The following is a 237,160-nucleotide window of genomic DNA, read 5'->3' as shown; positions in this document are numbered from 1 at the left end:
TAAAAATTACATGAATGTAGCTTTTCACAACTATATTTACACATTTATAATCTCTATAACCATAAATATAATGTCGATCTGGAAAACCATATATTTAGCATATATACGTATACGAGGCCTTGTGACCTCCAGGAAGGATAGGCTAGGGTGTAGGTGATGATGCAGTTATGGAGTTGACGAGTTAATAGGGCAAAAGTTTATACAATTTCCTATATTATGTACTTCTGATTAAGAGGACAAAAGAAGTGGATATATCTCAATAGCAGAATGAAAGCAGAGAGTAGATGCAGTCCACTGAACTGAATATGCAATGGTATTTGTTGGTAGAACGTGTGTGTGTGTGTGTGTGTGTGTGTGTGTGTGTGTGTGTGTGTGTGTGTGTGTGTGCTTGTTTTTTTGTGAAATATCAGGACACAAATGTGTATAATGACATGGCTATGACAGCTATTACAACGAGAGGGTTAAACATGAGGACATTACCCATGTCCCCACTTTTCAAAAGGCTTATAAATCATACAGGGTGAGTTTTTTTGAGAAAGTAAAAATGTGTGTGTGTGTGTGTGTGTGTGTGTGTGTGTGTGTGTGTGTGTGTGTGTGTGTGTGTGTGTGTGTGTGTGTGTGTGTGTGTGTGTGTGTGTGTGTGTGTGTGTGTGTGTGTGTTCAGAGAAGGGGTCGGTGAGAGTGAATTCTAAACTGTCAGTGAATGTTGTATGATCATAATAATACCAACCTTGTCACAAACATTCTAACATACGCATCTGACATATGCAAACTATTTAGCACTTGCACATTTAGCAATCATGAACACAAAAACATACTATCACTATCTACTAATACAGGACATTCACGCATTTATACAAGATATTCATGAAGCTTGAAGCGGTCAAACAACAGACACAAACACATATTTTTCTCAATATCAGTTAAAACTGCTATTCAGTCAGTGCTAATGATGCTTTTATTTTCTTACCGACAACAATGCCGTAGGAGAAGATGAGGAAAGAGACGCTCGGAGCAAAAGCGCTCAGCATCAGACCGCCGGCCACCATCACACCACTGAAGACAGTAACTGGCCGTGCACCAAAATTATCCACACAGGCACTGCACACCGGGCCTACAAAGAGACACAGGAACAGCATCTTAGTGTATGCAAACAGAAACAGAAGAAAAACAATGCACATCACAAAATGTACAATTCACCAAACAATGAAAAGTTAGGCTGCTGTACTGACTGTCTTTGCCTTCCACATAGACTTGTACAACTTTATTTTTTGTTAATTATTTTCATTCAAATGTTTATTTGATTATGAATTATTGTACCATTGTATGTAGTTTATTTACCTTGCAGTTATTTTAATTGTGGCATATAAGACACAGATAGGCAACACCAACAACACCAATAAACTGAAAAATGATTGGTACCATGTTATAAGTACAGCCCTTCAGTCCTATTAATGTGTAAAGGGGGCCCTCATTCCAACTCCGTCTTAACAAATACTAAAATAGACTGTCAAAACTTCAGAGGTGAAGAGAACATGTTTGTCTTTCTATCTATGATTAGAAACAAATTACTCAATACTGAGTTGTTCCTAATATGGCTAAAATGTCTGGAATCTAAAGAGCATCTAGTGAGACCAGTGTGTGTGTGTGTGTGTGTGTGTGTGTGTGTGTGTGTGTGTGTGTGTGTGTGTTTGTGCCATCCAGACTAAATAATTTCCCCTCCTTTATTTTGATGGTTCATTAAGTTCTGTACCGTCTGGTATGGGATACTTTATATCCTCTAACATCGCTGCCAAATGCCCTCAAACACACTTACGATTACTCAACACCAACCAATAGAATGTTGGCCTACATCTACACTCGTATTTCAGACAAACTAGAGCTCTACATAGCACTGACCAGCATTATCAGAATGAATGGACAACTCAAAGCTGAATCAGAAGCAACACATAATAAACAATGAATCTATAAAATAGCAAGTAGAACCAGTGGAGAGGTCAAATATCTTTTCAAAGCTCTTTTTCCAGTCTATGCCTAATCAGGAATTATTCAGAGCATGCTTGACATCTTCTAGATGGTACTGATGTGATGTGTCTGTTTCACAGGTCAGAAACAACTCTCCTCTACTGAATCTGAATGACCAGGGCACACAAACACATTCTAATGCTCACACACACACATCCATGTCCCTGCCAGGCCTGTCCAGTCATAACTTTCCTTGTCATGACGATAGACCACACAGCTATGTCTGTAAACAAAACCTGACACCTCCAAAACCCAAACACGCACAGATACATTTACACGCTCATTCTGCCTGTGTGAACTTTTACTGTAGCTCATGAAAGTTGAAAGAGGACTGTCATTCTTATCTTTAGAAAACAATGTCCTTAGCATTCCCATTAATCTCAATAATCGCAAGCTCTTCACTAATGTTTAAAGAAATATATATGTTGCTTGCAAAACAAAGGGGGGAAATCATTTGATAACCACATTATGGCATCTAGCACCAGGGGCTAACTTGCATGATAACCAGCCAAACCGAGACTCCTCGACCCTGTTTCTATCTTTCAGCCCTCTTTCTCTCATAAAGTTTAGAAAAGTGTTCTTCTGGAATTACTGTCAATTTGACCCCTGCCCCGCAGACAGTAATTACCAGCTAATATAAACAACATGCACTGTAAACAAGTAGATAATTACTCTATCTGTCAGCTTGTCTTTTCATGGAAAAGGACATGAGAGCACTGAGTCAGCAGCAAACTATGCGAATAAAGAGCAGGGTTGTATGTTTAAATGTGTGTGTGTGTGTGTGTGTGTGTGTGTGTGTGTGTGTGTGTGTGTGTGTGTGTGTGTGTGTGTGTGTGTGTGTGTGTGTGTGTGTGTGTGTGTGTGTGTGTGTGTGTGTGTGTGTGTGTGTGATTTATATGTCTGATTATAGAAAGAAACAGGTTTGATAGGTAAAAAAGCTGATGACAAAATGAAAGAGCTGTTTAATTTATCTCATGAATTTGCTTAGTTTTTGTCGTCTTGTTTTCCATAAAAAATGGGTAACGAACATTAAAACAAGATGTTTTATCTTGTTTAAAGCATAAAATGAACCAATTTTGAAATAAAAAAACAAGGTAAGAAAAAATAAAAGTAAAATGCAAAAATTCGGGAACCAAATTTTCAGCAAGTGTGTAATATGCATTACATACAGCAAAGGGACTATTACTGTTTGCACTTCTGTTTTTCTGCTTTTTCTATTCGCTTCAACTCATTCTGGTTTCAGTGTTTTATGGGGACACTGTGTTTTCTTTATAGTATAAAAATCATGTCAATGTGTGTATAGTATACTGTACCCATCACATAAAACTGTCTGCATTTTTACATTTTCAAAAAACTTAATTTCATATAGCTTATAAGACCAAAAAAGTGTCCCCAAAAGGTAAAAAATTACTGGTATTACTATCCTTGTGGGGACATTTGGTTCCCATAACATAGGGAATACCAGGTTCACACATACACACACACACACACAAGAGAGAGAAATGATCAGTACTCACTGGTGATGAGTGCCACACCAGACACCATGGATCCGACCCAAGCCGTCATGCCTTTTCCTTCCTGGAAGGCACTGAGCCACTCGGGGAACAACACCCCAACGGACTGGGGGGATCCTGATGACAGAAACTGGGCCATGAAGGAGGCCAACACAATAATCCATCCCCATCCACCATCTAAAGCACCTTCGCCCTTTACAGCAACCATTCTCAGCACTGATCTTACACTGACTTCAGTTGACACAAGGGCCTGCAGAAAGAAACGATGAAACATATAACATGGTCTGGCATGAAACTCTAGATGGCACAGGCTGACAGGTCCTTAACTCAGTTTGGTAGCAATCACATCGTTATCCACACAGTGCAGTTCATTGGTTGCTGTTGCATCAACATTCAAATACTGGTAGTGTTTGCTGTTAGCAGGCAGCAGAACAGCGAGTTAACGCTCCTTTACTCCATATTGCATGGTTTACTATTAATTCCTAAATGAGCAGTCATAAGAGTGTAAATTAAATGTGTCATGTCTTGTGAAGTGATTTACAAAGCATAAGGTGCAGTTGTGTTTATGCAGCAGCAAGCAGTCTATTGTATTTAATTGCTGTGAGGATACGCCATCTATGCTATGGATATGAGAAAAGGTTAAAGTGAAATAAGCCTTCACACTTTCTACAGGGTTACCTTGTTTAGCTGTAAAACTCCTATGACGCATCTTTTATTTCCAAAGGCAGTGTTTTCATAGTTATGCTTAATGTGTGCGTTCTTTCTTTATCACCTCAATAGATTTTCACTTATCAATAATTGTAGAATACGAGTCTAAAGGCACACTGGGGTAAAGGTGCCTTTGATTTTATTTTTCGCCTAAACTACTAGATGGCACAAAAACTTGTTTCCAAAACATCTGCTTTTCAAGATGGACATGAAAAAATTGATTCTGTGCCAATGTGATCTAATATTTGATGTGTTTTTCTAAAAAATGTTGTAGATTTAAGTAGCAAATGTGTGTCGCTTAAATTATTGAATATATTTTGAGACAACGTCTTATCAGTTAATTCCTTATTTTGTTCAAGGTAATTAAAATAACAGAATATGAAATTTGGGGTAAAAGTAAAAAGTGCAAAGGCACAATAATAAACATGATAATAAATAGCTGAATGACTTGTCCACTTGTTGACATGACATGGTTAGATTCAGATGGTAATTAAAATATATTAGGTTGGGTTTCCACCTAATGGGAAAATAATGGGTGACAGCAGTGTGACATGCTAATTCATGCAAAACTAATCTAAATATCATTCTTGCAGGACTGCTAGGCCTATATGTCATTATATATAATTTACAATACTCTCTAATACTCAAAAATCTTGATTAAACTGCAAAAAGCTAAAATGTGATTAAAATGTTAGCCTACTTCACCTACAAAGTTCACAATTTTCAAATAGGCTAAATCTTCAACCCAAATCATGATAGTTCGCGTGCATGCTATTTGTCAACTCAAACAAAATGAAATAAAATGTAAAAGCTGTGACACTTACGCCAGGTGGATGTTGTTTTCGCTTGCAGAGAGCGGTGTGCTGAACCGCTCGTGCCTGGTAGACCAGGCCAGTCTCACGTGCACTGCTGAATACCTTCTCGAGATCAGCAACGCGCGCTGCCTAGTTTTAAACTCTTCTGGACATAGACCACACCTCGAAGGTGGAGAGACCACTAACCGGACTGCCTTCTTATCGCACGGTGTTCTTTTTATTAGCCCACTGCATAGAGGACATCCCGCAGTCGCGAAGAGAACTGGTGCCATTTGGAGCGCGCGGACGCTTTCTCTCTCCAGCGCGCGCAGAACTTTGCAACGGAAGCGCGCTGAAGTAGCCTATCTAATTTTCTTAATATGCGCCATTCAATCCCGTGGAAAAAAGAACCGGTTTGAAGCTGTTTTCACCGGTCAGACGTGTGAAATCAACTGGATCAACTGTGTGATCAAGTGGAAAGAAGAGTGATTGAGTCCTTCTCTTGCTTTCTATAAGTATTTTAGGAAAACATACTGACGCTTTAAAATGCTGGTATTATTAGGCTTAATATTATAATAACAATCTATATGATAATTATTATTATTATTGTCATTATTATGTAGTCTAAATTTATATTTTATCATTCAAAATAAAATAAAAAAATATAATTAATCACATAACTTTATTAATATAGCATCAATATTATAAACTACATTTCCTATGCTGAAAGTGAAACATCAGCTATTTAATTCATGAAATATACAAATTCTGCGTGTAATATATCACAATTTCAATTTTATTTTATTTACTTTTTTTTTACTTTACAATATTCTTTTTTAAATTGATGTCAAGATTATGTGTAATAAACGAATTAAAGTTTTTTGTTTTTGTTCTTAGGTTATGCATCTCTGAAGTAATGTGCAAATTTTGAACACAAATCCCAATACCTTCACCTGCTTGTGTGAACTTGTTTTCAATGGAAACTATGAGTTTAGCATCACAAAAGGCTTCAACCACTATCTTGAATAATTCACCTATCCGGAGGCTGTACATATGGTAGCTACACTGAAATATCTGTTTGATGTTAGAGCTGAAGTTATTGGACATGTTACTGGACATGAAGTTATATTATAGGACATGTTTAGACTGGGCCCCAGAGCAAACATCATAGGACTAGACTTCTGTTATAGACTAAACTTCTTCCCACCCTTCTATGTCTCTCTCCTCTCTGTCTGGGTGGTCGGCTGAACTTTTGTGCTGGGTGAGTGCGTGAGGGTCAGACGGCTTGGGCTTTAAGCCCACCGAGATCCTGTTCCTGCCCCATACTTGTACTCGTTCCCACACACACATAAAACGAGAAGAACAGTCTTCCCCCACCCTGACTCTGTAATCCCCTCTGACATGAAAAGAGAGGAAACAAAAAAAAAAAAAGAGAGAACAGAACAGTTAATTGCATTTGCCTCATATCACCTTTTTGGACAACATCTCTTATGCAGCATGACTGCAGCCCGCAGAGCTCTGGGAAGCCAATGGGATACTTCTGGAAGGAACATATGCTTGGCTCTAGATTACATTTGGAGTAAAAAGTATACTTAATAAAAAAAAAACACAGCACTTGACAGAGCAAGTTCATCTATTCTACAACACACCTAAGTCTTTATTACTATTTGCACAAGAATTATGCACAAGTACGCACATTAAACAATTTACTATTTTATGTTTTAATGTACTTTAATGTACCTGCCGTTACTAACAGTTCTAAAAACACTTGGCAATCTCTCAAAACTTCACAAGTACCACTTGAGATGCTTTTACAACAATCTTGAAGTAGTTCCCATGCATGCTGGGCACTTGATTGTTTTTCCTGCACTCTCTGGCCCATTTGCTCTTTTTAATGCAAATTCTTTTGTAATTTTTACAAAAGCTGCATTTATATTTGTCAACAAAACTACAAGTCTTTAGGATCATAAGAAATGTTAAACATTTGAGTGTGTCCAAACTGTTGACTGATGTGCAGAAGGGTCAGAGCAGACTGAATTGTAAAAAAATCTTTTGGTTTAAATTAGTTTGGTTTGATTTGCTGTAATTTTAAGTAACCGTGAATGCCATTCTTATAAAGAGATTTTTGAACCATTTCTGAGGAGGTTTAATGAGAGCAGTCCATCAAATCTGTGCTGCGGAATATGAGGAAATCTGGGAAACAAAAGCTGGGAGTGCATGATCTCCGTGTTTACTATGAGCCTTCGCTTCCTCTTTCAGGAGTGCTGACTCAGATGTTTTTTTAACTTGACTTGCATGGCAAACCTCGAGTGACCCTACACTCCCTTCCCTTTCCCCTTGTCCTCTGTTATTGACTTGCTTACACATATAGCATCTCCTGATGTTTATAGTCTTGCTTTGCCATTCCATATTCCTTTTGGACAATGTCTCTTCTCATGCAGCGTGACTGCAGCCCGCAGAGCTTTGGGAAGCCAGTGGGATACTTCTGGAAGAAACAAATGCCTGGCTCTAGATTACATCAGGATTAAAAAGTATACTTAATAAGAAAAGCAAGTTCGTCAGTGAACTTGCAACTTCTGTGATATCCCAACATTCCCCTTCTTCCTTTGTTATTGACTTGCTTGCTTACACACGTGTATCTCCTGATGTTTACAGTCTTGCTTTGCCATTCCATTCATACACCTCAACAGGTCAACAGCAAATCAAGCCAACTGATTATGGTTATGGTAGAGCTGTCTTAATTTACATCTTCTTGCAAACATCTCTTAACTTGCATCATTAATGCATACAGAGCATTATATTAGTGTAACTAAATGAATACGTCAAATACCTTTTTTCTGTCTTATACCCCAAAGATCCAGAATGCTAAAGTACTGAATGACATCAAATCAGAAATTTTACTCTTGCCTTCATCTTTCTTGTCATATTGAACATCTTTCAACATTATCTTTAAAGGGATAGTTCATTCAAAAATGAAAATGTGATGTTTATCTGCTTACCCCCAGGGCATCCAAGATGTAGGTGTGTTTGTTTCTTCAGTAGAACACAAATGAAGATTTTTAACTCCTACAGCTACATCTTGGATGCCCTGGGGGTAAGCAGATAAACATCAAATTTTCATTTTTGGGTGAACTATCCCTTTAATATTATTAAAGTTTCATTTAAAGTGGTGGTTCCGGGGTTTTTTGCTTGGTTGTTTTTATGGGGCACAGTATAACATGTCTTAATACTTCTTTTTTTAGTATGCTCATTTGTCTCCTGCTTCAATAAAAAGCCCATCCCTCCGAAACGCAATGGTAGATTGGTTAGATGGCCAAATGTAGTTTCATGTATTTTTATCTGCTTAAGTACCAAGTACAGGTTGTCTGGAAATGCCACGCCCCTTACCATTACGGGCAGAAGTCACATCTGTGGTGACTAGCAAGGGTTTATGAGGTCACCAACCCGGGAAGAAGCTCGTTGTAGTCCAAACCGGCCGTTTCTGTAGGCAATAAACTGCCATAACTTTAAAAGACAATATCTCTGTTTGCATTGAACTTTCAGTGCTGTAACTTTGCAGATACTGTTTATGCTCAAGGAGCAACAATACACACTAACTAAAGTTTAAAAAAGTGAAATAGCATGCAACCACCCCTTTAAGGCTGCAGTCTGTAAGTTCCCTATATCGAGGGAACTCAACACTGCGTCGTCGAGTGACGACACTCTGGGAACGCCCCCAGCGTGACGGCTCTGAAGTATGAATGAAATCAGCCACCAATCCGATTGGTGCAACGTCGTGACGTAACCGGCGACGGCGTACACGGAAGCTATAAGAAGGCGCCACCCCAAACAACAGACAGTCTTTGCTCTTCAGCGAGGCGCTCTGTGTGAATATTGTTTGTCTATTTACTGTTGTCTGTCTGAATATCAGTCCCTTTTTCGAATAAGCATGGCAAGCGAGCAATTTAGAAGGTGTGTTCATCCGTGCCCGCGCTTTATCACGGGCTCGGACACACACCAGCTGTGTGTGCAGTGTCTCGGAGCGCAGCACGCTCAGGCGGCGCTTGAGGGTGCCGCCTGCAGCGAGTGTGAGAGGCTGCCGCTCCGGGTGCTGCGCTCACGGCTGGCCGTCTTCACCGAAGGCGGTCAGGCTCGCGAGCCCCGTGGGTCTGGTCCCGCGTCTGTTGAGGCAGCGCGGCGGCGTAGATCCTGGGGCTCACAACTGGATCTCGCGACGGGAGGCGGGCATGCTGAGGCATCTTCCCAATCCTCGTCCGATGATTCAGACGCTCTTCCGCCTCGTGAGGAAGCCCGCGCTGCGGCTTCTTCCCACGAGGTTGATAACCCAGTGCTGATGCTGTCTGATTCCGAGGGATCAGATCAGTTCAGCCTGGAGGCGGGCGGAGTGCAGGTGAATTCACCTCTTCACTCTCCCGCTCAAGAAGAGCTGGTGGACGTGCTGACACGTGCTGTGGCCAAACTCAGTATCGACTGGCCACAGGAAGAGGTGGAAGTCCAGCCTGTGAGCAGGTTGGATGGACGCTTCTTCAAAAAGCGTGCTCAGCCGCCACGCAGGGGCTTGCCGTTTTTCCCAGATTTGCATAACGAGTTGTGCAAATCATGGGGAAAACCATACTCGTCGCGCCTATCGACACCCCCAGTTCTCGACTTCGGGTGTGTCGTGGGCGCGGCTGAGGCTGGTTATGGGACGCTGCCTCGCGTCGAGGAGGCGTTAGCGAGCTATCTGTCTCCCGAGGCAGCAGCGTCCCTGAAAGCCCCTGTCCTGCCCACCAAGCCATGCAGGGACACGTCGTCCCTGGTGGGCAGGGCATATCGAGCGGCCGGTAGAGCTGGTAGTTGCCTGCACACCATGGCGGTACTGCAGGCATACCAAGCTGAGCTCCTCAAAGAGCTAGATGAGGGAGAGGGTCCGTCTCCGGACGATATTACAGAGCTGCGGAAAGCTACCGACTTGTCTCTCCGCGTCACCAAAGAGACGGCCCGTGCTATCGGCCGCTCTATGGCTGGCATGGTGTGCGTGGAGAGGCACCTGTGGTTAAACCTGTCGGGGATGAAGGAGAAGGAGAAATCCTTCCTTCTGGATTCCCCGATAGCTCCTGTGGGTCTCTTCGGCGACGCAGTCAATAGCGTTGTCGAGAGATTCCAGGAGGTGAGGAAACAGTCAGCGGCTTTCCGGCAGTATCTCCCTCGCCGCCAGGGGCCTCCTGTAGCCAGCAGGGAGGTCTCTGGTGGCCAGTCCCGGCCCTCCACCAGCGCCCACAGACGTTCTCGCCAGAAGTCTTCTAAGCCGAAGGGCGACTTGAGGGAAGTCCTTCAGGCGAAGAAGGCTTCTGGCAAGCGGTCCTAGCTGCGGCAGGATCGCTCAGAGCTGGCCCTCCCGGGGGCGGACGACCGAGGTCGTTCCGAGCCCGCAGCTCTGGGGAAATCGATGTTGTGTTCCCGCCGTTAACAACGCTTCGGGCCTCATCGGTTTCCCGCGTACGTGCGCCGTCCCAGCCGCCTCGAAATCGACCTGCGGCGGGGCAGCGAATGTGTGCGCACACCGAAAATCCTCCCCGACTAAGCTCTGCCGGGTGGCCGCTTCAGGGGGTCGGGCAGGGGGTTCGGTGGGTACCAGAGACCAGCCTCGAGAGGCTGGTTCCCCTAGTAGAATATATCGGCGCATGGATGTGCCTCCCGAATATTTCTGCTTGGGTCCTGAGTACAGTGGGAAGGGGGTACAGATTGCAGTTCAGAGTTCCACCACCGAAGTTCAGCGGGGTGGTCTGGACTGTGGTCCCCCCGGCCCAGAGGCAGGTTATGGAACAAGAAGTGCAGTCTCTGCTGGTCAAGGGGGCGATAGAGAAAATCCCTCCGCCAGACAGGGAGTCGGGCTTTTACAGCCGTTATTTCATTGTTCCCAAAAAGGGTGGAGGCTTACGTCCAATATTAGATCTGAGGTACTTGAATCGGTCTCTGAGGAGATTCAGGTTCAAGATGCTCACAATTCAAATGATCGTGAATCTGATCCAGTTCGAGGACTGGTTCGTCACGATAGATCTAAAGGACGCATATTTTCATGTCTCCATCCTTCCTGCCCACAGGAAGTTCCTGAGGTTCGCTTTCGGGGGCGAAGCGTACCAATATCGGGTGCTTCCTTTCGGTCTAGCTCTTTCCCCTCGCACCTTCACGAAGTGCATGGATGCAGCTCTGGCCCCTATGAGGCTGCAGGGCATCCGTGTGCTGAATTACATCGACGACTGGCTCATTATGGCAAAGTCGCGCGAGATGGCGATTCGGCATCGAGATGTCGTTTTAGCCCATCTCAGGTGCTTGGGGCTGAGACTGAACACGGCCAAGAGCGTGTTGATACCCGCCCAGAGGACCACGTTCCTCGGGGTGGTATGGGACTCAACCTCGATGCGGGCGAGCATGTCTCCCGCACGGGTGGGTTCTATACTGGCGGAGGTCTCAGGGGTGAAGCTAGGCCACAGCCGCACTGTGAAGCAGTTTCAGAGACTGCTGGGACTCATGGCAGCAGCATCCAACGTAATTCCGTTGGGTCTGCTATACATGAGGCCCCTCCAGTGGTGGCTAGGAACCAAGGGGTTTTCCTCGAGGGGAAAACCTTTCCGTATGATCAGGGTAACGCGCAGATGCCTTCGTTCCCTCGTTATATGGAAGGATCCGAGGTTCCTGTCCCAAGGGCCTGTGTTAGGAGCGTTATGTTGCAGGAAGATCCTTTCAACAGACGCCTCCCTCACGGGCTGGGGCGCGGTCATGGAAGGCCGGTTCATAAGGGGTTCATGGGGACCCCAACATTCCTCCTGGCACATAAATTGCTTGGAAATGTTGGCGGTTTACAAAGCTTTGAGGAGCTTTCTCCCAGACCTTCACGGCCACCATGTCCTGATACGATCCGACAATACGTCGGTGGTATCGTATCTCAATCACCAGGGGGGTCTGAGGTCACGCCCACTATGCAGGTTGGCGCTTCAGATCCTCCTGTGGTCCCAGGGGAAACTGTCGTCTCTCAGAGCGATGTATGTCCCAGGGGACCAGAACCAGGGAGCAGATGTCCTGTCGAGGCAGGGGCTGAGGCCCGGGGAGTGGCGGCTCCACCCAGAGGTGGTGGAGGCCATGTGCAAGAGGTTCGGCCCAGTGGAAGTGGATCTGTTTGCTTCCGTAGAAACGACCCACTGCCCACTGTGGTTCAGCCTCAGGCCTCCGGCCCCGTTGGGGCTGGATGCCATGACACAGACGTGGCCGAGGCAGCGTCTGTACGCATTTCCCCCGATCGTTCTGCTCCCGGGAGTTCTAGAGCGAGTCCGCCGGGAGGGCGTCAGCCTCCTATTAGTGGCACCCCGGTGGCCGTCCCGAGCTTGGTTCTCCGACATTGTGGCACTTCTAGACGGAACCCCGTGGCAGGTCCCTCTGAGGAGGGACTTGCTGTCTCAGGCAGGGGGTGTGATTTTCCACCCCAGGCCAGAGTTGTGGAACCTCTGGGTCTGGCCTCTGAGGGGGCACAGTACCTAGAGGAGGGTCTGCCACAAGAGGTCGTTGAGACCATTCTCAGCTCTAGGGCTCCCTCTACGAGGAAACTGTATAGCCTAAAGTGGAATGTCTTCACTAGCTGGTGTAGAGAAAGGGGGGTGGACCCAGTTGACTGCGCAGTCACTTCAGTACTGGAGTTCCTCCAAGACCGTTTCTCCGCTGGTTTGACCCCATCCACTCTGAAGGTGTATGTGGCAGCCATAGGGGCTTTCCACTCGCCTTTGGAAGGGGGCCCTTTGGGTAGACACCACTTGGTTGTGCGTTTTCTCCGTGGGGCTAGGAGATTGAGGCCTGCGGCTCATCCCAGAGTCCCGGCTTGGGACCTGGCAGTGGTTCTGGAAGGGTTGGCTGAGGCCCCCTTCGAACCGTTGGAGTCGGCTGAGGCGAGAAATCTGACCCTGAAGGTAGCATTTCTCCTCGCCATCACTTCTCTGAGGAGAGTGGGGGACCTCCAGGCATTGGCGGTCACGCCTACTTGCTTGGAGTTTGCCCCGGGCGGGGTGAAAGCTATCTTGCATCCCAGACCGGGTTACGTGCCCAAGGTCCCATCTTCAGGGATGGGGTCAGTATTTCTTCAGGCTTTTCATCCTCCGCCTCACGCGACGGCAGAGGAAGCTAGGCTGCACCTGCTCTGCCCGGTTAGGGCATTGAGGATCTATCTAGACAGGTCGGCTCAATGGAGGAAATCGGACCAGCTTCTGGTGTGCTTTGGCCCCCCTAAGAAAGGGTTGCCTGCGGCGAGACAGACTATTAGTAACTGGATCGTGCAGGCGATAGCCACGGCTTATCGGGTGCGCAATATGCCTTCACCCATGGCCGTGAGGGCTCACTCTACGAGGGGCTTGGCCTCCTCGGTGGCCCTCCTTTCGGGAGCCTCACTTATTGAGATATGTGAGGCGGCGGGTTGGGCTAATCCACACACCTTTATAAGATTTTATAAGCTGGACCTCCCGGCTACGCCGGGTGCTAGAGTGCTTGCGTCCTGAGTGTGCCTGGGCTCCAGCTTCACACCAGGATGGGCGTGTCTCGGTGTGGCATAGTGGGTATTGACGTTCCCAGAGTGTCGTCACTCGACGACGCAGTGTTGAGTTCCCTCGATATAGGGAACGTCTTGGGTTACTATTGTAACCCTTGTTCCCTGAGAGGGAACGAGACACTGCGTCTCGTCGCCACACCTACACGTAGAGCGCTCGCTTCATCGCAAAGGCTGTCTGTTGTTTGGGGCGGCGCCTTCTTATAGCTTCCGTGTACGCCGTCGCCGGTTACGTCACGACGTTGCACCAATCGGATTGGTGGCTGATTTCATTCATACTTCAGAGCCGTCACGCTGGGGGCGTTCCCAGAGTGTCGTCACTCGACGACGCAGTGTCTCGTTCCCTCTCAGGGAACAAGGGTTACAATAGTAACCCGAGACGTTTGCCTCTTTGTCGCCATCTCTGTTTGAAACCAGCAATTATTTGTGTAATTATTTTCTTTATGGGTTGTGCATTGTCAGCACTGATGAATCTAATGTTTTGAGCAGTATGCATGACTACTTCGGAATCACAGTTTCTACGTGTTGGACGCATTACCAAAATAAGAATTTCCCCTGCAAAATATCATCTGAACAAGTAATTAACATATCTGCCATTTTTGTTCTGACCAACTGAGGAAAAAAAGGCATTGCAATAAATCACGCTTTCAATAGTAATTAAATCTAACGAACACTTAGCCCACATTACATCAAACTGTGCAAACTATTATTATTGTCTTTGTTCTTAAATTGTAAATGTTAACATCAGCATTGCGTGACTACGTGTATCTAGTGTGTAACAGTTACCTGTAGATTTCAAATAATGTTCTATTCTTTATCTCTTGACTACAGGTGACTCTAGTCGTCTCTGATGATTGTCATTTGGACCTTTCTGGATTACAATCTGCCATCAAACTAATTACTCCAGCTGCGGTGAGAAAAGGCTATAAATGATCCACCACCTGCAGCATCCTCACATGCTATACTAGTTGCCGGAGATGTGATGTAATGACAATAAATTTATTGAATTATATAATTTTATAAATTATAAAAAATTATTTTATTAAAATATATTATTATTATTAATTATATTTTAATTGTATTCTAATTATTATGGACCTTTGACATTTTCTCCATGATTGCTAGCAGAATTATTATCATTATAATGATTTTATCTGTAATATGTTATCATACAATTAAGTCATAATTTCTGTTTTAAATTTGTACAAGCACCCCTGGTTGTTCCCTGCCTGTTGTTAATACAGGCACATGGGTATATCTATGTTAGTTCTTTCAGAACCACAAACAGTGAACTTCATGACTGCATGACAGTAAACTATTCCTCGAATCCGAGGGAACTTGAGGGTCAGTTACACCCCTCTGACCACCCTAGCCTGACAAAACCGGTCTAAACCAGGTGAGAGTGGCTTGGCAGAGAGAAAGCAGCACAGGGCAGCTTATGCTGAAATACTTCTGGAGGGATTACCACACAGCTACAGAGCTGTGTGTGTGTGTGTGTGTGTTGGTAACAGTGCTTTGTAAGACATAAGAGAAGTTGTTTGGTAATTAGACTGGAAAACTATGCTGGTGCAGGTGTGCATTATTACCTGACACCTAAAGAGGGCAGATGTTATGATGGATGCAAAATTTCCGTCTATTTGTACATGTCAACTGAAGGTTCACACACCTACCCACAGATAGCTCACATAGACATGAGCATGAATGCGTTCTATGATGGGTAGTGAGACATCTTGGTAATGATGAAGCCAAAATGGAAAAGTAACATCCAAAGAAATAGTTCAGGAAGCACATATGGCACTATTTGAAAGCTTAGACATTCAAATTTCTACAGAACTCCACGGATTCAATACCTTCTAGGTCTTTAATATCAGCTTGTATCATCCATCCCTGCGTTTCACATCCGGTTTTATACTTGGACCAAGATAGTGTTTCAACGCAGTATCAAAACAATTTGGTACCAATACAAAAATGAAGAAATGTTCTTTCAAATGAAGCAGTGACATGTATTAATATGATTGTGAACTGTATATGCCCTATAACTTTACTGAATAGACAAATGTCTTGCATGTTGGTGGTATTATACTCTTGGCCAACACAATTTGGTTAGGACTAAATGTTTGTCTTCATTACAACTATATTTAAGTGTCAGTTTCTTATGTTCATGGTTTGAGGGTGAGGCATGTCTCTTAAAAAATAAATAAATAAATAAATACATTCACATTTATTTTAATACTAACTACGCAGTATGATTCGAATATTTGCTTTTTGCAAATAAGGTGTTCTCTATTATATATAACCTGTTAACTAACTACGAAACATAGTAGAACAATTAATGAACCAGGCACTTTATTGATTTAAAACAATTCATTTTTAAACTTTTTGGACTCAAAAAGCTGTAAAAACAGCAAAAAATTTGACGCATCAAATCATGATTTCAGAAGCTTCCCCCAGGACCTGACTGTAAAAATAAAGGAAACAACCTTCAGAATTACAATATCCTTAAAGATTCATAAACCCAATTACATTTCAGGTGTTAAAAACAAACAAACAAACAAAAAACAACACATACAAGATTTTTTTTTTTTTGTACAAGCATTTAATCATGTTGAGTTAATTGTTCAACAGTACCTTATTATGTTGCATCAACATGTCGGTTTCATATTTAGGTGTTATATGACACTGGCATTAAGCAAAATTCTCCATCTGAATAAGCATTCAGGGCACTCACTTTACAGTGAGGGCTCCGAGAGAGGTCGAGCTGCTGATCAGAAACCAGTATTGACTTTGTTTTCGTAGTGGGTCATGTTTGGATTCTAGCAGGGAGAGACTGGTCCCCGACCAGCAGTCGTGGGAAACCTCTATGGCTGTGCAGAAACACACAAACACCCGCACACACAACACTATATTCCCACTATAATACACACGCAGAGAGGCAACAAGTGCTGATTCAGTACATTTCAGTCTGTCTTCTTTACCATCTACATGCTGCCAACGAGAGCCATACACACATTGTTTTACAAACAAAAACAGCCTAAAACGAACAAACAGACAATAAAACAAAAGAAAAAGAAACATTATACTGCCACCCCCATGGCAAATGTGCTGGGATTCAGTTCTTTTTCAACCTTTGTGATGCGTCATATGAAAGGAAGGATTTATCCAATCAAGCTTTCGTTGTTTATTAAATGTAAAATTTTGATCATAACAGTCAATCTGTTAAAACAATTAAGATTAAATGGGGGCAGGGGAAAGACTTTCTACAAACAAAATGCAGAAATGCACAGCTGACAATCCTCTCGAACAATCTTCTAAACCTTTCCCAAACGTTTCCTGAGCCAGCTTGATCACTTTACACCAAACAAAAAAAGAATAACAAAAATTTAACGGCATGGGGCTGGTTATGGATCTGTCAGTCGGCCAAGCATCTACACATTCGCCCTTTTCACATTCCCAGTCCTTTCGTTCCCCAGTTCAACTGTCCTCTAATTCCATATCCGTTCCAAAACCTTTCCAACCTTTACCCAGTGGAGGATCACCGAGTTGTTGTCATTATAGCAGTAGTGTAGCCTAGCTTGGAGCAGCCTAGCTTAAGGTAGCGCACGGTGCATGCATTAAGGCTGAGAGGGGGGATTCTGTGATGTCACAGAGTGGGAGGAGCCGGATTGAACCATCGGCTGTGCAGGTGGAGGGGGAGGAGGAGGGTGCTGTGCTCCAGAGTGCGTGTTCGGGGAGGGAGGCGGCGTCGGACGCTTGAACTTATCTGGGCTGGTGCTTCTCCTTGGGGATGGCCTCTGTATGTGGGGAGGAAATAAAAGACAAGCTCATAATGAGATATGCACTACTGCTCAAAAGTTCAGAGTCATTCATGTAATTTTTTTTAAATTAACACTTTTATTCAGCAAGACATTATGTTGAAAATGTTCTATTTCAAATGAATACTGTCCTTTGAGCATTTTATTCATAAAAAATGTATTCCACAAAAAGATTTTTTTCCCAACTGACATTTGTCTAATGTTCAAAGCGTTTCTAAGGATGCTGATTTTTAGAAGGCAGCCGTCTGATCCCGAGATGGCAAATAGGATGGAACATGCTTTATGTAACAAAAGCAACACAATATTAGTTGATTTTTCATAGGCTAATTGTACCAATTATAGTTGTGTCCGACATCGTTTTACCATTCTGATAAAACCACTTTGTGTGGACCCTGTATAAAAGCTGAATTAAAGCAATATTTCCACCTTTTCCAGTACTTTAGAGATGTTTACCTCAATAACTGTAAAGAAACAGAAGTCATTAATAGATAATGGCAGACAGCAACCAAGGCAGCTCGGCTATCATGTCAAAACACTTCTGAGATGTTTGTATACTGTAATATTTACCACTGAATAGTAGGCTACTAGCAACTTAAATTCATAAAAACAACCTTTTTATTATAAATTAAATATATATCAAAAGTTTTTCCACAAATTTGGTGTTGTGTATGTATGTGTATGTTTTCTGGTAATCAAATGAAGACATAAAATGTTAATTTAATTAAACAACATTTTTTGTCAAACAAAGTGCTGCACAACTGAGCTTTATACTGATCAATTAAAAAAATGGAAGAAAAACAATTAAATTAAGTTCTGATAATGTATTATTATTACATTAGTGACAGTATTATTAATACAGATAAGTAAATATATTACTGTTGTACAGTAGAATTTAGATGTCACGTTAAACCAAGCTTTTATTTTGACGGGTTGCCGTTTCAGTTTCTGTGCGTTTATGATATCAGTAGTTTTTCTCAAATAAAACAGTAAAATGCTCATGAAGTGACTCTCAGAGCAGCTCTGGAGATGAAGTTCATATGCATTCATGTCCTCGTGTGTGATGTGTTGCGTCCGAAAGCTGGACATACAATGTGTGATTTCTATGCGATTTCAGCAAGGTTATATACTCATCAAATGCATCAGCTATCAATATCAAGAGGATTTAGAATTTATGTATAAAATATATTATTATTAGGCTATTATTACTATAGAGTAGCCTAGCTAGGCCTACTTTTATTATTAAATTGATATAAGGCTACATTAATTTGATATTAGGCTACATTAATCGACACACTGCATAATAAAATAATAGATAGATTACTCCTCACTATTTAAAAACATTTAGCCCAATTAAACAAGGAATTATAGGTCTATAATTAAATGACTATCAGTCTGTAATGTCAGAACACTGTAATAATGTATGTCTAACATGAAATGGGCCTACTTCGCTTCTATTCTTTTTTTCTCAATATGGACCAAAAGAGAAATATTAATAAAATAAATGAAGACAGTTAAAGGCTACGTTATCAGCATGCTAAAGAAGAAATATCTCTCGTTGTCTCTGAGAATATGCGCCGAAAGCTTGTCAGATTTTACTTTGAATTTCTGTAGTGAATAATTGACTGGGTTTGAGACTGCGTTTGCACATTGCGTGATATCCACTGACTCGCGTTCATGAAAAAGAAGAAGAAAAAAAGGGCAACATGACATTTTGTCAAGATGGACAACAGTTCCCACTTCCCGTCATAATAACATTAAGTAGGCTAAATATTAATCAATATTTAATAAAAGTAAATAAATAAACAAATAAAGTGTGAAAGTAAAACAAGTAGCCCTAAATGAATGATAAACTAGCTAAATGAATAAAAGGCACTGCTGGATATGCTATACACAGCGGTTTAGAATACTAATTACCCATTTTACAACACAAACTGGAGGGTGAGTTTAGTTAATTTCTGCTATTTGATAGCTGCCTACATAACTTAAAGATCTCCCTCTTTTCGTTTTCTTCCTTGCTGCTTTTAAAAATGAAATGGTTACACTTCTGCTTTCCTGCAGACGCAGTGAGGGAAAATAGGGCAATCAGTTTGTGGCTTTGCTTCAGCTGATAACCTCACGAGGGGCGACCAGAATTTCTGACACGCCAGAAATTCATCCAACCATCCGATTGCCGATCGGGAGAGGTTTGTCGCCTCTCGTTTCCCCCTGTACACTGCAGGAACACAGAGTATGCCCAGCTTAAGACGCATTTTATTTGTAATTGTTTTATGTACTTTGTGGTGTTTGTTTTCTTTTGTTTCTCTCCTTGTCTACTACTGTCACCATGCTCCTGCAGGTGACTGGGATCACCTGTTGCTGATTTGCTGCCCATTAACCTAAACTCAACTGATTGGCTGCAGCCGGAAAAAGTCAGCATATAAAACTAGCACTATCTCACAGCAAGGAAAGAGAGAGTTGCAAGATGCTAACTTGCCACATGGACTTCTTTTACCTTGCTCCAGATAGCTTCATCCTGTTGTGTTGTTAAAACCTGCTAACAAATGGTGCACTTGTAAATGTAGTTTGCTTAGACTTTTAAGATTTTCTTCGAAGGAAACCTGTAGGTTGGTGGGTGCCATTTTTGTTTGACTTTGCTTTTCTCCTGGTTATGTGCAATCAGGGAGAAAGGGACGTTTATTTATTATTTATTTCATATCTAGGTAAGTTATAGTTAAAACTGAGTTAGAAACCTTTTTGTTTTGTTTTGTTGGCCTTTGCCCCCTCCTGAAGATTATGTTTCTGTTTATCTTTTTCTTTTGATTCAGTAAATACTTTTCTTAAGCTCATTGGTTTTGGATGCATGTTACTGGGGCTGGAGACAACAACTTCCTGTGCTCTCTCTCTACTAAACTTTGTTACTGCTATGCCTATAGCCCTAGACTAAAAGAAGGCTAGCACATAACAGATGGCAGAGATGGAAACACGTGACCTTCAGGCGCTATTCAGTGTGTGTGTGTGTGTGTGTGTTAAATTAAATCGAGCATCTGCACCATTCATTCACACAGAAACGCACAGGACATGCAGGATCAGTATTTAAATAGTCTTTTAGCGGTTTAATATTCACAGTAACTTGTCTATAACACTAGATGTGTTCTCAGGTACCAAAATTTGACACAGACCGATTTAATGTAAATTGGTACTCTGTAGTACTGATGTAATTTGGTCGGTGCCCTTAAGAGTTCGGTATGGAAATAATATTTCACAACATCAGTGTTTATACTGTATGATTAAAGGGGGAGATGAAATGCTGTTTCATGCATACTGAGCTTTTTATACTGTTAAAGACTTGGATTCCCATCCTAAACATAGACAAAGTTTCAAAAACTAATGTTGAGAGTTTGATGGAGTATTTCTGTGTCAAAAATACTCCTTCCAGTTTCTCACAAGTTTCGGAGAGTTTTTTTCAAGTATGGGTCCGCTTGACGTCGACAGAGCGGAAGGTCCTTGTATGGGCCATACGGGCTCTTCTCCCGGAAGGGTGCGCACGCGTGACCAGAGCGAAAGAGCAAATACATGCCCATAAACGCTGCTCTCAGGTGCAGATCCACTCGTCCTAGCAACACTTCTGTCGCGCCCAGGGCTTGACATTAACACCCGCCAAATGTGGGTAGATTTCAGCTGTGACGGGTACGGCAGCCACTCCCACTAGACACTTTGGCGGGCTGAATATAACTTACAGCTAAATGAAATGCCAAGACCATCGTATCACAAAATTGGCTACAATTCCACTACAATTCTTTATACTTAGTGATGGCGAGATAGGCGGAATCGCGCTGAATGACACACAACAAAAGCGCTCTCTCGCATGCGCGCTCTCTCTCTCGTGCACACTCTGTTGCACGCGTGATCAGTTCTCCTTGCTCCTGAATAGTCAAATACACACGCACACTGATGTCAAAATGTCCATCGCATGAACACAGTCGGTTATGGCTTAAGTGTACGTAAACAGGTGGGTAATAACTATGTGTCACAAATATTACATCCATAATAATAATAATAATAATATATTTATTTTGTATAGCGCCTTTAAAAGCAGGTTAAAAAATACCCTAATACCCTAAGCAAATTACAAAAACAATAGTAAATACAAAATAAAATAAAAATTAATATATATATATATATATATATATATATATATATATATATATATATATATATATATATATATATATATATATATATAGCCTAACTAAAATAACTCATAGCCTATCATATTACATTTTTCATATTTATTATTATATTGCCCACCCCTTGCCCACCTGCACATCCCAGCTGATATACAATGTAGTCTTGATTTTGGGGGGTCACTCTGTATTTGAAAGTTTGAAAGGGTTTTAAACTTTCTAAATCAAGTAAAATGACTCAAAATCAAGTAATTTACGCATTCCAAAGTCAACTTTAAACATATACAATGTAATTTCCAAACAGCTAAATTGTGGCCGGTGAAAATGCTGAGTGGCTAGTAACTTTGGAAAACCACTAGCCACAGTGGCTGGTGAGCAAAAAAAGTTAATGCGATGTATGGTGTGTGTTTAAATACATTTGTTTAGCTGACTAATATGTCAGTTTGTTTATTGTAAAACCACCCAAACATAAACCTTGGCTAGGGGACGTTCTCACAAAGCGTGCTTCTTCATTCAAATGCGCTAACGTTACTCCATTGTTTTTTTATACACTATCTGACGTGCAAAATTGTTTTGCTTGCTACTGCTAAGGTTTAGTCACATACAATAGTCCATAAACCAAATCATGTCATCATATACCACGAGTAAAGAAACGCAAATGTTGACAAGCCACTAAATACAGTACATAACATTACCACAGAGACGGACGTCCTGCTGCTGCTGTTTTTCCTGTTCAATTTTTTTTTTATCCTCCGGATCTGATTCTGGATCATATATGTATTAGTTGAATCTGATTGATAGTCATGGTTTATTAGAGTAACGTTTTCTTCTCTACGCATCACGATGTCACAGCTTTCAGAAGCTCTCGTGCAGTAGCTCCGCACTCGTGATTCTTTAGCTCTGCCCACACGATACGCCTCCAGCCACTCGTTTTTTTCCAAAAAGACTCGGTACAGCCTATCTTTTTTTTTATAAATACAATAAAACTAAAGACTTTTCGGAGTCACACTATTCAGCTGGATTCACACTCTTCAGCTAGACTTTTCTGAAGGATGCATTACTACTCTATAGGTACTAAAGACTGACGTGAGATTGACTGAAACTGAGTGTTTCACCCCCCCTTTAAATAAATACAGCCTTGGTAAAATACTTCTTTCAAACACTTATCACAAACTTTTGAATGGAAGTGCAACTCATAACCTTTTCAAATGTTTTTGTTAAAACCAACGCTAAAACTCTTACAGATAAAATGCGCACTGCATCATCACCCCTAGTTTATTTGTCCCACAAGTGTTTACATGGGAAAACAGAGTGTGAAAGTGTAAATGTGACCCCTTTGAGTGCGTTGGAACGGTCCGGCTCTGCTGTCACTCTTGGTTTATCAAAACAAGCAGACTTTTTCATGGCACCGCGGGACATGAAAGTGAGCCAAGCGCTCTTCGCTAAAACAAACAGATCACTGTTGCTATAGCCAACAGCTCCCCAACAGGAAAACATAATCCACAATGTTCAAATGAGTATTGGGAAAACAAAAAAGAAGCAAAAATAATGAGCAAAGAATTAGCAACTAATCCAAACATTTCACTGAATATTATTCTTCGAAAGAGGTGTAGTAAGAAGGCCAAATTCTTTATTACCTAACCAAATCAGTTCAGCTGCCTTACCATGCAATATCAGTTTAAAAGTACATGGAATAGTGGTCAAGAGACCAGATTTACTGAAAGATTGCCAATACTACTGTGCCGCAACAACAAAAAACACACACACAAAAGCATATCTTGTTTTCCATAGCATTTCCTTTTTGAGGATTCAAGCATTCACATCTCAAAACTTGCACTAAAACAATCGATGACTTTTTGTTTTTGTTGTCTTGATAACCTACGTCAGAAGTTTACCTTGAATATTTAAATTGCTTACAAACTTGTCTTGTTAAAAGGACAAGCACTTGGATAAAGCAAAATTCTTTTTAAATACAAGTTCTTGCTTCTTTTTGTTGATGTTTTTGGTTATTTAGACCATTATGCTTAAATATTGCAATGAGCCATCCCATTAGGGGATGGTGAGGTTATATAATGTGCTTACCTAGTCAGTCACTTCATCAAAAGAATTTGCTGGTACACAGAGGGGTCATATTTGTGCAACAGACATAAACATGAAGCTGGACTAACTGCTGCTGCAACAAGGCTAATCTTACATTGGCTTCCACTCAACTGGACAATATCCAGAGTGTTGCGGAATAACAGAAGTTGAAATTGAGACAGTTAAAATGGTTACTTCACTGCTGTACATTTATAGCTAACTTATTTATCTGCTAGCTAACATTAACATGATAACATGATAAGTGACACATTAAATTTATGTTGCACCTGCCGTTTATCTCAAATGGAACCAAACTGCTAGGCAATATACACACTTCCATTCAAAAATATGGTCAGCTACATTTTTTTAATAAATTAATTAATAATGATTTGGCATTGACATCAAATTAATCAAAAGTGACAGTTAAAACATTTATTAAAAAAATGTAAAAAAAATAAAAATAATAAAATAATAATTTCAAAAGAAAATCTTTTGAATTTTCTACTCATCTAATCAACACTAAAAAAAATCAGTTCCCACAAATATATTAAGCAGCACAACTGTTTTCAACATAAATAATAATGATAAATGCAGGAAGCAGCCCTTTCATTCGTAAATCAAAGCTGAATAGTGTGAACTCAATTGCTCTGCTGCCATGAATGACAGAAAGCTTGATAAAGAATGTCTAGGTCTCGTCTAAACTGGCATAAACCTGGTCCTGACACACAAATAGAACACATCCGTTAAGTAATTTTTAAACCACTTTGTTTGTGTGAGGAATAAAGGTCTGTTTTACACTAGATAGTCAATCTTTAATCTCACCAAAACCAGTGGCAAGATTAAAGAAAAAAACTTTCATCAGCATACCTTTTTTTTAATCTTCCATGGGTAAAGTGAAATAAAATTGTGAAATATCTGACTGAACAGGTGTGTGCAACATTAAAAAACAAACTAAATTGTTTAAAAAAGTTTTAAAGTAAAAGCTGCAGTAGGTAACTTTTGTATTTTTACATATTTGTTAAACCTGTCATTATGTCCTGATAGTAGAATATGAGACAGATAATCTGTGGGGGAAAAAAAAAGAAGAAAAAAGCAGAAGAAAAAAAAAAGAAAAAAAAAGAAAAGAAAAAAAATCAAGCTCCTCCCAGTGGTCCTATTGCCATTTGCAGAAATACACAGCTCCCGGTAAGAAACAACCAATCAGAGCCAGAAGGAGTGTCTTAGCAGTGTCAATCATGCTCATGCGCTGATCACACCCCTCTCTCATTCACAGCTCATGTACAGGCGTTCAAATTCAAGATTACCGGTGTGGCGCAGCTTTGCTTATGGCGAACAAATAATCCAAACTGCCACGAGTGGCACCTGCTCAAAAAATCAAGATGGGTAAACGGAAAAAGACAGATGACGATGATAAAAAAGACAAAAAGAAAGAATTCGATAGAGCCCGAAATAAAACGAGGGTAAATATCGGAGTGCCTTTTCCGAGGTGGAGGGAGCTAACGTTACATGTCCTGAAAGGATTAAAAACTAGGGGTGTGCGATATTCTATCTGTAATTAATATTCGAAAGCTAAAAATACTATTCAAATTTTTTGCGTTATTTCGCTGGCTGTAAATGCAGTGGATCTATGGAAAATCCCTCTAAATTCAGCAGTTTGATGCAAACCGAACTGCTGAAATCACGTGACATTGGCGACCCGAATCATTGATCGATTCACTGATTCAATAACCGTTTGATTCTTTTTGGAGGCCCAAGGAGGAGAAGACAATGCTGAATAAAATCATAGTTTTTGATATTTTTGGACCAAAATGTATTTTTGATGCTTAAAGAGACTCTAATCAACCAACTGATGTCACATATGGACTACTTTGATGATGTTTTTATTAGCTTTCTGGACATGGACAGTAAAGTGGGCATTGACTGCATATGCTCTGGGACTAAAATATCTTAAACTGTGTTCCGATGAGGAACGGCGGTCTTACGGGTGTGGAACGACATTAGGGTGAGTCATTAATGACATCAATTTCATTTTTGGGTGAAGTAACCCTTTAACACCATTATCATTTTCTCCGCAACGTCTTTCAGTGGCACGTTTTCTCACCTGATAATAATATCATCATCCAATAATATTATCATTTCTCTCAACATGAAAATGAGAAACCATACAAACGCGACAACCATATACCGACTTGTGGGTTCCGTCGCGTCGCTTCACTCGCATTGCAAGCAGCAGAAGTTGAAGATTTCTAAACTTTTCAAGCAGCAGCGCAGACGTCATCCAATCAGATCGCTGTATGCAAATATTGTAGAGTAGACGCTAGCCAATTGCGTTTCAAACAGTGAACCATCAAGACGCAGCTCCCGGACCAGTGTGCAGGACCCTTAAGTCAATGTTTTCTAAAAACTCCCTACTGCAGTTTTAAAAATGTAGTCCATCATCACTAGTGACACTGTAACTATCTGTATGTACAAAATATTGTGCATGTTTTTGTTCAGCGAGTTATCTAATCAGGGTTTCTCTATTATAATATAATTTAATATATCTGTTACATAATACAAGTGACATGATTGATAAGATGACAAGGTTTTGGGTGGTGTACTAGATTCTCTATTAAAGGGACTCCCCGCTATCTCTCAATCTAACAGGTCAGAATACACTGCAAAGGACACAGCAAGGGAGGAGATGCGAGAGAAAAAGAGAATGCCGCGTTTGAGCTTTATCGTATTTAGATGGTTGAGGATTCCCGGAACTTGTCTAGATCAACTTAAACATACAAAGGGGAGGAGGAAGAGCATTCTGAGGTTAACTGTTACTAGGTGATTCACAGATGAGTCATCCAATGTCCATTTAGCAATCCAGCTGAATAGTGTTACGATGGATATAAACTGAAAACAGTTCATCCATGATACACAATGCTTCCTGAATGTAAACTTCTTGCTGTCCGTCGACATGAGCTTGTGCAAAGAGTGAGTGTGTTTAGATATATATAGAGATGCTTGACATTTGCATATACTGTGTACGCACCTGTACAGCGTGTGAGGGTCCTGGGTGGATGTGTAGCCCGGGAGACGTGTAGTGGGGGAGTGGTGCTCGGCTTAGTGTGGCTGGAGGAGTGAAACCAACCGTGTGACTAGCGTATGACAAACCTGGAATGAAAAGACAATCTGTGTATCAGTTTTAGAAGGTTTTTTTATATATTTTTTGTTGTTGTTGTTGTCATATCTATGTAATGTGCCAATACATCCAAAAACAAAAACAATGAAACCTGGCCCACTGACAGTGTGCAGAACAAATATAAATAGCTCAGAAGATCACTCCTCTGGGATCATGGGAAAATGTATAAATAACTGGACTCCTTTTTCAAAGGAACCTAATGAAAGAAGACTATAAACCAGTTTTTCTTAGAAATAAAATATAAAAACTGGCTTTCATGCCACCAGATGTGCACTGTTATACTTTTCATCATGCATGTATAAATTCTATGAGGTCATTGAATGCACTAAAGCAATAAACACAGTGAACTGTTCCCTAAATTATGACTTTTTCCTTATTTAAACATTCCTTATTGAGAGTAATGTTTGGTCATTTGAACTACCCACGCTTTTAAATTGCATAATTTAAAATACTTGTTTATGGGTATTTTTTTTAATTAAACATTATGGACCCACTTTATTTTAGGTAGCCTTAACTACTATGTACTAACATTTAAATTAATTATTTGATACAATGCACTTATGTACTTACATTAAAAAAATTACCTGCATGTAAGTAATTTCTGTAGTAGTTACATTTATAATTACACTGTTGACCCATCCCTTACACCAAATCCTGCCCTTAAACTTACCCATCCCACCACACCTGTGCCTAACTCTACCCTTATCCCACCTCAATATCATGCAAAAGTGTTTTTCAATACAATATGAACACAATAAGTACATTGTACTTATTTTTGATGGAAGTATATAGTAGTTAAAAGTAGGGATGTCAACGATTAATCGATGATCGATTAATTGTCGATAAGACATTTGATCGATAAGACTTATCGATCATCGATTAAGCAGGGTCATGCGCGTGCGTGAGGAAACGGGAGGAAAAATGATGCGAGCGTGCCCGAGTTCTATTTGGGACCATTTTACAGCTGGAGTTACACCATCATGACTGCAAGCTTGCATGTGCATTCGCAGCCTTTTGTTTTGTGCAAATGTAAGTTGTAATATTGTGTTTATTTTGTGCAGGCCTATCTTTAGCTGATTTATCTCATAAGGATGCATTTGGTTAATAATTAGCGTTAGAGGCGAGCGGTAGTAAAAGCGTGGCGGTGATCAGCTTTAGCTCCAACAGCACTAATAATGACTATGATTGGGACTGTCATATTACACAACATTAATGAGAACACTATTGTAATAAAACATTGTGATTGTTAATTATTTGGGTTTATTTGCCGTGTGTTTCATTGCGTTGATCCAGGAAGAGCGCGTGCACAACATGAGTCACGCATTCTGACTCGCGCATGTAACTTAGTTCAAGATCACTTATGCATTCGCATCAGATTGTGCTGAAGTAATTTGTAATATTACATTTATTTTGTGACGTTATATATGTGATCAATCATATAGGATGCGTTTCTTTCAGCGAAATAAAACGCACTAACAAATGGCTTCAGTCAGTAATGGCTACCAGTTTTCATTCAGTTTAGCACATACAGAGCAATGCATAATAACGATGATTGGGACAGTCATATTATAAAACATAAATGAGAACACTGTTTTAATAAATGGTTGTAAAGTCATCGGGTTTAGGTGCCGTGTTCAGAGCGTTGTTCCTAGAGCGCGTGAACACCACGCGTCTCCCATTCTGAATATGAATATCAGCAACTCAATTCAAGTTCACTTGTCCATTCGCATCATTTTGTGAAGATATATAATTTGTAATATGTTGTTAACTTTATATAAATCTGATTAATCTCATATAGGAAGCTTTTTGTTGAGTTAAATAACGTGCTAGCAAAGTTTCAGTGTAACTTACCAGTGATTCAGCGCATCGGCTTCAGCTCGCGCTGTTCAAACAGCAACACACGACTAATAATAACTATTGAGACTGTCACATTACATAACATTAATGAAAACAATATTTTAATAAATCGTTTTGAATTAACTGGTTTTAGGTGACGTTTCAGCACGTTGCTCTTGCAAGTGCGTCCACACATTCTGAATAACAGATCTGAGGCGGCGTTCGTGTTGTATTACAGGTTATATTTGGTTATTAAATAAGTAATTTAATTAAATTATAAATAACATCGACTAATTTTACAATCCCATAGCCCTTTGTTTAGATAAAAAAAAATCCTTCTCATTCATTTGGTGAAGAACATGGCGTTTTGAGCAGTATTGCACAAAGGCCTACTGTCATGCTGTCGGCTATAAGCCACTGCTGTAGACGCATATTTCAGTATTATGGTTAACGATGAATCGATTAATTGATCGTTAATTTAAACGACGATCGATCATGGGAATTTGTGAAAATTGACATCCCTAGTTAAAAGGTTAGTTCACCCAAAAATGAAAATTACCTAATTAATTACTCGCCTTCATGTCGTTGGACACCCGTAAGACCTCCGTTCATCTTCGGAACACAAAAGATATTTTAGTTGAAAGCTGATGGCTGAGAAAGGCTTCAGATAGGCCTTCTTTGACATTCTGTACATTTTTTACTCACTTTTTTTTTACTCGTTACAAAGTCCATCTCACTGCAGTGGCTGTACAGTTATGTTATTAAGCGACGAGAATAGTTTTTGTGCGCAAAGAAAAAAAATCGAAACTACTTTATCCACCAAGTTATCGTCTTCCGCGTATGCCTCGGACGTGAACTCATGAAACACCACGACCCATGTGAGAGAATATGACAGTCTGCCGTTCAGACACGTGACCCAGAAGCGAGGAAGTTTATTTACAAGCAGATGAAGGGAAGATGCGCAATATCTAAGCTGTTGAATTCTACACTGATCGTGCTTTAGTTCTTGGCTTAGTGGTCAAAATGGGGCGGCTAAAGTGTGCATTTCCTGGATGCCCGAAATGTGAGAATCAACCAAGTAAACGTAAAAGTGCTTTATCAAATCCGCGAAATGAAAGGCTCAAATTTCACTATTTCCCATGGAATGATACTGAACGCATGAAGCTATGGCTGCTGGCTGTCCATCGGGATGTTGATTTACCGCTTCGATACATCAAGCAGTTGAAATCGTGCGGTGCACATTTTTCACCAGACGGTTAAATGTGGTCACCGTTGAAGACATCTGAAATCAACAGCTGTGCCCAGCCTGTTTTTACAAAACAAAGAGGTATGAGTGGAATCGTAATGGGGAGATCGTTAAGGGATAAAGCAACGATACAGCAATGTAGTATATGATTTCATTTTTTTAAATGTTATAATGCTTTGGATGAATATGTAAAGTACATTATTTACTATATTACTGAGTTACTACATAAACATTAGACTATGAATGATTCATCACAGCCCAGTCAGGTCCATTACTCTCTGTTTTACACTAACGTTAGCATGTGGCTGCGTTTGTGTTGCAGCCGCTTCCATCTCTTCTAGTTCATTATCTGTATACTCCGGTTCGAATAAGTACGGATGAACAAAAAATGCAAATCCTCCTCTTTGTAGAAATCATCTGACATATTTACGAATTATGTAAAGCACGATCAGTGTAGAATTCGCATCTTCCCTTCATCTGCTTGTAAACAAACATCCTCGCTTCTGGGTCACGTGTCCGAACGGTGGACTGCGTCATATTCTCGCGCATGCGTCGTGGTGCTTCATGAGTTCACGTCCGAGGCATATGTGGAAGACAATAACTTGGTGGATAAAGTAGTTATTTCAAATTTTTTTTGTGCACAAAAACTAATTCTCATCGCTTAGTAACATAACTGTACAGCAACTGCAGTGAGATGGACTTTGTAACGACGTTTTTAGTGCCTCTATGGGTCAAGTGAGTATAAAATGTACTGAATGTCAATGAAAGCCTATCTAAAGCCTTTCTCAGCCATCAGCTTTCAACTAAATATCTTCTATTGTGTTCCGAAGATGAACGGTCTTACGGGTGTCCAACAACATGAGGGTGAGTAATTAATGAGATAATTTTAATTTTTGGGTGAACTAACCCTTTAAGACCACCCAATTTAAAGTGGGACCAAGATTATTTTAGTTTATTATCTAGTTTATCTATTTCGTGTTTATCCATACCTGCAAAAAAATGTAAAGCAAATGTACAACCCATACACAACTACTATCTGTCTGAAAGAATCTTGTTTGAAACCCTCAAAGGTCATTCATATGTTTGATCTCAGAATGGGAATGAAAAGCAAGTCTGTGGCCTATCATACCTTCTCATCACAATACAGTACAACCTGTATAATAATTAACACTCCATACAATCATGTTTGTCTAATCAATTATCATCTTATAAACTGACCCAAAGGCTGTGCTGAAAACTGTGGGTGTTAAAATGTGGATCAAAGACAAAGCACATACAATCTGTAAATCATAAACACGTGTGTTCAAAAGTCAAACTTTTTTTATGCTTGCCAAAGCTGTATTTATTTTATCAGAAATAACAAGTAAATAATAAGTAAAAACACAAATTTTGTGACATATTACAATTTAAAATAACCATGTTCTATTATTGTACTTTCTTTACAGACAATTTGATTAATTGAATACTTACTAGTCCTTGCTGATAAAAGTATTAATTCCTTTCAAAAAGAATCTTACTGACATCAAACTTGTCAACAGTACCGTAATCTATCATTATATTTTGCTATATTGCTATAAAAGTGATACATGTACAAAGCTAACTTTGTGCACACATACCAGGAGAGATAGGGCGGCTGGAGGAGGGAGAAGGAGTGTAGGGGATTGGGCTGGACACCGTACGAGCTCTCAGTCCCTGAGCAGACATCTCATTAAAATATCTAGAGTGAGAGAGAGAATTCAATATAACCAAGTTACAATATCCAGGGTTTAATAAAAATAGCCAAAAGCATCATAAGCATAAGTAGAACATAGAACCATTGCCACCAATGGCCTCTACGATCAACTTTGCCCACAATGCTTTCGGGAAACGTAGCCCAGCTCATTTCTTCGTTAAGAACGTCATGTCCGGTGACCGTCAAAAAACGTTTTTGTGTATGCGTTTAATGCACCTCTCGTCATCCATCTCAAGGCTGCTCTCGCTCTCTGATAGTTGTCTACACAGCGCCTCTCTTCTCTCCATTTCTCTCTGGAGTTTCCTCTGAAGACGGATGTTCTCTTCCCTCATCTGCCTTTCCTCCTCAATGTACTGAGCCCGCTTTTCTGTGTCTGGAGGGAGCGAGGATAGAAAACAAACAAATGTTACAAAGATATACAAACTGTAATAAAAAGAAGATTAAGAAGATGCTCCTTGAATCATTTTCAAAATGCATGATAACATGATCATAATTTAAAACTTTCAAATACTAAGACAAATAATTATTCAATTAAAGTGTTTCTCTTTTTACCAAATATAATATCAGAGTATTATTCACAGTACAGCTGATATTATAATTTAAAAAAAAATGCACTAACATTTACACTGTTTGAAGACCAATATAATAAATTAAAATAAGGTTATTAACTTTAAATATTTAGAATAGTTAAAACGCACACACAGTCCTTTGACAGTATAAATACATTGATCTTTTATTTGCTAAGTTTTAAAAGCTTTTTATATCTACCTTACTGCTGACTCAATGCTCTGCTGTGTTAATACCTGCTTAAAGCTTTAATGTGTGTAATGGCATGATCTAAAAGTAAGCAATGGTTGTGTTACAATGCAGATGTCTCCCTCTAGTGGCAATAACACAGTTCTCAAGTTAAGAATAAAACAACGGAGTAACTCACAGTACTGTGCCATAAACTATGGCTGCATCCCAATACACATACATGTATTACAAAAGTAAAACCATGTCATTCACTGGTCAGTATACCAGAGTACACCACAACATAAAATTGCACCAACCCACAAAGTTCACTATCATACTGTTAGTATTTGCATTAGTTTATATTTACATGCAAACATTAGCTAAAAAATCTAGTAGCAATACATTATTTCTTACATTTATATCCAAAAACCCACTGGAAATAGTATACCAGCAGGCTATCTTCTGGTGTATACCCAGATGGTATACCATTTTCCAATGTACTATAAATTGGAACAAACTTCTAAAAATTCTAACGTGGAATTCTATTTAATATCAATACCATGAGCTAATGTATCCAAATTTGCAGTGCAATTTGTTTGCCTCTGACTGAGTATGATGGCAGAAATAGCGAGTTGTGCAAACAGTGCATTTGTGTTGGGTGATGTCTCCCAAATTGGTATTAGACGATGTCTACAGTGAAACATTGCAATGGACGATGACATCTGGGGTTGCGTTGCATTTGAGCGTTAAGCTCTGTTAATGTTGTATGGTTCTGGAGAAATAAAGAACAATCATGGAGCTGAAAGATATCTAATTGGATTTAGATAAAACTGCTAGAGGATACAGCGCTGAAATATCATTACCACAAATGATCCTAAGTGTTTGTGGAGTGATCTGCATCACTGTTTTGATGCTCACTTGAACTAGAAACAGGAAAACGGTGAAAACGGATGGAAACATGCCAGGGTCCAGATGCGGATCATGGCCAGCCATTTGAATATCATTGGTTTAGTTGGTGTAAAACATCTTGTAGCCTTTAATTTTGCACACTAAAATCTTTAGTATTTATTGAACTGTTTTAAATGTAATTTGCATTTCGGGAACAACAAAATCTGTCAGTCCTCGTCTATCGACCCAACCCTATAGAGTGCATGTGTGCGTAATGAAACAAGGACTCACGCTGTAGTTCTGTAGTGCGGAGGCTGCGCTTCAGCCTTTCCACTTCACTCTTCAGGAAGCGGATGTGCCGCATCATGTTCTCAGGAGAGTCGATCTCCATGGAAACTTCGCGTGGAGAGGGCGGGGCTGACACTGGCTGGTCAAGCTTCTCCTGCAGAATCCTGCCAATCAGAATTTAGAGGTAAAATTGTGAGATCAAGTGTACTTAGACTAGGGCTGCACGACTAATCTCAACATCAGTTTTCTACAGTAGCCCTAAACGGACAAACTGCTCTACAGAGCACTAGCTACTCTCTGCACTCTCAGACCAAAAGACCGTCTAGAGTTTGCCACTTCAGCTTCTCTATGTGCTTCGAAAGAGAGGGGTGAGTGGTGGGGCGGTTGCAATTCACAACCTTATCACTAGATGCCATGAAAATTTACATACTGCACTTTTTTTTTTTTTACCGATTTGGTTTAGGGAGATTGTGAAATTGCTAAGGCTGCAAATGTTTTTTTTTTTTATGTGCTGCTTGTCAGTGAAGCACGGCTCTGTGATCAGTAGTAAATGCTGCTCCAACTGAGAGCACTGTGAGTTTCCAAGTTGCTTGTAACATGCATTTAAACCTCTTGTCCATCAAAACACAACAACATGGTGGTTGAGGAGAGACCCCTGACATGAGTGTGAAGCGCTTTGGGTGTACAGTAGTACATTTGAAAGCGCTATATAAATGCCTCATTCATTCATTCAACATGTTTTTACTCTAAACTCACTTCATAACATTAGTTGTGTTTGAAAACATCCTTCTTTGAGATCATGTGGCTTCTTACACAGAATAAGGAACAATGTATTTCATAGTAATTGTGGGCGGCAGTGGCTCTGTGTTTCATGTAGCCTGTCTACAAACCGAAAGGTTGGTGGGTGGTTCGATCCCCGGTTCCACCTGACCAAGTGTCGAAGTGTCCATGAGCAAGACACCTAAACCCAGCTGCTCCCGACGAGCTGGATGGCGCCTTACATGGCTGACATCGCCGTCGGTGTATGAATGGATGAATGTGAGGCAAAAATGTAAAGCGCTTTGGATGGCCATAGGGTCTGTTAAAAGCGCTATATAAATGCAGTCCATTTAGTATTCTACACAGTTATAAAGGCGATGTCAATCAGAATTAAAGTATAAATATACAGATCCATGATTCACTGACAAGCTGTGCATAAAATCAAAAAATTGCAGCATTTGCCAAAATCACATGCGGTTTAATCATACAGCATGTAAAAAGCTGTAAAAAGGTATTTTAAAAAAAAGGACCACATTACAAGGGACATTACCTTTTCTCTGCCTCAAGTTTGTCCATGCGCTTCCAAAGCCGGTTGACCAGAGCCTCCTGCTCCTGTTCCAGAGTGTTTTCCAGATCAATCTTCTCACGCCGGAGCTGCACACATTACATGGAATTAATACAACAATATGGCATTTTAACAAGACAATGCACAATGCATACATGTCTTAAATAAAAATGTCCACAATAATAATCATGGGACTTTCTGAAAGTACAAATTATTTTTCTGTTCCTTAATAACCTAATCCAAGAAGATTGCTGAATGTATGTTCCAGAGCCAGACACTGGCAGATGCCCAAGCTAACAAAAACAAGGTTATTGGAAGAACCTGTTCTGTTTTGAAAGCGTAACAGGTTTAGACCAATTGGTCTCAACCCATGTCTGTGCAATAGATCGTGGCCAATCAAGAAAGAGGCAATATTTTTCTGCAGCAGGCTGTTTGAAGAAGGTACCTGCTCCAGAGTGAGCTGTTTGGAGATGGTGTCATTCTCCAGTTTTTTGATCTTCTTCATCAGTTTATTGACCTGGAACTCCTGCTCCTGCTCCAAATGCTGCTCCAATTCAGCCTTTTCATGCTGAAGCTGAAAAAACAAAAGAGTGCATAACAGAATAAAAGTACAAATGAGGCAACAGTCCTGAATCTAAACCATAATATTGAGCATTTAAAATATAAATGAAATGCTTCAGTGTACGATCGCATAAAACTTGTTGCAGCAATACCGGCAAACATTGCATGAATTTTTCTGAGATCAGAACACACAAAAATCTGTAGACAGAGCTCCTTCTCTCTGTTTTGTCTATGACGAGTCACAGGTACTTTGCAGAGGTGGACACTCGACCAGTATAAAATAGTCTGAATATACATATACACATATTATAGGTGTACCATAGTAAATCAGGATAAGACAAAAACACGGTTTTCAAAATGGATTCATGATGTACTGGCTCATTATATACGTTTTGTTAATTTCTTCAATATAAAGTTGCAGACTACAGCTTTACCATCAAATGAATACACAAATAAATCCATAAGACCATCAAATAAATAAACAATATATAAAAACAAATAAATAAAAGAAAGATATACCAGCAAACTAAAACAATACAATATTGACAATTAGGTTTTACCTGAATCAGGTTACTATTTTTCCCTCCTACCTCAATCATCATCTTATTATGAGAAATAAACATGAGTTTGTCCACGTTTTTAGATTTCGTATTTCTAGGTCAACGTTAATGACGGAGAGCTGCCATGTAAAGTGGCTTATGTTAGGTTACTACTTATGTTTAAAATCATGTTTAAACATCACCTTTTTGTGGTCAACCTCGCTAAAGTTAATTTTCTCTTTTTTTTTGCCTAACATACTACCGAATAAAATGACTGATTAGAATTTAGTCGACTAGGCTTCTTCTTGACGACTAACATTTAGTTGATTATTAGATACCATTTTAACCAGAAGAAATTGCAACAATGTTCCAAATTCAATATGCCATAGAAAAAGAAATGTTTGCAAGCCATTACAAAACCAAACACAAACAATGAGCATAAGATATACTGACTACACAGCAATAGACTGATTCTAATAACTGGTCCAAAACTCTTCCATATCCATACTGGGCCATCCTTTCATTGTTGAGCCATGTCTGCATAAAAGTTGCACATAATTAATTGCTGTTGCTTTGAACTCATGAAAAAGAAAAAGGTTTATTTAGTTTCTACAAAAATATATGCAGCACAACTGTTTCCAACACTGATACAAAATGTTTCTTAAACACCAAATCATTATTATAATAATCCTGGAGGATCATGTAACACTAAAGATTAAGATCAAAATCTTCCAAAAAAGAAAAAGAAAAATCACATATTTCACAACTTTAGTGTTTTCTGTTGTTGCAACTTAAATATTAATGAGTCACGCAAACTGTACGCACACTAGCTCCACAATCTCTCATTACTCCTCCACACAATACAGAACACCTACTAAACACACGCAGCATAAACAATGTCATCTGGTCTCAGCTAAGAAGAGCCAGATTCAGTCTGACTAATGGCCACATCACCATAATCTCTCACACGATTTTAACAGCTATTGTTATTTGCTTATGTTCAGCGGCAACTGAAATTATTTGCTGACCAGTAACTTTGCAATAGGTGTCTAGTTATAACACACTGTATCTCAATGTGAAAGTTACCTTAAGGGATGATTCTAAGGGCAAGCGATCACATTTCCCACCCCTGACCTCAAACACCACTGAGGGGCTCTTTCCTTCTCGAGTTTCTTACCTGCATGAGCTTCCTGGACAAGTCATTAGTGAGGAACTCCTCTTCTTTCTCATAGTTGACAGCGAGTGTCTCTTTCTCCTTCTGAAGAGCCTGAATCTTCTTAAATAAAGTGTTGGAGATAAACTCCTCCTCTTGTTCTGCTCGTGCTTGCTGCAGAACAAAAGCACGCACACATTTGAAAAAGGCAATTATTCCTAAAGGCAATTATTGACATTTTATTTCCATATATTTCTGTAATCAAGTAGTTCATATCTGATCTTGAAACAAGATTTCAAAACTATGATTTATCATATTTTAAAACAAAATAATGACTGTAAAGGAGACACTCAGACCTAATTATTATCGACACTGAGGCATTTAATGCTCATTCTGCACAATAAATCCAGCAGAACCCAACGTCACAGATTGCCGTAAATGCAAACACACTGGATATAAGTGTCAGTGTTTCTCTAGTGACACTTGAGTTTTGGCTCATTATCTAAAATGCAGATGGTCTGATTCACATACAGGATGTTGACGCATTAGAGCCAAATATTCAGAGTGCCAACTTCCCACCCTGACACAGGCCTCAAATATAAAGTGCCAATAAAGTGACAAACTTATTCGCGTGACACAAAGTATCAGACGTGCAAAAACACGTTCTCCATTAGAAGCATGATAATGATGATAAAGCATGTGGCAAATCAGTGAACGCCTTATGTGGTCAGTAAGTTATACACACACCTCAGAGGACTACTAAACGTTAAGACGAAAAACATATTAAGACAGATACATTGTAGGTTACAGTCCATATTGAAATATAAACTAGTTTTAAAAAAGCTGGCCTGTGATATACATTTCCATTGAACCTATAACGTTCCATCAGGCTTTTGTTGGCTGTTTTCAGTTAGCTCGATGGCTAGCATGTTAAACGACAGTAAACGTTTCTTTTAGCCCACAAACAAGTTAACTTTGCACCCCAATATGGTGTATAATGTGCCTCGGACGTCTTGGCTTGCCGTGATGGTGTTGTCAGGTGTGCCGCGGAGATTACAACGATAAAACAGGGGCTGACTCACGATGGTGACGCTAGCCTTGCGCAGGTCGCGGTTCTCCTCCTGCAGCGCTTTGCACTTCAGCTTGAACGTCTCGAGCTCGATCTTCAGCACTTTGTTCTCCTGCTGCAGCGACGCGAGTCGATTTGTCAGCTCCTCCAGTCGGGACTGCGAGATCACGACGCCCTGGGCTTTGGTGGCGGTGTTCATTGTGGTCGTAGTGGTGTTGGAGGCGGCCGCCGAGGTGCAGGAGGAATGCGGGGTGGCGGAGCTGCTGCTGCTGCCCGCGCCGTCCGTGTCGCTCTCGCTCGCACTGTCCGCCATGGTGTCGCGCACTCTTTTACCTAGTGCTCGCGACGGCTTTCAAATGGATAGGAAGTATATTTCAGGGGCTAGGGAGAAAGAGGGATGGAGCAAGTGTAGCTACTTGACTGGAGAGGGAACGGTCCAAGAAATGACTGGGCGTGCTGAAAGTGCAGGCCAATGGAGAGGGTGGCGCCGTCATGTGGTGGAGAGGACATAGTGTGTTTTTTTAATCCATTCTGCAAAAGGATTAGTTGAAATTCTATGGCCAAATTGTTTAGCGGCCCCCTTTTTTTTAGGTTGAATTGTTACGTCTAAACCTTCTCAGGTACACTTTAGAATAATTGTTATTACAACTTTAACTACATTACTTAACATGAACTAATAACGAATTGCACTTATAAAGCATTTACTCTGTTAATGTTAATTTCAACATTTACTAATGCATTATTAAAACTTGTTAACAAGTTAATGCACTGTGAACTAACATGAACAAACAATGAGCAGCTTTATTTTTATTTACTAACGTTTACAAAGATTAACAAGTAAAGTAACAAATGCACTGCTCATGGTTAGTTCATGTTAATTAATACATTAACTAATGTTAACTAATCAACATTATTCTAAAGTGTTTTTGTTATGACTAAACATGCCCCCTTCTTTTTTTTAAATATGCATGTGCACACTATCCTTAGAATGAGATTTTAATCATCTTCTTAATAATGAAAACATATTTCTCATTCACATATTTCTCATTGTTTTCCTCCATTTTTTAACTGATGGGCATGACTGTTTTTTAAAATGCATAAATCACACCACAATAACTATGATACATTTTAAGAACATCCGTAATTACATCTTCTTAAAGGAGTCGTTCACTTTGCAATGAAAATTACCCCATGATTTACAAGCCTCACCCTCACCCTCATCCTAGGTGGCTTCACATGGCTCCAGTGGGTTAATAAAGGCCTTCTGAAGCAAATCGATGGGCATTTGTAAGAAACCTATCCATATTTAAAACTTTATGAAGTAAAATATCTAGCTTGTGCCAGACCGACTTCTGCTTTTAACTTACGCAGAAAGAGTAATGCTTCTTCCAGTTCAAAATGCTTATGTTCGGCATCGCGCCAGTTACGCTTTTTTCATAAGTTAAATACGGAAGGCAGTCTGGCACAAGCTAGATATTTTACTTTATAAAGTTTTAAAAATCTTTTTTTTTTTAATTACAAAACTCGATCCATTCCCTTCAGAAGGCCTTTATTAAAGGTGCCCTAGAATGAAAAATTGAATTAACCTTGCCATAGTGAAGAGTTCAGTACATGGACATCACATACTGTGAGTCTCAAACACCATTGCCTCCTATTTCTAATGTAAATATCGTAAATCAAAAACTCAACAGAAAGAAAAGTGCTTCTCAACATAAACCCACCCATGACGTAAGCGTTGGGGATCATTTATATGCACGTCCCCAACATTTGCATCTGTCCAAACAAGCCGAATCTACTGATGGTAAACAAGACACTGGAAGATAGCAAAAACGGCTCTCATGACACATGGTTGAGGTTTATTATAATCGGATACTACAAAAAATCGTTCGTTTGTTCGGCCCATTTCGAGCAAGCTTTAGGCTACTCAGCGTCTTAAACTGAAGAAAGGGGCAAATATTCCTGCAAGCAGTAAGTAATTTAGGCCTATCCACTTATTGAGCTGTTTAAACAATTTCTGATTAAATTGAAAGTTTCTTAGCGAGACCCCATTAGATGAAGCAAGATGCTAAAGTTAGTACAGTAACAATAGGATAACGTTACTCCAAGTACCATAAAAAACTAAATAGTTTGTCTAATGACAAAGGTTAATATTATTTTGTGTTACAAAATACAACCGTAGATACTTTGCTTACAGATCGTTCATGCGATCCTTCTAGTAAACGTCACCTTTTCCACCAAATAAGTTAAAACGATACTCAATGGAGATTGATAAAATGCAGCTTACTTGTTTATTGGTGTTTTCAGATCACCCGTGCGCGAGAGAGAGCTTGCGTGCATATGGTTGCCAGATTGGACATGTTTAGGTAAAACACTGGATGTTCTTTTCACAGAAAAGCTCTGTTTGGGGGATTTAATTACTGATATCTGGCAACCACACGAACGCGAACTCTTTCTCGTGCGCGGATGTTCTGAAAACACCAATAAACAAGTAAGCTGTATTTGATCAATCTCCATTTGAGATGTTTTGCTTAAAGTGTCATTTAGCCGGTCTGTTTTGTGTCAGGATGGTCAGGACTCACAAGCCGCTTTACTGAACTGCTGTGAGCTGCTGAAATAAGCCAATCAGAGCAGAGCTCAAAATTAATATTCATGACCCTTCCAAATAAGGCAAAAACAGAGCATTACATCCTGGGGACAATTTATAGGGTTGTAAATGGACCTGTAAAAACTGTATCTGGACAATTTCTGCCCTTAAATAAGCCACATACCCTCTATGTAGATATCAGAGAACAATTTAACATATTGTTTCAAATCATTCTAGGGCACCTTTAACCCCCAGAGCCGTGTGGAGTATGTTTATTATGGATGGAGGGATTTTTCTGGAAGCGTCAGGATATTTATTAATAACTCGATTGTATTCATCAGAAAGAAGAAAGTCATACACCTAGGATGGGTAAATCACGGGGTAATTTTCCTTTTAAAGTAATCTAAATTTAAATCTCCTTTAAATTATTAACAGACTTAACATGTGTGTGATTTGCATGTTCAGTTACAGTAGCTAAATTTTTACATAGCACTTTTTTATGATGCAAGCACATAATCTTATGAAGGTTTTTGTTTTATATTGTTTTATACAGCCCGTATCTGTATTTATTGTTAATTTGTGGTTTTAAGTTCAATGTATGGTATAAAGTTCAGGTAAAAATCAGTTATACAGTAGCCCAGAAAAAATATGCTGCCACTTTAAAATAAATGGCATTGCTATATATAGCAAAATATTTAACCGAACAATGTTTATGTATATAGAAGCACATTTGTAAAGCAAAACATTTCACAGAAATTAGATTAACCTTTAAAAAAATAACACAATATTTGGACACTTTCTGGTTGTCAAGTCCAGTTAGCGGGTTTATACCTGTAAATTTTGTTTTCAAATGCAATATGTGAAATTCATACATTATAAACTGTTCAAATACAGAGCGATAGTTTGTTCTGCACTGTGGCGGCTGGTAACGCTTTGGACCACTACCACACAGGAGAGAAAAGACAAACCTGCAAACTTGTTTGACTTTAACATAACATGAGTCTTCAATAAACTCAATGTACAGGGTCACCCTCAGGGATGTAATATATACTGTACATAGTATTTCTATAGAGTAGAAAGGTGAGACCATTACCAATTGTTGTAATGTGTTATTAGACAGGGGCCAAAACATGTATAAAGTTGATTTTGTGACAGACAAAATGTTAGTTGATACATCGTGATTGTTTTGCTCAGCAAGCTTGTTTTCATGGTTTTGATTTCAGTGATGATATAATGGAGCAATGTTTAAAGAGAAGTTAGCATCTGGCACAACAAGAGAAATGCAAAAGCTAGTTTCACAAGTGATAAAGCACATCATTCTAGAAAGAAAACCTTTAGTTAGCCCACAAAGAAGAAAACTCAATCATCAGGGGATTTACTCACTATCAAAACTATATAAAATATAAAAATCCAGCTATGAATGGAGTTACAGTCAAACCAAAAAAACATTCAGACATCAGATATAATTTCTATTATTGGGTGCAGGACACTAGTTAATTTATGTAAGCAGAGACATATTATACCAAAATATTCTTCCTCCAGTGGACTACCAGTAAAATGTATAAAAATTTGGGACTAAAATTATTCCGACACTTTGACCTGACCATGTTTTGCTTAAGTGTTTTCTCTTACATTGCTAATGCAACCTTTTTTACACCACAGACTGAACAAAATTAGGCATTGTTTGGTAATTGGTTGACCTAAATTGGTATAATCAAATTGTGTCCTTAAATGTAATCCATTACATATCTTACCAAAGTTATCTGACATTATCAAGATTAATTTGAGTTCTTTTCATATATTGTTTTACCATTTTCGAAACTATGGCGAATAAACTGCGATATAATAAGAAAATGTTGAAGGTGACTGAATACATTTTGGTTTGACAGTATATTTAGAGATCTTTATTTACATAAAGTCAATATTCAAATATGAGAATAAATAATCATAATGTCATGACTATATTACACTTAATACATTCAACTATGATGGGACGCACAAAATACATATATTGAAAAATATTTTCAAATACCAGTGAATAAAAAAAAAAGTAGTAGGTTTGCAAAATCAATGCGTTTATTTTTAAATCTGATTTTTGTAAGACATTTGAAACATTATGGTGGCATCGTAGCTGCTAGTTTCTAAAAGAGAAGACCTCCAATAACCAAAGTGCTATTATAGTTACATTTAAATGGCTTCATTGTAAGAATTGTACATCAAAAATGTTGCTCAGGTGAAAACATATTATATTAAACAAAATCAACCACTGGACCATGCCAGGCCCCTCCCACAGTTTGATTGACATGTAACAGGGAAGCAGAACCACACCCTATCATGACCTAGTTTCCATATAAAGTCTTTCAGATCTCATTGCCATAGCAAAGTTCAGCACACTAAAGGAAATTTCACACCATACACACCACAAGCTAAAAAGACTTGAGCTCTATTGGAGAAAAACAAAACAAACAAAAAAGTAATATCTAAAGAAAAAATCTATATTATTAAAACCGATGCAGAACACTGCAACACATTGACTCGTTGGTCTAAAATATATCACACGATTTCAAAATTGGAAAAGATTTCTTGTAATACTTGAAATTATAATGACCATCAGTGTGTGTCATTTGTAATACAGAAGCTATTAAATCTACAAGTAATAAAGGTCTAAAGATTTTCCATACGAGTAAGGGTGACTTAGATGAAAATATGAAATATTCACCTAACCTGAAAAGAATTGCCAAAATGTTAATTTAAAACCTCAGCAATCAAAAAGAAAAGAATGAAGACATTCCTATAATGCTAACAAACAGCCTTAAGACAAAGAGAGACCTCTACATTGTACAGCCAATACACATGATACAGTGATAGTTGAACAGAAATGCTGATAACTAGCATATACATTCTGAACACCCTTTACTTACTTCCAGCGCTCAGACTAATATCAGCAGATGCTCTCTTCCGTACAAAAGATAACAGACACTACACTGAACTCCTAAGGAAGCAATCTGGTTAGAGCTTTTCACACTTAATCGCTTCTACACGATGGACACTTGTAGGGTGACATTTTGGAATATAAAAGTTGAGACATGTTAGAGTCGTATGTGTACACAAGAAAAAGTCTTTCCTTATTTGTCTTTTTAAATACAGTGTTTTGCAAACTTAGAAAAAAGGTTCTTAAAATAAGGTGAACTGCATGCATCAAAATATTAGTCCTCTGTATGACTTCTTCACAGAATTCGATAAATTCCCATTTTGGGAATAGTTGAAATTCGCAGAGGATTTTAAGGAAATGTCCCCTGAAAACCGAACCAACTTTTCTCATATACAAACGTACCTGCTATAATAATTAATTATACAAGAGCATGTGAAGTTTCACTGTCTTTAAAATGTCGAAAGCACTTGTAAAGTGTATGTTTGCGGTGCTCTCGCCAAAAACTAACTACTAAATTTTATTTAATTTTTTTTTACATAATGTGATTTATGTACAGAAAATTCAACCACATAATTCATTTTTTTTTTATAAATGAAAAAAAAAAATTAAAACACGGGGATCCTCCTCCTGACGTCATGGGTCCACGGTAACTTGTAAGGCGAATGTAAGGTGTGGTTCGACAGCATCTATTGTTTTTTTCCCCCTAAAACACGAAAAAGAGCTTTTGTGCCATCTTTGGTCACAGGGAAATTTGTGAGTATACGGCTTGGAGGTATTTTGAATATACCCCTTTGCTTATGCATCTGATATTCATGGCACACAAAACAGTTTCTGATTTCCTGATGGTCCAGGTCAGCGCAGGTATTAACCATCAAGAAAAATGAAGTGTAATCTCGTAGGTCCCCCAGAAACAGGAAGTAGAATTATACAGGACCCAACACTGAGAGGAAGTAGAATTCGCCGGGACCCATCTCAGGAAGTAGAATTCATCAAGACCCCCTTGGAACAGGAAGTGTGTCAGCAGTGTGATGCATGCTCATGCGCAAGCGAAATAGGTCAAAGTTCTGTCTCTTTGCAGACCATGCGTTTCAGAGTGGAAGCCGCAGATGGGTTATTTCAGGCCGAATGTCTCTTTTCATCTTTTGTGGCCCCGTCGCTCAGGAAACAGACCATACCTGTAAACCTTGAGACACAAAACAGACTATTAAATAAATAAAGTAATTATCTAAAAATTGGTCTAAATGGTATAGTTATGAGAAGAATTATTTAAAATTCAAAAGGTTCCGTAAGATTTTTTAAACGTTTTTGAAAAAAAGTCTCTTATGCTTCAAGTCAGTTAAAACAGTAATATTGTGAAACTTTTTTCTATTTGAATATATTTTAAAATGTAATTTATTCCCATGACACAAAGCTGAATTTTCAACAGCCATTTACAAATCCATCTTTAATAATAAAAAAAAAAACTTATGACCTGACCCTAAACCTTTGAACAGTACCACCATTTTCTACTTTTGAAATCCAAAAAAGAATGTAATACAGCTTTATCACAACATCAGGTTAACTAATTAATTACTGTATTTGCATAATCCCGAAGACAAGTTGTGAAGAGGTAAATAAACTCCCAACTATTAGACAACAAATAATGGTTACAAAAGTAAAAAACAAAACAAACAAAATGCATACTAGCTGGTGTGTTAGGGCCCATAGCTGAAAAATGCTTAGGGCCCCCACATCACTAAGTCTGCCCCTGAGTAGTACATGAGGCAGAGAGAATAATTAATAATATGAATATTAAACAGTTTTTTTTTGAAGTGCTGTACCTGCCTACAGTCTTGAAGCCACATCTATGAATGATGTTTTCTCTCTGAACGCTTTTCTTCCTTCTTCCTCACCTTGGAAACGTCTCCCTGTTTACAAATAAAGAAAGAGAACAATCTATTATCAAAGAGGAGGACAATTTCTTCTACAAATCTTTAAGAAATAAATAATAGTTCGGAATCAATTTCATCACCCTGAAAATAGCCAGACATCATCCTTACATAACAGTTTATTGGTAACAATTGACAGGAAGTTAATATTAAACAGATCAGTTCAGTTCAGTTCATGTTATTTGTTCCTGTAGAAAATGCATAGTGTGTAGAGCTGGAAGGAAGGAAAAAAAGGTTAAAAGGGAAGGAAAAGAAAGACAAGTTCAAGGTTAGAAGAGAGACAGCTGAAGAAACATTCATACAGAAACTTTCTGTCTTAAGTTAAAATCTGACAAGTTAATTTTGGATTTTCCATCAATTCGTATTATAGAAGCAAATCTTAACTTGATTAAGGATTCTTATCATATCTTACAAAATCTCAGTTAGAAAACCTTATACCACTCCATCCAGTTTAGTAATCAACTTTCAAGTTTGTTGCCAAGCAACCAACAAGCAGTTTCTGTGAAGTAAACGCAAGAGATAAAAAAATGGAGAAACAAAATAAGTGTTCTTTTAATAAAGTGCTGCAGAACGAGAAGTTTGAAAAACTAGACAAGTTGATAAGCTTGGTAGAAAAGGTAAAGCCTATCACTATATTTCATGGGAATCTATAATTATTATTATGTTTTGTCATCAAAGTGCAGCAAATCGTATCTTCAAAAAGTCTTTTCACCATCAAACATTGCTGTTCTTCCTCTTGTATCATTAATAAATGTGACTCCATTCTCAGATAAGGCTATTGTTATGTGATTTTTTAAGGTTGGCTTTCAGGACACCACTGTGGTTGTCCTAAAGTTAGGACAGTGTTTAGGATTTTTTTGTCAAGTTAGGATGCTTCTGTAATACTTTCTTTCTGTAATATGCACCCAGTTTTTGTATGAACAAAAACGAGGTCTTCCTCAATAAACCTCAATAAACCAAACACAAATTGAGAGCAAATACTTTTGGTTAAGCCTGGTCTCCAGTCTGTGTGGATGTAAATATATAGTATATATAAGATTTCTGGTATCCAAAACTGTCTAAGCCAGTATCACACCAAAAACCTTGTGTGCATCATTGTTTTATTATTACAGCACATATACAACCATTCAAAATGTTATGGTCAATAAGTTCAAATAAAATACATTTTAATATTTCTATCCAGCAAGGATGCATTAAATTGATCAAAAGTGAGATTTAAGAAATTTATAATTTTACAAAAAATGTAATTTGAAATAAATGCTGTTTTGAACTTACTATTCGTCAAAGTATCCTAAAAATGATTCCAGAGTAGAGTTTTCTTTCCTCTGCTAATGAATTTCCCATTTAATTAAATAGGGCATGTGGAAAATGAAAGTACATCCTCTTTGAATTTTTGGTTTTACATCTGTTTTTTTAAGCAGATCTTTCTTAATGTACTGCACGATAATTTCAATTGGGTTGAGGTCTGGACCAGTGCAACACATTGATTCTTTTCTTTTTCAGTCATTTTGGTGTAGATTTGCTGGTGTTCTTGGGATCATTGTCCTTTTGCATGGCCCAATTTGTCCAAGCTTTAGCTGTTGGATAGATGGCCTCACATTTGACTCAACTTAGGCATACAGAGCAGTTCATGTTTGTTTAAATGACTGCAAGGTGCCCAGGTCCTTAGGCTGCAAAAAAGCCCAAATCATCATCCCTCCACAACCGTGCTTGACGTTTTGAGGTGTTCTCTAAACGTGGGCCAAACATCTCAAATTTGGTCTCCTCTGTCCAAAGGACATTGTCCCTAGTGGTTTGTTCAGATGCAACTCTAAGCTGTGGTGCTGTGTTTTTTTTAGAGAGAAGAGGCTTCCTCCTGACAACCCTTCCAAACATGCCATACTTGTTTAGTCTTTTTCTACATGTACTGTCATGAAATGTAGCATTTAACATGTTAACCGAGGCCTGTAGAATCTGAGAAGTAGCTGTTGTTTTTTTTGTGTGCAGTTTTTTGGAGCACTGCACAGTCTGACCTTGGGATGAATTTGCTGTGATGTCCACTCCTGGGAAGATTGGCAACTGTCTTGGATTTTTTCCAATTGTGATTAATCTTCCTCAATGTACAATGATATACTTTAAAACTGTTTGGAAATGGCCTTATAACCATTTCCCAGATTGATGGCAGCAACAATTGCTTCTCTAAGATCTTTGTTGATGTCTTTCCTTCTTGGCATTGTGTTGACACCTAGCCTGCCACACGAGTCCTGAAAACTGAAGCCGATCTGTCTCAATCGCCCCCAGGTGGCTGGCTGCAGTATAGGTCATAAAGCCCACCATCTTCACGTATTATAATGGGACATAGGTAGGGCTGGGACAACGCATCGACGTCATCGATGACGTCGACGCAAAAAATACATTGACGCAAAATATGCGCGTCGATTCGTCTGACTCAAAATAAAGATGGCGGCGCCGGAGAGTAGTAGCAACCATAGGTATACATAATAAAGTATATTATGTAATTAAGTATATTGTTTATTATGTATATCTATGGTAGCAACACGAGTGGCTCCTCAGACTTTCAGAAGTGCAAGGCTTGCGGGTTGGCCACAGTCTATGGGGTTGGCGCACGGTGCGCACGGAGCATCACAGGCATGCGCGCACGCGTTTTGTTGTCACGGCTACATAAACAAATTTCTGCACACAGGAAGACAGATGTTTTGGTAATATTTTATGTATTTTAATCACAAAAACAAACGTTTGCATCAAGTGAAAGCATCGGACACATTGGCTACGTTACCTACATAATAAGCTGTTTTAAATTTAAAATGTTCAATGTCTAATCGCGCTGATGTGACCGAGGGTATCCATCCTCTAAGTGAGCAGTTTCATCCCAGGACTATTCCGGTTTTAAACGGCGCCCATAATGCACTCTACATGTAACTTTTTTCACTGTCATGCCACGGATGCGCGTGACGTTTCTGTTGCGGGTCAGCCACGGGGCTGCGTGGCGTTTTCTCTGCCTTTGCACACTAGAAGCGTGTCTGACGCGGCGCTGCTGCTGCTATTGATGCGGAGGGAAGCCCTATTCCTAATGTTAAACATAAATAGCCTTCTGATACAGCAAAGAAAACGTCGGGAATAGCCACATATCTATGGTATTGACGGCAAAATAGGCTACAGAATATTTCATTCTGTATTGACAGTTGCAATATTTCAACATCGATAATTGACGTTTTTTATTATTACAATTAGGCCTATATCTGTATTTATGTAAACCTACAGACTTTCAAACATGAAAATGTAATTTAATAATATGTATTCGTGTCAAAATGATATATAAACATCTTTTCCTATTCTATTTTGCCTGGAGACGCTCCCAACACACGTGAAAAATAGGCGCTCTTCTATTTCTAGCATGCACGCGTTTTCCGCGCGACACAGTCAGTGTGCAAACTCCAACCTGTTAACATGTGAGCCGAAACAAAAACGGACACGCCAACGCAGCCGAGACGCTCACGCTTGCAGTGTGTCCCTGGATTTGATTAACCAACTTGTTGATATTTAATCGATGGGCATAGCCTGTAGGCTGAGTTGCATACATAGAAAAATCGTATAATATGTTTCTTTGTTGTAGGTTAATACTTATTTATTTGTGTGTGTGTGTGTGTGTGTGTGTGTGTGTGTGTGTGTGTGTGTGTGTGTGTGTGTGTGTGTGTGTGTGTGTGTGTGTAGCCTACTTTATGTTTTCAAGGTTTTATTGAATGCTTTGCTCTTGTATAGTCTTACTTTGGAATTTTAAGAGCAATAAACATATATTGCAATGTTAAGGAATTCGTTTTTTCATTCAGATAATTAAATCAACATGTATAAATTGCTATTAGGCAATTAATGGGGAGATAATCGGTAATCGAATCAAATCGTAACCGAATCGGACAGGAAAAATTAATCGTTAGATTAATCGATGCATCGAAAAAATAATCGCTAGATTAATCGTTTAAAAAATAATCGTTTATCCCAGCCCTAGACATAGGCAAACTAAACAATCAAATTACACTTCAAATAAAAGTTTTCCAAAGTTGGCTTCTGTCATTTTAGGCTGTTTTTATCACGTTGATTATAGTTCAAGTGTTCTTTCTTTAAATAAGTTTGGTTTTAGTTAGTTATTTTATGCTATAAAACCGGGGGTGTGACGTTATGATTGACAGCTTCTCTGAGAGATGTAGTCCCTGAGGCACTAACTGACATTTTTCAGGAACTTTGGGAGGAGATTGGAGCTTTAACTTTAATCTCTACATTTCCATAACTGTTTATTTCACAAAATGTTGTTGATTAGTCGAGAGTGTGGCCAGAACCTTTGTGCTCATTACTGTGCAGACTCGAGACCCAAGATGTCAGTGCCAGATTTGGACACTGGCGGCTTCAGTTGCATCAACAGAAGAAAGTGAAGGCGTGTCGTCCATCTTTTTTTTTTTTTTACAGTCTATGGTTGACACAACACCTGAATGCTCCAGACCAGCAAACTTGCCAAAAACTTGCTTTCTGGTGATCAATTAATCAAAGGCATCTGACCGTTACTTTACCTTCTTAAAGGGTTACTTCAGCGATTAGCATATGGCTTTGTATCAGCAGAAACCCTGGAATATATTCAAATTATTGTGCTTTCCCCCCTCATATCTCCCTGAGACAAGAGATTTATGCATTTTATTTCTGGAAAAATTCCTCCTATGATGCAAATTGACGATTTTTGCATCATAGGAGGAATGTTTGCCCAAAGGCTAAAGACTACAGCCAGCAGAGGGAGCCATTACCGCATGTTTTGAATCCGCGCATGGGGGATGGGAGATTACACTCAGCTTGCAGGGAGAGCTCAGCTCAGCTACAGGCACTCATTTAAACGGAGCTATGGTGAGCAATGTAAGTGTTTTAACTTCTCAAATTAATTTCTATGAAAGTTAAGCTTGCAAAGGCATGAACTGAAACGCGCCAGACTGAACTCGCGTTGTGAAAGTATGCCGCGAGTGTAGTCGCGATTACCTCAGCTCTCATCACTCCTGCAGTTAGTGCTCAGTGCTGTCTGTGAGACTCGCGCGGTGACTCACTCATTATATTGAACAGGCACGTTCAGTTTTTAATTGTAGTGTCTTCTCTAACTCAGTCGCAGTAATCAAGTTGGTGGCGTTGGGAATGGCCTCACAGGGCAGCGATGCATTCTGGGAATTGTAGTCTTTCATCCCCATGGGACAAAAATACATTTTCTGCCTTTTCTCAGTCTAGAAGACACCAAATTCAAAAATAATTTCACATTTCTACTATATTAATGAGCCAGTTTAAATACAGATTCATCTTCCCAGCGCTGAAGTACCCCTTTAATTTAAGAAGCAGTAAGGATGCACTTAGTTTTTCACACATGGCTTTTCCAATTTGGCCTAGTTTCTGTTAAATAAATAATGACATGGTGTAATATGGTGTGCTGTTTTTGTCTAATTCTAACCTACAACCATATAATTCAGTGGGTGTACTTTTTTCACATGATTGTATCTTTTTTTATAAATAGACAGTAGTGTTAACCTGCATCAAAGATATGAATCACGATATTAGGTAGTGGACATTATCACTCTAGTGAGTGTTTTATTGGCAATTTAAACCAAAAAAGAGACTTTAAATGTATCAAAATATCAGTATGAAAGTATCCGGAAAGAAGAAATCTCCACACAGACTGTGCAAACCTCAGAATGTGCAGCAAGCTGGGTTTGGGTGTCAGGGACCAGGGGGGCATGGTTCTTCCCCAGGGTAGAAGGGTCTCCCTGTGACCCCATGCCACTCCCCAAGCCCTGGTTTTCAGGAGTGGGAGTGTCCACACGGCAAATCACCTTTCGAATGACCTGAAGATGGGTATTAAAGGTCAGAGGTCATCATGAATGCTTGCCATGGAAAAACAAAACAATGTGAGGAAAAATAGGTTAAGGTTATGAAGAAGTGAGCTGCAAGAAAAATGCATTATGTAAGTCTTTTATTGCTTAATCTTTGTCTCACTGCCTCTAAATCAGCTCTGTAGAGGTAAAGCTAAAAACTACAAGCAACCTAAGGGAGTAAAATATACCATTCAATTAGAAATGGATAAATTAGGAGAAAAAAGAAACATAAAATGGAACAATGGGATACTTTTCTGGTGATGATGTTTCCATCTTCATCAATAAATTGTTCCTCTGAAACTGACTCGCCAGGAATGTTCCGTGCCTCCTCTCCCTAAAGCAAGACAGTGCTTAATTCAATATGCAGACAAACATACCCAGGACACCTTCAAAAGCAGCACACCACACCTACAAGCATATTTTCACACAGCCAGAGCCACGTGAACCTGCAAGCAAAGCTGGAACTTTAAATATGAGCCAACACACCTTCATGCCCAACATCACCACCAAGATCACACAAAGCATTAACAGAAACACACTCTTCTATGTGCACATACACTGTATATCACACAAGCAAAAAGATGATGATAAAATGCAGAAAAAGATACCAAAAACCAAGCACCTGAAAGCACAAAGAAATAGCAAACAACACACAGCAAGAATCAAGTGATGTAAAAAAGCATGTGATCAAAGATCAGATCACACTGTGTTTCTAATTGGAAAGATCAGATTCACTCCACCAGCTACAACAAAATCAGACTCGGACCAAAATCGAATCTTAACCCAGCCATCCTGCGGTTTAGCAGGTGGATACCTTGAGAATGAGACGTCTACGAAACACTTTGGTGGTGATGGTACGCTCTTCATCCAGGCCAGTCTCTGATGATAAACGCTGCTAATGGATGCATATAAAATACATCTTAATTTATGTGTGTGATTTCCATTCTTTCATTTAATTACTGTAAATAGTTATCAGTGGAGTCTTTTTTCTGGAGCAAATACAGGATGTGAATGATTCTATTTACCATATACAGTAATTTTATCTCATTCCACTGTAAAAAAAAAGTTAAGTGAGTTAATTGATAAGAGTTATCACACAGCTAAGGCAAAGGTAGCAGAAGAGTCTTAAAGGACAACTCCGGTGAAAAATGAACCTAGGGATAATTAACACACTGGGATGCGTTTTCATGAAAATCGAATGTAAAGAGTTTTATCTCTAAAAACAGATTAGCTTATAACGTTTGGGGCACAGGGTAAGTGAAATTAAATCGATAGTTAATACCACTAGCAAGGTTCAAATAGCCTCACATTAACACAGTAGCATAATAAGGGTCTCTACATGCAAACCGAAAGATTGAGAACTTTGTAAGTGTACAAACTGTTTAATAAGAAGACACTTTATAAAGACAGTACATTACGTGTTTACGGACAGGTGCCATCTTGGAAAACAGTCTCGACGAGTCGAGCCACGAACGCTGTGCTAAGTTAGCTGGTCGATAGGAATTAAGTTTGTGAAATTTAATTACATGTACATTTTTATTTTTATTTATTTATTTTCTCTGTTGCGTTCAGTAGCACAGCATTCGTGGCTCAACTCGTCGAGACTGTTTTCCAAGCTCCTGTCTGTATACAGTATTGTTCAAAATAATAGCAGTACAATGTGACTAACCAGAATAATCAAGGTTTTTAGTATATTTTTTATTGCTACGTGGCAAACAAGTTACCAGTAGGTTCAGTAGATTGTCAGAAAACAAACAAGACCCAGCATTCATGATATGCACGCTCTTAAGGCTGTGCAATTGGGCAATTAGTTGAAAGGGGTGTGTTCAAAAAAATAGCAGTGTCTACCTTTGACTGTACAAACTCAAAACTATTTTGTACAAACATTTTTTTTCTGGGATTTAGCAATCCTGTGAATCACTAAACTAATATTTAGTTGTATGACCACAGTTTTTTAAAACTGCTTGACATCTGTGTGGCATGGAGTCAACCAACTTGTGGCACCTCTCAGCTGTTATTCCACTCCATGATTCTTTAACAACATTCCACAATTCATTCACATTTCTTGGTTTTGCTTCAGAAACAGCATTTTTGATATCACCCCACAAGTTCTCAATTGGATTAAGGTCTGGAGATTGGGCTGGCCACTCCATAACATTAATTTTGTTGGTTTGGAACCAAGACTTTGCCCGTTTACTAGTGTGTTTTGGGTCATTGTCTTGTTGAAACAACCGTTTCAAGGGCATGTCCTCTTCAGCATAGGGCAACATGACCTCTTCAAGTATTTTATGCAAACTGATCCATGATCCCTGGTATGCGATAAATAGGCCCAACACCATAGTAGGAGAAACATGACCATATCATGATGCTTGCACCTCCATGCTTCACTGTCTTCACTGTGTACTGTGGCTTGAATTCAGAGTTTGGGGGTCGTCTCACAAACTGCCTGTGGCCCTTGGACCCAAAAAGAACAATTTTACTCTCATCAGTCCACAAAATGTTCCTCCATTTCTCTTTAGGCCAGTTGATGTGTTCTTTGGCAAATTGTAACCTCTTCTGCACATGCTTTTTTTTTAACAGAGGGACTTTGCGGGGGATTCTTGAAAATAGATTAGCTTCACACAGACGTCTTCTAACTGTCACAGTACTTACAGGTAACTCCAGAATGTCTTTGATCATCCTGGAGGTGATCATTGGCTGATTCTGGTTATTCTTCTATCCATTTTGATGGTTGTCTTCTGTTTTCTTCCACGTCTCTCTGGTTTTGCTCTCCATTTTAAGGCATTGGAGATCATTTTAGCTGAACAGCCTATCATTTTTTGCACCTCTTTATAGGTTTTCCCCTCTCTAATCAACTTTTTAATCAAAGTACGCTGTTCTTCTGAACAATGTCTTGAACGACCCATTTTCCTCAGCTTTCAAATGCATGTTCAACAAGTGTTGGCTTCATCCTTAAATAGGGGCCACCTGATTCACACCTGTTTCTTCACAAAATTGATGACCTCAGTGATTGAATGCCACACTGCTATTTTTTTGAACACACCCCTTTCAACTAATTCAACTAATTGCCCAATTGCACAGCCTTAAGAGCGTGCATATCATGAATGCTGGGTCTCATTTGTTTTCTGAGAATCTACTGAACCTACTGGTAACTTGTTTGCCACGTAGCAATAAAAAAATATACGAAAAACCTTGATTATTCTGGTTAGTCACATTGTACTGCTATTATTTTGAACAATACTGTACGTGTAATGGACTATCTTTATAAAGTATCTTCTTATTAAACTGTTTGTACACTTACAAACATCTCCATCCTTTGCATGTAGGGACCCTCATTATGCTACCGTGTTAGTGTGAGGCTGTTTTGAGTCTTGTTAGTGGTATTAACTAGCGATTTAATTTCACTTACTTTGTGCCCCATAGACAAGCATTATAAATTTTTAGAGATAAAAGTCTTTACATTCGATTTTCATGAAAACGCATCCCACAGAACGATCTACTTGGTAACCATGTGTTAATTACCTCTAGGTTCATTTCTCACCAGAGTTGTCCTTTAATCTCTGGATTACCAGCATATAATAGCTGATTAGATAATGCTGCTGCAGCCAGTTTATCTCACCTGGACTTTGTGCTCAGCGACCAGAGCTCCTTCTTGCTTGCCTGCCCCTGTCTTAACACCACTGGCTGATTCCTGAGACACTGAGCTCCGGGCTATGGCGTTGGAGTGCTCACCATTTTGTCGAGGTTTTCCTGATTCACCTCTGGATGATGAGTCGCTGGAGTTCTCCTGACTGTAAGGGGATGGAAATGTAAACATTTTGCAATTTAGGAACAAATAACTTAAAAATGATACTAGGTAAGAATGAATTAAAACCAAAACCATGAATTTTGGAAACCTGTATAATATTGTACTTTTAATTTACATACAGTATCATTCAACAATTTGGGGTAGCTACATTTTTTATGTTTTATTTTTTGGGGGGAGGGGGGTTCTAAATTATTATTTTAATAATTAAAATAATAACTATTAACATTGCCAAATGTTTGTTGACAGCAGTGCATTTTAATAGGATTTTAATTTATAGGCATTTAGAGCTTTGTGAGGAAAAAGTATTTTGAAACATCAGTTCTAAAAAAAAATCCAAGTGAAATGCTTTTCAGCACTACACTTCTGTTTACATATTTAAAGGCTGCACATGTGGGTGATTTGTTAATGTAAAGACCTAAATCGTTTGTTTTGTTCCGAAACAGGAACATAATTTGTTACAATGTTATATTTTCTTCTTGGTTTGGTTTGCTTTCCCAAGGCAACATTTCAAAGTGTATTGAAATGTGTTTATGAAAGTCACATGTGAGTAAAACTGTCTTCCAATTGGTGAGAGTTTCCTCTGCATCATCCATCAAGATGTATTGACAAGTTAGCTTCGCAACTCTATTGATATTTAATCGGACCGAGCCCACCCTGTTTAAGTGATCTTGGAGCGATTGTTTTGGTGCGGATTTTTAGTACTTCAAACACACTCAAAAGATCCAAGTTTTAAAAGTGACCAGGTAGGTTTTGCTCTCGGGGTCCCCCTACAGTTGGGAAACAGTATTGTCCTCTACTACTGTCGTAAACTCTGTCATCCTACATCAGGGGATACCATGAACACTGCAGGAGGAGTTCACATGGAGGTGTTGTGCTTGCGTCGAGTGTGAAATATCTTCATCCCAGGTATAGTGACATATGTTTCAGCATGTCATATGAATATAATTTCATGGGTTTTATTTTTTTCAAATGCCAAATGATCACGATGCTCATGTTTACAAGACAGCATCATTATAGTAGCATAGTCTATTGGTTACCGTTTTATAGAATCTATATGATACTTCAATTCAATGTTTGAATGGTAGATAATAACCATACACCCACCACATGGTAGGTAATAACCATATAGTGATGTAAATAAGTATTTGAACACCCTGCTATTTTGGAAGTTTGCCACTTGGAAATCATGGAGGGATCTGAAATTGTCATTGTAGGTGCATGTCCTCTGTGAGAGACAAAATCCAGAAATCACAATGTACGATTTTAATCATCTCGGGGGGTTTTCATCACAACAAAGTCCTAATGGGTTGTTATCTTAGCTATCCAAATCCAGTGTTCTGTATTTTCCGTACGTGAGTATTTGTTGTAGCTGGCTATAAAAAAAAAAAAAAAAAAAAAAAAAAGTTGTGTACTCTGCTAATTAATTGAGATTTCTTACAGCTCTTACAGGTTGTTGGCTTTGTTTGTTTCGTTGCTTCTATTGCTCTACCCTTTTTTTGTAAGTCGCTTTGGATAAAAGCGTCTGCTAAATGATTAAATGTAAAAATGTAAATGTAAACAAGACCAGCTGATTCGTATGTTATTCGGTTCAGGAGCTTCCTTTTTTTACCATTAGGAAGAGAAAGACATTAATACCAATCGGCACGAGCGGCAATCAGGTCAGCGCGACTTAAGCCGGGTTCAGATGTCTGTGGAGATATTTTCGTGTCATCACCAATATTTTAATATTTTCTTCTTTGTTTTGTAGCTCAACATTGTGCCAATAATAACCATCTTAATTTAAAGTCATATTAGGCCTGCTGTGTGTCAATTTAAAACATGTTGTGGATGGTGGTGCGTCAGATTATGCAGTGTTTCCCAACTGGGGTGCGCAGGGTGCCGCGTAAAAGGTTTCAGCACGCACTTTGCCCCGCGGTTCATCTTACATCTAATGACGCATCTTTAATATAGGTTATAACTTGAAAATAATGCTTCATGTACGTTTCTGTCGATGGATACACATGCTGGCTCCTCAGTTATACACCACAACAACAGCGATAATAAAAGAAAAACGTGGGCAAACGGTCTCTCTTAGTAAACTTTGTTTAATGCATGTGAGTGCTGCCGTATCTTTGAATATAAATACGGGTGTAGAGCCAGAAGACGGGATTGAGAACTCGCGTGTGATCGTGATGGGAGAAGATTTGTCTGTGCTGTCATCCGAAAGCGCACACATGCACGTCTCAGCGCGCAACTACTGCACTTGAACAGACAAATTCACACAAGAAGTAGCCGATGTCAACATGTCCATCTTGATGAGTATCCAAGCAGACATAGTCTGAATATGCCTTAAGATACCCCTGGGTCTTAAAGGGGCAGTAGCCTTTACTGCTGTCTGTTTAATGTCAAAGAAGATAAGGAATCACTCACTGCTCTTGATTGAATAGCTTTTGTAAGTTTAATAAGGATTAATATTTAATTTAAACAGTGAAATTAGCAGGTATTTTTCATTTGATTACTTTATTCAATTTATTTACCTAAAAACTAATGTTAGACATAATAGATAATGTTATTATCTTTGCTCAATAGTAATTATTTGTGCTGCTGCTTGTATTCAAGTTATTTGTTCTTTTCTTTATTTTTATTTGATAGTAGTCCTTTTTTCCATGAACATAGCAAATACCGAACCATACAGAAACCGTGAACCTGAAACTGTGAACCTAAACCTAAAACCGAATCGTGAGCAATCTGTACCGTTACACCCCTAGTGTAATGTATGCGAGGGGGTGCCACAAAATTTAGAACATTTTCAAAGGGCGCCATGACTGAAAAAAGGTTGGGAAACACTGGATTAATGAATTAAGTTATCTAGGCTATTTGACATGGCAGCACTTAAACGCGAGCAGGAACAGAAAATAGATGATTGCTTAAACAGCTTTTCCGATATTAATCTCAGTGGAATCACCCCGAATAATGATATAACCTGGTTTATTGAAGAAAGTGCAGGTTTGGAACAACAGGAGGGTAAATAAATGATGACAGAATTTTCATTTTTGGGTAAACTATCCCTCTCTTTATTTTTACTCCAGTACTGTACTTAAAGGGGGGGTGAAACACTCAGTTTCAGTCAATCTCATGTCAATCTTGAGTACCTATAGAGTAGTATTGCATCCTTCATATCTCCGAAAAGTCTTTAGTTTTATTATATTTATAAAAGAAATATGGGCTGTACCGAGTCTTTCCGGAAAAAACCGAGCGCCTGGAGGCGTATCGTGTGGGCGGAGCTAAAGAATCACAAGCGCGCAAAGTGGTGACGTCCTCAAGCGTGGAGAAACCCATCTATCTCAGCTAATACAGATAATGATCCACAATCAAATCTGAGGCTGAAATAAACTGAACAGGAGAAACGGAAACATCAGGACGTCCGTCTCTGTGGTATGTAAGTTACTGTATTTAATGGCCTCTCCACATTTCTGTGTCTTTACTCGCAGTGTATGAGGACATGATTCGGTTTATGGACTATTTTATGCGACAAGACCTTAGAAGTAGCAAGCAGAACGGTTTTGCACGTCAGACTAGTGTAACGTTATACAGAACAACAATGGAGTAACCGTTAGCGCATTTGAATGACGAAGCACGCGATCGTATCGTTTACTGATGTTTACTCATGCGACGGTAGCCAATAGCAGAGACATTTGAAGTTGATTTACTCACCGGCATCTTCCAAAGCAGGACCGCTCTGTCAAAAACACACTTCTTTGGTATGATTTGGTGAAGTCCTGTGACAGCAGTGACAGTGGAAATCCACTTTGCGACGCGACTGAAGCGATGCCTTGAAGCTTCCCGTCATTTCTGCGTTCAAATCGGTTCAAATGCAGCGCTGCCTTCCCGGGGCGCGACATAAGTGTTCACGGAGGACTGGATCTGCACCTGAGAGACTGTTTACAGCGTGCATTTCCTCTCTCTCCCTCTAGTTACGCGCGCGCGCACCCTTCCGGGAGAAGAGCCCGTACAGCCCATACAAGGACCTTCCGCTCTATTTAACGTCAATTAGACCCATACTCGAAAAAAACTCGCCGAAACTCGTGAGAAACCGGAAGGAGTATTTTTAACACAGAAATACTCCATCAAACGTCCAACATTAGTTTTTGAAACTTTGTCTATGTTTAGGATGGGAATCCAAGTCTTTAAAGGTGTAAAAAGCTCAGTATGCATGAAACAGCATTTCACCCCCCCTTTAATGTAGCCCAGTAAAATAATTTAAGTTAGAGATTTTTTACTGAAATGTAATATATTGATTGTTTTATATATTAATGAATTTTTCCATGGATATTTAATTTTATTAATAAAGTTATACAAATAATTTCAATTCATTGACTTGGTAATTGTTGCTACAATCAAGCTCTTGTACTTCCTCAAATGTGCAGTTTTAAAAATAAGCTTGTGTTTACATTGGAATTTCTCAAAAACATGATTTTCTGAGCCTGAAATTCAGCAAATCTTTAACATAGCCATACTCAGTTAATATAAGAGATATCAAGGTTATATTTTAACAGAATGTTATTTACATTATGTAGGATAATTTTATGTAGAAAACAGTGAATCACAAAAAAATGACTTTAGGAGGGTTTTCACAGACAGGGTCACATATTGTCAATATTATAATATCAAGCTACCATTGATGATTCTGCAAATTTGAAAAATCAATTTGCATTATAGCTTGAGGCAGACAAATAAACTAATATCACAGGCATGTTAGGTATCCTAAAATATGATTTTGTACATCTTATGTATTTACTTGCCATGACTATAACATCTGGCAAACAAACGATAGTTGGGCTTGCACGTCCGAACTTAAGGAAGTGGTGGTGGAAGTGACGTATATTCCGTAAAGCAGTTGAATTTTGTAGTTCTTTTTGTTCTCGGGTTACTACCCGAAACCCGAAGTTTAAAAGTATGATTAAAAAGATACAGATCCCCGTCAGGCTATGGCAGACGTGTCATTCAACCTATTGTAAATCGATGTATCATCAACAAGATACCTTGAAAAGTTGAAAAGTTACCTGGTGCTGCTTTAATTCCTTTAAATGTAAGCATAATTGTAACTGTGTAAAGTGAAGTACCTGTTGTCCTGTCTGTCCATGTAGTCTGACCCATGACTCCACCCTGAAGTGGGCGGCTCCGCATTAACGTTCGATGTCTCAGTGAGCCAGCCTGTGGAGAGCGGGCATATCTCAGACTCAATTTGTTTAACACCTCCCACTACCTCTTTCACTTTCTCCTTAGTCATCTCCTCATTCACTTCCCTCTCGCTCTCTCTGACGTGACCTCCTGACACCTCCAATTGCTCCTGTCTCTTCTCGGCTTCCTCCTCCTCCTCCTCTCCTCCTGAGCCAGACTCCCTCAGGACCTCTGCCCAGGGTCGCAAAGGGGACTTATCATCACCCTTGGCATCTTTCAGGATCACTTTCTCCTGTCCCTTCATGTTAACATTTGGGTCTTCTAATGGTGATGGTAATAAATCCCTTTGTTGAGATTCCTGGTTCCCCTGTATAAGGTGCTCCTGTTCAATCAGAGAGGGTTGGTCTGTTTTTGGGACAGACTGAAGTGGTACAGTGCAAACTGAGGGGTTTAGAGGAGGTTCATCATGGTCTAGTAGTGGAGAAAGCTCTGGGATAAGGTGCGAGTCAGGGTCACATGTGATGCCTGTGGGTTGTGTTGTGCATTTGGGGTTGTTGGGAGGGAGCTGAGAGGGTGTATGAGGATCAGGGGAGGTTATGTGTGTGTGTATTTCTGCAGATGTTTCAGAGAGTGTGTTAGGCTGGTTTACAGGTTTGGACAGGGGCAGGTCGCAAGGTCTGGATAGGGAGGTTCTGACAGACTCGTCCTCGTTGTACCGCACTAGCCCCCAGGAGGGGCAATAAGGGGGAGGATCAAAGGGAAGATCTAAGATTTGTTCGAGGTCATCAGACATAGAGGGGCTGATAGGGGGTGTGGTGGGGTTAGGGTTGGGGTTTGTAGTTGACTGCAGTAGAGCCAGGATGTTGTGGAAACCTGGGTGAGATGATACACACAGATGGATGGACATGGCAGGACACAATTACGATCACACACACACACACAAACACACATGTACACATGCTTAAAGGAGCAGTATACCCAAAAATTATTTACTCATTATTTACCCACCTTCACGTTGTTGTTGTCCAAATGTTCTTTTTTCATACAATCATGGATTGAAACAACATGAGGGTGAGTAAATACTGACAATTTCATTTGTTTGGTGAACTATTGATTTAAATGTCGACATACAATAGATAACCACCTAAGCCCAACCTGATGAGCAAAAGCACATATTTAGACAGAATTTCCCAGAGCTTCAGCAGACACACAGGCCAACAAACACACAGTTAATACACAATGACAATGATAACACACTCCAAAAACAGAGGGCTTGTGATTGCATGTACACCACCATTCAAAAGTTTTTTGTTTTTTTTAGATATGTACTTTTAATACTTTTGTTCAGCAAGGATGCAGTAAATTGATCAAAAGTGACAGTAAAGTCAGCAAAATATTTATGTTTCAATAAACTGCTTTATATCCAAAGAACCCCCGTTTCTACAAAAACATTATCTGTGTTAATGGTTTCCACAAAAATAAAATGTTCACAACATTGATAACAATAAGAAATTTTTCTTGAACGAAAAAAAAAAAAAAAACTGAAGTAATGGCTGCTGAAAATTAATCTTTTTGCAACACAGGAATAAATTATATTATGAAATATATTTAAAAAGAAAACAGTTATTTTAAAGTTGAATATTTCACAATATTAGTTTTACTGTATTTTTGGCCAAATACATGCAGCCCTGGTGATCATAAGAGACTTCTTTCAAAGATGTTCATTCTTACCAACCCCAGACTTTTGAAAGGTACTGTATGTGTACATGTGATCACCCCATAGAAAAAAGCTGTGTGTATTCATGTTTAACTTTGACTTTTTTTTTCTTTTCTTTTTTTACAGCATTAGATTTAATGTTATAGTCTAAAATAATAAAGTGGGTGTTACTTGTGTTAGTTAGCACCATTACATTAGCTGCATAACTGCAAATAAGAAGCAGTCTTCATTTAAGAAGCCAAGTTTCCATCCAGTTTTTGCGCTGTTTTGTTATACTGTTATCGAAAAGTTTCCATCCAATTGATTTATTTATTTTTAAGAAACTATTATTATTATTACTATATTATTAGGAAATAGCCTACCAGAAGAAAGTGGTGAAGTGGAGTAGCTTGACTGACAGGATGTAACTGCCTTTATGTGACGAAACCCATATGGGTTTGGACGCAGGGCAGCTAATCTGTACTGTATGCAAAGTTTTAGGTTCTATAAAAATATTTTTATTTACAAATAGCAACAATCTGTAATGTAAGTTACCCTATGCTGAGAACGCATATTCAGATCATTTAAAGCAAAAAAGTTCTAGTTTCAAAGTTCGATAACAAAAACACTGATCTATTTTTCAGAGACAGATACAGCTGTGACCTAAACATTTTATTTGTGTATTTGACTTTTGAAATGGTCTATGTAGCTTAAAGTGTACATAATACACACAGTTTCTGCCCGTCTAATGTTAATCTTGAGTAACTATAGAGTAGTACTGCATTCTTCATATCTCCAAAGTGTCTTTAGTTGAATCAGATTTATAAAAGACAGATATGCTGTACCGCTTCTTTCTGAAAACAGCTTAGCTAGTGCAAACTATACGTTCGTGTTGTTTACAATATATACACTTATGCACCGATTTTCTAATTTTGGCAATGTTTAGCATGAGAATCCAACTCTTTAACGATGTAAATAGCATTAGACCCCCCATTAAATCTGATACATCTCTCAACTTGACTCACATAAACCAATCACATTTTAATAATGCCAAACATGTGTGCGTTCTCATGCAGTGAGAGACGCATTTAAAAAAGCTGAGCAACTGCAGTCTCCACAAGGCTAGTGTAAAATATAAATGCAGTTACAAGGCGTGTATAAATTAAACTAGGATAACTCGGCACTAACAATAGCTGCTGTCCAGTTTGCATACTGCTACTCTCCTATTCTCTTCTGAACACTTCTCTCTCTTTATTAAAGCACCAGGTGACAGGTTGCGAGATATCACCAAAAGAAAAAGCAAAACAAGTCTTTTAAAAACGCCATATAATAAGAAAGCAGACATGGCAGAACTGTACCAGGGAAGCAAATATAAACAATATAACCTATGAAATAGTAAAACAATAACACAATATTTATTTGCGTAAAAGCCCTTTGTTTAAGTACTGAAATAGAATTAATGCACTGAAGTTAAGTGAAAAAAGATTGTCTACACTTGAGAAATGTTATCGATAAATGGCATTTTTGCTTGGATGGAAACCTGGCCATAGTCATAGTCAAGATATGTGTTGACTATATACTCAATATGAGGAGACTCAAAATCTGGCTAAATACAAATTATGACTATGCATCTTCAGATGAAAAGCTCAACAGTAGTGGAGTTGGGACAGAGGGATGGAGTGGAGAGGGGCGGTCCTGGGGGCACGCAGGGAAAGTGACAGCATGCACAAGGGGGTAATGACGTGGGCGGTGGGGAGAAGGAGGCAAGACTCAGGCAACGGGATGCACAGGGAGAAAAAGAGGGAAGAGGAGAAGGGCAGAGAGAGGGAGAGAGACAAATTCTACGTGCTGAAACGGGAGATGACAGGCTGAGAGCAAGAGAAGGAGTGAGAGAAACGAGAGAGAAGGAAGACTTGAGAGGAGCAGATGGGAAGAGAGAAATGGATGACATATCTTGGGCCGCATCAGTTGTATGAGGTGTTGTGGTGGAGCATTGGGAGTGTGGGGTGTTATAGAAAAAAACACAACAAAGAACATGCAAGTTAGAAAGACATGACAATGAATATGTGAACGAGAAGAATAAACGGGGGGTCTGGGAGGGGGGAAATGAGGGATTGTACTGGAGGAGAGGAGAGGACAAGTCATTTCGTAACTGACAGAGGGAGGCATAGGAGACTGTCAGGAGGAGGAGACTACGGAGAGAAGGATGATCTCCTTCTTTCTCTTCTTTTTCCCCTCTCTCTTTTTATCCCTTGCTCCAGTGCAGGGGAGGAGAGGAGAGAAGGATAGATGGAGGAAGCAGATTGACAGCTTGAGAGGCAGAGGACAGCGGAGTCTTTTAGCTAAGGCATGCGCTGTGGTCCACTATATTAAAAAAAACAGCTGGTATAAAGCACTCCTACCAAAAAATATCAAAACACCTTCATCAAAATACAGATGATAATAACATGCATTTGGTTTTGAGGTAACTATTTCCAGTCCTTTCAATAAGAGAATTAATGTCATGGCTGAGAACAGTGTTTGTTTCATGTTCCACTGGCAATGTACTGTGTGGCCTTCATTAAAACTGTAACTGTAAATGGGTGAACATGTGTAACAGGAAAATACTGTTTTGAGTGGCCCTTCCTACACTTCTTGAGGCAAAGCATCATGCTGTGATTGCTTCACGTTACATGACCATATACATGCATGTTCAAACCAGGTCCATGCATATGGTGTTGGGAGGAAGGGAAAGGGGTAACAGAAATGAAGAGTCTCTCTTTAAAATAAGAGAGTAGTGAGTGATTCAACACACTTTTGTGTGTAATCAGGATCTTTAAAAAGATGCATGTGATCTGATCTTATATAAATGTGCCAAAGGCAATGTCTGAATGTAGACTTCGAATACAAAATAGTAACTAATTGTGGTCCATCTGTGATTAACACTTTGGCAAAATACACAGGGAGGTTGTAGAAGAAAACAAATGTGACAATAAAAAAGGAATGTGTTGGGGAGGAGGGGGTGAGGGGGGGTTCAGCTAGATGGGGCTAAACTTTACCATCCGCCTTTTCCTGGCACACAGCGCTATCATCTGCAAAACTTCTGGTGCCTGAAATGTTACCATAGTCAAATATGGGCCCTTCCAGCAGAGTCACAATATCCATCCGGTTCACTTTAGACAAGACCGCCGTCAGTGCATCCGCTAAGAAAGAAATAAAAATATCTTAATTTTATTTGGTTAACAAATATATTATAATACCTTCACAGTATAAGTAGGAAAGCAAAAGAAAGATTAAAAAAATTAAAAAAGAGGCCAGGAAAGATGGATAGAAAATGATTCTCACTTGTGGCGTTTTTCCCATCCCGACTGACCCACTTCTTAAGGAGCATAAAGCTCTGGGCTGTGAGAGAGTTTGGATTCTCTGTGCGAATGTGGTTTATCTCATCCACAGAAAAATTCATCTCTCGAGCCAGCTCTATAGAACAGTAAAACACATCACATTATAACTAGTTATAACTATAACTATTATATACTAATCTTTGTACAGACATCTAGTAAAGGAAGACAGATGTGTAATATAATTAAAAATGCTAAAACATTTTTAGCCCTACAACATTTGCTGTGCTCTGAGTTTGTTGAATAATTCCTGTTTCTAAACTTTAAGTAAACATTTGAAAATGTAACCAGAATCAGATATTTATAAATATATAGTGTAGTAGTATGTTGTCAGATGTAAAGAATTATAAATGCAATCTAATTTAAAAATCTGATTAAAAAGAATACAGGACTGCAATGCAATACCACACATAGACTCAAGAGGGCAGAGCAATGCCATGTTGAGGATTGTTTCCCTTTGATTATTTGGTATGATTTTCATTTGACTTCCAACTTAAATATTTTAGGTTTCAAAAGTTCAGTAATAAATAAATAGCGCATGGAAAGTTAAATGTAAACTAAGTCATTGTCATTATTTGTCAGGTATAGTGAGTCTCACCTGTCCAGCTTAGACCCAGGTGATCAGCCACAATGGCCATGCGAAGATCTGTTCTCTCACAGGGACTCTGTGGACCTGTCATGACATCCAGAACATTACAAACATGTTACTTATTTACTTCAAATGAAAAATCCAGATGACTTCCTTCTTTTCTGGCCAAAACAGGGAAAAATTAACAAAACAATTTTTCTCCAGCAGGCTATGGCCAGGAGAGGAAAAACAAAGGGATGTTTTTAGAATAATACTGTGCTTGGCTAGAAAAGGAAGAACAGGCAGATGATGAACTACAGTGTTTCAGCTACACAGTTGGCTCTGATTGTGTACAACAAATTTTTCACAGAATCTATGCAGGCAATAACTGAGTTTATACAATGGTATAAAAATGAAAACAAAATATTAACAACAAAAAAGATTTTGTTGAGATGAGTCATGCAGACAACATAGTATTGTACATTTTTTCTAATAATGTTCACAAACACTGAAGCAGGTATAAATTCCTCAACAACGTTCCTTTTAACCAACCCAGCACAAATACACTGTTCAGTGCCCCACCCCCCATTACGATAAATTATCTGTGGAAGGTAGGGGAGAGAGAAGGGGAGATCTGACAGATACAGGGACAGATACAGTACAGTACAGTCACACAGCACAGTGATGAGAGAATGACAAGAATGACAACTATTGTTCACGCTACAGGCAATCCAGTCAGTCACAAAGGCTCATGCAACTAAGGATCAAGTAAAGTTTTCAATAAAGTTTTACAAACTAGGCTTGATCTCCGCGACGGGGGGCGTCCTGCGAGCCCCTTCGTTCTTACTGCCCTCCTTCCCTCCTCCAGTCCGCTTACTCCTCCTCCTCTCACTGCCCGCTGCCCTTGTGACCTTTGTCCTCGAGGGTGTGACCCCTCGGGAGGAGCCAGCGGAGAGGGAAGGCTGGGACTGAGAGGGATCCGATAGTGAGGTGCTTCGTGATGTGCTGCTGTCCTCCTCCGATTGCGACTGCTCTCCCTGTGTCTGTTTCTCCTCGTCTGAAAGTCGTTCAGCCACTTTTATTGCTTCTCCGCTAACATTCTTTAAGAACTCAATTGACTGCCTACACACCTCACTAAAGTTTCCTCTACTTGCCTCGCTAACTGAACCACCGGAAGCACCAGATGACCTGTCTTTGAAAGGCAGCCTGGAGGGAACTACTGGTCGGACTAATCTCTCTGAGTCTGTGGGCTTAATTGACCTTGGAACTACCTGAGCAATGACAGTTGAATTAATGGCAATATTTCTTTTGATGTCCTTGACAGGAATTCTAGACTTGGGCTCAGACATTATGGATGCAGGATCTACTTTCCTTGCCTCTGGCCTCACAACCTGCTTAGGCTTCGGCTTTCCTGAACTGCGCGTGTTAAAACTGAACCCTGCTGCCTTAACTGGAAGTCTAGACTTTGGCTGCCTGTTCTCTGAGACTACATTAGTTTGATGACTTTGAGTGCTAGATTTCTCCGCTCTTTCCACAGACTCCCTACAGGACTGAGCTTCTATTCTACTAGCTTTCTGTAAGGTGGGTTCAGAAGATGACTGCAAATTGAAAACTACACTACCACATTGGATGTAGTTGGCCTGCACATTTGAACACTCTAAGTTATTGTTGTTATTGTAGTTTTCTGAGGGGTAATCTTTTCTGGCAGTCAGGGTAGTGTTAGTGCTATCAAAGTGACTTTCAGCTAAATGAGACTCCAAGCTAATGTATTCCGGCATCTGACTGTCTGAGGACTCAGCTTTAACATCAGTCAGTTCAGCTGAGCCAGGGTCTTTCTTTATAGTAATGGAAGCTGCGATGCCCATCTTAATGGGGGTGCGTAATTTGGGGTCGACCTTGGAGGCTGTGACAGTGCATGAGGTGGTGTCAACGGATGGAGGTGCGTCCAGGCAGTCAGCACTGCCCTGCACTGTGCTGCCTCTGGATGGTGTTATATCTGTGGTAGCCTCTACCTTCCCCTCTACAGCTCTTTCCCCTGCCTTTGAGTGAGAGGTGACTACCCCCGCATTCCTGCCCCCTTTTCCCTTGTCCCCTGACTGCCCATCTGATGTATGCTCACCAATCTGGAAAAACTGAAGTCTCTCTTCAACAAAGTCCCTCTTGCTCATGTCAATAGCACCACTGCGGGTCATCTCAAACATCTTGCCCTCATGGAAGGGGAAAGGGTTGGGCTCACTAGTTGGGGTGCTCTCATCTGTTGGGGTTCTTGCTGGAGTGGTATCCGGCGTGGTTGCTTGCGATTTGTCGTCCACTGACAAAGCACAGGGCTTCAGATCTTCTTCTTTGTTTTTAGCATCAAAAGCTTCTTCCTCTCCCACTTTACTAGACCATGGATCGAAGTCCAAGCCTTTAGTAGCCACAGTTTTAAAGGTAGTGTTTATGCCCTCTTCTAGTTGGTTCTTGAAATAATTGTCTGTGAACCCTTGTCTGTCAGGGTGTCTTCCCTCCAAAGAATAGATTTTATCCTCTTTCCCATTGTCAGATTTTTTCCCAGATGACCTTTTTGTTTGTGCCTTATCCCCTGTTTCTTCATTGGGTGTGCTCTCCTCTTCAATCACTTCAAGTTTGCTCTGGCTAAAAGAACGATCTCCTGTTTTTCCCTCGTTCGACAGGCTGGACGTTTTAGGGTCACTCAGACCATCGTCCTCATCTTGTAGGTCATACCCATCTAGAGAATCTATCTCAGTGGCATCTGTATCATGGGAAAATTCAGCAGTTGTTGCTAAAGAGCAATCAGTGATAGATTGATCATTTCCATTCTGTTCACATTCTACGTCTTCTCCTTTCACAATGCCATTGATTCCTGACTCCTTGTGATGTGAGCTGTTTCTCTCTGGTTTCCTAGGTTTAACACGTTTCTCGCACTCCTCTGCCATTTTGAAGGTGTACTTCTTCAGAGGGGCAGGGTGAAAAACTGATTCATCATCACTAGAGTCACTGTTGTCAGCTCCAGGTGGGAGAGGTGAAGGAGGCTGGACTCTGATTACTGGCTCTGCAAGGAGATGCCTGTCATGTTCCTCTTGAAGGTTTACTTCCATCATCTCTGTTTCTGCTTCTGAGGAAGGACATGACCCCCTCTTTTCAGGGTCAGTATGCTCAGTCTCTAAAGGTGGCGGTGGAGGGAACTCGATGTAAGCTATGCGTTTGTCTTTTGATCTTTTTCCAGGCGAGTCTTGTTTCCTTTTTGAAGACTGTGATGATTGAGTGGCAGGTTTGGCTTTTTCTGCTGGCAATTCCTTGAAAATGAATGTCTTAGGCTGCTCCTCTTCCTCTGACTCCTCTGGAATTGGACTAGGCATGCCAGCCATGGAACCCATGACAGGCTCCTCAGAGGTAGGTGTCTCAGGAGTTACTGGACTCTTCCCTGAACTGTCTATAAATGTCACCTGTTCTAACGTGTCATCTTCAGGGCTTCCCTGTGGAGATGACGGCTGTTTCTGTTTGACAGAATAAAATGCTCCACGTGTTTCATGTACTGTCCTGCTCTCATGGCTTACTACTTTTTTGTAAGAGCTCAGCTGCCCAGTAGCAGTTTCTTTCTCATACTGTTTACCTACTTGAATGCTGACATACACAGGAAGCGGTTTAATGTCAGCAGTGACACCTGGGGTAACTTTTTCAATATACTCAACCTGGTTATCATCCACACCATTACAGACTATATTAACAATCTGCCTGCTAGAATCTGAGTTCACTACAGATGACAATTCACTAAGTGATTTGCTGGCACCTGAATTAGGGTGCTGTGTATTTCTGGTTTTGTGAGACCCTGTTCTTTCAGATTTAATGGAGGAATCTAACTTTAAAGTACTACTTTGGTGATGGTCTATAAAACTAGATGACACCCTAACAGGAATTTGTGATTCCGAGTTTTTTTTTAGAGCACCATTGCATTTTTCAGCATTACTAGGGTCTTCTCGAATTACCAACTCTGTGTAAATTATCTTTTTAGTTGTTTCTTCTTTTGTGGTATTTCCATCACTCAAGTGCTGCTCATTCTGTGAGTCATCTTTTTGCCTATCATGCACTAGTGTATGGGTGAGCTTTGTCTTTTGGCCTTTCAGTTGCCCATTGCCATGGTTTTCCCAAGTTTTGTATATTTTCCTGTCTTCATTGACAATTTGCTCCTTGCTGTAAACATTTTGGGGATGTTTTGGTGAAGAGCTATCTGGCCTATTTCTCTGTCTATCACTCTGATTCTGGGCAAAAGCTTGCGCCTTTCGAACATTGTAACTATGTCCACTCTCACTATCTTTTTTGGGGCTTCTCTCACTTTCTGAAGACTCTGTTGACTTTGGGATATTCCCTCCTGAAAAAACTTGGTAAACAGGTAGCTTACTTTCCTGCAGCTTCCTTATGGGGGATCCTGAAGTTTGTCCCCATTGTGGACCTTTATCTTGTTTCTGGGCCTCTGATTCAAATTTCATTCTTACTGAGCTAACCTTAGATGTTGATGGCTGGAAATATTTAGATGATTCACTTGCACTGCTAGCAGATGAGCAGTCCCCCTTTTTTGGGTCATCATTGTATTGAAGCAAGACCCGTCTTTCAGGACTGCTTGGTAGACTGGCACATTTTCTATCATGGGAACCATATTTATCCCTAAACCTGTCTCTGCTCCAGTCCTCTCCAGTACCTCCATTCCTGTGAATTGACCTCTCTGGGCTACTACAAGTTGAGCTGGGCCCAGAACGAGTCTCCCTTGCATCTTGTCTGCGATGCTTCTTCTCAGGGGACTGAAGCTCATCATTCAGTTTTTCCGTTTTATCACGAAAGAATTGTGAGACTTCACTAAGTTTTTCCTCTGCCTCTTTGACAGTCCTGTCTACTCGGTCCTCATATTTTTGCTTCTCTCTGCTTTTATTCTGCCCATCCTCAGACACTCTCATCCAAATTGACTTTTTTGGACTATCAGGATCAGAAGCATACTGCAACAAAGTGAGTTTGTCATAATTGTCATCATCTGATGATCTACCTGACCTATCAGGCTTTAGCATGAATTCTCTAATTGAGCCACCTTGTGTTCCCTCACCATAGTATCGAGACCTGTCAATCACAGATTCATCAGAGTCTGAATGGGATGAGTCAAACCTTTCTGACAGGAGCATTTTCTCTGCAAACTTGTATGATTCTCCCCTAGTTTCCGATGATTCATCATCATGGTACTCCACTGACTGCTGACTAAGTAATTTTAAGGTCTTATCATTGTCCATAGAGACAGGCATGTGTGTTCTGGAGTCCAGATAACAAGGCAGGGATTCTTCAGGTTCTATGATGTCATGTTGGTCATTGCCCATCCTATTTTGTATTTCTTTCATGCCACTTTTGCCCTGAAATATATACATTTCCTTCTCAGGGTGATTTTTTGTTTCTCTGATAATTACTTCAGTTGGTTCAGCTTTGTTGCCTTTTTCGATGTGAACCTCAATAATGCGCTCGACTTTGGGCATTGGGTCTAGAGGCCTACCAGATGGATCTGCCACCTCATTGCTGATTTTGTGCTCAAACAGGCCTGTTAACTCTCTGGATGGATCCTTTCCAGACTGGAAGGCCTTCATTAGGTCTCGTACAGACATAGTTTCCTCCATCCTCTCAGATGCAGTCTCTTTAGCAGGAGGTTTGTGGTACACCATTCTTGTAGTTGTTGTTATGTGAGTTTCCTCTTTGACCCGCATGCCTTTGCCCATCAGATCATCCTCTGCATTGACTCTGGCTTGGTAAGCTTTAACTCTTTCTTTGATGGACCCACCAGGTGACCGGGGCTCAGTGTCTGCACACCGCAGTGGAGGCTTTGTCATTCTAGCATCTTCCAATGCTGGCTCCTTAGGATCCTCTGGATGTTCATAGCTCCGTATGACATGTACAACCTCAGTGCGTGTTTCAGTGATGACAGGAGGAACCTCCTGAAAGAGGCCTTTGGGCCCCATTCCCTCTGCACTTTGGGGAGCTGAAGGTGTTCTTTCACTGCGAGTCTCAAACCCACTGTCTGAAAGCGGACTCTTGTCTTGGTCATGGGAGACATCATCGGGAGAGTCCAGTGCTATTTCAGGGCCAAACAATGCATCAGCTAGCTTTGAAAGTTCTTTTTCTGATGGTGAAGGGCGCATGTTGGTTGGAGGCATTTTGAGCTTGTTCTCCTGTAATGCCATTGCAGGTTTCAGGACACGTTTGTGTTTCTCCTCTCCTTCTCGCCTTGCTTCCTCAGTTCTTTGTTTAGCCTCTGCTATTTTAGAAAGAGAACTTGCCCCAATGTCATTAGTTAGGTAATCAACAACTTTCGCTAGGTTAAAATCTCTGTCAGATACTGGTTTTGTTTTTACTTGAGGGGCTAATGTTTCATATCGAGGGGGGCATCTCCATTCATTTTGTTGACTATCATCTATGTCATCCTCTAGAACATTTTCTGTTTTGCTGTTTTTAATATTTGCCTTACTCTCTCTCAAAACATCCTTGCTAAGAATTTCACTGACTTTGACCAAGTCTTGTTTTACTTTCTCTACAATCTTGAAAGGCTCCTCATCTTCCACTTTATGCTCCTTAGAGTCAGAATGATAACCCTTTGAGCTTGAATTTGTATCCGTTTGTAAAATTGCAGACATTCTGATTAGGTCCTCCTTCATTTCAGCCACATCTTTTAGTATCTCCTGGCTGTTAGACAGAGGGGATGAAGAGGTAGTAGATTTTGGTGTTCCTGGGGACATGTGCAGGGGAGTCTTAACAGGAGACAGTGTTCTGGCAAAAGAGGACTGAGTCTGGGTATTAACCTCTTGGGGCATGGCCTTTCTGGGGGACAGGAGAGCAGCTGTTGACTTGGAGACTTCAGGGAGTTTTTTAAACTGGTGTTCTGGTAAGACATTTATAACGGAATAGACAGGAACTGTAATAGTGCTGGAAGTTACCGAAGTGGTAGAATTTGGAGGGGATCTGAGGGAGGCATAAAGTGAGCTGGATGCAGAGGAACGGATAGACTGGTAAGAGGATGAGGGAGTGGAGGACACTGACTTTAGTGTGCCGTAGCCAGCAGAGCAGGAATTAAATGTTTTTTCCACTTCATCAAAGGCTGCATTCACATTTGTTGTTGCAGCATTTGTTGTGGCTTGAATTCTTTCCTGCAGGGTGCTGGTAAGATGGGTCGTTGGGGAGGAGGAGCGATATTTGGTTGGGGAAACTGTTCCATTGATCAGTGCAGCTGCTGTAGTGGCTGAGCCGGATTTCAATGGTGAGGACAGGGATGACAGGAATCCTCTGGCAGAGGCATCAGTGTTGGTTCTGATAGAAGAGAAGCCTGGGACAGTTTTAATGGGGGAGCAGGTTGCTGGAGGGTTTGCGGTTACAACAGACTTATATGGCAAACTTGAGCTGTACATGTTTAGTGAAGACTTAGGTGAGGCTGGAGGAGTCATAGAAATGGAGGATCTTTCCAGCAAGTTCCCACCAGATGGTACCGGAGAGGTCCTGGCTGAAAGCCCCGTAAGGCCTTTAAGTGAAACTGGATCAGGGGCACTCTTCCCTGGAGAGGATAGAAGAGTGGGGGAGGCTTGTACTGGGTACTGAGCACCTTGAACTACAGTCTTTATTGGTGAGGAGATTGTTCTGTAGGATCGAATCGGTGATGCAACATCGCTGGCAGATTTGATGGAAGACGCTGGTGAACCTCCAAGGATGGATTTGATGGGTGAAGCAGAGTTCACAGACCACACCGACCTCAGTGGGGAGGCTGAGGGGGTGTTTGATGAGGAGCTGGAGAGGGAGCCAAAACCAGACTTGGTCTGGCAAGGGACGTTGACGGGAGAGCTTGTCGCCCAGGCCTGGTAGGAGCGCGTCGTAAAGACAGGCTTGTAAGCGTAGCCAGAAGGCTGCGGCGTGGTTTTTGGAGTGGTGTTATGCCCTCTTTCAGCTGTTTCTAACATAATCAAATTAATAAACAAAGTAAACAGAAATAGTTAAATAAGAGAGAAAAGAGAAACAAGAAAGATTTAGTCAGGGGATGAATCCAAAACAACCAGCAGTGAAAATACTAAAAGTGTGGCAGCTTTTGAAATTGAAAACAAACAGTAACTCATGCCTGTGGTAAATGGATGGAGATGCAAAATGAAGGAGAAAAATATGAGCCACTAGACACAAAACAAGGTAACAAGCTCTAAATATTTATAAAATATGTTTTTATTTTGTTATTTAAAGTGATTTTTTTTATAGTCTATTCATTTATGCTTAGGAATTGGGGCAATCAGACCTGCCACAGTTTATTGTTAATATTAAACAAAAATGAAAGGGGAAAAACACTCACCAATCACAGCTGGGTAACTTTAATACATTTAACAAGCCATCTAAGATCGAACATGAACATAAAGTTAGGCCCTCATGGAAAAGAAATGTTTTATTTACCATCACTACTAACTAAATAAATGTAAATTAGTGCTGTCAAATGATTCATAAAAATAACTAATTAATCACTTTTTTGTGAATAAGCGCACCTAACACTTTTTTTAAAGTGTGAAAAACACAAGTTTTTCATATATTTTTATATTGCAATAATGTCATATTTAATCTCCAAATAAATGTAAAAACCACATAAAGACAGTCAGGGGTGTACCAAATAGGCACCAAATATTGGGCCCGATGCAAAAAAGGGGGGCAAATGTAACTTTGCTTTCCATTTATTACTTAAAGCTCACTTTAAGTACTTCGATACCAAATACACTAATTACAAACATAGATAAATACAATATAACAAAGTTAAAAATAAAGCAAGTTCTAACTGTAGTATTCATTTCGGGTACAGAAATGTAATAATTAAATGTAAAGTAACACTATGTTCATTGTATAAATTAAATATAGGTTATTCAAATGCTCATATACTGACACACACCTGATATCTTTCTCTACTATCCACATTCACTTAATACATAGTTGACTATGTTTAGGAGAATATTGCCAAGACCAGTGCCAAGTGCATGGAGATGCAAAAGAGGATTTAATTTGGAGTTTGCGGGTTCTAAAAGAATCCTCTGCCTCTTCCAGCACTGGAATGGTTTAAAATCTTTTGAAACGAGCAAGATAAAAAATGTGCAAATTATAATCTTTTACACTATTAAACCAGCTATTAATACACAAATCACGTGTGCCGAACCGTGGAGCTGCAATCCGTTTAACCAAAAAATTTGTACATGTTAAACTGAAAAAAATTATATGCATTAATATGTTCATTTCGACAGCACTAATATATTCTGTAAATATGTCATTGTTTTAATTTGATATTAATATTTACATTTACAAAAATTAACTTTTTAAATAAAGGAGTGTGTTAAATAACCGTTTTATAGATATTATAGATATTTTTGTATATATATATATATATATATATATATATATATATATATATATCAGGTCAGGTCAATTTTGGTTTTGTGAAAAACCCACCTTCAATTTTCCATTATAAATTTATAAATTCCAATATAAATTTGACCAATTACACGGCATCTAGTTCTAGGAATTTACAACAAAAAAACATCATAAAAAAATGAACAAGGAAGCAAGTGGTACAATAATTATTTTGAGTTCCATGGGTTTTTTTTTTTTAATCATGGACAATTATAACAATTTTCAATAAACAATCAAGTTCTTTTGAAAATAAAACAATAAATAACAATAAGACAAATTATGGTTTATTCAAAAAATACTGCAGGCAATACACAACCTATGAAGACAATATGGTAGCAAATCATATAAAATGTCAAACAATGGGGAAAAAAACTCATGACACAAAAAAAAGGCAAAAAAGCAAGCAAACAAATGTAATTGTTTATAACTAATGTACACAGACATATATGACATACTGGCAGTTCTGTTTTTGAAAATGGTGACATGAGATTATTGTGCCTTCATATATATGCCTGTATAAGATGCCTAAGTATGTGTGACGCTTTGACTGTGTGATTATGTCATGCTAATGTTTCAAGAATAAAGAAAATGTAGGACTCACTGGATGCTGGATCGGCCAGATAGCTGTAGCGCTTTCGCAATGCTAATGAGGCAAAGGTATGTCGTCGATCTTTGTCATTCTGCAATAACACAAAAGTAAAAATCCTATGTAAGAACAAAGTGACAAAAATCGTATTGCAATGGTCTTTTATGTGGCTAATTACTTTAATTTCCTTTTGTTGTTTTAAAAAGCATTATGTTGGTCAAGATTTTTTTTTTTTAAGGAATTATTTTATGTGGTACATTTAATTTAGGATATATATCGGTACAATTTCTGTAAGGAATGATTCACTTTGAAAAGCGGTCTCCTGAGAGTGGGTCAACTAGACAAGCACAGCCCATTTACTAATAGTGTGAAAGATATTTTCCAGTGAAACTGCCTAACTGCTTCACTTTAAAATAATATTAAATAAAAATCAAATCTGCAAAAGAGATATGTGAAAAATGTTTTCCATAAGCCACAAAATAATGCTTTAAATCTACTGATAAACACAAAAAGAAGTCATGCACTTGCCTGACCAACGAAAGGAGCTGGTACAAAAGCTTTTGACCAATCACGTAAATAAGCGTATGATCACATAAGCATCACACTTAAGGCAAAGGTGGACAAGTTATGAAATATGTACCTCATCATCAGGATCTGACTCCATTTCCTACAATTTCCCACGATGCATTGCAGCAATACATAATGGAGCAGCAGCAGCCGAGGATGGTGAATATGTGAAGATGGCGTTTGAAGGAGAGGAGTAAGAGAAAAGGAGTTGAAAGATGAGAGTAAGGGAGTGGAAAAGGTAAAAAAAATGCAGATGCAAAGAGAATAAAAGAGAGCAAGACAAAAGGAAAGGCAAAATAAAGTTACAGCTAAAGCAGCAACACAAATAGCTCTATGACGATGTTTAATAGTTGAAAACTCTAGATAACAATAAAAGAGAATGTCACAGAATCATGTTTATGTTTGTTCTTACCTTCCTGTGCGTTGGCAGTGTGAAGTTAAGGTTGCATATTGCAGTCTGTGGCAGGCCTTTTGCGATTTTAGGTTCTCTGAGGAAAGATATTCTCCCACATGGCTCTAGGCCCATATCTCTGACCTAGAAAGCACATTCATGCAACTTAAAATGACACAAAAAAAAACCCTTAACTATAGAATTATAACCCCAGTCATATTAGTAGTCCAATAAAAGCTGTTTTAGTTTCTGCTGAGCTGCCTTATGGGATCTATGTTGAGATCACATGACCAGCCAATAGTAATCATTTTCTTTTATTTATCTTGGAAACACCTTGTTATAGGACACTTTTGTTCATGGAATAAATTATTCATGGCTGACTGTGAATACATCATTTTTTTAGTGGCACTGGTAACCATAAACGTTTGTGTGGTGATGCCTCCACACTGCTAAGAATCAATATCATGTCCAAGACAATTATTGTTATATCTGCCAGTGCAACACACAATATATATACACTACATGCACCTTACATTTTTAAAATCCAGATTTAACTGTATAGATGATTTACTAGAACATACTGAATATCATTAAACAATGATCATATTATCATCTTTACAGTTTTTCCCAATCGACTCAAACACACCCAATCGTTGGCAAAACTCTTTAATATCCACTGCATAACGAAGCACAGCTACAAATACACAAATACATTAATGAAAACCCAGCAGATAAAAGTTCAGAGCCAAGTGAAATCATTCCATGTGCAATTGAAAAATTGACAAATTACTTTGATCGATGAGTTTTGTTTGTTGTGTTTGGAAACATTATATATACATGTTTGCTATTTTTGTAAAATCAGCAGAAAGAGCTGCAAATGTTTTTTTTCCTGATGTATTCAAATTTTGGTTGGCTTTGTGAACTGTTGTGAACATATTTTAGAATCTTGTAATAATAATAATAATAATAATTTGTTACATTTATATAGAGCTTTTCTAGGCACTCAAAGCGCTTACATACATAAGGGGGGAATCTCCTCAACAACCACCAATGTGCAGCATTCAACTGGATGATGCAACGGCAACCATATCGCACCAGAATGCCCACCACACACCAGCTGATTGGTGGAGAGGAGAGGAGTGATATGCCAATCAGGATATGGGGCCGAGTAGGAGGCCAATGGGCAAATTTGGCCAGGATGCTGTGGTTACACCTACTCTTTAACGAAGGACATCACAACCTCAGTTTAACATCTCATCCGAAGGACGGTGCTTGTTACAGTATAATGTCCCCATCACTATACTGGCGTGTTAGGACCTACACAGACCGCAGGGTGAGCGCCCCCTGCTGGCCTCACTAACACTTGTATCATACCTGCAAACTGACAAGTGGTGAAAAAGGTGACATGTTTCCGAATTAAATACTTTTAGCAGGATCCGGGGCATTTGCTTTAAGTAAAAAACATTTACACTATAGCGCTGGGCATTGTCACATATTTCACAATTTGATTTGATATTAATTAACTTCAGGCCTAGTGTAGAGTACATAGCATATTGTATGTACTGTACAATGTATGGGGGGGGGGGGGTAAATATATTGATTCTGAAGCAATATTCTCATCAGTGTTCTATCAGCTTTTACATAGGCCTACTTAAATCTGCATATTTATGATATTTACCATAGGGTGTTATTTCATTTTGTAAAGGCTAGTTTTTTTAATCTTATTAATTGTATGCATCAACTTTCATGTTAAATTCTTACATTTGATTAATAAATTCAGTTACAATAAGACATTATAGCGCTGTTACCAATCAAATTAATTAATTTAAACAGCAAAAATACAACTGCAAAAAATAATGTTATGAGATTTATGTTCTAAATGTTTGAATATACAAATAAAAATATTCAATGATAATTTTAAACATGAAAATAAACCACCAGTAGGTGGCAGCAGGTGACCGTCTTAATGAGTGAGTCATTGAGTCGTTCATTTAAATGATTCATTCAAAACACTGAATCATTCAGTACAAAACACCGTACTGAGTGTTGCTTTGGAACTATTTTCATCTGTGAAATCATGGGTGAAATAGAACAAAAAAAGGTGTTTGAGTCTAAAATGTAAGTAACTTAATATTAATTAGACTACACAATTAATGGTACACAATTCACGGTTGCAATGTATTTGCAATTGAAAGAATGTTCAGCAAAACAGCTCCCTAACTCGACTTCATATCATACAATATAAATAAATAATAATTAAAAACAACAACTCAGTTTTACCCCAGTATGTTTCTTCTTTGAGTTTATATCACTGCTCATTTGTTTTGATTTCTCCACAAATGTCTCTCACAAAGAGACAGGCAGCACAAGCCTCAACCCGACTTTGTTACCAGAGATACACTCGACTATATTAATCGCTGTTTATATTGAATGTAATAATAAAATTAAAAATTCTGAATCATTCTCGCATTTCTGGTTATTTTCATTATTTATTTGTCCGGTCGGGAAAGTAAATCCCTCTTTCAATTGTCCCAGACAAAGATTAATGTCGAGGCCTTACAGACAGCCCTGTGTTCATTGATCATTTATTTTCGTGCTGTAAAGCGAAGGTGATTGGTTCATGTCATGCGCGCTGCGCTGCCGTTTGCTTGAACTGAGGGCTACAGTGATCTTTGAATGTCATGCTCATAGACAGTTAAAAAAATAGGTCGCGCCACAGATTAGACTTAGAGCACCAAAAAAAGGTCACGACAGCTCGAGAGATGACAATACAGTCTATAGGAAAAGAGCGCATTCGCAATTATTATTGTAAAGTTAACAATGCGTTCAAAATAACAACCCCCACCCCCCCCAACTCATCGGATCTACATGATTCACAGCCGTAAAGCGACTAGTTTGCAGGTATGTTGTATACAATGTTTTGAGAGAATTATGCATATGATTTGTATGAAATGAACAAAAACATACAATTTGTTTAGGACAATTATAAAGTGTTTAGATGGCAGTGTTAATTATTTTCAAAGCAGTGTTCTGAGTTTGGAGAAATGTGTCAAATCGATAGAGAAAACTAATAGGTAGAAGAATTATATGAATGAGCTACTGTCTCTCAAACCTTGATGTTGAATGGGAGTCGGTTCTCTTTGAAGGCATAGAAGTTGAAGACGAGTTGCTGGCCACTCTTTGCCATTGGAGAGATGTTACCATAGCATTCTACATGAATGGGCTTACCCTCCAGAATCTGACAACAACAAAAAAACAAGGGACAGATTATAAGAAGTTGTTCATTTATGTCTCTATAGTGTCAATGAATTATCAGAAAAGTGGTAATGGTTTTTGTTTTTTTATAGGTGAATGACAGAGGAATACAATTTTGTGAGAATTTTTTTGCAATGGATTTTCCTGTGTGTGTATATACATGAATATTCACAAACTCATGACTCACTGTTTCCAGTGAAACAGTGTTCATCATTAATTATTTATGTGAACGTGTATAGTTTGTATGTGCTTGCTTGTGTTCAGGCTTAGAGTGCGAGTTATAGTTACACACCTCAATGTCTTTGCTTCTTGCCACCTCCTCAAAGTTCTCCTGCTGTTCCAGAGTTTTGTCGACTTTGTCATCAGTCATGCAGAAGCAGCGCAAGCGGGACTCTAGAGGGTCGATCATTTTTGCAAACACCACAAATTTGGCCAAGTACGGAACACAGATCAGCTCTCTGTACAGCTGAGACGCTAAACCCACCGTCTCACCGATCTGCTGACAGTCTGCCAACCAAAATCTACAGAAAAGAGAGGGGGAAAAATCCCTTATAATACGTAAAATCCATCCCAATTCTTCACATTTTCCCAATTCTTTTACAGTAATTTTACTGCTACAACTCCCCTTGATAAAGAATTTTGTTTACATAATATACGTCTCAGAAACAAAATCTATAGTCAGCTTTTTGATACAAACAATAATTGATGTAAACACCAGTGGTGCTCAGCAGGTTGGTCAAAATCAAGGGCAACACATCTATTCTGATAAGCTCATAGACAAAAAAAATGCAGATAATACGAAAATAGAAGCATGCATATTTAGTATAAAAAACAAATATGCTTATCAAAAGGCAGGACAAAACATATCCCATATTTATGTCAAAGGCTGTGTGTACCAATCAATAATAAACTAGCTAGTTAAAATGGTAAGATCCCAAAATGAAAATCCAAAACATTCCAAAAATATGTAATGTAAAATATAAAATACAACCCAAGCTACGTTAAATTCAGGCTTACTGGTAATACCATATGCAAGTATAAACATGGTTTAACTTTGAATATATCTAGGCTTATGCAGTTTAATCATTTCAATATTTGATTTTAAGAACATTTTTGTTTGGAGCTGACACTCACAAACCGGTGATTTATAATTTAGAGAAATTTTGAGCACAAAGATAAGCAGATCCCTCACACTATGTATATAAAAGGTATCTGTTCTTTAAAGGGAACATATTATGCAATTTTTTGTCTAAGTCTGAGTCTGAGCTGTCCAACGAATGTGTCTGTGAAGTTTAAGATCAAAAATACCCCACAGATCATTTATTATACCATGTTGCAAAATTCCCATTTTTGAGTGTAAGGAAGAGGGTGAAAGCTACAGCACGTGCCTCGGCTACTCTGCCAAAAACTAAAATACCCATTTGGTTTTGGTCATGGTCATGGTCATGGTCACGCTCACGTGACATTACAGTTCATTAGAGCTGCACAATTAAACTTTTATAGCGATTCTGCTATATCTTTAATGCCTGTTTCGCATCACAAGTGCTTGGGGTGTATGAACGTGTTTTGCCACTTCCCATGTTAACGCATGACGGGTGTCCCCTGGCACAAAGTAGGCAGAGCAGAGCGAGCATTTCTATTCCGCTGCGCTCAAAACAGTCGCTCTGTTCCAGTGGACATGCACCTTGAGAGGGTCGGCAGTCGCGCCTCTGATGAGAACGCTCTCATTCATTGATATGGGCAGTGACAAAACGTTGCTCGCGCTCCGCTGACGCCTGTGATGTGAAACGGTTTAAAACAAAGACTTTGGTTAACCTTTGAAAGGACGTTTCATCGTCACACAGCAACATTCAAATCTGTGTTTGCGCTGCACCTGATCCAGAGAGCGGAGATGTCATATGTACATTATGAAGCAGCTTCACAAACAGTCTTTTCAACCACGCATTATCACACAGAAAGCTAGAAGTCTTAAACTAAGTTGCACTTAAACTGTACACAATGTTATGCCAAACAAAGTTAACATAAACACAGTTTATGTTGGTTATGTCTGTGAACGTTAAAAGCAAGTAAAGAAATCACGTGTATATTAGATCTGTGCAATTAGTGAAAGCAGCGTAAAATACATATAGTTCCTACTGCTATATACAGTATGCTGTTAATATAAATCAAACACCAAAAGAAAAACAGAAAATCACTCACTACTCTTGACTTTAGCAGCTTTAATAAGAATACATTTCTTATTTGAATGCTGGGGCCTTTTGCACAAAGCTGGTTTCAGTTGTTACCCAGGTAAGTTTGAGATTAGTTTGAGCAAACTCTGGTTTTTCAGACTCAAGAAGATGGATTGGTTTTTGCGGTGTTTATCACCATGGTAACTTACACTGCACGGCTAACCTGCTTTGGAGCAGGTTTTATTCTGGGTTAGAAATCACAAACCCAAACTGGACCAATCAGCTACAAGTAAAGACACAATAAAGCCACACCCCCAGCAGTTTATAATGAAAAAACTTTTGGTGCTAATTATTTATTATATTTATATTATATGAATTATAATCACTTTGAATTTATATAATATGTTCATAAAAATATTATTTTAATTGACAAGTAGCCAAATAGTAATATAAATATAATGCATGCATTCATAATTCTTTTAAACAACGTGTGTTCATTTGAGCTCTTTGTGATAATTATAAGGCATATTTCTTTGATTCACATCATGCATTGATATAGTCAGATAATCTTTAAGCTGCCTTCTCAAGCTCTCGCTGCAGCAGCAGTGTTTATTTCTGCCTTGTAAACACATTTCATTTCATAGTAATTTGCTAAATGATCTCTCAATCTTCAGAAGAGAAGTCAATCACACAGACACTGTGATTGGTTGTTTGCCGCACGTGTCACTTTCAGGTGCACGCGCTTCAGAGTTAATCGCTAACTCTGGATTAAGCCTGAGTTGACAGAGAAAGTTTATACCAAGCTTTGAGAAACGGTTAAACTTGATCTAAACCAGGCCGGATTTATCTGGATTTGTCAACTCTTAACCTACTCTGAAACTCTGAGTTTGTTCAGCAAGCTTCAAGCAACAGGCCTCTGGTGTTAATTGCTCTGGTGAGTTGATAAACATGGCGGCCTGTGTACAGCTCGCACAGGGTGGGGTCTATGCTAATAGGGCAGATTCTGTCAGAAGTCATGGGTGGAGGCTAGGCATTTGTGACATCACAAAAGCTAGAATCTGCAAACAGCCTGTTCTGAGACTGCTTATGATTCATGAGGATTAAAAAAGAGGAGTGTGTGGATTTTTACACTTTCCAGGCAACAGTCTGCAGTCATATTTGAGTTCAATAAGCAGCTGACTTTGCAGATGTGCAGATGAACATGATTAGAATGATTTAATTTAATCTAGGGCAGAAACCCTCCACTGTCTCCCACTCTAAAGCACATGATTTGAATCAGCATGTGATGTATTCCAACATCAGCTGAGACTCACCTGGCAGAAACATTTGTGGTGAAGGAAACACAGTCTGTGACAAAGGAGAGAGGAGTGGTCCCAGTGATGTCTTCCCACTGTGCAGGGGATGTTCCACCTAAAAAGATGCAACACTTTTAAACACTGGTCTCGGGAATCATTACAGAGCCTGTGATATCTTATAAAAATATGTTGTTAGGTATGATACAGTAATGTATTTTTACATTAAGATTTATTGGTCTGTTTTATTCTAAATTTGATGTCACTTGCAAATACTTGCTTTATCTAATGTATCTGCTCTATTAACTCTATACAACAAAGCAAACCAAAATGTTGAATTTACATTCAGACGGGGAATATCAAAGCAATGTTCATTTGTTGTTGCACATTCATTAAAGCAGCACTATGTCCTTTTTCCGCCCGCTAGAGTGCGCCTATTCAGAGCAAAGGCGTAGTTTGACTACGCCAAGTTTGAGCGCAAGAATCTTGGGACATGTGGTCTACACCTCACAGCCGGTGGAAAAAGAATCGGCCTAGGACTCGGGCAGAAATCATGTTCAAGGATGCGATTATTAACGTTACTGTAGTATGAAGCAGAGCAGGACTGAGTATTAAGGGAGCTGAGCAAGGCAGCTGGAGAGATTGTTGCCGAACACACGGCTTGCGAGCAACGCAACTTTTATTATGATGGGGGACAGTCGTGGGCGCAATTTCCTCTTTTCCGGTCATGAGTAAGAGGTAACGCAGCTCTGTTTATCATATTAGATACATTTAAGTGTGTTTAAAATTGTTATGACGTTACTCTAAGCGTTCGCTCAGGGGCTGCTATGACACAGAGGGTAATGCAGATATGACACAATTGACAGGCGACTCCCTTAGATGTCCCGGCTCCTTGGTTAAAATAGCAATTTTCTCACAATCTATAAATAGTTGAAAGCATTTGGGATATTTTAAGTACTCATCTGAACAAAATATATTACTCTGGTTTTTGGATATTTTACTGCAAAAATACTACATAGATGGCCTTTAAGCCATCATGATTAATTTATATTTCTGCTCTCAAATGAAATAATCTCTGAAGTATTTAAGTATTAAAATCAAAACATTTAAACTATTAACATTTTCATTTAAAACACACACATAAACTTTCACTATTCACATGCCTGTGATGCTACAGAGCAGTCTAAGGCAAGGTGCAGGTTCTCCTTTGCGTCCATTAGCAACAGCCTCTTTGGATCTGGGTGGCACAGGGATTGTCATGGTGATGGGCTTGTGGAATTTCCTCCTTCTGGGCTCCACAGTAACAATCGGACTGAAGGACGCACGGTTGCCAGTGATGATCCACACCATGTCCTCTGGCACTGGCTGTGCCTGAGAGAGAAACAGATGGAGAGAAAAGCAGTATTAAGAATAGGAGAAAACACAAAAGAGCATCTATATGGAGAACATCTACAGTGTGCAAATTTACATCAGATATAAACAACAAATACACTTCATACATGCTGTGTTTGTTGTTCATATCTGACGGAAATTTTTCATAGGCACTCAAGATCACTCTAGGCATAATCAACTAACTTTGTGTGTGTGTGTGTGAGCGAGAGAGCGAGAGAGAGAGAGAGAGAGAGAGAGAGAGAGAGAGAGAGAGAGAGAGAGAGAGAGAGAGAGAGAGAGAGAGAGAGAGAGAGAGAGAGATACCAGAGCTCTTTGAGATGACAAGACAGGCTAGTTTTATGTAAACTGTTAAAATGACTTTCTCTGAAAATTCATTCAGCTGATTTTGACTGATTTGTTTAAAAATAACTTTTTCAGACGAAAAACAAAAGCACTCACAAACCAAACATTGTCATAGCTTATAGGTGAGTTTTAATCTACACAAGCTCTACAATATCAATATATAGCTTATTAAATATTTTAAAACTGATAACCAACATAAATGTATATTTACTATACAAATATCCTTTTCCAGTTTCTGAAAACAATATGACCCTGGAAAAATTAAGCTTGACCGGACATAATTTGACAAAAACCATCTTGCTAAGCACTTATACCTGTAGTCCAACACGAATCTTCTTTGTAAGAGCTCCCTGGGGAAAGGCAGCCCTCACCATAGGAACCGCCTCACTACTCAGGACTCCGCCCTCAGGTCCCATGTGATCGCTTTCTTGCTTGATACGTGACACCACCGCAAAGTACTGTGGGAAATCTTTTGTGATGATGCGGCAGATACGTTTTTTCTCCAGCTCTGCTGGACTGTCCATCTCTGTAATCGCATATGAAAATCAAAAATAAAGAAAATCATGAGATTAAATGAAAGCTCTCCCAGTAGAGTAGTTTTAGTTGTCATCGGCTGTTTGTACATTACCCTCATCCATGCCATTGAGGATCGAGGTGAGCTCTGACATTTTGCAGTCATAATGATGTTCTTTCCAAGACTCTCCGTTATCACTACGTAGAACAATCAGCTCTCTCTCCTTCCCCCGCATAGAGCCGAAATGAGGAATTTCTACTATCACAGGCCTGAAAATGAAGAGAAGACAATAAGGGGGTATATTCACTAAACAGATTGTCCAACACATCCTTTTAGAAGTCCAATACATTCACTACAACCAAGCATTCAAAACCGCACTGTGTATTTATATAATTTTTAACCTCAAATAGAACGCTATATCCAACAGCCTGGAAGGCGCTTCCCTTCCAGTTAGGATGGTCAATATACACGCTCTGGCATTGTGTACATGTAAAGACATCACTTTCCGGTATACACGATCTGGCGTAGTTTACGTCAATGCCAGAAGTTAATTTCATACATGATGCCAGAGCGTGTATATTGACCTTCCTTACCGGAATTGTTAAGAATTGGTACCCATTCACATGCATTATATTACTGGCACACAGCAAAGTTTGGAGTTAAAAATCTTCATTTGTGTTCTACTGAAGAACCAAAGACACCTACATGTTGGATAAAATGGGGGTAAGCAGATACTCATCAAATAAGCAGACTAAGCAGATACTCATCAAATTTAAATTGTTAGGTGAATTATCCCTTTAAGCCAAGATTATGTTTTTTATGATTTATATGCTTTTACTGTGAAACCTTTCTATTTTTAGCCACCTCTGAGGAACTCTTACCCCAAAAACTGTGCCCCAGATGGCCCCATCTCCACCAGTCTGCTCACAAGACCCTCCCCCTCCACCATAGGGGGTGGGTATGCCAGGCGGTGGCGCTTTGCTAGGCGGCAGGTGATTCGTGTTGGTGCTGGACATTTCCTGGGAGGAATGATTATACGCATACCATCATGACGACTTCCTCTCATCGACCCACCCCGAGCGTCCACCATGAAACTCACTAGGAACCTGTAAGAAAAGAATGAAGGAATAATGAAAGAGAGAGAGGGAAGGAAATGAAGATAGAAAGAGGGACACCACGCTAAAACCACTACACAGACACGAACGAGTGAGAGACGATTCCCATGCTGTGATCACTGTACACCCAACACACGTGGTGAGAAAGAGAGGGAGGGAGAAGGGAAAGGTCTAAGCAGAAACAAAAAGAGGGAGAAACAGTAAGCGAGAACAGACCATTACAGCGAGAGAGATAGAGACAGAGGAAAAACAATTAAAAAGAGTGACAGTGCTTCAAGCTGTTAAACCTGGCAGCATTTAATCCCTCATACAACAGCAGCAGAGACACTTGGAAGAAACACAAGGGATTCCTTGAATAATGACTTACCAAATATTACCACAGTCACTGTACTCATGACTCAGAGTCAAATGCTACCCCGTTTACAGCCAAGATCAGTTCTTTCGAAGCAGAGTTCAGTGATCAACAGTGTGACCAGAAGCACCTCCACAAGTGGACAGAAAACCCTGTTAATGTGAGCTGAATGCAGTTGTGTGTTTGTTACATGTACATGAGATCCTAAAACTGTTCACGATGTCTGGGCAATGTAGCTTAAATTTTTCAACCTACTGATGATACACAAATACCGTTCAAAATTTTGAGGTCTCTTTTTGAATTCTTATGTTCTCTATGTTCCTAAGGCTGCATTTATTTTATCAAAAATACAGTAAAAACTGAACCATTGTGAAATATTATTACAAATTAAATTAATGGTTTTCTATTTGATATATTATAACATTAAACATTTTTATTTAAAAAAGTAATTCTTGTGATGGCAAAGCTGATTTTTCATCATCATCATCATTACTCCAGTCTTCAGTGTCACATGATCCTTCAGAAATCATGTTTTGGTGCTCAAGAAATATTTCTTATTATTATCAATGCTAAAAACAGTTGTGCTACTTAATATTTTTGTGAAACCCGTGATACATGAATTAATTTATACATGAATCGACTTTAATTATGTATAATTTTGGGATTTGATTGATTTAATTCATCCTTCTTAAATAAAGGTATCTAGAAAAGAGTTGAAAAACTTTTGAACGGTAGTGTATCCTGATTCATCTGATCTAAAATGGCTTATGTCTTAAGCCATTTTATGTGTGTGGTTTTTTTATGTGTCTTATGTGTTTGTTCGTTTGTTTGTTTTTATCAGAGGAACCATTTTGGAACATCCACTGATTCCAATTCAAAATGTTTAATGTAATTGTAAGCTTGATGAAGGCATGTTTTTCACATTATTTTCAATAAATAAATAATAACAAATCTCATGGAAGAAGGATATTAATCAGTTCCTGTTATATGGTTCAATATAACAATAAATAATAAAACAAACTGCTTACATTTTATAAAAAAACATACATTTAATAATAAGAATAAGAATTCCAGGAACAATACTGAATGATGATGTAAATTAGAGTAAACTTTTTTTGGTTTGTTTTTGAATTAGAGTAAACTTTAAATGAGAGACACAATTAACCGTGCTACCGTCATTGTGAAATTCACAATTCCTATTTTATTTTGTCAGCAAACTGATCACAAATACGCTGTTAATTTCAATATATTGCCCATTCCTACTGAAAAAAAAGTGAAGAACATGACAAAAATCTCCCTTTCATCACTAATTTTCTAATGTGCTGATGAGTGATCTGCAATTTCTTTCAAAAATGTGCTGAAGCTGCTGATCTCTGAATGTATGTGAGGTCCATTTTCCAAAGACCAGCTATACACGCACAGTGTGGAAAAGCGCTCAAACAGATGAGGAGATAAAATGGGGAATAAAACACCGGAGAACAGGAAAGAGATACAGATGAAATAGAGGGAAAAGACAGGACAGAAAGCTATAGAAAGATTGATGTCACCGGACTCAGTTTTCACCTGGAGTCATACTGAGGAAGCGGGGAGGAAGGGCTGCAAAAGGAAAAATTAACGAAAAGAAAAAAAAGAACAGAAAGCAGGAGGTAAAAATAAACAACATTCATTATTATAGTTGTCATGGTCAAACAGCTTACATACAAAAAAGCAAGGCATGAAGCTGATGTCAAAAAATCAGATCTTATGTGCAATGCAGCAAAAAGTGTGTGTGGAGGTGGGGGTACCTAAAGAAAAAAATAAGGTGTGAACAACTCAATGAAGCCAATGAAAAGCGTTTTGCATGCTTGCCCAAAACAGTATCATGTTTGATGATTGGCTGGATTAAATCAACTTCCACCAATCATAAATAGTATAATTATAATAAGCTAATGATATGCTCAATCCCCCCTTGAAATAGGTGGTTAAAAGTAGGAAGTCAAGTTTTAGCATCAAAATTATTGGCAATACTAACAGAATTACCACTATTGGAAATGATCTTTAATTTCTCATCATTTAAAGAAACTGTAAAATAAGGGGGTGCTGAGCACTGCCAATCAAAAGTTAAAGATAAATAAAAAAGTAATAAACAAATTCATTCACTCAGCAAGGATGCATTTATAATGTTACAAACTATTTCTCTTTCAAATAATTATTGTTCTTTTGATTTCTCTGTACATTCTGTACATTTGTACAAATATGCAGAAAAAATATGTATTACAGTTTTCACAAAAACAAAATATTAAGCAGCACAAGGATAATATGGTGATGAAGAATGGATTAATTGCTGCTAAAAACTCATTTTAAATTATAATATTTCAATATAAAGCATATTTCCCAATATTACTGTTTTTACTGAATTTTTAATCAAATAAATGCAGCCTTGATGAGAATAAGAAACTTCTTGTAAAACTATTCTAAAATCTTACACCGACCCAAACTTTTGAAGAGTATAAGCATAATATATAATGTCGTGGCTACTAATGTGTTTGCATCCTTTAAATTCATGTTAAACAATGTAAACACAAAAATATAATCTTACCCAGAGTGCACGGGACTGCACACAGTGTTGTGTGAGTGGTCAACTGTGTCAGGAGTCCAACTGTACCGCCGCATACACTCGCTGTTGTATTCACGAGTCACTGCAAGGTGCTGTAAACATCCAGATAATAATACACACTTAAGGGTCAGGAAAGTTGCTTAGCATTTAAAAGGAGTATGCAGGGTGTTAAAAAAATATCAGAAATTATATGATGCAATTCAATTATGAGATTTTTTTATTTTATTGCTTAGTTATCTACAAAATCCTAAGATGCCTTGTAAAAGCACTGTCAAGATGAAGTTAAGAAAACACATTGATGCATCTGGATGAAACACGGCCTCAAACAGGACACTCAATAAAAATACAAAAAATCTGAAAACACAATGAGTGAAAGACAATGAAATAAACACTGACAGGGCTGCATATGGGGGTGGAGCTTGTATATATAAACAAACAATAACACACAAATGCCAATGAGCAAATAACGGAGAGAAAATAACAGTTGTGTTTGGATTTTTGTGTAATGAAGAAAGGGAAAAAAATGGCGAATGATGATCTAACATGGTAACGATTAGTAACCTGTACCTTATTTTGAGGGTCCACCAAGTAGGAAATATCTTTAAATACACTCTGAAGCTTTAAAAGAAAAACACACATATATGCATGTTTACGCTAATTGCTGTAAAGTAGAGGAGGGTGATCCTTGCTCTGCCAAACAAATTCTTTCTCTGATGTTGTTCAAAACCTAGTGATCTGTCTACCTAATCGAACCTGAATGATGTCCAAAAAGTTGTCAAGGTAGGCAGCTCATTCGCTTTTTGAACACAACATCTGACACTGAAGCAAAAATAAAAACACTTTAGTATGCAGTATTGCACTCTCTCGCTTGCACTCTCAAGGAACATGGCTGTATGAATATAACCTCATAACACTAATGCTTAGTTAAGGCTAATGGATGTCACATAATCAATCCAACTCAATCTTAATCAAACAAATTCAGTGAACTAAAACTCTATTTTTGTATTCTTTATGAAATTAAGTTATTTCAAGGGTCTGGTGTGAATATTTGCTCATGAAAATGGAAAGATCAACAGAACTCCGAACAGGAAAACACATCATGGAAAAGCTTGACAGAGTCCAAGTCTAACTCTCTCTCTCACTTTGTCTTTCTCCCAGTGTCTAGCCATCTGTTTATAGATAGATTGAGGTCAAGCATTTTGATTTCTAAATGTGCCTTTAAACAAACTCAAAACTGAAAGTCTCAAGTCTAAGATACTATTAAAAGGCAAATTTGCAAATAAGAATGTAGCACTGGACAGAAGAGTGTGTTTGTATCAGTGTGGTTGGGGACCGGGCTTTCACAAACCCCCATGGGACACAATACAAATATTCCAGGGCATTTTGCTGTGATGTGGAAATTCCTGAGAAAGAATGCCATACAATAAATTAAATCAAAAATAGAGCTATATTAAGTGTCTATAACTATGATGTAATAACATTTAAAATAAGCATTTGATACCAATGCACTTATTGTGTGCATGTTATTCATTGTACTTTTATTTTAAAATCACAGCTGTAATTAATTTCTGTAATAACATCTATAATTACAGTGTTGACCCTTCCCTTGCACCGTAACCCACCCTTAAACCTTTAATGTTCATCAAACAACAAAAGACAAGGAAATCCCTCACTGCTCTTGACTTAATACATTTTGTAACTTTAATAATGATTCAACTTTATTTAATTTATACAGTGAAGATTATATGCAATGGTATTTTACATTTGATTATATTATTCAACTTCTGCTGATGACTGTGAAATGCCTGAAAAACCTGAAAAGCACAGTTTATTTTATTTGTATATTTTATTATACAAGAATTTCTTTATTATATTTACAATATAGTAAGTAAGACTTTTAGTTTATTACTATTTGTTATAAATTAGTGCTGTCACGAATGTTTATTTTGGTAATCTTATTTTGATGATTGATTAAGTAATCTGATATTTTTTGTGGTAAAAAAAAAAATAGACCTAAGCAAAGACCTAAGCCTTTAAAATGACTTAAAACACATGTATAATAACAATGAGGCAAATAGTATTTGGATCAAATAAAGTATAAAATACAAGTAATTGTAAGATTTTATAGAGCAACATTTAAAATATTCTAAACAATCATCTTACGCACATTATGTATTATAAAAAATGCCTGTTGAGGGCACCAATGGCCTGGTGTTGTTACCAGTGGCGGCTGGTGATATATTTTTTTGGGGGGGCGCGGGGCTTTTTTTTTGGAGGGGGGGGGGGGGGGGGGATTTACGTATATTTAAGAATAATTGCGTATATTTAAGTATAATTATGTTAATTTAAGTATAATTTACTTATAAATTATACATAATAATAATAATAATAAGTATATAAGTATATATAAGTATAATTACTTATAAATTATTTTACTTATTTATAAATCAAATAGGTAAAATAAATACAAAGCAGTACCAAGAAGCATGTTGACTAAATTCAAGCATTAAAGAGAAAACAGTGTCTGCACTTTTTATCTTTTTACATATTTATTTCCCATATATAATTGAACAAGGAAAGGAAAAAACAAAAGTAGCAACAACAAACTGGCATGTTGACTACTTGAACATAAATTTTGCTCTCCTTTCTTTCTGGCCAGTAAATTTCTCAATTACTCTCTGATTAAAGTCAGTCATCTCAGTGACAAGTCTCTTTTCCATGGAGAGCAATGCAAGTGCATTCAGCCTCTCCTGGGTCATGGTGTTTCTGAGAAAAGTTTTTATTCTTTTCAAGGTCGAAAAACACCTCTCACTCACTTTGAAATAAGAGACAGTGAAAGCAAAAAAAGGGCAATGCTACCGTCACATCCAGTCAGCCACCTCCTTTTCTCATAACGAGAGCAGGTGAAGCTCCGAGTGTAGCTTCGTCCTCTGTCACTGGACTGCTGCTGAATTTGTAAATCGGGCTGGTCCGGTCCGAGATCCTTAATTCTTATTTTTTCTTCCAGCGAACGCCTTGTGAAAGGATTTTTTTGTAAATCAATCACAGAATTTAGTTTGACTGCTGCCATCTCTACGAATGTTTAGGCGGGCGGGGTCGGAGTGACGTTGTCACCAACGCTCTCTCGCAGTAGTGGCCAAGAGCGTAACATTGAATGACAGTTGACGAGAACCAATCAGATTGGATCAAAAAACATGTATGCAATTCTGATTCGCCAGGGACGCAGCGACCTGCGCCCGGAGGAGAATCTTTAAGAAACCAATTAGAGACCAGCTTCAGGTCACATGCTGCCCGACGATTTATGGACTGAGATAGACATCCATTTGTCCGGCGTCCCTCGCCCATGAAACCGCATGAAACATTAAAAAACATATAAAATAGTTTTTTTTATTAAATGCTGAGGCTCTTAATTACCCACTCATACATCATATGAGTAAACTATTTTATTTTTATTTCATTTTTATATAATTTTTGTATACATGTGTATTTCTGGAATTGTGATGGGGGCGGCGCCCCAGCGCCCTCTATTGACAAGCCGCCACTGGTTGTTACACTTACAGCAGATCAAATCCTTGTTTAAAGGTATGTAAGAATGACAGATAGTGGTTAAAATGGGTACTGCACTCCAAATTCAATATATTGTTTGCCCCGCCCACTCCGCCTCAGACTCCACACTCACGCGGTTTGCCAATTTCAAGACACTCAATAGGAACGAGCGCAATTGTCAATGGAGTACAAGGAGACACTTGATGAGTTGATTTATTGATTTATGAGTTGATATTGCGTTTTGGGTGTTGAAGCTTTTTAGGTTGGGTAGAAATTATTTTACGATCTCCTACCCAGTTTGTTTGCTAGCTTCCATGACTGCATACGCTGTGTTTTCCGCCAAATGGCAACCTGTGGTGTTGAAATACTTTTGGGTAAAATGGCAGCATGCGGTATCGCCCAGACAAAAACAAAATTCCAACACGGAACGCACATTTCTAAGTAAAATAACTGGCTGTAGCATTGTTGATGACTGTAGCAATGAGTTTCCTAAATATCTGTAAAAAATATGATGGTACTTTTTTGCTTTAGTACAATCAAAAACTTTTGAACAATATTTAATATCTGTCCATTATACAATCTAAATGCTACAGACACTTTTCTTAAACATTGACCAGTTGACGTTTCTATAAGAATATGTGGACACTAAAACATACAATTCAGAGCGAGGATTTAAACTTTTAATATGAACAACAGTTTGCGTATTTAGAAACATATTGATGTATTGAATTCTACTGGCAACGGTTTATAAACGATTTAACAATTTGTTATAATGATATAATTAAACATGCAAGGCATAAATATATATGTTTTTAATTGAATCACAGCCTTTGTGAATTCCCAACAGCATTATAAAAAAAATGTTCTTCACCATCTTTGATGTATTCATCACAATCTAGCATTCTAAGCATTGTATGATTGCATTTACTACTAAGGATGCTTCCTTAGAATTTGGCAAAAGGAAAAATTTTGAAATTCTTATTCCTTCCTGCTTTCTGAAAGTATGACGCAGAGCGAAAAAGTGAAATCCACAAGCAACAGATATAAAGAGAGCGGGATTCTTACCGTGTCTTTGGTAGGCGCCAGCATCTCTTCAATCATCATGCTGTCTCGAGCGAAGGAGCTTCTGTTGAGAGTGTTGGACCTCTCTGAGCTGAAGGAGCGCAGACTTGAGTATGTAAGAAGTTCAAATATGTACATACGCACCAGCAGATACACACAAACATAAAGCAAAAGACACAAACAGGGACGAACAAACATAAACACAAAACAAAAACACAAAAGTTACAACATGCAACATCCAGGGAGAACAAAATCAAACCCTTCACGGAAGAGAGGAGAGAAAGGGATGTCTAATGGACAGAGAGGAGGAAGTAAGATGAGAAGAGAAGTTGAATGGGCAGTAGGGATGCTCATAATTAACTTGTTGCACATTTTCATTTTGATAATCTGTTAATAATTCACGTGAAATGTATTGGCCTATTTATTCCTTTAATACATACTTTTATTCTGTTCCCTTTCGAATGGAAACTCACACAGCGTCTGAACAAGGCACTATGAGGAATGCCTCAGCTTGACTGGTGTGTGAAGTCTAAATGCGTGTCTAAATGCGACAATTGTATTGGCCGGCGACAGCCTATGACATCACCAGTACGAACATAAGAATAAAGGGGTGCCTGAGGAACACGTCATCCTTTTCATCTTCAGGAACCCTTCTTTTAGGGCATTTTCACACCTATAGATAGTTTGTTTTGTTTTCCGAAACAGGAACTTCATGTTACAATGTTGCATTTTTTCTTGGTTCGTTTCGAACCTTTCAAAGAACCTTTCAATTTCACACCTCAAGCGAACAGTCCCAGAGTTTGTTTGCAATCGGGCAGAGAGCACGAGTCATGGTCACGTATGCCTAAACTTAGCATCCTTTCTCTTCTGAGGGATAGTAGTCAGCATTTGAACAAGTTCGTCTCTCGAGGAAGTTACTAAGAGCACTGCAGCGATGCAATTCGTAGTATGCAATATTGACAAAAAAATGATATCTCAATATCTTTTGAGATTTTATCGATAATGATAATTAGACAATATTTTGCTGAGTGTGTTTATTGTGGCGTGGGCAGCTGACTCCCAAAGCTTTTGATATTCTTCATATTATGTGTGGTTGCCAGTTTAAAGCAGTGACAGAAATCTAACTAAGATTAGATTTAGTTGATCTTTAGTTATCTTTATCCCTATATTTAGTTGATACTGATTTCATTTGAACTTGGACTAAATTTAAATCTCTTTGTTAACCTTTTTAAGCTTTAAAGTGGTAGTTGCATGGCTGTCAATAGAGGGACAGAAATCACTCATATTTCATAAAAAATATCTTCATTTGTGTTCAGAAGTTGAACGAAAGTCTTACAGATTTGGAACAACATGAGGGTAAGTAATTAATGACAGAATTTTAATTTTTGGGTGAACTAATACTTTAAAGGTTTAATTATCAGTTAACGAGCATTGGTTAATGGTCAAGAGAAAATATGAAATTAACATAACTAATGGGGAACATTACTTTATATTCAAATGTTTTAAATCAAATACACAATCGTTTTAAAGGTTTGGGGTCAATAAGATTTTCTAATTATGTTTTTGAAAGTCTCTTAAGCTCACCATGGCTGCAGTCTTGTATGGATGCAGTTTGATCAAAAATACTTGCCTGGGAAAACTCAGACAACTTCCGGCAAATTTAGATTTGCTCTGCAAGAAGTCTGGCAAAGACCCCATTCAAGCCCATTTCTAAACTATCGAAATCGCGGCACCAATCAGAAATGTTGGGGCGGGCTTTACACGATGATGGAACATTACTCGTTCAAATCAGCTATTGCGTCTGTTTTAAACTCTTCCTTTTCTTTTCGTTAAAACCCGAGCAAAGAACAACACTCGGCTACCAGATGTGGATTGCACCGGCTACTTTGATGAGGAGGATGGGGAGTGTGATCATGTGCTAACACTCAAAGCAGCTCTGGATCTGGCCTTTCTGTGCTTATTTCCTCACACCAGATCTGGTAATCATGTAAAAATTGTAAATAAATAATTAGCGTAACTATGCTAGCGTCTGAAAATGTTCCAACACATCTGAAATGGCTGAATATGAATAAAGTTTGTGAGACATAATTTTCCAAAGACTCCAAAGATTTTCAAAATATTGCAAATCGCGTTGTAATTGCAATACAAATGCCTTACAAGAGGGGGCAAATGCGATCAGAGCTTATATTGTGAAATATTACAAATTAAAATAAAATGTATTACAGTAATGGCAAACCTACTATTATTCAGTCTTCAGTGTCACATGATCCTTCAGAAATCATTTTAATATGCAGATTTAAAATAGTAGAACATTTTTTTTCAGCATTTATTGATAAATAGAATAACTTCTTTCTAAAGAAATATCAAACTGACCATGAACTTTTGAACTGTGGAGTATTTTTAAATGAACAGAGGTCTTACGCTTTGTATGCTAGCTCTAGTTAAAATTAACTTCTTTTTTTTTTACAATCCACTAGGAGCAGTTATAGCAAGCACCACAAATCAACTGACAATTTGAGCGATTGTGTGTGCATGTGTGCACCCTTCTGCAGTGCTCTTAGAAATGCCTGGGTTGGTTGCACAGTGTGTGTATGAGAGATTGAAAATTCTGCAGCAATCAGCAGGATTTAAAGGCACAGCACTGTAGCGTGCACAGCAGAACTGTACACGAGGGCGTGTTTACGGAAGAAACTGTTGGTTTGTGTGCTAGTCTTTGAATGAATGGGTTTACAACTTACTTTCCGTCTCTTCCTCTCACACGTCAGTTTCATTCGTCCTGATCTGCATAGTTTTTATGGTTCTGTAGCATTACGGCAGCTGTATCGCCCTTTTCTGCAGTACACACTCTCGTTTCCCTCCTCTGCATTAACTTATAGCTTTTTCTTTATAGCTTTCTTCATTTACATTGCACTTTCTCTCTCTAATTATCTCACTCTGAACACAGACAGTATTTAACAAGGCGGCTGCACTGTGGCTTTGTGTATCCTTTGCATGTGAAACAGCATACAATGAAATAAGAGGAATATTTGTCCTAAGCAGTCATATAGGGTCTCTTACCTAATGTTCTGCGATCAAATGTGTGAGCTTGGATGACCTATTCTCTCTATGTTTCTCTATCAAATGCACACTAGTGATAACCAAACATGCTTAGAAAACCATATCTATTCTTAATTTTGCAATAAAATTGACCCATGCTCAATGTTGTGAGTAATGGCCAATTAAATGTGCCGTCAGCCATGTGACAGAGTGATTGGCTTCAATTGCTGACTGATCAGCTTGAAGCTTTTGTCCCTGGATGTTACATAGAGAAGCACAACTGAAACAACAGCAAAACACAACATATATGAACACAGTCCATGCCACACTGAACAAAAACTCATAAAGCAACCAAACTATAAAAGTTAGCACACTAATCATTAATATTTCAGACATCAATAACATTTAAAACAACATTTCACAACACACAACTACTGCCCGCTTTTCCTTTTATTGAAACACTCACATATTTTCCATTTATAAACTGCCTACTAAAGTGTTAGATGGCTTTTGTATGACCGATAAGAAGTGTGTTCGGCTTCGGAGCCGGATAGAACAAATCAAACGTCCACACAAGAAGAGTTCAGAGACCTGAACTCCAGTTGAGATACGTGAATTTGTTTTATCAGGCCGAGGAGCTCAGGCCTCAGTGTATGAAAGGGATGAGACTCCACAGAAACGCACTGCACCAGATGACACGGAGGAGCGAGGCATGATGGGAGTTGTAGTATGTATGGAAAGGGGCAGTGACAGAAACGACAGCTACAGAGAGAGAAGGCAAAAGACACAGAGAGAGAAAGGCAGAGGGAAAGATATCACTCTTACCTTATCCTGGGGCTAGAAAAAGTGAGAGAAGCGAAGAAAGAGAAAAGAGTAAAATGTACTGGACGTGGCAAAGCAGTGAGAGTTAAGCATGGCACTGAGGCTCTGCCACCGCATGTGTTGTGCTCCTAGACAGGACTGGGTGCGTGTATGGCAAAAAATAGCAGTAGCCCTATCTAAGAGCAAACAATGCCAGGCTGATGTTAACAAAAACAAAAGAGGCAGAAAATATGAATCTCTGTAGAGTAGAATATCATTGATGACATTTAGAAACATCAAACTAACAAACCAAATAGCAATAAGCATTTGTAATGCAATCAAAACTCATTTCTCAAACATGAAAACGTACGTCTTACCTTGGCTAAGCAGCTGGGATAGTATTTTGCAAACTAAATAATCATATCAGTAATATATACCGCTAATTTGACTCCCATTTGACTATTTAATGCCTTGTGTCACTATCCAAATACAGCAAACCATAGAGCAAATGCTTCCATCTGAGCTACACGAGTTCTGAGAACAAAACTGAAATGATCAATTCAATCAATCCATCATAACTAAAGGTGATAAGAGACTGAAGGTCTGTATCCATCACATCACACCTGAACGTGTTCACACAAACAGTCCCGCACTTTCCAGGCTTTGTCACTCAGCGTTCCCTTCCCTGTGATGATGTCATTGCTTTCAGTCATTTATTCCATGTCCTCGAATGATATAACCCCTGGCACACAAAAGCCAGCCAATCAGAACTAAACGTCCTGTTCAACAAGAGAAAATTAGGCTGCATTGTGCCACATAATTCTTACATGACAGGACTGGTACCTTTTCATCCTAGTGTCTCTCTCACCTACATGTATCATCCATCTGCAATGATAAACTGCAGACTCCCAAGATGACAAAACACCACAGATGTTTTTTGCATACTATATAGTTTCGGACGCAGCTTCAGTGTTTTGAATAGGTTTAAACTGTACCCAGAGATTGCTTTTTTTCTGCTGGACAGGTAAGGCATTTGAATGGTTTATTGGGTAGATAATGCTAGTTAGATAACGCTAATACACACTAAATGCAGTCATGCAATGTTGATGTTGTTAACATTAACAATTTGAGAACAAAGTATAACAATAATAATCATTTGCACGGTTTAATGTAATGAGGCAACTTTGCAATCATTAGATTTAATCACCATTATATTTAATGTAGAACTCTTTTTTTAGTCAGTACAAAACAAGTTAGGCATGTTATTTAGCCTACTTGTTCAGATGGCATTTTCCAGTGAAAATTATTATTCTGGTCATACTTCCAAGGCGTAGTACTTGTAATTCTGAAGTACAGTATCCACACCAGTGTGACTTCCTACACATATTCCTCAAAACATTAGATTCAGATAGCCGTGAGATGGTGACAAAGAGGCAAAACACATACGGACTGAAGTTTTAAGTATCCTCTATACTTTCTTAAAGCTGAAATAGAACTTGCTGCAATAGTCATCTTTACAAATCTATTTTTCATTGTATATCTCTAATTAATCTGATAATATTTTCACGAATACTGTGAAATACCAATGTGACTGTTTTTTACAACAACCGGGAACTTTTTTGTCTTTTGTTTTCATGTTTGATAAAATCATAAAATTATTAAAAATTCAGGGAAATTTGCCCAGCAGTAGAACATGCTAAAATTTTGCCTAAAGTGGGATAATAGCATATTACTGTATATAGTCTGTTCCAAAATATTAAATACTGTAAAGATTATTGTCTGCATTGAAAGTACAACAGGTGTTTTTCTGTTTCTATTTGCATAATTTCTCATCATTTTATTGCCATCTAAAAACACTTGTGTCATGCACACTTTAACTTGAATGGCACATGGTGAGTTGAATAGTTTCCTGAGAACCAAAGTTCCAGTGTGTTTATTTCCAGTAAACAACCGGATATGAAGACTGACATCGCTGAATGCACAGTGAATCTGACCGAGATTTGGCTTTCCCTCAATATTTCCTACCATTCTTCAGTTCTTGAAGCATGATTATTAATGCAGACTGAAAGCCAAAACACAAGTCCTGTCATTCAAACAATAAGCCCACATCTTCGACTTGGTGTTTTAGTTTGGTTACTTGCTAGCACTGTCTACATGCCTTTTATGAGAAGTCCCACTGAACTCTTCACCTCCATCTACATCTGCCATAACAACTTGCAACACAATATATTTGCCACTCATGGAGAACCATTGCAAAAGTAACAAACAGCTTCACAAAAAAGCGAGCATCCATATAAATTAAGTATACACGTGCTATTACCTGGCAGAGCGGGCTCCAATACTGAAACCCATGTACCCCTCCTGCGGCAGGGAGTCATCCCCCAACTCCCTCAGGTCCTGTGGCCGAAGATACTTCTCAGTCTCGCCAGTCATCGCATCTTCACCTGCAGGGATGAGACAGGCCTAAGGTGAGCTCACTTGAAGGTGAACGGGTAAGGTGACCCATCAGTAGCTGCGGCAATCAGTTCCACTTTGTTCTTCTAATTAAATAAAACCCAAAGCGACTTACAGTACAATTATTGCCAAGAGACAGTCCCACTAGAGCAATCCGAGGTTAAGTGTCTTGCTCGAATGCACACTGGTAATAATTTGTGGATCATCTCTTGTGACATGAACCTACCAGCCCATACAGTCTTCTTGTGTCATGCAAACATCCAGCTCGTAGCTTCTAGATTATTAATCTATGTCACATAACACCTGGGTGTTTTTTCTGTCCCACTGTGAATAACAGAAGCTTAGGTGGCAATATTTCACAAAAACATGGAGGAAGCTGTTACTGCTGCATCAGGATACGCTATAGATACTGCTATACACGTCTCTTGCTATAAAGCAAGTTTCCATAACACCCCTAAGAGTTTCTTAAACCGGATGAAATAAAATAAAAATCGCTAAAACCAGGCTATGCTGGTTTGCAGGTCTCTCACACTCAGCATGGTATATTTGCTGGGTTTAAAGGGTTGGAGCACTTATAGGCTACATGCAGGTCAAGCTGGGAGACCAGAATCAGGTAAGATCAGAAATCATCTAAACTGGCAGCATAGAAAATGTAGAAATGACAATAAAAAACTGATCAAATTAATTTCATAAGTTAAGTTTTATATGATGTGATTTATGATAGCCTATATCAGCTTTTATTGCCTATATCTAATGAAAGAAAGAAAAAGAAGGGGGGGGGGAGAAAAAAACTTTTTAACTCAGCTAAGATGGTTCGTTTTTCTGTTAAGTGTTGTTCACAGAACAGCTTTACAATCTACTTACATCCACGAACTAGTTTAGGATTGTTAGTTTGTATAACTTAGTTTGTTAATTAATTGTAACAGTATGTGTAACCGTCGAAACCAACAAAGCAGTTATATCTATAAACATAAAACTGTTAATATTGCGTGCGATAAAACGAGCAACTACTGCGTCTCAACCTCGTTGCTAATTAGATATTATCATTAACATTTAACATTCACCTCAAGGTTTTCAGACTGTCGTTATTTTACAAGATTAGGTCGCCTATGATGCACAAAATGACATCTAGGTAAGCAAAGGTTTATCAATGTTTCTTTAGCGACACAGCCAAAGACTTTTTCGTATCTCTCATAAACGCGACTTCTGCTTGTCCTCTCTCTCCGTGCTGCAGCCCCTCCCCTCCCGCTACAGAACTCCTCCGTTTCCCTAACCGGCTCGCTAATTCCTTTCTACTCCGGTACCGAATTAACGACTTAATGACAACGAACACGCATGACAAAGACTAATAGGTGACCCTGTCTAGAAATAGAAGACACGGCATTTGACGTCATTCTGAGTTTTAAAAGTGTTCGTTTGGATAAAATATCCGAGGAGCGTCCGGCCGGTGAATACAGTATGCAGCAGAGCCCCAAAACACCGCAGTATTCTGACACACCGACCGTCCGTATCAAACACTCACATAAAAGCGCTGCCATATCCCACTCCGATACTGATATATCCTGAATTGGCGTATTCCCCCGATTGTTCGCTGCGTTCTCAATGAAGCCTATATCCTCTGAGAAAATGACTGATGGCGAGGTTGGTCTATTCCGGTTGATCATGTGAGAGTCGGTCGTCCCAAGTCGACCAGAACTCTCGTGGCACTGGATGTGCGAGATTTACATCCGTTCATTCGCCCGGTAAAAGTTAAATCACAAGGCAGCCTTGGTCAAGCGAAGGAGGATCTACCAAAGCTGCACTCTCACATGTCAGGGGAGCTCTGCTCTTTTTCCAGCCTCCCGCGTGCGCAAGCACACACACACACACGCACACACACAGACGCAGCAGCAGCAGGTCCGGTGTGTGTGTGCTGCCGAAGATTTTGCAGGTCTAGCAGCAAGTGCAAGGTGGTAATAAGACACCAAGTACTGTCAACATAGTTCTCTCAGGAGAATGAAGGGAGGGAGACAATGCCAGCACTTCTCTAATGTGTGTGTGCGCTGCCGGTTCTGGGGGTCAAATATTAAAACATCGTCACAAATAGAATGTTGAAAACGAACTTGTGGACAGCGAGGAACACTATAGTGTAAAGCATAACATTATTATGTGAGCATATAATTTTAGGCTTTACAGTATTGTAGGTGTCAACAAACCTAATTTGGGAGCTACGACTGAAACTCAGCCCAGAATCGTACAGTTAACAGGTATATTCCAGTGTTGCTACTGTTAACTAATACCCCAACGATTAAAAACTGTTTAATATATACAAATAAAAAAATGGAAAAAAACTGATTAATGACATATACAGCTGAAATAAAATAAAAATAAAACTGATTAATGACATATACAGCTGAAATAAAATATACTGTATGGTGGTCCATCAGCTAATGTAGGCTGTATGTCACATTCAGAGTCACTGTAGAACATTCTACTCATTACAAAGTGCTAAAGAACATTAGGCTACACTCTTCTTTCAAGTATATACTGTACCTACAGTTATGCACACAACTTCTCATTTTAATCATGTGTATTTTTCTGTATTTGGCACTACTCTTTGTTGTATGTAGGTGGGAACAGGATTTGCATTCATCAAATGTCCCCATAATTAACTATTAAACTGCTAAAATTATAAAACATGATTTAAACCACCAAATTTAAAGTGGGTCCAATTGAACTAAACTAAACATAGAAATGTTGTTGTGTTAATTAAAATGTAGAAATGCAAAGACAATTCTGTAAGGAAGGGCTAGGGTTACAGAAAATATAATTAGCGTAAAATAAAAACAATAGACGTCATTAGTCAGTCTCCGCCAAAATATGACAACAAACAGGTGTGTGTATGAGTCACAAAATCAGATTTAGAGATCAAAGGTGGAGTGTTCATTACTTCTGACCGACATGAGGCCTGCCTGCACCGCTCAATAGGATTACACAGACAACTTACAGGATAACCTATAGATATATTATAGTCGTCTGCTGCTAACACACTCACATACATGCACACTTAATCTCTCAGCATACTGATCAGACAGCAGTTTCAACACTAGACTTCTGCATTATATTGCTTTCTTATATTCTGATATTATCTCTGTATCCCTCTCTGATTATTTTGCTTGTCTCTCTCACTCTCAGGTAGAGGGGTGACACCTGTGGGCCAAGTCAGTGTCACCTGCGGGATTAAAAGCGTATCTGCTGACACAAATGGTAACCTGACACCTTCAGCTCTCTGCGTAACCATAGAGAGGGGTGCAGAGAAGGACATTAAGCTCCTAAATATTTCAGCGTTGCACCAGGAGATGAGAGAGTGAGTTTGGCATCATAATCAACACATTGAGTGTTTTCTTCTCCTCCTGATCCACTGCATGTCAGCTTCACTGTATCCCAGGTAACTGTATGAGTCACATACAGGCTTTTTGGGGCATCTGCTATTGTGCATCTATGTGTGAGCTTTGTAAATATGTGTTTATAGTCTGTGTTGAGTTAGCATTCACAGGAAATCACAGCAATCACACTCTGGTTATGTGCATATAGATTCAAGGAAACACACAGTGCACTGCAAAGCAAGGCGTGAGGAACGCATCTAAGCCGAGCGAGTGTGTGCGTGAAGCCAGGGATGATTAAAAAAGGGAGAAAAAACAGAACTACGAAAGTGTGTACCTTCTTCCCCATCAGTCTGGGCTTCATGATCTTTCACAGCTGTCAAACATACAGTACACAGCAATAAGTTAAACATACACGCTCACACACTCACTCACACAGAATAATGAAGGCAGATAGTGTTAGCCCAGTGATCATGGTGCAAGCTAGTGAGGCAACTGTAAAAATAACTAAATTTTAATATACCAATGGATGCAAGACTTTAAAAAATAATATTTCAACAGCTGCCTCACTGACTCAGTGCGCATATGGTCACAGCAGAGTAAAGAGCATTTTTCAGCAGTATAAACCCATATATTTAGCAAAGAAAGAGTGAAATGTTGTGTGTGTGTGTGTGTGTGTGTGTGTGTGTGTGTGTGTGTGTGTGTGTGTGTGTGTGTGTGTGTGTGTGTGTGTGTGTGTGTGTGTGTGTGTGTGTGTGTGTGTGTGTGTGTGTCTGTGTGTGTGTGTGTGTGTGTGTGTGTGTGTGTGTGGTCCTGGTAAACCCTACTTTATGGGGACAAAATGCAGAAAGTTTTCTGTGATAGGTAGGTTTAGGGGTAGGATTAGTGTAGAGAGAATAAAAAATCCCCCAAAAAACATGGAAACCCAACGTGTGTGTTTGTGTGTTTACCTTCATCATCAGACATGTCGAGGAACTCATTCATGGTCTCCGGGACATTGATCTTGTGTTTCTCAGTTACAGGCTGGTCAAAAATGAAAAACATGAAAAATACAACAGTTAGAGATAGTGAGACATCCACCAATAAATAAATAAATATCAAAAAACAGCAAATTATATTGATATTATGACATAATTTGACAACTTTAAAAATCAATGACAAACTATCAATGGAAACATTTTGGATTTTATTTTCATGTTATGGCCAATAACCAATAAATTGCAAATAAAAAAACTAAAATAAAAACAAAAATTATATATTATTTAAAATTAACATTTTTCAGCAAAGGTAATTTAAAGGTAATTAGAAGAAATAAGAATGAATGATTTAATATCTTATATAGATTGAAAAATAAAATACATTATATCCAATATTCTAAATGAGGAGTAATAAATTAAAAAAAAACATGGACTGAAATTATGAAATAATGTAAAAACTAATTTGCATGATGTAGTTGCTTGGTGTGCATATGACAAAGAATTAAACAGTGAATTCCATTTAAAAAATCAATTGCCTAGTATTCTAAAGTTGATTGTGGACATCATGGAAGCCCGTTTCTGCCACAAAATAAAAAAATACAAAGTGTAAGCGTGACTTTTTATATCAGAATTCTGACTTTTTTTCTCTCACAATAGCGAGTTTTAAAGTCAGAACTCTTTGATATAAAGTCGGAATTCTGAGATAAACTCTCAATTGCATGATATAAAGTCAAAATTCTGACTATATCAGGCAATTGCGAGTTTATATCTCAGAATTCCGACTTTATATCACGCAATTGCAAGTTTATATCTCAGAATTCTAACTTTATAACTCGCATTTATGAGAAAAAAAGTAAAAATTGAGACACTTTAACTAGCAATTGTGAGAAAAAAAGTCAGAATTCTTAAATAAAGTCGCAATTACTCTTTGTATGTTTTTTATTTAGTGGTGAAAACAGGCTTCCATATTACACTGTTGCTGTGGTAAAGGATGTTAAGGGAAGTAGAAGGGGTGGTCAGGAGTATGTTACCGTGGCAGTGAGGTTTTCATCTGTAACTCCTCTCAGCGTGTCCACTACGGAGATGTACCCAAGTCGCCGAGCGATGGAGAGAGCCGTGTTCCCATTCTGCCACAAACACAAAACATGACTGTATACTATATTATCTGTAAATGAGGCATTTCTTATGTACTTTCATTCTATGCAACATGCTAAATGTGAGTAAAAGGGGGAGATAGGAAAGGCACATGACCATTAAAAAACGTGGGGTCTGATTATGTTTTTGAAAGAAGTCTCTTATGCTCACACAAATACAGTAAAAACAGCAATAATGTGATGTATTATTACAGCTTTTAAGGGATAGTTCAAAAATAAAAGGGGTAAAATTCTGTCATCCTTTACTCGCCCTCAAGTTGTTTCTAACCTGTATGAATTTCTTTCTTCAGCTGAACACAAGGGAAGATATTTTGAAGAATGCCAGTAACTAAACAGTTAACTGGAGCCATTGACTTCCATAGTATTTTTTTTCCTACTATGGAAGTCAGTGGCTCCAGTTAAAGTGTTAGTTCACCCAAAAAGGAAATTTATTTCATTAATGACTCACCCTAATGTCGTTCCACACCAGTAAGACCGCCGTTCATCTTCAGAACACAGTTTAAGATATTTTATATTTAGTCCTACAGCGTATCTAAGTGTATGCACACTTTACTGTCCATGTCCAGAAAGGGAATAAAAACATCATCACAGTAGTCCATATGTGACATCAGTTAGTTAGAAACTCTTGAAGCATCGCAAATACATTTTGGTCCAAAAATAACAAAAACTACCACATTATTCAACATTGTCTTCCCTTCCGCGTTTGTTTTCAAACCTCAAATAAAAATTTCAACGGTCATGAATCTAATTAACCCACTGATGTCACATATGGACTACTTTGATGATGTTTTTATTTCCTTTCTGAACATGGACAGTAAAGTGTGCATAAACTTGCATACACTCTCGGACTAAATATAAAATATCTTAATCTGTGTTCCGAAGATGAACGGAGGTCTTACGGGTGAGGAACGACATTAGGGTGAGTCATTAATGACATCAATTTCATTTCTGGGTGAACTAACCCTTTAACTGTTTGGTTACTTACATTCTTCAAAAAATATTCCCTTGTGTTCAGCTGAAGAAAGAAATTCATACAGGTTTGAAACAACTTAAGGGTGAGTAAAGGATGACATAATTTAAATTTTAAAGTGAACTATCCCTTTAAATAACTGTTTTGTACTTGAGCATGTTATGTAATTCCAATATACTGATTTGGTGCTCAATAAGCATTTCTTATTAATATCATTGTTGAAAATTATATATAAAAATATTGGAGTGAAAAGGCTTCTCGAACAAGAAGAAATGTAGGACGGGACTTGATTTTGTCCATGGGAATTGTTTTGACCATTGGATTGTTGTGGTTTGCTATTTGTCCCGACCTCACACCAGTATACACTTACTTTATTATTTTTGTGTAAAGTGCAATATATTTTTTCAGTATTATTTAATACATATTAAGTTCTAAAGAACAGCATTTATTTAACCGTTATTTTTAACAATGTTAAAGTCTCTACTGTTACTTTTGATCAATTTAATTAATTATTGCTGAATAAAGTTTTTTTTTTTTTAAATCTTATGCCTCAGTACTCACCACTGTGAGCTCATTGGCTGAAGCTCCATACTGAAGCAGCATATTAATGATGTGGGTGTGGCCTTGCTGCGCTGCCTGGTGAAGAGGTGTGTAACCGTTCTATGCACAAAAAAGTGAGAGTTAGTTTACATGCAAAACAAGATAATATATCTTTTGACAAGCTACAAACAGACTCACTTTTGTTTTAGCATTAGGCCTGGCCTGATTCTCTAACAGGAAGTTGGCCATCTTCATGTTGCCATAGTGACACGCCACATGCAACGGCGTGTAACCGCTCTATTAGGAGAAAAACAAGTTCAAGTGAATATCAGACACTGTTACATAAAACAGTTGACAATAAACCTCTGAATGAATCAGTCTGCTCGCGCTGCTTATGTAATCTATATAAAACGCCACAAAATTGGACCCCTGACCTTGGTTTGGCCATCAATTTCTGCTCCGTGGTTCAACAGCACTTCAGCAACGCCTGCCCTGTCATCCTGTGCAGCCAGGTGCAACGGTTTGAGACCGTTCTGTTTTACAAACACACACCATCAGTCAAAGTACTTTTATCTCCAATATTGTGCTCTATGTATATGTAAGTGTAAGTATGTAAGTATGTACTTAATAAAATAAATAAGTACCTTATTGCCCATATTAACATTTGCATGTTTGCTGAGCAGCAAGGAGACTAGGTCCACACTGCCCTCCTGTGCTGCCAGGTGGAGGGGGCTGATGCCCTGCCGGGTCATTGTGTTACACTCCGCCCCATATTCCAGCAACGTTGTCCCAATCTCCAATTGATTCTTTTTAGCCGCAATGTGGAGAGGCGTGTAGCCATTCTACAAAGAATGAGAGAAACAAGATGCAAAGTTTCAGTACATTTTTTTATTTGAAATATTATGCAAGCACGCAATCATTTTTTTTCTAGCACTTTTCTTGATTACACAAACCAAGCAGAGACTGCAAAAAGACTGTAAGAAGTAACCAAGCACTTCATTCCACTCCAAATTCCCAACCTGTTAACATGGAGATTACATTAACAGCTCTCAAGGTACATCAACTCTGGGAAAAAAGCATGCCATAACATTTACAACTGCAAAAATAATATACTTAATCCATATTTTTGTCTTGTTTTTCATAAAATTGTCTAAAATTCAAAAACAGATCAGTTTACATGATTTTTCCCCCCTCCTTGAGCATAAATCAAAAAGGACAAGGTCATGGAGAAAGAAAATGAGATACATAGGAGGAACAATTATATTTAAAAACGTTTGCATTCACCCAAGAAACTTTGAATTCACTCGCAAAAGTTTTATGTTCCCTCAAGAATCTTTGCGCAAAAGTTTTGTGTTCCCTCAAGAATCTTTGCGCGAAAGTTTTGTGTTCCCTCGAGAATCTTTGCGCAAAAGTTTTGTCTTCCTGTTAAAAATAAATACATTTAAAAAAAAACACAAAACCATTGAAATATATTTTCCCTCCCATCTCTTTGCAAAATGTATTGAAGACATTCTCTGACAACAAACATTTATATCTTACACAATTTGTTACTCAAATAAAATGATCCTGACTGTTTTAGATATGTTTACTAAATACAAAATAAAAATTTATGAGTAAGAAAATGATTTCTGCAGAGCTTAATATGAGAATATGGTCGCTTCCGTGCTGTTGTGGTTCAGTTAGTGGGGAGTTAGTTTAGTTTATTTAGCTTGAAGCAACTTTCAGCCTTCATGACATCCTCAGAATGTTCAAAATGTGATTTGAACGGCAAAAAAAGTCACAAACAGCACATTGTAACAATTGAGATGTGATTGTTATGTAGGGTCAGCATGGTAGGGTTAGTCCAGCAACCCAATCTCGTACCTTCGCTGCAGAATGAGGAGATGCTCCCTGGTCCAGCAGTAACAGAGCCACTCTCTGATTATCATAGTGAGCAGCCACATGCAGCGGTGTTAACCCAGTCTATAATACACACAGACCCCAGCACGATCACAAGCACCCACGCCAGCATGCAACACACATACACACAAATATAGGACGCATGCATGTATGTCAGCGCATACAGTACATGGGTGTGCACACGAATGGATGTACACACAGACACACACACACACACACACACACACACACACACACACACACACACACACACACACACACACACACACACACACACACACACAACCATGTTAAAGATAAGGGGGAAGAAATCCCAGCAAACCAAATTAAGATTATAGAGGACCAAACCTGCAGAAATTAAAAATATACAATTATTTCAAATGTATAATATATAACATGTATACAAATAATAATATTAAAATAGATAAAATAAAATAATAAATGGTTTGATAAAACAAAAAATTATTACAATTTTACATTTTTATAATTTTTAATTTAATTTAATTTATTTTTGTTTTACTTTTTTCTTCATTTATTATTTTATTTGTTTTTTAATTTTTCCCCCATTTATTTATGCATTTTTTTAATCATTTCTTTATTCCATATATTTTTAATTTATTAATTTATTAATTTATTAATTTATTAATTTATTAATTTATTAATTTATTAATTTATTAATTTATTTATCTGTGTGACACGTGAAGGAGACGGCCCTTGCATAGCTCCAGTGCATCATTGTTTGACAGCTCACGTATGGAAGCGTCAGATCCTACTAAGCGATATCAGAGTTTGTGACAGGATGTGGCAGATCAACTGGAGAACTGGAATTTATTTTATATTATTTGCATTATGTCAAATGATTTTGTAGCAACCAGAAATTGAAACACGAAGCTGAATCCAGCAATTTATGTAATCCTTCCTTCCTTAAAGTTGACAGATTTAAGATTGATGATACCCAGTGGCTGGTAGGTTTCTAATCTAATGCCTGTGTTTATTTTGTAATCACAGAGAAAATCTTGGTTAGGTTTACTGTAGGCTTGCAATGCTTTTGGGAAATGCAGCCCGGGATATGCAAGATTTTCTCATTGAAAAAAAGGAATGTAGGATAAAAATATTTTAGCTTTATCATTTGGTTATTTATTTTACTATTATTACATTTATTTATCTTTTTATTTATTTATAATTTTCTGCAGGGTGGGTCTCCATATTAAGCAAGCAGCAATGAGCTCACACATTATGTGAAGTGAGAAAACAACTTTCACAGGATGGGTGTGTCTTTCCTTAATACAGATCAAGCTTGTATGTTATATATCTGTACATCTGTATTCTATTGTTGTGCGTATTAAAAAGCTTAATCTTTGTTAAGGAAACCCAGACCTTCATGACAGCATAGCTGATGTAATGAGACTTAGAAAAAAACAGCAAAACTCATCAGCTCTGTGAGTCTCTAAATAAAGATAGTTATGTGGATGACAGTTATACTTTATAGTTCAAGACTTGTAAGGAGGAACCATTTGGAGGAAGGTTGACACAGATGAACAGACGAAGACAAATGAAGGTCCTGTCCCAAATGAGGCCTCTGTCCTTGTGGCTTAGTCATGGTTTTTCTGGTTAGTGTGGCCCAGTTAGCCCCTGCTGGTAGATGTTGTAACTACACCATCAGTCTACAAAAAGCAGGTTTCTCTATTGAAGGACATTCAGAAGTAGCCATGTATTCTGACTTTAAAAAAAAAAAAATTTTTTATTGTATTTATATTATATTATATTTTACCAAAGCCTTCATTTTGGACTTTTATGGACTTTAAAAAGCCAAGGCAAGTCCACATAAATACACCATTTGGGATACGACCAAGCTGTATTATCAAATGCACAATGTATTATGTCATGTTACATTACTGTACAAATGTGACCCAAACATGCATAATATATGCATATGTTCACCAACCTTGCCTGCTGCATCCGGTGCAGCTTTCTTTTGCAGTAGAAGATTGGCCACTTCCAACTGCCCATACTTTGCCGCCACATGCAGGGGAGTGAATCCTTTCTGTGGATGTATATATATGGGCATGTAGAAAGAAAGCAAACAAAAAACAATGAAAAAGATTCCCATGACAGAGTCAGCTTGAATCCTCCAAACAGTCGAGGATGTTTGAACCCCACTGTATATGGGTACACAGCACAAGCACAAACACAAATACACACACACACACCTTAGTTGTTGCAGAGAGGGAGGTTCCCTGCTCCAGCAGGAGAGCTGCTATCTCCTGATGACCCTCACGGGCAGCGAGGTGAAGAGGGGTGTAGCCAGAGGTGGTGGCAGCATTGGATAGTGCCCCCTTCTGCAGCAACTGCTGCACGATATCCATCTTTCCCAGGCGGCTAGCTATATGCAGGGCTGTTTGGTCATCCTAGAAATTGTCGTAATGGAATTAGAGAGAGAGATGAGAGGCAACACGGCAAAGCACTTTTATCTGTCATATTCGAATTGTGTGTGTGTGTGTGTGTGTGTGTGTGTGTGTGTGTGTGTGTGTGTGTGTGTGTGTGTGTGTGTGTGTGTGGTGGGATGTGGAGGGATGTGGACAGTGGTTTATTCAAATTTGAGCTTTGAGCTTGTGTGTCTCACCTTGGCTTTGATGTCAACTTTAGCACCATTTTGTAGCAGGTATCTGACGACATCAGCTTGGCCAGCCCTTGCTGCCATGTGCAGTGCTGTTTCACCTCTCTACAATATAACATTTGTGTCCAGAACATTTGATGAAGTGATTTGCAAGCTTTAATATATTAATTTAAAACAAGTTATAAACTTATTAGATAACAATATCATCAATTTTATTGAGTATTTTTAATGCAAACAAAGTTCAAAGGAGTATATGAATTTTGTTATTCAGTATGCCAGTATAGCCAATTATACACATTTTATGAAAATATAAAAAAATAAAAATAAACCCAAACTTAATGTAAAAACTATGCAAAAAAAATCCTGCTTATTAGCTTTATTAGTATTTATAAAGCACATATTAATGCCCTATTATACACCCCTAATTCTACCCAATACCAAAACTTAAATGATATAACAACTACCTTACTAACTAATAAGCATATCTACATCTGATATATATATATCCACCTCAAAACAAAAAAAGAGGAAGTGAAATCATATGTTTCCGAAAAGCGAAGTTTAACGTTTGGTCTCGTTTTTCATGCATGACATGATTAATCAAACATAACACTTCAACCCAAAGTTTCACAAAATGTATATTTCTGTGAGTGACACTGTACTAAAAGAAGAAACGTACTACGTTGGTGGTGTTGGGTGAGGCTCCATGATGTGTGAGCTGTTTCACTATGTTCTCATGACCCATAAATGCAGCAACGTGGATTGGCGTCAACCCCGACTACAAACAATTTAAAAAAAACAAAAATGAAAAAATATAACACTGCTTGTGCTGTTATATTTCAGAAACATATCTAATACTATGAAACATTAATGTCTATGAAAATACATGTCTAGTTTAGGTACTATATCATATCACTTATGTTCAATCCTCATATCTCTCTCGTACCTCAGTGACTGCCTGCATTGACGCTCCATGTTTCAGCAGTAGCTCCATCACCTTTACTCTGTTCTTCTTACAGGCAATATGAAGAGGTGTGAAACCATTCTGTTAATGTAAAACACAAACATGCTCTGCTTGACTGAGATGCCACCACACCCACCTTTACCAGAAGTGGGGATCCACAAAAACCACCCTTTGGTTGATAAACCCATGGTATTCAGTAATAAAGCTGTGTGTTATCTTGTTGATTTTATCTATTTTAAACCTCACATCAAGTTATTTCTAAGGTTCAGGTTTATTTTTAAACTGTCATTAGAATGTCTTACTATTACTATGGCAACACACACAACTGTTTATTTATATCGGACATTGTGGAGTGCGAGTTTAACGTTCATAGAGCTACATATGTGAACGGAGGAAAATAAACCCGTCACAATGAGAAAGAAATGCAGAGAGAGAAAGGAGAGAGCAAGAATATATTTTCAGAGTTTGATCGTGTATGGCTCTCTTTTTCTCTCTGCTCTCACCAGGGCTTTAGCGTTAGGGTTGGCCTTCTTATCTACGATGACTTTGGCCACTTTGTAATGTCCGCAGTGAGCAGCCACGTGCAGTGCCGTCAGGTAATCGTTGGTGACATCATCCACCGGGGCATTGTGCTGGAGCAGCAGTTGGACACAGTTCAGGTGATCCCCTTGGGTCGCCATGTGCAGAGGAGACAGACCGTTCTATAGTAAACAAAAAAATAGAAATGTTAATTTTACAAGATTAATAGACAGTGTTTGATCAACATAGAATTTTTGATGGCAAAAGCCGATGTCTTCGAGCAAGGTATATAAAGCAGATATTAATTATATCACAATTTAATTTAAAGATAGTGAATAAACCTATGCATCAAATACATTTATTTTTTATTTGAAATAATATTTACTAAAATAGATAATTAGAAAAATAAAGTAAATTTGAAAAAACGAAAAAGATTTTTTGATTCTGTGATCTTATTACAGTGCAATGGGAATCATATTTTCTCAAATAAAAGGCAGTAATGCTAAACTGACATACAGTACACAGGTGAATATAACGTGAATATGTCAAAATAAAAGCTTTCAACACTTGTCAGCCAAACAGAATAATGTATTGGTTGTTGCTGACAATAAAAACATGCTGAATATTGGCCACTAGTGACAGATTAAAATAAAAAAGCCATTGTCTACTTTCAATGAAGCGTCAATTTATGAAGCACAGCTCACAAAGAAGTCAAAACAAGCAGCTGTCTGTCAGTCAATAGCCTGACATCGTCATACAATACAAGTCTGATACTGCTCCATTGGGCTGTGATTTATGGGGCGAGTTTAAACCGAACCAGGAAAGAAATGGTCTCTGCACTCAATTGGATAGACCTACAACCAATCAGAGCAACGGAGTAAGTGACGTACGTTGACTTGAGCGACGCATAGTTGTCAACAGAACTCAATTGTATGAACGCTAGAAGAAGTAGAAGAAGAAGATGAGTGTAATCGATCTCTGCCGGTGTTTTAAAATTAATTCAGGATACACTGAGTACTTACCGACACGATCATCATTTCTGAGAGAAATAGTAAAGGTGAATGAATATGCGAACCGTTTAGGATTAGAACGAATTCAACCCAAGCGCTCTTTGGTGAAGGGGATGATTATGTTACTGTTGATCATCTGTCCATTATCGTATAAAGACAATTGACTGTTTGATCGGTCCGAACAGTTCTGGGCTGGGCTTAGTTCAGCTGGTTTCCAGGCTAGTTGGACAATGCAGTGAATCTACATGACCAGCTGAACCTAATGTGAAATCTGCCTGGGGAAATCTTTCTCTCTCAAACGAAATACCTGATCGCCTGGATTCCTATTGAAAAGACTGGATTCGACTGTGATGACGCCTTAAACTGCTCTCTACAAAACTAACTGGATAACTTTTATACAGTAGCTAAATATTTAAAAAGACTGTTCTACACAAAACCGTTTAAATGTGTAAAGAGGGCCATTGTTTAAAAAAGCTCACACTCTATGTGAATAAATTGAAGCATTTACGTCATTTTGAGGGTATTGTAAGTATGACAGGAAATCCCTCCTGCTTTTGCACCCAAGACCAAAATCTATGGTAAAATATTGGACAGTCAGGAGAAAATGTGATAACAAAGAGATGAAGAGGGCCTGATAAATATGTTGTTGTTTCTGTAGAAATAATGGCCACACGGGGGCAGTCTTAGGCATGTGCAGAAATTATGGGTAGACCAGAAATCACACCTGCATATCCACATTCACACACAAAGGGTCTGTCAAATAATATTTAAGGTAAAAAAAAATAATTACTAAATAAAAAACAAGTCTTACTTTCGTCTTGGACAAGATGGGTGCTCCCCTGTCCAGCAGCATCTCAACAACCTGCTCGTGTCCACTTCGTGCACCACAATGCAATGGGGTTAAACCATCCTATATAGACATACAGACACAGAGAAACAGGCCAACACAAAGATAAAATGTTACATAATATTAATATGAGCTCATACTAAGAACAGCTGATACCACAGACAAACCTCAGCAGCTTCAGATGCTCCACTTAAACTTCATGCTGACCTGTTTGATATGGTTTTTTTTGTTGTGCAAAGCTATTCATTTTAATGTACTACATTTTAAACTTCATTGTGACTTTTACTTATGTGCCTAAACTGAAGACTAAATAGAATAAATACAAATTATTTAGTTGCTGTTATTTCCAGTCACCAATTGTCTGCCCTTAATTATAAGCTAATTATAAGTAACAAACTGTTTACAAGGTTCATAATGTTCTGTGAAACTTGGGCTCATCTGAGAAATCCCTGAGGTAAAAGCTCAATGGGTGAGCTTCTATATATAACTGTAGGAACGTCCTAAGAAGCTGTCTGACATTTTCCTTGAGGTAAAGAACGCTGAAGTACTTCAAGATTCATTCAAGCAACAACATATTTTCTTGTTTTTCCTTTACTACTAGTACATTTGATTATAATGACTTCATATTTTATAATAGTGGATGCCTACTGCAATATTTGTGCATAAACACAATTTTTTAAAAAGTTTAAGGTCCGTAAGATTTGTATACTTGTATTTAGCAAGGGTGCATTAAATTTATCACAAATGACAGTAATGATAATGTTACAAAAAGCCTTGTTTCAAAGACATTTAAAAAATCTTGCAGTCCACAAATCTAATTTGTAGTTGAATTATAGTGTGTGTGTGTCTGTGTGTGTGTGTGTGTGTGTGTGTGTGTGTGTGTGTGTGTGTGTGTGTGTGTGTGTGTGTGTGTGTGTGTGTGTGTGTGTGTGTGTGTGTGTGTGTGTGTGTGTGTGTGTGTGTGTGTGTTACCTTGGTCTTGGCATCAATTTTTGATCCTCGATCCAACAACAACTTCACCATGTTTCCATTCCCTCTCTTAGCCGCCACATGCAGTGGAGTGATGTCATTCTGTATGCGACATACAAACACCATAAGATGCACAGCAGGAACAAAAGAGATTGTTACAATCACACTTCACAGGGAGTAAATCTATAGTACATACTGTAACTATGTATAAAATAATAATATGTTATATTTTTATTATTTTTATGGAAGCATACACAATTTCCTGAACTGTGCATAGGATGCACTGTAACTGTGTGACCCTCGGGCTTAAATTGATTCATGCATGTGTTTGTTTGGACTATGCCGGCCATATGACAGTTTAGATGTTTCAGTCGGTAGGGCATTTGGCAGATTCACACACACACACACACACACACACACACACACACACACACACACACACACACACACACACACACACACACACACACACACACACACACACACACACACACATACATACATACATGTGAGCATTTGTGCACACAAAGAGCCGTAGGCAGATCATTTAGCTCATTCAGCAAAACACTTATGGAGCATTTTAGGCTTCAGTCTGATCCAATTCTGCATGTAGCATTAATGCAATACTGCCCTCCTCTGTTGCTCAGAGAAACTGCATGTCCATGATCAAACTAAAATCAGGCCTAGCTGCATTTTGAATAAAAATCTATTTCAAACGTGCGGACTCAGCAAAGCATTTAGGAAAATTTAAGAGAAGATTTAAACAGACTATTTAAATATATTGCCCTATAATCTCAAAGCTTACCCTTGCCATGAAGTCCACTGCTGCTCCCCTGTTTAACAGTAGTGTTGCAACATTGATGTTTCCATAGTGGGCAGCAATGTGTAGAGGAGTGAAACCACTCTGATGAAGAAAAAAAGACAGAACAGAATGTTTTATAAAAAAAAATCAGTCCATTTAATTACCTGAACTACCTTGAGTTTGGGTTTACCTGAAGACAGTTGCTGCATCCAAATTCTTATATTAAATAGTAGGCACTACATTTGGCTGTATGCTCTATATAGAATGAATGTGTGTAGTATGAATAAAATGCAGACGTACTACACCTGCAATCTCGCCGGAAGTAGTAGGTACTTTTCACCTATTCTTTAAACATATATATGTGTTTAAAGAATAGGTGAAAAGTACATATAAGTACCTACTACTTCCGGCGAGATTGCAGGTGTAGTACGTCCGCATTTTATTCATATATATATGGACATACTACTCGACTCACATACTATTTTTCCACCTGCTATATATAATGGAAGTAGGTATATTCAGACACAGCGAGTGTTAGACAACTTGTCACATTTTTACAGAAACATTTATATGCAAAATCCTCTTCCTACTAAATACTATATTTCAAATTCTAATAATAAGATTTAGCTATTTATTCTGTATTCACTACATTCTATCGAAAGAAACTCAGACAAAGTAAATTATAATGGATCTAGGTGGGTTCATCAACATCAACTATTTTTGGACTTAAGAAAATGTTGAATATGAGACACAGTTGTCAAAGCGAGATGGAGTTATCCTGTAGGCTGCATTGCAGCAAAGCCCTTCCAGTCATGGAGATTTCCATCTCAATTAGCTAATAATCCGATACAAAGCAGGTGGTTCTGAGCATAGCCCTTCCCCTCTGTCTGCTCTCTCATCTCCAAGGGAACAGGGCTCCACCCATTTTGAGGGGAATTATTGCAATTATTAGCCACAGGCATGAATGGAAAAAAACAGCAGGGGTTTAAAATTTGCAGTTGCACACTAATAAACCATGATATTTGCAAACAGCTCTAGACTTAAAGACAACACATACTGTCGGATCATCGCCATAAAGTCATCATGATCAATGCATTCAAATTTCTATTCACTTAGAAAACCCTATAAATGTTTATGTAGATAATTATACCAGGATGAGTACATCAGGAATATGACTTTATCATATGTGTTCGTTAGTTTGCAATTTGGCAATGCTCTCTATCATGCAAAACTGTGAAATACAAATCAACACAGCTTTCTTGCCATGTGGGCAAACCTGACCATGCACATGTGCAGATTGTTTTAGCAACATTGCAACAATCCTAAATAGCTAGATTTCCAGCTGTTTAACTGAAACCGAGGGAGTTTTTGTCTAAAGGCCCATGCACAAGCCCCAGGGAGGAGGACTAAACTAACAGACCGTCTCATCTCTGTAGCTGGCCAGCCGGGTTCCTCTTTCGCAGCCAAACCAAATGAAAAATGTTGAAACAACATGCTACTTCCAGTTAGTAATAAAAGTTGTTTAAAAGGTCAAACTTAAAATTTTACCATTTTCTCACTTCAACAGTAGCAGGATGTGCCAGTGAAGTGACCTTTGCATTATCTAATACTCTAATTCTAATGACTTCTCTTTGAATCTCCAAAAGGCCAAATGGACTTCCATAAAAGGCATAAACCTTTTCACATTGTCCAAAAGATGTATTGCAATGAATCGGCATAAGAAAAGGAAGCCACATATATATATATATATATATATATATATATATATATATATATATATATATATATATATATATATATATATATATATATATATATATATATATATATATATATATATATATATATATACGGCACTGACTCTTTTAAAATGAAAGAAAAGGAAGCCACATATATATATACACACACTGACTCTTTTAAAATGATTCGATTCTAACAACTTCTCACAATCAGTGGAATGTTAGCGCAACCAAATCCAGACAAAAGCATCATGATTTTCAACACAGTATAGATATCAGAGGCAGGTGGCAATTATAATTATAATAATAACAAAAATCAACATCTTGGAGGACAATAAAATAAAATAAAATGAATGTAAATTAGTGTGTATCTATTTGACTCAAGCCTTGTTTATACTGTCGCATGGGTCCGCAGCGCAAGCCGTCGCTGACTGTGCACGATTCTCCCCAAATGTGACATTAGAACAAAATTTAAATAGGAGAACATGTATACAACTAAATTAATGATTTCTTATATAGTTTCTAATTTCACTAAACATTTTAATTTAGTTTTGTGAATATATTTATTAAACATCTATTTTTATTTTCATTAAAAGGACTTAATTCTGCTTTTGTAGGCTCATTTTGTAAACATAAGCAACTAATTTAGATGTGCAAACTGGATGCTGGCGTGATGAGACGTCATGCTCAGCTTTATTCGCCTCAAATTCGCGCATCTTTGGATGCAGAGCCGCGTGCAAAGTTACAACATTTACCTTGCACACCGCCAAGCAAAATGGGGTCTCGTGCTTTCAACGCACACGACCACCCCCTCCACGACAATGTCATTTTTGCCATGCGCACCTTCGCAATTGTGCGGACGCGTCAAGTATAAACCAAGCTTCAAGCCACAAAAAGCTTACATTTTGATTTCATGTGATCTTTAAATGTGGCAATAGCGATGATCATGTTTGACCTAGGTAATGTAGTCTCAGCCTCAGATGTCACGTCCACGGACCGTTGGCTAAACGCCTGATAAAGGGGGGGTGAAATGCTGTTTCATGCATACTGAGCTTTTTACACTGTTAAAGACTTGGATTCCCATCCTAAACATAGACAAAGTTTCAAAAACTAATTTTGGACGTTTGATGGAGGATTTCTGTGTCAAAAATACTCCTTCCGGTTTCTCACAAGTTTCGGAGAGTTTTTTTCGAGTATGGCTCGGCTTGACTTTAATAGAGTGGAAGGTCCTTGTATGGGCCGTACGGGCTCTTCTCCTGGTAGGGTGCGCGTGCGCGTGTGACTAGAGCGAAAGAGGAAATGCACGCCCATAAACATTCCGCGCCACGCTCCACTTTATTCCTATAGGTGACATCAAGTGACTTCAACGCTCAAGTCAGGCAGCGCTGCATTTGAACCGATTTGAATGCAGAAATGACGGGAAGCTTCACAACATTGCTTCAGTCGCGTCGCAAAGTGGATCTCCACCGTTCACTGCTGTCAGGACTTCAACAAATCATACCAAAGAATTGTGTTTTTGATGGAGCGGTCCCAGCGATAAAGGTTCGGTCCTGCTTTGGAAGCAGCCGGTGAGTAAAACTGCTTCAAATGTCTGTGCTGTTGCTTATCGTCGCGTGAGTAAACATCAGTAAACGACACGATTGCGTGCTTCGTCATTCAAATGCGCTAACGTTACTCCATTGTTGTTCTATGTATAACGTTACACTAGTCTGACGTGCAAAACCGTTTTGCTTGCTACTGCTAAGGTTTAGTCGCATACAATAGTCCATAAACCGAATCATGTCCTCATAAACTGCCAGTAAAGACACACAAATGTTGACAGGTCACTAAATACAGTACATACCACAGAGACGGGCGTCCTGCTGTTGCTGTTTCTCCTGTTCAATTTATTTCAGCCTCCGAATGATTCTGGATCATATATCTATTAGCTGAGATCGATAGCCATGGGTTTCTCCACGCTTGAGGACGTCACTGCTTCCGCGCTTGTCATTCTTTAGCTCCGCCAACACAATACGCCTCCAGGCGCTCTGTTTTTTCCAGAAAGACTCGGTACAGCCCATATTTCTTTTATAAATATAATAAAGCTAAAGACTTTTCGGAGATATGAAGGATGCAATACTACTCTATAGGTACTCAAGATTGACATGAGATTGACTGAAACTGAGTGTTTTACCCCCCCTTTAAGGATTTTTGAAGTTGTCATCTGATTGGTTTGAATTCAACAGGATGTCCGGGAGATGTGTGTATCATGCTCTTTAACCCTCTGCCTGGAAACAAATGATGCCGTGACACCAAACCCCCTTATGGAAGAAGCAAGCCGTAGTGTTAACAACTGTGACAATGAGCACTTCAGGATAAACTAAATGCTGAATTTTCTGAAGTATGTCATGCTTGCGGCATGGACTCTTTAAAATCTCACCCAAGAGTTTTACACACCGGTCTGACGTTACACTTTCACACCCCTAAAAATGACACGAAACAAACCAAACTGTGATTGGTTGCTTTACGTGTCAGTCTGCTAGGGAGCCCAGACATTCTGCCATCAGTCTGACTTGGTAAAGTCCAACAAAAGTAGCCTATATCTTGTGCCTTATTTACTCCACATGTTGTTAACCCAGTGTGAAAATCTCTCTACAAACAGCAGTATCTCAGATTAAAGGACTGTAAAAACTGAAACACTCGAACCAATAGTTTATATTCACCATTATTAACATCCTTTTACCAGCAACTAGACAAAACCATTAATAAAACTCTTTTAACCAATCAGAAAGCTGCATGTTGAGATGTGGAACCACGGCCGATAGCTGCAGAAATTAAAGCATGCTTCAGCCCTCCACCCAAAGCCATGGCCTCATTCCTCCATCCCCAAAGAGGGAGGGCACATAGCGAATAAGAGAAGAGAAAACAGGAAATGATACAAAAATAGAGATGGTACAACAAGGGTGGGAACAACACTAGGGGGTGTTCTAGGCAAAGCAGGGGGTGGAGGTGGGAGTCAACAGCTTAATGCTTATCATGGGTATACCTCGGTTGTTCTATTCACCATCATCTACGTTGAGACGTGAGGAAAGGAGAGAATGGGCAGTTAGTGAACACTGACAGATAAGCACAAAACAAAGGACACGTGTTTTGTGTTTTGTTACACTGTGATCCGCTTTAGATATTCTACAAACTACAAGTCAACTAACTCATTCATTTGCAATTACATGTCAGCTAGCACTAGGGTTAAGGCAAGTAGAATAAGTTGGTACTTGCAAAGTTACTTATAGTCAGGAGAATGTCTGTTGGGGATCATCAAAATAAAGTGTTAGCTGATGTTCAGTAGAAAGTCTACTAATACGCTAATGACTGGTAGTTGACATGTAGTTGCAAAGTTAATTATAGTTAGTAAAATGTATAAAGCAGACTAAATTAAGTGAAAAGGAAAAAATAACACCTAAATCACATTTAAAAGCAAAACATATAAAATATATATGGTAAGGTAAACTTAATTACATTATAAAATATGAGAAAATAATGTGTGGGAAAGTAAGTGTGTGGGTGGTAGAGGAGTATATATCTGACCAGGATAGTGCTGTTTCAGTAAGAACTTGTGATAAAAAGAGGGAGGAAGAGATGTGAGTAATGGTTGAACATGTTTGCAAGTGTCTTTCAGACAGACCTTGGACTCAACATCCGCGTTGTGGTCATTCTGAAGAAGCAGAGCTGCAGATTTGGTGTCGTCCTTGCGGGCTGCAATATGGAGCGCAGGCAGACGGACTTTACCTTTCGTGTCATTCTCTAACAACAGAGAAACCACCTGATCATGACCCTGCTGCAAGGCTACGGCTAGCGGTGTGAAGCCATCCTAAAGAAAGGAAGAACAACAGGGCTGATTATCACTTCATATACTTCTGTTGAAATGTATTACTGTAATCTGTTTCCTAATATATACACTACTGTTCAAAGGTCATTAAAGCATTTTTAAAGTATACTTTTCATTTGATCAAAAGTGACAGAAAAGAGATTTATAATATTACAAAAAATCTGAACAAAATGCTGTTCTATTCATTTCTAATAAATGCTTTCTATTCATCAAATAATCCATAAAAGAAAATGTTGGGGTTTCCACAAAAATTTCAAACAAAAGATTTGTTTTCAGCATTGATAATAAGAAATGTTTCTTGAGCAGCGAATCAACATATTAGAATGCTTTTTTAAAGGGTTAGTTTCCCCAAAAATGTATCATTAATTACTTACCATCATGTCGTTCGATACCCGTAAGACCTCTGTTCATCTTCAGAACATAAATGAAGATATTTTTGTTAAAATCCGATGACTCAGAAAGGCCTTCATTGGCCCCAATGTCATTTCCTCTCTCAAGACCCATAAAAGGCACTAAAGACGTCGTTACAAAGCCCATCTCACTACAGAGGTTCTACAGTCATTTTATGAAGCAATGAGAATAGTTTTTGTGTGCAAAAAAAACTAAAATAACGACTTATCTAGTGATGGCCGATTTGAAAACACCGCTTAGTAAAGCCTCAAAGCTATATGAATCAGCGTATCGATTTATGATTCGGATCGCGTGTCAAACCGCCAAACTGCTGAAATCAATACACTGATTCATTAAGCTCCGAGGCTTTACGACATGGTGTTTTGAAATCGGCCATCACTATATAAGTCGTAATTTAGTTGTTTTGCTCATAAAAACTATTCTCCTCGCTTCATAAAATTATTGTAGAACCACTGTAGTGAGAAGTGCCTTTTATGGGTCTTGAGAGAGGAAATGGCATTGGTGTCAATGGAGGCCTTTCTGAGCCATCAGATATCAACTAAAATATCTTCATTTGTGTTCCGAAGATGAGTTCCGAAGAGGGTAAGTATTTTATGACAGAATTTTCCTTTTTGGGTGAACTAACCCTTTAAAGGGATAGTTTACCCAAAAATTTAAATGTGATGTTTATCTGCTTACCCCACAGTGCATCCAACATGTAGGTGTGTCTGTTTCTTCAGTAGAACACAAAGATTTTTAACTTCAACTGTTCAACTTCTAGTAATCTCATCTAGGGTTCCCATCCGCTATTACTTCCGTCTTGTAAGGTCAAACTGCCGCGATCAATCATATTATTATATATATATATATATATATATATATATATATATATATATATATATATATATATATATATATATATATATATATATATATATATATATATGATCGCACCAGTTTGACTAGACGGAAGTAATGACAGATGGGAACCCTGGATGAGATTCGTCTGGATATGAGATTAAAAAAATAACATAAATACTGTTCGGTTTCTCACAGAAACTAATCGGTTAGTGTCTTAAGACATCAATGTGTCATCACAAACAGCAGGTTTTTTGTGCATGTTGTCTAAGCATGTTTTTTTTTTACTCTCATAGAGTTATTACCCATTCACATGCATTATGACTGGCAGACTGAAACTTACTGAAAATGGAATTAAAAAAATCTTAATTTGTGTTCTACTGAAGAAACAAAGACAACTATAATTTTGGATGCACTGGGGTAAGCAGATAAACACTTTTCCATTTTTGGGTGAACTTTCCCTTTAAGGATCATGTGACATAATAATATTTCACAACATTAATGTATTTTTCATATAACAAATGCAACCTTGGTTAGCATAAGAGACTTCTTTCAAAAACATGAAAAAATCTTACAGACCCCAAACCTTATATGTGAGAAAAAGAAATGTGGGGAGGAGAACTGAGGCAAGTAGGAAGCACTTATCAGTGAACTACTCAAGGTCACTCTCGCTCACCTCAATAATCAATCAAAATACCCACCCACACACACACACACACACACACACACATACACACACACACGCACACAAACCTCTGTGGCAATGCTCTGGCTGGAGTTGTTCTCCAAGAGGAAGCGCACCACATCCATATGGTTTTCCTGTGCGGCCATATAAAGTGGGGTAAACCCATTCTGAAAAAAAAAACATTACATTAACATTATATATACATTTAAATCATTAATCAGTCAGTATTTTGCTCACCCTTTTTCCTTTTACCATCATTTATCTTAGTTTTACTATTGCAACACCTATATGTCAAAATGCCATTTAAAAAATATCCTTGGCGTTACAACTACAACACTTCTGAAGCCTCACAGCAGAATGCCATAGAGATCATTTTTAGACCCATGTGATGTGCACTCAAATATACAATATATGAATCGTAAACATAACAGATATTTTAAAAGCCATCAAAAAGATACCAGAGACTGAAATTGAAATGCAAAAAATTCAGTTTTATGGTCTACTAGACACACTGTTTATCCCAGCGACACTGCTGAGCAACCCACCCTCTCCTCTCGGCAAAGAGAAATCAATCAGAAGTGAACATTTTTATTTTGAGTTTCTTAATAAGCATTATCTTGATGTGGTAACTAGACATACAGGTTGTCATGGCAACTCTGTCATTCTTAATATTTTTTGAAATAAGTGGAGATTTCCCCAGAGAGGATAGACCCCCCATTACACCCCCTGCCTTAACCTAAGTGACCCTGTTCCCATGGCAACACTGAGATGCTGACCGTGCAGGTAAAGAGATAGCAATAATTTGTGATGATGGAGCATCAAGCAGGGGCACAGACACAATCCCCCATTCTCCCTTCATCATCATGTTTTACCTATTCTTTGTCTTAGCACTTTTGCTTTCAGTTCAAAATCCCTTTTATATACTTGAATGTGAATATGTAATTCTAATAGCATTGGATTAAAAATAAAAGGTATAGATTGAAATATATGAAAGGAAACAGGAGTTTCCTTGCTTCTTTTACAAAGAAAGATTTCAATCAACCATGAAGACAAACTCCTACGCAAAGCTCAATTTTTTTTCCATTTATTAAAACTAAATCTGTAAAAATGTGTCAGTGAGAAATGATCATGAAATTGACATCAGCAAAAAAACTGCCCAATGAACTGCTGTCATTCTAAACGTCAGAGAGAGGGTAAAACAATTGTCATTAAAAACCCTAACTATAATTTATTTGGCACAAAAAATCTCGACTAAGCTTATAAGTGTAGCATTTCTTTAAAAAAATAAAATGCTACAAAAGTGCAGAATATATCCCTTTTTACCAGTGTTTACATCTGTGCACTGTGTTGAGCTCAGAGCAGGAAGTACTAATATTACTGGCACACCAGTAATGTAGGTGGCCTTCATAACTTATTGAGCTCATGTTTAAAGCAGTGTGTGTGTTTGTATGTGTGTATATTTGGGTGTTTATTGGCTGGTCATCTAAAATAGCAACAGATTGAGAGAGTATGTGCACTGCCTTGCAGAAAAGCTGGTTGATCCAACTAAATGAGCATTTGTTTGCATATTAACTCTTTCCCCAACCAGGTTTTTAAAAAGTTGCCAGTCATCGCCAGCATTTTTGATAATTTTCACAAGCCGTTTTATTCTAGCTTCATGCTTTCTAGATTTTTGTATTAATACTTGGGTTAATATGGGTGTTTCATAAAAAAAGCTACATTTTAAAAAAAGCTGAGTTTTTTTTTTCAAAGACTACAACGTACATAAAAATGCTTTTATCACTTGATTCTGCTTCTTTTTCTCCTGTGTTTTGATCTGGAGGTTCTGTACATTTTCAGTAGACGAGTAAGAGCGCCTCCTACCATAACATTAAAAACACAGAAAGCCGGAAAATTCTGTCAATGGCGGGGAAAGAGTTAAAAGTGTGTTTGTGGAGTACCTGGCTCTGTGCATTGACGTTGGCCCCATTGGTCACTAACTCTCTCACCACATCCGTCTGTCCCGCCAGTGAAGCGATGTGCAGCGCCGTGTTTCCTTTCTGGATTAGAATAGATAGAGAAACAACAACGAGTGAGAATGAGTGGCATATCTAGATTAATCCCTCTACCACCTGTTTGTGTCACCCCATCTAAAGGGGGGGTTTTGTCCTACTGGCATCCCACCACCACCATTCCGTCCCCTCTGCCAGAGGTGTTGTTTCCGCTGGCCTGTAAATTACCTCCACACACACAATTCATTCCTGCAGAGTGAATGCAGCACTAGAGGCTTTTTATACCCAGTGTCAACATGCTCACAGGAGCAGCCATGTGATATCAAGCACAAATACAAGCATCTCCTCAAGCTGTGTGTGTGTGTGTGTGTGTGTGTGTGTGTGTGTGTGTGTGTGTGTGTGTGTGTGTGTGTGTGTGTGTGTGTGTGTGTGTGTGTGTGTCAAACTGACCTTGGTTGCTGCATCTACGTCGGCGCCCAGTTTGAGCAGCTCAGCCACCACCTCCACATGCCCCTCTTTGGATGCCAGGTGCAATGCATTCAACCCATTCTGTAACACACAATGCAAGGTTTGTTGGGATGTCAGGATGGTTATTAGCCTGGGAAAACCCAGACAACTTCCAGCAAATTTAGATTTGCTCTGCAAGTAGTCTGGCAAAGAGCTCATTCAAACACATTCATAATCCGTTGAAATCGTGGCACCAATCAGAAATGTTGGGGCGGGCTTTACACAATGACGACAGCGCAGCGACGGTGAAGTAGGATGTCGCCGTGTAATATAACTCGAATCGTCGAATCATATATTGCAGATTTTTTAAGCGATTTAAACTTTTCCTTTTCGTTAAAACCTGAGCAAATGTGCTAACACTAGCTCTGGCTAGATCTGGCCTTTCTGTGCTTATTTCCTCACACTAGATCTGGTAATCATGTAAAAAATTATAAATAAATAACTAGCGTAACTATGCTCAAGTCTGAAAATGTTCTAACACATCTGAAATGGATGAATTTGAATAAATTGAGTGAGTTTGTGAGACACCATTTTCCAAAGACTCAATATTATTATTATTTTTTAAATATTACAAATCGCGTTCTAATCGCAAAACAAATGCCTTACAACAGGAGGCAAATGCGATCAGAGCTTGATGTTGAGTGGCGGTGGACACCAGCTCTTATCATATTTCTTTTACAACAATGGCAAAAGTTGTCAGAAGCCATTGCAACATCTTCCTCAAAATCACAAACAGAGAATTGCTGTCAGAGTCTCAGATGTTTCTCCGTCGCTCTGCAATCTTCCTCTCCTTCATCGCTCTGATTGGATGTTTCTCCATTGCTCTGCATAGGCTACGTCATCGTCCATTGGTGACGCCCCTTTGGAAATGATTTGTCTATGAAGCTTTGCCAGACCATAACTCAGTTACTACTGAGAATGTGTATATGCTGTGACTTTCATTTAGTGATCTATAAGCAGACTCATAAAGACAAATTTCTCTGATTCCAAAACTTAATAATCCATTTTCAGTTTTCAAATCCCTCACATCACCAAAGCAGCATGTCCTAAGAATAGCAGCAGCATCATATACACTACCGTTCAAACATTTGGGGTCGGTAAGATTTTTTTAATGTTTTTGAAAGAAGTCTCTTATGCTCAACAAGGCTGGATTTATTTGATCAAAAATATAATTAAAAAAATTATTGCAATATGTAATATTGTAAAATATGTAAATGACTTAATTCCGTGCTGCATGATCCTTAAGAAATAATTCTAATATGCTGATTTGGTGCTCATTAAACATTTCTTATTATCAATGTCCAAAACATTTGGGTTTCTTAATATTTTTGTGGAAATGGTGATACTGTACATTATCTTTTGTTATTATTTTATATTAATACAAAGTTCAAAACCACTGAATTTATTTAAAACAGAAATCTTTTGTAACATTAGAAATGTCTTTACTGTTAAATGCTTTATCAATTTAATGCATCCTTGCTAAATAAAATGTACATTTCTTCCAAAAAATAAATACATCTCCAAACTTTTGAACGATAGTGTATTCTAACAGTAAAACACCATCTGTGTATTCTAACAGTAAAAATGTATAGTACAGCATCACATAACAGCAACTTATGGAAATTACATTTAGTCACACTGAAATTGACAATTTCCAATTCTTAGTTATGATAATGATACTGTTAAATCCTGTCATATAGTAACAGAAATAATTCATACCTGATTACAGATGTTGATGTCAACACCAGTCTTCAGGTAGTCAAGGACCTTCTCAAGGTTCCCTGCCCTCGCTGCCCGCAGGTAACTGGCATTGCTGTCCGGCTGCAAGTAATAAGAGAAAATGCAATGTTTATTATTCTAACGGCAGGGTTAAAGGTCAAATCCAGGGCAACTGAGGTCAAATTAACACACCAAACATATTTATAGCTTTTAGCTCATTAAATCATTGAAAGGCGAAGCAATTAAAAGAATTCCTACCAACTCCATTTTTACTCAGTGCCATTTGTCTCCAAAACCACACACACACACATCCACGGAAACATCAGCTTTTGGTCACAAGTCAGCATCCTATAGAGAAGCTACGATTGTAGGCAGTCCATCCCTGAGCAGATACCCCACCATTCCAGTTGAAAAATCCAGCCAAAAACAGCTCTGGTCTCTCATCGACGGATACGGAACAAAACACTAAATAACGGCTATTATTCTGGCACAGGTTTCCTCCCACTTTCTCTCCGATCTTTCAGTCTCTCACTCAGAATTAGTTTTCTCTTCTCATGCGGATATGATAAGGAGAGCATGATTTTGGGAGAATATGCGATGTTTGTATGCGTGCGCCTCGTGAATGTGTCTTCTTTTGTCGGCTTCAGTTTGATTCAGGGACACTGATGTTGACAGAAGAGGACACACAGCAAAATACAGAAGAGGACACACAGTACAGTTGACCTCGCTCACATAAGCACACACTCTTTTATAAAAAATAAGACAGGGTTATCTCAGAGACACTCACATGGGGAATTCCTCCAAATGAGGGGCTATATTTAGTTCTCACTAAACCCAGGACAAACTCCTCCCCATATCTACCATCAATGTGTGTGTGTGTGTGTGTGTGTGTGTGCATGTGTGTGTGAATTGTGTGTGTGTGTGTGTGTGTTGGCAAGAAGGTCTGGAAATAAAGGCTCACTTTCCAAAAGTAACTCGTATGAGTTTGACAAGAAGAGCCTAAGCTGGCATATCATGGAGTTAAATGGCATGCACATTCATCTAGTGACCAAAGGCACTCAAGAACATATTGCACAGAAAAGGACAGATGTGTTTTTGTAATGGAGATTCTCAGTTCGTAATGAACTCCAAGCTCATTAGCTAGGTCATTTACTCAAGCTATTATGCTGGGAAAACCTCCATTTCCTGTGTGTGTGTGTGTGTGTGAGAGAGAGAGAGAGTGTGTGCTTGTACCATCAGGCACTTACAGTCTGTGCAGTATGAAATGATGGATGAAAATCACACGCAAAAGACGCCTTTGCTCAGAGGGTAATGCTTATGGTAAACAAATTCTGCCCCACACATACACAATAAGAAAGACTGAGAGAGAAAGGGCATTGTATGTGTGTGTGTGGTGGTCATTTTTTTGTAATTTCCCCTCTTATCTCTGAGTTAATGAGTTTTTCCAGCTTGTCACCCATAACTCCTTCCCTGGAGGATTCTGTCTGGGAAAATAACACCCATCCACACCCACTCACATATATATATAGTTACAAAGAACATCTGTAGTAAATAATGTGTGCTGGTATCCTATTGGATAAGATCTGGCTTTCTAATTTACGTGTTTTTGGTTCAATCCGAGACATGGGTTGCCATTGAATAGGAAGGACCTCCTGTCCTGTTATCACAGTGCCCTTGAGCAAGACTCTTAACCCTTCATTACTCCGATGAGAAAAGTCTGCTCAGTGACAAGTTAAAAAGTTTTAGGTCAGCAATATTTGTTCATGCTTTTAAAAGAAGTCTATTATGCTCACCAAAGCTGCTTTTATTTGATAAAAAAATATGTAATATTTTTATTGTTAAAATACATTGTTACAATATTACAATATAAAATAACTGATTTCCATTTTAATAGAATTTAAAATGTCATTTATTCCTGTGATGTCAAAGCTGAATTTTCAGAATCATTACTCCAGTCTTCAGTCTCACATGGTCCTTCAGAAATCATTATAATAAGATGATTGGGTGCTCACAAAACATTTTATTATTATCTCTGTTGAAAACTGTTGTGCTGCTTCATATTTATGTTGAATTTGTGATTTTTTTTCAGTAATGTTATAAATAGTTGTACCGTCACTTTTGATCAAGTTAATGTAAAAAAATCATACCGACAAAAACTTTAGACTTAGTAGCGCAAACTAATGCTGAACCTGCTAACCAGAGCTTAAGCAGGTTGCATTACAATAAAAGGACACACAGGAAAATGTACTGAACACAACACAGGATACTATTTTAAACCATTAACACAAAGCACAGACATAACATAAGTATTCATATAAAACTTACAAAGCAGCATCGCAGAACACCAACAACCATTTTGGACTCTAAACTTGAAATTACCTTAACACTCATAATGTCACAATCTTCACTCCACCTTAGTGATTTTCACAGCATTCAAACAATTATCTCCTCCATCAGAACATATCCTTCTTCATCTTTTGCATCTCTTTAGTATTACACAAAACCATACATTTGTAACCGGTCACCACAGAAGATAATATTTTATCAGTAAGTAAATCAGTTTTGTGGGAGGTTGTGAGAAACTAGGTAAAAATGTATGACTGAATGCAAACTCAAAAAAGTCCCAATGTGGATACACACAAACACACACACGCACACACATGCCATGAATTGGCATTGTGTGAAGTTTGCACTTTGCAAAACTAGTGCCATGTCTTACAAGTAGCTTTCTGTCAATGGTAACATTTATCCTTTATATTTACAGGTTTATTTTACAGTTTCTTGGTGTTTATACTTTAATGTAATGCATAAAAACAATAGGTTCTAAAGCTAACACCAGATGCGCAGTGGAGCACTTTCTAAAGATAAAGTTTTGATATATTTCCAAGACGTTGCCAGGGTATTTCAGATGATAATTATTATGTTGATATACACTTGCTAGGGGATTTCTTTCATGCACATTTTTACTAATACTATATAACTCAACTCAAGCATGGAGATGTGGAAATGTGAAAAGCCTCTCCGTTTTTAAAAAAGAAGGCATCAATATTTTATTGTGGGAAATCCTGTGAACACTATGCATGTACAGTACGCTACCTCACACACAGTTACAGACACACAAACACACACATACACACACACAGAGACCCAGTGGAGTTACATAAGACATTTTCTAGTCTAGGGTACAGCTGTTATTAAAACAGAGAGACTGGACTGAAAGAAAGACATGAGGATTGAAGAGAAAAAGTCATAGCTGATAAAAAATGATGTGACACTACGTACAATATGAAAACAAAACGTTAATGTCCGTATAGCTGTTGTTCATAAAAGAATAAAAGAGCGAGAACATTTAAACAGTTGACCCAATAATACCCTAGTCTCTGCCTCTCTGTCTCAGTGTCTCTTCAGTTCCTAGATAAGCAGAGAGCTCGAATACTGCACGATTGGCAAAAAAACAAAGCTACCCGTCAGAGTGGCTGCAGACAGGGTGAATACACATACACACACACTCTCTCTCTCTCTCTCTCTCTCTCTCTCTCTCTCTCTCTCTCTCTCTCTCTCTCTCTCGTGCTTTCAACAGACAACATCAGAATCATTATATGTAGCTACAATCAAATAACGTGAAACATTTTGTGATTTACAGTTGGAATGGATCAGTTGTGGTTGGTTTTACAATGGTGTTTGTTCAGTTTAGACCGTCTGGATCAGACATAATGGCCACAAATGAAGTTGTCTGGTATTGTTTAGTTGTCTAAAATTGTTCCTCCACTCATTTTAAATTGTTTTGATTCTCATGTCAACCATTTTTTTTTAAATACCAAAAACCTATTGGTGATTGATTCATATCCGTTGTTCACTCAAAATGTTCATACACTCTTAATAAAGTTGATTTTTTGGCATTGATGGTTCGATGAAGAACCTTTAACATCCATGGAAACGTTCTATTCCACAAAAGGTTCTTTATAGTGTAAAAAGGGTCTTTGGATTATTAAATTGTTCTTTACACTCTTAAAAATGAAGGTTCTTTATTGGTGCATCAATGATTCCACAAAGAACTTTTAACATTCACTGAGATCACAAAAGGTTCTTTGTCCACTATGAAGTTCTTTAGATTATTAAAATGTTCTTTACACTCTTAAAAATAAAGTTTCCAAAAGTTTTTTTTTGCAGTGATGCCATAGAAGAGCCATTTTTGGTTTCCTAAAGAATCTTTCAGTGATCATTTGAAGAATATTTTAATATCTAAAGTACATTTTGTTATGGCTGATAACGGATTAACAGTCAATATTATAAATCTATACTACTTTGTAAAAAAAAAAGAAAAAAAGAAAAAACTATCATTACGCACAGCAACTCGCGTGAATTCTTAAAGGGGAAGAAATAGTGCTCTTAAAGAGTTAGATTAAATTTAAGTTTATTGCTTAATTTTTCATATTTTTTTGACAATCTCTCACTATTAATTACTGCTAAAGAAGATGGAGATCTAAATCTCAATAATGGCCAATATGCCTGATGGTCTGTCGGACCAAATGACCGATTTATAAAAATTCAGAGCTCGACACTTGACACACAAGTTGCTAACATCAGTGTCACATGGAAATATTTATTTCTTTTTAATTTTGTTTTTGTTTTTTTTCTTAGTGTTAAAAATTGTGCATCGACAGACAAGACCGATACAAATCCAAGACTGCAATGTCTCTCCAACCTCAGCATCACAATAAAATTGACGACCTGCAGTCACAGCAGCTTAAAGAGGTAGAATAATCCAGTCATGAAAGTATAGAGCTTTATTTGGTAAATGACATAAATAAAATGGTCTACAACAGCAGTGAGCACGGCAAGCACTCAGTACTTGTATTACCATGCATGCAGACATGCATCAAGGTCAGTGAAAAAGCACTAGAGCAAAGGTAGAGTTGCAGTGCCTGACTAGCATGAATGTCGAAATGGTGCTAATAACACACACATGAAGCAGATATTCATTTAACTGACAATATAGACACTTTCCAAGTTATTCTCTAATATATGTGAGGAGTGAGGACATTTAGCTCTGCAGGATTCTGCAAACAAAATCTGGAAATCTAAGCCCAGCAAGACTACGGTAATAGATTTTGCGCCATTTAGACTGCAGGGGATTTAGCAGAGTTTAAAATTGCCAACTGTCAAATATATTTTGTATTCAAGAAATATGTTAATAAAAGGTTTGAAAAACTAAATCTCAAGTTATAGCAGATAAAGAGCAAGAGCACTTCAGGGTCGCTTAATGACCCAAGCCTCCCCAACCAACAAAACTTAGTTTCCCAACCATTGCCAACACACCTATTTAAAACTATACACACTTCCCAACCATTCCCAGTCATATTTGTAGAGTACTTACGGATGAAAAATAGTCAGCAGCCTCTTCCACCGCCATTTTTCCTGCAGTCCCACAGTAACCCGATCACTTTCTTCTCTATCTCTGCGGCCAGCAAGGTGCCATTCAGTCATGTGACGTGTAAAAAATGCCCTGGCAGCAGGATGCTCAAAGACACGCTTCCACCTGACGTGTGTGTGAGTACGAACACAAGGATACAAGGCTCTCCGGTACTACAGTAAATACAAAGTCCCTTTGAATCCAACCTTCTCTGCTCTTCCTTTCACTTTTACAACTTGACCTTTCCATATGCGTCAAAGAAAATCGACTTCTCCGTTTTCTTTCACTGATCAAAATAGGGTTTAAAAAGACCTCTATCTTTCCATTTACCAATGGGCACCAGCTCCAATCTTCATTCAACACAGACAAAATGTGTATCATTTACATCCCTGTTATGTTTAACGTGCTTTTCCACTACCTCTCTGATTCTCTCTCTCTTTCTGTCATACACACAGAACACAGAGGGTGGGGGTCGTTTGAATACTGATATGAGGTGTTAAGGGGGTCCAAATATAGCAGCTGAATCCAATGCATTTGCTAATAGGACTATGGCAGACTCCCTTTCCCTCCATCCTGCAGTCTCCCCCTCCCTGCAAACCCACATGTGCCTGGTCTGTATTGTCTGAATGCTTATCTACTCACTTTTTGAACAAAAAGAGTGTGCGTGTTAAGGACTGCTGGGGGTCGGTTTATTAGGCTGAATGCTGGGTTCATGGTGTAGCTTAAAAAAGGATTAGGGGGCATTTCCCCCCAGTATTAGGGCCACCGCACCGTCATGTAAACACACACACCAGCTGTACCTCTGACAAAGGGATGAAGCATGTCACCCATTATATAGTGACACAGACTGTTGTTTACATACTGTGCTTGCTCTGTGTGTATCTTAGTGTCTGTTTGAATATACAATTCTGTTGAATGTACCGTTGGGTGTTTGTTATTTTCCATTGTGTATTTTCAGAATGTGTTTATGGAAAAGAGGTGTGGCCTAGAGCTGTGTGTGAGACAGACACATACTGTGTGAACATATGGAGAGCTAACCGGTATTGACTATTTGATTGTAAATAAAAAAAATATTGCACTCTTACGTTTGTACATAATTGAGATTTAACCATATAAATTGTAAAGCTCAAATCAAGAGCTTTTTAACATATTTATAAATAATAGTAAATTAGTTTAGAGATACTAACAAACTTTAAAAAAGGTGAATATCATAAAAACATTCTCAATTATAATTTTAAAAAAAATCAAAGAAATAGCATAAATTATTGTATAATAAAAATTGTAAAATAAATATTACCATGATGTATGGATATTTTAAATGCAAATCCATGATATATGTAGGCCTGTCACAATAACAAATTTTGCTGGATGATAAATTGGCCAAGAAATTATTGTGATAAACGATAATATTCTCATTCCGAGACCATTTTTATCTAAAATAATCATAATATCATAATATTAATTTATTAGGTAAATTTTTTGGGATATTAGGGGTGGCGAGGTTAACAAAACCCACGGTTCGGTTCTGTACGGTTCTTGTTTTTGTTTTTTTGTTTTAATCGTTAATACTCCAGAAATTTACTTCAGCATATGATATATAACTTAATTACCAACAATTTAGGATACAACATAAAAAAAAGTTATATCTTGTAATAATGCACAAACAACTTGACTTGACCATCTCTGAGGAAAGCTAGGTGAGATTTTGATACAGCAAGAAAAAAGACATTGATGACATGCTTTTCATTTATTTGGCAAAAAAGGAGAATGTGTATTGCTTTCTCTACAGGAACTTATGTGCCTTTTTTAGCATACAAAGATTGAACTAAAGAATTAACTTGCATTTATCAAACTGCCAACTTCAGTGTAGCTTTAAGCCTCGTTTATACTCGACGCGTATGCACGAGGCAGAGCGGCAAAAAAGACGTCAACGTGGAGCGCGAGTTTTGTAATTTTGTAATTTTGCATGCAGCTCCGCAACCGAACAAGCACGAGATTCAGGTTAATCTGGCCAAGCATGATGTCTCATCACACCGGTGTAGTGCCGAATTCTGACCCTGCCAGATTATTACCCCCCTACTATTGGTAGGTTTAGGAGTAGTTGTGGGGGAGGGGTTAGGATTAGGCAATCAGGTAGTGACTTCAATGAGGGGGGTAATCATTTGGCAGGGGGTCAAAATTCGGCACAACACCGGCAGCCGGTCTGCGCGTCGAGTATAAACACCTCCCCACACGAGACGCGTGCGCAGTCAAGGAGAGAGATGAGGAAAACAAACAAACAAGCATGCAAATAAATTATTGCGGCCGGAAAAATTAGAGCTAATTTTTTTCTCCGTGAGATTAATTGATTTATTGACTATCGTGACAGGCCTAGATATATGGAAACTTAAATAACAGTATTAATAAAAATATATATTTATTTAATTCAAATATAGGCCTATACTACCATTCAAATGGTAAGAGGTTAAGATTTTTTAAATAAACAATGACTTTTATTCAGAAAGGATGAAGTAAATGGATCAAAAGTTACAGTAAAAGACATTAAAATGCTTTTCACAAAAATATTAAGCAGCACAATGTTTTCAACTTTTTAACGTTTTTTGCCGATCTAAGTAAAGCTACACTGTGTAACTTATGTTTATTCTTAGCTAAAAACACTTAGTTCTGATTGCAAAAATATATGTGCTCATTAATGTATATTTACTTCTTTCAAGTAATAAAGTATTCTCGTAAGTTTATAATATGCCATTGAAAATACATACAGGTCAGGGGTTCGAATGCGGGTCGCCATGTTGCCCCTCCATCTTGAAAGTACATTAACCAAAAAGGGACATACCCATAAATTCAAGCTTCGCCTTTTGCGTTTTAACACTCGATGGCACCGTGTCGAATGTGAAGAGGGGGATTGCCATGTTAATCTTGTACTAAATCGGCCATCGTAGGAGTTAAAACGAAATCAGAATTGAGAGGAACAGAAACTATTATTCACTGTATGGTCATATACCTTTTCACCGCTAGATGGGGGGAAATATCACAAAGTGTAGCTTTAAGAAATGTTTCTTGAACACCAAAATCATATTAGAATTAATTCTGAAGGACCATGTGACACTGAAGACTGGAGTAATGATGCTGAAAATGGAATAAATTACGTTTTAAAATATTTTAAATTGTAACAATATTTCACAGTACTACTGTTTTACTGTATTTTTAATTAAATAAATGTAGCTTTAGTGATTGTTAGAGAGTCAAAAACATAAAAACAAATCTTACCAACCCCAAACTTTTGAATGGTAATACATATTTATAATATACAACACTTTTTGCTGTGATTATTAATGTATTGTTTTATGAATTGTCTCTGTAAATTATATGTAGACATATAGACATGCACTTGAACATTCACACACACACACACACACACACACACACACACACACACTTTGATTATGCAGAGGCATCCCATGATGCTTTGGGGTGTATTACAGGTCTCCTCGTTCTGGGATGGTGGCGTTGCTATGGCAACTGAGGAGGAGGGGAAAGAGAATGTGATCTGAAGGAGCTCAAGATGTTCGGTAACCGTGGTGATGGTTTCCCCTAAATGACCTCCACCTCATCAGCCAATCATGGAGAGTGTATAAGAGTCATCATTCTTTCTCTCAAATACAGTCAGACAGAGGTATTCACAAGGGCTACACCTGCTTTAAACCCATGGGCACTGGAGGATTTCCACACTTTCAGAAATAGGGCATCATTATAAATTCTAGAGAGATAAATGAGCTTCGCTCCAACAAGACGAAATGCCGACACAGATTCTGGATGTAGCAATACAGTATTTAAGTATGCATTTTCGCATAGTTTGGATGAGAGCAAGGCTGTCATGTGTCTTGTATGTTTGCCATTTGTGATGATGTTGTTTGTGTGTGTTCACTGTGTTTGCTGATAATGTGAAATGTAATGCTCATCAGCAACAGTATTCTTACATGTAAAGCAGAGGCATAGCAGGAAAAGGTCTAAGTAAGACAGAGGAAATGAGGTGAAAAGCTCTATAAACAGAGTGACTGCAAAGAAACCATGAACAGAAATGATGACATCATCAGAATGTGCTTGATATCCAGACTCACACTGGACCCTAGTGGAGAGATTCAATACTACTGGCTCTACTTAATAGAAATAGATAAACAAACATATATATTCTCCTGTTTGTTACATTTGAAATGGCAAAATGTTAAAGTCAACATGAAATCAAAACTGATGATATTTACTTTTCTAACGCATGGTACTAGTTGTATTGTGAACAATTAATCAAAGTTATAAAAAATAAAAAAAGTGTCATCTTGAAATCAAATACGTCACTTGCAGCTGCGCACACTTTGTGGTGGCAGAAAAACAGTGGTAACAAGTGGAGGAAAATGGACAAGGTCCACGAAATAAGAGAAAACAATTCTTCTTGTGCTTTTAGATGTCAGAATAGGAGTACAAAAAAATGGCCATTTATTTACAGAATGAAACATGAATTTAAACATATAACACTGCGAGTCTACACTCACCTAAAGGATTATTAGGAACACCTGTTCAATTTCTCATTAACGCAAATATCTAATCAACCAATCACATGGCAGTTGCTTCAATGCATTTTGGGGTGTGGTCCTGGTCAAGACAATCTCATGAACTCCAAACAGAATGTCAGAATAGGAAAGAAAGGTGATTTAAGCTATTTTGAGCGTGGCATGGTTGTTGGTGCCAGATGGGCTTATTGGGATTTTCACGCACAACCATTTCTAGAGTTTACAAAAAGTGTGTGAAAAGGGAAAAACATTCAGTTTGCAGCAGTCCTGTGGGCGAAAATGCCTTGTTGATGCTAGAGGTCAGAGGAGAATGGGCTGACTGATTCAAGCTGATAGAAGAGCAACTTTGACTGAAATAACCACTCCTTACAACCGAGGTATGCAGCAAAGCATTTGTGAAGCCACAACACGCACAACCTTGAGGCGGATTGGCTACAACAGCAGAAGACCCCACTGGGTACCAATCATCTCCACTACAAATAGGAAAAAGGGGCTACAATTTGCACAAGCTCACCAAAATTGAAGACTGGCAGTTGAAGACTGAAAAATGTTGCCTTGTCTGAGGAGTCTCGATTTCTGTTGAGTCATTCAGATGGTAGATAATAATAATAATAATTAATTACATTTATATAGCGCTTTTCTAGACACCCAAAGCGCTTTACATATAGAAGGGGGGAATCTCCTCAACCACCACCAATGTGCAGCATCCCACCTGGATGATGCGACGGCAGCCATTTTGCGGCAGAACGCTCACCACACATCAGCTGATTGGTGGAGAGGAGACAGAGTGATTAAGCCAATCAGGATATGGGGATTGTTAGGAGGCCATGATGGACAGGGGCCAATTGGCAAATTTGGCCAGGATGCCGGGGTTACAACCCTACTCTTTATCGAAGGACATCCTGGGATTTTTAAAGACCACAGAGAGTCGGGACCTCGGTTTAACGTCTCATTCGAAGGACGGTGCTCATTGACAGTAAAGTGTCCCCATCACTATACTGGGGTGTTAGGACCCACACAGACTACAGGGTGAGCACCCCCTGCTGGCCTCACTAACACCTCTACCAGCAGCTACCTGGTTTTCCCATTTGGTCTCCCATAGAGACCAAGATTTGGTGAGTCAAAATTTGGTGTAAACAGAATAAGAGCATGGATCAATCATGCCTTGTTACCACTGTGCAGGCTGGTGGTGGTGGTGTAATGGTGTGGGGGGTGTTTTCTTGGCACACTTTAGGCCCCTTAGTGCCAATTGGGCATCGTTTAAATGCCACGGCCTACCTGAGCATTGTTTCTGACCATGTCTATCTCTTTATGACCACCATGTACACATCCTCTGATGCCTACTTCCAGCAGGATAATGCACCATGTGACAAAGCTCAAAATATTTCAAATTGTTTTCTTGAACATGACAATGAGTTCACTGTACTAAAATGGCCGCCACAGTCACCAGATCTCAACCCAATAGAGCATATTTGGGATGTGGTGAAACGGGAGCTTCGTGCCCTGGATGTGCATCCCACAAATCTCCATCAACTGCAAGATGCTATCCTATCAATATGGGCCAACATTTCTAAAGAATGCCTTCAGCACCTTGTTGAATCAATGCCACGTAGAATTAAGGCAGTTCTGAAGGCGAAAGGGGGTCAAACTCAGTATTAGTATGGTGTTCCTGAAAATCCTTTAGGTGAGTGTATGTCACAATGTTAAAAAAAAAAAACTGTCGGATGTAAAGTTGCAGTGTTGAGAAAAAAGGCAGAATATTGAGTTTAAATCTCGCCATAATATTTTTCATTTGAAAATTGTGAGGAATACACTCAATTACATCACAATTATGTAATGTCACCTAAATAAAATAAAAAAAAGTTTACAAATGACAATACAGGTTGACTTTATGCCTGGCACTGCACACATTATGATACTTATTAAAAGAATTTTAATATTATAATCTCCACATATTATGTATTATAATAATAATATTAAATAATTTAGCAAGCCTACAATCAGCCAATCAACAAATCAGTCAATTAATGAGTCGATCAAAGATGTACTGAATAGTTCATGTGAGTTCGGACAGCTGGAAGTACTTTAAACTCTCTCCTGTTCTCTCTGAGGGGCAGCAGTTAATGTGTGCCGGCATGCATGAACTTGCGAGTGTGTGTGTCTGTGGGTCTCTGGAGGCAGAACAGCAGCGTTCGACCCAGAATCATGCTTCTACAAGGAATTTATCATTACAGACCCCAACCATCCTCCATAAAGCCACATCTGACACACACAGTGAGAAGTAAAATGTTAAAACTAATTTTCTGAAATGTGTGTGTGGCCTCAGCACCCAGGTGCAGACAGCCTGCAGATGTGGGATGTAATATTGCACACTGATGCACACATCTGTATTACTTAAATCTATGTTGTAATTTTGTTAAGAAAATGTTTTGTCTAAACTCAACAGATAACCATTACATGGCCGCTGCCACATACACTAATTAATAATAGTCTGTTTCCATCATGTTGGAAAATAAGTATTTGAACACCCTGCTATTTTGCAAGTTCTCCCACTTGGAAATCATGGAGGGGTCTGCAATTGTCATCGTAGGTGCATGTCCACTGCCCGAGACATAATCAACAAAAAAATCCAGAAATCACAATGTATGATTTTTTAACTATTTATTTGTATGATACAGCTGCAAATAAGTATTAGAACACCTGTCTATCAGCTAGAATTCTGAGCTAACGTTACAGGAAAAACAAGAGAAACATTTTCCCAAAAATATGAGTTCATTAAGCCCTAGCAATCTCAATGCTCAAAATATCAATTAAGCATCGAAAAGTATGTTTATTTGTAATTTTTCGGAGAGGTACCTTTCCTTTGTCCATGAAAACGATCTTACTCATGCTGACTGACAGATCCGAAACGCATAAAGACTCCTCTCACAGTGATACACATATACGCAGAATTACAGTATTTCAAAATATCTGTCTTTGCGAGTATTCACGCAAACATTATCTGCTGTCTAATGTAAATGTTTGGTTAACTGTTGGGGAAAAACATCTGATTGAATGTAAACTTATTTTAGATCCATGCGGTACAGCCTTAAAGGGATTGTTCACCAAAAAATGAAATTGACGTCATTAATGACTCGCCCTAATGTTGTTTCACACCCATAAGACCTCTGTTCATCTTCTGAACACAGTTTAAGATATTTTATATTTAGTCTGACAGTGTATGTACACTATACTGTCCACCATGTCTAGAAAGGTAATAAAAACATCATCAAAGTAGTCCATATGTGACATCAGATGGTTAATTAGAATTTCTTGAAGCATCGGAAATACATTCTGGCCCAAAAATAACAAAAACTACGACTTTATTCAGCATTGTCTTCGCTTCCGTGTTTGTTTTCAATCCTCAAATAAAGATTTGAACATTTATGAATCAGCAGATTGATTCATGATTCTTGAATTCGTCAAATTTAGTCAAGTCAAATTTTATTTCTACAGCATATTTAAAAGCAACAGGGCTTTTACGCCAAAGTGCTTTACAGTAAGACAAATATAAAAAGAAATCATAAAAAGAAACAAGGCAGATACACAATATACACACATTAGACCAGATGCAATCCAAAAAAATAAATAAAAATATAAAAATCTACCAATGTCGATCTAATCAAAAGCATGAGATAACATGAGCTTTAAGAGCCGATTTAAAGCTGGCCAATGAAGGAGCAGACCACACATTGAAGGGCAGACTGTTCCGGAGTTTAGGTGCTTCAGCAGCGAAGGCCCGACCACCCTTACTTTTGCAGCGATAACATGGGACAGTTAAAAGAAGATGATTACAAGCTGAGTTATTATTAGCCGAGTTCTTCAGGAAATGTACAGTTCTTTTTACCCGTATATAATTCCTTTATTTCATCGCTGTGTTTGAGCTACATGTTGGCTTACTGTAGACTTACTTTTAGCCTATTTATCAAACTTTAGATTAATTATAAATGTATATTGTGTAATACAATTTTTATTGTGTATTGTTTGCTACTGTGCTGCCATTTATTCAAGTCTGCCCGTTTCCAGAAAAAGAATATTCCCTATGATGTAATAAAATAATTTTCACGATTACCCCAAGTTTATTAGTGTTGTTCTCTTATTCAAATTAAAAATGATATAACTAAACAAATAACTAATTAGGTGAAACTCTGTGCTTGAATTTGACATTGCACATGTCATGCATCCAATGCAGTGTGGTGAATTATTATAGCTCTTTATTGTCTTTTTAGGGTATTTTAGTAATTTAAATAACATGGGTTATCTTAATATGTGATTAATGACATTTATTATTATTACGCCACCCAAATATGTGTTTATTTCCTTCTGATTCTCGTTGTCATTGCAGGCTGATTTAGCCTATATTCACCAAAAAGTGATTAGCCTGCTTAAAATAGCGTAAAACAACCGGGCAAAAACATAGTTGATGACTAAAAATAATAATTTTATGACTCTATACATTACTTTGTGAAAACAGTGGCACAATACAGTGAAATATTATGTTTTAGCTGTATCAAAACAAATCATCTGCATGGGTAAATATTGCCCACAGGCGGTTTTGGGTATACAGTGACTCCTGGCAGTTCTAAGAAATGAAAAGAATAACTTTAATAACTTTTTTGATAACAAATTAGCTCATAGATGCTTGTTTTGCCAGCATGGCATTCATACTTTATCTGGAATTAATTATAATTGCTTTAGTGGTATTTCTTTTTTTCCAGTGACATCTAAGCACTATCAGTGGTGAGGACCGAATATGCCCATCCAACTGTGGACTGAGATTAGCTGGATTCCTAGATTATAATTACACTGGGAATTTAAAGTCAGGTGAGAAGGATAATCCCAACCCCCGTCATTAGGTCAGAGAGAAAAGAGAGAGTTACTGAGTGAGCAACGAAGACAAAAAAGTAGGGAGGTAAAAAGGGCTTCACGGGCTTACAAGTACCTTAAGATGATACCATGAAACACTGTAAATCTGGATTAAGGAAAGTAATACAGGAACTAAGTGTTGACAGACAAGATCATGGTCATAATGTAATGTAACATAAATCATTTGTGAATTAGTGAGACAATAAGAAATGTAGGAGGCAAATGAGAGGGAGTGAGCAAGAGAGAGCCATGGGACATTTCTGCAAGTCGTGTATGACATTAGTCTGCTGAGACAGACAAACAGTGTCCAAAGGGTCACACAAAAATCCAGAAACACTCTACAACATTCAATAGCCATGATTTAATGCTTACAGCCATATTGATTTTAACTAAGAGCCAGTTCCACAGGGAGTACTGCATACACGAAGCAAACATAATAAATGATTGCAAAAGATGAAATTGATACTTTTTTCAGCAGATGCATTTAAATTGATCATTCAAATTGACAAATTTCATTACATCAAATAAATTCTATTCACGTAGTTTCCTGAACAAAATGTATCACGGTTTCCAAAAAAAAAGCAACACAATAGTATTCAACACTGATAATGATTAGAAAAGTTCCAACACACTAGAATGATTTTTGAGGGATTGTGTGTTACTGAAAACTGCAGTTATGATTCTGAAATCATTAAAATAGGAAACAGTTTTAAATTGTATAACATTTATATAACTATATCATATTTCACAGAAATACTCTTTTACTGTAGTATATTTCATCAAATAAATGAGCATGTATCATTTTGTGGTGGGGCCAGTGAATAAGATAGCAAGGAGGGTAAAAATCTGATCTTCTGTCCCAATCAGACAAACATTTTTAAATAAAACCAAGTACAAAATGTCGGCCGAATCAGAGTATGTTTGTGCGCCAGGATTTAACCAAATGTTATAACAGAAATTAGATATAGTTTAAAAGACCATATCATGCTTTATCTTTAAAGATAAGTAACCACATGCTCGGTTTCAAACATATTCTAATGCAGAATACAGGATCAAATCTGTGCACATGCTCGATGAATGACTGTCACACACTTCTCCATTTAGAAGTGTGTGTGTGTGTTATTATCTGGCACCCAGACTGTAGCAGATGAGAGAGGAGGGAAAGGCCATCTGCCTGTATTACTCCCCCCATGTCCTCAAACACCCTCCAAACACACACACACACACACACACACACACACACACACACACACACACACACACACACACACACACACACACACACACACACACACACACTCACACACACCTCAAAATATCTCAAATGTACACACATGCTGTTTGAAAACCATGAGCCAAGATATTGCATCAGTCACTTGCGTTCATCTTTAAGCTAATGGTCTTCTCTGCAAAACCTGAATCGAACGACAAACATTATCTCTAATGTAATGTAATGTAATGTATAAAAAAATTATTGTGGAAACAATTATTAAATGCTAATGCATTTTTAGCATGATTGTTTTGACTGAGTAAAACAGCGCTGTTGCCCCACAATTTTAATTCATCAGATAAAGTAACCTAAACGAGCAGTAATTCAGCGCTTGCTGTTTTATTGGAATAAAATAAAATAATGTGAATTTCTGTGATCAAACAAATCTGTAGTAAAAATTCAAGGAAGGAAGAGCCCAACGTAACTTTAATCGTATAAACATAAGCAACAAAATGAAAGGAATGCCATATAAGCATAATACAAAACAGCAACGTAAAATGTCCTGTTATTAATGTTACATACTAGAGTGCGGATCGGGACGCATATTTCTGTCCGAGCCCGGCCCACATCCGACAGAGCAGTAACCGAACCCGACCCGAGCCCGACAGGCATTAAAATATTTATGTCCGAGCCCGACCCGAGCCTGACCCGAGCCTGACAGTTAAAATCTATTTTTTTTCCTCATATACTAATGACACGTACGTTTGTTTGTGTGGAAAGCCCGCTTTTATTAAGCAACTGTAGGAAGGCATTCTGAAATGTTTACAGACGAGCGCATCAGCACGCGCATGGGGCATCAAACGTTACACAGAGCCCAATCAAATAGCCAACTGAAATCAAATGAACAAAGGTCTGCTAAAAATGGCCCAAGCTAACAGAACAAAACATTAACGTAACACAATTGAAATGAAAGTCAGCTTACCAATTTTCTCAAACTGTATGGTTCCTAAACAGCAACATGGGATCTATTTACATAATCTATCCATCAAAGTTTAGGCTAATCGAGGTTTTATGCAGAAAAAGGATTGCATCAACTGTGGATGGCTTCAGCAGCGCTGAAGTTGCGCTCACTGGAATGACAGGGATGCCGCGGGCAATATGCACGCACGTGTTGCGCGTTGTTGTCACGGCGACATAAACAAATTTCTGCATGCAGGAAGACGGATGTTAGAGTAATATTTTACATTTATTTTAATCACAAAAACAAACCATTGCATCATGTTAAACAGGACCATTGGCTAGGTGCATAATAAGCAGTTTTAAATTTAAAAGGTTCAATGCCTTATCGCGCTGACGTGACCGAGCCCGACCCGAACCCGAACGTCATTTTTAAATATCTGTCCGAACCCGGCCCGGCCCGTCGGGTATTGTCGGGCTCGGGTCGGGTATCCATCCTCTATTACATACCACTGTAACATTAATACAACTTTAAAACATTAGCCCATGCATGAACTTGATTCCGTCTTAAAGGTACCATTCTTCGCGATTCCATCTTTCAAACTTTAGTTAGTGTGTAATGTTGCTGTTAGAGCATAAATAATACCTGTAAAATTATAAAGCTCAAAGTTCAATGCCAAGCGAGATATTTTATTTAACAGAAGTTCCCTTTCAAAGCCTACAGCGAACGGTCGGTTTGGACTACACCCCTGCACTTCCTTGCAGGAATGACGTCACTAGAACCGTTTGTTGACTAACCCTCCGCCCACAAGTACACACAAAAAAGGGGCGTGGTCTTGTTGCTCTCCCACGTGGAGAAGAGCGCACATTCAGCTTGCATCTTCTTGTTATGGTAAGAGGCGGGACCTTTCCGGGCAAAGTGCGCTAAGCTGCTGTCCAATCACAACACGGGAAGCGTTGGCCCAATCAGAACTCGTTACATGTTTCTGAAGGAGGGACTTCATAGAACAAGGAAATCATCAGGCAGTTTTTAGGACAGAGGAAAAAACGCAGTACAGATAAGTAAATTGTGTGAAAAATACTGTTTTTTTACACGTGAAACATGAACTCATGTTATATTGCACACTGTAAACATAATCAAAGCTTCGAAAACACGTGAAAAAAACCTTTAATGATTATTCACGGCATAATCAAGCTACACCTTTGTTATTGTTGAATAAGCGACCTCTAGTGGCCAAACTTACACATTCTGCCTTATATGACCAGATACAACCAGTTTTTCCAGCACAGCGCTTCAACTCATAATGAAATGACCCTTCAAAATAGACAATGCTTTACAATGAACTTTACAATAGCGGTTGATCTGTTCAATAAAATATCTTTATCTTTGAGAGAACATGCATTTTATTAACAAATGAGACATTTTTATAAAGTGCTACTTAAATTCAAACCAAACCATAACTTCTCAGTTCTAAGTAATAGCAAACAACTTAAAGCTAAGAAGACCTGCCAGCTCAACAAAACTTTAAAAAGATTTTATATTGTAGTCTTTCAAAGGCAACATACACACATCTCTGTTGAGTTTACAGTAAAGGAGTTTTATAAGGGCAGACAGTCTGGCTGCTACCCTGAGAATGTACCAGAGCTGATATAACAACACTCTGAACCAGATCAATAAAGAGCTGCTGGGTAATAGACCATTATCAGACAGAGTACCTTTGACTGGCATTTACAGGACAGAAGCAAATGTGATCTAAAAAGAATTACAGTGCATAGCGAATGAACGCAATAAGATGGACAGAAAGAGCAAGAGAAACAATTACACAAATTTGTTTCTTTTCTAGATTTCAAACTAATGCTGTACTTTTAAACAGTACTTAAACTTGTATTCCTCCAAGAATCCTTATAAAAAGTTACCACCAAAAAATTAAACAGCACAACAGGTTTCAACAAAATGCTTCTGAAGTAAATGTAGTCAACAATCCATGGACCTTTTTTTAATGGTTGTTCATGAGTCCCTTGTTTGTCCTGAGCAGTTAAAGGCCCACTGAAATAAAATTGAAGTTTTTTAGCTTTTAGTATGACTGTGTTAGCCTTAAAGTTATGAATAAGCTGGTATGTTCCAAAACAATGACAACATTTGCATTTAGGAGATATAAGCCTTCAAAATGTACAGTCTCTCACTTCCGTTAAAACGAATCTCAGATTTTGATGACATCATCGCAGACTTCACCTTCTCATCAAATCTTCTGTCCAGTCAAAATGCTCTCTAGAATCTAAAGCCCGCCCCCTACACTGCTGAAGCTGCGGCTGAAATCGGTCAGTTGTTAACACACATTTACTAATTTTTAACATCGTGGAAGGCGATGTTAAAAATTAGTGTGATAGGAATGTGATAGGAAACGATTCAGACTAAATATACTTTTATTTGAGGCGAATGAAGTCTGTTTTCACGTTAGCTTAACACACCGCGGCAGCGCACACACACCAACGGCTCTGGTCTAAATTTAGACGTCAGAGACGAGAGTGCAGCGCGGATCACGCGCGAGTTCGGCAGACAACAAACATATCGGACCTATTTGAATTCTGCACAAAATGCTGCATTTCAAAGCGATATGGAGGAGATTATGATGATAAACAGTGTTAGAGGAAACTGGTTTCACCAAACAGAAAGGTCCGCTCTAGTCAAACTGTGATATTATCAACGAAGCGCTATTGGCCGTTTCAAAAAAGGGGAGGAGCTGCTAACAGCTGGAGCCGTTTCAGGGGAAATTACATCAACACATTGAATAATGTGGCGCATTCCAAAGCACTTTAGTGGGCTTTTAAACTGCCCAATGTTTTTTTATGGAAAAATCCTCCAGGTCCTGCAAAATCTTCGGATTTCCAGCATCTTATGCATATTTGAACCCTTTCCAGCGGTGACTGTGACTTTTGAGATCCATCTTTTTACACTGAGGACAACTGAGGGACTTAAACACAACTTCTAAAAAAAAAAAAAAAGACATTCACTGATGCTCCAGAAGGAAACACGGTGCATTACGAGCTGGGGTGAAAACTTTTGAACAGGATGAGATATCCAAATTATTTGTATTTTGTTTAAATATCGAAGCTTAAAATAGCTCTTTCATTTAGTACTGCCCTTTAGAAGCAACAGAAAATACTTTCCATGTTTCCCGGAAGACAAATTATGTACAATTTACCTTAATCTTTAAATTCCCCCCTGACTGGTAATCCAGTGTTTCCTTCTGAAGCAGCAGTGAATGTTTGAACCTTTTTTAACAGTTGTGTTTGAGTCCCTCAATTGTCCATGTTACAATTGACTGCAGATTCTGCAAGGGGTTCACAAACTTTCAAGTAGCACTGTACATGCCCTTGACTGAATGGCAGAGGATAAGCGAGTAATAAAGAGAAGGGATCTCAATTTGTAACAGAAATTACTGAAAAACATATTTGACTGGATCTACTGATGAATTTATTTATGAATAAATGACACAACATAATGATGCATAATGCTTACATTACTCTGCTGAGAAAATTGCCCTATATCAGATCCAGAAATCATACTGCAGGAGTGCAAACACAATTCCAGGAGGGCAACAGCCCTGTAGAGTATGGTTCCAACCCTGCTCCAACACACCTGTAGTATTCAAATAAACCTGAAGGACTTGAGGAGCTTGATCGGGTGTGTTTAACTGGGGTTAAATCTAAACTCTGCAGGGCTGTGGCTCTCCAAGAACTCCAGGAAGGAGAGTTTTGCACCCCTGTCATCATGTTCCGGGAACACAGTGTCATGCTCTCTTATTTGTTAGTGTTTGATTTGGCAAAGGAACACATTTATGTTTAGCCAGTAAGCAGAGATGCCTCATACTTATGAGCAGCGCAGATGACTTCAAATGGAGCAAATGGAGCCCATTAATGGTTGCAGATTATTGCATGACATTGGCAAGAGATGCCCCATTTAATGAACACAAGAGACAAGCCAATAAGTGCCGAGTAGACAATGAATATAGGACTAAAGAGTACATAATCATTTTTGCCTTTTGTTATGCAGTATATAACAGATGAAAGATCAACACAGTACACAGACGTAAAATGTAACAATATTAAATATCTTTTTATACAGTAGCCATTTAGTTGTTTTAATCATCATTTTTGTATCAGCACATAAAATACTTCACCGCTTTTTCATATTAAACTGTTATTCCCTTAACTAAAACGAGTTGATACACACCTCTCTCGTCTGAGTGCGTGCACTTAATCGCTCTGATTAACGATCATGACGATCTGATAGCTTTTAGCTTAGCCCACTAAGCCCAGTTCATTCACTATAGCCCCGTTTCCACCAAAATTACCCGGAACAATTTGTACCAGGAACTTTTTTACAGGAACTTTTCTCCCCCCCAGACCTGCAGCTGTCTGCGTTTCGACCGCGATAAAGTTCCGAGAAGATTAGGCAAATTAAGCCCCGTTTCCACCACAGGAACTTTACCCAGGAACCAGGAACTTTGGGTGGTACTTCGTGTGTTTAGACCGCAGGAACCAGGGTCTAAATAAAGTTCCGGGTAAATATTTCCCCCTCCAAACGGCCCTGCTCACGAGGTAGTACTTTTTCAAAGTTCAGGAACTTTCGAGGGCGGGACTTGAGCGCTGAACACGCTGATTGGTTGAGCTGACGCAGCATTTTATTTCAACTCGGCATTTTTAAAAGTCTTTTGCGAGGTTCGGTCTACGTTCAGTAATAATCAGTCTTACGCGCCGCGCTCATGTTGACAAGAGAGGAAAGTTAATTTTTCTGAGGGGTTAACTTTTTATTTCGTAAGTTATGAAGATAATGTTGGAGTAATGACACAGCGTATATTGCCCCAGGCAGTTTTTACTTTAACTGCGCCTGACAGAATTTTTTTTTTTTCTCAGATGATGAAATAGTAATTAAATAGCTTATAATATAATACTGTATTAGTCCTGGTGGCCGTTAAGAGTTGCTATGGCTACAGTTAACACACTCCTCCAGCTGCTGGAGAAAACAGCGGCGACATTTTTGATGTGGCAGACAAACTGCTTATGTGACAAAATGATTGCGATTGAAAGTCATTACATGTAAACACCAAATCGGTTTAGATAACGTCTCATGTAAACAGTCCACTAAATCTTTCAATCGGTAGGCTACACACAAAAATGATTACTGTCCGTTAGGGCTGTCATTTTTGAAAAAAATCTAATTCGAACGGAATTCAAATATCAAGCAATGCATTCGAATATATTCAATTATCTACAACGCCGTCATCTCCAGCAGCTGGAATGTGTTTACGGATGCCATAGCAACTCTCAACGGCCACCAGGACTTTACGGTTTTATAAAAGCTATTCATTTGTTGTAAAGTGTAATAATCATCTCAGAAAAAAAAAATTCTAATGTCAGGCGCAGTTGAAGTAGTTAATGATTGTTTGCTTACATAGGCTTAGGGACAGTGTCATTATGCCAACATTATCTTCATAACTTCTTATGAAATAAAAAGTTTCTCCCTCAGAAAAATGTATTTTCCTCTCTTGTCATGCTTGGTGCATGAGCGCGACGTGTGCTCTTCAGTGGTGAAGGCGCGCGCTGTGTACATCCCATAAGGACGCACACTCAAAAGTAATCCGGTCAGGTCACTTACATGGTGAAATGTTTAGTTTGATCGATTCATGAAAAGGTTTATCCACCCATCTCAAAACGATTACAATTTCATTCAGTTTGGGCATTTTTATTACGATTGAGGTGTTTATATGGAGCATTTTCTTTCAGATTGGACTTTTAAACTGATTGCAGTGCTCCATGTAAACGCACCGACAGTAAAAACAATTGCGCTACATGGCACTTTAAAAACCGGATAGTTTATTTATAGTTCGATTACGGATATTTCACGTCATCTTCGCATGCATATCGAAAAGTGACAGCCCTGGTCCGTCACTGGCTTGGAGGAACAGTCGCGTGCAGTCCTACATCATGGTACCAAACAGAGATCAAGTTTGTCCTCCCTCACGCTCTCATTTCTGTCAATAGGGGGGAGATGTGAGGGAGGATTTTTCAGTCGGGACTTTTTACTGCCCCGAGTCGAAGTACTCTCAGAAGTGCTATTCCGCCATACATTATAGTTCTCCTTTTTAATCCGCTAAGAAAAGCTCCACGTTTCATTTTATGTCATCATATTTGATCGTTCAACTACTCGTGTAACTGTATTTAAATAGGGGAAACGTGGAGGTGTTTGGTACTCCTAACTTGATCTCTATTTGGTTCCATAGTGAATGAACCGGGCTTAGTGGGCTAAGCTAAATGCTATCAGATCGTCATCGCGCGTCAGAGAGATTAAGTGCACGCACTGAGACGAGAGAGGGAGCGAGGGATGTATCAACTCATTTTAGTTAAGGGAATAGCATAGTTTAATATGAAAAAGCGGTGAAGTATCCCTTTAAAATACATAATAAATAGCACATTTTATCTCAGGTGACTTCTAAAAAGAATTGTAGACCAGTGTAATAATAAGAAATGTTTCTTGAGCAGCAAATCAGCATGATTTCTGAAGGATCATGTGACACTGAAGACTGGAGTAATGATGCTCAAAATTCAGCTTTGCCATCCCAGGAATACATTACATTTTCAAATATATTAAAGAAAACGGACATTTCATTTTATATTTCACAATATTATTGTTTGTAATACTCTACATTACTCGTATTACTAATATTACTATTTTCCAAGGTTAGCAGTTAACTCATTGATAAACATGTTGCGTAACGGACTATTCAAAGACACACACTCACACAAACAGGGGACTTTCATGGTGTTGCTGACTAAGCAGAAGCTATAATATACTGTCAGAAGGGCGACCTCATTTCTGATCACACGACTCTCTCACGCACACATCTTTCAAAAAATCTGTCACTCATGAACAGACACACACCTTTATGACATACACCCTTTGATCTATATTGAACATGGCATAATATTTAACAGTAGCTGGATATAATTCCAAAATGTAAATGTGCAAATTTCCTAAATAATGCGTCACTGAGAAAGAAAGGAAAGAAAGAAAGAAAGAAAGAAAGAAAGAAAGAAAGAAAGAAAGAAAGAAAGAAAGAAAGAAAGAAAGAAAGAAAGAAAGAAAGAAAGAAAGAAAGAAAGAAAGATTATCCGCTTACACTATAAAAACAAAAAATAATGTCTCCAATTGAAAATGTTCTAGTGATCACATCTAAATATTTCAGTTGGCCAAATAGAATTTCTGTGAATTGATGCAATTTAATTCACAGAAATTAAATTCGGCCAACTGAAAAATTTAGATGTGGTCATCAATTGAAGACCTGAATTTTTTTTACAGTGTAAAGGTGCAGTGTGTAATATGAGGATCTATTGACATAACTTGAACTGTTTTCAGTGGTGTATGAAGACATAATATACTGTTATGTTTTTGTGTTTTGCCATGTTTCTATAGTGGCCCTAAACGGACAAACTTCTCTAAAGAACGCTAGTCACTCTGTGCTCTTTCCGACGATTAATTTTTGTCCTGTGTCGGCTACCATAGCACTGGTCGGTTGCAATTCACAATCTCTCCACTAGAAGCTTAAATTCACAGTCTGCACCTTTAAATAAATGTAACAATAGACTGTTAAATTAAAAACCCGACTGAATTTCTGCACCATTTTGAAAGTCTAAAACATCTACCTGACAATAGTGAATCTTAGTGAATCATTTTAGTGAATCTGTTCATTTGTATGATTGATTTCAATTATATCATTGATATATTCAATAAGTTTGAATCACCATTCAGTGTTCCCAGAAGTTCATGCACATAATTTTACATGTTCTTTTTAATATATCAATAAATGGGTAGTTTTTTGTTCCTGTAACGATACTCAGAAGACAATCACACTGTACAGCACACAGAAAGTATCTGCCAAGTTATGTGACCTCAATGGGCCACCCACTATATTCAAAATAAAACTTTCTAAAGACTACTAGCAGCTTATCTCATATGTTTAAATAATCATATTATTTGAAGTACAAATCACTTGTTTAGTAGTAAATCTTTTTACAGCACAAAGTCAAATCCATTAACTTACTGTTATATACACAAAACCATTCAAAAGACATTCCTTTGATCTAAACTACGGTAATAAAAACAGTAATACTGTGAAATATTATTACAAATTAGCTGTTTTCTATTCTAAATATATTTAAAAATGTAAATTTTTCCAATGATGGCAAAGCAAAATTTTCAGCATCATTACTCCACTTCATAAATCACTCTGATATGCTGATTTGGTGCTCAACAGACTTCTCATCAATGTTAAACAAATCGGTAACAGTTGTGCTACTTAATATTTTCTGTAGTAACTGTGATAATGTTTTTAGGATTCTTTGATAAATAGAAAATTCAAAGAAAGCCATTTATTTGAAATATTTTGTCTACTGTTAATTTTGATCAATTCACCATTCGTTGCAGGTGATCTGACTAATCACATCGCCGAATCTGCCGTTTTGTCCGACAAAGCAGTCAGTAGACGATTAACGGTAGTGTACAAATGTCTTTCCGCGGTTGAAACAACATTTCTTTTAGTGTCCATGTTTACTTGATGCTTATCAATGAACTAGAAGGAAGAGTTGATCGGTTCATGAGCAGCTTTAGAGAACTGAGGCGCTACAGCGATCACATCACATTAAAGAGCCACAAAACGGTTTATATTATTAACATTTATTTTAAAAAATGGCACATTTAGGGCCTTTGAAACTCAAAAAGTTAAGACTTTGTTATATATCAAAAGTAACTTGCTCTGTCCTCTCTGTCAGTGTTTTGTCAGTGTCATGTCTTTTCTCTACATGAGAATGTGTGTGGTGTGAGAGCGCCGTGGCTTGTCGGACATAGCAACAGTAAAGGGGGCAGGTCTTTGCAAACGGTCATGGTATTAAGCATGCATTTTTGCAAACTTGACATAACTAATGACCAAACAAACTCAAACATCAGCAAACAAATTTCACACACTGCTCACTCATTAGCAAAAATGCACTGTACATGCAAATGTAAACAAAAGCCTGCAGTATGTTTATTGTCTAATGTGAGAGATACATGTGCCGTTTAGTTCTAAATCTAATTTTCATTCTTATTTTACATTTGACTCTAGTGGAAATATGGCTGAAATCAAGCTTATAGCGTCAGTTTTGGCAGGCCACGTCCGTCAAGCTCGCATCAGCTGACTGTCAGCTGCACGTCTACCTATAGGAATAAGACATCTATCACAGCATACATATATAAGCATCTCTGTTACGTTTCTCTAGAGCTCATTTACTCTCCTCCATCCCTAGCTCATCCTCTCATCCAGTCAGGAATTGGTATTCTAATTCCCCTTGAATCAGACTAAATTCCCTAAAAAAAATCCCAACATTAATGATATCTGCAATACATCATGTTGGATCTGTTCCGTTTACCCTAAGGGGGTTTATTGCTTACCCAGAACAGAACCATAACACCAATCCAAATATGCTAATAGTCAATCAATCATCTTTGGCGATAGTGGTCCTGACAGAAAGTAAGGAGGTATGGTTGTGCATGAGTGTGTGATCTGTCCTCTGATACAAAGTGTTCTCAGCGGGAACTGAAACTCTATATGGAGCCTCAAGCATGTATCAACCTTTAACAGACAACGATACAGCTCATAGACCCACACAAACACACTCAAGAAAATGTCAAGTGATACAAATATAAAATGTTTATAGCTGTATAAAAATAAAAAAATAAATCTATCATTTTCATAAAAGCCCACTTACCTATGAATTTCTGTGGACTTCTATCCCATCAACAACCCTCACACACACACACGTTTGTTTTTGTGAAATGTGGGGACATTCCATTGGCGTAATGGTTTTTATACCGTACAAACCATATTTTCTATCCCCCAACACTGCCCCTGCCCCTAAACCTACCCATCACAGGAAACATTCTGCATTAACTTCTGAAAAAAACTCATCCTGTATGATTTATAAGCCTTTTGAAAAATGGGGACATGGGTAATGTCCATATATTTCCCCCTCTCCATTGTAATACCTGTCAAAACATTTGTATCCTGATATTTCTCAAAAATATGCACACTCTCACTCTCTCTCTCTCACACACACACACACACTTCTGCAATTAAGCCAATTTCCTCATTGGAACATCCGTTTTTACTGTTCTTGTGGATACATTTGGTACCCACAATGTAAGCAAATGCACACACACAATTATCACCATAAATATACTTGTTTACACCTGTTCTCTCCAACCCTGGACACCTTAAACATCTGCTACTCAGGTTTCACTGAATAACAGACAAAAAGTCCTGGCATCATCCATCTCTCAATTACAGTCACAAATGCAATTATTTGTTGATATGCATCTGGTTTGAGTAGATGAAAAACAATCTCATAAGTGTGACAGATGCTGTACATCCTGAAATGGCTGAATACTGCATCACACACATGCATTTACATGCAAGCATACGTGGTAACAAAGAGAGGGAGTGAGCAACATATACATATAGAACAAAGCATCTGAATAGATGGCTAATGGACCCTTCGCCACCTCTCCAACAAAATCACCCTCTTCATCTCCCCCTCGATGTGTGTGTCTCCCGTGCTCTCTATCACCCCCTTCCCCCACACCATTCCTTTTTCATGTTTGTGTGTGAGCAAGAGAGAGAGAGAGAGAGAGAGAGAGAGAGAGAGAGAGAGAGAGAGAGAGAGAGAGAGAGAGAGAGAGAGAGAAGACACACTATTACACGGTTTCTCTCATTAATGAAGTGGAGCGAAGCTCATTTATCACACTGTCCTGCCACATGCACATACGATCATGTGCGACTGTATATTCTGCTGTAGGGGCTCCACAAGGCATGAGACTCATGCCATGAGTAGGCTACTCCCCGGAGACAAACCCCAAAACAAGCATTTAACTCCTCTGACCCATCACTGCCCAGTGCACAAACCACTGTAACGTATGAACTCTTACACAATTTTTACAATCCACAAATCGAAAACCCAGCCATGAAAATATCAATAAACAGACAGAACAACCTTTTCAGAAAATGCAAATTAACAAAAAAATTACTATACAGCTCTGGAAAAAATTAAGAGACCACTTGACATTGAGAAATCAGTGTTAAGTGGTCTCTTATTTTTTTCCTGAGCTGTATGTTTTTACACAGACACACATATTCACAATAATATAATATAATAAAATAATCATCATTAATCTCATGATATTGTGTGTTAAATGGATTGCATTAAACATTTTATTTAATAAGTTCATTACATTACTCAGAAAATTAAGCAATTTTACCTTTTTTTTCCCTGAAAATTGTCACAGAACCCCTATAGCCAAGTGGTTTCAGGCACACCACAGAATGTTGTGGCTTTAACTGTGACTGTATTTACAATGGTTAAACAGCATTATATAAAATATAAAGTTTAATCAAAGAAAACAAAATGTAAATAAATATTAACCACATTCATTTTTTTCTAGATTTGAACTGTAAGTTGATTATTTTACTAGAGAGAGAAAAAACAACTACATTATCCTTATCTATTGCATCTGTTATCTGTTCTTCCCCTAACATCCATCTTTTAAACAGATTTTTTGTTTCTATGATCATCTGCTCGGAGACAATTGTGAATATCAAAAGCTGGTCACTATCAAGCTCAAACTTGATTCAAAAGTCCCGGAGGATCCAGCAGCTTCACTTCTCAGGAGCTGTCCTGGAGCACACAAGTACAACATCTAACCTTCATATGACCTCTGCCAGTGGCATTCAGCTGCTCTCTCTGCCTCTACCTCTTTCTGTTATTTTACATTCTGCTCTTTTCTGTCCACTTCTGTAATATGAGATAAAGACGTTACACCAGCTGTAAAAGAGAAGGATGAACTTCTGTGACCACAGTGACAGCTTCATGTAACAGATAATACTAAAGTCACTTTAAACATGTCGGAATAAAAAAATAAAACATTCAGGTGTTCACATACATGCTGTTAGCTCTGTGTGAAATGGACACCTACTTCGACCCCTGAGAGATGAGGCCTTTCATTAAATCACAACAGCACCCTGTGGACTGATCTGAGATCAGGTCAGTGACACTCAGACGGCCTGACTCCCAAAACACAGCAGATGCCCTGTTCCCACGGCAACCCTCAGTGCAATCTGGGATGCAGTTTTTTGTTCTTAAAATAACTAAAATAAACATTTTTGATATATACCATTCTACTAAATTATAATACCATGTTCATATACCATGGTATTACCAGGGCCGCACCCACCAAGTCATTGAGTAAGACCGGAATATTAAAAATAAAGCTTTACCAGCGGTCAGTTCTTCAGCCATTACATTTGGTTCCCAATTTTGGGAATTACCATGATACAGTACATATCCAAAAAAAAACATGCTGAATGTTCAAGAACCCCACATAAAAAAAAAATCTCTATCTTTGGCAAACTAAACTTCCTAATTGCTCTCCTATTAGATGCATGTGATGTATTTGTATGCACGTGTGTGTGTGTGTGTGTGTGTGTGTGTGTGTGTGTGTGTGTGTGTGTGTGTGTGTGTGTGTGTGTGTGTGTGTGTGTGTGTGTGTGTGTGTGAAAGTACTTGTGTATCTCTGTCCCACAATACCAAGGCAATTACCTCCTCCATGCAAGAGTGCGACACAGATTAACCTCCATCTTTATGATGTCTCTCTGTTTGTCATTCATACGTATAAAGAGACACTGTCCTCTATTTTCTCTCTCATTTCATCCCTCTACCTCCTGTTACATTCTTATTTCAAGAAAAAAAAAAATATTTTCCTCATGTCATTATGTATTAATCCATAAAACACTATCTTTCTCTCGTAATTTATATTTCAGTGTATTTGATTGGCATGGCTGTTTGCATACAATTTTGCCAAAGAATCAATACAAAAAGACTAAAAGAAATTGAATGAATGAATGAAAGAATGAAAGTGATTGCAATGGTAAATGGAAAAGATTAAATTAATTTCAATTAACTGGAAGTGGAAAAAAGGGTGTCAGTGATGAAAATAATAAAATACAATGAAATCAAACAAAAAAGTTATTGGTCTAACAATAATGAAAACATAACAAATATTTTTGATGAAATAAAATATTTATTGATTGGTTAATGATGTCGATTCTCTCTCTAAAACCTTTTCAATTATTCAGTATTTCAATGCTTTTTTGGCATGGCAAATTCTTGAACATTAGTCGAGGGTGAAACTCTCGGTCTCCCTTTCACACACACATCATAAAACAGCAAAGGTCAACAGATGTGAACATAGCTCGGTGCGCTGATCACAGGTAAGACACATGTTAAAGGAGGCGGGAGGCTGCCAGCCAGCCATCAGTAACACAGGGATCCTTCATGTCTTAAACCACATCACAAAACACACACAGTTTAAAATTTCACATCCGCAACAGAAGAACAAATAGGAACCGCAGAGATAATGCTGAAGAAGATCTCTCTGGGTGTGGTGAATATAGGCTGTGTGTATGTGTGTGTGTATCTCTGTAATGTGAAATGATACACAGCTAGCATGGTTAACATCTGCATCCTTCATTCCATCACTCTGTACAGAACAAACATCAATAAATCAGTATGTGATGTATAATACACGAGTGTCTGTGCGCATGCACACACTCACGCACACGTTTCTCAAACAGACAAATCTCTCAGAACATGCTGCAGTGTGATGCTCTAATTTTTAACCTGAACGCATAAAACGACATACACACACACACACACACACACACACACACACACACACACATCATGGCTGGTTGTTTATGGGACATGTGTGTGTTTATGTGAGAAGGAAGGCAAGCGGTAAATGTAAAGTGTAACCTTGGCACTGCAGCACAGATTTAACACCCTCACAGACACACACATACACACTAAACTCACAGGCAGTAACAGGCGAGATGTTGTCCCACAAACCCAATCAATCTCCTTGTAATAACACGTATGTGCACGGGTGTATTCCTGGTACCTTTTTCTTTTGATCCCGCGGGGGTTTCCTGCTCTTTCTCTTCTTTTCCTTTTCATCCTCCAGTGCATTAATATCCACATCTTTATTCTTCTTAATCTGAGACGCCGCATGAGCCATTATCAAGCATCAGCCACGTCCCCACAGCAACCATACACACACTCACACAAATATACTGAGATAAACGTCCAGAATATGGATGATTTCCAATTCCCTAAAATATTCCAAAAAAATCCCTCCAAGTGGAAGAGCAAGATCCCATCCAGAAAAGAAGGAGAAAAAAATGTGACTACTCCGATCTCTTTCCCCCAGCCTTTATCATTGGCTGCTCAAGGAACCATATCCAGAGAGAAGAAGATACACAAAGAAGAAAGAAAGAAAGAAAGACAGAGGGTGGAAGAGAGAAAGAGAGATGGATGGTGACACCAACATCACCAGGCACGAGTGAACGACTGAAGGAGAGAAAGAAAGAGGGGTGGAGGAGGGCAGCTGGGGTGGTTACTACGGAAACCACGCTCTCTCCTCAGCCATCCCCAAACGGTCCTACCTGAACCGTGTACACGACAACCAACATCAGTGTGTGTGTGTGAATATATGCGCATATGTGTAGCCCCCCACCAGCACCATATGTGTGTGTGTGTGTGCGTGCGTGCATGGTGGTTGTAGGGGAGGGGTGTCGCACAATTTAGCTCATGCATGTGCGATCTCTCTCGCTCACTCACTCACTCACACACACACCCACACACATAGAATTCGATGTGAGGGAGGGTATCACTACTACTCCAATCCCATTATGGTAACAGATGACCAACTCAAAATGGAGAATGAGGTATATTTTTGTATTAAACTGCACGTATGTGCACACATACTGAGACATGTACACTATATGTTGTGTATTGGTAATGCATCCTTATATTCAGATCATATTTATTTAGGATTTGGGGTGAATTTGTGGTTAAGGCGAGCTTAAACCACTGTGGCCATTGGGAAACATGAGAGATGAATGAACACACGTGAAAAACGATCGTAGTTCGCACACACGACAGCTCTCGGCTTCTCTGTGATATCATTGACATTCTGAGTAGAGAGTGAAGGCAGCCATGTTGCTTTTCTCCTGCGTTATCAGCCACCTGAGTGCAGCAGGGTGCTCGCCAACTCCAAGACTGCCTCAATCACTGCCTGTACAAAACACCCTGCACTTTAATGTGTGTGAGACAGAAGAAGAGAATCAAAAAGACACCACAAAGGCCAATCCATTTCACTCTATTGGATGAGCATACATTGTTAAACTACATGCTAAACATGTAGTAATGTCTTAAAGGGAGAGTTCACTCAAAAATAATAATTCTGTCATAATTTACTCGCCTCCATTTCATTCCAAACCTATGCCTTTTTTCTTCCATGGAACATCAAAGAAAAGGTAATGGTCATATTGCTCTTTTCGATGAAAATGTAAGCAAGTGCAATGAACAAAAAATATATATATGGAAGAGAGTGTGAACACTTTTACACAAAGGCAAATCATACAGGTTTGGAAAAACATGAGAGTGAATAAATTATGGGTTTTCATTTTTGTGTGTAATCCCCCTTTAATCAGTTATATATAATATTGGTCTTCACACGCTGCAATTCATTAACACACCAGTATATTTATCAGATATGAATCAACACCAATGGTAATTTATTAAATAAAATGATTAATATTATTTGTGCGTATACCAATTATATGGTAGGTAATATATTAAATATAACATGAGTTATAGTATTTTGTGACGATCATTTTATTTTTTTTACTAATTTGCATTAATGTCTCTATTTGAAAGGGGTATCTAATGAAAAAGCATGGTGTAAATAAACTATGACACTTATCTACATTGTCTTAAAGTCCCAATCAGACTGAGCAAGTGGTCTGTTTTGGCTCACTCTCAGCTTGGTCCTGTTCCCTTTGCTGTGAATACACTGTTACTGCCACAAAAACAACTCAGAAGGTTCCATCCATTTACCCGTCAGACTGGGCAAAAAGCCCAACACACATACTGCCTCTTTCTAGGAACACAGTTTGTATAACTGCTTTTGTTTTTATAAACTCACACACACACACCATCTCAGCGTTTTTTTTAAATTACCCCTCCTCTTAAAAAGACCACCCACCCATCAATCAAAACTATGAGCACTACCAAATGTTTGTGCCAGCAATACTAGACCATAAGAGCTGATCCAAGCCCATCAGAGTCCAAACGATTCCTGAAAAGCTGATTCATAATTCATTGGCACACTGAGGAACGCTTGTGCTCATGTAGTCACGGTTTCCCTCCTCCCTCGGGACAGTGTGTGCACATTCCCAGTTCACCCGTATCAACAAAGAGACCATTTCCACCCCATCACACCTCTGGGAATTACCCATGATGCATATGTGCTTATTTGTTGAACCCAGTGGTCTCTGTAGTCGTGCACAAGCAGAAATACACCCCTGAGCACCTCCACCAGCAGTGACCAGTTCAGCAGTCAATTCACACTAACCAGTGATAATAGTCACAACAGCTGGACCAGTCTGATCAGATAACCAAGCTGAAACCGTCAAATCAGATCCGACAAACCATAAAAAAACAATAGCTTCCATCGAAAACAATCTGCCAATATATGTGCGAAAGTACTGATAAATCATAAGGACAGAACAGAGTTGTCAGATTATGAAGAGGGACAGGTTTTGTGGGTTAGCATCTTTCTCTACTGACACCAAGTGAAATCAATTTAAACATGCATCCTTAATGAAAAGTATTCATTTCTTTTATAAACGTTTTGAACAGTATAGTGTACATAAATCACACATTTTTCATTATATGAAATGTATGCATGTATATTAGATGTGTTATTGTCATCATTAAAGGAACTATTTTTACATGTCTACCGCCTTTGATGTTACAGTTCAGGACAGTCGCCATAAAGGGTTCTGGACAAATTCAATAGTCACCAAGCAATGCTCAGAGCCAAGGAAACATCCGGAAATGTTATCCTCAAACTTAAATAATATTAATATAATTCATTTGTTACATTTATATAGTGTTTTTCTGTGTACTTCTGGGTAAAGCTCTTTAAAAACATAAGAGAGGTCTCCTCAACCACTTCTGATGTGCAGCATCCACCTGTATGATGCGACGGCAGCCCTATTGCGCCAGAACGCTCACCACACACCAGCTGATTGGTGGAGAGGAGATATTATGAGGATGATGAGGAGGACATGATGGACAGAGGCCAATGGGCAAATTTGGCCAGGATACCGGGGTTACACCCCTAGACTTTTGCCGAAGGACATCCTGGGATTTTTAATGACCCCAGAGAGACAGGACCTCGGTTTAACGACTCATCTGAAGTACGGTGCTTGTTAAAGCAGAGTGTCCCCATCACCACACAGACCACAGGGTGAGCACCCCCTGCTGGCCTCACTAACACCTCTATCGTTTCCCAGTTGGTCTCCCATCCAGGTACTGACAAGGCTCAGCCCTGCTTAGCTTCAGTGGGAAACCAGTCTTGGGCTACAGGGTGATATGGCTGCTGGCAATAATGTGTTGAAGCAACATTATAACAGTGACAACTTCAAATTAAATTATTTTTAAGTTCAACCAACAACTTTACTATACTTACTACTTGAGGTGTAGCCATGTAACCAATTAACCGTATATATTTCAGATAAAATGCACAGCTATCATAGAACACGTTAATGTGCCATCTTTAGCATGTATATTTAATGAGCAAGTAAGATATTTGTTACTGGCATTAGCGCAGTAATTGCTAACAAAATAATTATGGTGTTTATCTTCATGTATCTTCTCCTCATCAAAGTACTTCAAACATTATAGTTTTTTTTTTATGTCAAACTTAACAGCATTAAACACCAATGGGACTTTTCCTTTACTAAATTAAACATAAAATAACACTTACTTTCAACATTTACTCTCCTTGTACAGTCCTATGCAAAGCAAGCTGGGAACTAGAAATCCACTATACCCAATTTCCAAAGTTATCAAGACAATTTAATGACTTTACAACAACTTACATTTTTAAAGGGATAGTTCGCCAAAAAAAAATCAAAATTCTGTCATCATTAAGTCCCCCTCAAGTTGTTCCAAACCTGTATAAATGTATTTTCTCTGCTGAAAATAAAGGATGTGTGTGTGTGTGTGTGTGTGTGTGTGTGTGTGTGTGTGTGTGTGTGTGTGTGTGTGTGTGTGTGTGTGTGTGTGTGTGTGTGTGTGTGTGTGTGTGTGTGTGTGTGTGTGTGTGTGTGTGTGTGTGTGTGAGCCTGTTTATGTGGTTTATGAGGACACAAATTTGTATAACTACATGGGTATTACACTGGTATTACACTATAAATGTGGTTTATGAGGACATATTTTGAGAAAGTAAAAATGCAGAATGTTTCCAGTGATGGGTTTAGGGGTAGGGGCAGTGTAAGGGGATAGAAAATACGGTTTGTACGGTATAAAAACCATTATGCCTATGGAGAGTCCCTGTAAACCACATAGACCAACATGTGTGTGTGTGTGTGTGTGTGTGTGTGTGTGTGTGTGTGTGTGTGTGTGTGTGTGTGTGTGTGTGTGTGTGTGTGTGTGTGTGTGTGTGTGTGTGTGTGTGTGTGTGTGTGCAAATCAATTCTCCAATTTGTCATATTTCAGTATACACATACAGTATGCTCCTCCTGAGCCTTACAGTGTACTACTGCCCTCTTGTGGTTTGTAAGAGAAATTGAAGCGTTGTGAAAAAAAAATCTGACAAAATTACAATATGCACTCAGATTACTCTAAATGACAAAAAGGAAGATTTAGTTTTTTACAGAATGTTGTTGTACTGTAGGTGGTCCAAATCATCATTACTAACATGTACAAAAGCTTTACTTTGTTTTGTTTTTTAAACTAAAGGCCTATTTGAAATAACAGGCAAAACAAGCTGTACTTTATAGTTTGGTCCTCCTATTAAACAATAAAACAGTATACATATATAAACATATTTTATATAGTTGCCCACCATTTATACAGATAAAAACATACTGTGCAATGCATGAAATCATAAGAGAGAACTAATGTAGTTTAAATATATAATGTTATGTTGTGAGCATGTCTCTGTATCTGTTAGCATGTCTCTGTATCTCACCAGCCAATAAAGCCTCTAGATGTTCAACTGAAGTCACATCCATTCAAAGGTGAATGGTCAACTTGTGTTATTGTAGTGCTACTGTCATTTAACGTGCAAGTGGACATCTGTTCAAATCCTGACCTATAATATATATATTTTTTTCTTGTTTAAATCAACCACATAAACTTATCAGACACTTCGAACACAGAGATCCATAAATCCAGGTCTCACACTATACATGGGGCGGAAAAGTGGATTCTCCTCCTCTCTCTCTTTATATTTTATATGTTCCCTCTTTATAATGGAGCCAAGCCACACTCTATTACTTCCTCTCCTCTCTAGAGAGATGATAAGTGACATTATCTCTCTGGCTCTGTATGTTAACCTAGTTAGCCCACTTTACACACACACACACGCATACGCACACGCACACGCACACGCACACACACACGCACACACTGGGTTTCCATGTTCTATACTATTTTATAGACATAATGATTTTTAAACTTTACAAACTGTATATTCTAACCTTAACCCTACCCCTAAACTTTCATCACAGAACACTGTGCATTTTTACAATTTGGAAAAAAACATCATCCACGATTTATAAGCCGTTTTCCTAACAGGGACAAAAAAATATTCAGACTTAGGGATTTTGGATACGGTCATCTTTGTAGGGACATTCTGTAACCATGATTTAAGGTACATATACATATACACACACACACACACACACACACACACACATGTCGTGTTTCCATGTTTTATGGGGACTTTCCATAGGCGTAATGGATTTCATACTGTACAAACTGTACATCCTATCCCCTTACACTGCCCCTGCCCCTAAACCTACCCATCACAGGAAACATTCTGCATTTTTACTTTCTCAAAAAAACTTTTGTGTGATTTATAAGATGTTTTCCTCATGGGGACCTAAAAATGTCCCCACAAGGACAAGGATTTCGGATATTGCCATCTTTGTGGGGACATTTTGTCCCAATAACGTAGGGATTACCAGGCCGCGCACACACACACACACACACACACACACACACAGCAGTTTAAAATTCAGCCATTACCTTGCTTAACCACAAGGGGACAGAATGTGTAACACAAGGTAAATGTCACAGTTTCCACATGCTAGGGCGTAATACACACTCAAGCCCTTACAAATTAAAATGATCAAATTTCTAAATAACATTTATACACGACTCTATAAAAGACAGTTAGAGCCTTCTTGCCATATACAGAAAAGACCATACATGTTTATAATAAGCATGCAGAGAGAGACTGCCCATGGTATTTACCTTTCAGCTTAAGTTGTATAAATAAATCTAATCCCTGAAAAACACTTATGCAACATCAAGAACAGATCGATCGCAAAGTGGACCCTATTATTCTTGCAAATGGCCAGCTTCCAGTGTCACAGCAGCCAATAAAAATACCTGTCACACAGTGATGCCACTCAAGTGCTAATGGTGCTGTTTGCTAGGTTTTTTGACTAAGAGGCTAAGGTTTTTTGAAAGAAGTCTCATGCTCACAAAAGCTGCATTTATTTGATCCCAAATATAGTAAAAACGGGCATATAATTAAATATTATTACATTTTAAAATGTAATTTATTATTGTGATTGCAAAGCTGAATTCTCAGCATCATTACTCCAAAAAAGTCAAAGTTTAGCTAATTTAGCTAGTTAAACGTTAGCATTAAAAAGCATGTTTCTCCTCTTAAATCAAACATGGGTAGCTGTGCTGTAGGATCCTACAAAACTATGTTTACAATTTTTTGTAGAAATAAAATGAAATGTACAAAAACTGATTAAAACAATTACCATATCTACTTCAGTATATGGAAGTAACAACCTCATCCTGATGAAGAAGCTCAAAAAGTGAAGAGAGAAAAGTTTCCCTAAATATTAGCCAAAAAAATGCAGGGGAGAGGAAAAAGACACAGTTTTACGCTCTGGTAGAGATGGTTATTTCAGTGCATAATGATGAACTCATGAGGGCTTTGTGTCTGTGGAAAGATCAAGTAAAGGAGGGCGTTCAGGAATGCTAAAACCTGAGGTACTAGAATGACATTAAAAGCAGAAACTAGTTGTGTTGCTGATGACGATAGAAAAATGCAACCTAGCTCCACTCCTAGAATGTTAAATCTAAATATATGCAGTATACAGTAAATAAGAATTTTGTGAATGCAAGTCTGCAGTTTTTCTATCTGTGTGTATGTGTGACATATCTTTGCGTGTGACCATATGTGTGTGCCCATCAGTGGGTCTGTATGCCATCTGCTTGCTTGTGCTGGCACAGGAGTTTCTCTAAGCTGTCAATTTCACAGCTTTGATCCACACACTTAGACGGATGCTATTTCACAGACTAAGCTTTATAAACGAACTCCAAAAAACTTAAAAAACTCTTACTGACTAGTTTGATACATGATCTCTGCTCCAATTCGGTAATATGCTCATGTATACGTGTAACCTATGTGTAGGTTTTGAATAGCGTCACTTGGATCATATGTTCTATATGTCACTGGGGGTTCAAACCAGTATTAGATTACAAACACACACCAAGCTTAAAGATGTCAATCACCTTCACCACTTCAAAGCTCAATCTTTGGACAGAGATGCACCTCAGGCAGTTCATGTTTACAGGCAATTTTCTAAATGCATGCACGCCACACACACACAGAGAGAGAGATATATACGCAAAAACATTTTTAAAACCAGTTAATCATCCTTCCTGTGGGAGGAGGCAAGTCCTTAATAAGTCAGCCCACAAGTCCCAAGTTCTCAGAACTAAAGGTTTATCTGTCTATGAAATTTTGAATTGACACAAATATTGAAAAGCACATTAGAAACTAAATTATTATTAATATTTAAACATGCTTAGCATTGTTTAGTTTAAAATGTGCTCAATTAATGCCATAGCAAATGTAGTTGCTTTGCCATTTACTACATACACATAAATACTATAAATATATAAAAGTTTACTTTTAAATAATGTTAACACCATCCCCTTACACAATTCAAAACTGTCATACAATTAGGATGCAATGATGGAAATAGTTTTGGAGCAAAAATGTTAAAAGTCTGACAAGACTGTTCCTTTTCTTAGCTTTTAATTCTTTGTGATTTCCCAAAAATGTATTTCAGATTCAAATAAGTGTTGCATTTGCTTGTTAATGAGATTGATAATGAGTTTTATTTCCTGAAACATTACTTTGATGTTTCTTAATGGTCCCAACTTGAACGTTAAATGTTATTATGATGGCCATAAGCCTCAGAAGCATTTCAATGGTCACACATGCATGCAAACACCACTTTATCTTCAGGCTGCAATTATGAGAATAGCTAAGTATATGAGCCAGACTCACCATCCTCTCATCTTGTATTCTGCTGTGTCACGGATCAATCTAGTTTGCTTAATTAAGCACCGCCAGTGACTGTGACAGCTGGAGTCTGAGTTAGCAATCATGCTAACAACAATCAAAACAGTATCCATCACTGTTAGCGCGCTAATCGCTAATCAGTTTAAGAGATCAGAGGATTAATTTCACTAGCTAGTCAGCGCAAAGACAGAAAAGTAAATGCAGATCAAGCTGTAGAAAAAATATCAAGGCCGGATTAGGGATTCAGTTGTAGCTTACTGCTGTTGAATGGTGAAGAAAATGTTGTAATAAAGTTTATTCAACACAGAAAGTTGCCATTTACAACCTACTTTGAGAAAAATCCAACTAGGAAATCTAAACATTTTTAGCACGTTTTTGTTTATCAAATGCTATAATTACAATGTCTACCAATGACAGTGATAAGCTATTAAAGGTGTGGGTTAATGCCATTTCATGCATTCTGACTTATTCACACTGTTAAAGAGTTCATGCTAAACATGGCCCCAATAAAAACATTTTTTTTAAAAAGTTGATGACAGCGTTGTCATTTTAGACCACGAAATCAATGTCACTAAAGAAGAGATTTTCTGGTTGTGAGAGAAAGATAACCTTGTTCAGCTTCCCAAATAACCAAAGAGTGGATGCAGTTAGTTTTTCCGGAGCAGGAACTAAATTCTGCAGGTGTTTGTTTATTCCCGGTCATAACGGCTATTTGGATTTATGTGTTATTAGAATCTATATAGGCTATCTCTGGTGCTTACTGGTACAACATTTTTAATTCATATAAAAGGTATAAATATGTTTAAAATGGCTATGAAATTAAAATGACATGTTTTAATAAATACATGTTTAGTTTCTGTTTTTGTCTTTGTATTGCATTCATTTTGTTAAACTGATTGAAGCACATCGAACACAAACCTGTGTGATTTAAGACCTTGTGTTCAATATTTGAACACACTGTCTGCATTAAGAAGAATAATACTCTGTCTGGATGAGTTCAAATTAACGTGTTGTCCTTAACTAGACACTTAGGTGTGTTAAAAAAGAACACAGGTTGTGTTGTTTTTAACACTTTTTGCAAGTGTGCAATTCTATTTTGATTATAAATCACAAGGTTTTACAACAAAATTTAATATGCAGGGATGAATCACAATTAGATGCAATTAGGAAATATAATTTCCATTATGACTTCAAGAAAACAAATAATGGCATTTCATTTTGTCAAACTTGTTTGCTTTATTAGATTTCGCTTGTATGCCACATACAATACAACATTTACAATTGCTTGCTAGCAATTAGCTAAAACATACGCATAAAGTCCCGCACATAACATGCAAGAAAAAAAGTGTGTAAATTGTGCACATAATTTGCTGATTTGTTCCCTCGATTTATAAATCGTGCACACGATTAGTCTACTATATTTTCCTAAACGTCATTTCCATAAAAACGGTAGCAAGCATCGTTGCGGTAGCATGCTCTTTATGGAAAAAGCAAGATTACAAACAAAAAATGCCCTTTACAGATATATATTTGATGAGAATCACAAATATAAAAAACTCTGAGCATACTGATTTTTTTCTCTTTTCTGAAAAATAATATTTTATCTGAAAAATAATGACTATATATACATACATATCGTATTCAAGTGAATGATTTCAGTGAACATAAACACATGTATGCATACAAACCATTTGATCAGTATTCTGCTGCTAAAATCATTTTCTGTTCATGTGAGTATGTTCATTCGAGAGAGAGAGAGAGACAGACAGAGGAAGAGAAAGAGCAAAAGAGAGGCGACTGCTGATATTCAGTCTGAAACCCCGCCCCAGGGTCGTCAAGGCAACGGACACAGGAGAGTAACCAATGGCGACACAAATAGAGCACCATGAAAAACACCCTCACTCTGAGAAAAGAGCACAACACATACACACCCTCCTACCATAAGATAAGCACATTTCACACAGTCATCAACAGCTTTAAAGCAGAAATCACTATGCACTTACCAACCCTCTTTCTCAGTCTATGTTGACCTTCTACAACAACATTATAATACCCAGACATCTCAAGATCATGCAGAAGCATACACACACACAGGCTACACGCTGGAAAACAGGTCATGATTGTCCCGGCTTCACACACTTGCCCTTTCATTCCCATCTCACACTCACTCCTAATCCTGTAATATGGCTGCCAGTGTGCTGTCGTCTATCTGTGTGTGACAGACTGCTTGTTTCAGCGCCTGTGTCTGTGCGTCTTCGTGTTTGTGTGCAGCCAGACTTCAAAGCATCCCGTTCCTTCCACCTGCCAAGAAGATGAATCTGAAGCCTAGAGCAAGCCATGCGAGTTTGCACATCTGTGTGTGTGTGCGTGTGCATGGGTGAGTATTTCTGGGATGGCCCTTCTCAGGGTCAGATAGCACTGTGAAAAGAAGGAATTGAGACCCTTGCTGTGGTTTGATCTATGAATATTAATGACTCGTCCACACTGACAGTGATTGTCAGCGACAAAACTACCCAAAGTCATTCATTTTTAAGGTGAATATGTAGTTCGAGGCGACATGAGCGACAGACAAAGATGAGGTAACTCAAAGTGCAAAGGAGCATGATATAATCCAGTGATTACTCATAAGTGTGATTTATTTGATGTCAGCGTAAAAAAACTCCAAGTTGATGCAAAATCAACATTATTGTGTTATTGTCAAATATTATTAATAACTTACTCCAACTACAAAACAGTTTGATTTCTTGTCAGATGTCACCAAGCCATCATCTCTTATTCATCTACTGGTCATTTATGCCATCTTTATGAAGATGACAGCCAAGATTCATCAGGCTAAAATTGTGAAAGAATGGTTGGAAGGGGGCATGAAGAATCATTTTCACACATGAACTTGCACCTCCGAGTCCTGACCTTAAAGGGATAGTTCACTCAAAAATGAAAATTCTGTCATTAATTACTATCCCTCATGTCAATCCAAACCTTCGGAAAACAAATTAAGATATTTTCGATTAAATCCGAGAACTCTCTGACCCCTCCAGACCTCAATTTAATTAACACTTTTACATTTTTTTAACTCCAGTGGTTCAACCTTAATTTAATTAAGTGACAAGAATACTTTTTGTGAGCAAAAACAAACAAAAATAATGACTTTATTCGACAATTTCGTTCTGGCATGTGCCAGTCTCTCCTACACTGTTTACGTCTCAGCTCCCGTCCGTGCGTCGTGGTGCTCACGTGAACAGCATCGGCTATCGTAGATCTCGAGAACGCTGCACTATTTACAGTGGAACCTGCATTAGACTGCGAAATTGTTGAATAAAGTCGTAGTTTTTGTTTGTTTTCATCAAGAGTTGGATCAAATTGTGGTCAAGATCTTGTATCTAGACTAATAATTATAATTGATAATCATTAATAGTAATACCTTTTTAAATAAGAAAACAATTAAATAAAACTTAAGGCGTGGTTTCACATAGAGGGCTTAGATTAAACCAGGATTAGGCCTTAGTTCAATTAAAGCATTTAAGTGGCTTTTATAAATGTGCCTTAGGAAAATAAACATTACTGCTGTGCTTCTCGAGACAAAACAATAGCACTGACGTATTTTAAGATGTTGGATACAAGAGAACAAAGATACTAAAAATAATATTATACTCTAAATACATACAATAATGTACATTGTGTTTATTCTTGTTGGTAGTTTTTATATTATTATGATTCGTTTAATGATTATGAACACAAATTAGAATGCCATGGCTAAACAAATTCATATAAAACCGATGAAACCACAAAGCTGGCACGGGGTTATGTATATAATTAGTACATAAGCTACATGTAGGATAAATCTATGTGACTGTGACATTTCTGCATCAGCTCCATCTTCAAATAAAAGTGAACGACCGGTGCATTATGGGACTGAATGAGTGCACTTGATAACGTTGACTAAGGTTTTAGACACTACAATAATGGCTATCCCCTCAAATAGTGCCCTATTTAAGGGAATAGAGCCGAAATCGCCTGTGAAACTGTTACAGGTTTAGTTACGTAGCAGAGCGGCAATCAAACTCAGATGGTGAATGACAAAACCTTATAAAATCAATAACACGGTTGAGTACATTGTGCATAAATTCATAGCTTATAAGTGTACATTGTATAGTGTGAATCTTTGCACACACCTAGTGTGGGGTGGAACAATATTAGGGTGAGTCATTAATGACATCAATTTCATTTTTCGGTGAACTAACCCTTTAAGATGAATCGCTTGTTGTGTCCTCATTTGTATTTCACTTTGAATAAATTAATAAATGAAGCTTCTGCTAAATGAATAAATGTAAATATATTTGATCATTGTGTATTTTGTGTATCATTGTGCAACATATATATATATATATATATATGTTGTAATTTTAATCGGACATTATACATGTAAATACATACAAACTATAAAATAATACCTACATGTTTTGAAAATAAAATAAAATGCATGAATATAGGGACATTACATTTTGAATCTGCACAGATGACACAGATGCAGATGACAGAACGCTGTTTTTTTGTTTACATCTCAAGAGAACAAATCATCTAGGTCTCTAAACCATAATATTACCAGAAGTCTAAGGGTGGTTATTAACCCCATTAAGAGTTGGTACAGACAGACACATTCTCAGCCATCAGAGCAAATCTGCTGCTACTTCCCATTAGTGTAATTCTTCATCAGTTCACATTTCTGCTCCGAGCTCTCTGCTCCATCAAAATGCTCTGCACACTCAACCATACACTATTACACAGGGCTGATAATCTCTTATGAAAAGCTATGCTTCATTTGGTGATTCTGACATAAGCCTTTGATGATTAATTGAAGATTAATAACCTATCTATCTCCCTATGCGTTCTTTCAGCCTATAATCACTGATCTCAAGTAAGCTCAAGGCCAAACCTGATCCAACTTCTGTTCAGCTCATGAAATGACATGAGGACATAATCTGATGTTTTTGCCATATTCTTAACCAAAATTCAATATCCCATTTGTGTGTGTGTGTGTAATTGACAGATCATACAAAGGGTGTGCGAGTGATGGATTAGACAGATTGTCATGCAGAACAAGATGAAAGAATGTCAATATGGCTGCAGAAAGAGAGATGGGGAAAAGAGAGTGACAAAAAAGTTGATCTGAATCATTCATAATTCATCAGAATTATTTTTAAGGAGAATCAGATTTCAAAATGATTTGTTTTGGTTTTGGTTCTAAAGGTTTCATTTTATTTGGTTCTTCTCTGCTTATTTGCTGTGAATTCTAGGTAAGAATACATGAAAGAATAAAGTTTGGGGCATGGATGCCTTCTCACAGTTTCTGTCATCACAGACTTAAAGCTGCAGTCCGTAACTTTTTGCACTCTAGTGGTTAATAAACAGACCTGCATGCATCTTGCGGAAGAACATTGCAGCTGGAGCTACTTCTCTCTGTTCATGTCTATGGCGGATCACGCAGGTACTGTGCTCCTCCGCAGCTGTACCTACCAGTCTGGCCTGAAATAGTCCCAATATAAATACTTATTATAAGTGTACCATAATGATTCAGGGTAAGACAAAACAGCCTGGTCTTACCCTTAATACGTAGGTATTAATTCGTTACTTTCAAAGAGACTAAACGTACGTCTTAGTACGTTTGGAGAAGTGCTAAAATGTAAAATATAGACGTATTTGCAACATTTAAACGTAGTATTATTACATTTTTACAGCTAAAAAACGTAAAATATTTACGAATCCATCATGAAATCTTTTTTTTTAAGAATACAAAACTTTATTCTGGTAAAAACATTTTTTTTTGTTTTGTTATATCATAAAGATATCTATATAATTTCCCTTTGACCATTTTATTGATTAATCTACGATCCCTTAACACTACCCAAAACCTAAACCTACCAATTTAATACAGAATATAAAGAAAATGATGATTTTGGTAACAATATAGCATTAAAAAAAAATATTTTGAACGGCTAATCCTACACTTACCCCTAAACCTACCCATTAGCATTTATTAAAACAACGTACTGTTATAAATCAAAGCATAACAGACAGACCAGTGTACTCACAATAATTTATTTATTGCAAAAATGTCAAAAGCGGTACCAAAAGTAGTTCAAATGAAGATGTGTTGCAGTCGCAGTCCTCTCTGGTGGTATATAACGTTAATAGTTTTGTATGAGGTAAAGAGCAGAATGTTAGCTATTAATCAATGAAAATATTAATATTAACCTCTCCGTGAAGTTGCGCGTTTCCCATTTCAAATACAAATCAACTGAAACACGACATGTCAAAATCTGTGACGAAGCAGGCGAGAGCCAATGAGCATTCGATGCCACTGCCGTAAATAATGTCGTAACGCTTCATGAGGGCGCGTTTTTTTAAATTTGAATTTACGAGCGCGAGATTGCGCTACTGAGAGGAGATGAAGACTTATGGAGATGAAGATCACCGGGCTCAATTTTAGATTTGTTTCTCGCAAACATATGGATTCTAACGATTTGGATTACAGCAAACGAATAAAATGTGGCGTTTTGTGAATTGATGTTGTGTTTTGGTGTATATTGTGATCGCCAGTTGCTGAATTGGAGAAAATGCCTTTTTATGGCAAGAATGTTATTCATCTGACGGTTTTAAAATTCAGTCTTCTTTTAACATCACCCGAAATGAGTTTGTAGTGATGTCACGAGAGCAAAATGTTATTTTATATTTCTGTTATTTTATATTAGGTTGATTAACTTAGTAAAATGCATTTAATAAATGTGACTGAAAACATGTATTGATGTGACTATTGGATATAAAATAAACAATATTAATGCCACGATTTATGGGAGCCGGTGGCTGGCTGCTTACACTTTAACGTCGATAATTTACATTTTAGTGCTGTCAATACGTCAATATTGTACATTTTAGTGCTGTTAATAAGTCAGTATTGTACGTTTTATTGTGTGTGAAAACGTTAGTAAATGTACGTGTAGTAGAATCACACTTTACGTAAAAATACTCACGTATTTTCATGAGATCACGTTGGACAAAAACACGGTTTGGAAAATGGATTCATGTTGTACATTCCCATTATATATTTTTTGTAAATCTTGAGCACAAAAAAAATTACGGACAGCAGCTTTAAATGTGAATTGCACAATTTGGTGCAGTTTTCATAAATGTAAGATGAAGTATTTGAAACTTGCTTGAAAACAAAAAATATTTTTGCAGTTCTGTTTGGTGACACAGGGCTTCAGACTGCAACCATGAGAATGTGCAAGTTAAAATTTGACGTGGTCCCATTTGTGCGAGTGCATAGTCACGCAGTCAATCAGTGTATTATATTAGTGAACAGAGACCGTAAACTAATCATAGACCGTAAAAAAATATGGACGACTCGACATCATCCATTTCCGCTTGCCATATTTGAAGCTTTCAGGCGGTGGTGCACGACGCTGACATCTTGGGACCGAGTCTGCGCAGTAGCGATTTCGGGACCGGAGTTGCGTAGTAGAGAGCAGGAAGTAGAGCAGGAAGTACAGTCGCGATATCAAAAGCCCGCCCACACTCTCGCAGATGCAGAACAATTAATTATGTTGGTGTCAAATAAACAGTTATGGAAAAGTAGAAATAAAAGCTAAAGCTCCAATCTGCTCCCAAAAATTCAGAAAAAAGTCTGTTAGTGCCTCAGTGACAACTTCACTCAGAGAAGACGTCAATCTCAGCTGTCAATCATGAAGTCACACCCCCCGTTTTTATAGCATCAGATAACTAACTAAAACCAAAAATTATTTTAAAAACGAACACTTGAAATGAAATCATCGTGATGATAAATGCCTTCAATGACATAAACTAACTTTGGGGGAAAATATTTGAAGTGTAATTTTATTGTTCAGTTTGCCTCGCGTCCATTAGAAAACACAGAGGGGCAGCTATACTGGGACCGGTCACCGGGGGGCGATTGAAGCACAAAAGCTTCAGTATCTGAGAGGGAGACTGCAGACTTGAAACTAATAAAGAAGACGCTGCGTGATCACGTGCTGCCGTTCTCAGTCATTCTCAGCGCCGCCTGTCAAAAAAAAAAGGTCTGCTTCAAACACATCGGTTTTCAGATTTTCAGATACGCCGGTGTGTTTGCAGCTGACTTTTATTTTGACAGTCAGCAGTAAAAAAAAATTACAGCTGTGAAGACAGCAAAAAAAAAACATTTGAAAAATAGTTATTTAAAATGGTATATATTTGATAGTTAAAAGGTTATACACAGCAAATACACATTACACCTCTGAAGATTTCATTAACATTTTTAAGAGAGAATTATTATATTATGGTTGATAATTAATAAATGGCCAAAATTCTATATAATTTTGTCTATGTAAATTAATCTAGGATACAGATTACAAATTGTATATATAAGCAGATATAAGTTGTATGTTAAATACATTACAAAAAAATAGATACATATATATAAATGCAACAAGTGAATTTTAATTGACAGTATAATGGTTGACAAATGGATATTATTTTGATATTTGCTAAAAAATAAAAATAAAAATAATAATTTTTAAAAATTTCAGTGTTTTTTAATTATTAGTGATATTTGTTTAATTGCAAGTGAAAAGTGGAAGAGGAATATGCTCATTTAAGCAAAATGATATTGATTTCTCATGCATTCCTAAAGAAAGTGTATAGTGTCGTATAGGTTAAGGTTCGGGGATTGTAACTGTAAGGTTTTCGGGTCAATCCGCATCAGCCATCACCACTGTGCCCTTGAGTAAGGCACTTAACCATAAGTTTATCCCAACATACTGTCCCTGTAATAAGCTTATGGCACCATTCCACAGAATTAGCATAATTCAATACAGCTCCCGTTCAAATAAAGAAAGTTTTCACTTTTCAATGTACACAACAATGTTCAACATGATGACTATTGAAAAAAGTTTCAATAATGATTCAACCAACTTTTATTCAAGTTGTCAGATTTCTGGTTTGAAAAAAAAGGATTCTTCCCCTCCTGCTGCTCTGTGCACTTCACACCTATAACTTCTATTACAAGACTAATAGAGAGTGGCTGTGTGTTTGCATGTTCGTGGGAGTGTGTGTGAGTTGACATTAGTGTGCACTTCTATTCCAGTTCTGTCTGCACAGCCATAAAATAATAGTGTACTTTAAGAGAACAAAATTAAGTGTGTGTGTGTGTGTGTGTGTGTGTGTGTGTGTGTGTGTGTGTGTGTGTGTGTGTGTGTACACACAGTGACATCCACAAGCCATGTTTATATAACTCTTTTCAGTCATGTGGGAGTTCCTCATTTAGTTCAACATAATACACCATTAGCACTGCCAATTCTTTCTCTTGAACTTCTGCTGTCTTTGTGGGGTGATCGCTGGTCTCAGGTGCATTTCTGAACTGAGATTCTAGCGTTGGAATATGTCCAACTCATGTAGAGAGAGAAACACAGAGAGGGAGGAACAGGCAAATGTAGGCAGATTTCTCTGGTGATGTTTCTGAAACAGAGCTCTCTAAACACTCGCTCAACACAGAAGCCCTTCAATCATTTCTACATCTTCAAACAGTTCTCTTAGTAATCTCATTAGATCTGTCACAGGACATTTAGCATCCATCTGCTTCTACATTTTGTTCAATAGATTATCTAATTATCAAGACTGTTAGAGCCCAACTAGTTCTCAATATGTTCTTAATTCTATTAATTCTATTATTATTTTGAATTAACTATATAGTATACACAGTATTTTAAAGATTAATATCACCATACCCACTACGATATCTGCAACAATGCACAAAAGTCACACAAAAATGAAAAAACAAAGTGTAACTAACTTTCTAACACTAATATTTCTGTCTTGGCCGACAGTCTTTGCCACATTTCACATAATCTGTACACTTAATTATGCACACTACAATGTAGCCGTTATGAGTGGGGAATGTCTGTATGGTGTTGCATTTACACGTTCGCACCACCATAGCGGATATAACTGAAGTAAATCACACATCACACCCACAATCACACACAAACACACATTTGCCTCATCTATTCTCAAAAGACAAAAACAGTGGGTCTCGTGAACGTTTTAAGGCTACCAGGATTCTCTTTTTGTTGCATCTGTGGTTTCAGTTTGTTCAAACTTTTATTCTAAATTTAGAATACATTTAAGTGAAGTTTACACACAGGTCTATGCACAAATACATACATATGCACAGTGCATGAGACGCGATGTTGATTTGAAGTAAGAAATGAATAAGTCATCTAACTGGGGGAGCAAGTGCACATCAAAACAACTCATTATAAAGGAACAAACAGCTATTCCAGTAATTATTAGTAGCCGTTTCAGTAAACAGGGCGTGTAATGGAAAATGAGGCAAAATTGTTCTTCCACTATAATGCACAGTGACTACGGTTATTGCAACAGAATGGAACTAAAAGTATGGAAACCTCAGACAACAGCAACCCTAAGCTGTGCTGATGCAATGTTTACACACCTATAATTATCCGTTATGTACTGTATTCATTTATGTTCTGTAAGCTTTCTGTTGTGTGTGTTTTAAACTTATGCTGAGTGATGGTTAAGTGTTTATTGATTTATGCTAACAATCCAAGGGTTGTTATTCAAACACTTCCCTACACCTATGTGCCCTTGAGCAAGGCACTTAACCCCAGGTTACTCCAAAGGGACTATTTCTGTAGTGCACTATAAGCTGTTTTGTTTGAGAGCTAAATGATTAAATGGAAATAAAGGTCTGGGAACTCACCATTGACAAGGCATAATTTGAGGGGCGGGATAAACGCTTGTCTTTCAAACTCCCTCTGCACACAACTGGATAACGCTACAAACAACCAGAGCAACATGAAGCGGAGCTAGTTGATAATGAAAATTTCGCCATATCCGCCGGCAAAACTACGAACACGTTTTCCTTTCTTAAGAATGATTTCAGTGCTGTTCTTTGTTCTTTTCTCAAAGAAAACAGTCGCGGCCAAAGCCGATTTGAAAGAACGCCGTTCGCAAGCTTCTTTGTTTAAAAGTAGCACGCAACTCTGCCGTCATTATGTTAAGCCCGCCCACCGACTCTATACACGATGTGATTGGCCTGACCAGAGTTTGGTTTTTTTCAGCTCGCAAGTCTATGGAGAGCTGCTAGACGACACTGGCTGCAAATTAGATCAGCTAGGGTGCGTCTAGATTTCTAGGCTAGGAGTTCAGTACAGGTAGGTCTGTCGCGATAGTCAATAAATCAATTAATCGCACAATAAAAATAATGAGCTCAATCATTTTTCTGGCTGCGATAATTTCCAATTGCATGCTTGTTTGTTTTCCTCATCTTTCTCGCTGACGGAGCGCACGCCTTGTCCACTTGGGGAGGTGTTTAAACACGACGCACAGACCGGGTGCCGGTGTGATGAGACATCATGCTCGGTCAGATTCGCCTGCAACTCGTGCCTCTTCGGTTGCGGAGCCACAGGCAAAGTTTAAAAATTTGACGTGCACACCGCCAAGCGAAACGGGGTCTCGAGTACTCCGTGTTGACATTATTTTTGCTGCGCGGACTCTCGCGCTCAAGGCGAGTATAAACGAGGCTTATACACTGAAGTTGGCAGTTTGATAAATGCAAGATAATTATTCGGTTCAATCTTTGTGTGCTAAAAAGGCACACAAGTTCCTGTAGAGATAACAATACCCATTGCAGTTTTTATCCATTTTATTTATTGTATTTGGTAATTATTCAAGTGCATGTTTTGTCAACAGACTAAGAGTCTATTGCTTTTATTGTTTTTGGTTATGTTGTTCATTTAATGTGGATACTTAAAATATTTCTGTTTTCAGTGTAAAATCGTCTCAGAACGACAATATTATCGTTTATCGCAATAATTTCTTGGCCAATTTATCGTCCAGCAAAATTTGTTATCGTGACAGGCCTAAGTACAGGGCGAGTTAAAAGTCCTTTTAAAGCATGTCAGTTCACTCTGCGGCCATATTGGCAACAGTTGTAAGGGATAGTTATAGCTTCTATTTAGAGTCCTTAAAAAGGGAAGCTCCTATCTACTTTAATGGGGACATAGGAACATTTTGACAAACTGTTTTGTTGATCAGGTTTCAGTACCATGTATTTATTATTAATATAGCTTATTTTTTTTTATTTAAATATATTCCATTATATCTACTACTGATATAATTTTTTTCCCTTTATCATATGATATATGAATGGATGGAGATTTGGCATATCTAAATACTGAAGGTAATTATGTTTAACTAGCACAGTCTGTGCATTTAGGGTGCAGACAGTGCAATGTCCAGAATGTGTGATATGGGCCAAAGTGCTTCATCTCTGCAGAGCCAAATGGCCAGCAGCGCTAGAACCCAGACTGCCTCATCAGCACTTCAGACTGTTACAGCTCACTAATGCTGCGGATTCTTTCCTGAAAGAGTTATATCGGTTATTACACACACATATAACACATGGATTTACACTTGTATGCATACGCATGCACACTACTACAACGCACCAGACGTCGACATCTAGATCTGCTGTCAATAATTCTGCAATATTTTTAACATCCGGGCTGATAACAAGGTTATTTATATGGATTTGCTAATCAATCATGGTAATAAATATGAATGAGCGTTAGGTCAAAATCTAGGCTGGAAGCCAGAAGATACATTACCCCTAGTTTAGGACCCGTTTTGCATATGCTCAGCATGGGGTCTAACTGCTCTCCTTCTGTCTCTCTCTCTCTGACAGGTGTACAGTTTCTCTCCTCTCAGATCTGTCTCGGAGTGCCCTTCCGCGTGCTAAATATTTCTCAGAGCTGGCGTATGGAACCGTGTGTGTGTTGGATACTCCAGCAGACACCGGAGAGGCTGGGAAAATTTGTCTGTTTGCTCAGAAGTTGGATTATGATTACAGAAAGAGTGACAGAAAGTTCTGCTCGAGTACGTTCATTTCTAACCATGTTCTGCCGGCCTGGCCCAGAAACATCAGCATGCATATAGAAATGTATTACTGATAACTTTGTCTTTATATATGTATTCTTTAATTTTAAAAGCTAAAATATGATAAAGGTTTCAGAAGCTTAAATGAAGCCAAATCAAATGGGTCTCATGTTGTTTCCTGGGTAGATTACTTACAAATGAAATTTTGTTTTGAACAATATGATATAAGTCACTTGAGTCTGTTACAAACAGTTCCAAAGATATGTCCATTTTTCTAAATAAAAAAAAATAATTGATCACTGTAGCACCCCCATGAGGTCAATTAAGGCGTACACTAGAGATTATGAGTACCAAGCCTCAAAGTTTCAGAAGAGTTGATTAGAGATATAAATAGTTGCAATGTTGAGAAAACTCAAAACTGTAAATCCAGTGATCAAATGCCGTGTGGCTCAGTTTTCAGAGATGTCACTTGACTTTGGCTGGTCTGTGTGTGCAATTCCACAAACCTGGAAGACCTTATGAACGTATATAAGCAGTAGGCATTTATAGAAAGGACATTTTTTAAAGATAAAATAGAAGTAGTAGGAAGAATCAATGAATTATGAATAATTCACTGCCATTGTGAGAAACTGAATATGTAACCATATAACCAATCAAAAAGAAACTATAGTCTAATTATGAGTATGAGTTCATTCAATATTTTAAAATATAATATAGTCTAATTACGTAACTCATTTTTTTAATTATGTAAACCAGATAACATGCAATCAGTTACTACCCAGTTTATATCTTCTTTTGTGTTCCAAACAGGAAAGTTGTACAGGTTTAGAATGACATTAAAGGGGCAGTTCACCCAAACATGAACATTTGCTGTTGATTTACTCACCCTCAGGCCGTCCAACATGTAGGTGACTTTTATTCTTCAGTATCGTCAGGAGCCACGGGTATTATTTATGTTTTGTCTGCATATGTTTTTGAATCTCAAAGCGATGGCATCCATTGACTTCCATTATATAATTCATAGAGGACCACGGTTTCAGCTAAACATCTTTACTGTTCTATTGGAGAAAAAAAGTCACCTGCATCTTGGATGGCCTGAGGGCGAGTAAATTAACAGCAAATGCTCATTTTTGGATTAACTATGCTTTTAAGATGAATAAATAATGACAAAATGCTCTTTTTTAGGGGATGGGGGGTGGGGGGGTGGAGGGCTAACCCTGATGAACAGTGGCGGCTTTCTCTTAAAAGATCATCAACACAAACAAATTAGATAAATAACAATGAATGTATTTCAAATCTATGGCTTGCATTCACATGTGAACATATGTGTCTGCGCATGTGTGGTTGAGCAGACTAATAGGTTGCCCCTCTGCCGAAAGCTCCATGGCAACGGTTTTTCTAGCTGTTATGATTTAGTGCCCTCAGCCCCTTTAAATACACCGTCTCTCCATTTAGACTAACCCTCCCTCGCTCTCTTTGTTTACATCATCTCCTGCTCTCACACTTTTATGTTCCCATGCTTTCTGTCAGATCTTTTGGGATTCTCTCTACCTTCAACAGAAAAACAGTCTGTTCTCTTGATCCCTCTCTCAGAAATCTGCTTGCCATTTATCGCTTTCATTCTGTTCTCACACTAGGCTGAACTTTCCTTCTTTTCTTTCCTTCCCTCTTGTATGTTTCCTTCCTTGCCTTCTTCCTGCTAGAACAGCAATAATATTTCTTTAATTCCTTCCTACCAAAATTCCTTGCCTTCTTTCCTGAATTTTTCCTTCCTTCCTTCCTTCCTTCCTTCCTTCCTTCCTTCCTTCCTTCCTTCCTTCCTTCCTTCCTACCTTCCTTCCTTCCTTCCTTCCTTCCTTCCTTCCTTCCTTCCTTCCATTACCAATATTACATTTTCCTTCCTCTTTCCTTACTTCCAGCATACTAAAAATCTTTCTTTACTTCCCTCCTTTCTAAATATTTTCTTTCTTCATATCACTTTATTTACTTACCAACAATCTTTCTTTCTTTTCTGAATCCTTCCTGCCTTCCTGAAACTTTCCCTCCTTCCTTCCTGAATTCATCCATCCATCCCTCCTGAATCCATCCATCCATCCATCCATCCTTCCTTCCTTCCTTTGCCTTTTTTTACAGGTCTGATCTCTCTGGTCAGAGTAGTCAAATCTCTCATATTTGCTAATCTCTCGTAACTGAATTCACATCTGTGTTACAGTTATGATATTCATGGCCGCTGCAAAGTGCGTGTCTGTGTGTGTCAGCCAGAAGGACATGATGGTGGCAGAAGGGATATAATGGAGCACCACACCCCATATCAGCATCACACACAGACTCACTTATGTCCACAGGCACGCAAATGTCAAAGCACACACTTCTACAAGCACAGCATGTGAGAAAAGTGTAGTTGTGTGTGGCTAAGAGAAATGAAGTCAGAGCAAATAAGGAAACATTCATTTCACAAAATGACATTCAATTGTTTTAGAATTTTTTTATATGCTGCATTTTATATTACTCACGACTTAAAGTAAATGACGTTTATTTCGAATGACTGTTGATTGGGCTAATGAAGAAAAAAAAAAAACATTGAACTTCAATCTAAAATGCATAATATTTTATATGACGTCAATGTATGCTATTTAAAGGCAGCTTTTGTACTTTGTGTCTGTCTGTCCTGTCTAAATCTCTTTCTTGTTTCCATGACTACAATCATTAACACATGGTTATTTCACAGTGTAGTAACAAAGCAGGCCAAGACACATGCACGCACAGGCACAAATCATTAAAACGCTGACAAAATGCCTTCCATGCCAAAACCTTTTACTAATGGCTAGAGGTAAATGATGCCAGTTTGAGGGGTGATGAAATATCCTTGGAACCTCTATTACACTACAAAAAAATCATTTTGTTAATCATACTTTTTTGCAAATAGATTAAAAATAACATACAAGATTTTGATCTTGTGAAAATTGAAACTGTAATTCTTGAGTACATTTAAATCTTATTTTAAGGATGAAAACAAGACTAAAACACTTACAAATGTTTTACAGTGTAGAAGGCTTTAGGCTTCTTGTGTTCTTGGCCCGAATAGGAGTGCAACTACAAAGGAAATGTTCAACCAATTTGGTTTGTGTATCGTGAACATCACTATGTTGGGTGTATCAGCTGCTCTCAGTTAGATATTAATGCTAGCTAGTTCAACAGAAGAATCTCCACACACCACATTACTCATTAGGAACAAGTACACACTCATGTACACACAGAACAGCCAAAAAATGGAGGGGGCCATTGGCAAAAGGTGAAAATCCTTTAATTGTTGAGGTGTGTGTCATGGGGGGGAGTTTGTCCCTTGAGGGCTCAAAGATACCATCAGCTTCAAAAATCAAAGAAGAGCAACTGCCTTAAATTATTTGTGTCAGACTTCAGGCTAAATACATACTTGACATTAACAGACATGCACTGCTGATAATCCGGTTTGTAAATGATGTTAAAACATTTGTTTCATTCAGTGCGTGTGTATGTGGCATTCATGATTCATGGCTAAAGCAATTGTGTTGTTTTCCTCAAATTCCAGGACCTGTCAATCACACAACATTCCACAATATGTAAATTCAGATAAAGAGAGGCAAACATACGCACAAATCCGTAAACAAGCATGCACAAACTTGTGCTTGCACACACAGGCACACAAATACTGAATGTACACTTCTGAAAAGAGCACAACACAAAGTGCTCAGAGTCTGATAAACATCACATTTAAACAAACACACAACATTAAGCTCAGCATACACAGCTTTCATGAGATGGGCATACTGTCATAAATGCATGACCGTTTTGCACGTCCTCTTTTCATCTCACTCGCACACAAGCCTCCAAAAATTGTTTAATCTTTTTAAAATATTTATCTGTCGACCTATTGACCTAAACCACCCCACTAATAACCATCTTCTGACTGACATACAAGAAATCATCTAGCAAAACATGCCTCACGGTAAAACACGCAGATGTATACCAGAAACAAATGCCTTACTTGGTCAACAAAATTTTAAAAATTTAATTAAAAATATTATTATTATTATTCAACTATGCTGTAATTCACAACCAACAGAAATGACAATAGAGTCAACGCATTGGAATAGCAGTCTTCAGATCAATAAAAAAACAAATCAATACTAAAAATCAAATACCCATATTACCTAATCAAAGCCTGACATACACTTCCCAAATTGGCTTTATAGCCCTCAGTGCGTTTAAAGCCTCTTCATCAATCCATCATAAGCCCTTGAGCAACCAACAGCCCAAACCACAATAACACAACATATTGCAATTCTATCTTACCTTCTTTCCTTTCTTTTTGCGGTGCGCTGGTTTGGAGCTACTTTTTTCTTTGGGCTTCTTCACTCATTTTGGGAAAGCTGATCCAATCAGACTCCCTGAGCGATCCTCCTTATTCCAACATCCACAGGATCAACGTGGACCAAGCAGAGAAGTCCATTAAAGCTTCGCTGATGTTGTTTGTTAATGAGAGATGCTGAAAGGCGAGCGCACGCACTCGTGTGAACTCCCTCTATGTTCCAGAAGACTCGCCTCTTCTGTCTGGTGTTCCCCAGACAAGGGTGTGGAGAGATAGTGGAGCGAAAGAGTGAGGGAGAGGGAGAGAAGGAGGAGACACGGAGAGACAGGGAAAAGAAATAAGATGTTGATGGACGGATTAGTTTAGAACAAAGAAGAAAAGCAGAGGAGCGTAATCCTGTTGAATAGCCTACCTGCTTTGATCTGTTAAGCACACCGACACAGACGCTCCTAATATTCATAGAAAGAGATAGAGAAGGATGGGGGAGAGAACACATTAAATAAGTGCGAAACAATATTAGTTGTAAGGGAACTATTAAATGACATGAAAGAAAGAACAATAGCAGTAAATTACAGAGAAACTCTTATCCTCACGCAGTAAATGGAAAGATACATTCAGATTGCTGCCAATACTCCGCTCATGTGCTCTCTGAGAATGTATGTGCGCTTGCAAGTGTGCACGAAGTGAAATATTAAATGTGACACCTCTGTGCTGTGTGTGGTTCGTGTGCATGAGGGTGTGTAAACGTGTGTGTATGTGCAGGGGCTGGAACAGCATGCATCAGGTCCTTCCAGAAAAGGAAGACTCCTCCAGCACAGTGCCAAGAGATCAGGTTAACAGACAGAGAGAGAGAGAGAGAGAGAGAGAGAGAGAGAGAGAGAGAGAGAGAGAGAGAGAGAGAGAGAGAGAGAGAGAGAGAGAGAGAGAGAGAGAGAGAGAGAGAGAGAGAGAGAGAGAGAGAGAGAGAGAGAGAGAGAGAAGAGAGAGAGAGAGAGAGAGAGAGAGAGAGAGAGAGAGAGAGAGAGAGAGAGAGAGAGAGAGAGAGAGAGAGAGAGAGAGAGAGAGAGAGAGAGAGAGAGAGAGAGAGAGAGAGAATATCATAAGAATATATTTATATCTTTATGTAGTGAAACCTAAAAAGTGTTATTTTTAAAATAAAATTTAATTTAATAGAATTTTATTAATAGAATTACTTTTTTTATTTTAGATGTAGTCTAAAGTTCAAAAGTTCAAGATGTTGTTTCATGTCTCATGCTAACCATGGCTGAATTTATTAGCAGTAAATATATTTGTAAAAACAATAATATTATGAAATACTTTCTATTTATTATATTTTATAATTTGTTTATTTCTGTGACCTTCAAAGCTGAAATTTAAGCAGCTATTAACTCAAGACTTTCCAATTATTATTAATGTTGACAATAGTTGTGCTGATTAATATAGTTTTGTGGAAACTGCAATGCATTTTTTCAGGGTCATTTGATAAATAGAAAGTTCAAAAGATTTTAAAATTAAAAAAATATATATATTTTTTTTTTCAGTCACTTTTGATCAATTTAATGCATCCTTACTGAATAAAAACATAAATCTATATAAAAACAAAATTACCCACAAAAAACTTTTGAATGGCCTATGTGCATACTTCATACATTAATGTACAAGAGACCAAAAATGTTTCTATTTGGCATTTTTATTATTTGAAGCCCCCCTGTAGTCATTTTATCCCTTAAAACTTTTGCCCTTTGAAAAAAATTCTTCATGCCTTAACATAGCTTGAATGTAACTAACCTCTTCTTCATCAAGTAAACATGGAGCCATGAATATGCAAATTAGCCCCGTCTCCACTCCCTCACACCAGCTCAGAGATCCACTCAGTCAACTCAAGTTACTGTAGTAAACGCTGCACAAAGGTATCGCTCTTTACAATGTCGGACACATAACAGTAATTCTATGATTAGCCATTTGCTTGACTATGTTATAATAATAATAACAGCTAATAATTATTTTCAAACAACTGCGTATTAATATTTAAACAAAACAGATACCATATGCACCTTTACACAAAAACTGCAATTTCTAGCATGCTTGGTAAAGGCAAATCTTTTTTTTATTATTTGGAACGTAGTGAGGGTGAATAAATGAAAACATTTTCGTTTTTTAAGTAAACTATTCCTCTATGAATCACCCATATTAACTAGTATATTTAGTAGTAGATGTATCTAGTGGTTACATCCTTGATTTATTTGTTGAAAAGCATGCAATGGCATCAGATGGAGTGTCTTTCTCGAGGGGTTTGTGATATAACGTTCTTCAGTGTATGATATGAGAGCACACAGACATGGCCACCCCACAGCCAGCTTTCTTTCTCTTTCTCTCCATTTGGATAAGAGAATCATCAACAGAGAGCTGAATACAGAGAAAGAGAAGCGAGGGGGAATGGGAGGAGGGAAATTGGAGGAGAGTGAGATAGTTAGTGAGTGTGAAAAAAGAGAGAGGAATGGGGGGATTAGGAGAAAGACAGAAAGTAATCTGGTCACAGACTGCTAGGCTTGGCCAAGCAAAACCTAGCCCTAGGCTACAGTACATCACTGAAAACACTCACACACACAGACGCACCACCCCATTTCACACACACACACACACACACACACACACACACACACAAACACACACACACACACACACACACATATCAATGATCGCCACTATCCAAAGAAACAAGTTCTGTTTATCTGTAAGGCGTTAGTCAGTGATTTTGTGTGTCACTGTGACTGACTTCCACCTCTTTCATGAATAATTTATAATGTGTGTATGTGTCTCTTTGTATCTCTCTGTGTGTGATATACACAGTTTATTGCTGGGACGTGAGGGACTACCTCCAGTCGGCAGTGATCGATTATCCTCTCAGGCGCACACACAAAATCAGCACCCACAAATTCAGTGCCTCTTTGTTCCGCCCTCTGGTGGTTAGCACCATAAATAATAAGTGTTCTTTGAGACTGACCTGTTCTACAGTGTGACCATCATCCTGTAGAGGATCCTGAGCTGTAGAGGAACTTGAAACGGTCTCATAGGCAGTCCTTCTATGTCAACACAGAAGTATATAAGCACTGTTAACATCCCAGCCTCCAGACATCTGTGGATTGTAACTGTAAAATATAAACAAAGATATAATACAACATCATCTCGGTATGTTTTTAAAATCACAACTAAGCCATACAAGACAATGAGAAATAGAACATGAGAAACTTCAAATTTGAAAAGATAGTTAAAAGACCAGGTTTAAGCTTAGGTCTGGAGGTTTTTTCTGCTTTTAGGTTTAGGGATAAAATCATTAGCCTCCGTTTGACAGGAACATTGTTTCAGGACCTGAAGAATGAAGACACAATCATCAAAATAATGTGTGAATAGTGTGATGCATTTCCAAACATTTTCTGACAAAACATGGGGAAGATTGCGACAATATGTGATTGAATACAGTTGCGTGCCGGTGTTAATATTTTCTCTTCAGGTGTCCCTGTGGTTTGCCACAAATTATAGGGCGTATCTCCCGAATAGCGACTTCACAGTATAATTACGGATCACGTGAGTTTAAGTCTTTTGTAAAAACGTGTGGTGTGGTAACATTCTGGCAGCCAGTTTTCATATTTATATTAATGAACCTTCTAGACCAGCTAGATGGCAATATATCAAAACAGGTTCCCCTAAACAGGTTTATAGATTAATGATTTAACTTAATGATTTTTACTAAATAGATTAACAAATTGCGAGAGTTGCTAATTATATATATATATATATATATATATATATATATATATATATATATATATATATATATATATATATATATATATAAAATTTATTAAATTTTATTTATTTATTTTTTACTGATTAAGCTTAGGTGTTTTCTTTTGAGCTTCTTGGGAGTCTATAAAACATATTTTAATTCATATAAAACATATTAAAATTTGAAAAAACCTGAGTTGACAGAGAACTTTTATACGGTGCGTTGTGAATCTGCTGAACGTGATCTAAACCAGGCTGGTTTTGTCAATCTTAAACCTACTATTTTTGTTCAGCTTAATGCAAAAGGCTTCTGATCAAAAGAATGAATGCACATGTGGTATTGCTTTTAAACAACATTTTCATAAACAAGTTAATATTGTGCAACTTACATTTTAGAAACATTGGCTTGGCCAACGAAAACAGTTCTATCTCCTAGCTCTATCTCCTAGCAAGATATTAGTAGTGGATTCTTTCTAAATAAATCTAACTTTAAACTAATATAGGTTATGTAAATTATTCAATGACTCACTCATAAAGACAGTCACGTTTCGTTCCTGAATGAATCAATATTTTTGAAAAAATAGGATGAGTGAATGATTAAATGACTCAATAATATAAGCATTTCAATTCAGAAGCTGCATTCTCCGAAGTCCACATACGAAAGCCAATTGTCACCGCTGCGACAAAGGCAATCCCAATTCGAAGGCTCCTTCAAATGTAGCCTTCAGTTCCCATAAACATAAAGGATACAACAGATGGACCCTTTGCAGCCTTTTCTACTCCAAAATTCATTGCACACCAGTGATGACGATTTCACTTTTAAATGCAAGTATCAAGTTTTAGCTTACTCAAATATCTAATGACACAAATGAAAAAATAAAAAACGGTTCAAATGTTAACATATGTTACTAAGATTATATTAAGTTTATACTCTTTATTATGTAAAGAAATGGGTCATAGTGAATATATTTAGACAGTTTGTAAACTGTTTTGTTTAAAGACAGTTTAATGTAACTTTCAAAAAAGTCCAGTACACTCATCAATGACAGCTGTCAGTCTGACAGTCTGATTGTTAGTCAGTCTGACCTTTGTGGCCCTTGAAGGATGCAGCCTCTGAATTGGAACACAGATAAAGAGTGGTTTTGTTCTTAAATAAATCGGTGTTTGATCGAATTGTTTGAATTAATTCATCTACGACTCACTTATAAAGCAAGTTACCTGTCGCCATCTACTGGCATAAAGTATTAATACTGAAAGACTCACTCTAAAGTACCCAACATTAATAGTCTGTCTAGAATGCAAACACATGCTAAAAAATTCCCATTATAAGTACATCTGCCAAACAAACAAAAAACGAAGTATTAAGTAAGAGAGGAATGGGTTAAATGATAGAGGGAGACAGAGCAAATAGAAATGAGTTTTCTTCTAGAGCTCAACACACAGGTCAAAAGGCAAAACAATAGTTGGAAAAGGTCATTGAAAGCAACAAAATGTAGTTACGTGACCTGTGTGTTGAGATCCAGAAGAAACTCATTTCTATCTGTGTGTTTCTCATCGTGTGAAAGCCACACTAAGGAAGCTGGATGAACATGAGATGTTTAAAACATAATACAACCCTGTCTGTCATTCAAAAGTGTTGACACAGCCAAGCCAGTTGTACACATAAATGTGTGCTTTTCTCATAGATTGTGCTGTGGTTGGCAGAACTTGTTTAAATGAAACCTTCATTTAGACACTCTAATCCTGTTCACATCATTTCATACCAACATTGGGAAGCTTTGCCGTATGTAAATGCCTCATGAATTTCAGCCCACTCAGTGTGGCCACCTGGGCATCCCAATCGACAGTTGCCGTGACAACATGACTAATCACAGAACTAAGTGACACTCTGTTCTGTTGTTCATTGGCTTTAAGAAGCAGTACTAATATGACTAATATATCCCAAACTGGGACTGAATTTTTATTTAGATCTGTAATTGCATTTACGTTTATATTCGATTGTACAAATCCATAAACAACTATTTTTTGCGGAAAAGGTCCCTTTATATTTCATTATAGTTTAAGATAACTATTTAAAATGGACTGACATTATCTAGCTCAAACAGGAAAAATGAATTGGTGCCATGGCAAACTGGGACAGAATGAGCCCTGGTCCTGTCTCGAACAATGGCAGGTCAAAGCAAACCATCATATATAAATCAGCTTAGCTGCTTTTAGCAGCTTAATGGCACAACACAAAGAAGCTCAGTCTATTACAGTGCTTGACAACTGCACGCTTACTCTTCAGAACACTAAAGCTCATCTAAATGTTTCTGAATTCTCTGCCTACAGGTACATCACTCTCTACCTCATGATCTGGAATGCTCCTCTTAATCAACAGTGAAGAGGGAACCTTGACCATTTCCAGGGACCCTCTCATGGCAGTATGAGTCAGTTATATTGTTTTTATATTATGGAACAATTTTATTCTCATAGAAGCTGTATCAAAGTGGCAAGTACACTATATTGCTAAAAGTTTTGGGACACCTGCCTTTGCATGCACATGAACTTTAATAACATCCCATTCTGAATCTGTAGGGTTTAATATGGAGTTGGCCTATCCTTTACAGCTATAACAGCTACTACTCGTCTGGGAAGGTTTTCCACAAGGTTTAGAAGTGTGTTCATATGAATGTTTTACCATTGTTCTAGAAGTGCATTTGTGAGATCAGGCACTGATGTTGGATGAGAAGGCCTGACTCGAAGTCTCCGCTCTAATTCATCCCAAAGGTGTACTATTGGGTTGAGGTCAGGACTGTTAAGTTCCTCCACACCAAACTCGCTCATTCATGTCTTTATGGACCTTGCTTTGTGCACTGGTGCACAGTCATGTTGGAACAGGTAGGGGCAATTCCCAAACTGTTTCCACAAAATTAGGAACATGAAATTGTCCAAAATGTCTGACATTTGTGTTTTCATAATATACTAAAGCATTAAGAATTCCTTTTCACTGGAACTAAAGGGCCAAGCCCAACCCTTGAAAAACAACCCCACACCATAATCCCTCCTCCACCACACTTTACACTTTGCACAATGCTTTGCAAGTTCTTTTTACTGGTAACCGCCAAACCCAGACTCATCCATCTGATTGCCAGACAGAGAAGTGTGATTCTTCACTCCACTGAGCATCAAATCAGATTTAGAATGATTTCCTAAGGCTCACTTGACACTGAAGACTGGAGTAATAATGCTGTACATTCAGCTTTGATTCACAGGAATAAATTACAAAAAAATTAAATGTTATTTTAAACTGTAATATTATTTCACAATATTACTGTTGCTACTGTATCTTTGATCAAATAAAGTCAGCCTTGGTGGGCATAAGAGACATCTTTCAAAACATAAAAAAATCTTACCAACTTCAAAACTTTTGAAGGGTAGTGTACATAACTGACATTTCTTCTAAAAAAAGACCACCTAATAGCAGTAGGGATGCAACGATATTAAAATTAGCTATACCGATATACCTATAAATATTTTCCTAACCAATAACTTCTAAATGGTAAATTCTGAAGTTCTATACGAGTTGCTTAAATAAAAACTAGCTCATAATAAAAAATATTACAGCACAGAAAGGATAAAGCGGGGTTAAACTATCCGTATCAAATTGTCCTAAATCATCTGAAAAATGTATTTATACAAATGTTATGATGACCTGACTAAATGTAATGATGGTGATCACCTGACCACCTCACCTCATGATTCCTCTGGTGGTCCAAGATTTGCGTTACACCACTGGGCACCAGAGCTCAGGGTCTGTCTACTGTGCTCACTTCTTTTCCAGTGAATGTCTGTTATTTGATTCAGCCTTTTTCACTCATTCTCTGTAGTGTGGGTATCTTGAGCTTATTTTCCAAAGTGACCGTCTGGCTCTGCCTCAGTGCTCCAGTGCCCCGTCAGCTCTGAAACAAACACACACACACAAATACACACACACATAAATATATTGCTTTTACTTATTAACTCGCTCTTAGGCACGCATTCACAAATCTTTCTATCTCTTCTCCAAATATCTAGATTCAACCACTCCACATTTTATTTTGTAACATTATATTTGATTTATATTTAGTAATTTTATTTAGTTTTACACATTTCATTGTTTAATCACGCTGTAAAGTATGCAAAGTTCGATATGACTGTATAAGTACTATGAATACCTGTGGGTTTAAAATGATTGTGCACTTGTACTTTGGTCTTCAAATAGTATCTTGAGGCCATACTTAGCAGATCAGTGTTGATAGGCTCATTTCCTTTTGTGCTGCTAATGTTAGTTAAAAATATAGCAGTCTCTGATTAAGTGGGTGACAGGAATTGGCCAATTACAGACACACAGAGAGAGAGAGACATAATCACAAGCCCTGTTAGTCCTTCCATCCACCTGTCAAGCCATGTTGCTACGGTGATCACTCTATTAACCCATCACCATGGTTACACTCTCTTGCCAGCCCACTTGTATGCTTTTGGGAACCTGTGAATAATGTGTGATTCTCCCTTAGCACCATCAGCCAGAGAAAGAGCGAGAGAGAGACCATCACATGAAGAGTGTCAGGATGAACAAGAGATGGCTCTTACCTCCTTTGGAAGGTCTGATGCTGCAAGAAAGAGCGAAAAAAGAAAAGAACCAGTGACTGTGCTTTTACATTTCCAGGAAAAGAGATGTCATGGGTAACCGTGGCAACAGGCATCACTAATAGACAGCCATGTGAAAAAACACTGAAGCTCTTTTTAGTTCCACTGGTTCCCTTAATTCCCTTTACATCAGAGCTGATATTGCTCACGGCTCCACACTGTCACCAGGTTTTACCCAGCACTATTTTGATCAATATATCTGTTTACAGATTAGGTACATCTATTTTGTTTTGGGGGGGTTTTTGTATATATTTTTTCCAAGCATGCTGATCTTTAATGTAATGGTGTGCGGTGAAATAGTAGGTCTTTGCGAGATTGTAAAATTTCAGCTAATAAAAATGGACTTGGTGTTTCGGCCATGCTAGCTTGTATTTGTTGCCACATTCAGTTATTCCCTTAAAATAATTTGCCTAAAACTAATACAAAATAATTTTATAGAAATGTTGCCTAGGCTACTAAATTAAATAAATAAGTCATCAAAACATTTACTCGCCCTTGGTGTGCCCTAGTCTTTCTCTTATGGGCCACTAATTTATCTGTACTAACTTACAGGGCCGCTGGTCCATAATGGCAGTGGATCGACCAGCAGCAAGCTGCAAAGTATCACCCAATGATCCCATGCGACATGTCATACATTTCAAGTGTTCTTCTGTGGGCATACTGTATTGACGTAGCCTATTATTTAACAAAATCCTGACCTTGGCAGTTGGTCGTCGTGACTTTTAGCGCCACCGTTCACTCCGTCTCGCCCAGAAAAAAACTCACCGTTTGTGATAAATCAAGAGTAACGAAAGTGTGACACGAAAAAAACGGTATTTTTTTACGGTCTATGGAAAAAACGCCTCGAAATACCAAAAAAACTACTTGTTCTAGTTAAAGCCTGTCTCCTGACTGGAACTGACTTTGACTGATCACGTGATGGCGCGCAAAACGCCGTCTTACAACAAACACAACATTTAACTCATAGAGTACAGAAAGGTAGCCTACACATTTTATTTTGTGTCGCGTTTTTTGTTCATCTTTATTAACACTATGCAACTTTTGTCCCTCTAGTGGTAAAAAAAAAACACTCCCAGAAACCGGAATATTAAAATATCATATTAGGTCGTTCTCTTTGTTCTTTGGTTCTTTGGCTCTGTAACGAACAAACACAATTCCAGCACAGCGCTACAACCCATAATGAAAAGACCCTTCATGCTTTACAATGAACTAATAAAAAGGTAGGCTATTATGTCCCAAAGACTGTCAATTAATGCTGCATGGCTTCTCTCAGAGCTAGCTAGACTCACAATGTTGACTTCTTTTCTCAGAATGTTCTTTGTGAGATTTAAACCCGCAACTGTGAGGGGGGAAAGGGTCTTAAATACATTTTATTAGGCTACACGCAACTGCGACTTTTTACGCAATTCTGTAAAGGCGCAATTATCTTTTTTATTTTGTATTCTGTGGGGGAAACAAGCTGCCATACCAGGTGCAAAAACTCGTTTCGGGGAAAGAATTAACAATGTATTACTCATTCTTTACATTTTCTTCATTTTGAAACAACAACAAAAAATACATTGTGTAGCTTACCATTAGGTAGTAGGCCTAATGAGCAAAAAAAACAAAAAAAACAATGATTATTGTCATTTGGTTTAAAACAATTGCGCATTGAGAGGTGCAATAAAGTCCTGGAAATAGAACTGAAGCACATGGTACCACTAAGGCCAAAGTCAATAGAAGTTATTTTGCGGTGCACTGACTCTAAAATGAGACTATGGATGAGTAAGATGATTTTTTATGATTATTTTGTTGCAGAAAATGTCCCCAGTGGCAATGACATCTGTACTAGGACCCACTACTTATATGTTTATTAGATCAGGCATTTCTCATAATCAATGTCCAAACGCTATTCTGCTTCCTCAGCCATTCTGTTCTCTTTTAGCAGGCTAATTAAAACCTCTACAATTCATCATCAATATGAGGTGTAAAAATGAGAGCAGAAATGATAAAGCTGCCAACTCTCTGTGGGCGGGGAAGTTTTCAGAGCAGTGCTTTAAGGGAAGGAGTGGGAGGTCAGTTTGAGAATCCTAACAAAGCCTTCCCAACCTGCTGACCTTGAGTTAATGCAACACAAGTCTCTCACACTGCCGAACAACCTAATAAAGCACTGTGTAAGTGTGCATGACAAAGGCCAGGTAGATAAAACTGAGTGGCTGGGTGAGCTGACCACAGCAGAGTCCAAAACGAAATACATTGGTCTGTTCTGTCAGAGAGATGGAGAGAGTCAGCTAAAGCTATCCTGATTAATGTGTGCTATAGCCAAATGTGTTTGGTCAGGTCAGAGAGTAGAGCGTGGTTAAGACACAGAGTTAAGCAGGAGGAAAGGAAAGAAAAACTGAAGATAGACATCAAATTGAAAAAAACATAGGGGGAAATTGCCAAATAACATATCTCAATCTACTTTAAAAAGCCAACCATCTATTTTATTGTCTCCTTGATTTTTTTACTCAAAAATGTACAAATAATAAGGATAATATACACCGTTCTAAATTTTTCATTTTGAAATAAGTTTCTTACGATCACCAAAGCTGCATTTATTTGATCAAAAATAGAGCAAAAGTAATATAGTGACAAATGACTGCAATTTAAAATAACTATTTTTATACATATAAATATATATTTATAATTTTATAAATATATAGTTATATACCGGCATATATTATAATGTAATGTAATTCTTGTAATGACAAAAGCTACATTTTCAGCATTTAACTCCCGTCTTCAGTGTTATGTTCCTCCAGAAATCATTCTAATGTGGTGATTTGTTGCTCAAGAAACATTCATTATTATTATCAAAGTTGAATGAAGTATTTTTTGTGGAAACCTGTCACCTTTGATCAATTTAATGTGTCTGCTGAATAAAATTATAAATATAAATCTTTCAAAATAAGCTTTTGAACAGTTAGATTAAACCTTTGAACAGTAGTGTTTGATGTCTCTGTATATAAATAAATTTTGCTCATAGGCTTTTCATAGCTGTCAAGCAACTTACCACATTAAGTGCACTTATAGTTATTTTACAATGATTTAGAAAAGTGGCACATCAAATCAATATTTTGAGCATGAGTTTAATCATGTGTATTTTATTATAGTATCATCTGACCAATCAGCATCCAGTATACCATAATTAATCAATAAATACATATACACACTGTAAAAAATTATTTGTTGACTTAACTTAATATATTTTGTTATCTTTTTGCATTGTTTTTTTTAAGTTTCTCTTACTTATTTGAATAAGTTATCTGAACTAATTCCATTTAGTAATAAAAACTTCCCCTTTAGTTTTCTGAACTTAAATGTTCTAGTCATCATAACTTCACTTCAGTTTTCTGAACTTAAATGTTCTAGTCATCATAACTTCACTTTAGTTTTCTGAACTTAAATGTTCTAGTCATCATAACTTCACTTTAGTTTTCTGAACTTAAATGTTCTAGTCATCATAACTTCACTTTAGTTTTCTGAACTTAAATGTTCTAGTCATCATAACTTCACTTCAGTTTTCTGAACTTAAATGTTCTAGTCATCATAACTTCACTTTAGTTGGTTGCAAAGCTGCTTTAATAAGTATTAATTGCATTACTATATTGAATAATATACTATATTGTAAATTACATTTGATTTAGAATAAAACCTATAGCAAATTAAAATCACAGCAACACATATCAGTACACATTTATATTTATTGCAAAAACAAACACCAAAAACAACCACACAAAAGGTCTGAAATGTCCTTTCTTCAGAAAATTGCAAAAAGAAACGACACAGACTGTTAAACACCTCTGATTTGGCTTTATACCATTTTAATTTAAACTTAATTTAAGTTCATTTTAATTAACAATGTGTAAGCTCTCAAGCTTCAGTACATTTATCAATGAGCATAAACAGCACATATGCACCAGTGTTACCTCACTGCATTTTTTCAGCTTTGCAGCTCTCCCCAACCATTAAACCTAGATTGAAAATAAAAATAAAATAAAAAGTTGGATAACCTCATAGCTCAAGCCCAAACAGTGTGGCAAAGGCATTTAGGGCATCTTCTAGATCCATGACCACAATCTCCGTCTAGTATGACATCCACATCCACAACATCATCTGGGAAGGCACTATCATGTCTGATGTCCTCACTCATGGTCAAGATGCCCTACATTAACCCCATGAACAATGTCTCTCTCATCATCATCTGGCTGGAAAAAAATGAGACACAGATACAAATTTTAAGTGGTGCTGTCATAAAATATTTATTCAAACATACATTAAATACTAAAGAACAGCAATACAATAACTATGCAATATAGTAAATATACTTTTTCTAGCTGACAGAATATTTTTTCTGAGGTAAATGTGACATGACATTGCTTAAAAGCTATTTATTGACGTTTATTAACGTTTGCGCAGTTGAAACACTGCGATTACATGAGACAATACAGATTTCATACATTGTACTGTATCTTTAAACATATTCTCTGATGTTCATACATGTTTATTTCATGCTGTATCTACTAGTAAAGTGCAATATTCAAATGCAAAAAAGCAACAAAAACAACATTTAAAACCACTGTCATATTAAAGGGTTAGTTCACCCAAAAGTGAGAATTAGCCCATGATTTACTCACCCTCAAGCCATCCTAGGTGTATTACATTCTTGTTTCAGACGAATACAATCACAGGGCTTGACATTAAGCATGTTCATGTGCTTGTCCTTCAGACAAGTAAATCGTTCATTCACTTGGCCAAATAAAAAATATGCTTGTCCGGAAAAAAGTTCGATATTTTTTTGTTTTTCCGTGCGTGTGTGCGTTGTAAATATAATTTATTCTGAAGCAATATTCTCCCCAGTGTTCAATCAGCTTTGACATATTTAAATATGCATATTTGTGATTTAAAAAAAATTATTGAATCATTTGAAATGTATGATATTTTTACCTTTTATAAAGGGGATTTTCCCCCTAATCTTATTAAATAAAGGCTCTGCTTCAGGTTTCATTCTATAGTTAAATTTGATCAATACATTAAATTAAAATAAGACAATATAAGGGCTGTTACCAATCAAATCAAATAATTTACACTGAAAAATCACAACTACATTAAATAATGTTTTGAGATTTGTAGTTTTGAATAGACAAATACAAATGTTAGAAAGTATGTTTAAACATGAAACTAAACCTCCAGTAGGTGGCAGCAGGTGGCCGTCTTAATGAGTGAGCCATTGAGTCGTTCATTCAAACGATTCATTCAAACACTGAATCGTTCAGTTGCTGTGAGACGCGTTACGGTTCTGCTGTGAACGATTTTCGCTGCTGAAATAGAACAAACACACTCAATATTGTATCTAAAATGTAAGTGACTAAGTGAATGTTAATGTAATGTTTATGGAACCGTCATATGAATTCAGAGTCACTTTCTGTCGTGATTGTATTCAGGAAACAGCTTAAATGGCTCTAGTGTTGTAATTTCTCCTCGAGAGGCTGCACGAGTGTCAACAGCGCAAACTTGTTATCGTCATTTCATCATATATTATTATCCACTATCGATCGCCACTTACACTAAATTAATGCACAATCATTCTTGCATTTTGGTGATTCGCTAACGTTAGTTTATTTTTTGTTTTAATCAGGCCCTTGTCCATCGGGCAAGTAAAATTCTCTTTCACTTGTCCCTGACAAGCGTTAATGTCGAGCCCTGAATCAGTTATATTAAAAAAAGTTCTGGCTAATCCAAAAATTATAAATGGCAGTGAATGGCTGCCCAAATTTTGAAGCCCAGAAAAAAAGTGCATCTATCCCAGGGCTCGACATTAACGCTTGTGGATTTTTCGAAGGGACAAGTGAAAGAGAATTTTACTTGCCCGATGGACCTGATTAAAACAAAAAATAGCTAGCGAATCACCAAAATGCAAGAATGATTGCATTAATTTAGTGTAAGTGGCGATTGATAGTGGATAATAATATATAATGAACTGACGATAACAAGGTCGCGCTGTTGACACTTGTGCAGCCTCTAGAGAAGACATTACAACACTTGACCTGTTTTCCTGAATACCACCACGACTGAAAATGACACTGACTTCATATGACAGTTCATAGCAAAACAATTAATTAACATTCACTTAAATTAACATTCCCTTAAAGTCACTTACATTTAAGAAGCAATATTTAATGTTTTGTTCTATTTCAGCAGTGAAAATCATTCACAGCAGAACCGCAACACGTCACAGCAACATGTGTGTTACTGAACGATTCAGCGTTTGAATGAATCGTTTGAATGAACGACTTAATGACTCACCCATTAAAACGGCCACCTGCTACCACCTACTGGAGGTTTGGTTTGATGTTTAAACATTATTGGTCTATCCAAAAATTCAAATTTCAAAACATTATTTAATGCAAATTAAATTTTTCAGTGTAAATTATTTAATGTGACTGGTAACAGCCCTTATAGTGTCTTATTTTAAATTAATGTATAGATCAAATTTTACAATATAAAATGAAACCTGAAGCATAGCCTATATTTAATAAGATTAGAGGGGAAATGCCCTTTATATAAGGTAAAAAATAATAATTAAAAAATTCACAAATATGCAGATTTAAATATGTCAAAGCTAATAGAATACTGGTCAGCATATTGCTTCAGAATAAATTATATTTAAAACACACACACACACACACACACACACACACACAAAATATCAAACTTTTTTCCAGACAAGCACATGAACATGCTTAATGTCAAGCCCTGTATCCATTATAAAAATAATCCAGAAGGCTCCGGGGGGTTAATAAAGGCTTCTGGCGGACCGCCTTCAACTTACGAAATAAGTGTAATGCCTCTCGAAGTTCAAAAGATTTACGCCACGTCCGACGTCATCGTCGCGGCAATTACGTTTTTTTTACACCATGTCCGATGCCGTCGCTGCGCCAGTTGCGTTTTTCTTCCCCTCTACATCCGACGACATCGCCGTGCCAGTTACACTTTTTCCGTAACTTTAATACGGATGGCCGTCGCGCCAGAAGCTACATATTTTACATTATAACTTGTTAAATATGGATTTTTTTTTTTACACAAACCCATCGATTCACATCAGAATGTCTTTATTAACCCCCCTGGAGCCATGTGGATTACTTTTACAAAGGATTGATGCACTTTTTTTTTTCTGGGCTTAAAAATTTGGACTGCCATTCACTGCCATTTATAATGCTTTAGATTTTTTTTTAAATATAACTCCGATTGTATTCGTCTGGAATACACCTAGTATGGCTTGAGGGTGAGTAAATCATGAGGTAATTTTCCTTTTTGGGTGAACTTACCCTTTAATAGTTATTTATTTTACCTGTATCGATTCAAACTCACATTTAATAATTTTCAAGGAGTTTCATGAAACTTATCTGTATCTGATGGCGATCTGAGAGAGAGACCATGCAGTGAAGCGAGATGTAGTTTCATCCGATCCGTAAACCAGTTCAGTTTCTTGTCAAGGAGCAATAGATAAAAACATTTAAAAAAAAAAAAAAAAAAAAAAAACATTTTATAGGCTTATTGACAACATGTTGCAATGTTTACACTGTACAATGACTCAATGTGATTTAATTAGGGCTGAAAACTTCAAATTTCACAATTTGATATTATTTAAATTCATAAAGTTAATATTTACCAGAAATTGCAGCAAATATAGTGAAACTGCTGTCCACCTCCAACCATTCGAACAAATAGACTGCGCGAGTTGTTGAGAGCTCCATGAACCCCGCGAGGTAAAAGCGTGTAACGTTAGGAACTCTGTATTTCAACGGCTCTGGGAGCACAACACACACACACACACACACACACACACACACACACACACACACACACAAATATAATTATAAAACAATATAATGTCATAAATACACTTTGTAGATGAGGTTAAACACGTAACTTACTTTGTGTTATCTTGGTTAAAAGTAAACTCCATGTCTGCACTGCACGGTGAGTCATATCCCCTGAGAGAAATTTTTTGGCTCGTTTAAACGCGCACAGCATATAAGTTACATATTGGTATAAATCAATAAATTATGAAAAACAAATGGTAAATGAGATAAAACACTTACTTTATAATATTTCCCTGTAAAAAGCTCTCTCGCCTCAGTCGCCTGTTTCTATCCTCCGCTCTGCACCGCGAGTCAAAGAAGATATCTCTAAGTTTAGGTGCGCACGGACACACACACACACACACACACACACACACACACACACACACACACACACACACACACACACACACACACACACACACACACACACACCATCCTACCACAATATAATGTTATAAACTTCATACTGTTAATGAGATAAAACACTATGCCGGTGTAAACACTACTCATTTGCTCAGCATAGCGATTGAGTGGAAATGGCGTCTGGTCTGTCAGTCGGTGGGGGAGGGGATACGGGGGCGCGCGCATACAGCACGTGCATTTCCTGGATGTACATAATTATCCTCTCCGCCAGATGGCGCTGTTTTCACTAGCCGTGTTAATACAAAAACTCTTTGCTCATTGACTCCTTGAATTAAGACTTGGTTTATATGGTGTGGAATGGTACGTATTAAATACGGTAAGTTAAATAAATGTGCTCATATCTATATAATTAGAGTGTTGTATATAAATCAGCTGCACATAGTAGATTAAGTTTAGTTTACTGTAGTTAAAAAAATAGACTAAAGTATAATTGGAGTAAAATCCAGAACAGTTCAACTTATGTTTTTAAGTTAAAACAACAATTATACTTGTTCATTCAACAGAAAATCTAGTGTAGTTATTTCAACATATGTTTTTGAGTTAAAACAACAATTATACTTGTTCACTTAACTTTCAGTCTAGTTGAGGACAAGAAAACTTAAAATGCCTTGTTGTCTGGACAATCTAGTTATCTCTACTGAAAAAATTTTGTTGAAATAACAAAATCGCAAAAAAAATTTTTACAGTGCAGTGGTACAAATATGCACCTTTTATAGGGATAGTTCACCCAAAAACGAAAAAAATTATCCCATGATTTACTAACCCTCAAGCCAGGTATGACATTCTTCTTTCAGACGAATGCAATCTTTCAGTACAATACAAAATATATTTAAAAATGTCCTGGCTAATCCAAGCATTATAATAGCAGTGAATGGCAGCCCAAAATTTGATGGGCTGCACCCATCCAAGTACTCCACATGGCTCCGGGGGTTTATAAAAGCCTTCTGAAGCAAAGGGATGAATTTTTATAAAAAATAAAATAAAAAAAAATTAAACCTTTATGAAGTGATTTATAACTTCTGCAAAGGTAGAGCCTCTCGCAGTTCAAAACACTTTGCCCAAGCTTATTCCATAAGTTGAATACAGAAGGTGGTCCTCTGAAAGCTATATTTTACTTTATAGCATGATAAATATGGATATTTTTCGTTCACAAACCTATTGATTCGCTTCAGAAGGCCTTTATTAACCCCCCAGAGCTTTGGAATACTTTTATAATGGAAGGATGCACTTTTTTGGGTGTCACATTTTGGGCAGACGTTTACGTTTACTCGTTATAAAGCTGGGAATAGCTAAGATATTTTTTAATATAACTCTGACTAAAATGGCTTATGGGTGAGTAAATCATGGGGTAATTAATTTTTTTGGGTGAAATATCCCTTTAAAGGTAAAGAAGGTACACATGTCCTTTTAATACTGCCCCAGTGACAAGCTCTTGTACCCCTAAAGATACCATTTTTCCACTTTGTTTCTGTAAGTGTTACTCAGAAAATGTATATTTCACATGTAAATCAGCCTGCCTTTTTACATTTAAATCTATGTCCTCACTGTTGACTCTCTTCCACCCTCTTCCTAAATGCACATTTACACAAGTACACACACACTCAGCAGGGAAACACATACACGCAAACAAAACCTGAGCCCACATACACCTCATGCTATGAGATTACTGAAGAGGAAGTGACCTTTATTAGAGGTCAAATGGACAAACTGAGACAGAAAGAGAGAAGGAGAGAAAGTATGTGTTGATAGAAGTGTTAAAATAACTTCCGTCGATCTGGCAGAGCCTTCAAATATACTCCAAACACAAACAACATCCTCATGGACACTGAATACACAAATACACCAACTAATAAGGTCATCCAGTGGTCAGAAGTATATGTGAACACTTAGACCTTTTGACAGAAACTGTTTAGCAAGAAGATACCATCTGAGCTGTGAAAATATAACTCTGATTTACAGACAAATAGTTGAATGACAGGGTTTCCTCAGTAGAAATGTAAAATATTTGGGGGAGGTACACAGGTTTATTTTTGTCCACTTCACACCTGCTGTGAAGAGCCTTTACAAATCCCACACACACATACAAACTAAAGGACAATAATAAGGCTGTAAATTACCAGTACATGTCTTTCAGATTGCCAATATAGGCTAAATCTCATTTATAGAGCTCTATATTGATATATATATATATATATATATATATATATATATATATATATATATATATATATATATATATATATATATATATATATATATATATATATATATATATATATATAACCAGGGAATGAATCATGCAGATATAAAGATATAAATAAAGATATAAATAAAGAAAAATAGATATAAATTGAAAAAAAGCATCTGCCAAATCCATAAATGCGATGAAATGAATAATCATAATTGTGCTCAACTCTCATTACCAATATCAAAACAGCATGCTAGTTGTTGTGGCTAATGATTGTAATTTTTTTTACACATTAAAAGGTAAAATTACACATTATAGCCTTCTTATCTTAATTTAAAGGTGTTAAATGAAATAATCACCAATCTCAGTTGAGAGGTGAAGGCCCTCAAGTTGTTCCAACCCTGTATGAGTTTCTTTGTTCTGCTCAACACAAAATAAGATATTTGGAAGAATGTTTGTAACCAAACAGAGAGAGCTTGGCTACAAACATTCTTCCAAATATCTTTTTATGTGTTCAGGAGAACAATGAAACTCATACAGGTTTGGAACAACTTGAGGGTGTGAGTAAATTATGACAGAATTTTCATTTTTGGATGAACTATCTCTTTAATAAGAAATAGCAATAGGGAGATTACATATCACAGGATATGTGGTGTTGTTTAACCCAGAGGCCATTTAATAAGACTGCTGCCATAATGAGGCTCGTTAGCACAACAGCATGTTTTCCTCGGGAACCTCCTGATAAATGCAAGCACAAGAAACTCATAATGTGCGCATGGGGGCGGCTGGGTGAGTGGGTGCTATAATATACCTTTTAGCTGATCATTTCTGCTCAAGGTGTGCGCTCATTTGAGCAAATCTGCGTGTCCGTATGTGAGATGAGAAAACCAAAGAGGTCACACTTGCTCAAGGTCACCCTGAGAAAACCTTCATCCTCATCTGAAGGGAATCAACACTCATCAACTGTCATTTACACAGTCACACCAACTGCCAGCCAGAATCCTCAGCAGGGGAGACCGACAATCTTAGGGAAAGACAAAAAAGACTGAGAGAGAGAGAGAGAAAAGGAATAAATCATGAAAAGGCAAGTGTATGATTGCTGAAGAAATGTTCAGGGAGGAAATCCCCATGGCAACGCCAGGAAACCACATGCTTTCACCATGGCAACTGAGCCTGGGTAGGAATGCTAATGTCAGAGAGTCATTCAGCAAAGGGAGAGAGAAAATGACAATATTCAATACAGAATATTATTATATCATAGGTTTTACAGCATTATTTAAATGCAGATATGAATGTATCTATTAATCCCATATATGTAGTGCTATTCTCGGTCAAAAACATATTATGCAACATTGAGTGTGTTTACATGCAGTTACATTAGGCTATCTAAGCCGACAATGTATAAGGTCATACAAGCAGCTTAATGTAAAGGGTTTATCTTATTATCTTTATAATGAGCCAGTTTCCAAATGCACTTATTAATTGCTATAGTTTTTCACACATGAAGGTCGTGTGAAATCTAGGTGAGGGAATCCTCTTTGGTCCTGCATTTGCCCTACATTTGACATACGCACACGCATTCATATAAAATCACTCAAACACACACAACAGCCCTCCCTTGCCCCAAAACCTCAGTGTCCTAAAAACTATTTGTAGCATTTGCCCACTTCTCTGTCTCTATGGTCAGTACCCCACTCTCAGCCCCCTTCATCACGGCCTTCTTTTTCAGCACACCTTTCTCTCAAAAACAAGCTTGTGTAAACCTACACACATCTTCATCTTCCTCAATGAAGACTCCCACTGAGTATGGTTCAGTGTGTTTCAGTCTTTCTCTCTCTCAGACATCATATTAGACTTGGGGTGTAAAGAAAATGGCAATAATATGTTATGGCTCTCTGTAATGGCCATTGTAGTTATCTAAAAAAAATACATTCCAATATAATAATAAAAACTTAAATATATCTCAATTAGACTAAAATAACACTAATGCCTGATTCAGATTGGCCGGTCTGTGCAATCTGTGCCAAATATTTCATATCATCAACCATACTTATGTCTTTCATAGCACTCATATCAACTCATTTCAACTCAAATGTTTCATGTTCATGTATTATTTATTTAGTAAGTGGCCATGTAATAAGAGGGCCAATGAACATATCATTATCATAAGAACTCAACAGAGGGATAATTTGGCCAAAAATAGAATAATGACTGCTCCTGAATCAACATATTTTGTTGATCCTGCCTGTCCAAAAAATGTAGTCCTATACATACCCACCAACCCTATCCATAAAATATCCCTAAATTCATAGGGAAATGATAACACTGATGTAGAAGCACCTAACCCTGTGGTAAATTTTACATAAACTGTAAACTTGTCCCAACAAAGATGTTGACCGGAAAATGTTGTTAGGCTACTTTGTGAAATCGCATGCATTGTGGCGAAATAAGAATAATGACAACAATAACACCCATCATCATTTTGACTCCTTCCATTCTACTTAAAGTGTTCATTCCTTCAGCCAATCAGGGTGGCTCAAACATGCATCTTAATAATTTGCCACTAATCACGTCTTTAATTAAAGTCTCTACCTCTGAGGACTTGGGTTTTGAATTGAGATTTTATCCCGGGGACTAAGCCTCCTTTTCTCTGTAATTAGACAGCCTAGTTATGCATCATTGGCCTTTTGAGAGTTTTTAAATAGCTCTTTTGAGGAGTTGAATAAAAAACAAACTTTATCAAATAAAATAAAAAATTCTTTGAAAACCTTACCTAAAGTTTTCTGATAGTGTAGGCTGGACACGTAGGGTTACATGTAGGCTACAATAACATGTTGTATTTGTTTATCGTATAACGCTTTTTTTCTTTCTCTCATTAGAATGTTTTGAGGCCGAATGACCACTCAGATGCACAACAGCGCTCTCAGTGGTGGACATCTGATTTACTAAATGCAGCGGTCTGACGGTGACGCCAAGTGGTCGTATCGAGAATTGCACGTTTGTGCATGTGTGCAGCTACAGACAGACTGTAAAAAAACCACACACATTGTAAACAGACCCTGACACTCTCAGACCTTTTTTCCTCTGTAGAGGACATTTTATTTTAGCGATTTTGTCTCCGACCAAAAATGTCACAGTTTGGATGTATAAAAAGGGATTTTCAGAGATATCAAATGTATGAAATGGAGGTTTCAGAAAAGGAGGTCCCTCTCCTTGTAGTCATTGAAATGACTGACATAAAATGACTGACATCGACTGAATGAGGATTTATATGTTAATTCAAATTGTTTGTCGTAAATAATCATCTCAGGAAAACGTTATGGGGTGTTTTAAATCAGAATAGGCATTTGTCTTTGTTACGAAGTGCGACCCAGATAACAATTTTTGGTTCCCAGAACGTTCTTATTTGCTTCCACACAAAATAAACCGAACCATATGAGAACGTACGGGGAACTTTCTGTGTAGGCCTACTGTCCTTTGTAGAAGACACATACATTTCAGCACTTTACTGGGCATTTTTGGGGAGACACAACAACGAAAATAAATTATATTTCAAGGCATATTTCAATGAAATATTAGATATTCAGAAAATGTTGCTATTACCTCCATCCATTATTACACTTCGTTTTTATAGGCGTGTTGCCCCAAGACCACATTAAAATGCAAATCAGATACAGTGTAAAATTGGATCACCTATTTATGGCCATTTTACACGCATTGAGTAAAATATCAAACTCTGTAATTAACATGACAATCTTTATATAAAGTTTGTATTTTTAGAATTGATTGTAGCCTAAATTAAAATTAAAAATGAAATTAAAAGACATTGTTTTCGCCAATGTCTTATCATGCAATTTTATTTTCTTAATTAATGACGGGGTCCTGATGGTGTCCTCTGCAGAAGCCACCATAGCAATATTAATAAAATATATTTTTCATATAATTCTAAATTTGTTTATATGCTCCAAACGATGTAATGACCTATTTGTTTATGGTCTATGGTAATGACACAATTCTGGATCCCATTCTGGAGTATATTTGGGGCACATTCTTATTGGGTTTGTTTATGGAAAGTTTATGGAATTAAAAAAAACTAATAATTGAGGAGTACTAAACGTCATGAAGTTTCAGTCGATAGAAGATAGTCTATCTTTTAGTACAACTGATTCAAAAAGATAAAATGTTTTCCTAAAACACACAACCAGCAATTTTGTAGCAACGGGCATCTGTCATAGTGAAAATTGAACAAACAAACCACTGTGCACGCGCACGTAGTCTTGGACAGACGTATACTCCCGCGCCTAACCGCCCTACCATTCGATTGGTTAGTTTGAAGTCCACCGAGGACTCCGATTGGCTGCTTTTGAATTACGTCTAAGCGGCCAGTTTGAATCAAGGAACTCGCATTTCAGTGAGATACAACATCCGCACGCTCGTTCTCTTCTCAAAAAACTTCATCAAGATATCTGAAGAAAATTGGAAGTGTTGGATATTAATCCAGATTAGATATAGTTACAGAAAAGGTGAGTTTTTAATATATGAGGGTGATTGCATGTTTTCAGTCTTGATCCTGGTCCGTTTTAAAGTTGCTCGGGCCCCACTGGGCAAAATCTCCGTAACAGTTAGTCATTTAATTTAAAAGTAGTTTGTACTTGAAAATAATGTTTTAGATGATGTGATTTGCAGATATAGTTATAGCAGATCACGGTCTTTATCATTTTCCCTTGCTTTTAACGCTCGTTCCGTTTCATTTTGATTTAACGTTAACGTGGATAACGTTCCATTTTCATTTTGAAGACATGGATATCAAATGGGACCGCATTTAAGTACAAAATGATGTCTAATCAGAAATGTAACTGTATATTAAGATTATATTCGTGATGTCAAGCCTAACTTACCAGTTGTAATGAAAGTTCAAAATGTGTCAAGTCAGCCTTTTAAAACGTTAACGTTACCTCATATTATGTACGTACAGTTACATACATTACATTACATACCATATTACATTAGGTAGTTTTTAAAATAAAAACCAACCAAATGTTGGTAACGTTATCAGTATTGATTAATTGCATGTAATGCTGTCATAAATGTGCATTTTTTTCAACCCTTTTGTTTTTCCTCAGTGTGTTGAGCAAGAATGGATGACTATCTGAAGATAGAGAAAATTGGCGAAGGTAAGTTTAGTCTTTTTGCGATTTTCTTCAGTATTTGAGATGTGTTTGACCATTTACACTGTTCTCTGGTCTCTCAGGGTGTGCAGAGTTTGTTTCAAAGTACAATATGAGATTGCATGAGTTTCTAGTATTTTTTTATGTCGACGTCTAATATAAATCCATGTACTACATATGTGTTCTTTAGGTACGTATGGTGTGGTATATAAAGGCAGGAATAAAACCACTGGACAGGTGGTGGCTATGAAGAAGATCCGCCTTGAGAGTGAGGAGGAGGGAGTGCCCAGCACTGCTGTCAGAGAAATCTCCCTCCTCAAGGAGCTTCAGCACCCAAATGTTGTACGGTATGACACAAAGAGATTTAATAACATCTTTACCTAGACAAAACCTCAATGTTAGCTTAAAGAATCTGGATTCAGATTCACTGATTGACCAAACAACTGCTATGGAAAATTATGGTTTCCTATCTCATTACTACTTTATGTACTCACCTCTTTTTTTTTCCTCTGTTCCCTTTTTCACAGCCTGCTAGATGTGCTAATGCAGGAGTCAAAGTTATACTTGGTGTTTGAGTTTCTATCCATGGATCTGAAGAAGTATTTGGATTCCATCCCCTCTGGCCAGTTCATGGAGCCCATGTTGGTCAAGGTGCAATATTTAGTGTATAACATGAGTTCACATGATTAATGTCACACTGTTGCTTAGCTTATTTGATCAAGTGCAGAATCTTAAGTATTTCTTTGTCATTTACGTCATAACTTTTCAGAGAGAAAAAAATTCAGTATTTAAACCTAATTTTAAAATCTCTCTTTTTTATTATTAACATGGACATTTGAACCCCACTGGACTTAAACTTAGTTCACTCACAAGTAATATAGTTACTTTTATATTGCTTTAAAATGGCTCTGCTTGCCATAATTCACTGTTTCAAAATTCGGTCCAAGTAAGATTTTATTTTTTGAAAGAAATACAAAAAAATATTCAGCAAGGATGCATTAAATTGATAAAAAAAAAAACACAAAGGCTTGTGTTTTAAAAGGTGTGTGTTTCAAATAAAAAACCAATAAAAAATTGAAAAACCATCTTAAAACAATTGCAGGTTTCCTCAAAAATTGACTCAACAATTTTAAGAGTAATGGCTGCTGTAAATCTGACTTTGCCATAGCAGTAATAAATTATATATTAAAATATGTTACTTAAAATTGTAGTAATATTTCATAATATTTCTGTATTTTTTGTCAAATAAATGCAGTTTTGGTAAGCATAAGAGATTTATTAAAAAATTCCCACCAACCCCAAACATTTGAACGGTAATGTATGTCCAACACTATAGAGGTTATTATTTCACATTCAAATAAAAATAAAACTTGAGTTTTATATTGATTTATCTTGCCTTTTACAGTAGGTCCCAAGGTTAAAGTCTGTACCTGGAAGTAACTGTAAGTGTGTGTGTGTGTCCTCTTTGTAGAGTTACCTATATCAGATCCTCGAGGGGATTCTGTTCTGCCACTGTCGCAGAGTTCTGCATCGTGACCTGAAGCCCCAGAACCTGCTGATTGATAATAAAGGTGTGATTAAGCTTGCAGACTTCGGGCTTGCACGTGCTTTTGGAGTCCCGGTCAGAGTGTACACACATGAGGTACATGCACACATCTCATCTCAGAATGACCGCAATTTCTCCCTGCTCAAAGCGTTCTGTAAATAATGAGGCTGACGTGCTTCTACTTACTGTGTGATTGCACAGGTGGTCACACTGTGGTACAGAGCTCCTGAAGTCTTGCTGGGGGCCTCACGTTATTCCACACCTGTAGACGTCTGGAGTATTGGTACCATCTTTGCTGAACTTGCCACCAAGAAACCACTCTTCCATGGAGACTCAGAAATAGATCAGCTTTTCAGGATCTTCAGGTAGGCCTATTCTAGAGGTGTCCAAACTCGGTCCTGGATGACCGCTGTCCTGCAGAGTTTAGCTCTAACTTGCCCTAAAGCCGGGTACACACGATTTATAATAGTCATTTACGATTGTTTCTTATCAGACTGTATGAACATGAATCCCCTCTGTAAGCCATGTCACACTGTAAGATCTAAGTTGTAATTAATGTCAGACTGTATGATAGTTGAGACGCGGTAAATTGGACGCATGAAAGAAAACTCGTCCTGAGTTTTATATCATCAGTGAATGACGCGTTCAGTGACGGTGAGCTGAATTACATACGGGACGGAGACAGTGACTACAAAGACATTTCTAGCACTCACTTTGGTCATAGTGTGTCTTGAAAAAACAAAGATAATTTCATTATTGTTGTAGGAGAGGTCACACTGCAGGACTGTGCACCAAATCTGACACTGCCAGAATTTTGTCTAAAGTAAATTTTGATCGCAGCATCATTAATCGGCTGCCGGTGAACATGTCAAACTAACGATCAAAGACTTCAGATTTTACCCTAGGTAGGATTAGAGGATTTAGGATTTGCACATTTTTTCTTAGACGGCCAAATCGTGGCCAAAATCGCACAGTGTGTACCTGGCTTGAAACACCGGCTTGAACGTTTTTAGTAAGACCTTGATTAGTTTGATTGGAGTTGGAACCGAGTTCTGTAGAACATTGGCCCTCCAGAAGCAGGATTGGACATCTCTGGCCTATATACAGATTTCTGGAACAATGACGTTGAATAAAAAAAAAAAAAACGAAAATACGAAATAGTGTAAAATGGCCAATTAGAGATGTGCTAATGCTAGCCAATTAAATTTATAATGAATATCTGCAGTTATTAGCAGGGCATTTATGGTGATGCCTATAGTTGCATCTACACTGTCCATTTAAAATCTTAGGGTAAGTATCTCACCCATGATACATTGTTTAAAGTAGTTTATGAAAAAATGTTATGTTTAATGCATTGGTGCTCACACTACATGCGTAACTAACCCTAGCCCCACTAAACCGTGCTCTGGCTCACCTCTTCTAAGCTGGCCAGGGATGGCTAAACAAACCGTGCCAGGGCACAGTACAAAGCAATTACACTAGTCAAACAAACCAGATTTTGGGGGTCAAACGCTCGGGCACGATCGCTGTCAGTGTGTGTGAGTAGTTAATGAAACACATTCATTCACACATGATCATCCAGAATTTATATTTAAAGGAACTGTATGTAAGAAATGTATTTCAATTATTCATAAAATGGCCACTAGATATTAAGAAATCATGTTAATTTCAAATACTTATATCACTGACAACAGTCATACCTGCAAACTAGTTGCTTTTTAGGGCTGTCAAAAATGACGTACGAATATTCCCTCTAAAAAAAAACAGGAATATTCGAACATCTGGTTGCGCATTTTGTCAATGGACAATGGACATTACGTCGATGGACATTACGTCGATGGTCAATGGACATTACGTCACAGGACAAATTAATACAAAGAGACATAACTACTTGTATTGGCTGTCTATTTAAGTTTATACATATTTGACAACGTATCACTTACACAAAAGCAAGTAAATTAACTAATGGCCAAGACTGCAGAGTGCAGACCTCTCGCCCTCACCCTCTCTGCGGATAATGGTTTAAATAAACAAACTTTGAGTGCTAATCAAGAATTTTGTGCAAGCAATTTAAGGTCGTAAGACTCGCGACTCTTGTCCCAAATATAGGAGGCTTCATTCAGTGATTGAAACAAATATTATTAATATTAATTGAAGTTTTACAGCATATTGGACGCTCCAAGCGAGCTGTGCTGTGCTAAACATGGAACTCTACCTTGACATGAAACGGTAAATAATCACACCAGTGAAAGCAGTGCATTTATCCTTTATTCACGCAATATCTATTCAGTCAGTACAGTAGCCTACACTTTAGTGTTTCTGTTTAATGTTAAATAAAATGAGGCATGGTATGCTAACTGTATCTTGCATAGCTTGCATACAACTTTATCTCGTGGCTCAACAATTTTACCTCCTACCGACCAAAATCCAAAGTACTTCCAGACATAGCTTTTTAGATTTTGGAGGGTTAAAATCGATTTCTCTGCTGCGGTCGAGTTAGGCTTTGCACTTTCTGCCATCTTCCATGCAAGACACTTCAACTTTCAGCAGTGACAATGCAACTCCTTTGACCTGAACCCCTAAGCACGTGCCCACTCGCAAAGCAGACAGCCATGCCTCTATTACCGCAGCATTTCCCCCCCCACTTCGAAATTAGTTTTTTTAAAACTATTCAAATTTAGAATATTCGTTGACAGCCCTATTGCTTTTTGGCGAAATTCGCTGTTTTAAGTCAAAATATGTCATTTCTGTTAATCGTGTAGATCCGATGAGTTTTCTTTCGCGGGGGGTGAGGAGGGTAAAGTTGAACGCAACTTTACATTAAAGGTGTCATGAACTGGCTTTTTAAAACGTTTTATACTGTTGTCTGAGGTCAACTCATGATGTTCGTGTGGTTTTTACATTTCAAAAACATTATAACTAATAAGTAATAGGCTATTTTCTACACTGGTTTTGAGGCTCTCTCCAAAACGCTGGGTTTTGGTGTGCGTGTCACTGGAGACTCGGATGTAAACGCCCACGGCTAGGATTGGATAAGGTTTGCATATTTAATGAGCTTAAGCTCCCCTGTCAGTTCATGGAGAGGAGAGAATAAGGGAGAAGCAACTACAATGATTATCTCAATCACAGGGCTCGTAAACATCTTTATCAGACAAACACAATGTTTTATTTCTCATCGACCTGCGATTGATTGGACTATTTTTATATTACACATAGCCTGCAAGATCGGACGATATAAGCGCAAACCGTGCGCACACATACTCGTTCGGCCCGCGCATCGCCCTTCAGATGTCACTGAGAGAGAGAATAGCATAACAAGAACGGAATACTATGAGATTCATCGGCCTGCCGAGCCCTGGCCCACACGTTTCTGAGTCCAGCATGCTAAATGTATGCTCTGTTAGACACATACACATAAGCAAAACTATCTTAACAATGCAATACTATTACATATCAAAACACGTTTTACTCACATGCTTGCTTCCACTTAGGAGGATTTGTGCACATTTATTTTAATATCTCCTTTCATATAGGGGTGTAAGAAAATATTGATACACGTGAATATCGCGATATTACGTTTGGCGATACTGTATCGATTCTCAAAAACACTGTATCGATATATATTTATTTATTTACATCCAAGATTCGTGGCTTTGTGTTCGGTTTAAACCACAGACTGTATAACACCCAACTGCTAGATGGCAGTGTTATCTCAGAACATGTAACTGACGCGGAGCCGGAGAAGCTCAAGGTAAAAGTGCGTGCATCGCTAGTGTTTGCATTAGAAAACCCAGCTCTCAAGACGATAGAATTATTCCGCTCCTGCAGTTTACAGAGCTGAAGTGTGGACTCATTTTGGCTTAAACTAAAAAAAAGCCACTCAGGAAATCGACAAGAATCATTTTGTTTACAAAATAGGCCAAGTTAAAATCTAATATTTAGAAAACACATGAAATGGACTGCACTTTCTGTTGTTAAATAGCCACTGCTATACTGTGAACCTTTAAAACATATACACATAAAGAATCCTGCAGTCACTTTACATTTTACTTTACTCAGATTGCACAAAATAGTGATTAGTTATATAAATGATACTGTATTAATTAAATAAAATACTTTCTCGTGTTTTAGGCATATGGTTGTGTTCTTTATTCTTTTAAATTATTTAATAAAAAAAACACATCAAAAAGAAATGTTGCAATATATTGCCTCTCTTACAATATCGCAATATATTACAATATATTGTATCGTAACCCCTGTATCGTGATACGTATTGTATTGCCAGATTCTTGGCAATACATAGCCATACTTTCATACTATTTTTTTACTTAACTATAATTTCGAACTATAATATTGACCCCGTGTTTTGTATGTGAATGCTGTTTTACGTGATTTTTACCACAGGGATGAAGCACAGCTTTGTTTACAAGGGAAATAAATTTGCAGATGTTACATTGCAGCCATGAAAACAGGCTATGGATTCATGCCGAATGAGAGAGAGGCTGAGCCCAATTTAAGATTTGCTAGTTTTTTTTTTATTCTGTTTTGCAATCTGGTCATCCAAAATTCAGATTTCTCCGAATTTTAACAATAGGCCTAACGTTAGTCCGTTTTATCCTACGGGACCTCGTGTTTCTTTTCCCAAATCTTCACTCGCGTCACACTCATTTTTGCAGGGAATTATAAATGTTTCTTCCTTTCGTTTGCGTTTGTCTATCATACCCATTCACATCTTTTACTGTGGTAAAGTAGAAAAACACTGTAGGGTGAGATTTGATTTAACACAGTTTCTACTTATTAGATCTATTCTACTATCCAGCTCGTGTCCCACATTCATCTCAAACCGGCATGACACATCTTTTTGGGGCAATAGGCTATAAAAGAAATATTTTTTAAACAAATATTTAATTTTCTTATATTCTTAAAGGGTTAGTTCACCCAAAAATGAAATTTGTCATTAATGACTCCTAATGTCGTTCCACGTGTAATGTCGTTCCACCAGTAAGACCTCCGTTCATCTTCAGAACGCAGTTTCCGATATTTTATATTTACCTCAGGGGTGAAGAATAAATTTTATATTTAGTCTGACAGCGTACCTAAGTGTATGCACACTATACTGAGCAAGTCCAGAGAGGGAATAAAAATATCAAATTAGTCCATATGTGACATCAGATGGTTAATTAGAATCTCTTGAAGCATCGAAAATACATTTTGGTCCAAAAATAACAAAAACTACGACATTATTCAGTATTGTCTTCTCTTCCGCGTTTGTTTTCAAACCTCAAATAAAGATTCAAACGGTCATAAATCAATCCGGTGATTCATCACCGTTTGAATCTTTATTTGAGGTTTGAAAACAAACGCGGAAGAGAAGACAATGCTCAATTTAATTTGAAGAGCAAGCTATAGAAAAAGATTAGTGTGTCGCACCCACAACAAGACGCGTGGCGCCACACCTGTTGCACATCTTGTTGTGAGTGCAACACACACTAATCTTTTTCTATATCACTCGTTTAAAAGCGGTTTACCTTTGAACCACCAGCCCTACATATGGAACTAATTCCCGGGGAATACAGAGATAACGCGGCATATACATACAGAGTATGAACATGCCAGACTGCATGTTCAGTCTGGCGCGTTTTCAGTTCATGCCTTTGGAAGCTTAATTTTCATAAAAATTAATTTGAGAAGTTAAAACAATTACATTGCTCAGCATAGCTCCATTAACATGAATGCCTGCAGCTGCGAGCTAAGCTGTGAGTGCAATCTCCTATCCCCCATGCGTGGGTTGAACACGTGTGGAAATAGCTCCCTCTGCTGGCAGTAGTCTTTATCCTCTGGCCAAAAATTGCTCCTAAGACATCATAGGTCATTTGTGTCATAGGAGTCATTTTTCCAGAAATAAAATGCATAAATCTCTCGTCTCAGGGGCATATGAGAGGGGGGAGTATATATTGTATAACGTGGTATATCATTCGAATATACTCCAGGTTTTCTACTGATAGAAAGCCATATGCTAATCGTTGAAGTAACCCTTTAACAGGTAGCTAAAGAGAACAGCAGTGCTTTTCAATCTAGTCGTTCAAGCTAACTAAAAATAATGGGGGATGATACAAAATAGTCAATTTTTAAATAGGAAAAATATATTATTTTTCAAAAATAAAGTCTTTGGTCATTTGAGCGTGATGCTAATGGTCTAATCCAATTCAATGATGTATGCTAAGCTATGCTAAAAGTACTAGCGCCAGATACAGAGATCGGCTGAATGGATTCAAAAAGTGTAAAACTCAACTGTTTAACTCTTTTTAAGGGACTTGGAAACTGCCCACTGTTCCTTTAAGTAAAAGTAGTTCAAGTGTGCAGCTTCAGTACTGTAAGGATACTACCACCAGCAATTTGTTACTTTTATTTATTATTATTATTATTGAAAATGCACTATTACACTAAAGGTGGGCGTACACTGTGCAAATTCGGACACTCGGAAGGTCGTGAGATATTGCAGACGCTACGAGTCATTTAATTTGATCATCGCATCAAATCAGCTGGTACACGGCACGACTGTTTGCACCGCGAGCCGCCCGCGATCACACGAGTTTTCATGTAACACAGACACCGGAGCTTTCAATGTTGCTGCTATAGCTTTAGATACAAAAAATAAAGAAAAAAGATGTGAAAATGATTTGTTGAAAAGCAGAGAACAGCCATTCCTTTTAACCGAAACAACCAGAGGGAGAGAGAAGAGTGCACGTGAGAGAGAGTGTGTGTGTGTGTGTGTGTGTGTGTGTGTGTGTGTGTGTGTGTGTGTGTGTGTGTGTGTGTGTGTGTGTGTGTGTGTGTGTGTGTGTGTGTGTGTGTGTGTGTGAACGCAGTATGTGGCAGCCACTGAGCTAATAATAGTCATATAGATTGAGCGTATGTGACGTGCTTGTGCATGATTTGGCAATAGGGGACAGCCATATGCTGGTAAAAATCGGGCCGACTCCCCGAACTTTTTAAACATGTTTAAAAATTATCGTAAGGTTGGGAGGTGCTCTTAACGTGCTCGGCTTGTCTCGTATTTCCTCTCACGCGGTGCGAGCCGCGACCATATGAGCATCCACGATGTCCACGCGACTTCTCCCGAGAAAAAAAAATCGTCTGCGACAGCAAAAATCGCACCGTGTACGCCCGCCTTAAATGTTTTTTTTAAAATAATAATAATAATAATCTCTTCTGTGGTTCATTTGTGTTCAGGACTCTGGGAACCCCTAACAATGAGGTCTGGCCAGATGTTGAGTCACTACCAGATTATAAGAATACCTTTCCAAAGTGGAAATCTGGTAATCTGGCCAACGCAGTGAAAAACTTAGACAAGAATGGAATCGACTTGCTTGCGGTAAGTGCGTCCTGACATACTGGTGTCAAACTCATCTGTTTGGGTTTATCTCCCTTTCTCACCTCACATATTTATTTCCATTGTGTCTTTTTTTTTTTTTTTAGAAAATGCTGATTTATGACCCTCCGAAGAGGATTTCGGCACGGCAAGCAATGACACACCCGTATTTTGACGATTTGGATAAGAGCAGTCTTCCAGCCAGTAACCTCAAAATATAAACACACCTCCTTTTACCCTTATATCTCACGTACACATCCATACTAAGGCAATGTGAGCTTAGGGGTCATACTGAATCTGACTAGACTTCTGGGAGTCCAGAATCCCTGGGGATGTAGATTTACTCCTCAACCTGCAGTAATGCAATCTGTGTCTTTCGACATGCAATAATTAACCTTAGGTTTGTTTGTTTATTGGGTGGTTTTTCTACTTTTGTTTGTCTGTTTTTGTATGTCTTTTTCCTATCCTGTTTTATATGTTACATAAAACACCCGTTTGTAAATAAAACATGTATTTTTTGTGGACCTGAAATGACATTACAAAAATAAACTAAGGTGTTCTCAATAAAGAGCACTTGTAGGATCCCATCATTGACTGTTTTCAATTACATTACACTTGATAACGCATTGTATTTATGGGTGTAACGGATTGTAGTTTCATGCGGACCAGACCCCATGTTTTGGCATGCATGTAATTTGCGGATTAGTTGCAAAAAAAAAAACTAGTTAAGTTTAACCCATGTGCATCAAAAAAAAGTTAGACATAGGTCCATAGAGGACAAAAATGTCCATGTCAAAAAACTCATAAAAAAATTATTATTGGGAGCATAGACTTAAATGGATACTTCACCGCTTTTTCATAATAAACTATGATATTCCCTTAACTTAAACAAGTTGATACATACCTCTCATCTGAGTGTGTGCACTATGTAGTATTTTTGCAGTAAAAATATCCAAAAACCACTAGGCCGGTGTTATATATTTTGTTCAGTTGAGTACTTACAATATCCCAAATGTTTCCAACTGTTTTATTTGTAAATTGTGAGAAAGTTGCTATTTTAACTAAGGACAGGGACTTTTCAGCATAGCGTTTGAGGAAGTCGCCTGTCAATTGCGTCATATATGCGCTACCCTCGGTTTTGGGTTTTATTTAGCAGGAGTGCTTTACTCTTAGCAGTGTGAACAAGTGAACGCACAGAGTAACGTCATAACATCATTTTCAACACACTTAAATGTATCTAATATGATAAGCAGAGCTGCTTTACCTCATAATCATAACCGAAAGAGCGGAACAGTGCAGGCGCCCGGCAAATGTCCCGTCCCATCATAATAAAAGTCCCGGTGTTTGCGAGGCGGGTATTTGTTTAACAATCGCTCCAGCAGCTGTGCTCAGCTCCACAACACTCGGTCCTGCTCTGCTTTACACTACAGTAACATTAATAACCGCATGTATGAACGTAATTTCTGCCCACGTCCTATTTTCCACCGCATGTGAGGTGGAGACCACATGTCCCAAGATGCTTCACTCAAACTTTGCATCAACAAACTACGCATTTGTTTTGAATAGGCGCTCTACAGTGGACGGAAAGTTGCATAGTGCACCTTTAAGCTCTCTGGCGCGCGGTGACGATCTGATAGCATTTAGCTTAGCCCACTAAGCCCTGTTTATTCATTACGGTACCAAACAGAGATCAACTTAGAAGCAACCAAACACTTCCACATTTTCCCTATTTAAATAAATTTACACGAATAGCTGAACGATCAAGTATGGTAACATAAAAAGGAGAACTATAATGTATGGTGGAATTGCACTTCTGAGAGCACTTCGACTCGGCGGAGTAAAAAGTCACGCCTGAAAAATCCTTCTCTTGTTTTTTGTCCATACAAGAGAAGACGATTTGTGTCTGCAGAGTTTTGGGTGTGGGTAATATCCAAACTTATGCATTTCAAATTCACCATAAATAAAAATGGCTATAAAGTCTGCTCTTATTGCTTAGTTGTTTTTCTAACTTCTCCATTGTAGTTTTGTGAGTCAGATCTTTTAAGAACGTAATGAGCTCAGTGTTTGATCGTCAGTAAGGAAGGAGCCAGTGTTCTGCAGTGCGGTGAAAGAGCACTGAAGAACAAACACTCGACCCATTCATTTTTCTTTCAGCATGAAAGCATACTATTCTTTTGCTTTTCAGGTTTTCCAGTAAATTTCCCATAGTGTTGGCCAGAAGAATATGGAGAGAAAAAGCATTTGATTATTCCCTTATGATATCTTTTGATTCTCCATGCCTGATCTGTAAACAGATGAATACCAGCAGCTTCACTACAGATCACTTCGCATCACGTTTCATGTATTATTAATGATGTTTTTTTCTGAAATAGATCGTTTTTTGTTTAAACAGTGTCTGAGTGATTAAGTGTGTTTAAGAGAAATCTTTCTTTACACTCGCTCCAAAGATATCACTCCAAATGTCATTGAACAGCGAGCTCTAAATGACTTTGTACATGAACCTATCCCCTTTTGAATAACTTCAGACAGCAAATAAAAAGCACTTTATAACCAATTTCTTTTTCAGCTCCTAATTGTACTATGTAAAATAATAAAGCCTATTATCAGTTCTCATGTCCTTCAGATATACTCTTTGAATCTGTATTTGTGTATTATCAGTATATTTGTAGTAATATAATCAGTCACATTGGCATTTTAGACTTCTCTGAGAGCTCTGCAATGAAGTGATTCACAAAGGGTGCTATAGAGAAAATACTCATGAATATTCATAAGGTTGAGAGCAGACAATAGTCCACTGTACTGTACAACCTTTTCAATTCATAACAAAACCCTTGTCCGTTTATATTTTATCAAATTATTGTCAGACACTTTTTGAATGAACATGCCAGTTTTAATGCAGAGTACTTGTGGAGACTTCAGAAAGGTTTAAGTTATTTGATTTCATCATTAGTGGTTATAATTCACTACATGACATTTTATTTTGGTTTAATTATCATTGATTTATCAGTAGAGATATTTTGCTTCTATTGGTTCGGATTATTGTTCATCTAAAGACATTTAAGAACATCAAAAGGCTACAAAATATAATTAAATATAATTTTATTTTATCTTTATCGACCAGTATTAAAATGTATAAACATCTTGCATGTTACATGTTTGGCATGCAGATACCTCTGAGAAACGGGCTGTTTAGTAAATGTGTCCACAGGTTAATATTTTGCCAATAACCCAAAAGAACTGAGTTGCTCTACTGATCAAAGGTCTGTGTAACTTAAATATAAATACATACATGTATAGTAGGTCAAACTGCCACGGTTGTCCATTTAAATCTAACTTTCTTTGCTGGTATCCTGTTTTATTCTTTTGTGGCTATTTCCTGTTTCCCCTACTGGATAAAAATAGAAAACTGTAGTCTCTCATGAAATGTTTAATGCCGTAATTAGTGTTTTCCTCCTTTGGGGTATGGACGTTTCAGGAACAGCCTGATGATGGGGACAAACATAAACAGACACAACCAGCCAACACGGTGTGTGTACTTTGAAGACAAGCAGGAAACTCAGGAGATACTGTGTGAGAAAGGCTTGATGGTATGTCTCATTCATTTTCCGCCACAAGATAAAATAGCCATGAAAACACAAAGGTCAGATACTCAGCATTAATCATCTCACGTACATAAACAGACCCCCAGCTGGAGACAAAATACACGAAAACATTTATTTGAATAAGTTCACAAGCAGATAGCCACATGCTGGTTGCTGCTGTGTTCATGTGCTTTGAATATCTGGTTAAATAGTGTACTTTGAAAGGCTGATCTAGGAACTGTTGTAAAGCAGTTACAGACTCTCTCCACTGAAAGGCCAACAATCTCTCAAAGAGTCTGGTATCAGTCATATCTGAATGCACACTGTATGAGTAATCATGCATGGGCAGACCCCTTTTAACACACATGTATGCAACAGATAAATGTGCATTCATAACACACACACACACACACAAGTTCTTAATGTTTTTGAGTCAGAGAATCTTATTACACAACACTGACAGGTATACAAACATTGTAAAATGCTAAGAAAGCTCAGTAAAAGTAATATTCTAAAACTTGGAACCAAAGAATGAGTGCCATAATCTAAACTTTACTATTGGTCCCAGTTTGGTTGTACACAACAAAATAAACCAAACGGTCATCCCTAAATGGGTATTTAAGCAGTATAAGCCAGGAGTTTTCTAACTTTTTAGATGCCATGGACCCCTACATATATTTGTCCTAGTGCAAGGGCCCCATCCTGAAAGTACAGTTTATAAAACTACTATTATAACCTGTAAATTGTTATTTAGAAGATATTTAGTTATTTTACATTGCTAAATAATACAGAATAGACCCCCAGGTGTAAACGGGGTGGTTTGATTGAACGGATCAAAATGGACAACACTAAATACAGGTGTAAACGGTCTAAAAAGTTTTAAACTTGTCCACTTCAAAAGGTAGTTGAAAACTACTGCCACAAAACAGACAAGTCTGTCTATGTCCCTCGGCCCTGCAAGTCACGCTTACTACAACAAGTTACGCCTCCCACAAAGACACAAGCGTGGATGTCATTGACTAAAACAGTCTTGTGCAGTTATTTATTTTATGTTTTATGAATAAAAATGTTTGTAAGGCTAGTTCAAATTTTATGAAGTATGAAATAACAATAAGTAAAACTAAATAAATTATACAATCAAGTTATCAATAATACTAAAATAACTATCATTTCCTATCACTGGATTGTGGTATTCTCCTAGTCTTTGGACCCTAGTTTGAAAACAGCCTTCAGACTGAGGGAGATGATAATGAGGCTGGTGGTGGTCTAAAGTCTTGACAGATGACAGTGAGCCTGTAGAGGTTGAGGACAACCACTAGGAAGTTCTTGATAGCAAAGAAAACCAACATCTGGTGGAACACATCGAAGTATATCATCACAATAAGACGCACCACAAGAAAGGGCCCATCCTGGATAAACAAACTCTCCACGATGTTCCAAATATCTGTACTGTGTCTTGAAAAGAGCACGTTGCAACAGCCTTCTCCACCCTTGGGCTCATCTGGGTTCTGTGGCCGAGATGTCACAACTGTAACATACATGAAAGAGAGAAATAAAATTTGTGGTTTTGAACTGCATTCATCAAAGAATCCTGAAGAAAAAGAAAACAAATGTATCAAAGTTTCCACAAAAATGTTTAGCAGCACAACTATTTTCAACATTGATAACCATGATTAAAGAGTTAGCTCACCCAAGAATGAATATCATAAGGGGGGGGGGGGGGGGGGGAAGAGAGAAACACTGAGGTTTCAGTCAGTCAATCTCATGTCAATCTTGAGTACCTATAGAGTAGTATTGCATCCTTCATATCTTTGAAAAGTCTTTCGTTTTATTATATTTATAAAAGAAAGATAGGCTGTATCGAGTGTTCCCGGAAAAAACAGATGGAGAAAAAACAGAGCAGATGGCGGCGTATCGTGTGGGCGGAGCTAAAGAATCATGAGCGCGCGCAGTGCATGAGAGCGTCTGAAAGCTGTGCCATCCTCAAGCATGGAAAAAAAACATTACCCTAAATAAACCATGGCTATCAATCAGATTCAACTACTAACACACATATGATCCAGAATCAGATCCGGAGGCTGAAATAAATTGAACAGGAGAAGCAGCAAAAGCAGGACGTCTGTCTCTGTGGTATGTACTGTATTTAGTGCCCTGTCAACATTTGTGTGTCTTTACTCGCAGTTTATGAGGACATGATTTGGTTTACGGACTATTGTATGCGACTAAACCTTAGCAGTAGCAAGCAAAATGGTTTTGCACTTCAGACTAGTGTATTGAAATACAATGAAGTAACCGTTAGCACATTTCAATGAAGAAGCACGCTTTGTGAGGTTTACCCCTTGGTTTATGTTTGGGTGGTGTTAAAAATAAACAAACTGACACCTTTATTGGTCAGCTAAACAAATGTATTTAAGAACAGCTGGCGTAGCAGTAGAGGAGGAGCGGGCCAGCAGGATGGTTGGAATGCGGCAGCAGGGAGCCTGGACAAGATGGTAGAATGCAGTGGACCGTAGAGTCACATGAGCGGATCTGTGGAAAGCAGAACTCCAGCGCCTATGGTTCCTGATCCAGGCTGTCTCGGATGAACTACCGAGCCCATCAAACCTATTCAGCTGGGGATTGGTGGAGTCACCAGCCTGCAGCCTCTGCCTAAAGAGGGGGACCCTGGAGCACATCCTCAGCTGCTGTCCGAAAGCACTGGGCGAGGGGGTGCTAGCGTTGGCGCCATGACCAAGTCCTAAAAGTCATAGCAAATACCATCAGCTGTGGAATTGGCCACTGTAAGCGTCTCCGCCCAGTGAAGAATACCATTAGCTGCCAGGGCCACCTCATCAGGCCTGCTAGCAAAAGCACAAGACTGGGAGTTGAAAGTTGACCTGGGGAAGTAACTGAAATTCCCAGAAGCTGTCGCCACCTCAACATTGCGGCCTGACATGATACTCATCTCAGAGACCTCTAAGCAAATCGTTCTCCTGGAACTTGCCGTACCCTGGGAGGACCGTATCGAGGAGGCCAATAAGAGGAAAAATATGCGGGCAAAATACGCTGAGCTAGTGGAGGAGTGCCGGTACTATGGGTGGCGAGCACGGTGTGAGCCCATGCTGGCCTGCTGGGCCTATAACATCCTGGGCATCATAGGGGCCAGTAAGCGAAGGGCCATTAAGGAGGTCACAGAGTCAGCAGAAGTTGCATCAAGGTGGCTGTGGATAAAGAGAGGAGAGCCATGGGTGGGGTAGGGCTACCTGGACACAAGCTTGGGCCTTATCAACCCCAGCTGGGTTGCCTGGGTGAGAGTGTATGATGCTTGAAAGACCCGAAACACTCTGTGCCCTCAGGTAACATCACTGATGATGTGTCCAGGTTGCATCGAGGTGATGTATGTTATAAGTAATCAAATAAATGCAGCCTTGGTGATCATGAGACTTTTTTTCTGATCCTACATTTTGAACAGTAGTGACAAACAAATGTTGAGATAATGCATTTGCTTGTGTAGCAGAGAATCTTGGTGGAAATGGTCTAACTCGCCAAGTTTAGACAAAGCTAATTGCTTGTTGGCTTAGCAGGAAATGATGTCATCATGCTTTGTATATAGTTCATGCTGTCACTATTTCAATAAAAGGTTACTTTGTAAAAAAGGTTTCCAATAAAAGGGTTTCAATACAGTTGCTGGATTTTACTAGAGTTTAAATGGCTGTCTCTTCAGTTTTGGCAGAGGGCCACTGTAACTGTCTTTATGACTGCAAAGCAAGTCAAAAAATATTCTTTTTTTAATGGGTGATTTTAATCCATGATGTGTTTGGAAAAGAAAGTGATGTGCCTTTCTTGGTGTTTATATAAAACAAAACAAAATATATTTGTTTTACAGAGCAGTGTGCAGAGGTTTGCAGCAGTTAACTGTCAGTTGCACTTATTCAAAATGGTTCAAAAGATCCAAGAAAATCCACCCCTTTCTTTTTTCTATGAGATTTGGTAATATACATGTACTGCTGCTGCCAAAACTCTCATTCCTCAAAGGACAAAAAACATGCATGGGGCATAACTAAACAAAAACACATGCTGTTGATCTAGAAATGACTGAAGCGCTGTTACACTACTTCCAAATCTCTAGTTTGTGTGAGATCCAAGGGTAAGAACAATACTTTTGATGGAGCAGGATGAAAGACTCACGATATCTGAGCTTCAAACTGAAATTCCGTAGGACAGCAGGGTTCTCCTCCAGCCACTTGAGGAATCCTGAACCATTTTATAGTTCATTTTCTGCTTTTCAAAGCAATGTCTGTGACTCTTGATAGTGAGATGTTAACACAGTTAAACACATTATCACAAACCTGCCAGGTGCAAAGGAAACTGTAACATACTCCACGTCCACACCGCCAAGATTATATACACCAGCTGATGGTTGTTCTCCCTATAACACAGTGAAGAATGTGTTATGCAGATGTGCACAAAATAACCTACTAGCATTTATATGCAAGTCTATCTCTTAACTTAAAAAAAATAAAAATCAGTAGGAAATTCTGACTGGCGTAACAGAGAGCAGCTACTCAGACCCCAATACTTATTTCTGTTTTCTACCAGTTGACGCAATACAATCAACTCTCGGCCTATTCTCAGGAAACGGGTGTGTGCGCATGACTACTGATATCCCTGACAGGAAAAACCAAAGACCATGAAAGTAGCCACATTATATGATTGATTCAAATGTATTTAGTGCGTAATGCAAAATAAAAGATAATACTTTTATAATAAAGTCTTTTTTTCACCATTCTTCATAAAACTATTGTGGATTAAATATAAATAGATACAAAAAATGTAATATAATTTAAAATGTCATGTAGTGTAATATTTGGTAGTAAATGTCAGTTACATTTTGAATGTAACAGGTTTTCATTGCACAAAACACAGCACAAAGCAACTTAAAGATGAGAACAATAGAAGCAGTTAAACCAACTAAAGGGCAACAATATGTACGAGCTGTGTGACCCAGTTAGTCTAGCACAGTAGCAAGTTGTTTGTCTATAGAAAAATATATAGAATTGGAAAAGAATAGAATAGAAAGTTAGAAAATGATTGGGTCAAGTGTTGACGAAAAATATGCATCTTTTGAGTGTTGGCACCACAAGGCCATTCAGAACAGTTCAATTATGTGAAATATGAGTTAAGTGATGTATGAGAATTATGATTTACTGTTTAATGTAAACATTAAACAGCAAACGGTTTCAAATGAAAAAATAAAAAAATTAATTCAGGCACAAATGGCACCTGAGAATGGTCTGGACAAAAAAAACAAAAAAAAACAACAACAACAAAAAAAAAAATCACTTAAAGGAATAGTTCACCCAAAAATGAAAATTTGATGTTTATCTGCTTACCCCCAGGGCATCCAAGGTGTATGTGTTTGTTTCTTCAGTAGAACACAAATGAAAATAAACACGTATTATGCATGTCAATGGAGTCTAATTAGAATTAGACCCCATTGACATGCATTATACGAGCAACAGTTGTTGTTAAATATCTTCATTTGTGTTCTACTGAACAAACAAACACACCTACATCTTGGATGCCCTGGGGGTAAGCAGATAAACATCAGTTTCGTTTTTGGGTGAACTATCCCTTTAACCAGTTATATGCCTTAAATGTAATTTATTCATGTGATGGCAAGTCTCTAGTCACATGATCCTCCAGAATATTCTAATATGCTGATTTAGTGCTCATAAACGTTTCTACTTATTATCAAATTAAGTGTTTAATAATTCTATGAAAACGGTGATGGGGTGATACAATGATTTTTGTGGAACTTTTTTTTCAGGATTCTTTGAAGAATAAGAATTTCAAAAGAACTGTTTGAAATAGAAATATTTGAACCATTATAAATGTCTTTACTGTAATTTTGATAAATTCAATGCATCCTTGCTGAATGAAAGTATTAATTTATTTTTCAACTACATTTGAATGGTAGTGCACATCAACTATAGTATGTGAACTGGCATTCAGTCAAGCTTCACGAGTTCCCACTTACATCAAATTAAATAGAGTAAAGATTATGCGTATTTGGCGTGCTGTCCAGGGGAGGGCTCCGGGCTCGGATTTTTGCCCGAACCCAGAGTATCCCCCCCCCCTGTGGTAAAGATACTCTATAACTAGACTGTAATGTTTTATGGATTGTGATAGCATCTAATGAGGGTTTATTAAATTGAAGTGAGGAGATGGGGTGGTGGAGGGATGCCAATATGAAAATGGTCAACGAGAGGAGGTAAATCTGTAGTATAAGTACACCTCCTATCGTTGATCAGATTGATTAGCTTACCATGCTCCACCTGTGTTTAATTAGGTTTAATTATCTGACGTGCTCCTCTTGTTAATTAGGTTTGATTAGCTGACGGCTCCGTTGTTTAATTATCTGTTAGTGCTCCTCCCGAAATTAGTTAATAAAACTTCACTTCGAGAACAGGAAATACCCACTTGACATCAGAGAGTGTTTCACTAGTGAATTCCAGAATGTCTGCCGCCGTGCCAACGAAGATGAGCAAAAGCTGAGACAGCTCGTCACGTGTTACCCCGCCCCCCAGTGGGAGGAGCCACTTTCCAAGGATGAGAAGAATAAGCAGAACTTGATGAAGACCAAGAATCCAGTCATTTGGACAGACGGAGGTGAGCATTTGCTCCAGGTGCTGAAAGACACAACACAATATTTATTAAACTGTGTTTAATTAATTACCTAGTTTTATCCCTAGTTTCATAGGCTGCCTCCAAAAACCTAGGCAGCTGACTCGTTGCCTCGCTGCCTTGTGAGACAATGGCCTGTAAGGCAGCATTTTGTGCACAAAGGCACCTCATGGAACTAATTTCGGACAGACTTCTAAGGCAGTTTAATGATCTACAGTAGCCTAGAAATCTAGACGCACCCTAGCAGGAGCAAACGAGTGTCGTCTAGCAACTCTCAATACTGTTCTGAGCTGTAAAACCAAACTCTGGTCAGGCCAATCAAATCGTGTAAACACAGAGGCTGTCGAACAACGGTCTTTCGAATCAGCTTTGACCACGACTCTGGAAGACTTGGAGTTAAGCTTTACTTTGAGAAAAGAACAAAGAACGGCACTGAAGTCATTCTTAAAAAGGGAAGATGTGTTCGGAGTTTTGCCGACCGGATACAGCGAATGTTTAATCTATTTACTAGCTGTGCTTCACATTGCTCTGGTTGGTTGTAGCGCTCTCCTGTTGCGTGCAGAGGGAGTTTGAAAGACAACCGTTTATTGAGCCCTGTCAATGGTGAGTTTCCAGACCAAACATCTTGATGTGGGTCTGGCTTGTCAAGCTAGATCTACAGCAAAATAGAGAGAGCTTTGGTGAGAACTAAACAAATGTTTAATTACTACATAAAACCTGTCTCACTAGAAATGACATCAGAAGTGGAAAATGTTGGTTAAAAAAAACCATACATTTACACACAAACTGACCCTTAAATGCAACTTTTGGACCCCATCTTTTTTCCCCAGGCCAACTGTCACAGAATGGAAAGCACAGGATTGTGGGATACCAAAGGCTGGTATCAAAACTCAAACAGATGAAGGTATCTCAGGAGACAGGAAGTGAAGCTAACAATAGATTTGGATGTGCCTTCCTGCCTTCCTGCCTTGAAATGTGTCCTCCGAAGGCAGCATTTTCCAAGTTTTGGACGCAGCCATAGTGTTTATTAATGTAGCCCTCATTTTCAGTTAGTCTTTGTCTGATCTGGCCTAATACAGTATATGTGGTTGTTCTGTTCACTTTTTAATATATTGCAGTTCTAAATATTGCTATTTTGAGTTTATTAAAGAAAACTGCTTGCAAATAGATCCTGCCTATTTTCCTTTTATATTGCAACCCTTGCTGACAATTAGAGAGAGAGAGAGAGAGAGAAAGAGAGAAAGAGAGAAAGAGAGAGAGAGAGAGAGAGAGAGAGAGAGAGAGAGAGAGAGAGAGAGAGAGAGAGAGAGATTTATTAATTGCTTAACACATCAAACCACTGAACATATCAATCGCTTCTGTTCCAAGAAACATGAATCGAAATTCACAAGGGTATGAATCATATTTGTAAAAACAAGGGTTTAGTACTTTGGCACTTGCTTTCAGACCACAAGTTACTTTGAATAAAAGCACCAGCTAAATGGATCATTTGTATTTTGTATAAGATCACATTTCCAAGTGAAAAAGAAGGAAACCAAAAAGAGAAAATTTCCCTGGTCTCTGGACCTGCAGAGAGCGGATTAGGTCCAATAATAATATCTCATCATAGGAATAGAGACAGAATAAATAACCAGTATAATAAATGCATTTAAGACATCCTCCATGAAACAATGGCACGTTTAAAGAAGAACTTCCACCAAAACCAGAGCAGAAAGTGATGGAATACAGTGCATCCAGAAAGTGTTCAAATCGCTTCACTTTTTCCACATTTTGTTATGTTACAGCTCTATTCCAAAATGCATTAAAATTCTTATTTTTTCTTATCTCAATTCTACAGACAATACCTATTTACCAATGTATTCAAAATGAACAAAATCACATGTACATGTAGAAGTATTCACAGCCTTTGCCATGACACACAAAATTGAGGCCAGGTGCATCCTGTTTCCACTGATCATCCTTGAGATATTTCTACAATTTGATTGGAGTCCGCATGTGGTAAAATCGGTTGAATGATCATGATTTGGAAAGGCACACTGTCAATACAAGGTCCCACCGTTAACTGTGCATGTCGGAGCACAAACCAAGCCAAGAAGTCCAAGGAATTGTCTGTAGACCACAGAGATAGGATTGTATCGAGGCACAGATCTGGGGAAGGGTACAGACACATTTATGCAGTATTTAAGGTCCCAGTGAGCACAGTGGCCTCCTTCATCTGTAAATGGAAGAAATTTGGAACCACTGGGACTCTTCCTGAAGCTGGCTGCCCGACCAAACTAAACGATCGGTGGAAAATGGCCTTAGTTAGGGAGGTGACCAAGAACCTGATTGTCACTCTAACAGAGCTCCAGCGTTTCTCTGTGGAGAAAGGAGAACATTCCATCCAGAAGAACAACTATCTCTGCAGCACTCCACCAATCAGGCCTGTATGGTGGAGTGGCCAGTTGGAAGCCACTCCTCAGTAAAGCATGGTGGTGGCAGAATCATGCTCTGGGGATGTTTTTCAGTGGCAGGAACTGGAAGACTAGTCAGGATCGAGGGAAAGATGAATGCAGCAATTTACAGAGACATCCTGGATGAAAACCTGCTCCAGAGAGGTCTGGACGTCAGACTGGGGTAAAGGTTCTTATTCCAACAGAAAATAACTCTAAGCACACAGCCAAGATAACAAAAGAGTGGGTATGGGACAACTCTGTGAATGTCCTTGAGTGTCCCAGTAAGAGCCCAGACTTGAACACAATTGAACATCTAAAAAAAACAGCTGTGCACCAACGCTCTCCATCCAACCTGATGGAGCTTGAGAAATCCTGCAAAGAAAAATGGTGTGCCAAGCTTGTAGCATCATACTCAAAAAGACTTGAGGCTGTAATTGGTGCCAAAGGTGCTTTAACAAAGTATTGAGCAAAGGCTGTGAATACCTATGTACATGTGTTTTTTTGGGGGGGGGTTTTGGTTGTTTTTTTGTTTTTTTATAAATTTGCTAAGATTTCAAACAAACTTCTTCCACATTGTCATTATGGTGTATTGTTTGTATAATTAAGGAAAAAATTATGAATTTGATCCATTTCGGAATTAAGCTGTAACATAAAATGTGGAAAAAGTGAAGCGCTGTGAATACTTTCCAGACGCACTGTACGGCTGGGGTGTACAAAAATGTGCGATATATCATGATTTCTTCTATTTAAATCTGAAGTAATTTTATATTCTAATTATACAGAAAGATAGAGGAGGTGAAAGGCAGGACAAAGGGCTCCATTTCCCATTCTGTATTCTAAGGAAATTGGTGTGTGTTGTGGGCCACAGGAAATTAATTACATCACAAATTGGAAGTAGGCCTACATGTGATTTACAAATATAAAAAGCAGATACAATCCGTGTTAGTGACTTTTGTACAGTAACACAATAATCCATGAATTAAAACCCTAAAATAAACAAACATAATAAGTGTCAAGATTACCTTTAGTGTTTCATTAACCTTAGTGCCATTTGAAGGTAATATGCTCTTGACATTCTCCCAAGAGTCCAGTTTCCTACACTGCCAGACAAAAAAATGACAGAGTTTAATGTGAGGAAAAAGAAACTCTGAATATCATCTTATATGCATAATAAGGCTACATTGCCTTCACATACAAAAAAAAAAACACCATATGCATAGGGATAATCCTAATGTTTAGATCAATATGAGAATGAATAAAAAATGACAGAATTTAATTTTTTTTGGATGAATTGTCGCACATACACAAAACTCCCCCCAGAAAAATTCCACTGAAAGAACATAGAATAATACCTGAGGGTCACTGGCTTTGTTTCTCTGATGATGTAACTCTAGAATCCATATGGACGGAATAATGCTGATGAGGAACAATAGAATAGCTGGAGAAAACCTGAAAGATGGCAGAAGATGGTTGCATAATCTTTACAGAATCTACGCAAATAAACTTAACTGAACACTGAACATTAACTAGGAAAATGTTCTACTTTTAAGAGAACCAAGGTTAAAGGGATAGTTCACCCAAAAATGAAAATTCTGTCATTAATTACTCCTGTCTTTCCGAACCCATAAGATTTTTGTTTCTCTTCAGAACACAAAATTAAGATCTTTTTGATGAAACCTGGGAGATTTTAGTCCCTCCATTGAAAGATTCTGTTTATGTTTGCTGGTAAATGTTTGTGGGAATAAATGCCTAAAGTCAATCAGTTCATCGTATAAAGTGACGTGTTCCTCCAGAAAATTTGGACTAAACCACTCAATTCATATATGGATCAGTTTTACAATCTATTCATGAACTTATCTGGTAGTTCAGCTCTTTTTTGATATATGGCATGCTCAGATATTAATTGAACTAAATATTCTATGGGCTATTACATTTTTGTGAAAAGTTAAAGTAGCTGGAGAAGACCACTCAAATAGTAAACTAGTATCTTTCACACACACACCCTTTACTCTGTCAGCAGTAACAATAGGTCTAGCAGGATGTTGGTGAGGGGGAGGGAGGGAACGAGGAATGTCGATAACTTTTTAGGAAAACTGAATTAAAAATGTAACTGCAAACTGAGATTAGTGATTAAAAATAACTAAACTAAAGCTCTAAATATAGGCTACTAAATGTGTAATTTGCACCAAGAAGAGTGTGAATCCATCCATCAGAAATTTAAATGAAAAGTTCAGTGTGTCTGTCTGTAGGTAAATTGCGCATAATAATCAGTTTGAAAGTATGTCACTCACCATTTGTAGTCTTTCCCTTTTCTTCGTTTTAAAGTGATGATCATCTCCACGACCAGTGGAAGGTAAAGGATAGTCAGTAACCAGTACATGTTGTCATTTTTTACAGTTTTTACTCTCCAGACGCCGATGAGAGAGACCAGGATGAATAAAGACCTGGTTATGATCGCGCATACGAATTTAACTAAAATCATCGTAAAGACAAAAGCAAACGTGTCCCGGGTTTGTGCGGTGTAAGTATGCTTGTAGTGTCCCGTTGAGTCCCCAGTTTGTGTTGAATCCTCCCACGCAGCGTCAGTGTGTGAAATCACTTAGCTACAGAGATGCATTTTTGTCCAGACGACACTGCTGGAGGAACCCCGAACGATTTTGTATACATTAGAAGAACGTGCCATTTAAAATTATGCTTATCTGGACGCTGTTGTTGTTGTTTTGTTTTGTTTTACAGTTTAGCAACGTTTTTTTATAAGCTTTTCCTCCTCTTCAAGTTGTGCTCACTGCAGAGCCAAATGACGTCCAGCTCCCCCTTTCTGGACGTAATGGGTGGAGCTGGACTTGGTACTTTTTGGAGTTAGCGTAGACCAGTTCGGACTATAGGGTAGGTTTAGGGAATGGTTGGACCATCTAGCTTTACCCCATTACGTCCAGCAAGGGAGAGCTGGATTTCAAGCTACTCAGTTTGCAGTGAGCAAAGCAAACGTGTGAAACATTTTGTGACCGTTAGAGGGCAGCATTGACTGGTAATTATTTCTATGGGCCAATAAAGTGCACAGATTTGTATTTTTGTTCTTCTTAAATTATGGTAAAATAAGATTATTGAGCTATATTTAGCAGTATGAGTTAGTATCTCAGTTCTACCCTGTTTAGTACTGTTAATCAAATTACCTTCCCTCCTCCTGCTGGATATGGACATAGTGTCCACTTAAAGTGTACGATTCATTGTATCCAAAACTAGTACTGCAATCACTTTCAAATTACTGTAGAGGTTTATCCCTTCTCCCCCTGACTCGAGGTTGCCAGATATTCTGCAGGATTCAGCAGGAACGTTTGTAGCTGCAGCTGTGGTAACTAGAGCAGAGCTGGCCACCCGGATGCAGAAACACTACTGACTTCGTGATTGGTAGATAGGTGGAGGGTGGAGCTTCAGCCAAACCACAACATGTCAACGACAACATCAGTTGAGGGCTCAACAACAACTTTTAAATGCCAATATCCTGGCAGTACTACTGTTGTCAGTGATAGTAGGCCTATTTTAAATTAAGGCGGGGGGGGGGGGGGGGGGGTTGTTTCATGCATACTGAGCTTTTTACACTGTTAAAGACTTGGATTCCCATCCTAAACATAGACAAAGTTTCAAAAACGAATGTTGGACGTCTGATGTAGTATTTCTGTGTCAAAAATACTCCTTCCGGTTTCTCACAAGTTTCGGAGAGTTTTTTTTTTATCCGAGTATGGCTCGGCTTGACGTTAATAGAGCGGAAGGTCCATGTATGGGCTGTACGGGCTCTTCTCCCGGTAGGGTGCACGCGCGCGTGACTAGAACGACAGGAAATTCACGCCCATAAACACTCCACGCCGCGCTCCACTTTATTCCTATGGGTGACATCAAGCGACTTCAGCACAGCATTCCGGGAAGGCAGCGCTGCATTTGAACTGATTTGAATGCAGAAATGACGGGAAGCTTCACAACATTGCTTCAGTTGCGTCGCAAAGTGGATATCTACAGTCACTGCTGTCCCGACTTCACCAAATCATACCAAAGAAGTGTGTTTTTGATGGAGCGGTCCCAGCGATAAAGGTTCGGTCCTGCTTTGGAAGCAGCCGGTGAGTAAAACTGCTTCAAATGTCTGTGCTGTTGGCTATCGTCGCGTGAGTAAACATCAGTAAACGACACGATCGCGTGCTTTCGTCATTCAAATGCGCTAACGTTACTCCATTGTTGTTCTATGTATAACGTTACACTAGTCTGACGTGCAAAACCGCTTTGCTTGCTACTGCTAAGGTTTAGTCGCATACAATAGTCCATAAACCGAATCATGTCCTCATAAACTGCGAGTAAAGACACACAAATGTTGACAGGTCACTAAATACAGTACATACCACAGAGATGGACGTCCTGCTGCTGCTGTTTCTCCTGTTCAATTTATTTCAGCCTCCGAATGATTTTGGATCATATCTATTAGCTGAGATAGCCATGGGTTTCTTCACACTTGAGGACGTCACTGCTTTGCGCGCTTGTCATTCTTTAGCTCCGCCCACACGATACGCCTCCAGGCGCTCGTTTTCCGGAAAGACTGGTACAGCCCATATTTCTTTTATAAATATAATAAAACTAAAGACTTTTCAGAGATATGAAGGATGCAATACTACTCTATAGGTACTCAAGATTGACTGAAACTGAGTGTTTCACCCCCCCTTTAAGATGATTTCTTAATGTCTAGTGACATATCAGGGCCATTTTATGTTTCATTGAAATACATTTCTTACATACAGTTCCTTTAACCCATACAATTCTAAGAAAGCAGTTCTGAACCGTGCGTTGCCATCGTGACAGCGCGTCCCGGATAACTGATAATGGACAAAGAGGCGGGACGTGGCTGGAGCTGAGGTGACATGATGACTAACGCCGGTTTCACACTGCACGCGCAAGCAGTGCGTTAGGGCAGGAGCAGTGCTTATGGAGAGAAAATGTGACCGTTTTCCCCTCTGTCCCAAAAACACATGCATATAGAATGCATGCTATATAGGTAGTTTACATGATAAAAGTAACCTTTTAGTTAAGATATGCCTCT

At 38.1% G+C, this 237,160-nt stretch overlaps 5 protein-coding genes and 1 long non-coding RNA gene across 14 annotated transcripts in view; 1 reads left to right on the top strand and 5 right to left on the bottom strand.

The window, feature by feature from the left end:
• slc16a9a (solute carrier family 16 member 9a) overlaps positions 1-5,213 on the bottom strand; it is a 9,598-nt gene extending 4,385 nt beyond the window's left edge. Inside the window, exons 1-3 of the mRNA XM_067455659.1 lie at positions 5,072-5,213; positions 3,543-3,789; positions 971-1,114 (exon numbers count right to left, since the gene is read on the bottom strand). Of these exons, the coding sequence (XP_067311760.1) occupies positions 971-1,114; positions 3,543-3,747 (349 nt within the window). The 5' untranslated portion in view covers positions 3,748-3,789; positions 5,072-5,213. The remainder of the gene's footprint in view (positions 1-970; positions 1,115-3,542; positions 3,790-5,071) is intronic.
• A 10,955-nt stretch (positions 5,214-16,168) lies between these two features.
• Positions 16,169-38,698, bottom strand: ccdc6a (coiled-coil domain containing 6a). The gene is made up of 9 exons (XM_067455658.1): positions 38,221-38,698; positions 37,163-37,312; positions 35,331-35,459; positions 34,871-34,974; positions 33,565-33,725; positions 31,867-32,023; positions 31,535-31,635; positions 26,687-26,808; positions 16,169-17,398 (listed from the first exon to the last, which is right to left on the bottom strand). Exons 1-9 carry the CDS (start codon positions 38,518-38,520, stop codon positions 17,219-17,221), a joined length of 1,404 nt encoding a protein of 467 aa, XP_067311759.1. The 5' UTR covers positions 38,521-38,698; the 3' UTR covers positions 16,169-17,218.
• Positions 38,699-42,845: 4,147 nt separating this feature from the next.
• On the bottom strand, positions 42,846-161,147 carry ank3a (ankyrin 3a). 9 transcript variants are annotated; one of them, XM_067455655.1, is made up of 50 exons: positions 160,546-161,142; positions 129,449-129,550; positions 127,673-127,771; positions 127,172-127,270; positions 125,300-125,398; positions 123,095-123,280; positions 122,459-122,482; positions 117,698-117,796; positions 116,896-116,994; positions 115,888-115,986; positions 114,051-114,248; positions 113,530-113,628; positions 113,263-113,361; positions 112,590-112,688; positions 112,177-112,374; positions 111,912-112,010; positions 109,931-110,029; positions 108,712-108,909; positions 108,502-108,600; positions 108,266-108,364; positions 108,089-108,187; positions 106,435-106,530; positions 105,377-105,449; positions 104,764-104,802; positions 100,931-101,054; positions 94,777-94,879; positions 90,733-90,783; positions 90,148-90,257; positions 89,133-89,165; positions 86,984-87,208; positions 86,217-86,371; positions 85,903-86,114; positions 85,018-85,225; positions 83,876-83,972; positions 80,684-80,912; positions 80,249-80,374; positions 77,158-77,280; positions 76,819-76,845; positions 76,194-76,272; positions 66,948-74,114; positions 66,182-66,256; positions 65,531-65,662; positions 65,245-65,388; positions 60,453-60,543; positions 55,162-55,333; positions 52,357-52,437; positions 51,793-51,876; positions 51,357-51,512; positions 45,544-45,630; positions 42,846-44,906 (listed from the first exon to the last, which is right to left on the bottom strand). In XM_067455655.1, the coding sequence occupies exons 1-49, from the start codon at positions 160,660-160,662 to the stop codon at positions 45,568-45,570; spliced, it is 12,684 nt and encodes a 4,227-aa protein (XP_067311756.1). In that variant the 5' UTR covers positions 160,663-161,142; the 3' UTR covers positions 42,846-44,906; positions 45,544-45,567. The 9 variants fall into 9 exon arrangements, with proteins under 9 accessions (XP_067311756.1, XP_067311758.1, XP_067311757.1 ...); XM_067455657.1 differs by having other exon boundaries at positions 65,308-65,388; XM_067455656.1 differs by lacking the exon at positions 104,764-104,802 and adding an exon at positions 98,635-98,646 and having other exon boundaries at positions 94,777-94,864.
• A 40,866-nt stretch (positions 161,148-202,013) lies between these two features.
• LOC137090674 (uncharacterized) lies at positions 202,014-203,216 on the bottom strand. The gene is made up of 4 exons (XR_010907939.1): positions 202,939-203,216; positions 202,771-202,830; positions 202,506-202,643; positions 202,014-202,321 (listed from the first exon to the last, which is right to left on the bottom strand). It is a non-coding gene; the product is annotated as an uncharacterized lncRNA (long non-coding RNA).
• Positions 203,217-209,678: 6,462 nt separating this feature from the next.
• cdk1 (cyclin dependent kinase 1) lies at positions 209,679-219,979 on the top strand. Its single transcript, XM_067454628.1, has 8 exons — positions 209,679-209,835; positions 210,436-210,486; positions 210,671-210,827; positions 211,008-211,131; positions 211,952-212,122; positions 212,228-212,391; positions 219,260-219,401; positions 219,506-219,979. The coding sequence occupies exons 2-8, from the start codon at positions 210,450-210,452 to the stop codon at positions 219,617-219,619; spliced, it is 909 nt and encodes a 302-aa protein (XP_067310729.1). The 5' UTR covers positions 209,679-209,835; positions 210,436-210,449; the 3' UTR covers positions 219,620-219,979.
• A 2,557-nt stretch (positions 219,980-222,536) lies between these two features.
• Positions 222,537-234,841, bottom strand: tmem26a (transmembrane protein 26a). Its single transcript, XM_067454627.1, has 6 exons — positions 234,372-234,841; positions 233,433-233,529; positions 233,103-233,180; positions 229,442-229,650; positions 227,308-227,387; positions 222,537-224,507 (listed from the first exon to the last, which is right to left on the bottom strand). Exons 1-6 carry the CDS (start codon positions 234,560-234,562, stop codon positions 224,209-224,211), a joined length of 954 nt encoding a protein of 317 aa, XP_067310728.1. The 5' UTR covers positions 234,563-234,841; the 3' UTR covers positions 222,537-224,208.
• Positions 234,842-237,160: the final 2,319 nt, after the last annotated feature.

This window comes from Pseudorasbora parva, chromosome 10 (assembly GCF_024679245.1).
Source record: "Pseudorasbora parva isolate DD20220531a chromosome 10, ASM2467924v1, whole genome shotgun sequence".
In the NCBI taxonomy this organism is placed as follows: Eukaryota; Metazoa; Chordata; class Actinopteri; order Cypriniformes; family Gobionidae; genus Pseudorasbora; species Pseudorasbora parva.
The sequence above is the reverse complement of the archived record's forward strand: the minus strand, read 5'-3'. Positions and strand labels throughout refer to the sequence as shown.

Coding starts and splice junctions, on each gene's coding strand:
- ccdc6a (XM_067455658.1), bottom strand. CDS start 38,520: ATGGCGGACAGTGCGAGCGAGAGCGACACGGACGGCGCGGGCAGCAGC. Junction 34,975..35,330: donor AACAGCTCACTCTGGAGCAG/GTACCTTCTTCA, acceptor TAATGTGTGCAG/CTCCGGCGTGAGAAGATTGA. Junction 31,636..31,866: donor CTTGAGATGGATGACGAGAG/GTGCATTAAACG, acceptor CTCTCACTCTAG/ATATTTTAATGAGATGTCTG.
- ank3a (XM_067455649.1), bottom strand. CDS start 160,662: ATGGCTCATGCGGCGTCTCAGATTAAGAAGAATAAAGATGTGGATATT. Junction 108,188..108,265: donor GGCCTAATGCTAAAACAAAA/GTGAGTCTGTTT, acceptor TTTTGTGCATAG/AACGGTTACACACCTCTTCA. Junction 65,663..66,181: donor CCTGGGTCTAAGCTGGACAG/GTGAGACTCACT, acceptor ACTGTTCTATAG/AGCTGGCTCGAGAGATGAAT.
- cdk1 (XM_067454628.1), top strand. CDS start 210,450: ATGGATGACTATCTGAAGATAGAGAAAATTGGCGAAG. Junction 210,828..211,007: donor CAGCACCCAAATGTTGTACG/GTATGACACAAA, acceptor CCTTTTTCACAG/CCTGCTAGATGTGCTAATGC. Junction 211,132..211,951: donor TGGAGCCCATGTTGGTCAAG/GTGCAATATTTA, acceptor TCCTCTTTGTAG/AGTTACCTATATCAGATCCT.
- tmem26a (XM_067454627.1), bottom strand. CDS start 234,562: ATGATTTTAGTTAAATTCGTATGCGCGATCATAACCAGGTCTTTATTC. Junction 233,181..233,432: donor ACAAAGCCAGTGACCCTCAG/GTATTATTCTAT, acceptor TTTGTCTGGCAG/TGTAGGAAACTGGACTCTTG. Junction 229,651..233,102: donor AGGTTAATGAAACACTAAAG/GTAATCTTGACA, acceptor TGTGTCTTTCAG/CACCTGGAGCAAATGCTCAC.